The sequence below is a fragment of the Anastrepha obliqua genome, chromosome 1, assembly GCF_027943255.1.
Source record: "Anastrepha obliqua isolate idAnaObli1 chromosome 1, idAnaObli1_1.0, whole genome shotgun sequence".
Taxonomy (NCBI): domain Eukaryota; kingdom Metazoa; phylum Arthropoda; class Insecta; order Diptera; family Tephritidae; genus Anastrepha; species Anastrepha obliqua.
In genome coordinates this window covers 109,468,829-109,757,186 of record NC_072892.1, presented here as the reverse complement: position 1 = coordinate 109,757,186, position 288,358 = coordinate 109,468,829, and the positions used below count along the sequence as shown (strand labels likewise).

The following is a 288,358-nucleotide window of genomic DNA, read 5'->3' as shown; positions in this document are numbered from 1 at the left end:
TATTTAATCATTGACTAATAACGTTAAGTCCAAATGAGTGTATCAAAAGACGTGTGGCACTTAAATGTTTTTTTTTTTATTTTTGTATGTTTTTTTGTATAAAATTATCCTGCTTACCTGTATATGTAGTTGTGTGTGTTTTAAAAGCGAATGCAGATTACGTAGCGCTAATGACTGAATCGGCGAATCAAGTCGATTTGTTTTAGCTGCGTACTTCCCCTTCTTGATTGTCACCTATTACGCGATTTTGGCCGAGTTCAACGAAAGGCGCCACACATCAAATGAATTACTTAGAATCTATTTTCTTAAAACTGCTTATGCAGGTTCTCCCGTGTTCGAGTTTATTTTTGAAATTCAAATCAAACCAATATTGTGAATAGGAATTCTTTCTCTCTTTATGTTATAAAACTGTATTCAAAGTAACGGTAGCGCGACGAATTACCAAGTTTTTTTCATGTTATGGATTTCTTCTAAAACAAAAATCCTTTAACTAAAGGTTTCAAAGAACTGGCTATATACAGCTATTATCAGAGCAGTTATGATCAACGGAGTTCTGGCCTGGTATCTAAGAGTACTTAGTTTTCGTAGGAAGGTTCTAAGAATCGTATGTAGAAGGTTTCCTATCTGAACACTGTCTAATAAGAAGACATACAAGTAGATTAGGGGCACCATAAATGACTATTGTTGAAGTTGTCAAGATATGGAAGAGGTAGTCGAACATCTTCTATGCGGATGCATGGCTCTGTGTAGAGGACGGTTGAGATTGCTCGGTCTCGCTTTTCTGGACAACATTGCGGAGGTTAAGAATCTTAAACCAGTCAGCATAGCCAGTTTTTTAAATTCCACATAATGATTTGCAAAGCACCAAGTAGAGTAAAGATAGGATAATTCAGTTGGTTTCACAAGAGGCCTCTAACTGGCCTATGTGCGTTATATAGACAACTTAATTTGAGTGGCTGAAGATTCTCTTTGATTTTTGACAATTTATTCTTCGCTAAGATATCGAGCATTTACACATAAAAGACTACACATAAAAGACTTCCGAGCAGGTGCTTTATATGAAAAAAAAACCCAACAGAAACAAAAAAACAAAGCACGATTTTTGAATGACTTCAAATTTATTTAGTAATTAGTTGACCTCCGTTTAGCAAAATATCACCGTAGCCGAATGGGCTGGTGCGTGACTACCATTCGGAATTCACAGAGAGAACGTAGGTTCGAATCTCAGTGAACCACCAAAATTAAGAAAAACATTTTTCTAATGGCGGTCGCCGCTCGGTAGGCAATGGCAAACCTCCGAGTGTATTTATGCCATGAAAAAGCTCCTCATAAAAATATCTGCCGTTCGGAGTCGGCTTGAAATTTTGACACATAATTACAGAAGCGTTAACCCTTCTGAATATGGAAAAACCACAAAAATGGGTTAAAAAAGTCAGTCAAATGAACATACAGGCTCACTAGTTTAAAAGTTGCCCTGGCTAAATTCTGTGAGTAAAAGTTCTGTAACTCGCTCAGTTTTCCTTTGATTTGTTTAAAATTTTTACACGTAATTACAGAAGCGTCAACCGTTGCGAATATGGAAAAACCACAGAAATCTATTAAAAACTATGAGTCAAATGGCTGGGTTAATTATGCCAGTAATAGTTCTGCAACTCGCCCAGTTTTCCTCTGATGTGTTTAAAATGTTTACCCATAATTACATAAACATAAACATGCAAATGTGATCCCTCCACTCTGCCTAACAGCAATAAAGTTGACCTTTTGGGGAATTTTACTTATTTAGAACCTCGGGTAATTACGATTGCAGCAAAGACTGATTATTATCCCAGTTAATTTTTTTATATAGATATTTAATCTATAAAATAGTTTATAATTTCATTTGTTTGTTATAAATTATCTCTATTTTTTAGTTATTATTTTTTATATTAATTTAATGTTAATTTTATCAAATTTGCTATTTAGCTCTCATTGCTTTCTTTCTCTAATTGCAGGTAAGCTCAGCGATCCCATTCAAATCTAAAATCATAGACTAAATAAGTGAGTAAAAAATTATTTGCAGAATAAAAAAAAACAACAAGAATATTAGCTACATAGTTAGTTGTGATTTATGAATCTCAAATTTAACTTATTTCCATTAATGCAGCAATTTTTATTATATATCCTCTTCCAAGGACGCTAACTACAACATTAATAGATCATAAATATTTCACTTAACATTTTTCCGACACTTCAAAATACATTAAAATTTATGCCTGTTTCACTCTGAAGCACAATACCAGTGCTGCTTTGTTTTTATTTATCTGTTTGCTATTTTTTTGTTTATTTGCTTCGCAAATCAATAACTCAATTTTCGCCTTTTGGTCTCGCTAAAAGCAGTGCGCAAGAAAGTAAACACATAAAAATAAAATAATAAAAAAATGAAGTGGATGACGAGTTGATAAAATAAAATTTTGTTGTTTGTTTATTTATTGCTTTTGTTGAAAATTGGTTGTGAAAACTTTTGCATAACTTGAAAACTTCATTATTAGCTTTGTGCCACACTTATTTCGGCTAAGTTCTTCCACATGCACACACACACACACACATACTCATACGATCACACATAAAAGCATATCTCAACGTACGGAACAAAATAAATAAAAAAAAACAAGTAAGGAAGTGCTACATTCGGGCGGGACTGAATTTTTACATACTCGCACACTCTCTACGAAAATTAAATTTGGGCTGGGTGTTAATTTTTGTCATCAAACAAACTAATAAACAATTAGAGGGATAGTTTGTAGTATCAGTGGGACGGAAAGAAATTCGGGGGTGCCATATAAGGAGTAGGCGTGGTTTTTATCCAATCTCCGACCTTAATAAATATATAATAAAATCGTATCTAAAGGAGGTGGCGGTAATACGTATACCAAGTTTGACGAGTTTTATTAAGGGGGTAGTATGGTTAATTCGGTGTAAAACAAGCATATTTTTCGAAATTTTTTTTGTCGACACAGTTGATTTATTCAAAATTTTAAAATTACTTCATTATAAAGTCATATTTAAAGAATATTGTGTGAAATTTTCATTGATTTTTATGAAGAAATGAGTTGGTGGCAGCGAATCTTCGCGGACGTCTCATAAAAAAGTTTTATTGCGGTGTCCCTCAGAACTCATTACTGGATCAACTAAAATCAAAAAACCAAATTGATTTCATCAGCTAATAAAGTTTCGCAGGTAACAACGTCGAATTTTTTTTTTTTTTTTTTTTAATTTTTTAAAGCGCTTTGAAGTCAAAACACCGATTTTTCAGAAAAAAAACTTGAAAACTTTGTTGTTTTAAAATATGACAAAATTTAAAAAAAAAAAAAAAACTCGACGACATTACCTCGTGAATAAAGTAAAGAAACAAAAAAAACCAAATTTGAAAAGAATCGGTGCAGTAGAAATGAATCTACAGTGGACACCGACCGTAAAAAAGGCAAGTGTGAGAAAAACGCGTTTAAAGATTTTCGGCAGCGTGAAATCCGGTTGGAGAGGTAGATACTTAATCCTTTGTGTCTTTGTCAATTTTACTCTAATGCACTTCAAACTTTCACACAATAATCTTAAGATGTTACAGAATAATTTAAAAAAACAAAAAAAAAAATGAAAAAAAATACCATACTACCCCCTTAAGAGGTGCCACGCCTACCTCTTTACATTTCACACATTTTTCTTTCATCAAAACTTTTTGTTTGTTGAGTATTTCAACTTTACCAAACTCGAGTAGTTTTTTGTTTTTAATTTATGGCAGAGAAATGATGTGAGAAATACCGTTGGGAGGTGGTTCTTGACCGATTTCGTCCATTTTTAATACCAGCCTACCTTTACCTTTAAGATATATTAATTTTTGCTGGAAATATCATGCGCACGGGAAGACAGACGGAAGGACGAACAAATAAAATCCACTCGTCTAGGCATTCTGAGGGAAGTCAATATTCATCTCGATTCCTTTTTACTCTTACAACAGTTATAGGAACCAGATTTTAATACCCTTTTCTGCACAAGTGCGTGGGTATAAAAATCAACAAGAACAACAACCATCCGCATGCATCACCACTTCTAAACTTCTAAGCAATTTCGCTAAGTACAGAATGCGTGCACGTAAAAGTGATGGGGTGGCAGCGCCGGGAGTGGGAGCTGTTTTGCAAAAAATGCGAAAAGTGAAAATTTTTGATTTTATTGAAATCTGTAGAAAGTCATAATGAAATTTGAATAAGTTTGGATGAGTGGCTTTCGCTGTCGTTGTTGTTGGCGTTGTTGTTCTGCGTGTTATATGCTAATGATGTACTATGGGCGTCAAAAGTGGGTTAACATCTAAATGATTTTGCTCTCAGAAGCAGAAAATATAAGAAAAATTCATTCTGATAACACAAAGCTGTACATTTATTCAATGTTAAAAAATTGCAAAAGAAACTAAACAACAACTATGCATCATAAACTTCAAACAACAAAGACACATTACATGTCACGCGTTAAAAAATCAGTACTCAAGTCTAAGCGTAACAGGACAATTAAAACAACAAACAGTTGGCCGCGGTAATATGCGAGGAGTGAACGGCAGCTCAGATTATATAGCTCCTGAGGGTAACTTAACTAAAGGCCATCGTTAATAAAATATGGTATCACAAGTATAGCGTGGCTTATGGTAGGCTTAGGGGAGGACGTCGATTCAATAATAGACGAAGTTCAGCTCACTACACGTGGCTAGTTCATTGGAGTGGCAGCCCGTGGTCGCGAAAAAATCCGAGTCATTTCGGTACGTAACACCGGCTGCCCATCGCAGACGAAGACGCGTAATGCAGTAGGTTAAATTTCCGCCTATCCAGAATCGACCCCAACATACTCGACATATGTAAAGGTTCTCCGCACGACATGAACCACCTATTACCGTGTCTCTTCTCAGACAGCTCAAAAATAACTGAAGTAGTTAGTAGCGGCCACCGTAGCCGAGTGGGTTGGTGCGTGACTACCATTCGGAATTCAGAGAGAACGTAGGTTCGAGTCTCGGTGAAACACCAAAATGAAGAAAAAGTTTTTTTCAGTAGCGGTCGCCCCTCAGAAGGCAATAGTAAACTTCCGAGTGTATTTCTGTTATGAGAAAAATCTTCCGTTCGGAGTCAGTTTCAAGCTGCATTTGTGGAACAACATCAAGATATATATTATATGTGTGTATATATATTTAGTAGTTGTGTTTTGTTATGATTTTGCACGTTTTTAAGTCGAGATCTACGCAGACTGGCGATCTGAATACTCTGACCTTATCTAATGTCATCGGGTAATGTTTACCGGCAACTGCGATGATAAATTTCGTTTTATGGGAAGATAGAGCTAAGCCTGATGAACCAATTGTTATCCTATTCACTTTGTTCTTAAAATCGACAGGTTGGAAGTACCGCCAAAAATATTGGCTGGGACTGGAGAGGAGAAGATGGAATTCGTTCGGCACTTTCCTGTCGAGTTCCCTTGCGACATTTCGAAGAATGCGCTTCAGATTTCTTAGGAACCCTTGACCCTTGAATATTTTTTTCCATTTGTGTAATTAGGATCGATAAAATTATCACGAAATCTCAATCTTACGAAAATGTAAACCTCGTGGATGCTAACTCTCTTTCGACGCTCATTGTACAAATGCGAAATGCATAGTTCTTTGCATGTATGTGCGTGCATGTATGTGTGTGTGGATTGTTCGCTGGTTTTGGCTGTTGTTGGCCTGCAGCTTTTTTATGTTTACATACATATGCAATGTTGGCAAATTTTCGCGGCCACGACTTCACTCCACTATTCCATGCGAATATTTATGCTCTCTTTGCTATCGTGGTTGTTTGCAGCATTCCCGTGGCATTGCAGGAAATTCTTGTAGCACATCTTGCATATTACATACATACATATATATATGTATATAGATATGCGTAATCACTGCCGCTACATTCATAGTAAAGATTAGCGAAAAAGGTGGTTTATTGTATTGCCACATCAATAGGAAATAACTGCAATTCGACAGAGAAATGTCGGTTAATGAGGTCGCAATTGAGAACAGCAGATACTTGTAATTATATGTAGATAGTAATCGCAATGCAGCATGAAAGAGGTTTTCCAAGTACATGGCAGATATTCCCTGAAAAGATATAACCGCAAGCATTTAGCGTTTATTGAGACGGACTTAAATAAATATCAACGCCGAGAATCTTCTGATATTATTCATGTAATAATTAAAATAGCGAGTGAAAGATTGAAGGATAGCAAAAGTTGCTGTCTTTTAGATTTGGTTATATTAACAGCACACGATGAAGAGTGTAATGAATAAATATTATAATAATAATGAATAAAATATAATAATAAATTTATTATAGAAAAAAAGTTTATAAGTAAATTCTTGACGAGTTGATCAAAAAAGTACTTGCGAAGATTTGATGTTGATCGAAAAAACACTTTTCAATGTATGCGGATAGAAGTAAAGTCCGCTCACGCAGAGTTGATTTCTTCATAACAACTATTCAAGAATAAGATGTAGTGAAAAGAAACTCATTATTTTTGTATCTCATTCAAAACTGTATTACGCTTGATCCGCTTTAGATTAAATGTTTTGTTCGATAACTTATTGCTATTTGAAGGTCAGCAGAAAAGCAGAAAAGATGCGATTTTAATACACCACCTTTAGAACCCCTGCTTTTTATTAGTCGAACCATCTTGATTTGATTAAAAATCTGCCTATGTTGTCTATTTTCTTTTCTATAATTTTTTTTTCAAGTTAACTATCAAAAATTTTCCCAACATTCTATGTCGTAGAATACCCAGTCACACAGATAGTGAAAGACTGTTTCCTAAGATTCTTCTTGATTGCAGCTTCAGCATCTATCGTTGTACGGCCACCCCATCTTCCTGGTATGATTTCCCAAAGGCCAGTGTCCAGTTATTATCGACGTAATTCTGAATAAGTCTGCTCGTGGCTATCTTAACAACTCGTCAGTTCTGGATTTGTTTTAATTGGATCACGCTTTTAGTTACTTTGCGGTAACCTTGTTAGTCCATCTGTCAACGGTCTGCTTCTGGAGTATAGAGAAATTCTCCTTTTTGGTCAAGCCTTGGTGCCAACTTTCGGATTTTTTATAGGATGCCGCCTGTCTTGCCAGTTCATCAGCTTTTTCATGTTCTTCTATGTTCTTATGACCCGCATAGTTCTTAAAGCATTAAGTTCTTCTTTGTATTGTCTGATGATTTTTGAATTGGTTATAGGTGAGTTTAAAGCTAATATGATTGCTTAACTGTACATACTTCCGATAGTTGTTGTGGATGGTTTTTAATTATCCTGCAAGCTTCCTTTCTCCCGAGAACTTCTGCTTGGAAAATACTATTCCAATTCTCCAGGCGAAAAGACTTTGAAGTTTCGAGGTCTTTTGAATATGCACCGGCGCCGACGCCGCAATCCTTCTTGAATCCCTTTATTGACTAATTCAAATCCCATTCTTTTTGCGTGGGGAACTTTGCGTTAAACTCTATCATAAAGTCTAGGGTAGCGGTAGTAAAATCTGATGAGTTGCTAATAATCTTTTGGCTGCCGAAAATAATATTATGACCAACATCCTAGCACTACAAAGCCCGCCATATTTTATTCTGAAGGCGGTATTCGTTGCTGTTAGTCGTAGTTGTACATAAGTCTTTTTGTAGCAGTTAGAGCACGACATTAAGCGCCTCTGCTGGACTCTATTTCATAGCTCCAGTTATTCCCGCGCTCCTTATCTGTCAAAATCGGTCTAACTATGGCAGTGTACATCCAAAGTGCGAGTTTAGGCTATAAGCCCCAGTTTCTACTGATAACCCGTTTGCCCATTATAGTAAGCTATTTACGCTTTTGCTACCTGCAGTTCTACATTGTGCCTCGAGTTAAGCTTCGGATCTATTACTAGTCCTAGACACGTCGCTCTGCCTTTAAACAGAATTTCCAACTAATGATTGATGGTAGTCTAAACTGAGGAACATTGCTCTTAGTTGTAAACAACATTAATTGTGGTTTGCTTGGGTTAACATTTACCACTGCTGCCAGCGCATCTACTTAATTTCCCCAGAGCTGCTTCTAGTATTTTGCTAATACATAGTATGAGTAAATAACCCTGTTGTTAGAATCGCGCCTTCACTCGCCATCTGCTCATGCGCAGTAAAATACTGTTTACCGCCAAAACCCATAAAAGTGGAGACATAACAAAAAAGTTTGATATAACAAAATGATTTTGAGTAATGAAACTCCTTATTTTGGCCTTTACGCGCTCCATTGCTTGTCTGCTTGTATCCGGCGGCTGTATAGTTCACGCAAGCAAATATGTTTGACGAACGACCCCATTTGCAAAAATTATAAATCTTCCGCTAGGGTGATTAATTTTGCGCCACCCTGTAGAAACTCACTTTTCTTGAATGCTTGCTTTTCAGTCGAACTTTTTTCCAGAAAAATCTTTTCTCACTTAGTGCCATTCGTGAGCTATTTTTCGAAAGAAAATAGAGCAAAGTATTCAGATGAAAGGGAGCAAAATTTTTATCGTATTAGAAAGACCAAGGTTTGGAAATTGTAAATGTAAATGATATCGGACGGATGTCCACAGCGACCACAGTTACAGATGTCGATTCCTTTATGAAAATTTTCAATCATCTTTTGATAAAGTAATGCGTACATATTATTAATGACCTCATGGTTTTGAGATGCAATCGATTCGATTGGTTCCATATAGACTCTATCTTTACCGTTAATCTACAAACAATAATCCTACAAACAATCCAGTGGTGCTAAAACTTATGAACGGGGCCACCAATTAATAGCTAAAGTAGCGAAGTTAAGCGGCCGGGAAATTTGGTTTGAAAAAATTGGTTGTTTTGGTGGCTATGCGACGTGCTGTTGAAGCCACTTACCAGTAATATCCATTCTATCATGAATAGCAGACCAAAATGCAGTTGTTAACATTACCAAGCGCAACCCATTCACAGTGAGGGCATTTTTAGCCAAGAGAAAACGGTAGTACAACGAATCAAGATCTCAAAGCGCACCACACAGTGACACGCTGAACAGCAGAGGCTTCTCAACCATGGCTCTTGGATTTTTAGAACGAGATTCTTAATAGCGGTCTCCGCAAAACGAGTACGCTGACCGAAATAATACGAATTTTACGTAGTGTAATTTTTTAGATGCGGTCGCCGTAGCCGAATCGATTGGGTACATGTCTACCATTCAGGAGTGCACAGATTTGAAATACCAACAATGAAACACCAGTTGATATTAAAAAGATTTTATAATAGCGATCTCCCCTCAAAAGACAATGGCAAACCTCGGAATTTATTTCTGCCATGAACAAGCTCCTCAAAAAATCCACCTGCGGTTTGGGGGCGATCATTCCACTTGTGGAAAACATGAAGATGCACACCCAAAAAAAAAAAAAATAGGAGCTGGGATAAACACCCAAAAAGAGTTCGAGCGCTTCTATAGATCGACTATTTTCATGTTAGGTTTTTATTATTGTAATGCGGCTTTCGAGCGAAATTGATTTCACTCTAATATATGGTGAAGCGTCTACAGTTTATGTCAGCAGATCAAATTTCAAAACTGTCTTGATATTGGATTTTGCTCCGATTGAAACACAAATTTCCTTTTGAAAGATCCTGTACAAGTGTAAAAAAATCTTATAGAAGTGTGAAAAATCGTGTGCCTATACAATCCTCTAAAAATATCGATGAAAAAGTAAACGATAATTATTGAAGTGAATCACAACAGCTACGGTCACTGATAAAATTTTAAATGAATACTGAAAAAACATTTTTTTAAACAAATTGTGGTACTTTTTAGATTAACTATTATTTTTATTATTTGTAGGGGATATAATATTGGCAGGGGAAATATAACCCTATCTTAATTAACACACCGGCTACCAGGACCTTCAGTACTAAAATAAAAGTAAATATTGGATATTCCTGTACTTACGCCAAACTAGATGAAATCTCATAATCTGCAGTATCCTAAATACGTTGAATATTTCGTGGTGTGCAATAGGCTCAGTACAATCAGTGGCTGCCTGAAATAACCTGTTTCGGATAAATATTTTGAGCAATGACATTTTCAAAGAAAGTTATCAGTTTAACGCATATGCATACATATGTAATTATATCAAGCTACTTTTACCCCACAACATTTTTTGTATGCAAAAAAATTATAAAAAATAAAATAGATAAAGTGCGCTGTAAGACAATACTCCTAAGTGTTACCACAATCCACGGTAACAGCATGCAGCAACGAATGCCGCCAACATTTTAAACGCCTTGCCTCAGTTACGCCATTCGACGCGCCGCCAACCGGTTTCCGCGACAAAGCCGGCAGCCGACAGTAGGCAGCCTTCGACAATATTTTATAGGGAAGAAAATGCTGCAGCAGTGAGCTGTCTTCAGTAACGAACAGCAAGCAACCAACCAGCAATTGGCAACATTGCGAAATTCTTGAACTTGTCTGCAACATGCAGCACCAACGCGACGTAATATTGTTTGTTGCAAGTATTAAAAAACCAGTTGGTGGCGCGTTCGACCGTTACGGTTGCGGCTTGATGGCGGCTGATAGTTGGTGGTAAGGCAGGCACTGTAGCCAACATATCCAGCCATGACCGTGAGCTGTAGCCAAAGTAGCTACAGCGGAAATTGTGGCTCAAGAACTTGTCTAAGACCGGCTTTGCGCGACGACAAGCTGCTGTTGCTGGAATGTTGCTTTTGCAGACGCAACAAAAAGTTGAAAATATGTATGCACATTAGACTTTGCGTAAATTTCGCTATGCCCCTCCATACTCGTTACGGCTTGGTTGGTCTATCAACAAATTCGAACTTGACTTTGATTTTGTTGCAGAATATTTAATTTGGTACTGCTGCGGCCGACAAATGAAGTCGTGCAACTTACCAGAAAAGCCACAAGCCATTACCAGTGCGGCGTCATTGTTAAGTACTACCAGCTTTAGTATCACGACGACTGATGCAAGAAGTAAGGAAAAAATAGCGTCAACCGCATTACTTCATTGGAGGTCAATACACCTTGCAAATCGGCTGAGCGCAACCGGCCTGATCGCATTACTGTTTCTTGTTTGTTGTGTCTTATTTGTTGTTTCTGTTTCTGCATTTTTAATTTTTTTGTTTGATTTTCTTTTTTGTGTGATTTTTGCGCTGATCGTGACGCACTCGTTGGTGTTCTGTTTCTACGACTGCAATCCGGTTTTGCTTTCTTAGTCAGTGCATCGTCCAAACCATTGTCGAGAATCTAAGACACAACCGACACTTTATGCTTGGCACCAACGTCATATTTTGTTGGCGTTGCCTTCGTTTACCGAGGTTTTTTAGACTTACTGCCTTCCACTTATTTACTGTCTGTTGCGAAACTTGTGAGAATCTTCAATAGAGGATGGCCAATTCGACGAGTTGTGTATGTTTCGGTTGGCTACACGGCTGATTTTATAATTACAAAAACTCCAGCCAGTGGTCACGTTGGTAACGCACCGACCTCCTTGTCCAATCTGCGATGGCGAAAGAAAAGGTGCGACTTGCATGCCTTGAATTTGCTGCAGTTGCTGCTTGCGGCGTGCGGAAAGAAAATCCTAACCCTTTTGAAGCCGATACCAAAGAACTGATTTACAGTGATTAGAAAATTTACTTATCACCAATGAGAATTTGCGCTGAGAAAAATGTGTAAGGTTTGTATTTAAGGTAAATAAATTCAAAGAAGAAATATGTTTCGTTCAAAAATATTTTGATTTGTTAACAAAAATTAACAAAATTAATTCTTAAAGCTTAGAATGGTACAATAAGGGACTTTAGTACAATTGGGTAAAGTGGGGAATAACAGATGTGTGTATATAATTGGGTGCTTGGCCGAGCGCCTTGTCCAATTTTTAGTGTGCATTTACAGTTTTATCCCGCCTCCGAATGGCAGTTGTTTTTTGAGAGCAGCTTTTTCAAGACAGAATCGCAATCGGAGGTTTGCATTGTCGTCTTCCGAGGGGCGGGTGCTATTAAACAAATCTTTTCTATAATTTTTGCTGTTTCGTGACCACAGTGTGTTTCAAATTCGCACACCACCGAATAGTAGTCACGCACCCTGCCCATTCGGATATGTGACCGCCGTATGTGAGTTGCGTGCCAGGCTGCCAGGGATAAAACTGGTATAAAAGTTCTATTTACATCTGAACGCCGCAAAGCAGCATTTTGGGTTCAAAATTAGTACATTGGCCGCAGTCTTAAGAAATTAGGTTATTGCCTCTAAAATTTTAAGATTTATACGTAAACCGGCTCATTAATTTAACACCTAAAAAGCCACACTAAAAATATTTAGTACTTAGAAGAAAATTAGCTACCAATAAATCATATTTTCTAAAATTTTGAAAACATCGAACTCGAAATTTCACTCCCAATAGAGCAGTTTCCGGAAAATCTCCTCATGGCATTATAAATTGCGTTTGTGGAAATAATCCCTTTTTTTACTTTACAACAACAGGCCAATGGTCATAATAATATTGAGTTCTATTAATTGAAATGGGAATGCAAAACAATCCAACGAGAACATTCTAAATTTTATTTACGCCAATTCGAATGGCGGCCGTGTATACCCAAAATTCGGAATTTTTAAATTTTGTGTAAGAAACTAAATCAGAATGTGTTAAAATGAGTGGAAATTGATTAACTGCTGTACGAAAGCACTTTATCCAAAACTTATTACTAAACACAATTTTGATAAAGATGAAACATTTCTTGAAGTGTTCTGTATTTGGTAGAGAGTTTTTCAAATTGAGTTCTAACGAAACCAAGTCTAAAAATAAATATCACTCAAATGTTAGTAAGTCATGAAAATTTCTACTAATCAGTTTTTGTATTGCTTATTTGCTTCACTCAGATTTCAGATTTCATATTACAATACAATCAAAATTTTTAATATTAACCCATATATACAGATAACAAAAGACTTCCGCCTCCAGAATAATTCAATGGGGCAACGCTGGGCCAAAAGCTTAAATTAAATTCATTTTATTTCAAGAAGTCAAGAAAACATGATTTCAGATTGACTACTAAAACTAAAGGATAATGAAAATATATTAAATTAATTAATTAAATTACAGGGTTGCCAATATTCGACGGACTCATCTGGCAACCCTGTATCTTTTGACAGAGACGTCAGATCGCTTGATGACATACCGCGTTGGAAGCGTCAGTCCAAGCAGATTTTTACCATGGAACAGTACACGCCACGCGAGCGCTCTCAAATTGCTGAAATTTACATTCAACAAAAGAAGTCAATTGTGAAAACTCAACGTGCGTATAAAAAATTAAATAATGTGAAAAGTGCGCCTTCTAAGAACACCATTAAACGTTTCTACGAAAGGTTTTCGACTGGTGATGCTCTTTCTAATCCAAATAGGCCAAATCAAAACCGACCAAGGCGTCGCCAAGGACATCCCAAAATCGCCGTTCTCAGCAGTTGGGCATTGCTCGGACCACTTTACAACGAATTATCCGCATTGATCCTGTATAAGATTCAATTGACGCAAAGATTGTTGCCAGCGGACAAGTCTCGTCGATTGGAATGGGCTCAAAGAGTCATCAAAATCCGTCGGGTTCGTCGAATATGGGCAACCCTGTACAAACTTACATCTAACTAATCTAAAAGAAAGAGTTAAATAGTTCAAGAGTTCTTTGTTGGAAACTGCGAAATCTAGCAAGTAAGAATTAGATATATCATTCAAATCAGGAAGACCGCTTTTAATAGGAGCATTACGAGCATTTTTGTATTGAACTTATTTAAAGAGAAAGAAAGCGAGTTACGAAGAATTCTGGGAGGTGTTAGAAAATGAATTCTTTGAAGCAGAAATAGGCAACCAGTGTCACTCTTAACCCTCCGATGTTCATATGGGTCTGGCCAGACCCATTCGATCTTTAAATGTATGTAGGTCTTTTATTTTTAATATCTGAGGCTTCTTAGTCCATGACTTCCTAAAATGTAGTGTGCTAAACACAATGAAGTAGCAAAATTAAGATTTTTGCTATATTTGTTGTAAAAATAATAATTTTAAACTAATTTCGTTAATTAAGCTCACATGGGTCTGTGCAGACCCATATAAGCTTCTCATGTAAATTGGTTAGCCGTTAGGTGTAAACAACTAAACTGTTAGCGGAGGCAGCGGCAGAGATAATTTTTTAGTTGACATTTGAAAATTAAAGTAAACACGTGTTTTTTAATTAGTGGGAAGTGTTTTTTTAAATAAAATGGAACAAGTAAATATGGATGAAGTTGATGTGATGACGCGTTTGCTTCGTAAGTTAAGTGCAGGAAATGTGAGTCCGGAAGAACGTCAGCGACTTCAAGCACAAATTGAAGAAATTATGGGACAGGAGTCCCATCCATTTGAAACAAGTGGCGACGTAGAAGATGATGAATATTTTCCAGATGAAGATGACTTCGGTGAAGCATCAGATATAGAACAGGAAATCGTGTTAGAAGCTATTCCGGATGAAAACCATGATGATATTGAGGATTTGTATAGAGAAGCTATCGCCCCTCAGACTTCAACCACAATGGAATCATGCAGCACATCTATTACCCAGGGCCTTATATACAGGTCGAAAGATGGTAAGATGTGGAATTCAAATCCTCCACCACCTGGAAGGCCTCGTTGTCACAATGTTACAACTTTTACTCGTAAAGGGCCACTACGAGGAGCGTCACCAAGTCATAAAGCCCTTTTCAAGCTATTGCTGTCTCCTGAAATCGTAAGTATCATTGTGCGGGAAACCAACAGAAAAGCCGTTGAAGCGTTTCGTCTATGGAATGAAAAGCATCACAGTAATAAACAGCGTTCTTGGGTAATGACTAACGAAGACGACAAGTATGCTTTTTTTGGGATGCTACTTATTGCTGGTGTATTCCACTCTAATTGTCACCCAGCGAAAGAATTGTGGGCCAGTTACAATATGCCAATTTATAAGGCCACTATGTCATTGAATCGGTTCAAGAGCTTAACTACTTTCATCCGTTTCGATAACAGTGGTACTCGTGCTGAGAGGTTGAAGCAAAGCAAATCTGCTGCCCTGGACGATGTATGGCTCATGCTGATGGCCAATTTAGAGAAAGCATACACTCCAGATTGTCATGTAACCGTCGATGAACAGTTATTTCCATATCGTGGGCGCACTCGATTCACCCAACATATTCCGAGTAAGCCGGCAAAATATGGCATGAAAGTGTGATGGATTTGTGACTCTGTTTTAAACTACCCTTTGGAAGGTATAACTTATACCGGAAAGCCACCAGGTGGCCAGCGAGAAACGAATCAAGGTGAACGGGTCGTCATGAAATTGATGGAAAATTATATGGACAGCGGTAGGACTGTTTATGCTGACAATTTTTTTAAACATACAACTTGGCAGAAATGTTGATGGATCGTAGAGTGGCTTTCGTGGGTACCGTAAGAAAATATAAGACCTTCATTCCGCATGAATTGCTTAACCCGAAGCGTGATGTTAAAAGCACTTTATTTTGTTATCACAATAATAATATCGCTCTGTGCTCGTATATTGCAAAGCCGGAAAAGCCAGTAATTATGTTATCCACTACCCATTACCGTCAAAGCACCGATCCATTGAAAGGATTCAAGCCAGATCAAATTTTTGACTACAATAAATTTAAAGCGGGGGTAGATACAATGGATCAAATGTTGACTGGCTATTCGTGCAAACGCTCGACAAACCGTTGGCCACTGGCAATGTTTCATCATCTATGACGAGCTGAATCCGGCAAAACAGAGTGATAAGAGGCGCTCATTTTCTCATTCAATTATTTCGCTACTTTTAGGTACCGGAATCTTGTCCATCGACATCAGATGCAGCACAGCAACAATCATATGCTCAAGTTGCTTCAACACGGTCATCGTGCTACCATTGTGCTGCTTCTTCTTCGAAAAAGCGACGTAAAACTCGTTATAACTGCAGCAAATGTAATCGTCCCATATGTCTTAATGAACATTCCATGCAACTATATAGTTGTAAACCCAATTGCTCTTCGTAATTAATACAAATTCGTTCAAATAAATTAATAAAATTTTTTTTAAAACCGTATTTCTTACATTATTTGTATGGGTCTGGGCAGACCCTTATGATGCACTTACCGCATCATAAGGCACCGAACATCGGAGGGTTAATAACGTTGAGACAAACGAGAGAGCAAGAATCTGTCTTCTACTTTCTAAAAACTTTCAGTTGATCAATAACAAACATGAGGTGTAAGATCAGAGAATTTGACTGATTTTAGTACAAATGTTTACAATACGCCAAATCCTGGAGAAAACCTACGAAAAACAACTCGACTCACACCACATCTTCGTCGATTTCAAGGCCGCCTTTGATAGCACAGATAGAAATCACCTCTATGCTGCTATGTCTGCGTTTGGTATCCCCGCAAAACTAACACGGCTGTGCATGATGACGTTGCGCGCTACCACAAGAGCCGTCAGAATTGAAAGTAACCTCTCCGAGCCGTTCGATACCAAGCGAGGTTTCAGACAAGGCGATTCTCTATCTTGTGACGTTTTCAACCTCTTGCTGGAAAAAATCTTTTGAGCTGCCGAGCTGAACCGCATTGGTACTATCTTTCATAAGAGTACCATGCTACTAGCATATGCCGACGGCATCCACATTATCGGCGAAACCAACCGCGCTGGATGCTCGACATATTCCATTTTAAAGAGAGAGGCGAGTAATGTGGGTCTTGCGATGAATGAGGGTAAAACAAAGTACCCGCTGTCAACACACCGGGAGTCTTCGCGTCTTGGACAATATGTCAGAGTTGACAACCAACAATTCGAAGTCGTGAATGAATTTGTCTACCTTGCGACCAGTATTAAAAACAGAAATGAAGTCAGCCTGGAGATCAAACGGAGGTTACTTTGGGCTCAATAGGCAACTGAGAAGTAGAGCTTTCTCTCGAAGGACTTCACTGGTACACCTACAAAACGCTCATCATTCCCGTCCTAATATATGGTGCAGAAGCATGGACGATGTTAACAGCAGATGAAAAAGTTTTGGGAGCCCACTCCGCGTTAGTGAGGATTACCGCGTACGTTGGAACAGCGAGTTGTATGAGCTATATAGGGACATGGACATAGTCATGCGTGTAAAAATACAGCGGCTTGGCCATGTCACCCAAATGAAAGAAGACGCTCCAGCAAGACGAATTTATGACACGGTACCGCAAAAAGAAAGGCGTTGGAACGACCAAGTGCTGCAGGACCTGTCTTCACACCAACAGCGCAGGACAGAAGCAGATGGCGCGCCATTTTGGATTCGGCCGAAACCGACACACGGTTGTGGCGCCACATAAATAAATACAAATTTCAGAGACACCTTTTGAACACGTTCGATCCTGTCAACTAAAAACTTATGGCCTTCAAATAAAATCGGCATACGAGCAAACGAGTGCACTAAACAGTAATTTCAGGATACAAGATAGCGTAAAATTTCAGCTGTTCCGTCGCACAAATCCTACGGCAGAATATGATTTTGATAACCTGAAATTAATTGGGCTATTAAATAAAAAACGACTGTCAAAAATTACACCTAAATCTTTAGATGCTTTAACAGATCGAGGTACAACATTAGATATACTATAAGAAGTATGAAAGACAATAACGATTTTGAAAAAAGTGACGCGACAGCATTTTTTGATATTTAAACATTTAAGACTGCTGACACCACATAACAAATTTGTTTACACCTGCTGGAAGCCTACATACGTCAGTTGTGTTATTTATAACTGAAAATATTTGTAAGTGGTCAGCATTTAACAGAAAATTAGCAAATGAGTAGCGGACCTAAAACACTTCCCTGAGGCATTCCTGAGCAAGCAATAAATCGTTCACAAAATATACCATCAATTGTGACCACACCTTTCGCATAAATAGGATTTCAACCATTGCAGGAAAAACAGAGTGAAACCCAAGCGAATATAATTTCTGCAGTCAAATATTCTGATATTTTTTACATACATTGTGATTGTACAGAAATTGTGGAAGAACAGGATTTAATCCTAAAATAAAGAAAAAGAGAGGAAATATTCGTGCAAATGCAGTCGACATGCTGCCTTGCTTAGAAGGCTCTATAGCAATATTCACTCGATATTAGACATTGCGCACCGCCGAGTGACGAATCCATTCACATTGCACAAAATTTGGCTCTTAGTGCCAAAGGCCATGGGATTTTTGACAATGGTTTTAAAAAGCTTAGCAATTGTGGAGAGTTCGGAGATTGGTCGATAATTACTTACATCACCTTTAGCGCCGTTTTAAAAAATTGGGAAAATTTAGTTTCCAGTCACCGATGAAAATTCCAGAAGAAAAAGACTTATTTAAGATTATTTTTATAGGTGAAATAACGACCGCACATTTCTTTAAAAAAAATACAGAAATCCCATCTACATATATCAGTCTGTGAGGAGGGTTATAAGCTTAAAATTCCATGTTCGACAATATCATCTGAAAGACTTAGGTGCCGAAAATTCAAAGTTGAAGATTCATTTAAAGACCGATCTAAAAAGCTATAAGAATCTGAAGCTGCTTCATTCTGAATAAAATTAGATTGAAATAATTCTGCGAAAGGATCGACTGCTTCTAATGGCGTGTTAGCAGATTTATTACCAGAATAGATGGAACACTACCACAGGATTTCTTAGATGTAATGTATTACCCAATGTAATGTATTCGCGGCCGCCGTAGCCGAATGGGCTGGTGCGTGACTACCATTCGGAATTCACGGAGAGAACGTTGGTTCGAATCTCGGTGAAACACCAAAAGTAGGAAAAACATTTTTCTAATAGCGGTCGCCACTTGGCAGGCAATGGCAAACCTCTGAGTGTATTTCTGCCATGATAAAGGTCCTCATAAAATTTATATCTGCCGTTCGGAGTCGGCTTGAAACTGTAGATCCCTCCATTTGTGGAACAACATCAAGACGCACACCACAAATAGGAGGAGGAGCTCGGCCAAATAACCAGAAAGGGTGTACGCGCCAATTATAAAACTTTACGACTAGATTTACTATTGTCTTCGACATTTAGAATCTCATTATTGCGTAGAAATTTATTTAAGAAATTGGATATTTTCAGGTACTGCTGATATATATTATAGGACAACTGATCCTTGGATTTTTTAAACTTTTTGAATAACTTATTTCGCAAGTTCTTAAGCTTTTGTAGCTCATTGCTTCACAGAAGTTTGAAAGACCTTTTTCGAATCAAAGGAATATTTTGTAAACAAATTTCAGAAAATACTAAAAAACGATCATGGAAAAATAAAACTTAATCGCCGATTAAGAAAAATGGTTAAGTGAAAAAACTTTAATGCCTTTCTTTCTGCAAAATACGCGTCTTCCTGGTTTTGATGCATTGTGAAATAGAAATGTTGGCAACACTGCTTACTCGACTACACATCAGGTGTTTCTTGCACCTTTGCACTTCACTTGATCACTGAGCAACTTTAGTGTTATAATAGTGTTCACCAGTATAACTTTCTCAATTTAATATTGTCCACCAAACGCTGATTTTTGTTATAAATAAAACACTTTAGTAAGGGATTAAATTTGCGAAATATAACCAGATAAAAGAGCTCACTGGCTGGAAAAGTTGTGCTTGTTTCGACGTTGGTGTTGGGCGTCTTCTTCCATATGAAAATGGTTGAGCAAGCGTTATATGGAGACAATGCACAAGACCGCCAGAAAAAAACAAACAAAAAAAAAAAAAATAAAACAAAAATCAAACAACAATTCGGTTTTTTCAGCAAAAAAAAAAAATATCCAAAATTTTATGGGATAAAAACTACATACAAAAAACTGCCTCACAATTCTGATAAAAATTTTAAAACTTTGATGACACTTGAATGTTTTTTTTTGTTACTTGCACAAAGTTTAATCATATCGTTTTTCTTAGTAGAATAACTATATTTTCAGGTCAAAAATTATTAAATTAAATAAGAAACAAAAAAGTTGTCATAGTTTCACTATAAGTTTTTAACAAATACCTTTTATTTAATTATTATTATTAAATTTATACTTTATAAATTCATTTATAAAATATATTTGGAGGCTCGGTTGATATACTTCAGATCATCTATATCTTGCTTATCTTGTACGATTGCCATACTTTAGTTAAAGGCCTCGAACTCTTCTGGATTTTAGTCTACAGTTTTCGCCAATTTTATTTCCGCAGTTTGAATGAACGAAAAGAATTCAAGTTTTCTTTACTCTCTTCTTGCATCCACTAAGCTTTGCACTACAAAAACAAAAAATAAATAAACAAAAAATTCAACTTTCCCGCAGAATTCAAATTGCGCCGGCTTTCCGCCAATCCAAAAGGGCCGTCGTATAAATCACAAAAATTATATTCCTTGCAACTGCATTAAAAATACGTTGCGACTTTTGTGTTTGAATTTCTACGCTCATTACAGTGACGCGTACGTGAACAGCGCGCCAGCTGTAAAACACTGATTCCGGCCATGTTAACTAACAGTGCCGGAAGTGGCTTTTTCTGTGTGTGCTTTAACATTGTCACTAACAGCCGTCTCCTTTCTGCTAGTTAGCAGTCAACCACGTCGCCAACGTAAGGGGTTTCAAAAGCATGGCTAGTATAAGAGTCCAAACACTGCATGCAACAGTCGCCACTCAGCAGTTGGGGATGTTTGAAAGCATTCAATTTGTTGTTCCCACTGTTGTTGGCGGCTCTCTTCACTTTAGCTCTTCTGTGTGTTGACGCTTAGCTGTATTAACTCTTCGGAAATGTTTATTCCTTTGGCGTATAACAGTTTACCTGTTACTCGTTCAACAATCAGGTCATACTTTGCTCCAGCGCTCCCTCCCTCGCTGTTGATTTGCGTCTGGTGTTGCTGTTTGTGCTGTTGCTCCTTTTTGGCGCATTTTCTCTTAGTTTGCTTTCGGTATTGTTATTTTTGTGGTGTCATTGTTTTCGTTGCTGTCGGCGTCATCGTCATCATTGTTGTCTTCGCTGCGTGTGCTCCTCGCGCTTGTTGTTTTTGTGCTCGCCATAGCAGTCACCGTCGGTGTTCGTCAGTTGCCGCATTTAACACCAGTTGCGCATTTATTATTCAACAGCTTAAATGTGCTTTCCTCGTCGTCGTTCGGCGCGAATTTGCTCTTCCAATTTAATTTATGCCTTTAACAGACAAACATACAAATTTGCGCACACAATTAGACCTCTCACGAAAGGATAGTACAGCACAGTGAGTATGTTATGTTTGATTTGTAAGTGAGTGGATGTACGATGGATGTGCGAGTGTATGTACATATTTATTCTCTTTCGAATATAATTTATATTGTATTTAGTAGGTTCGATAGCAATAAAAGGATAATAGGCCTACCAGCCGAGAGTTATTTAAGTGCCGCAGGCATATTGCCAAAGTTTCCAAAGACAACCTGTTACATCATCGCTGGTACATGTACTCGTACATACATACATACCTACTAGTAGAGTGCCATTTAATTGATTTCACAAGTAATTGACTAAAATAGCAGTTGAAGAATATTTTGCATTAATATTCGTACAATAGGAACAGTCATTTGCTTGGGTACTAAACAATCCTTACTTCGCCTCTATTGAAATGCAGAATTCTGCAAAAATGTATTTTATAATTTTCATGCTCTGCTTTGTGTTTGCCATCATCCATTTTCTTTATCTTCATTGTATGTACTATTTTGCAAGATTTAATCGCGTAACGCAATTTCCAGTTTTCTGTAGCCAATCGGTTTTGCGAAGATTAATAGCCCGTCTCTCAGTCTGGACACTAAAATTGGCTGCACTTTTTCTACATACCAATACATAGGAATGTGCATACGCAGTGCATTTATTTCTGTGTGTGTGTGTGTGTATGGATATAGCAAAACGGGTATCATCTACCTACAGATCTTGACAAACCTTGGCCTTGAGGCCCTTAACTAAAGCGCCGCGTTCAACAAACCGGCCAACAACCAGCAGCCGCACTAAAGCAATAAGACAACTAACCCAAGAAGGCATAACCAGTTCGTCCTCCTCTTTATTTTATTATATTCCCTTTTTTGCATTGCAAATTTTATTCGCTATATTACTGTCGTTTCTTATGTTTTTTCGATTGACTTCGTTGCTGAAAGATGGTTTGCGGGGAATTGTGAAGTTAATATATGCTATGCCAATCGAATCGTGTCGTTGTGTGAAAAGCAAGCAATTGAGAGGTAATAGTTTGCGTGTAAAAGGGAAGAAATGGAAGCAATCATACTTTTAGATTTAAAGAGTTAGTAGAAAATACAGAAAACGATACCAAGCCAACACTGGAATGCATCTTGAACTGGGTTATTTCAATTCAGGGATTTTTTCTAAAAGCACTATAATGAGCCACGGAAAAATAGAAGATTTGCGGTTACAGGATAGGTTTTTCATATACCCATTTTTGTTCCATAAAATATTTGCTCAAAGGCAAAGCTATGAGCGGATAGGATGGTTGCGGATGGTTCCACATTGGTTTTCCTACATTTTATTGTTGTTGTAGCAGTTAACCAAATCTTACTAGGGCGGTTTAATCACCGGTCGTCGTCGTCTAACTCGTCTAACGGTAGCCCCGTAAAACGTGCTATTTCGATAGGTTGGATCCAGAGGGAGACGGATGTTAGGTGAGTAGTTTTGATAGGACATGTGAATAAGTGGTTAGTGCAGACCGGTGCGCCTTCACATGCTGGACATATATTGGGTAATGGTCTATTCTGGATAAGTAGGAGTTTAACCTGCTACATTATCCAGAACATAGTTGTGCCAAGGTTACACGGCTCTCGCGAGACAATTGAAGCTCTTCATCTGCAATAGATGGTGGTTGAACTCCTATGAAGACATTCGGGTGTCGAGAGTTTAGGATGGTTGTAAAGATCTCCCGACGAATGTAATGTGTAATGTCTGTCTGCATACTTTCCGGCCCAGTAGTTGTGGTTGTCTTTTATTTTGGATCTCGTCAGTGTAGGTGAAGAGATGCCTTCTGACGCGCCTGGTGGCTCAGGCTCTAAAAAATGTGTGAATAGGTAGCACTCTAGCAGAAATTGCTTACTGAGCATTTGCATCTGGAGGCATCCCATAGCTGTCCTGATCCTGATTGCGGTGTTCTGCCTCGGAATTTTTGTCCCGCAGATTGCTTTGCATATAAGATAAGCCAAGTTTCAGTTTTTAAAAATGTATTCTAATGGGTCGAGAACTTATTTTTGAAATATCGCAGCGTTAATATCTTTCGAAAGGGTCAGCCGATCTGGATTGGCTATGGATATGGATTAGATACCAGTGAAGTACATTCGGCAAAAAAATTAAGAATTTATGCAGGAAATATGTTAATTTTTTTTATCAGCTTACTATCTTTGCAATCATCTAAATTTCTTCAAACATTTAGCGCACCAATTCACGTAACAACTCTGTACAGGTGAACGTCTGTGTTCACAAAAATAGGGATTTACAAATTTTTTTTGTATGAAGGCAAGGTTTACACTACAACAGAATCTCAAAATTTAAAACTTAGCAAATCTTGCAACATTCGAAGGAGGTAGGTGTAGGTGAAATGGTTAAAGTACGAGTCAAGTACTCTCCAAGTAGCGCTTAAGCGCCGTTTTGATACCATTCTGAAACCTCCAACGAGCAGCTATCTGCGGCAAACCAGAGCTGTTGATGTAACGGTGAAGGTTGATGAGATTTAGGTTGTAGCGACCCAGTGACCTTAAGTGCTTGGCTGCCAAACCCGGACATTTTCAGAGAAAGTCCTTCTCTGACCCCACAGCTTCTGTAATGTTAGTAGCATAAGTAAAACCCACAATTTTTTTTATTTAAGAGTTTTGAAATTGGGAATTTTTTATCATCAGAATAACGATTTTAAATAATTTGTGTTCCGGCTTACGTGTCACGAATTTGAACACTCCTCCTTCATTCTTTCTTGCTTGAATTAAGTCTTTACTTTTTGCGTCACTTCTGCCGTAGATTTAGTTGTAAATGTAGACCAGTTCAATTAAATTTTCAAATTTCAAATTCATGCCGACATTTTTTGGTTTTGGATCTGCGATAGCTTTTTATTCTGGTTCTACGTTTCAAAGTCGATATCCGGAGATTGCTGAAACATTTCTTTTTGCAGTTTGCATGTCGTCACGTTGTATGATATCAGCACTCGATCCTACTTTGCATGTAAGGAGTAAATCGTCGATGTTTTTGCTTAAAGTCTAGGAAAATCTCATCAATTTATACGAACTGTGATCTCAGCAGCATAAATTGACAATCGGTAACAAAAAAAAATGAGGAATGAGATCAGATTAATGCGCCGTAGTGTTGAACGTGTGGCATGAAAGATATTTCCATTCTTTTTAAACACCCTTTACTGCTTTGTCAGCACATTATTTATTACTTGGTTCTGTGTATCCAGTTCTAGTGTTAGTGCTTACTCCTTTAAAGAATGTGGAGATCTGAAATTTCCCCGAAAATAATTCCTCTCATTAGGTCCTGGAATATTTATATCGCGTTATTTAACAAATATTTATACACAACTAGAAAATTGCACAAAAGTCATTCAACCAAGGATGCTTCAAATATATAAACAAATCACGAAATGATGGCAATGAGCGACATTCGTCATAAATCACTATCAAATGACAAGCTGCAGATGTTCAAGTATCTGCATTGATTCTGTTGCCACACTGGCGAAAGCGAGATTAATGGGGTTTGCCGATCTGCAATTACCAACAAATTGAAATTTCGCCGTGCTCGGATAGAATGTCGATAAGCGGCAATGAGTAATCATGAACAAGCGCAGGTCGATGATTAAAGGTGAAAGGCTAACGTCAAGTAGTTATTCTTTGCCAGCTCTCAATTGCAACAGTTGGCATGTTGCGAGGGGTCGCAACTGCACTCCGTTTGTTAATGTGGCAAGTTGTAGCACTCAATCAGATTACGCTTCATTACATTCGTAATCATAACAAGCTTAACCCGCAACCACAGACACCGTCAAAATACATGTATTCATACATACAAGTAGATAAGCTATAAAAAGGAGTAGGAGGTCCACTCGTCGCTGGTGGTAACCCAACAAGCATTTCAGTTTGATCAAATTTTATATGAGGATGATTTGAAATAAAATTTTTTTCACAATTGACAACAATTTAGCGCTCGTATTGAATTGAGAATTACGGTTTTCCTATTAAGATGGATAGTTCGCTTTCCATTTGAGAAATATTTCCATTCTCAAATCAGTTTCAAAGGTTATTTGTCAAATCACAGCACTGTGCATTAATTTTAGGGCTATTGTTGAGGGCTGCTTTAAACAAGTTTAGGATGAAAGTAATAGGGTCATCAGTCCATAAGCCCGTGTAAAGCTAAAAAAGATGTTTCAAGTATTTATTAATCAATAACATATTTTCCTTCATTATTTACAATGTCTTCCGAACGTTTAGGCAAATTTTTAATTCCCTGCTCAAAAAATTGTTTGTCCTTGGAGCCAAAATACGCTTCGATATCTCTTTGTATAGGTACTTTTGAGGAGTGAGTAGCCCTTGTTACTCATACGGGATTAAAGTCCACGGAAAAGGTGATAATCACAAGGTGCAATATCCGGAGAGTATGGTGGATGCGGCATTAGCTCCCATCCGAGCTCGTACAGCTTGCCTAATGTTTGCCTTGCGGTATGAGGTCTTGCGTTGTCGTGGTGAAACAAAACTTTGCGTCTATTCACTAAAGACGGTCGATTTTTTTTAAGTGCCCCATTCAGGTTTGATAGCTGATGGGAATTATAATCAGCAGTTATTGTCTGGTTCGGTTCCAGAAGTTCATAATAAGCAAAAACGGAAATATCCCACCAAATAGACAGGAGAGTCTTCTTGGGGTGAAGGCCATCTCTAGGGGTCAGTTCTGGTGTTTCATCTTTATCTAACCATTGGCATTTGCAAACAGGATTATTGTAAAGGACCAATTTTTTATCACCAGTAACGATACGGTGAAAAATCTGTGCGTCTCCCTAATACCAGCAGCGTCTTCCAAGCGGAAGTACTAGCAATTGGGGAAGCCTGTAGATTACTAATCGCAGATTTCTCTTTTAAGGGCAATATCGCTATTCTTTCAGATAGCCAAGCTGCAATGCAGGCGCTGGACGCGACTATAACAACCTCTAAAGTGGTGGAGCAAAGTAGGAATATCCTCACGAACTTGAGTGAAAACCATAAAGTAACCTTAATTTGGGTCCCGGGACACCGGAACATAGAAGGTAACGAAAAAGCTGATGAACTGCCAAGAGGGGGATCTGCCATGAATAGCGTTCTTGCAGTACCAGTATTCACTCCATTAGTTGCGGTCAAGAATGAAATTTCCCTAAAATACCTTCGAATTGCAGATTGTAGATGGAGAGACCACACGAAATGCAAAATCAGCAGAACGTTATGGCCCACCTACAACCTCAAGCAATCGTCGACATTGATAAACATGAAACGACGGGACACGTGTAGACTCACGGCAGTCATAACTGACTTCTGGTCTATCGGAGAACTAGCGGCCAAAATGGGCATCCCTCACAACACATACTGTCATAGTTGTAAACAACCGGAGAAAAAAGAAACAATCTTCCATTTCCTCTGTGAATGCCCTGCCCTATGGAAGGACAGAATGTTAACCCTGAGCAAATCGCTGTTCGAGAATCCCGAGCAACTGTCTGGCTTAGACGTCAACAACCTAATTAGGTTCCTAAACCGCACAGACTGGATAAAGTCCTGCTGTAAATAACTGTTAAACAATTTGGTAACGAGGATGTGGCAACAAAATGGTGCGAAAGCGCTAGTTGGATTCTGGCTGAATCACCACTCTAATCAACCAACCAGCGATACGGTTCAAAAATCTTTATTTTCAAGACGTTGCAGCAGCTGAGAACACATATTCACTCTCTGCTAAAGGTTGGCGACGGATAGTCTATGCGGAACCCATTTTCTCAGCTTTGAAACCTTTCCCAACTGAACCAGGTGCCTGTGAACTCTTCCATGCGATGAATTTAACCTCTGAGCCATCATATCGACTGTCAAATTTGGCTCAGCTTCCACGAGTTCGAGCAAGGCGTCGGAGTTAAAGACTTCAGGACGACCAGCGCGCGGGGCATCCTCCACGTCGCAGTTACCACTTCGGAATTTTGAAAACCACTTTTGCGCAATCCTTACACTCACAGTATCCTCTCCGTGAACAGTGTTTATTTCTGCAGCAGTAGTTGCATTTTTACCACTTTTATAAAAAAAATATAAAATTTATACGCGTTCGAAGATTCCATTTTATTTTTAACAACACGTGCGTCTATCCGCGATTAAAATCACTTGTTGAATGCTCAATATATCAAAGAAAATATAAATAATTCCGTTATAATTTTTTGTATGCAAAAATCGTACAAAAGTGAAATTATGGGTAAAATACGCACGAACTTATGGACTCACCTGATACCTGAGCGAAATACGAAAGTGATGGAAACGTTTAAAACACTCTGAGAGAAATACCTAGTTTGCATATATAGCAGAATTTTGGGTGAAATATTTTTGGCGAATAATTTTACACATTAGCTCGCTCAAAATATAGTAATTTTAACCCTTCTTTGGAGTAGACTCGAAAGCAGTGCTTTTCTAGGTTCACTAGAGGGTTAAATTGTTCTACAAAATTATTCCTCGTAAAATCTCACTGGGGGCCGTGTCAGACCAAATCTGCATTAAATGCACGTAAAAGTGCACAGCAACTGAAAGAGAATCATAAATAGTTCACCCGTTCTCCTTAAGATATGCAACACTTTCTATTATTTCTTTCTTTGTCAGTTACTGTCCTTACCTTTGTTTGTAATTGCATTTTTTAATGCTTTAGAAAACTGTGTTATTAAATGGATCCTGTACATAGCTAATTTTTTTCCTTTGGAGGTTTGCAGATAACAGATGGATAACGGAGATGTCCGTATTTTAATGTAAAGCCGGTCATCTCCAAATTATTGGAGTATTTATTGTACTTCGCGTATCAGAGAAAATAAACACAATAATAATTATCACGCAGAACTTTTGGCGCCCTATAAAATCAGTTTACACCTTAGGCATGGCCATCACTCAAGTATGATAGACCAGGTTTCACCATCCGAAGCAAAATTGTGAGAGTAACTTCGGCTTTACGTCGCCGAGCAGAGTTCTGCCCTCCCATTTCACACGCTCTTCCATTTAGATGGCAACGTTGCATTGATTATTTCTCATATCGCCAGCATAATCTCACTTTTGTCGTAAGCAAACCGCTGTTACATCTTTAGTTGCGTAAGCAAATCAGCTGATTCTTGAGAAATCGCTGAGAGCCGGTTAACGATGACATCTCTGCATTCTGTACATCGTGGCTTTCACTATTAATGTGAACATTTTCTGTTGGGGCAAGTAAAGTTGACTTAGCTCTGGTCGTAAAGAAAGTTCCAACTTTGCAACAACAATTGCACAGGTATTTAAATTGGAATACAATTCAAATCTATAATTTTTAATTTCAAAGCATTTGATGGAAAACTTTGTGATATTAAATCTAGAAATCTAAAATTCTCGAACTGTGTTTGCTGGGATGTAGAACAAAAATTGGATGTAATGATAATTATCAGCACAACAGTGTAACTAAGCTACAGCGGCAGGCAATGACCAACAGTTGAATTGCATTGCAGCGCATTGAGTTACATTTGCAGAGTGTTCCCTGTGCCCTGTGCCGCATACTTTTCTCTTCCCCTCCGTTAGCCAATTGCAAGCGAGCTTCTCAACAGCATTTCGAATGAAATTATTATACTAAGTCGAAATATTTTCATTTCATCAGCCATTAGATGCACCAGTCAGTGGCATTGATTGGTGAGCGGTAAAAGCAGTCAGTGTGGGTCGTCGAGTGTTTTAATCTGGGGGAGAACGGCTGATTGACTTGCAACATTTCAACTTTTCACTTAATCGTTGGCAAGTAGTATTGGTTGCAATTAATTTGTGAATTTCATTGCATACCATTGAATTTAGTGAGGAGTACAAGAGGCGCTGCATTGTTGATGCTCCGCTTATTGCGCTGAAGCGCGGCCAGTTATGTTTGTATGTTTATGCTATCTAGACGCTTTCAGAGACTTTTTAAGCTGCTGTACATGGGTGAATTGGAAGGCAACTAGAAACCCGTTTGCATTCATCTGCCACAACGGCCAGAAAAGGAGCAGCACCGAGCTGAAAATCCGTACGCCTATCTTCGAGTGGAATTTCTGCTGTGCGGAATTCCAAAAATGCCACCTCACCGTATTGTTTCGGGCTGAGCTACCTCATAGATGCCTACATGCATCACTACTTCATCTTCAACTTGAACGCTACTTCTGCCGTAATATTTTTGTTGCTACTTCCACTTCTATTCTCGGCCTTGTTGCTGTTTTTTTGTCGGTGTGCAATTCAAGAATAATGAGGATATATAAAGTCTGCCATGGCAGACAAATGTGGAACAGGCTTTTGGTTGCATCTATGGCGGTCGTAATGGCATAAAGAAGTGCTAAGCAAGTTGTTAAACTCGTTTTGCGTATTTCAAACGCCATTGTGTGTAGGTATGTGTATGCGTGATTTTCTGTAGCCACATTTTTGCAGTCTTGTGCATTACGTAAAGTCACATGGCGATGTTCGTTCGTCTATCCAACAAATTGCATCCTATACGCCACACCATTCATCGATGGTGTGGCTCATAATGGAATAGCACTTGAATATTTTTGGTGATAAACTTGGTGGCTGATGCCTGCACATATTTCAAATAAAGAGTATTTTTGGAAGAGGTAAAGCAACTTTGAGAAGGCAAAACGAAAATTCGAATAAACGAAATCACAAGGCCCCAGAAGCAATTGACAAATTTTGGTAAAAAAAAGGAAGAGAAAATTCTGCACATTTTACAGATTTTCTTTGATCAAGACGAAAGTGAAAGCCAGGCCGCTGAATGAGTGAAACACAAAAATAGTCGAAGTTGACCGACATGTTAATAGTCATAGCATCGCCCAGGAGTTAAAGATCCAAAAGGTCGAGCTCCTCTCCCTAAGTGTGGTGTGCGTTTTGATGTTGTTCCGAAAATGGAGGGACCTATAGTTTTAAGCCGACTGCGAACGGCAAATGGTGTTTCATGAAGAGTTTTTTCATGGTAGAAATACACTCGGAGGCTTTCCGTTGCCTGCCGAGGAGAGACTGCCTCTAGAAAAATCTTACTTCTATCATTTAGTGTTTTATGCACAGAGATTCCAAACTAGTCACTTCCAACCAACCCATTCGGCTACGGCGGCCGCCGAGAGGATATTTACTTAAATTATTATAATAAATAGATGAGCGAAATTACCGGCGCCCGTTTTTCTGACATTTTAAAGCGTTTTTGAGGTTAGGCTGTATGGAAGGTAGGTTTTAAAATAAATCGATCATATCCATTTTTCGATTGTTTGATTTATGTCTGCAAAGGTTACTTAGAAAAAGTTTATGCCCTACGCCCATTCTTTCTAATTTTCTCCAAAACATGCGTGGAGCTAATATGGCGGAGGCCATCTGGGCTGCACTGCTGCATAGAAGAGATGTCCCTAAAAAACTTGATTTACTTATAAAGGAAAGCTACAGTGACGCTAGTTGCCTTGCCCTTCACAAAGGCAAACTGTCGGATCCTTTCCAAGTGCTGAGTAGTGTGCGGCAGAGTTGCATTCTGTCCCGAATTCTAATTCTCCTAGTTGTCGAGGACGGACTAAGTGCGGCCTTCAGTAACGAAAAGCAACAGAGAGAAATTCAGTGGCAGATAAATAATACCTTTCTCAGGTACCTGGTTTACCTCGATGATGAATGCTTTTTTTTCTGTCGGGACAACTAGCAAGTGCAGCACTCAGAAATTCATGAAGTCTATTGTACTATACTTAGATTCCCTCTTAATTTTCTTTAAATCTACCCGACTCCGAAGAAATCTGAATAGATCTTGTGGTGCCAAGGAGCAAGGATGGTCGCTTCTTAACGTATCAGTGCCAAAGACCTCAAACCTGATTCCAGCGAAGCCGGGGCAGAAGCACAGGAAATGGTCCGCCGTCTCAACCTCCTCTTCGCAAGCTGGGTAGAGTACACTGTCTCAGATGCCCACCTTTTCCATGTGCTTCGCCCACGGAAAGTGGCCCGTCATCAGTCCAACCAGCCGTCTGCACTCTCTTCTGCTTAATGGAAGGAGGGCTTTCGACAGTCGATCGGACATGACAGGTAACATCAGTTTTGTCCATCTGCAGCCTCTCTCACCCTGCCAAGCTCGCTTGTGGGTTGTAGTAACCCATTTGCTAACCGTGGCTTTGATGGCCGCAGAAAGGAGTGGCAAAACGGGCTCTGGGCCGAAGAAGTTGGCCTCAGAGCCCATCTTAGCTAAGGAGTCAGAGGTCTTATTACCCACGATACCCACGTGTCCCAGGACCAATGTTAGCATCAGGCTGTTATGTCTAGCGACATAGTTCACCCTGGATTTGCAGGACTCGAATACCCCTGATGTGGTTGGGGGGCTGTCTAAGGCCATGACCACTTTATCAGTTTTCCACAACAAAGCTCATCGCTTCCTGAACTGCATACACCTCCGCTTGAAACACAGATGCATGCATTCCAAGAGCAAAGTGCAGTTTTGCAACACTGGTCCTGGAGCCGTCCGTGAAAATGCGAAAACAGTGTTTGCTGGGTTGATTTCTAGAGTTTGACCACAACTGAGCCTTTGGCTGCACTACACTATATCTCTTTTCAAGTACGACTCTTGATGGCATGGAGTCAAGGGGCATGGAGAGAATCGTTGGATCGAAGTCCATGCCTTCTCTGTTTTCCAATCCCGCACAGGGGCCGTACCAGTTCCCATTGTGTTTCAGCCTGCAGATGGCCTTCAAGGCCTCTCCTTGGAGGAAAGCATCAAGTGGTGGTAAACCAATCATAGCATCTAATGGCTAGTAGTCGGAAAAGCTCCGATGCAACAGATGGCCACAGTGCGTTGTAGTCTCGATAAGGTCCTCCTGACTCCTAGGAGAGAGAGTCTACTCATCCAGACCACTGATGCATAGGTGATAATAGGTCTTATCATAGATCCATATCATGTAGATCCCTAGACCCTTGCCAGGAGAAAGACCCCACGTTTTCCCCAAGACATCTTTGCACTGCCAGAAAGCTGCCAGTGCTTTGTGTGTCTTTGTGTCAACGTGTGACTTCCAAGATATTTGATTTCTTTGGATAGCTGGAGTGTGACTCCTTTTAGCTTATGCAGAACGAGTCCATCAAGCTTCCTCCTTCTGGTATTGTCCAGTTTTGGTGGGGTTTGCCGATATCCCATTCGCACAGTATCCAGAGTTTTCTGCACTTTTCTACAGATGTTCATAAGCGAATGGCCCGTCATCAGACAAGCAACGTCGTCCGCATATGCTTGTTTGTAAACTCCAGCATCATTTAAGGTGGTGAGTAGAGGATCGATCACCATGCACCAGAGTAATGGAGACAGCACACCACCTTGAGGGCAGCCTCTATTAACCCCGGACGATACCAGCAGATCCTTTTCCGCCCGCACCGTGACGATTCTTTGGGCTAGCATTGAACGAATCCAATTCACCGGCACCCGGTCTACACCATGTCTACGTCGACGTATGCTTACTTACATACAAGCTTTGCGATATGAAGTTATTAACTCAACCTGTGCAAGAGAAGTTAAAACACCTGGCCTTAAAGTAAATGTTGAGAAAACAAAACAGTGGAAAACAGAATTACCAAAGCAAAGACGGCTTTCGGCATCGTCGTTCCAATGTGTCAATACAGTAGCATCGGTCTTCGCCAACTGTGTATCACCTGGAACAAAGTTCAAGTTCAACCATATACCATATGGAGTTAATAGGGGTGATGGATCAGCGGGATAGCTCTTGGATGTTCCGCAGAAACTCTCTTGACCATATTGGGAACTGGATGAGTGCGACCAGTGTCTCTAGGTTCGATTCACCACTTCTCTGCTCGCTAAGCGAAACATTTTTAGGTAAAAACGACAACAGGTTAGCAATGTGCAAACGACTTTATTTATAGGCGCTTAGCTCAGAGGCGACATGTCTTAAGCCAGTGCTTCCAAGTATAAGTGCAGAATTTTTGTGATTACCTATATTTTGCTTGCTTTCAAGTGCGATCTTCTGAAAAACAATGAATTTACATAAAAGTTGGGAAATGGGAAACTGTTTGTTTTACATATTCACTACTCGCTAGGTTATTGGTGAATCGAAAGCAGCTACTGTAAGGCAATAAAACTTACTTGTATCTTTCATTTTGAACATAAATTGCATGCCAAGTGCCAAACACGCAAAAAAAACAAAACATAGGTATCGGATAAAATGTGTGTACGTACATCTAACAATTAGGTACAGAATCAAATAATTCGTAAGTGAGCAAATGTTGCAGAGAAGCGAAAGCGAGTAATGGCGGCAGCACATGCAGTTCGCACAACAAAGCCAATAACTGCCGCAACAACTCCCATTGGCGTTGCTGCAGCGCTAACAACATTTGGATCCGAAACTTCTTGATGCTGCAACTTTATGGTTATGCTGAAATTACATTGCTGGCAATGAACTTTGGTTGCTTACCCTGCTGCTTGCCGCAAAGCGAATGCACTCGGTTGCTGTGGGTTCATGGTCAAAATATCTTTCCCTTCAATTCTTCAAGCAGCAGGGTATGTATGTATGCAGTTGCAACAGTTTGCTGATTTTCGCGAAGTTTCACTAGCGAGCACGATTTTCTTCCGCTTTGCCACTTGAATTCGAGTATAGGGTGTTCGTGTGCATGCAACCACGAACACATGAACTTGCAACAATTAGCGTTTACATGCAATTCGGTATAGACGTTAAGCATAGCTCTTGTCTTTCCTTACCTTCTTAGTGATGATCATGATTACGAGCATACCCAGGTACACACACACACACATACATATGCACATACTTGCATCTTTTGTTTTCTATTTCCACGCTCTGGTAGTTTGAAATAGAATTATTTTATATTATTATTGTAGGTTGTGTGTTGTTGTGTTTTGTTTTGCAATTAAGTGATGTGGTGTCCGCTTTGCTCGCAACCGCAAAAAGGTGGCCACCACCGTTGGTTGCCATGCAACTTACATACCACTACTTGAACATACCTAGAATGCTGCATAAAAGGTAGTGAAAAAGAATCATTACTCTTATAAGAATTTATTGTTTTCTTACCTTGGCCGTGGTGGCCGCCGACGTGTCAACTTCAACTTGGCAGTGCAAGAGAATTCTCTGCGCCCCTGCCGCGTTAATGTTGTTTGTTGTTGGCAACAACCAGTTACTATTGTGGCAACAAATTGTGAACTGGCCGATATGCAACAGTGCACACTTGCGCATAAACACACACGCACACACATTCCACGCTATAACTAAACTCTACCAATGCACTTGGTTTGGAAAATACTTGATTTGGGTGTATTTGAAAGCCTTTTCTTCGTGATGCAGTGTATTCTTGGCTCTATCTGCATTAGTGGCAAGTAGCCGAGCATGTCGACTTGTTGCTGGTGAAGTGGCGTTGCCAACAAACCATAAACCCAATTCCACAAATAGACAACTCTGCCATGTGCGCAGTCGAGCCTGAAGTGTGTAGAACTCTAATGAAAGCTCATAGCCGCGTCTGCATGCAGCATAAACCCAGTTGCGATGTGCTGCCATGCACTGAGCGAAACAGGAACGAAAAAGATTACACAAAAGAACTGTATTACATTGAAAATATTATTAAAAAATAATTGTGGATGATGTTTTTTTAATGGGTAACAGAATTTAATAAGATTTTTTTCAGATAACCCGAAATCGATGAGGCTTCATTTGACAGTCAAATGAAATTTCTTTACAGTTTAAAGTAAGACCACCTTTTTTCTTTACAGATAGCGCTGGCGTCTAATTGCTTCTAAAATTTCTGTTTATAATCCGAACTGGGGTATAATGAAGACCCTAAAAAAAATTTAATAAATAAAAATATTACATGTATAACACCAAGAGCTGAAAAAATTATAAAAAATCAACGGGAACTTCGAGCAACTCCAAACTTGCACTTTATTGTACTACAATTTAAGCAAATCAATTATACTTTCTGATAAGCTACACTAGGTGCACTTTCATCAAAACTGTAAATCTATCATGTGTCCAGCTGCATTATGTTCTTCTTTATTTGCAGGCGATTTCTCATTCAAGAAGAACATAATGCAGCTGGACAGATGATAGATTTACAGTTTTGATGAAAGTGCACCTAGTGTAGCTTATCCGAAAGTATAATTGATTTGCTTGCAGTGACATAACATGAGGCAAACTTGGGCTCTGAGAATACGATTTTTTTTTATTTAAATACGCTAATCTGTAAAACTACCGGACAAATGTTCAGTAGTGTATTTTCAAGAAACTTGTGCGTAGTTGATGGAAAGGTATTCTATATACAGTGAGTCAAAAAGCTTTTAGAACAGTAAGTTTTTTTACAATACACGCAATGTTTTTCAGCGCAGTTGTTTTTTGTTGTTTTTTTTTCTAATTTTTTAAACAGCGCGTGAACGCAAGAAAATACGGTAGAAAAATTATTACAAATCGATGGTTGGTTGGTGGGTTTAAGTGGTGATTCTTCCAGAATCTACCTACCGCTTCCGCAGCATTTTGGTGCCACATCCTCGTTACCAAATTGCTTTCCAGTTATTTACAGCATGACTATGTCCAGTCTGAGCGGTTAAGGAACCTTATTAGGTTGTTCACATCTAAGCCAGACTCTCGAACAGCGGTTTACGCAGGCAGAAACAGTATGTGTTGTGAGGGATGCCTATTTTGGCTGCTTGTTCTCCCACAGACCAAAACCAGTTATGACTGCCGTTAGTCTCCAGGCGTCCCGTCGTTTCATGTTTATCAATGTTGACGATTGCTTAGGTGGGCCATAACGTTCTGCTAATTTAGCATTTTGTCTGGTGTCTCCATCTGCAATCTGCGATTCGGAGGTATTTTAGGGAAATTGCACTTTTGACTGCACCTAGCGGTGTGAATACCAATTCTGCAAGATCCTCTTATTCATGGCAGATCCCCTTCTTGCCAGTTCATCCGCTTTTTCATTACCTTCGATGCTCCTGTATTCCGGGACCCAGATTAAGGTAACTTTATGGTTTTCCACCACTTTAGAGGTTGTTGTAGCTGAACCTAGTGCCTGGATTGCAGCTTGGCCATCCGGAAGAATAGCGATATTGCCCTTAAAAGAGGGATCTGCGATTAGTAGCCTACAGCTTCCCCAATTGCCAGTACTTCCGCCTGAAAGACGCTGCAAGCATTAGGGAGACGCACAGATCTTTCAATTTTAAGTCTATGAGAATATATACCAGTAGAAATCGATACTTATCATCAATTTAAAATTTCCACTCGAGTGATTCCATGCCAAGTGTTCCAAGTATTTTGGACATTGTCTTAAGATTTTCTGAAAATCAGTTTATTTGCAGGCTTGAGTTAGAATTTAATAATTCACAGATTTATTCAATGTTAAAAATTTTGTTTTTAAAGTGTTTTAAATATTTCGGATCTACTCAACATTTTTGTAAATTTCGTTTTTTCAGGATAGAATTGTACTGTACGTATCTGAATATAACTCGAAAAATTAGTGGAATCCGATTATGAAACTGGGATTACTGAGATAACTGCACATAATCTCGGTGATTAATCAAAAGTTTAAGAAAAAAATCTCAGAAGTGGTGTTTTTTGAAAATGGAAAAAATTTGTTTCATACATAATTTGTTACCAATCAGTTTGTTTGAGTTAAAAAAATACATTTACATTAGGTTTTTAAAGTGTTTTTAAATATTTCAGTTCTTCTCAACAATTTTGTATATGTTTTTTTTTTTAATTTTTTTATGGGGTCATTATAATGCGATTTCATCTTGGAGGATAAGTCACTCTAAGTGTGATGAAATTCCTTAATTTTTTTTTGGACGAAGCCTTAAACTTCGACTTTTATATATAAAAAAATTATATTTTCAAAAGCAGTGAACCCAGAAACCCGTGTTATAAATTCATTCCGCCAATGCTTTCTTGATTGACTATATATATACATACATAGGTTCACAAGAAAAGGGATATTGCAACACAAAAAGTGAAAATTTGTTGCTCTGGCAGTGTGAAAACTTTCAAACCACAAATTCTCCTGCATTGTTTTCATTTTGATCGAAGCAGAGCAAATTTTAAATGCGAGAAGCAATTTCGGTCTATTTAACAAGAAAAAAATGTACCCCTAGCAATGCACGCCGGTTGTGTCTGCAGCAGAAATACATTAGTTAAATGAATGGAACTTGTAGTTTTTCACTGTGCAACGCGCATACCAAGAATAAGCATGTCTTTTGCTGTTGCAAGATACCAACACACACACACATACATACATATATATATATGTATATATATATTTAAGCATAGCCATACATGCGCTTGCATGGCCCAAAGCCGCAGTTTGCATCAATAAAAATGCGGTTGGTTTGCTTTACGGCGTTTTTCTCCTTTGTTTTTGTTGGTCCACTCAATCGCGACGACAACTGTGATTGCAATGAGCAACAACATGCCGCATAGTTATAACAAGCACTTAAGAAAGCAAAAATCACAAATGAAAGAAGCAATTGTTGAAGTTGAAATTAAAATATGGCAACATGGTATCATTGGCTGTGTGGCAATAATGCAATTTCAGCGAATGCCGCTGTGGCCGACGCTTCTTCGCGTAGTTGATTTCGCTGCTTGCTCGCCCGTTCTTTTAGCTTTTCTTTCATTATAATTGTTTCTGTTTTTTGTTTTGTTGTTTGCATCAGTGAGTCAACTAAACTTCTTAAGAGTCCCTTTTTCTATGTTGCTGTAGACGGTCGCCTGGTTTTCGTATATCTAAGCGATTTGTCTTCATCCCTTCACGTTGCTTATTTTTGTTTTAAACTTTTCGGACTTCTTGGCCAACATGACTTAAAATTTTCGTGTACAAATTTATGTTTTATAATTCTAATTGCTCTTTGCTTCCTTCAAAGAGTTGGCTTTCAAAAGAGTGCTAACCGCATGGCAGCTACCCGAGAGAATTTTGGAAGCAAATATGAAATATAGGAGAAATCTCCCGTGCGCAAGAATGTGAGGGTAAGAAATTTACATCTAGATATGATATGAATATAATTTGTAGTGTATGCAAATTAAGTATAAATTTGGTGAGCATTTGCTGAATAACTTCAATGCGATCAGATTGGCTTCAAGCAATCACTCTGGGCTCAAGATGGCTGCGGACTTATGTGATTGTCAGTCTTTGGTGAACAGCTTTAAAGAAGACCACATATAGAATTAAATGAAGAGAGTGCAATGGGTAGCAGCCAAGTTTATTGTGGGTAAAAAACGCTAGAACTTCTACTAAATCTTTCTGTGGCAAAGTTCAGAAAAACTGCAGCAGCCCGTTGACTAGTTTGAATGCACTAAAATTCTGGGCGCTATTTCTATAAACTTGGGCGAGCTGAACTTTGATGCGGAACTTTTCTCACAAGCACCACTCGTAAAAACGATTGGAAAAACTTTACAGGCATACATCCGACGACTAGTCGGATGTTCCCTGATGACTCAAAGTTAAACAACAAAAGGGCGTATGTAAGTCGTAAGTCTGAGTTAACAATAGTAACATTAGTGAATCTTTAGTTCAGGACAGCGATTATCTCTACACAATTTTTAGTGAACAACAGTTTCTCTTCGAAGGTAGTAACTGCATATAGGAAGTTATACGCTTGAACAAAATTGGGAAATATTGAAAATTTCCAAAGTGGTGAGTCTTCTTCTTCTTTTCTGATTTTCACATCGGTGGTTACGTCAATAAGCAAAATTGCCGGATTTGGGGCTCAGAAAATCCACACTTACTGCAGAGAAGCAAATGCATCCACAACGAGTCACTGTTTGGTGCGGTTTTTGGTCTGGCGGCATCATCGGGCCATTTTTTTTCGAAAATGAGCGAGGAGCCGCGGTTACATTAAATGGCGAGCGTTACCGGGACATGCTCAACGAGTTGTTTCCGAAAATTGAAGAGGATGACTTGGACGACATTTGGTTTCAACAGGATGGTGCAACTTGTCACACTGCCAAAGTTACACTCGAACTTTTGGCTACCGTTTTTGAAAACCGAATAATCAACCAAAATTCCGATATCAATTGGCCGCATCGGAGCTGTGATTTAAGCCCGTTGGACTATTTTTTGTGGGAAGCCGTTAAGGACAAATGCTATGCGAGCCATCCAGAGACGATTGATGCTTTAAAACACGAAATTGAAGTTGCCATTCATGAAATTGGAGCCCAAACAATCGAAAATGTGTTTAAAAATTGGGTTGATCGAATGGCCTACTGTAAAGCCAGTCGTGGCAGTCATTTGAACGATATTATTTTTCATTCATAAATGACAATGTTCAATCTTCAAAATAAAAAAAAAATTTTGAAAAAATATTGATTAGTTTTTTTTTATTGCCGATTCAAAAAGCAAATTTTACATGGCCCACCCTGTACATAACAAAATAAAACAACAAAATGGAGCTGATTGTAAAACATTTAATTTTGATTCCATATACTACAAGGTGACGCAAAATTAATCAGCCTATCGGAAGATTTATAATGTTTGATAATGATGTACGTTTTACGTACAGCTGCAGTATACAAACAGACAAGAAAATTAAAGATTTCCATCACTCAAAGTCGCTAGTTTTTTAATATTTTGTAAAAAAAAAAATCCAAAACGAAAGTGGATGATTAATTTTGCGCCATCTTGTACAACTCTTCTTCGTGCTCACACTGCTAATGCGAATTTCTCATCGTTCCAACCAGGAGCCTTGGCTATATAGATTTGTGTACAGAAGCGAGAGGTACCACATTAGAAAGAGTAGGGTTCATGTTAAACAGCTATTGATCGTTGGCGTGGGGTCCATACTTTCTTCGCCTAAAGCACCTTACGCTCGTTATTTAATATACCTCCTGGTATTATTGCCTTATTTTGCAAAAGCGCTTTGCTCAGTTTTATTCTTACACTTACTCTATCCTTTATATTACTATTTTACCTTTCCCTTGAAATCTGCTTGACGAACGACTTTTTAATATCACTTTTATGTTGTTTTCTTTTTCATTGCAGGTAAGCTATACAACTGCCAAATTCTCGAGCTGAGCACACGAAGGATTGCATGTAACCGAGTTTATGTCTCATTTATTTATTTAGTTGCATAAAAATACGAATAAATATCCTTGAAATGAGTACGCAAATAATTTTACGAGATACAACAAGTACAATAATAACAGTAAAGCGAATGTGTGTATGTGTGTGTGCGAGTTGGTTGGTAGTGGCGGTTGAGTTGTTGCAACTGCTGCTCACATTTATGCAAACAAATTAAGCGGAAATCCTATAAATCGCTCGCAACTACAACTGCTGCAGAATCAATAACAATTTTTATGCACAAAACGATACTGGCATTGAGCTGATGATGTTGTGATGTTGCGGGCTGTGACGATAATGAAGTGTATTGGCATTGGCCCTTGCTATTGATGAGCGACAGCTTGTGATGTACTGTGTGATGTGGGTGGCAAAGATGGAGTGAGCGGTGGTGGGTGGAGAGCAAGAAAATAGTCAAAAGTAATGAGTGCTAGAATATGCATTTTATGGTTGGCAGTTTATTTTGTATGCATTTGGTATATGTATTATAAAGATGATCAACAAAATTATCTCCATTGGTGCTAAATTTGCTTTTGGACCAAAAAAATCAGACACCAATTTTTAAATTTTTTTTTTGTACTTACGGCAAAATAAATCATACCATAAAGTTTTTGACTGTCTTTTTTTTTTACTAAACGAGGCCAGTTTCAAAAATTATATGTAAGTCTTCCGAGCGGATGATTAATTTTGCGCCACCTCATATCTATCCGTGTTACCAATGCTTTGAAAATCAGCATTGAATTCGTTAAAAAAATTCATTTGTTTTTTACTCTTCTCTTTTAATTGCTATTCGCAAATATTGAAAAAATTATGCCAGAACAACAAAAACTCAAGATATTAATATTTTTTTTTTTGTTAATTTACAGTTTTTTTTTTGTTTATTTACATTTTGTTTTGTTTGTTTTTTAATTTTTTAATTTTGGGCCGCTTTCAGGGCCTTTAAAAAATTCTCTTTTTTTTTTAATAAATCATAAGTTATAATGTGTTGGACATTCCTTGAGAGAAGTAAAAAGAGAAGATTAAAAAATATCAATCTGTAAACATTTTATACCGAATTTATTGGAAAGTGATGTTTCCCCTTTCAATGGCAATTTTCAAAGCGTTGCACAAGTAAATATGAAAAACAAAAATAAACGACGTGTCTAAGTTTTTGGTCATAGAGCCAGCTTAGGTTAGGGAGTAGCAGTAGGAAAAAAAATTAATTGTTTTTGGGCCACCCTAATATATAGGTATATAGGTACACTTGCCGCGTACACCCGTTTTGGGTGTTTAGCCGAGTTCTTCCTCCTATTTGTGGTGTGCGTCTTGATGTTGTTCCACTAATGGAGGGACCTAGAGTTTCAAGCTGGTAATAAGGACTGGTGGTGGCAGGCTAATCACCTACCATGCCAGAAAGCAAAATAGATTAGCGAAACCAACGCAAGACTGAGTCTTGTCGAGGCTCTTTGCTCCCGAGTGGAGTGAAGAAGGAAAAACACAGTTTTAACCTGACTCCGAACAGCAGATATGTTTTCGTTTCTATTTTTTTTTTTTTCTAATACATTCTAATTACTAAATTTAAAAAATGATTTAGAGTGATTGAAATCTTTATTTTGAACTTAACGCGCTCAATTGCTTGTCTCTTTGTATACTGCAGCTGTTTAGGTGCCAAGTGTCAAATAAGATTGAAGACGTTGCCATTGCAAAAATCATTACTCTTCCAAAGGGTGACTAATTTTGCGCCGTCATGTATATGTATATTGTATGTGTATATATGTGGGCAAGTGGCCTGATTACCTAATGTGCTGCCGGGGGTGGTACGTTCAGCAGCAGCGTTATCTGTTAAATTCGTTTGACGCCATTTTAAATTGCATTTACTGCTGATATAGCGGGCTTTTGTTCTATAAATAATAACGAACGACCGAATGTTCATTGGAAATAAAATACATAAATAAATACATAAAAATAAATATTTAAGATAATCCTCAACCAGTTGTGTGATGCAAAATGAAAGCTAAATGGAAGTGTCGTCTCTTCCCATTTAGATGTCATTAAGTTATTAAACTTTGTGTAAACTTTAGTTTTCCTACGGCTGACCATCACCCCATTAGCATGGTTACACACACACCCACATACATATGCCTTTTTAAATTCATACAACTTCCTGGTAGTATTAACCGCCTCTGGCACTTCCACCTGCAGGAAATCACAATAATCCTCACAAATGTAAATACGAAAATGTTCTGTCGTTTCTCCCCCTGGCTCAGGAAATAAAAAATTTACAATAAAAAATTGCACAAAAATAGGAAAAGTGAAATAATATCGGAAAAAAGCGCTGATGAAAATCGTACCCGTACCGGAAAACAGAGAAGTAGCCAACGAAATGCTTCAAATAAAGATAAAAACTTTTTCGCTGCACCAGTCACAACCACAGCAATAACAGCAATAGCAACAATAGCTAAAGCAACAGTGTATGCGAGTTGGCAGCGCGATTTGCTGATTGAGCGCACCAAGTGGCTGCAAGCTTGCCGAAAGAATGTGGGTAGGAGGAGGCGGCTATTGTGCAACAGTGTGCTGAATGTGTTGTGTTGGGGTCGGTCGTTCGGTTTCGCAATACCATTTCATCCATGCCATTTCATGCAATTCACTTTCGATGCGTTTTCATGTAAATCTGTGGTAATCCTATTGCAAAAGGATACCGCGCGCGCAAACCGAAACATTCGCACACACACATACACATGCAGCAATTGCTTCATCGCGCTTCACTTCAACACCAATACATTTCTGACTGCACTCCGCTCATTTCCTAGCAGCTGCCCGTTTGCTGCTCAGTGGCACGGGATTTCACCGATTCCAGCGAGGTGACGACTAGCGCTGCTTTCCTGAATTCATCCGCTGTCATTTTAGAACGACGAAACTGTTGTCCTGTCGTCGCGCTTTGTCACGCTGCACCGCACTGATTACAATGCGAAAATACTGTCGCTTTGTTATTCGGATCGTCCTCATATAGTGTCCTGTTATTCCGCGATCCTGTAGTCATATAGCCGAATCATGTATTTATATAACCATTTGTTATTTTTCTGCATTTTTTTATTTTTTATTTTTTGAGCTCACCTTCTCCGCCTACATTTTTACATAAGTGTTTGTTTTGTGAGATTTGTATTTTTGTATTTTGTTCTGGAGCTTTTTTTTTTAATAGTTAAATCGGTGCTTCGCATGGCTGACAGAGGCTTAGTTGTTACAAATGTACAGAAACAGGTGATGGGATTGAAATAGATGGCGGCTTATTGGAAATGGTCGTTGCAAATTTTAACTAGTATTAGAATAAAATTGGATATGAGAATTGGCATGAAGTATGGCCGAGTTTTTAAATGGACATGTGCTGTGGCTTAGTGAGGCCATTACTCAAATTAGATTGAAAATCCTGCAGTAGGTTATGAGAAAATAAAAAAATTAAATAAAAGGGAGAAGGAAAGATCAAAATAAAGGGCGAAATATGAATTATGAAAGGAAAATCCATTAATTTAAAAGTTGTTCGTGCACTGAACAGAAATGCGATATTTTTCCTATTGATGGCCTCCGTAATCTGTATCTCGGTCTGTATGCGAACCATTGAGGCTGTTAGAAAGACAAGATCTGGTACTAAAATATCATCTGAGATGATAGCTTGGCTCAATATATTTATAAATTAAAGATGGAGATCATCAGAGAGAAAATATGCCATCATTTACATTTCGGTAAAGACGAAAACGCAGACAAGGCGTGGTTCGTTGGAACAACTAGACTTGCTCTACGAATTACTTGTTTTATCGAATTTAAGGAGGGCAGCTTCAAAACGTATAAATATGTATTATATATATATATATATGTATAAATATGTATTATATATAGTAGTGCAGCACCTCACAACATTCATATTCATTTTTCTATGTGTTAAACATTACAAATTAATCGGGTTTTCATATATTTCTAAGAATAGCATACAAAGAAGAGAATAGTCAGAAAATATACCGTTAGGTTTCCTTTGGTTTGTGTAATTTTTTGACGACTTTTGCGAAGTGCACCGAAAAGTGGCAGTTCATAACTATAGTAGTGGTTACATTAAGGGAAAAACAAAACTGAATAACTTTATTCAAAATGATTTTTGAGTTCTTCATACTCAATACAGTCTAATATTTAGTTGCATAGCCTTTATTTGTAATAACGGCTTCGAATCGGCGGTGCATGGAATCGATAACTAAGCTTTGTTTGAAGCACTTCCAGTTGCCACAACCCGCTTAACATCTCCCCATAAGTTTTCGATCGGATTGAGATCTGGGGGCTGAGGTGGCCATAGCATAAGATTGATCTTTTCGGATGCAAACCAATCTTTCACAAGCTTGCTCGTATGTTTCGGATCGTTGTCCTGTTGAAATGTCCATTTTATAGGCATTTCCCAACGGGTATATGGTAGCATTATATTTTTTAATATGTCTACATAAATATGTCTATCCATAATGCCATTTATCATATGGATAGGGCCAACGCCATTGTAAGAAAAGCAAGCCGACTTATAAAGCAAGTCATTATACTTAGGCCACTATGCTTAACTGTCTTCTTTGTGTACCTAGGTTTTTATTCGGTGTTTGGTGGACATCGTACATATTGCCTAGAGCCTGCCCCACCAAATAAAACAAATTTGTTTTCGTCTGTCCAGAATATGTTTCGCCACTTTTCGGCGGGCCAGACCAGATGAGCATTTGCAAATCTGAGTCGTCCTTGCACAGGCTTCCTAGTCAAAAGGGGTACCTTTCTAGGACTTCTGGCATTTAGATTTTGCTCAATTAGACGATGACGGACTGCAAACGTCACTGACCAATAGATTCAATTCATTTTTGATAACTTTAGATGGTGCTGACGTCCTTATCTTACTGAAGCGCACAATGCGTCTATCTTCGACAGCGGTTGTTTGGCTTTTTTTTATAATGAATCGCATTAAATATCATTGTAGGTATGCAGCCAACAATATTTTCAATTTCCTTGTAAAAAAAAAAAAATAAAAAAAATAAATAATTGGCGCGTACACTTCTGTTAGGTGTTTAGCCGAGCTCCTCCTCCTATTTGTGGTGTGCGTTTTGATGTTGTTCCACAAATGGAGGAACCTACAATTTCAAGCCGACTCCGAACGGCAGATATTTTTATGAGAAGCTTTTTCATGGCAGAAATACACTCGGAGGTTTGCCATTGCCTGCCGAGGGGCGACCGCTATTAGAAAAATGCTTTTATTAATTTTGCTTTCACCGAGATTTGAACCAACGACCTCTCTGTGAATTCCGAATGGTAATCACGCACCAACCCATTCGGCTACGGCGGCCGCCTTTCCTTGTACGTTTTGCCTTTTGCTCTTGGGCTAACTATCAAATCTCATTTCTCAGCCGTGAAATTCTTTCCTCTGCGCACTAGTATAAAAAATTGTTACAAAGCCAATGAAAATCACTCATTCGGCGGCTGCCGAATATACATATGTATATAATAAATGTATTCAGGAAATTCAAAATGCAAGTATATTCCTCAAAAGTGATATTATCGCCTTCATAGTACTCCTCATCAACTGAAACGCACTTATGCCACCGTTTGATCCAGCTCTCGAAACATTTCTCGAACTCCATTTTATGTCGGATAGACATCAGAGCCCTCCACGATTTTTGCATTTGTTGATATCCTTTGGACCAATTTTACTGCGACACGGCGCAAGCGCAAATCATTAATTTCTAGGCCCTGCTTGGATCCATAAGCAATGTTCAAGTCCTCTGCTAGCACTCTGATGGTTAATTTGCGGTCATTCAGCAGCCTTTCTTTCACTTTATTGATGTTTTCATCAGCTTTCGATGTCGATGATCTGCCATTACGACTCATGGTCTCTTCTGAAGCGTTCAAGACACTTTACACTTGTAAACGGCTGTTTTCTTTAGAGCAAAATTACCGAAACAATTTCCCAACATTGCTAAGGTTTACCTACCATTGAATCCATTTTTAAAGAAGAATTTAATACCTGTTCATTGTTGCAAATTCAAATCCATTTTTTAAACTAAAACTGTAACTGTCGAAAACACGAGGTAGATTTACTCAAAATGGCGCAACTTTTACAAATGTCAAGCAATGGTGATAAAATTTTAATCACAGATCACAGAAGTGGCAACCTAACAAAAAAACACAACTCCAATCAGTTGACTTAGAACGTCTCTTGGCGGTTGTTGCGGGAACTTTTTCATCAGGCTGGTATATAGCGTTTCCTAATAGGAACTGGTCGTAGAGGACAGATTGTAGCGGCCATGTTGCCTTTTCGACGTTTGTCAAATATCTTTTTATTCTTAATCAGTATCTTTTGAGATTAGTTTTAATTTTATTTTTGTAATTTATTTTAAAAAAATTTAAAATGTTAAATAATTTTTAATCAATTTTATTATGTAAATAAAATTTATTTATAAATAAATTACAGAAATACGCATATAAAAATAAGAATAATTTCTGCACTTACTTGGACCACTCGGCTCAGTTCCACCGGGTGAAGTCATAAAGCCATAATTCATATACATACAACCAATGCGGCGCAAAATTAATCATCCAATTAACTTTTTTACTAAATACAAAAAATTATTTTGAGTGATGGAAATGAAATCTCTATTGTGACTATTACGCGCTCCATTATTTGTCTGTTTGTATACTGCAGCTGTCTAGATTTCAAGTGTCACATGTGATTTAAGTATGCCACCATTTGCAAAAATTATAAATTGCCTGATGGCATGATTAGTTTTGACCCACCTTGCATATAATTGGCGTCCACACCCTTTGTCTGATGCTTCGTCGTGCTCCTCTTATTTGTGGTATGCATCTTAATATTTTTCGTTATTTTTAATAACGAACCACTTTTTTGTAATTAGAATTAGCCCTAAAAAAAAACAATTTAATGGTAACTATTTGAAGAAGGAAGATATTTCACTTTAAAAACCGTTATATCAACATTTTCAACATTGAATAAATACCAACACAATTATTAAATGTTTTTTTTAAATTTTTCTGGTTGCGTCTTATTATACTCACGCCTATAACTTAACCAATTTTCAGAAAAATGTACGACAATGTGCAAAATACCTAGATGACTTGTCACACGCTAATACATTTCTCTCCACTTTGCAATGTACTCTAGTCAATGCAACAGTACAGTCAATTGTCAAGAGTTCCCACATCCTGATTAAAGATAAGAACGCACGAATACACAACTACAACTATTGGACCTGGCAGTTTACGTACAGACATTAAACGACATTCATCGGGAGCCTCTTACCACCTTCCTGAACTCTCGACCTCTGAATGCTGTCCTCAAGGTCTAACCATCAATTATCGCAGACAAAGACCTTCAGCTGCTTCGTTAAACCCATTTTACTTTGGGTTACTTAAGGGTAATTGTACTAGGTTAAACTCCTACCTATCCAGAATCGACCGCGGCATATTCAACATATATCCGGCTTGTGAAGGACGATACTAACAATCTATTCGCATGCTCCCTTAATTCAACTCACCAAACACCGCTCCCCCGTTGGGCCCAACCCGACGAAACAGCGTGTTTCCTGGGTCTACCGTTAGATGAGTTAGACGGCAGACAGGGCGTACTGGCAAGACTTGATGAACTAGAACAACAGGACTTCAACTATTAATTTGCATGTTGTATATACGAAGTGTGTTCAAAAAGTATCGCGAATTTTGTGTTTTTCCAAAAATTCTTTATTTATTTATTAATATCTATTTTGTCCCCTTCAAAGTAATCCCCATGAGATATTATGCTCGTGCCAACGTTTTTTTTCCAATATTCGAAGCACTTCAAAAAATCATTTTTTTATCTTGTTCAGCTCCAGCCAGATCTGGGGAATACGGTGGTTGTGGCGTCATTAGTGTGTTGTTTTTGGCCAAAAAGTCGCGCACAAGCAATGATGTGTGAGCAGGGGTGTAATCGTGATGAAAGAGCAAATTTTTGTTCTTCCACAAATCTGGGCGTTTCTGGCGGATTGCTTCGCGCAACTTGCAGGTAATATTCCTTATTGACCGTTTTACCCTGTGACAAGAACCTATGATGTACACCACCCCTGCAATCGAAGTAAACGGTAAGCAAAACGTTTACATTCGACCTAACTTGGCGCGCTTTTTTCGGTCTTGGGTCGTTCGGCAGCTTCCATTGAGATGATTGAGCTTTGAATTCACACGTCATAACCATAAATCCACGATTCGTCACCAGTTATGAACGTCTGGTTACTCCAGGGTCGTCGGGGACAGAGTCCAACATCTCATTAGCAATGTTCATGCGATGCTGCTTTTGGTCGAAATTGAGCAGTTTTGGTACGAAAAAATCGAATGGCACGAGCCAATTGATATGTCTAGGTCCTCAGCAACTTTTTTAACGGTGATTCGACGATGATTGGTCGTGAATGGCCAATACCATTTTCTTCACTTCATCAATTTTTTCGTCTGTTATTGGAGCTCTCGGGCGTACGGAACGCTATTCGCTATTCACATCTCCTCGGCCTTCTGAGAACATTTTGTACCACCGATAAACGTTGCTGTGGTCCAAAGTAGCTTCTCCGTATGACAGAGTCAACATTCGGAATGCATCCGCGCACTTAATTTCGTTTTTCACACAAAATTAGATACAGGTTCTTTGATCCATCTTTTTGAAAAGGTAAATTATTAAATTAACTGAAAATTCAAAATGGCCGAACTCGTCGGCATGAGTGAGAGACATGAGTACCAAAATATCGCCACAAAAAATCGAAATTCGAATATACGTAACTTGCGAAAATTCAAAGTTTGCGAGAGTTTTTGAACACACCCCGTATATGAACCAAACAGCAAACTTTCAATCGCAATATGAAATTGGTTCAAGCTATGGTATTACCAATCTCGGCTTGTGTCAGCACGAAATCCCAGAAACGGTCAGCTGAGTGTTTTTCTATTTTTAAGTAACTGCATCGTGTAAGTCAATTTATGCTACATATAAGGAGCTCTTGCTTAGAATATTTTCTATTAAAGCTTTTGGCAGAGTGGTTTTAACAAATGCATATAGTCACAATATTGAAATTAATTTAAATAAAATAAACATTTTAAAGAATTTTATTAATAATTTGATGTGTTGTATATCAAATCAATGAGGATTGTGCAGTGCAACTAGACATTTCTCAAATTTCCTTACAGTCTCACAGCATTTATTCTGTTTCATGCATACCTACCTAACATCTTCATTGAGGCTTTGGCTTACTTGTGTAGGAGGAATTTTTCTTGGGAAAATGTTATCACTGTTTTGCCTGCAAACGCAATGGTGTGTTATCGAAAGAAGTCCTTCTGCGTGTTGGATATTCAGGAATATTTACATTTTGTAGAAATTCTTCTGCAATATTCAACCGAAATTTTGAAAATGAATATATAGAATTTTGAATTTGTTTTACTTTTCGAAATAAAGAACATGCTTTTTTACGTTAATTCAGCAGGCGTGCATTGCACATCATTGCCAGTCTGGAACAGATAACAAACCGACGAGCATGGCACGTCTTTCGCAGAAATCCAGGATCTCGTTGAAATCCCTTTTTAGATGTTTGATTGAGCTTCCCTTCCACTTTTTAGTGTGCGTCTTGTTTTGTTGCTAAAATACGAAGCCATCTACAGTTTTGTGTCCTCTCGAAAAGCAGATGATAGATTTTTTTGGAAGAAATAAATGCGGAGAGATTTTTTGGGCCGCCAGGGGACTGATAAAAATATTTTCTTTTGATCTTTCAAGTTCACAGTTCTTGAGTGTCCCACAGATCCGTTTCCGCTGGATCGCATATCTCATTCAAATTCTAACGTAAAAGTTTCAAATATTAGTGTCATACTTTTAAAGCTACCCGCTCATACTATGTAGCTTTGCAAAAGCTCTAAACCTCTATGTTTAAATGGAAAGCTTCGAATGCTGCTTCATGTAAAACCACCCTTAGCAGCAGAATATGTGCATAACGCCAATCTACCCCGACTGTTTCGATTTCCCCAGCCATACTTCGTGGGGTTATTATCTTCACCGCACCTGCGCATTCGCCATTCGGAGTCGAACGTCATCATCAGACCTTCGTACAATTTTCTGCTATATGTGTCAATGGGTTTGTTTTTGCTATGTGGGAGGTAGATGGGGTGGCATTGTCCATAACGTACGTGTTGACTGTCGGTATGCAGCGCTGCTTTGGCGCCGCGATGGGGCGAGTGCGGACATTCTCACCTGTACAGCGCTGTTTGCTTTCCCCTTCGTCAGTTGGCCGGCCTGTGAGTGCGTGTGTGTATGCTGTGTGTCGGAAATGTGCAAGCAGGTGTAACAATTATTTTCTCGTTGATTTTGCTTTGACGCATGTGCTTCTATTGATGTCTGTAAGTGTGCGTGTATGTGTGTTTGTGTTCATGCATGCATCTCATTCGCACCTATTATCGACTCTATCTGTCTCGGTTATTTGGCATAGTAAAATTATTACGCCAACAATAACAATGAAACGCAGCGGCAAAGGCAAGCATCAATAGCAAAGCGGGCGGGCAGCATAAGCGTGTTTCCACACAATGCGGGCGTTTGGTCGTTTTTGAAAAGCGATGCGATGCGATGCAATGAGATGTGGCACGAAGGTGAAAGCCGAATAATGGCAAGCTCTGTCGTACCGTTATCATTGCTACAATGGGCACAACCCCCATGCACAGCCGACCAAGCATACCTTCTAATGGAAAATACTCGGTTTTCCGACAGTAGCAACTTAGTGCGGGGTAACTTTACACGACAATGTTTAAGCTATGACGCATGCCATGATTTTTCAGGACCAACCGGCCGTTCGAACCAAGTGGGTTCGTGTGCACGGCGTGGATAGGGGTGACGTGGCGTAGCGTGATAGTCGCAATAGTGAATTCAACAGGATTACTTCACATGCAGCGTTCGTGTTGTCGCTGTTATGGCAAGATGAATGCAAACGCTTTCCCTCTCGTTGGCGATAGCGAATGTTTAACAACCGGACGCTTTTTGATAATATGAAATTGCACTTGAGGGGAGGTTGTGTTCGTCGTTAGGCATGATATGCGATTGTTGATTATTGAACTTTAGGTTTCCGTGCTGTTATCTTATCTGTTAATAAATATGGCTTGTTGGGGTACGTACACACATATCTATGTACGATACTTTACGAAACAAGACGAACTTAAGGAAGAACAAAGATTGTGAAAGTTGTTCAGACTAAGCTTCGAAATGACAAAAATACAATGTAATCCAGTTATAGAAAATGGTTCTATTAAAATGCATTCGTGTACTATGATTTCGGGTATACATTTGAGCTACTGTCAAATGAAACACTTGGTTTTACTTATACATTTAACAATCCTCATTTACTCTTCATAATACATCTTACTTCTTCAAAGTAATCTGCTTCCAATAAAACAAAATATTTGTTTTCCAATTTCCAATAGTTTTCAAACTCAGATCTTAGAAGCGACCTTCAGTTCACACTGCGATTCATATTGAAGATCTTCTGGAATTCAAACGGCAGTTTTTTTTAGTGATCTTGTTTAGTTTATGAAAGAGGCGAAAGTCGCATACAGAGGTGGAGAAAATATATGAGCTGGGTTCTTGTCCAAATGATCGAGTGCAATGGTCGCAAGAGAAGATCGGTTGTTTGTGAGTAGTGCTTTAATCCATAGTGAGTTCAATCCATGGCATGCACTTTTCCTAAACTATACGTGCTTTCATAAAGGCGTTTGTCGTTCCATCTATTAGGTTCAGTTGCCGGACACCGTCATAGTAAGAGTAACCACAGGTCGTTTCACTCTCGCACAGTGTGAGGTCCCAAAATAATACACCCTTGGGCAGCAATTTAGAAACGCAGTATTTGTACCTGTTTTGACTACTTTTCATTTGTGTTTTAGTTATTGGTCTATTTTTTATAAAAATGTAGTTTATTCCACAACAAATATCATATCGGAATGCAAAAGTTAGTGAAAGATTTATAAAAATTTAATAGTTGAAATTTTTTTGTTGATGGATGCTATGCACTTTCACCACAAACCGAATTCACGGCACTTTTTCATACTTTACCATTTTTGAAAGGCACTGTTTCACTGAATGTGATTATAATTCGAATATAACTTCAATAGTTTTGGGGAACCCAAGAAACTTAGCATAATCTGAGGTATTCGTGAAAAAAATTGGTTGTCTTTTGTTCAAATATTAAATTATTTTTCCCAAAAACAAAGAAATACAATTTTTTCAAAAAAACCAAATTTTTTAAAACTATAATTTTTCATAAAAAATTAAAAACGATAGTTAAATGGTAAACAGATCTAAAGATAAGCATCAATTCAAAACCCTTGTCTCATAAAAAAAAACGCCAACAAATTTTAACAAAATTTAATGATTTTTTTAATGAGGAATATAAAGATGCATTTTATTATTTGTTTGTTGGTTGCCTATAAGTTTAAGCCATAATTGGTTCCCACTGGGAGGTTGCACGTGATGCAAATTAATAACGCGCTCCTCTTATACATTCATCCGTATAAGAGTATTTGTGGCTTCGAAGTGTGATTTACCTTTCCTCGCACGTTGTTGTTCACTTAAAACTCTTCTTATTCGATTAAAAGTAATACAAAGCCGTCATTAGCACAACAAATGTGTGAAACGGTCAATTGACAAATATCTTCTATTACATCTGAGACCATTATAATCATCGTAATTCCAATAGTAGAGAAGGCATACAAGGTATATTGAATGGGTTGTGAAGAAACGTTCAACATTTATTTCGAAAGAGGCACAACGAATATCCAGCACCACTTAAGGCGCTAAGCAGTGCATTGACAAAAGGCAAGAGTTGCTGGCGATGGCCTTTGTGGCTTTGTTAGTGACGAACAGGCGGTATGTGTTAATGTATAGGTGAAAAGAAGAAATATTCTAAGCCTGCCATTGCTCAGTTTTGTTGTTGCGTAGCTCAAACGACAATAATGAGCATCAGGTAAGACAACAGTCAACAACCTGTACGAATTGGTGAGAATAACCAAAGCATTATGCTTAGAATACTCGAAAGTGAGAACAACAAATTAGGAAAGTAAGAGAAAAGCGTTGATAGCTATGCTCTATTTCATTAGCGCTCTCCAGTTACTTTAGGAAATGCTTTGTACTCCGAAAATGTGAATTAAAATCTACACTAGTGGAGGAGAGACGAATATTTTAAACGACAACAGCAATCATCGGCAGAAGAGAAACACAATGGCACAATGGCAAAACATATGATAGCACGGTAACCGAGCAGAAGCCGTTCGTCATCATTAACGTCGTTTAAGCCGGAAGGTGTACGAGCGAACCAACGAAACTGGCAAGTATGTTCAAGTATGGTGTGGACGGAGGGAATGACGGGCGGGGAAACACATAAGCATGGGATACCTTCGCCAGCAAGCCGTATTTGGTTGGCGCATACATCGCCTTCGCAATCGTGAATGTTGATGACGATGATGAAGAACGGACTAAATACTAAAAACACGCACATATACATATAGATATAGCTCTCATGCATACGCTTTCATAAAAAAGGTGGCCTGAAGAGAGTCGATTAAGTTAATCAGGCTCGCAGTAGGCAGGCAAACAACCATCACACGGTTATGTGCTTGTTGATGATGGTGCTGATGATGATGATGATGGTGATGATGATGGTGATGGTGGTTGTTGGCTATTCGCGTTATACGAGCACACGAGCGAAGCGACGAATTCAACAGATTCAAAATCCGAACTCCGAATGAAAAATTGGTATATTACCTTAGAATGCCAGTCGTTCTTACTTCAGTCTTCGTACAGTCTTTGCTTTAACCCGTTCCAATTCTGTCCGCCGTCGCTCTATTAAATAATTACAACAACAACAACAGCAAAAAAATCAAGTACAACAAAAATAAACAAAATATCTCAAACAAGCAAAACGAGAAACGCAAAAACAAAAATTCAATACTAAAATTTTACAAAATTCAAATACTTAGTAGCTAGCAGTCGCGAAAATACCAACAAAAGCAAAAACAAAACCGACACTCGCAAAAGGGCACCAACAGCAGCAGTAGCAACAGCAACAGGAGTAGTGGAGTAGCAACAGTGTCTCAGTTATCAACAACATTGCCGTATTCACCCCCGCTCCAACATCGTCACCGTCGTGCCGTCACTGCTGTTCTGAACATAGACGTCGCAGTCGCAGTTAAAGTCAGCGCCAAAGTCGAAGCCCACAGTCAAGCGTCAGCAGTCGAACGTCAACACACGACGACAAAGGCCAGCGAGCAAAGTCAGAGGAGAGGAAGAAGACTCCGCGCAAAGCACACAGAATTTCAATATCCAAATCAAAGTTGCGTTCAAATCGAACACGGCCGCAATAGTAGCAACACCGTAGCACCGAAACACGCGGACTCGACTCTCGAGATAATAGCTAACCTTACCTACTAGTGAATACTACGACGACGACGACGACGACTAAGATCAAAATTTGTTATCAAAGATATCAACAGAAAGTTGCAAAATATTTTCCGCTTTCCGTTGAATTGGTTTGCCAGTCATACGAAATTCGAATAATTTCGCAAATTCAAAACCAGCTTTGAAAAGTTCTTTAGGTGAGAAAGAAGCAAGAAGAACGTAATAGCGTCAATAAGAAATTTTGTGAAGTTTTGATTTGGTTTTCTTTTACTTTTTATTATTTGGTAAGACTGCGAGTTTCTCAAAGTTAGAGTGTTTGGTGTGCAAAACAAATAAAAAAGTGAAATAATACTAATTATAAAGCGTTTATTGAATAATTTCTTAAAACATACAAAAAAACTCCTTTCAAATAAGTGACATTTTGTGATTGTTTCCTGAATTTCTCAAAAATCACTTTTTCCAATTTCCTTATATTCAGACTTTTTTTAAACAAAGCTGTGAGTATTTTCACGTCTTAGTTCAGCTATAATTGTATTTTAGTTAACACTAAATTTTCCTACTAACTTACTAACCACTTTAATGCTAATATTTCTACTTCTTTATGAGCCAGCGTTGGCTTGGAAAAGCCACGGCACACAAGTCAAGTTCAAGTACGAAAATAATTACAATTCTCAGTACAAATTACAACGTGGTTCAAGGCAAGTCACAGAAAAATCTCAAGCGCTTTCGCAATTTGTCACTTTTTGGGCTTTACTTAAATGAAGAACAAAAATAAAAACAAAAGAAAAGAGCAAAATAAAAAAGGAGTCAACATTCATCGAAAACCCGGCCGCTGGCAAATGTTTAAAATGCCATAAAATTTATTTTATTTTCGCAGAAGAAGCGTGCGAAAAAATGTAAGATATTATAAAGAAAGATCAAAGCAATATGGTTGGCTGAGTTGGCTGAGTGTTGGCGGCTACGGCAGTGGCAACGCCAGCAAAGGTTCATTGATTCTTTAAGCAAAGACTTGTGCTGCTTATAAACCGCGCTCAAGTAAGTAATAACAACGAATCACACAATAGTGGCCAGAATGAGCACTAATGTAAAAAAATATACGAGTGCGGTAAAGCAGAGGAAAAAGTATAAAGAAATAACACTGTAAAGAAGCGCAAAAAAGCAACAGAAATGCAGCTCAGGTTCACCGGCAGCAATAAAAGCCTTCAAGTTAGCCAAGATAGAATGAAGTTGTGTAATAAACACACCAATGCATAAAGGTGAGACTCAACCAGACAAGTGTGTAAAAGATATGGCCGTAGCAGAAGCATATGAGAGGAACAAATAAAAATTTCATTGTGGCCAACAAAATGAAACGAGTCAACTGAGCATTGAAATGACTAGTCAGCTAACCATCCAGCCAGTCAGCTAGCCAGCCAGCTAAGCAACCAACCGGCCACATAGCAAATGCTACCAGCTACCAGCAGGCAAGCAACCGGCAAAAACACGTTTTCCTTGCAAGTCGTGTAAGAATCTTTGATGAGCGCGAGCACAAGTGAGTGATTGAGGCAGCGGTGTACGTGCAGGGCGCAAACAAAATTATAAATTAAGAAGTCGAAAAGGCTTAACAAAAAATTACACAGCGAGAGCGTAAATAAAGTAGAGGTGAAAATGAAATTAAGAACTCGAAAATATGCCAGTACAAAGTAATGAAGCAAGAGTACTGTGCAGAAATACACGAGAAGAAAGAAGAAACCAAACTTAAATACCAACCAATAATAAGAAGGTGAATAAGAAATACTAAAAACACCAAAAATCAAAAAAGAGTAATTTAAAAAAATAGAAAAAATTGTTAGCAGTAGCGCATAAGCAAACGTTTATTCCAGGAATTACACGCATTTACATTACAAACAAGTACGCACAACAACAAGTGTGTACTTAAAGTAAAGCAACAAAAGGAAGCAAGAAAACGAGGCAAAAGATTTAAAAGAGAAAAAAATAAAATATATAAAGGAAAATGCACAAAAGGCGGACTGAGTAAAAATTACAATAAGCGCATAAATGTAATAAATGAGAAAAAACAGCCGCTACCAAAAAAGGGGCACCAGTCAACCGAAAAAAAAAAACCCGAAAAGCAAAATTAAAACACAAAAGTAAAATAGAAAAAAAGAATATCAAAACTGTAAAGAAAATTAAAAAAAAAAAAAAAAAAATGCTGAGAAAAACTTACCACAAAAAGTTAGAAAATTGTAGCGTCATTATCAAGGGTGATTAGCTGTGCGAGCATGATTTGGTTAAAAAATGAGCGCATGTGGCTCAAGGGCGTTTTTGGGCGCACTTTCCTGTACGCCGCACTACTTACTTATGAGCGCACAACATTTTGCTTTAATTATACAGCACAAAACTATGAACAGGGATTGTATATTGCACGGGGCCGTCGTCCATAGTCGCACGATTCTTGAAACAGTCGAAAAACACAAAAAAAAATTATTTTTGTAATTTTACCAAAAAAAAAAGTGTATTAAAAATTTTTTATACGAGTTCTACACGTGTATTACTTACGGAGTTCCAGCCCGAGCCCTACGTTGGCTGCCGTAACGCTGCGATTGATGGCTTGATTTGAGTCATGTTTTACGCTACTTCCTGTGTGTTGTAAAAAAAATGTTTAAACAAAAATTTATTTCTGTTTTTACTTTTCTTGCTCTTTTCTCACCTTACAACTATTTGCTATCCTAAACAAAAAGCAACAACTCTTTTGCTACTATTTTCTGGTGCTTTTCTATTTCGCTTTTTAGACGATTGTTCACAGGGAATCATTAACAATATAAAAATTTCGACACTCTATACTCTGTACTATGCAGGTGTATGTAGCACTTACTTAACTTAAATACCCTTTTTGCAAATAAACATAAAAGCGAGCGTCACAACAACAAAATACTGTGACGAATAAAATCAGCATAAAACGAAAAATTGCCGCATAGCGCGAGAAATTTGTAGGCAAAAGCGAACAAAAAACAAAAAATTCAAATAAATTCTCAAGTTTAAAACCCGCCAAGCAACAGTCGCGAAAAAGCGAAGCGAAGCTGGGAACGAAACAAAAAAAGTTGGTAGTGTGTGCGTGCGTCCTGCAAAAACAAAAACCGGTAAAACATTTTAACCAAATTTTGTGCGTGCGAACCGAAAATCGCGCCAAGCGTAATAATGCAAATCACCAGCAAGAAACCAATGCCAAGCAAGACAGTAAAGAAATATTAAAAAAAGCATACAAAGCGAAACACAAAACACGAAAAACAACAAACAATTTAATAACTGAGCAAATCTAAAAGTCAAGAATCAAGAAACAAAAAAAAAATGAATAAAAAAAAAACCAAAAAAAAAACGACTTAATCGAATTGCTTTTTATTATTGTATTTTCTTATATGCGAGCGTAACTTTCATTTTTTTTGCTGCTTTTTTAGTGCGAGCCTTCCGCCTTAGCTTCTACTCCACTTCACGCCAGCAAAATTCCGGCAGTGGCTTAAAGTTGAAAAATTATTTCATGTTCATAAAGCAGTAAAAGAAATATTAGACTTTTGGCGTCAGCACTAAAGAGGAGTGAAGTGGAGTAGAGGTCGTGTTTGGCTCAAACTATAAGTAATTATTTTATTTTTTGCGCGCACGCACACGCACACGCGTAATCATTAAAACGTTTAAAAACTATAACTACCGAGATTTTTTTCCTTTTTTTCATCCTAAAAGTAACCAAAACTTCAAAAATAATTTCAGCATTCATTTCAGTGCAAGTGCGTGTAAAAATTTGCGAGCAACAAAATAAAACATTGAAAAACTGATTAAAGGCTGCTGAGTATAAGCTATTGGAACAATTGCGTTCGAAAATTAAACAAATAAAAAAAGTATTTTTGCAGTAGTTGCCTAAAAATTGGTAAATTTCAACACACAAATTAATAAATTCAGTAGCAGCCGCCATTTAACTTCGATTTCTTCCTTGAAAAATAATCTGCAAATTTTACTCAGAACTCTTGACACTTTAGCGAAGAGAGAAAACAAACGACATAAAACAGTAAATCGGTAAAAAATAATAGAAGTTTATAAATTTACTAACACTTCTATGTATTTTCTTATTAAACTTATTAATTAATTTATTTATTTCTCAGTTTCTGGGTTTCAATTTGCCAATTTAAATTTGCAACATTTTTCGTTCGCTTTTTTGTGAATTGTTTGCGTATGTTGATGGATAAATTCATTCAGTTTATGCAAGGTGGAGTAAAATTAAGCATACAAGTTTGTTTTTGAATAACTTTTTTTTAATAAATAAGAAAAAGATGATTTTCAGTGATGAAAATTTTTTTTTTTGACCTTTGACGCGCTCCATTGCTTGTCCCTTTGTATACTGCAGCTGTCTGCGTCATAAGTATTTGCCACTTGACGTGCGACACCATTTCCAAAAATAATACATCTTCCTATAGGGTGATTCATTTTGTGCCACCTTGTATGCAGATTTAAATTTTTCAGTTGTTTTCCAATGAATTTTTTTAATAAAATCCCAGCAATTTTGCGCCGAATGTTGCCTTTCAAAGTTTCAATTGCTTTTCGCATTTACTCTATTTTTGAGTTACTCCGATAATTCTGTTTGTAATAAATCGACTGTATTTTTGACACGTGCTATCGCAATCCGCATACAGTAAGCGCATTTCCAGTGGCGTTTTTGAAGCAAATTGGTGCATTAAAATCACCAATCGCAAGAGGGGCACCAAACAGTCAAACGTGAGGCATGTGAAAGAGGCATATTGCCATGGATTTTCCAACGCTCAAATAAGTTTTGTACGGTAATTGGGGGAGTTCGAACTAACTATTGCTAATATCTGTCGAAAGAGGTGGCAGTTCTGAAAAGAACTTTAACTTAAGTTAGTGAGGTTCTAGGATTCTTAAGAAACTCTAGAGCTCTTTTTCCGCTATTCTATGTAGTCTAAAGACTTTTTGGAATCCTGTGCTCGTGAGTAGTAAAAACCGAAATCGAAAATTATTCTTAAAAGGGCACTTTATATATATTCTATATTAAGCCTAATGTTATTAATAATTTATTAAAAAATATTCGCACATACATAAGTAGCGCTTCATTAAGAAAGATGCCCAATTCTCTCCAGAAATTTTTTAAAAATAATTTATTCACACAAAGCTTACAGGAAATTTGATACCAACAATTTGTTTGTAGAAGATTTATTTCTTTAGTGGTTTCTATTTTTCTTCCGCAGTCTCGCGTTTTTTTTTTTGTTTTTATTTTTCTTTCTGCGTGTATTTGGAAACTCAAATTTCGTGAAAAAAAGCAAAATGCAAATATATTTGTTCTGTCTTTTCTTAATTTAATGGGAAATTAAAATAACAATAAAAAAATATTTTAAGTTTAGTAGTAGTCGTGAAGGTAAGAACACAAGCCTAATTAATTTCTTCAAAAAGTCTTTTACAAATGTCAATTGTCAATATGAAAATTCGAGTTTCATGAACATTTTTAATATGTTTACGAAAACCAAAATTATCATAAAAATTATAAAGTAATCAGTTACATGAAAAAAAGAGAAAAACAATTTTTTGTGTTTTGCTTAAGAAACATTCTATATTTTGAAAATTAGAAACAACCTTAGATCATACAAGAATTCATACAAGAATTTACATTTTATGTGAAATTAATTTAATAAAAATACTAAAATTTATTTTGAAGATAAGAAAAGCAATATATTTGTATAGAAATTTCAATTTCGATAAAACTTTTAAATTGTCTCCCAAAACTCAACTCTCTCCACTCTTTTTGAAAATTAGAAAAAACTTCAGAATAAATCTCATACAAGAATTCAATTTTTATGAAAAAAAAAAACAAAACTAGTTTTAATTTAGTCTTAAATATAAGAATTATCTGCAACTGATTTAATTGTATCAAAATTCGAATTTCGTCAAAGTTTTTAAAATTTTTACGAAAAGTAAAATTTTCATGAAAAGAGAACAAAAATTGTTAATTTGCTGAAAAAATATTCTTTCTCTTGAAAAGGAAAAAAAAACCGATGAAAAAGTTTTTCTACAGGAATTCTCATTTTATGGATAATTTGAAAAAAAACAAAAAAAATAAATAAAATTTTTTTTTTAGGTTTCTTAAAATGGTTTGTTTATATCATAATTGGATTTTCATGAAAATTTTAAAAATGTAGGAAAATTTTTTTATGATACAAGTTTTCATCTAAATCAAATAAATAAATTCTTGTTCCTTCATAAATTTTCCGAAATTTAAGCCGGAAGTCGCAATCTCGTGGAGTACTAATAACTTTTTAAATGTTACTCGTAATTTTAATTTTAATGTGACAACAGAAAATAGGTTTTGGTTTTATGTATTATTTGCTAGTTATTATAGAAAAGCTCTAATTTCATGGAAAATTAGAAAAAATATTGTTCAAAAAAGAACTATACTTTTAGGAGCAGATAGGAAACTGTATATTCGTTAAAAAGTCTCTTCAAAAATTTTGTATGTAAGGACTCTTATTTTGTGAGGAATAAAAAAAAATATAGTTTTGTTTCTGTATCTTACTTTTTTATATTAATGTTAGTTTAACAATAAACAACAAAATCCAATTATTGATATCTGTCGTAATTTGAACCCAATTAAACACATTTTTCAGGAATTCTCAGCTCTGCCTAATAGAACAAAAATTTGGTGACAAAAATTAACTTTTTTCCTTGGAACGGCAATTTTTATTATTATTATTTTTCTTTTTTCTTAATTTGACTTTCATTTGAATTTAAATAAAAATACTATTTTATATACAACCAAGTTTGTAGAAAGGTTTAAGAATTTTTTCGCTAAAGCCGCAGTATTATTGTTGTATTTATTAGATTTGGAATTTAAATTGGAATTTTTATTGTTTGTTTTTTGTATATGGGAAAGTGCATATTTAACTAGAAGGAGTAGAAAAATTTCTTTCTTAAAAAAGATTTTCTCGAAACTTTTTCAGAACCAAAATTTTATGAAAATATTAGAAGAAAAAAATTTGTTTTGTAAAACGCTTAGTCGGATTAAAAGCGCAATGTAATTATCTGCTAAAAAACTTACATTTTAAACATATGAAGAAATCAAACTAAATAGCAGTTTCTAAAAAAAATTCAATTAGTAGATCAGAAAAAATTTTTTAGTTTAATTTTGGTATTTTATTGCTTGAAATTGAACCTATTTGTCCTCGGAAGCTTTTTTGAAAAACTCGAAAGCAAAAATTGTTACAAAAGAGATTTTAATATTTTACTACTAGAAATAAAACATCTTGAACCTCCAGAACTTTTGTCCAAATTATGCCTTCTAAAACCAGAATGTGAATGGAAAATAGAAAGAAAAAAGACTTACGTAAAACGCAGATTTTAAATTAGAGAACAAGGAAAGAAACTTGTTGGAGTTTGTCCGCCGGCACCCTAAAAAAATTAAACTTCTTTGGAAACAAAAAAATGTATTTTACGAAAAATCTAAAAAACAGATATTCGTTTTTAAGAAAGCTGTTTTCCTCTTTGAGAGCAAGTGCCTGCTCCAAAATTAAACCTTTTAAAGAAAGAATTCGAATTTGAAAAATATTAAACTTTTTTGAAAACAAAAAAAAAAGTTAATTGCGTAGAAAATCCATACAAAAGTTATTCTTTGTTAAGAAAGCAGTTTTCCGTTTCCTTTTAGTATAGAAATTCGAAATAGAAAAAAATTGAACCTGTTTGAAAATAAAAAAATAGTTGAATTTTATGGAGAGACCCAAAATGTTACCTCTGAATTCGAATTAAACAAAAAAAAAAAAAACACATTTATTGAGAACAAAAAAAAAATTTAATTGTATAGAAAATCCAAAAAAAAGAACGAAAGCAGTTTTCCGTTTTCAGAGCTAGAAACGTTCTCAAAATTTTACCTTTTAAAGCAGTAATTCGAATTCTTTAACCGGTTTAGATTATCCCAGTAGCGCTTGAGTGCAGCGATTCCAAAAAGCGCTGGATTTGAATGACTTCATTATTCCAGTCACATTCAGTAGAAGTAATTGAAGTGAACACTGCAATACAAGCAACCTATACGCGAGATATATAAAACGCCTTCCACTTTAAGAAATTTTGCCAGTGTTGGATTGGCTGTCTTTTACGAGTTACCATGGTTTGAAAAGTAGACCTCCAATTCGTTACTGGATTGCCTCTTTCACTGGATTCTCGTGTCTGTTTTGATTGTCTGCCTGCTCTCTTATCTCAAGAAATTCATTTAAATATAGTTATGTAAGAATTGGGCATTCTTACACAAATTTAAATTTTTCGCAGATTCAATTATTATTTTTTGCGAATAACCTTTTACTAAATAAAAACGATTTTGAGTAACGGAAATCTTTATTGCTTGTTTGTTTGTATGCTGCAGCTGTCTAATTCGCAAATAATATAAATTAAATATAATTGACGTTTGACGCCATTTGCAAAAGTTATAAATCTTCCGATAGTGAAATTATTTTTTGCCGACAATTTTGCGCCACCTTTACTGCAAATATGGTTTAAATACAGGTGTTTTTAACAAGAAATTGTGTTGTGTTTTTCAATATAATTTTTAACTTTATCAGTTATTTTTTTCAGCGTTACATTTTTTTTGATGCTATTGAAAGCGTTCTCTGAAAAAGTTTCATTCCATGATTTAATACAGTTTCGCACAATACTTTTACATAAACATAAATGCTTCTGAGTTTGATGGCAAGTCTCCGGCGTTAGTAATTTTTTTTTTAATATATTCTTTCTTTCCACTGCTTTTGTTTTAGAAATCAAGAAATTACATATCCTTTATAACATATACATATATTTTATTCCAGCAACAGCAAAACTCAAACTAAAAAACCGCGGTGGCATTTTATCCTATATCAAACCAAAACTAATTTCCCCACTCGTATCAATCACACTCTCAAGCATTTCAAAAAATTTCCATAGAAAAATCACAAAAAGCATTGAACCAAAAAGCTGGCAAGCAAAGCCAATTTAAATAGTACTTGCATCTGTAATTCGCACTACAGCAAATTGTTGCTAGTTTTTTTATTAACGAAAATTGCGTATAACGAAGAAATTCCGCATGCCCTTTCTCTGACTGTTGTATATTTACAAAAAAAAAAACACTCTTTCTTGAAACTAGAAAATCTATTCTGCAAATAGACGAAAGCTGCACCATAGCAAAAAGCTCCAATAAAAAGAGCCGATCTCACCAGTCACTTTCGTACGAAGAATATCGTAAGATATAATATTGAAAAACAAAAAACGAGTATTCGGTGAAAAATTTACTACAAATTTACAAACATTTAAATTATTTATACAAAGCCCAAACCCAAGCGAGGAAAATATAAACAAAAACAAAACAAAAATTAAGAAATAATTATAATAAAAATTCAAAGCTGAGGCAACTGTTGAGTTGATATATTAACAGCATTTCTGTTAAGTTAACATTGAAAAAGTTAGCATAGCAGGTGCTGATGAATAACAGCCAAATACGCGAAAAGTGAAAATCCAAATAGAGCACCCAAATAATTTTATAAAATAATTTTCAAAAAAGAAAAGAAAATAATTTTACAGTAATTAAAAGGTTGTTGAATATTTGATTTTACACACATACATAGAAGGAAATATATATACATATATATACGTCAAGAGATCAGAAAAACTCAAAGAAATAATTTTATTATTACATATCAGTGTTAGGACAATTGTAGTATTAAACAGGAGGAAGGAAAAAATTAGGAATTGTTTAGATAAAATCGCAATCAGCAGATAATTGTTTAAAACCAAGGTATTGTAAGAAGGTTGTTTATGTACCAAAAACAAAAAGAGCAAGAAAAGAAGCAAAACAAGCATCAAAAAAGCAAATATATCAATCAAAATCAACACAAAAAAAGCATTGTAATCAAAGTCAATTTCGAAGCATATTTATAGGCGTGACAACCGCATAGCATAGCAAACAAATTGTCAATCAGAACTGCGCATTATTTGAATAGTGCAACATTTCGGCACTCTCTCGAGCTCATTCTTTTTGTGAAATATTTCCAAGTAAAGCAAAAACAAAGAACAAAAAACAAAAAAAGAAGAAAACCAAAACCCGAAAATACAAAGTAATTTAACTGAAGAATTTACTTATATTTAATTAAGTGTTTAGCAGCGGGCGTGAGTGTATTTTCTGCGGCACCCATTTAGGCATAATACAGTAAGATTCAATATTTTTAAGAACCCCTTCAGCTTTGGTGCAACAATCAACGCACCAAACTGACAAGAAAGTAAGCGTTTTGACAATCAGCAGACGTTAGCATATATATCTACATACATACAGATAAATACATACTTGCAAAAGGTATTTGTATGGGAGAAGTATTTATGAAAGTAGAAAAAATTTAACGGAATCAATAGAAGTATTAGAAAAAAATTAGCATTGCATTTGCTATTTTCACTCAAAAAAAAAAAAAAAAAATTAATAAAAAATTAAATTAAAAGCAGTAATCAGCAACTTGACTCTATACAACCTTACACAATCAATCTTTACAAATTCTACAATCCAATCTCTTGAACAAACCAATTCTGCGATCTACAATCTCAAACTAAAACGCGCTGTGTGATCTATTAAGGAGAAGAGTGGCAATTCTTTTAACCTAAATCGATCTTAAATCTTAATCTAAACTTGACAATCCGTAAGCCCCATATTTGTGAAAATAAATATTTCTAAGACCTCTACTTGCTATACAAAATCAAAAACAAAAAACACTACATTTTACTACTCTTTGTAAACATTAAATATTTAAAAACAAAAAAGAAAAAACAAAAACATACGTACTTCGATATTTCGATACTAAAATAGCTTATTTGCATACATACATACATACTAACTTATTCAACTTACTAACATATACAACTAACTGTATTTCCGTACTAAATATATTTACTATTTGTAGCGCAACTTTGACGTGATTTATAGAACTAACGCATAAATTTACAGTAAACAAAAAACAACCAAAAAAAATTGCAAGTATTGAAAAATACTAGTAAAGAGAAACTTCTGCACAACTTATTGACAATCTTTCACTCAACATCTATTTATCAATATCTATTTTAACGAAACGTATATATATCTACACACATATATATATATATACATACATATATTTCTAGCCGTAATCAACCACTTGTGGTATCTACGTACACGTGCATTAAACGCCCGCGCTGTGTCTATTCAATCACACACTTGTGACAATCTACAGTTTTCTTGAAAACCAAAAACACTAAGACAAGTAAAAATTGGCAAATATTATTTAATCTGAAGCGTTTCAGACTTTTACCTTCAAAGCAAAACTAATACACGATTTTAGCAAACTATAAATTACATATAAGATTATTCGCTTATTAGTTTTACGCAAAAACGGCGAATAAGAAAACTATTTCCAAGTACTACATACATACATTTAATCAAAAATCTTAAATCAAAAAAAAAAAATACTTTTTTTTAAATAAATTTCGTCTTTGTAGTTAAAATAAACAAACACACAAAAAAAAAAAAAAACATAGTAGCACAAACTTTGTAGTATTATCATAGAGAATTAAAAAAAGTGAGATTACTTTAGCGTACATAGCGTTTAAGTATCAGCATATCAATTAAAAAAAAAAAAAAAAAAAAAAAAAAAAAACCAAAAGAAGAGCACAAAAAATTAGCTAAAAAAATCAACCCCAAGTATTGTAAAGCAACAATTTGTGTACGAAAAGAAGTTTTCTAAACTTCTCCAAAACATCAAACACAATCATCACTTCGTATTCACAATCATTGAACAAATCAAGCCAACCTTGTGAATCCTTGCCATCCTTTCAATCCCTTAAAACATCCTTTGCATGCCACACGCAACTCGACGACAAAGCCGACAAAGTGTAATCAAAATCAACAGAAAAGCGCGCTGAAAAGAGAAAAACAGTCGAAATTACTACGACAAATCCGCAAAACGAAAGAAAAATAACAACAAACATAAGAAGGAGCAAAACAAAAAAACAAAAACCAACAAGCAAAAAAACAAAATACAACTACAGACACAGAAAAAATAAGCATTTTAAAATAACGCGCAAAATCAGAATCACAAAAAAAGAAAACAGCTAAAATAAGCGCATATATAAATTACCAATTAAAAGAAAAAAAGTTTTTAAATAAAAAAAAATAAGTCAGACCAAACTAAAGAAGTTCCTTAAAGACAATTCTACTATCCACTCAGTGTCACTGTGCTATAGTGAAAACCTATTGAGTGTGTAAAACCTACTGAGCTACACGCAAAAAGAAAACGCATTGAAAAATTTATAAATCACATAATTCGACAACAACAACAGCAGTATAAAAAAAGCATTCATCATTGACGCGTTAAAAGAAACAGTTGCAACAACAGCTTCAGTAACAGCGGCTTTGGCAACAGCAACAATCAAAGAAGAACCTGTAAAAGATTTAATTATGGTAAGAGTACTCAAGAAATAAGTAAAGCACAAAACAAAAAAAAAAAACAAAAAGCAAATTAAAATCAAATAAATAAAGAAAAAACAGTTAAATAAGCAAAAATAAAGTAGACAATAGCACAAAAGCGAAGCATCTTGTGGAGACACTGTTTTCCACAGTGAAGTAGGTGAGACAAAAATACCCTTGTTTGTTGGTTACCAGCACACGAAGAGTTTCCGAACAAATCATAAAATTTTTTTTTTAGCATATAATTTAATTATTGATTCAGTAGAGAAGTGTTGCGATAACTTTAGTTATATAAACTTATGTATGTGCCAATGAAAATAATTTTAAAAAATTAAGCTATCCTACGTCCTGGGCGATTTCACCTTAGTAAAATTTGTAAAATTTTACATATGAAGCTTGCTCATGAACGCAAGTTAAAAAGTGTGTATGAAATAAGCCACTGGTATAACAAAAAACCAAAAAAAATACAGCTTTGTAGGTAAAAACAAAAGCACAAAAAATAAAAAACGTTTCGTTCGTGGTAATTTTGATCGTCTATATTGAGTCACCAAAAAGTGAACCGGAGTTACCGAGTTCTGGCAAGTTCTAGAAATATCAGACCTTTTGATCCCAAATCTCAACACAGTCAACGGCTGATTTTTTTTAGCATTTGAGATAGATTTGTATTCGAGGTTTGTTGACTAAAGGCGACGACTACCAGAGCTGTTGCTTTGCTTTTGTCATTATTTCCTACTATCATACAATGAAAACATTTACTTCACTTGCCACATTAAATATGTGGTTTTGCTGAAAAAAAAAATACTGGTCCTATTTAAATATACCTCTCTTTTCCATATATAATAGTACGGCTTTGACTGCGCTTAAATATGTCTGGTACATTTTTGGTACGGCTATGGCTATTAACATAACAGTTGCTGTTAGATTATCAGAGTTCAGTAAACTCCGTTTTGTGAGAGATTTACAACAGCAATTGAATAGGAAATGTGTACAAGATTTATACAAATTTCTAAAATTCTAACAATTTTAAATTTTTTAATAAAAATTTGAAAAAAATAAAATAAAAATTTGGGAACCCAGTTTTTAGGCCATTAAATTTAAATTTTAGCATAATAAAGTGCAAGTTGGGTCAAAACTCTCCATTTTTGAAAATGCATGTAGAATCTCAGTAAAAAATACTATACCCCAGCACTAGCTAATAACCTATATGTGTGCTAAAGCGTCTATATAACCATTATTCTAAGAAGAGCACGCAAAATTTATTAAAATAGGTGTAAATATGTAAAATTGGAACTCTATCCACTTTACACGTTGCGTGTCATTCTAATTCATAAAATTCTGCTAACATGGAAAAAAATGTTGCCGTAAAAGTGGTATTCAAAAAATAGATCAAATGTATTATTTTAGTCTTACAAAACCAGGTATTCAAAATAGATCAAATATATTCTTTTTTTCTCACAAAATTAGAACATTTTCTCTTACACTAATATCATTTTCCCCGACGGTCAGTTGATACGAAAATCAACTTTTGCGTAATTCCCTAACCTCTTATTTTGTACCGCGAAAAAAGTTGCCATTTCATCTCCGTATGTATAAGTACTAGCTTATAAGCTCTGTCACTGTCTCAATAAGACATTCATCGCTAAATATAACCTTTAAATAAATATAAATAAGTAAATAATAAAAAGTTTTTGTTTTTGATAAAAGGCCAATACAAATATTTGTCAGCAGTTTTATTTTACCCCTTAGACTTTGAGTCGTCGTCTTTATGCAGTTGAGCCCACAAAACGGTGCATCATGGTCGCCTCTTCTTCGTCTTCACGGCTTCTTCTGAAGTCATATATCTGTAGGTGTAGTCAGAAGACATGATCTCAGATATTTTAATGCTTATATTATTTTGAGCGTTACGAGTAGTTGGCATACAAACTTGGCATAGTTGTTTGCAAATTTGGCTGGAAGGCACAATACTCCATCCGTGGTTTTGCACTTTAGAATGAATCGAATTTCAAGCAAAGGATACTGGATGTGATTTGGCTATAGGGGCAAATTTGACCTTTTACTGTCTAATCTTCAAGTTTTTTAACTAAGAAATGAAAGCTCAGATGTGACTCCCGCTGGTTGAAACTTCAAATTTACAGTTTTGTTCTATTATAAGCAGAGAAGAAGAATTATGCGCCTTGGCTGCTCTCTTTGAAGCTAATTCTAATTTGGTTCTATAGGCAGAATCGATTTTTTATACAACAGAGTAAAAGTAATATATATGTATGTATTCTAAGCTAAATTTTTTATAGCTTCCAAATAGAGTTACGGTGGAAGCTGTAGTTATAAACATAAATTTTTTATGGCGATTTTTAACATTTACTTTGCGCTTACTATTTTACTAACTAATATTGAAGAACTCTTTAATACATTTATAATTTTTAAATAATCATTTAATCTTAACATTTTTAACTTTTGAATGTAGGATTAAAAGTGCGCAACTAAGTTCTCGCTGTTTGTCAATAGATGCCACCAGCAGTGTGTGCTAGTCGATTCTAACATAACCTAAACGTCATAAACCAAACTTAGAGATATGGTAAACAAACTGCTTCGCACATTACTGATTTTTTGTGGCATTATATACTTTTGGTTTTCCGAAAATGTCTGATTTTGTGCCGAATAATCGTCATTTGCGGGAAGTGTTGATTTTCATTCGAAAAAACGGCAGCTGAAGTGCATCGAGAGCTACAAAAAGTTTATGGAGATGCTGCTTTAAGTGAAACAACATGCCGAGATTGGTTCCGTCGCCGTGAACGAAGGCCAAAAACCTTCGAAGACGCTGAATTTTAGGTATTGATCAATGAGGATCCGTGTCAAACGCAAGAAGAGCTTGCTTCAGTATTAGGAGTTACTCGTTAATCCATTTCCGTTTAGGCCGAATGCTCACACAATGCTCACACATCAAAAAATGGCTTGATCCGTGGATAGTCTCAAAAGATGAACAGCTTTACCGAGACGGCATACGAGATCTACCAGAAAGATGGGGAAAAGTAATAGCCAGCGATGGGCAATACTTTCAATGATGCACCTGTAACCATTTTTTTAGAATAAAGTTATATTTTCATCAAAAAAAAAAACAGCGAGAACATAGCTGCGCACCTAATAGATTAAAAAATTTAGTTTCAGAACGACTTTAACCAGAACAGAACAAAAACAACAGTTTTGAAATATCAATAAAATAAATGTTAAATTTAAAAGCTTTAAAGTTACAATTTCAAATTTAAAGGAAAAACTTCTAATTTTAAAATTTAGAATAATTCTTACATATTCCGGTAATTATTTTAAAGTAAAGAGCAAATATTAAAAGTAAAAAGCAAATGTAAGGTATGTAAGCTTAAAAGTAAAAAGAAAAAAAACTTAATGAAGAATAAATTATAAAAATTAAAACTAAAAATAATTTTTACATATTTCATTAAGTTCTACTAATTTTCCTGTATAATAGAAAGTAAATTGAACAATTTAAATCAACTACAGGGTGGCTGATGAATTTTGCTACATTAAGAAACTCAAATAACTTTTTTTTTAGTGTATGGAATTCATTTATTTTTTTTTTCAAGTTGAAGGTCATTAAATTTTATTAAATATAGCTTAACTAGTTTTAAAAATAATTGAATTTAAATGCCCCCCATGCTCGTTGGCACAAGTGCGGCATCTTAGTAAAAAGTTGTTCATTGCTGCTTTGAGAGTTGCGACAGGAATAGCCGCAATTGTTGCCCGAATGGATTGTTTTAGTTCATCCAAATTTGTTGGCTTTGTTTTATAAACTTCTTGTTTACATAAACCCCACAAGAAAAAGTCAGGTGCAGTAAGGTCAGGCGACCTGGGGGGCCAACGAAATTCGGAGTTTCTTGAAATCAGTTTATTGGGAAAATTTCGTCGCAACTCTGTCATAACAGTCTGGGCTATGTGAGACGTTGCCCCATCTTGTTGAAACCACACAGAGTTGAAAGGAATTCTCTTTCGGCGTAGTTCTGGATAGAAAAATTCTTTCAGCATTTTCAAATAACGGTCTCCAGTAACCGTAACGGCGTGAAGAAACCGCACACCACACTGTCACGCGAAGAGGATGCAATTCCGTCTCGTGGAGTATCTGTGGGTTAGAAGTACTCCATATTCGACAATTTTGTTGGTTCACATTGCCGTTTAAATCGAAATGGGCCTCATCAGACATGAAAAGGCAGTTTAACATGTTTTGGTCTTCTTCCACCATTTGCAGGATCTTCTGGCAAAATTCCAAGCGAATCGGCAAGTCTGCTGCATTCAGTTTGTTAACCATTTGAATTTTGTAGGGAAATAAATCTAAATATTTGTGCATTATTGTTTGCAAAGATTGTCGGCTGACACCAAGTTGAGCAGATAAGGAAACCTTTGGATTGCTTTGTATAGCTGCACCTACAGCAGTGATCGTTTCCTCCGTCCGAACTGGTGGGTTTCGATGATAAGGTCTTCTTGCGACTGTTCCTTGCTCAGCAAAATTATTCACCAGTCTCATTATGGTCCATCTGCTCGAGGGGATCGCCGCCAAACATCCGCCTGTACTCTCTCTGTACCAAAACTACGGACTCCAGTGCGTGATAGCGGTGGACTATCCAAATTCTTGTTTGCGTGTCCCAGTTATCCATTTTAATAAATTTTAAAGATCAATCTGCAAATTAAAACAAAAATGGAACAGATAACTTAAAAAGAAAAAAAGTTATTAAAAACATTAAAACACGTAGTTTTAAAAAATCAATAAAAAATATTTTAAATTTAAAAACTCAAACTTTGAAAACTAAAACCAAAAATAATTCTTAACTAATTTCTAATTTTTCTTTCATTAAATAAATTAAGAATCTTTTTTACAAACTAATTTCTTTTATAGAAAACGAAAATTAATTTCAATTTTTAACTTATATAAAAAGGATTTTTAGAAACAACTGTGAAATTGAAATTTTAATGATCAAATTCGAAAAATGATATTATTCGTTCGTATTGAAAAATTTAAATATCATTCACAAAACCATTATTATTATTTCTGAAATAAAATCGAAAACTATTTTTATATAAAAGAAAACCTTCAAAACATTGGAGTTCAATTGCAATTTTTTGTGATGTACATCGAAAAGTGATTTGAATATCGCAATTTTTGTGATAAAAAGTTATAGTCGTTACAATCTCTAAATGCGCACCTAAATAATGATATTTATTTTTGTATATTTGTTTGTTTATTTGTCTGTGAATGGATACATTCTTACAGACTATGTGAAGCTAATGTGCAATAGTTTAATAATTAATGAGAAAAAAGTCATTTAGACCTTGCCACTAAGATTCCATACGACCGAGTAAAATCACCACCAGAAGAATTGAAAAACAAATAAACTTCGGGAGCGGTAAGAAGGTAAAGGTTCTGAAAAGTTTAAAGATCGGAGCGCGGCACTTTCTGAACACTCTCAAACCGATTCGAGAGTTATGTTTGGTACGGTCTTCAAATAATGAAAACCCATTTCTATGACGGCGAATTTATTTTTTAAATAGTCATTGGCACATGCTTAAATTTATCGCAACACTTCATCCTCGTCCATCAGCTTAGTAATTGAACAATGCAGAAAGGCATCCAACAAAAATTAGAAAGGAAAAAAATTGATTGGCGTTGAAATAGTTGAGATGGCAATCTTATGTAACCTCTTTTAATATACGTTTATAATATTTATTTCCTTCTTCCCTTAAACAAATTTAATCTGCCATCACCAGATTAGCACCCGTTCTTTCGAACTCACATTTCGTTAACTGCAACTTTTGCAATTCTAAAAAAAAGACAAAAAAAAAAATATTTATACCTAAATTATAAGTATATATGAAATATCTCAACCAACTACAACTAAGAATGTAGCGAGTTCTGAGTTTTTTTCGACTTGTAGCTAACGCTTCACTGCATTTTCAGCTTTTCGTCTACTTCTTTCCGCTAAAACTTTTCATCTGTCCTAACGCTACTTCACTAAGTTATTCTTGCATCTTTATTCGTTAAGCTTTCAGTCAAACTATATTCTATTTAAAATTTTTAATCTTCCCTCTATCGCTCCCTCTCTCAGTTCAACTGGTAGTTGTTACACTTTAATACTTTTTAGCAACTATGCAAAGAAAATATATAATATTCCACTTTTCTTTTTTTGAAAAAATAACTCAAGTAATTTTCACTTTTTTCCTCCACTTTCTTTGCACTTATTACTAGCAGCTGTTCACACCGTTTTTTTTCTACTCTTGCTTCTTGGTTATATCTCTTATCACTTCAGGTTCTATACTAATCTCTGCAACTCTCTTTCTCTTCACTAAATAACTTGCCTTATGTTTTTTGATTAAATCGATTATGTATAATATTTATATACTACATATATAAAATTTATATGCTCTCACTGGAAAAAATTACTTATATATTTATCACAATCACCAATACACACGCGATTGTTGAAAAAAAAGTTAAAAAATTTAATAAGAAAAAAAATAAAAATTTAAGTAAAAATAAAAATACAGCCGAATCACCTACACGTACGCACATATATACACAAACAAGTAATTCACTGCAATGCGATAAAAACCCAAAACAAAAACAATAACCAATGAACCCAACTTCACAACAGCAAATGCAATTGTTACAAGCACTACCCGCGGCGACGCACCTGCAACAGTTGCATCAGACGACACCACCTCCGCCGCCGCCGCCATCAGTAGCGTCCGCTTATCAAGCATATCCGGCGACCATGCTGCAACAGCATACAGCGCAACACGCCCAGCAACAGCAGCAGCAATTCCAGCTGCAGCAACAATATCACTTTCAGCAGCAGCAACACCAACAACAGCAACAACAGCAGCAATTGCAAATGTTACAAACCTATATGCAATTGCAGGCGAATAATCTGGCTGCCGCCGCCACAAGTACACCCACCAAGTACCAAGCTGCTGCAGCGGCCGCCGCAGCCGCTGCCGCCGCCGCCTTACAGCATCAGCAACAACAGCAACATCACCAGCAGTTGCACCAGCCAATGACATCGCCTCCACCACTGCCGCCGCAACAGCAATACTTTGCCGCCACCCCAGCGGCCGCGCCGCCACACCAGCTCACCATCATACCGGCGGCGGCCTGTAATGGTGCTGCTGCCGTCGCTGCCGCCATGTTTGCAACGGCCACTGCCGCAGCTGCGGCGAATGCCAACAATGTCGGATCAGTTGCAGTCACACCAGCAACCGCAACACCATCCAACAATGTAAATAATAACATGCTTAATCTATCTGCAACAACTAGTGCTCGTACTGTAGCCAAAACTGCAACTGCTGCCGGCGCCATTAAACGCAAGGTGGTTGTGGCATCGGACTGTTGGCCGTGCCACACTACGCGCCCGTAACGTATATGAAACGCCTCAATGGCAACAGCGCGCACAACGCCGCACTCCTCCAACACTATGGCGGTACTGGCCGACGCATGGCGGAGTCTGCAGCAGCAGCAACAGCAGCCGCCGCCGCCGCTTTAGACTGTCGCGGTGATGACGAGTTGCGTTGTGCCACGACAGCTGAAACAGTGCTGTACACTGCCAACGCCTCCAGGCCAGCGGCAATGGATTTGGAGGAGGCGGAGTTGATTGATGAGGATGTGATTGCGGGCGCTGACGTCGCGTCGACTGGCAGCAGCTGCAGTTCGGTGCCTTCTGATTGTTCTTCTATGCCATCGCCATCCTCTGCTACTACTACTACCACTACTACTACTACTACTACTACACTCCACTTAACTTCTCCTAAAAAGGTTTGTGTCTGACACTCACTTTAGATCGCTCGCTTTCGTTCTATCTCTATAACTCTCAATTTCACTGCATCCAAACTATTTGCTTGCACGATTTTCGCCTGTTGTATTCTAATACTTTCGTTGCTTTCTTGGCTGATCACTTCGATTAGATAGCTGTTTTTTGTATCGCTCTTCATAGCTTAGGGCTGTATAAACATTACTAACCAGTGGCTAAGTACTGAGTTGCTTGATTGTAGCAACTTTTTTTTTCAATATTGTTTGTAAATATATTTTGACTTTATTCTAATAGGACTATGAATAAGTTCGTGCGGTTTTTTTTCGAAATTTGAAACTTTATTGACGTAAAATGGTTACAAATTTAATATTCAAAGTATTGTCCATCGCTTGCTACTACTTTTTCCCATCTTTCTGGCAATTCACGGATTCCCTTTGTGAAAAATTCGGTCGGTTTTGCCGCAATCCACGAATCGATCCATTTTTTGACTTCATCGTAATTACGGAAGTGCTGGTCAGCCAGGCCATGTTGCATCGATCGGAAGAGATAGTAATCGGATGGCGCAAGGTCTGGACTATACGGCGGGTGGGGTAGGACATCCCATTTGAGCGTTTCTAAGTATGTTTTGACCACTTGTGCAACATGTGGCCGAGCATTGTCATGTTGCAAAATAACTTTGTCGTGTCTATCGGCGTATTGCGGCCGTTTTTCTCGCAGTGCTCGGCTCAAACGCATCAATTGTCGTCGGTAGACATCCCCCGTAATCGTTTCATTCGGTTTCAGTAGCTCATAATACACAACACCCAGCTGGTCCCACCAGATACACAGCATAACCTTCAGGCCATGAATATTCTGCGCCGACGTCGATGTTGAAGCATGGCCAGGGTATCCATACGTTGCCCGACGTTTTGGATTGTCGTAATGGACCCACTTTTCATCGCCAGTCACAATTCGATGCAAAAAACCCTTTCTTTTGTGCCGTTGAAGCAGTTGTTCGCATGCCATAAAACGGCGTTCAACGTCTCTTGGCTTCAATTCATACGGCACCCAATGGCCTACCTTTCGGATCATTCCCATGGCTTTTAAACGTTTGGAAATGGTTGATTGATCAACTCCCAAAGTTTTTGCAACCTCTTCTTGCGTTTGAGCCGGATCTTGATCGAGCAATTCCTCCAATTCGGTATCCATGAACTTTGGCGGCGCACCCTCGCGTTCTTCGTCTTCCAAGCCAAAATCACCACTTTTAAAGCGTGCAAACCACTTCTGGCACGTTCGCTCAGCTAGAGCATGCTCACCATAAACTTCCACCAAGATACGATGACTTTCGGCTGCTTTTTTCTTCATATTAAAATAATGAAGAAGAATTCCCCGCAAAAACACATTATTTGGCACGAAATTCGACATTTTCAAGTGTGGTAAAAATATTGTTGTTTACGCTTCAAATAAAAAACTTATACTGACGTTTGTGCCTTACGACAGTAGCTCTCCAATGAATGTTTGGAAATGTGGATCGATGGAATAATAATCAAGTTACGCCATCTGTTGTAAAACCGCACGAACTTATTCATAGTCCTATTACTAACAGCTTGATTTTCTTTTGTGCGCTTGAAGACACAATTTTCTGAATCTATGATATATTTTCTCATTTATAAATAAAGCACACTTCACCAGCTACAGTCTACAGTCTTGCTCTTCTAAATGTTTGTGATAGACATTCAGTATCTGTTAAATTTTGTAATTTTATAGGCAATCAAACTGTGAATGTTATAATGTTGTGCGATTGTCAAGCGTGCGATTTACATTATACGATTTTAATAAGAATTGCAAAAAAATAATAAAAGAAATATAAAAAAAGTATATACCTATATTGCATATATATTTACGTTATTTACTCAAATTCCTACCTTTTGTAAATGAATTTCTGCCATGGTAACCTTCCATGTAGCTCTAGATAATTTTCAAAAATTAAACAAAAACTTGCATTCACTAAAGATCATGATGAAAGAACTCTCAAGGCATTTGTATTTACGTATTAAAAGTCAATGCAATATCCGTAAGCCTTACAAATAATACGTACTCCGATTTTATAGAACATATCAACGTTTGTAAGATTACAAATGCGCGACCTCATTGAGGTCACAAAATATTTTTGTCTATATATCCGACATCATCAAACATCAGCTATGGTCACTCTTAATTTGAAGCACTACTACAAAGGAACACCGAAACTACCTTGCAGTCATATCCACTGATTGTCAACTACCTTCCCGATAGTTTGTTGTGCAGCTAAAATTAATGAACTACTCTGTCTCTGCATTAGTATAAAACCAGTGAATGAAGTAATTAGCCCACACATCAGTGTTGCAGCAGTTCAATCTTTCAATTCCGACTTTTGTCCCGTGTCTTGAAACTTTTTATTCTTATTCGTGTTGTCTTCATTCGTAAAGTATCTTGTCAAAATTTGAAGTCGCCACTTCTATCCGTATAGGTTGCGTGTAAGAATGGTAAGTAATTGTGGCATATAAAATAATGTTTGTTGTAATGAAAGCCGGTTAAAATTGTATTGACTTATTTTGACAACTGAGGTGTTAAAATACAAAAAACAGTTTTTATTGGTGTTACAGCAAAGTTGGACGTTGCACTTAAGGCATTTCGATACTGAGGTTCCTGTCTGTTTAATCTGCAATGCCCTTTTTCAGCAACGATCCCAGGCTTTTTCTTTTAGGCTCCAAATTTAGGAAACTGTAAAGTGTTGGTGGTCCATATATGTTGATATAAGTAGAATTAGTTTATATTTCATATATCAGAGTATAATTCGAATGCTTTGATCTCCATTTGAGTGTCTTTTGCAACAATTGAACACAACTTTTTGCAAGCAATTCAACAGAATTTAAGGATTCTTGCTCTTATTCTTCCGCGATTATATTAGAAAGGAAGATCGATAACTAGATTTCTTCTCTATCCACGGATTATTTCCAATACTGCATAAATATCTAAAAATTTCCTAAAAATCTTTCAATGGTTCACCAAGCCCAGCTCTTGTGTCTTATATCTAAATTTATTACGATGATTGTCCAGGGTCGTCCATAACCAAGTAATCTAAGGAACGCAGTAGATTTTTTTGCAAATGGGGGAATTTACCGTTAGTTGCCATTATTAAAAACTACCATTAATGGAGTTTAGCAAATAACAAAAAAAAAAAAAAAACGCTGACCGTTCGCAGTTAAGGGGCGAGCCTGGTTTGTGAGGTGTAAAAATTGCATCTAGATGAACTAAGAAAACCGAGAGAAATTCCAAAATTTCAACTTTGTGGAGGTTTTAAAGAAAAAAATGCCTTTCTATAAAAAAAAATCACTCCAACTTGGTATAAAAATCTTGAAAAATTTTTTTTTTTATCTATTTTGTTAGTGCAAATACAAGAAGAGAATTTAGTACTGAAGGGAACAAGCTATGATTCATTTCAAAAGGTTCATTCGTTTTTTTTTTCATTCATGTACGCCAATTCAAAGAAATCATAAAAATGAAAAGTCGAGAAAAGAAGATAAAGTTTGTACTATAGCTGTCCGGTCACAGCGTAACTACCTAACGCTCGCCTACCTTTGGCCTTGTATCTACGGAAATATTGAGAATTAGGCTCTGTAACTTTGTGTGAATATTCTGAAATATATTAGGAATCGCTTAAAACGAAAAAACAAAAAAATTGATTCTTTTGAACTTATAAACCAGGCTCCTCCCTTAAACATGCGAAATTACTCTCAGGCAGCTTAGGAATTGAGAAGGTTAAGAAATTCGTAAACCTCTGTGTTGTATGTACCAGTTCATGACTAGTTGGTTATGGGCCTAAACAATAGACGTTCGGTTCCATTGACATTTATATATTTTTATTCATTTAATATTCAAAGTAAAAGTAGAACAGTTGTATTTCAATCACCTCTAATTGGTCATTTTGCAATAGTTACAATTCTAGTGACTCTCGAACTAGTATGATTTCGTGCATTAAATACCTGTGCAATCATTGAAAAGAATTTTAAAATTCCCTCCTGAGTAAAAGTTCGATGTGAATATGAGCGCTGGGGTATTGAAAAATAAATTAAATGCTCTCTCGAAAAATCTATTAATTTTGTTGTTGATAAAAATCATTAACAAATTATTGTGTGGATAAAATACCCATTAATTAGCTGGATATCTGTGCAAATAAGTGCTACCTACGACGACTGAATTTAATATAATTTTATGTTGAGCATTCGAGCTGGTGTCCTGGGCCAGCTAATAATTTGTATAATCTTATGAAAATAATTTCCCTTAATTTATTTTTAAGCTTCAGGGACCATTGGGTGCCATAATTTAATACTTACCAAATACTGTTTTCGTTGTTGTTTGGTTTGCAAACGATTATCCTTTCTGAGTGCTTGATTATTGTAAGTGATACGAATTCATGAAATTTCATTTATTTTTCCACTACTACACAACCGCACTTCGTACCTTTGAAAATAGTAAATACCACTACCAGCGCAGGCACAAACATGTGACTTACATTCATACATATTCTTGTATTTACTTACTTCGATATTACACGCTGATATCTACACACACATAAAAACTCAATTCTCTGTAAAACTGTTGTCATTTAATGGGAACGCGATCGCCTCTGAAAGGATAATAAAAGTAAACAAAAATATTTGTCCAAACACACATGTATACGTAAATAGATATATGTATAGTTATAGATATATGAGCGCACTAAAAAACAGCAGTTGAGTTTGTTTTGTGTGTGTGTGTGCATTTGTGTATTGGCGGTTGTGAGGTGTTTCCATTGTTATTTGTTGTGGCATTGCTAAAGTAAATATTGATTGAACTTTTTGAATTATTTTTAAAGTGCCGTTACTCAGCACACAGCACACAGCACACACTCACACACACACGTGCGCTTGTGCAGCGAACCTTTGATTTGCGCAAATTCTATTTACTTTTGGCATAAATTTAATGCTCCGCAGTTCAAAATTAATTACCAAAAGTTATTAGCAGTGATGAGTTTTAATCTGCATGCTTGGCAAAAGCAACAGCTATCAAGAGCAGGTGGTAGTGTGAAATTTACTTGCAAATAGCGGCAGATTTATAAAACCAACACACAAATTCTATTGTGTAATTTGAATTATTTTTTTACAAAAATATAGTTTATTCTATTACAAAGACCGTGATAATCCAAGTCTCAAACATTGTACAGTACTTATTCAAATTCAAAAAGTGTTCAAATTCTAATCACAGTTTGATAAAAAAAATTAGAAATGTAGTTTTTAGTTAATTAAATTATAGTATAATAAACTGCAAGTTTGCATTAGCCCAAATTGTATTAAGTTTTTGACAATTTTTTATACTGACGGCTCCATATAAAAAAAAATCGGCCGTGCACTTTTCTCATGATACTACCCAAAAAAATTAATCATGTTTAATTTTTTAATTTTTGATAATTAGCTTTGAAATTAACCATTTAATATCATTGGGAGAAATGTATAAGTAAAGTGTGAAGTTTGTAAAAATTCGGCAATTCTTCATTTATGAAACTATAAGTTATAAAGCGCAGGTGCTGCAATTTTATTTCAGCATAACTTTTTTACTAAACAAAAAACTAATAATAGTTTTGAGTGAAGGAAGTCTTTATTTTAACCTTTACGCGCTGCGTTCCTTGTGTGTTTGCATACTCCAACTGTGCATTTATATATATATATAATTGGCGCGTACACCCTTTCTGAGTGTTTGGCCGAGCTCCTCCTCGTGTTTGTGGTCGGCGTCTTGATGTTGTTCCACAAAATGGAGGGGCCTACAGGTTCAAGCCGACTCTGAGCGGCAGATATTTTTATGAGGAGCTTTTTCATGGCAGAAATACACTTGGAGGTTTGCCATTGCCTGCCGAGGGGCGAAAAATATTTTTCTTAAGTTTTGGTGTTTCACCGAGATTCGAACCAACGTTCTCTCTGTGAATTCCGAATGGTAGTCACGCACCAATCCATTCGGCTACGGCTGTGCAGTTACCAAGTGTCGAATATGACAGACGCTCGACACGCTTTGCAAAAATTACAAAATTTCTGATAGGGTCAGTAATTTTGCGCCACATTGTTTATGTATATTTATATATCCTACATATGTGCAAAATTTCAAAACTCCGTTTGTACTAATGAAAAAATTACAGATTCTTGATCCTCAACAGAACTTGATATATTTTTCACAATGCAACGCTTTAATTCGCTAGCAAGCCAGCCAAATTAAGTCTGTCCTTTGCCATTGGCGCATTGCATTTAATGTAACATAATGAAGACATGAATTTCTTATACACCCACCAAAACAAAAACGTTTACATATTTTGCGTAGTCAAATGCATGTATGTAAATACATATCATCAGCGTGTATGTGTGTGTGTGTAATAGCTTTGTTCACTACCTGTAGTTACTTTAAAAATTCATTTTAAATTGCAGTCACCGTCATTCCGCGCCACAGTGTTTTCAAAACAATCAACCACCACAACAACAGCGACACAACACCATTACTAACACCGACGACAAGGGCAAGCGATGAAAACTGTAATTTTATACGTGCATAGTAAATATGCAATAAGCAAATAGCAATAGCCTGCTATTATGGCCCGCTTATATTCCAAGCACCAATAGACTTTATTGAGGCCATATCGACTGATATTCATTCTGCAGGTATTCTTTGGCATAAGTGGCCGCAACCGCCTGCTCCGGGCCACGTCATTATCATTGTGGGCCCACATGTATGTACGTGTGTGTGTTTGGTTCACCACTTACGCTGTTACGCACACGCACTTCTGCCCATCGCATAGACAATTCAATTCACTCATTCACAGACAGAGAGTCCCAGCAATCTTCTTTGAATGTGTGTGACGTGTGCTTGTATTGGTGGTTAGTCGTGCGCACACTTGTAAAGGCGATCAGTGCTGGCTTTTGCGGTTTCTGGTAGGAATTGACTCCATTAAATATTGCCACACAAACGTGCGTAAATTTATATGTGTATATATGTATATATATGTATGGCTTTCGTAGTGGTATGTGTTAAAGGTGCAATCCTCTTATTCGCACCACAGAAACCAGCCGTTCCAGCGGACAATATTTTGCCCACATTCTGTGCGTATGTGTGCGTGTGTTACTGGAGCAGTGCCAACACGCATGCAAGTGCATCATTTATTTATGGTGGAGGAATATTATAATTGATTGCTTAAATTGAATTTCAATACCCGTAAGACATCCATATTTTTAACTAATTAAAGCAAATGTCGAGTCAATTGCTAATTTTTGGATAGAAAAAGTTCGCAGAAACAAGAGTTTTGCAGTGTGAAATTTTAGTGATACTAAAAGGAAATATACGGCCGCCATAGCCGAATGGATTGATGCGCGACTACCATTCGGAACTCAGAGAGAAGGAAGGTTCGAATCTCGGCGAAAGACCAAAAATGAAGAAAACGTTTTTTCTAGTAGCGGTCGCCTCTTGGTAGGCAATGGCAAACCTCCGAGCGTATTTCTGCCATGAGGAGCTGTTTCATGGTGTGCGTGTAGCGCAGTACACATAACAGAAAGAGGGAGAGACCCGAGAGAGAATGAGAGAGAGAGAGAGAGAGAGAGAGAGAAAGAATACATACATATCTAAATAAATTCACAACATTTGCAGAGAATACAAATAGACAATATTTACAAAGACTGGAGATTCCAGGACCGCAACAACGACCGCAATACCAATAAATCCGACGCCATAATGGATAACACTTTATAGTACGCAGAAGCACTAGCCAGGAAACGGAAATAAGCGCCAAAAAGTAGGCACCAAAAAAAAAAACGCCAACAAAATTGGGACCAAAAAACGCCCCAAACAGTAGGCACCAAAAATATATTTCCTACAAGTTTGCACCAACAAACAAGCGCCAAAAAGAGGGCAGTATTATTTCTCATTTGAAATTAGCAACCAAAAGGAAAAACTCAGGAAAAATAGCCTAAAGTGTATCTCTCCTTTTCCTCTGCAATACGGATCGATACAAACGCTCCGGGAATGAAAGTATTCGATGTGGCAGAAATACTCGCGTTGACTGAATTGTCATTGCCTTACAAGGTGTGACCATTATAAAAAAAATGTCTTCTTATTTTATTTGTTACTATCTCCGCAGTGGTTTTCGAATCGAAACTCATTGACTGACAGTCAAGCATAAATTCATTCGACTATGGCGACATAAATATGTTGGTGGCGCATTGGAAGAAAGATGTTCCTTTTTGTAGGAATGAAAATTCATGTTCATCAGGGTGAAGTCTTAGAACAGCACATCTTCGAACAGCTCAGGCAAATAAGTAACGAGTACCCGCTAATCTGTTCGATGCTCATTACTCGAAAATTTTCCAGCGTGAGCTCGAGCCTTTTCAAGTAATTCAAGCAATCCATTTGATATTTGATTGTTTTGTTCTTTACAAATTATTAGAGAACTTTTACCATTGTCTAACGAATAAAAGTGACAATTTTTATTTAGCTACTCAAATTGTTTCAAAACTTGATTTGCGAGTATGTAAAAATATAATTAGCCAAACGTAGCATTCATATTTCCGGTGTTTATTGGTATGAGTATGTATGTATGCGAATGCACTTATAACTGAATTTAGTTGTGTGAGTGCTTATGTGTTTGATAACCTAAAGCTATTGTTTAAATATTCACATATTGAAATATTAAACGTTTTTCAGTCAGCAAAAGCTATGAAGCGAAAAAATATTCTCAATCGCTGTTGCATACAAATAGGCGCATGCATATATACACAATTGGGCGACCAGCGGCATTTCTGCATACACATGAATTAATTAAAATTCATTTGTGATAGAAATTTACATAAGATTTTTCAATTAGCATGAGCGCTTGCATACACACAGCCACACATAAACATACATAGTTGCCACACGCATATTTTATATATTTTGTACAGCCGCATTTAGTATCACGTGTATGTGTAGGGGTACATGCATGCATATATGATACTATACATGAGTGTGTTTATGTTTGTTTGCACAGTCTTTGCATACCTGATGCAGGCTTGATCCCGCGGGCTATTAGTCACTCAATCGCTTCATTCACTTTGTGAAAAAATTGGAAAAATTATATAATCATGTAAAAATTTGTGTATAATAACAGCTGAAATTTGCAAGCCAGTAATAGTTGTGGAGGTGATGCATAAAAATTGTGCAACTTAATTGCTTTAATACGGCCGAATTTAGAAATTGGATTTTATAGTACAGTAGGTTCTGTTTTTATGCGGTAGATACGTTCCGCAAGAAACAGCATAAAAAAAGCTACTAGTTCTATAGTAAAACTATAGATACGTTTCAAAAGTGCTAAAACCGCATAAATCTGAAATAATGTAATAAAATCGCATAAAAAAGGGCACTAGTCCCATATTATAACTAAAGATACGTTCCATAGACCGCATGAATCTGAAATAATTAAATAAAATCGCATAAACAAAATATTGTATTTTTGAAAATTATATCTTTATTTAAGAAACGTCAGAATCGAAAAATAAATTTAAGTCAGAAATAAAATCAGACAATACCCACATGTTGCGCGTTCGTTTAGGATTTGGCGTAAAATCACTTTCGTCACTTGAGGAAATGTACACGTCTGATCTAGATAGTTATGCAAGCGGTTCCATACTTTTAGGGTTAGCATTTCTGATGTAATCTGTGATGAGTTTTTGCTTAGCTGGCTTAGAACCTTGTTTATATGTACAATTTCCGATAGGTCGACATACATTTTGTAATTTAAAAAAAAAACCGCACTATTTCAAAACCGCATAAAAAAAGCCGCATAAAAACAGAACCTACTGTACTTAATTTGATTTCTAATTAATTTTATTTCTACTTAATATTACATAATAATTTTGGGGCAATAAAATCAATCGAATTACTGATCGAGGTCCTTTATTTACTTGTCAGACTGTTTAAACAATTTATTGTTCTTTTTTGTTTTGAAAATTAGAAATTGGTGGCTGCACAGCTTTTCCTCGGTGATACCTTTTATGTTGAAGGGTGCGCGCGGGCTAACTGTGCCAACAATTTCTAGTTCATCGTGAACAAACCAATTCTGTTCCATTACACCGTGCAGCAGCCCTCAGTACGAAGATTTCAAGGTAACAGAAAATATTTTTCACATTTGTTGCCAAGGATTCAAAAACAAAAAAAAAAAATATTTATTTCAATTCTATTGTAGTTCTTCTTTCATGTGATACCCATACATCTGTAATGAAAACTCCATAAAATAAAAAAAATAAAAAGATTTCCATTTTTTTGCAATAATTGGTAGAGAAAAAGATTGTTAAATTCTCTTGATATTCTGTTTTCATTTGATACCCATGTACCAATAAAAAAAATTCAAAACAAAACAAGTTATTGTCAAGAATTTTTTGAAGAAAAAATGCAAATTCTGCTCACATTCTTCTTTAATTTGATGTCCATACATCTCAAACGGACATAAAAAACAAAACATTATTTTGTACATTTTTGGCAAGAATTGCTAGAAAAAAGTTAGTTTTGAATTCTCTTGATGTTCTTCTTTCACTTGATACCCATACAGCTACAAGGAAATTGTTTACATTTTTTGGTAAGGATTGTTAGAAAAAATATTTTTGAATACTTTGAATGCCAATATTTTGTGATAATTATACATTTCTGACGAAAATTTCTGTAAAAAAAATTGTCCCACATTTTTTGGCAAAAAAAAAAGCTTTTCTATTTTTTGACAAAAGTTGTTAGAAAAAAAATTTTGTTTGAATTCCTTGTGGTTCTTCTTTGACTTGATATCCATAAGTCTATGACGAAAAATGAAGAAAAAAGATGCAGTTTTTGCAATAATTTTTAGAAACACATATTTTTGAATTTTCTTGAAGTTCTTTTTATATTCGATACCCATATACCTGTAACAAAAATTAAAAACAAAAACTAAACATATTTCAAATTTTTTGTCAAGGATTGTTTTAAAATTTTTGACTCCTTTTGACGTTCTTCTTTCATTTGATACTTATTCTAATTTAATTAATTTAATCTTGGTTAATTTTATAAAGTTAGGATAAATTTGTAATGTTGGGTCCTAACTGAAACTGTATGGTTCTTTACAAAATGAGTTATAGTACTCGATTCTATCATAAAAAAATTTTAATTTGCCGATCTGTGTCATGCATAAGAATAGCTTTATATTGAAGAAATTTTTGATACGTTCAAATTTTTCAAAATTTAAAAATTAATTTTCCAGCGACGATGCATACGCAGATAGCCAGTCAGTTATTATTTTTTAAACGAATTTGTTGTTGTTTTTTTTTTTGTCACCAAAAGACTAATTCTTGAAAGTAAGACGCACATGAATTAATTTAAATATTCGACAGAAAAAAGTATATGTATTTTTATTTTTTCTACTTTTAATATACCCTGTAATCGCTAATTCTGCTGAGTCTCCCTTCTCTAATTTGTTTTACCAATTTAGTGTTTACATTCATCTTCATCTTTCACACAGTGGGACTCTAAAATTTAAAGGGCGAAAAATAAATGCAATACAATTTTTCAATGCCACTTAAATTGAAGCGCACATGAGATTAAAGTGAATGAATTTTCGCTGCCGCCATCCAGCTTTATTTTCCATCCACGTTTCTTTACTAAAACTTCAGTTCGTCGTAGTTGCGTTGCTTTGCCAACTTATAACTAAGTAGCAATTTTATTAAAAACTTTATTAAAACATTCTTCGCGCGCTAATAGCAAAAAGAGGAATATGCAAGCAAATGCTAAGCAAAATAAACAAAAAAAAACCACAAATAAAAAATATGAGTTAACTGCCATGATGTAGGGATTCTACCGCCGCTACCGCGCCTGTTACGTCATTCCCACTTCACTCCAACAGCGTACGTATGGGTGCGCAAAAAGTGCAACTGCGATTGCAACTACAACAAAACACTGACAGCAAACAAATTAAAAAGTTATGCGCACAAAAATCGTTAGGAAACATAAAATCTTGGCGATTACGCGCCACAAATCGTCCAGCCAAGCGACAGGCGTCTAAGCCGACAATTCTAGGCCTTCGCTAGACACTTCTTACACACACATAAGTGTATATGGTATATACTCATATATATTTGGTATACACATACATAGGCATATTCGCGTTATGAACTTCTCGAACTCACCTACAGTGCCGTTTATTGCTCGAGTTTTTGCGGCCTGTCGGCAGGCGTTTGGCAGTTGCTCTCGAATACCAGACATTGCTATGGTTGCATTGCGAAATTTAAATTGCTTTTGTGCTGATTGCGTGCGGCCACACGGTGCGCACTACAACAATAACAAAAATATCTAATATAACGATGGATTCCTGCCTCCGTTCAACTAATGCCTACCGCCGTAGTCGACTAGCAAGGCACCGACACTTTTCAATTTTCTTGCACTTCTTTGCTATAGATTTTTTTCTTCTTTGCCATTTTTTATTCAGAATTTTTACCTGGCGCTTGTTTTAATTTTCTTTTCGTTGTTAGCTTGCGCTAAATTGCATGTCTGCGTAGAATAAATATTCAACTCTTTATGTATTTATGTGGCTGCAGGGGCGGGCTTTGTTTTGCGCAAACAAAAACAATAACAACAAGTATAATCCAACTACAACAATAATAAATTAAAAGCAACAATCTGTTCTCGTATGTAAAAATTATTTGACTCGAACGCTATAAGGGGCTTTCCATAAAGAAACGCTGAAAGGAAGAATTTCAGGCGCTTAAGATTATCAACAGGTTTTCTTTACAGAGCTAATTTAATTTTGTTAGGTGCAGGCCAGAATTCTTAGGAAACCAAATTAGAGCACTGAAGGATACACAACTGCCTTGAACGACTCGGAATCGACTGATTTTTCTCATTTTGTGAACTTGAGCTCTCATACTCCGTAGCACAAATACATCAGATTGTAGACCAAATTTGACAATTTTTCTTTGTTTTTGTTTTTGTGAATGCTCATTATTTTTGTATACAAATATAGTTCATTGTCTAATAAAAACCGGAGTAATCTAATTTTAAAATTTTTTCCAAAAATTTGAGAAGTTCTATAAATTTTTTAACAAAATTCCACTGAGTCTAATTAGAGTTCCTAGAAAGATTTTTGGTAAGTAGTTTTGCAGCTTTTTGAATTTTAGTAAATAAATAAAGTGCAAGTGTGAAGCTGCTATGAAATCCCGTTAATTTTTTATAATTCTTTTCATATTTTGTTTGTAACTGTCGTGTTAGACGGAGAAAATTATAAAGAAAAAAATTATGTATAAATATTTTTTTTAAATTTGATATTATATTTTTTATTTGTTATTATTTCTTTTTATTATATTTGATTATTTTATTTTATTTTTGTTATATTTTATTATATTTGTTGGACACATCGCAGTGTGACCTTAAGATTTAGTGTGCCTCCTTCAATAATTTAGAGAACGCTCTAAGTCCTGATTCCGCATGAAGTTTTAGTATGGAGGCGTCATACCATCCATTGTTAGTTGGCCAACTGCTATGTCTTCCGCTTTGTCTGGCGATTATTAAGACTGAAACTTGGAGTAAGCGTTCTTAAGGGTTAACCGACCTCGGCGTTAGTGAACATCAAAATTTCGATGCTTAGATTTTAATTATTTGAAACTGTTGCTCGTAAATGAACATCATCAAAATGAAAAAATAAGAATCAGATGGTTTTAGGTATTGTATAAAATCCGAAATACAGAAAAATAATGTCTCGGATGAGAAATCCCTGGTTTTATGACGGCCACGGCAAGCGATTTAAGGACTATGGTTTAAGGGCATACACCTGGAATATCCGGTCCTTTAATAGCGAAGTTCCCTCTGCGTGCCTGGGTCATGTCCTCGTAAAATAGAAGGCTGAAATTATCGCCTTTCTAGAGATGCAATAGATGTAGTAAGGTAACAAGGCCATTGGACCTTGTGACGTCAACTACAGCAGACATGTAACAGAGCATCTAAAGTGCAAACAGGTTTCAGCAAAACAAAAAAAAAAAAAAAGTAATATAAAAAATTGAAAGGATCTTGGCCGCTTCAAGGTTGCACTAATTTTACTAAAATTCTATGACCCATGTTACGGCACGTCCAAAAATTAAGGAAATTCTGAATAAGAAGTTCATAACGTTCAATTTATTGAACTTTCCTAGATATTGTGTAAAGTCTGGAAGTTTGATTTATATGGGTTTATTTAAAACACAAACTTTTTTAAAATAAAAGAACAAAAAGACCCGAAAACACTGGAAGGCATTTTAAATACTGAAAAAACAAAACACCCTCTGCAGTATACAAGTAGACAAGCGAAGGACCGCGTAAAAGCAAAAATAAAGATTTCCGTCACTCAAAATAATTTTGAATAAAGCAAAATGTTTGACTAATTGTATGTCATCTCGTTTAATTGGCGCATGCGCCTCATCCAGACCCCATTCCCTTATTAAACTCAATATTGAGCTGGGTTGGATTGAGCGTATGTGCCTTCTCCGTGCTATAGCGTTGCATTCCAGGAGAAGGTGCATTGCAGTCTCCTGGGATTGGACGCAGAAACGACAGGAAATAGTAAACCAAATCCGGATCATGTGCAGATCACTGCGCAATCTGTAATGGCCTCTGAAAATGTCCGTGAGCATTCTCAGTTTATCCTCTTTTTGGACTACAGTTTTGGGCATGATGGATAAATGAAGAAGAAAAATATAATTAGCGAGGTGCAGAGAATTTAAAATTTATGTTTTGACTCAAAATTAGTATACCACCAGCAAGGACTGTCAAAGAAGGTATTAACTTTTTGGCTCATATCTTCGTTACATTTCGAATTATTCAAAAGCCTAGTACAAATGTATATATGCGCATTTGTGTAGGCAAGGAAACCTATCACTTCATATTGATAATTGTGGCTGAATGCACATTCGCCATTTCCCTCATCTTCGAAGGGTAAAGGAAGATGAAAAAAATAAAATAATGATAATAATTTCATGCCAAATATGTTGCCGGTTCTGACAGCTTAATATTTCTGACGTGTGCACATTTGCCAAACATAAAAACAGCGAGCTGCGCGCTGCGTGCTGCTTGCTACCTGTCAATTGACTTTGATGACGCCTAAAGCCATCCACCACTAAAGCATTCAAACGGCTAGTTATTCCTCATACCCCGTCAACGGACAATCAACCTTTGACAAGGAAAGACAACCCTTTTCAATGTCGGCGTTGCTTGTTTTCTTCTGGACTTGTTGCTCCGAGGCTGCTAAAGGGAATGAAATAACTATTGATTTGACTTTCCCGCAACCGTCTCACGACAAACTGATTATTGGCGTTTATGTGTCTGCCACAAGGTTCCTACCCCTTGAACCCGCTCTATCAATAATGTCTACTTGCACTTACATCGAAGTCCACCATTTTCATTTCTTCTCAATGGCTCGTAAATGCGTTGCACACATACAAGTACATATGTATGTGTAAGTACAAGTATAATAACATCTTGTTTAAGTAAATGTTTGATTACTTTACTACACATTTTGATTTGGCTTCAGACTGCTTTCTTTGCTCACTCCTTTTTGATGACAGCCAGCACGCGCTCTCATTTTTCTTTCCCCCTTTTGGCTGACTGATAGCTGTGATCGTTTTCGTTGTATGGCGATGGAATAGCAGGACTGCAATAACAACAATAGTAGCTAAAGTACAAGAAATGCGAAACATGTCCCTTGGGTTGATTTATCTAATCACACTCGAATATTGAATGCTTTAATGGCGAAACGCGAACTTCGACTTGGTTGCTGTGCGGCAAAGCCAAAAAGCGCACTGTATGGCTAAGCTATGAATGGAGTAGCAGAAAAATGTGCTGCGAGGAAAAAATCGTATTTCAAGTGCGCTATTTTGGACTATACTGCTATTTTTTTTTTGGTTTTTTGTGTTTCACATTTTCTCCATTTTTCTATACTTTTTGCTTCAGTTTTTCGGCAATGAGTTCGCACAGCTGTTATCTGTCTGTCTGTGGCGAGTTTTCCTTCATGAGCTGCGCATTGATGTATCTAGCGCCCATTGTTTTTTTTTTCTTCTTTTTGTATCTTTTCTTTACTCGTTTTCCCCTTCTTAGTCACAGCGTACTGCGCCGCCCACTATCTGCAGTTTTTTTCGAGTACGTGCCAACTCAACGCTTCGTTCGTTTCTGTTTGTGTTTGTGTGCGTGTTGAGCGTTTTGCAATTGTGTGACACAGATTTTTTGACAGCTGCGCCATGTTTGACATATTGTCCTGCTGCTGTTGCGCACATGCACACACACACACATGGAAGGCAAACAGCCACCTTCCACCGCCGGCCCATGGCTGTAGCGCCGACAGGACTCACGTCTAATAGAAACGCCTGGCACAAAGGATATTCGCAGTTCTTTGTCATTTTTTTATGCTGTTGCTGTTGTTGCTGCTGCCGCCGGACATTTTTGAATGAATTGAAGCCCCTATACCGCCGCATATTATGCGTTTGACATAGAAGTTGAATTTTAATTTCAACGACACGGGTACTGCCGAGGCATAGAGAAACGCGAAAAATTGAAATGAAAAAATAAAATCACTTTTGTTGAGAAGCAAATTAGATTGGAGGAGAAAATAAGAAATTAATAAAAAACAGCCGATATATTCAGCTGTGCTGCATAAACATACACACATACATATGTATGTGTAGTGATGGCCGGGGGAACAAACTTATTCTGTTTTTTTTTTCAATCTTGTTTTTTACATTTTTATTTAGCGCATAGCTTTAAAGCTTAACATTTGCACTTGAGTTTACAGCAACAGCAACAAGTAACTGCTGCGATTATGTTGCGTTGTGCGTGGAGTTGGTTTGTTGCTTTTGAAAATGAAAAAAGAGGAAGGCAAGAGTCTGTTACTGGCTTACAGTGAGTGCCGAAAGTAACCGGATGACCAGTTAAAAATTACGAAATTACTTACTATTTCAGAAAATTGCTAGAAATTAAAATAATTCGTATATGGCTGAAGAAATAATTTTATACGCCACATTTTTTCATTAACAAAAAAATTGCAGAATTATCTCCCTTTAAACATAAAAATATCCCAGAGATTTATTTTTTCTAAATTCAGAGCATCTATACGGTGCCAACGGTGTACGTTAGATGCACCCGTGGGTATTTGATAAATAACTTTTTTTTAGAGGTATTGTTACGCTTTTGTTGATAAATATAAAAGAAAAAATACAAATTTTAAATGAAAGATTGTGAGACAAAAACGTTTGCTCGGATGTGAAGCTTTTACGGGCATTCAAAAATCTGTAACTGAAAAATTGTAATATTAGAAAGTCTGTGGATAACACACTGAACATTTTTTGGAAAACAATCGAAATTCATTTTTGCATCTTCTTTCTGCACGCATTGAATTGTATATTTTTAATAATTTTTTTAAGGATTTTTTTGTGCATCTTTCACTTTTGCTATACGAAGAGAAAAGTGTGTCAAATAGTACGACTCAAATACGTGAGTCTCATATAACACGACCCAAAAATTAATAAAAAAAAGTTAATTTCATATAAATGGTTGTACAACAGATAGTGCCACTTAGCTTTACACATTACAATATTTTGTACCAACTACTCAAGTTGTGGAACAAGTCGCAAAGTCTGTGTTCCGCCTAACGGTTACTGTTTAAGTGAATATTTTGTTTTGTATTTTATTGTAAGTACTGAATTCAAAATACCTGCCTCGATTAAAATATAAGTTTTTAACGTGTCTATAAGGCAGTTTGGCATCCGACAGATTTTTGCTGGCGTGACTCCCGCAGTTACATGAGAGTGCAGCGCACTTTTGTTGCAGTGTTTTGGCTCAGTTGTAGGTGAATTCTGAAATGAAACTTTCGAAATCGTATGTACTAAATCCGCTCAAGAATTGTACGCTTTGTAATAAAATAGGAAATTTTTTGTTTCTTTAATATTTAATATTCGTATTTGAAATTTATTAATATATTTTTCTTTTTTATATAATAATAAAAAACAAAAAAATCAAATAATACTAGCCATTTTATTGCTTATTTTTCAGATATGAGTTTAGAATTAAAATAACACAATTTGTCCATTCAAAAAGATTTTCATCGTTCAAAACGTCTTCTAAAATATTTACAGAAGTAATTCCTTTTTATATTTGTATATTTTGATTACAAGCGCGTTTTTAGTGATATTGTGTGGAAGAAGTACAATTGTATCAAAAAACCTTACTCCAATCTATAGCTTGGCTCACTGCATCCTACTGGACCTCGGCACCTAAGTGCGTGCTGCATAATTCGCCGCCGGTCGACTGAGCGAAAGACTTGCAACGCTTATGATCTATCGGTTAGGTATTTGGGAATGTTGGTGTTTGCACTTCCAGTAACTTAGGGTTATTCGCCGAAAGAATCACTGCGAGATTTTCGATAGTGATTTGAGGACATTGGTGCCTACTCCTCCAGTAACATAGGGTTATACGCCGCCGGAATGCGAGGAAGTTTGCGAGGTATTCGTAGGTGAAATTGTGAGGAGGCTTCAGAAAGTTCAGAGAGCACAAGACATCAAGTCATTGCTTGCGATAAGTCGCGAAAGTCACTGTACATACATACACACATACGTGACACTTGGTGTTGGCTGTGGCCAGTTGTGTCCACAGTCTAGGGTTGGATGTCAGGGTCGGCGCTTCTACAACACGAATTTGTCGCCCAAGTGTTTTTGTAATTGTAATTGCACGAATATATTAAATTCGCTTCGACTAAAAAGTTTTTGGTAGTCAGAATATTAGAGGAAAAACAAAAACAAAAAAGTCAACAGTTAGAAAAGTATCAAAAGTGCGGCAGTCAGTAGACTAAAAAGCTCAAACTATATGATGTGCTATGATTGTTTTAGAACAAATATTTATACGTAAGTATATAAGTACGAGTACATATATTTGGAATTTTCTCATGGCAAGTTCTGTATTTCTCATTTTTGTTGTTATTATTATGCATGCTCGCACACAAAACTTTTTCGATTACGAATTAATGAAATTTCCTCAATTTTACCTTAGCGTGTATTTTTTTTTTTTTCATTTCAAACATAATTTTTTTTTTCTCGCCACTTAGAGGCCAAACTTTGATGACTTATTAGCGGCAAAGTAGCGCTAAAATATGTTTGTGTACATGCATGTATATGCACATATAATAAAAAAAGAAAATTTGTCACTATTTTCCATATCGCCCATGCTCGACTTCGCTTATTGGTTTAAATCTTAGAAAACATTTCCCAATTACTTGACGCTGTCCGTGCGCAAATACATATTTACATACGCACGTAGCGCCATTTGCCAAGAAACGCCAACATTTTCTTCTGCTCCATCTGCCTTTATTGCACATTTTCTAAGCGCGATTTTATTAGCTTTATGTGGAAATTGTGGCAAAACAGTGGTCTTATTATTTATTTATTTCCATACTCTAGGGGTGCTAAATATTTCCAAAAATACTGACGTGAGCAAATTTAGTGGCAGCTACACGTTGACACCTTCATGTGACACATACATCTGTGTTCATAATAATAGCACGCGATGGCAATACAAGTTTTGACTATTTAAGTATTTTATATTTAATGTTTTTTTTATTTTTTAATAAAATTATAGCTCATACTACAACAAAAACCACAGAAAGTGAAGTTTCCTTGTACAAAAATAAAGAAATCTTTAAATTTTTATCAAAATATTAAACTTCTTCGTCAGAATTTTGCTAAAAAATCTGAGTATGCAGGAATGTGGCTCATGAATTAATAATAAGATGAGTACAAGTTTTGAGCGGCTAAAAAATATTCAATATATTTATTTTCTGACGCCTTTTTGTATTTCATTCCATATAAAAATCATTTTAATATGGAAGAAAATGCGCAGAAACGTTTGCCAAGCAATGAGAAGAACCAATTACAGATTCTACAAACTGCACTTTTTATATATGAAAAAATAAAAACAAGACAGTCATCAAAACAAAAAAAAAAAAAGAAAAAACGAAAACAAAATAAGACAGTCATCAACACAATAAAAAATAATACATCAAAATAAAAATATACAAATAAAAAATTAGGCAATGCTTTATTTTAGCCGCCTAAAACTGCCACTTTGTTATACTAAAAATTCAATGGACTACAGAACTGCTACCTGCACTATAACTTCATAATTTAGATTAAATGAGAATTTTTTGAATTTTTTAAGGTTTTGTATAAAACTTCAAAGTTTTATTTTCCATGTAAGCATAACAATGAAGCATATTAAAAAAAAGTAATAATATAAAATAATAATAAATATTAAAAAGAAAAACAAAAACCAAAGCACCATTTCTCGCCACTGTACCATATGTACACTCGCTCTCCTCCTACCTCCATTTGCGGCGTGGCGTATTGTGGTTTAATTTTATGACAAAATATCTGCCAATAAAGCTCCTCGGTGTATACTTTGTCTCACACACCGAAGTGACTTCACTTCGTATGCCTGTTTCAATCATGTCGCCGTGCACCAATACGAGCGTATGCATACGTGTATGTGCATGTATGCAGGTGTTCAGAAATAAATAGATACATGGAAATATTTTTCAATTTACGTTATTTATACATAATGTTTTGCGATCGAAGCGGAGTTTGTGGTATTATTTTTGGCATCGAAGGAGAAGAGAAGGCTGTTTTGTTGCCTTTAGGCCTTCCAGTAGTTGATATACATATGAAAGCTGACTATCGCCAAAATATGGGTACATCCGTTGCTGAGCACCTGCATGCCTCTCTACCGTCCCATAAACTCAAATCAATTGGCCTGAAATGCTGTGTTTTTTTATTTTTTATTCTAATCTTCGATGCTCCATTTCGCTGCTGTTATTTTGTTACATATTGTCTATTTGTTACTACAGATATGATATTATCACCTTAGGGACATTTGTTTTATGGCTTTGATGCACATTTTGAAAGTATTTCGTTTTCTATTTATCATTGGTATTGTTGGTTGTTTTTGTTGTTGTGCTTGTCATCACTTTCAACTTTTATTTATGATTTGCTTTATAGGATTGTCTCAAGGCGCAAAAGTAAGCGTGTTGATGTGGAGAAGTGTAAATGTGTGTGTGTGTTAGTTGCCATGGAATATTTGAAGAATTATCATCATTTATTTATTTATTTACTTAGCAGAATTGTTGTTCGTAGGCTGCTGCAATTTTTGTTGACTTCACGAAAAATCCATTTATTTCAATCACGGTTTGATGATGGCTTGTTGTACAGTAGCGGCACTGAAATCTGGACACTCATAAATCCAAAAGATTTTTTATTGTATTTTTGCATATCTCAACTTATGCCGAAATTAATTTTAAGAGGATATATGTATTATAATGTTTGATCATAATTTTTGCAAATTGCATCGTACGTCAAACATATTTGACACTTTTAAATTAGAGAGCTGCAGTATACAAACCGTCAAGCAATGTAGCGCATAATGGTCAAAATAAAGATTTACATCACTCAAAATATTTTAGGGTTTTTTTTCGATTTTGCTATTATGATTAAGTTATTCTAAAGCCAAATTGAGTCATTAATTTGTACCTTTATTCAAAATCATAAGAGCGCGACGAATTCCCCAGTTTTAACTACTTTTGTTTAGTATGAAATTTCTTTATCTGTATTCTTTTATGTTTTTAAAACACATTCTATCACAAAAATCGTAGGCTTCAACCTCCACACTTTGTAGAAAATTCAGAAAAATTTAACAAATTGAAACAAATTACATAAAAAAATGTCCAACTTTTTATTCAGAATTTTTCTACAAAATTCTGGTTATGCCGTTTTATAGATCTTTCAATTTTAATTATTGAATTGTATTGAATTTTATTTAATTGAATATTATTTAATTGTATTTAATTGTATATAGTATTAATTCGTTTATTTTAATTTTTATCGCTTTGGCACTGGTCATTAAGCGATGTATGTAAATCCTGGCCAAATTGTTAAACAACGTACTTAATGTCAATGGACAGATGCATAAAATAAAGGGGATAAAAAAAAAAAAATTTTAATTAATAACGTGCGAGTTTTAAAAGTCTGCAAATTCTCATTGATTTTTTACAATTTTTTATCGCTGAGGCCTTGAGCATTTTCTTTTCCATATAAAAAAAACTTTGGAATATGTGTTTTATATGGTAAACAATTTTCAACATTGTCTGCAAAAAAAATTTTTTTTTTCGAAATTCATCGCAATTTATGAACGGCTTCAAATTTTCAAGAGAATTTATTTATGGTTTTTTGAGTTCAAGTACTGTGAATTTTGTAAAAAGTTAGGAGTTTCAGTAATATGGATTTTGCTGAAGAATGCTCTAAGCTTTTAAGAAAGCCTGAAAAAGGTTAGATGTATTTTTCTTAGCTCTTTTAAAATTAAATTGCATAAAACCATGGAACATTTGGCAGATATTGTAATTTGTATATTAAACGAGTTTTCAAAATTTTTAGTAACCTCAAATTAAAATATATCCTATAGCAATATTTTTGGTGCTTGGATGTCGAAATTAGTTTAAAGAAAAATTCCGACAAACCATTCCGAATCTAACTTTAGCTCTGATTTTGCGATAGATCCAGTTTTTCTGACGTAAAGTTGAAGTTTTCGTTTTCGCGCGTTTTCTTATTATTTTTAAGATTCAGTATTCTTCCATTTTTTTCACGACCGCACTTTGAAATAATGACAAAAAGAGGTATGTGAACTTAATGACCAAGTAAAACAAAGCTTGAAGTCAGCCCTTGCCGTTGAAATTCAACTGTAATTGACCGCTACAAAAATGCCCGGATTTCAGTGGCCGCCACTGTACGTACTATATGTATGCAAACAAATTGAATTTGAGTATTTGTCATATGCTCTTATTGTATTCGGATTAAAATGCCAATATTATTTGCCATTGACATCAAGAATGGCTCAAAATCGCAGTAAGAATTTATTTTTTAATTCCTTTAAAACGAATTCGTTTTGATGTTGCGCAACAGCCATACATACCGGGACTACGATTTAAGTTTTGAGATGGAAAAGTAAAAATAAATATTTATAACAGAAGTTGGTTCATGAAAAGCGATATATTTCTGATGCGAGCCAAGAAACTTAAGAGGCGTTCTTTTCCAAATTGGAAAATTTGTGGTTTGAATGCATCAGCGGATTCTTCAGAAGTCGGGAAAAGTTCAATTCGCATTTTTGTTCAGAAGTGTATGGCGTATGACCCATCATATGGGGAATTCACTTAATAAAGCTTACATTGTCGCGTTAGTGAACGATATTCGTCTTCTACGAGGAGTTTCCCTTTTTTTTTTTTTTTTTTTTTTTTGACTTGATCAGTCGTCGTATGCCCCATTATTCCAAAAACAAAACAAAAAAAAAAACAAAAAAAAAAAAAAAAACTTAGAAATATTTTCCGCACGATTTGACCCGTCTTGAAAGACCCATACCAACAGTCAAATGTGTTTTAGATTCGCGTTCATATTTCAATTTCAATTAGCGCACATCATCGGCTTTTTTCGGCGCCACGACTGATTTTGGACGACGCTTATATTCGTTCTGTAATGACAAAAAATATATAGCTTCGATAAATATATAGTGCTGTCTATGAGTATGTTTAATTAATGAATAGATGTGACATAAACTGAGCGGCTGACTAAATAAATGCAGCTGAAAAATAATTTTCCAAAATTTTGTAATTTTTGTAAAATTTACAAGTTTTTGAATGACAATTCTATAAATTTCAGGTAACTCCATTAAGACGTCGCAGAAAGAAAGAGAAAAATGTTTACTTAAAAAATTAACAAACGGAATCTGCTAAAATTTTGAAAATATTCCAACACGTTTTTTGCGCCAAACATCTCTGAACAGTTTTGATAACTTTTCTTTAGTGTGTTTTTAGTTTAATTAATATTTTATAAATCATCGCTCATTCTACAGAAAATATCATATAAAACATACCGCAAGATTTATAAAAACTAAACAAAACCTCATCACAATTTTTTTAATATTTGGAAAATTTCTGAATATGCAGAAAATTCTGAATATGCGGGGCGGACTTTTTGCCGCCGGTCATTTTTACGGCAGCAAAATAATTGGATTCATTTCTATTTTCTCCGACGGGTTGAAGGCTAGCGGTTGCTTTTCTGATTGCTTGATGACAATTTATTTGATTGCAAGCTACAGCAGGCAAATAGCAATCAAATAATATTAGATTCGATGCACAAGAAACCCTACAAATTATTAGTAACTTAGAAAGAAGTTTTTTTGTATCAATGAGCTTCAATGAGTTGCTTCACAAATATAACAAATACCATTTAACCGGCCGCATTTCCCGACGAAAGTGGATCAGTTGATCAACACCCGTTAACCCGGTACCTACTGTCCCGCTGCGATTCCGTTCCCGGCTTTACATCAGAAAATCAGCCGATCGCTGATAGTCGGTTAACGGTCTGATGTTGGTCACAACTTCGCAATTCATTTCGTCATTTTAAACATACATAACAAATACATAAAGAACTTTCAGAAATTCATGTACTGAAACATCCATAAGTACGTGAAAAATTCGGGAGAGAAAAAGTACTTTGTCTTCCAATAAATAAAATCTAATATTAATTAAATACATTTTGCTTATCTAATAAAAATTTGCCTTACTTTATTTATTAAAAAACAAAAACAAAAAAAAAATTAAGCAAAAACCAAAAAACCTCGTGTAAGCAGCTACATGGAGCATGTGGTAATGTGTTTTTGTACAAACAATATAGATGATATGGAGAATCACTGCAAAAATAGTACAGCCAAAAAAACATGGTAGAAATATTCGCAAAAATACATGTATACACACACATGTACATGTGTTGCTTTGTTAGTGTGCACAATCTGTGGTCATGTCCAATGTGGCTACGACATATTTTGACATGACACGCAAATATTTGTATTTTATTTCATTAGGTTTTTATTACTATTTATGGTACTGTTTTCTATTTAATGTCGGCATACCACTACAGCTAATGAGTAGCATATGCTTTGTGATATTAGCAGCTACGGCGGCCAACCACATATAAATGCCTATATAGTATTACAAATTACACGCACTTAATGCAAATTTTAACTTGTTAGCACTTGTTAGTTTCAATTTTCAATGCCAACAATAATAACACACTTTCAATGCTGCCAACCATATGGTAATTTTATACACAACATAGGCAATAAATAATTAAATTTCATATTAGTATGAGACACCATGTTTCGTCTGCTTCCTATTAAATCAGAATTATTTGCTACCCACCACTCATAAAAGCCAGTAGTTCTGTTATTCGTAATAAGTAAGTCACAGGCACTGCGCCAGACTCAAGAGGAGGTGTCTCTGAAATGCCGCCATCTCAGATCAGCGTCTCATATACAAAGTATAAGTATTTGTAGGTGTATTTGTAATGCATGTCACCCGTAATTATTTCATGTCCGTCTCGGCAAATGCTTCTTCTGCCGCTTGCATCGACTCTTTGTTGTCTCAACGCCACACTCAGTACATATCTTGTAATTCGTCATTCATTCGCATGCTTGTACGTACTGTGTAGTTGTAATAATAAGTTGCCATCTTGGCCGAGCCATGAGCTTAACTCCTCCACAGTCATTCACTGGGTGCTGGCTGGTTGATGTTAGCACTGAAAACGATACTAATTATGAAACTTGTGGAAATAAACTGTTCGCCAGAGTCTTACGAGTATGACACCAAATGCCCAACCGCCTGCACATCTGCCCAATGTCGAAATTTCTTTAAGTTTCTGTGAGTCATCTGTGGGTGCATGTTAAATAAATGAAAATATCTAAAACCTCGTCAAAGCTTAGCAATCATGATGGGTATGTATGCAACCGGTTATTGAAGGTTACGTATACGCCATGTGGTGTCAAGTTAAGCAAGTCACCTGGCAGAGCACAAGTAAAGCAAAAACAATACAGAATGGCATAATGTATCAGACGGGTCGGCGGCTGTTGGAACTGACGGTAGCAGCGGTTACTGCATTTCGGTTCAGGTGCGCGGCAGCACCCTCTTTTCGGGCGCTTGCTGACTGCCGCTGTCACCATTCTCACGCTCCGTCATAACGAGTTCCTGCTATTTACCATCTGCATACATCACTGCACACTCACAACTTTTTTCTTTATACCCTCTGCAGTGTTTGCACAGGCAAGGCACCAGGCATCTACATATATCCATATGCACTTAGTCGCATATGCATGTATGCATGTATGCACATAGAAGCGTATACTTGTAGACGGGAAATGTGAGGTGAGCCATTTCAAACACATTCACATACTACATGTGTGACTGTGAAATCTGAGCACGCAGCTGATTTCATTAACAAAAGTTCGACATGAGCGCTTTGGTGCAACGGTGTTGGCAACTTCTAAAAGTGCAGAACCCAAGCAGCGCTTAAGGATACACAAAAACTAAAGTACATTTGAAAAATCGAGCAATACGTATGCATTTGCATCGGTGTGTGTGGTGAAGTGTGTTGTTGTTTTTTTCCCGTAGCATAAGTTTAGTGCAAAATTAATTTGTAGAAAGGAACTTGTCGAAAACTTCTACTGCATGTGCTGCAATAAGCAAAAGCATCTATACCATATGCATGCTCATATGTGAGTGTGTGTGTGTATATTGGTGAGAGGAAATGTTGATGAACGAATGACTGGGTAAAGCAAGCGCTTGGCTACGATTGAAAAGACGCTCAAATCGACGCCGCGTTGTGATATTGACAGGTAGGCGAAGTCTGCTTTTAGGAGTGAGCTTTAAGTAGGCGCGTTCTGCGCTTAACTGGCGCATGTAAATAAATTGAAGTCTGAGGCTTAAGTTGCTGAATGTGGGCCATATGAGTTTTTCATGTTTCAATAAATCACACGTTCGCATTCTATGCCTTTTTTTGTTATTTGAAAGAATTTTTGTTTTTTTTGTGTTTTGTTTTTTAGTGCTAAAAGGCTGTGTGCGTGCTGCCTTTGGTAAGCATGCGCTGAGAAGCATATTCACGTGTGTTAGTGAAAATGCCTGGTAATGAGTGCTTTTAGAAATAGTGGGAGGTAAAGCAAGAAATGCATGAGCAAAATTTAGTCAAGTGCTTTGGAACGAATTTTGAATGTCTGCTGAATTATGATTACCTGCGTTCTGTGCTGTCTCCTGATTGGAAATTTTTGGCAATAAGTTAGAAAACCATTTAAAAACTTGTTATATTTTCAATGACTAGGACAATTCACGAAGGTTTGAGAACTATGAATGCATACAAACATAATTCATTTTAATTTTATGTGCAGTAAAATTTTGCTTAGACTAAGCTGTCGAATATATTTTGTTGGGATAGTAGTATTTGATAATGCAATCACATTGTAGTAATAATAATAATAAGTTGTTTTCATCATTATCAAAATCCAACAACTGCTCTTCTCCCGTCCAGCTGACACGAAGGGCAGAGTCCGCTTGGCGTACGAATCATTTTCGTTTTGGTGCTGGACAAAGGAGGAAATTAAAATTATACAGTACATGAAATGTATTGTTAGCGCTTCACATCTTTTTGCCTATCCAAACGAAGTAAACAACAACAACATTTCCCAGAGAATGAATGTTTTACGAAAAAACGAAATGGTCTTACAGTACAGAACCTCTAAAAAACTTGGGAAAAATTGATAAGAAAACTTACAGCATATAATAAATGTAGAAAAGGCGAATGAAGTGTGTTTTTAATTAAATACGCAAAAAAATGGTGTGAAGCAAAAAATTGGCCATTTATATAATTAAGAAATTAATTTATTCTTAAGTAATTAATACTCGAATATGCGCTTTACGCGCTCTATTACAGGTCTGTTTGTATACTCCAGCTGCAGCTTCCTATTTCACAAGTGTCAAATATGATTGCCAATGGAATGGCGTTGTAATTTGCAAAAATTACAGAACTTCCGATAGGGTGATTAATTTTGCGCCACCTTGTATAAGGTAGGGGCGCTTATTAAATCAAAGTGATGAAAGTTTTCCGAGTTTAGTTCTTGCAAAATGAGTACTTAAACTCGGAATATCGGGATTGTAATAGGACTATGAATAAGTTCGTGCGGTTTTACAACAGATGGCGTAACTTGATTATTATTCCATCGATCCACATTTCCAAGCATTCATTGGAGAGCTACTGTCGTAAGGCACAAACGTCAGTATAAGTTTTTTATTTGAAGCGTAAACAACAATATTTTTACCACACTTGAAAATGTCGAATTTCGTGCCAAATAATGTGTTTTTGCGGGGAATTCTTCTTCATTATTTTAATATGAAGAAAAAAGCAGCCGAAAGTCATCGTATCTTGGTGGAAGTTTATGGTGAGCATGCTCTAGCTGAGCGAACGTGCCAGAAGTGGTTTGCACGCTTTAAAAGTGGTGATTTTGGCTTGGAAGACGAAGACCGCGAGGGTGCGCCGCCAAAGTTCATGGATACCGAATTGGAGGAATTGCTCGATCAAGATCCGGCTCAAACGCAAGAAGAGGTTGCAAAAACTTTGGGAGTTGATCAATCAACCATTTCCAAACGTTTAAAAGCCATGGGAATGATCCGAAAGGTAGGCCATTGGGTGCCGTATGAATTGAAGCCAAGAGACGTTGAACGCCGTTTTATGGCATGCGAACAACTGCTTCAACGGCAAAAGAAAGGGTTTTTTGCATCGAATTGTGACTGGCGATGAAAAGTGGGTCCATTACGACAATCCAAAACGTCGGGCAACGAATGGATACCCTGGCCATGCTTCAACATCGACGTCGGCGCAGAATATTCATGGCCTGAAGGTTATGCTGTGTATCTGGTGGGACCAGCTGGGTGTTGTGTATTATGAGCTACTGAAACCGAATGAAACGATTACGGGGGATGTCTACCGACGACAATTGATGCGTTTGAGCCGAGCACTGCGAGAAAAACGGCCGCAATACGCCGATAGACACGACAAAGTTATTTTGCAACATGACAATGCTCGGCCACATGTTGCACAAGTGGTCAAAACATACTTAGAAACGCTCAAATGGGATGTCCTACCCCACCCGCCGTATAGTCCAGACCTTGCGCCATCCGATTACTATCTCTTCCGATCGATGCAACATGGCCTGGCTGACCAGCACTTCCGTAATTACGATGAAGTCAAAAAATGGATCGATTCGTGGATTGCGGCAAAACCGACCGAATTTTTCACAAAGGGAATCCGTGAATTGCCAGAAAGATGGGAAAAAGTAGTAGCAAGCGATGGACAATACTTTGAATATTAAATTTGTAACCATTTTACGTCAATAAAGTTTCAAATTTCGAAAAAAACCCGCACGAACTTATTCATAGTCCTATTAATAACTGGTACCGAAAATATCGGGATTGTAAACATCTAAAAAAATTACATCACTGCGTATAGTTTTTGTTTGTTTGCAATAATTTACAAAATCTTTTTTATGCAAAATATAACCGAAAATTATATAAGTTTAGTTAGTAAACTTTTTCGGTGGTCATAATTTAATTAATGTAGACTGTATTTCTGACGCATTAAAATGTTCATCAAAATGAAAAATGCATCTTGCATACTTTGAAGCACAGAAACAGCACCACTTTTACCAACCTTCTACTTAAAATTTTTCTAATATCAAATCTCAGTAATATCTCCATTTTTGTTTTCGAGCAATCACCTCAGCTGAGTCGCTAAATAAAATTAGTAGAATATTTCCAATTTCACTGCGCTTGTTAATTTTTCCTTTTCTTTCAATCCTTTAAATGTCTAACCTAACTTCTAGAATTTTCTTAAAACTTTAAGTTTTCCTTTCTACCGTCGCCTCTTGCATTCGGTTGCTTTTTTATTGTTCTTTGCTTGTTGCATTTCTGCAGACATAAAGTCGATAAAGCTATTAAATATTTGTTCCAACAGCTTTCAAATTTGTATAAAATGCCGGTATTACATCATAAAAGAGCTGATGTGAAAAATTGTTGCATGCCACCTGGCGCCTACCGACGTACAGCGTAGCGAAAGCAAATGTGCACATAGTGCATAAAATGACAGTTTGACGGTTTCACGATGTAAAATAATATTATTTCAATTTGTAGATACACAAATGGCGGCATCTTTCAATAGAAAATAGTATAAAGTTAAAATAAAAAAGGGCTTGCCGCCGCGAATTAAAGGGAAATCTTAAGCTTATGGTTTACAAAATTTAGCAGACAGTATTTTTTTATTTATTTTATTTAAAAAATGGTTTTTGTTTTGTACAATTGTTCTATAATACTTTAAGCAATGTGAGTTTGAATTCCGCTTTTTAGTTACCTTTAAGACCACTCAATTTACTAACACATGCTTTCAACGTGGCTGCACCTTGGCCAATGGCACAACGGAAACAGACAATTCAAATGTCTTTGTACCATTCCCTTTGGTGATATGGAGAATTTCTTGTTCTGTCCGGCTGCCTGTCTTCGACAATTATTTGTCTGTTTCATCATCTTCGCATAACCCAATGTCGCTAGCTGCGGAAGCTGCTATGTTTGTTGTTGTTTTTGCATCTACATCATTGTCACCTCGGTGAATAGTGCGCTCCCAGCCATGCTCCTGCTCACACACTCTAGCATTGTATGTGTGTCGGTGTGTGTGCGCAAATTTTTTACTGTTTGCCTAGCTCACATCGAGCAATTTTCTGATGAGTTGTGCAATACTTGCATTTCCTTGATTTTCTCACAAATTTTTGCTTTTCCACAATGCAAAGAGACGCTGCTGAAAAAATATTTGCCGTCTTGCTGTCAACCCATTGGTTTGCACCGCCGTCTGCACTTTGTTTGGATGCTTCCGTGCACGTGTGTGTGTGTGTGTGTGTTTGGGTGTTAAAGTGTTTCAATATTGCACCAATATTTTTATTTCTATTCCTTCCTGCCTTCCTTAGCATTACTTACCGTTGGCGTCAACTTGATTTTTTTCTAATTTTTTTCACCTTTTTTCTATTTGTTTTTTGTTTTTTTGTTTTTGTTTTACCTTCTTAACCAGTTCTTTTTGTCAGCAACTCTTGCCATTGTTGGCATTTCTCGTATGTCTTTCTGACTGACAAATGTATTTTGCTGCTTCATCATTTGCGCCAACAACAAGAAGCCAAGCACTCACTCAACTACTTGATTTTCTTCTACATTTTTGTTTTTGTAATTCTTAGTGTCTTTTTGCAATGCGCCGCAGCTCAGCTGATTCGTGCAAATTTTCACAATTCTCAAATGCATCCGTTTCACGACTTTTTGGTTTTGCTGCTATTGCTCCAAATGCTAAAGCTATTGTTATTACAATATATGTGTATTCGTATAGTTGTTGTTGCTGTCAATGTTTTTCTTCATTCTTCTGGCTGGACAACTTTCAGAGCTTGCAACGACGATATTTTGCATTTTTTTCTCTCAATGTGTGCACCATTCAAATGCTGTGAATTCTTTATTTGAGCTGCTTATTCAGTCTTCACTTTTTCTAGTTTTTCAAATTTTCTTCCTTGTTTAGCTTTGGTTTTTAGTTTTTTTAGTTTGTGAAAATATTGGGTTTATTTGACGCGCAGAGTAGTTGTGGCTTTGTTGGTAGTCTCCTTTTATTGCATAGAATGAATGCCGCTCGTTAGAAACAAGAAACAACGTCACCGATCTGTGGTCGTCTTTCTCATGGTTTTAAATAGATTGTAGTCGTGGTGCTGCCTTGTTTGTTTTGCTGTTTGACACTTGGTGTCTGACATTTAATTCCGAGACAGTTTGACATACGGAAGATGTCCGAGACCGGAGTTTTATTGAGTTGAGCGAAATATTTCTTTAATCCAGATTTTTTTATGAGACTTAAGAAATGGCTATAACTTATTTAAAAGAAAATTCTTTCTGAATCGTAGTCATGGCTGTGCAAGCTAGTAGTTATGCAGTGGTAAAAAAAATAAATTATGAAATAAATTCATGGACGACTTCAAGAATGCGGAGTCGTGAGTGCTACATCTGTTGTTATTATTTTTAGACCCTATGCCAAAGTGTGTCTATATTAAATCTTCTTCAAAATTTTATACTTAACAACATGAAATAGATGTGTAATTGAGCTGAAGCGTTTTGATAAGGCTCGTTTATTCTTTGATGCATGGCAACTCTATTTTAAAATATTATTTGGTTAAATTGCTCTTGAATACCTTTCCATGAATAAGCAGGTTGCAATATTTTAAAGAAGTTACACTTAATTCATATCATTGTTTAATAGATGGTAACCCTATTCCAAAGTATTGCGGAATTATACCTTTCTCCAACAGCACTTTTTCAAGATTCGAACCTACGCGCTCCCGAATGGTAGTCACGCAGCAACCCATTCGGCTACAGCAGTCGCCGAGGCAACAAGGATACGCATGTAGAATTTTCATAAAAAAGTTCAGATATCTGTATAAAAACATAAGTTGATGTCGACTCACTTAGTGTTTGTAACAAAAACTTCGCCGAGTTTTCCCTCTCTAATAAATCATAATTTTAACATTTTTTAAGACTAATCGGCCTGCTTAAAATTAACTCACGTTAAGGACTTTTATATATAAATTTCTTTATACCTGACCCTAGTATGATTTCGTTTTAGGCTTTCATTGACTTGACCTTATTTGCTGTCAAGTTGTTATAGCTACTACAAATAAATTTATTTTCCATCAACCAAAATGTATATCTACTTTTCCCCGCTTCTACCTACGGCAATGTTGTGCGTCTCCCACCATCCATCGCAATACCCATTTTACTTCCAGGCAATTGAGTGTCCTATTTCAAGTTTAATCGTTGCCCATCGATTTGTCACCGTTTGGTTCATTCCATATACACCTTTGCTGTGCATTTGGTTCCCTACACTTTTTATAACTGTCTGGTGACAACTTCAATATATGTGCATACATGCAAAACTGTGAAAGAGAGGCAAAATGAAAGTGAAAACTCAACCTTCTTTACCAATATCATATATCACAAGAGTGTGCTGGCCTGTCCTAACTTTTTACCTATCAAAGCGCACATAAGTTGTCTTTCGCTAAAAGTTTTTGTTACCTTCCACTACTACCACGACCACCACTTTATGTCCTTCGTGCAATGCATGCTGCTAATATAGTGTCATCAATTTATTGCCTTTCTTCTATTCTGCCACATGCCCGCCCGCCAAACAGACATATACTACTGTGTCCAAAAAATAAGGTGACATTGTATTTATTTTGAAAATTCTTTATTTATTCTTCCAAATCAATTTCATCCCCTTCAAAGTAATCCCCTCCCGACACAATGCACTTATGCCAACGTTTTTTCCAATTTTCGAAACACTGGTTGTAGTCACTTTCCGGGATGGCCTTCAGTTCCGTCTTCGTTGCGGCTTGAATCTCCTCTATCGTGTCAAAACGGTGTCCCCGGAGCGGTCTTTTGAGCCTGCTGAACAGCCAGAAGTCGCACGGTGCCAGATCAGGTGAATACGGTGGTTGCGGAACGATATGGGTTGAGTTTTTGATGAAATGATCACGAATTACGAGTCCAAAAAATTCAATGTTTTCGGTACCAGTCGAGATTTGACGCGCTTGAGGCCCAAAACATCCTTCAAAATGGTATTGACTGAGCCTTTCGATATGCCAACATCATCAGCAAGGTCTCTAATCGTTAATCGACGGTTTTTCAACACCAAATCTTTGATTTGTTGGACGTGAGCTTCGTCAGTTGAGGTTGATGGTCGCCCAGGACGCTCTTCGTCTTCGACACGTTCACGACCGGCTTGGAACTCACTATACCACTTGTAAACATTTTTTTAGACATAGCCTCATCACCAAAGGCTTTCTGCACCATCCTCAACGTATCCGAAAATTGATTCCGCAAACAAAATTTAATGCAAATTCTTTGCTCAACAAATTTCGACATTGCAAAAAACGAGAAACTCACTTTTAGCAGCTCACAAAACGACGCGTATCTCAAACAGTAAATGAATATTTCACATGAAATTTGACATAGATGTCACTCACAGTACTACCAACCTAAAAAAAAAAAGAATTCTCCTAATCCTTCAAAGCGCGCAGTTTAAAATCAAATGTCACCTTATTTTTTGGACACAGTAGTATACACTTGTGGAAGAGGAAGAATGTTGTACAATATATATGCACAAGGTGTGCTGGGGATCCCGTAATTTGCAGTTTTGGCTGATTTGTTTCGAAAATTTCGGGATTAAGAGATGTAAAACCCGTTATAACGTATTACCTCTGTCAAGTTAAAAGAAAGGAAAATGTGAAATAAAATTTCATAAAAAAATTTCATTTGCATTCAAGCTTGAAAATTTCGACTAAAAAAGTTTTAGATAGGTCCGTGGAAGAGGTCACTGACTCTTCTTCAATGCTGTATAAAAAATGCATGGCGATATTCTGTAAATACTTTTGCGTAGAGATGCATAGTAAATTGTGAAGAGTGAAATCGTTTTTCTGAACATTTTGATTTTGATACTATTGCAGCAAATAAGCGATGTGCAACACATGCCAACAAAATAGCAGGTTCTTCGGCGGCGGTTTTTATGTGCAAAAAATTTAGTTGACGGTTAAGAGACTACGCTAAATGCTTTGTTATTTCTACAAAAACTTTGTAAATTTAAAAAATCACTGCTTGACTGAGTTTATAAATGTTTTCGTCGACTGGCCTTACAGGAACGTAGTCATGAAAACACTGCCTCTTTGTTTAATGGGATGCTTTTATTGCGTATATAAACAGTGAAGGCTGCTTTGGCTGCCTGCACCGCCAATGCAATACGCCAGTATATAGCCTATTCAGCTATAATTTTCAGCAATGTCGAACTAAAATTTTCATTCAAAAAATATATCGCGAATATTGCATGTCTACTAAATTTGTACTCAATTGAAGAAAATTATATTCCATAAGTAATTCCGACATTCCGGGATTAGATAAAAACAATCAATAACAGATTAATATGCGGATTAATGACTATAGCTGACAGGAGCATCCCTAAAACACCATATGTATGTCAAATTGTAAATTTGTAGCAATGTTGATATGCTAACATTGTTGTAATTTTTATTAAAAACAGATTTAAGCTTAATAAATCCCGAAATACGTGGCCCTATGTTCCATACGGGACAAGAGGAGTGAATGTTTATGAATCCCGAAATATCGGGATTACATAGAAAATCCGGATCAGCAGCTAACACCATCCCAATATACACATAACTGTAAATATGTCGAATTTAAATTTGTCGGTTCGTATTTTGCCATATTTTACCGCTTCCTTGTTTCTTTGCCTTCAGTTGATTTGTCTGTATAAGAAAATATGTATCTGTACCAATCGTTGCATTTGCTGTTGATCTTTCACTCATCATGCTTGTTGCTGCTCTACATACACCATATGGCATACGTGCGCTACTATACACTACGGCTAAATTCCTTCAGCCTCTTTCCTTTCGTTATTTATCGTTAAATTATTCATACGAGTTTTGCAGTTCACTTCACCTTTTCCCAAGCGTTGCCATACACATTCCAACAAATGTACGCACCTATCAGTGCCTTACTTATCGTCGCTCCCCTTAACTTGTTGTACGTACGTAGACTTTATGCCATGTGAGCGGTTGTCTGCTGGACTCTCCAGTGTTGACCAGTGCGCTGTTCTCAGTACATTTACGCAACATTTCGTTGCTAATGGCCAAGTGCGTAAAATTGCTGGGAAAATTACTGTGCGAGTGTGAGGCGTTAAAGCACACAAACTGATGCGCAACCGATGACGGCTAGAGCACGACACATTGGATGGAATGGTAGAACTGTCGAAATTTGCTGGACAACAGAATGCGACTTGAAAGGCGTAGGTGTGAGTGCAACCGACTTGGATGCTGCCTTTGCATCACCAGCTTCATAAGATAAGCATCTCTGGAATGTTGCATATTGATGTGATTTTCCACTTATCCCTGTACACACACACACACACACACACACACACACACATGCAGATAGGTTAACATTTGTATGCATGTGTGTTTGGTGTTTCTTTACTGCTGCTGTCACCATACTGGCCTAGGAGCCACACAACGCCACCGCCAGGCAGTGTGTAAAGCGATTTATGTAAGGATCAATCTCGCTATAGTACAAGCATTACCGAAGGTAGTGAATGAGGAAATTGCTCAACATCGGTTTGACGCTTGAGGCATGCATTCATCATTTGCATTTCGATTTTGGTTTCGATTTGGTTTGATGTACGATTCTGAATTATATTTGGATGTCGTCTCGGATGTGCACATTCAATTCACTCGCTATCGAATTTACTATTTGTATTTGTATTTGTATGCAAAATACATGTGCATGTAGGTATGTAGGTGGGTGCGCTTGTAATCATTTGTATTGGCAGAATTATTAATCCGGGCTAAATATGATGAATTTGCGTAGGAAACACACACTAAGCAACTGCCAAATATAACCGCATGCAAACACGTAAGATATCTCAAGCAAACGTATGTATGTATGTATGGCATTTCATTCGTGTTTGAATGAGTGATGTATATCTTGCCTGCAATGTGGAGGTACCGGAAGGCAACAGACAGCATGCCGAAATTGCTACAAGGATATACGCCTTAAAGTTGTGGTGGCAATTATTTTGTATGTACCCGTATGTATGTCTGTAGGTACGTATCATGTATGCATACATGTGCGTTCAATTTGCCTTGTGCGTATGGGTATGTGTTGAGAGCATGTTTGTTGTGATGAATAGCTTTGTGGATGAATCTGGATTTGTGTTGCTGCCCTGAAGAAGTGAGCAGCTTTATTGGCCGAATGGAGTAGTTATAATAGCTTATATGGATGCAAATTGAATCGGAGATTTGTGTGTCAATTTTTGCTGTAATGGGAAAATTCCAGGCGGCCAAAGTTTGTATAATTAATGGATGGTAATTTTTAATAAAGTTAATGCAGTTTATTTTTAAATACATTTAATTTAGAGAGATTTCCATGCGTTGAAAACTATGATTGCTATTTGAAAATTAACAAATTCAAAAAACTGTTTTTTTTAATAGGTCTATGAATAAGTTCGTGCGGTTTTTTTTCGAAATTTGAATTTCGGATCATTCCCATGGCTTTTAAACATTTGGAAATGGTTGATTGATCAACTCCCAAAGTTTTTGCAACCTCTTCTTGCGTTTGAGCCGGATCTTGATCGAGCAATTCCTCCAATTCGGTATCCATGAACTTTGGCGGCGCACCCTCGCGTTCTTCGTCTTCCAAGCCAAAATCACCACTTTTAAAGCGTGCAAACCACTTCTGGCACGTTCGCTCAGCTAGAGCATGCTCACCATAAACTTCCACCAAGATACGATGACTTTCGGCTGCTTTTTTTCTTCATATTAAAATAATGAAGAAGAATTCCCCGCAAAAACACATTATTTGGCACGAAATTCGACATTTTCAAGTGTGGTAAAAATATTGTTGTTTACGCTTCAAATAAAAAACTTATACTGACGTTTGTGCCTTACGACAGTAGCTCTCCAATGAATGTTTGGAAATGTGGATCGATGGAATAATAACACTGGTTTACAGCCAAAATGCACCAGAGACGCCGTTATGAAATTCTTATGTAAAATCACTGTCTGATTCCGAAAATCGAGGTTATTTTTTATTCTATGGTAACGTTTTTGAGATATTTACGAATTACCGTTATTTCAAAAAAAAAAAAAAAATTGGCCCACTTAATCATATATATCTCGAAAACGAATTGAGCGATTCAAAACCCGTTTAAAGCTTTTAAAAGGTAATAAAATTTGCTATAAACTGTATGTAAAACACTTTTTGCTAGGCCCTGCAGATTCAAAGATAACGAACTATCATAACGGATTTTTTAAATTTTTTTTGTAAAAATATAAAAAAATTTGTACTTTGAGAGAAAGGATCTTTAAAACTTTTTATTTTTTCGTATATTTTTTGTTTTTACTCTAAGCTCTGTTTTTATTACACAAAAATAAACTTTGATTAAACAAAATCGATGAACTAATACAAAAGTTACAAGCATTCAAGTAAATATATCCATTTAATACTTAAGTACCGTACTGGTAATATGTGTTAGTATTCGCATATCAGTTAGTTACAGGTTGATTTTGGAAGGGTTATTAGATGCAAAAAATTGTTGTGTCGTTATCTCAAACACAGATACATTTCAAGCAAGACCATATGTTTAAGGCAAGTAGTGTTTTCTATGTATAACTAGGGAACCTTTTTGTATAGGTAGGCTTGCATTTTTAGTTGATCTATGTAGGTATAAATAATAGTACATGTGCCTCGTTCCTTCATAATTTCTGCAAGGATCGGCGGATACTGTTCACTTTATAATTGCAGTTTATAATCCGTCATTTACTTAAAAATATAATATGAATAAAAGGGCGCGAGAGTTTGAGTGTAAAAATGATCTAGATATGTTCTGTTTCATCTGCGGGGAATTTATCGTTAAAAGGATGCGACGTGTGTTTTCAAATCCTTTGAAATTTGCATACCATAAGTGTTATGGCAATGAAAAACCATGGACACCGAATACTGTGTGCACCACGTGTCGAGTCGAATTGATATTTTCGGAAACCGGAACCAAAAGGTACATCGTAAAAATTAGGAGTTTGCTCTCTTTTAATGCATATCTGACTAGTTTCTTAAACTATCTATTCAGGCGACATATGAAACTTATTACACCAATGAAGTGGAGGGAACCAACTTGCTATTCAACGGACTGCTATATTTGAACTACAAAAGTATTTGGGGTTGGAAAGTCAAGAAAAGTAACCTATGCGAGCGTATCTACAGTGTCATTACCAGAACTAAATTCAACGGAAGCTACATTGCCAGAATCAAATTTAACTTTAGTTCTGGCTCCAGTTTCATTGTCAACAGCAGTTTCTGATTACGCGGTATCATGTTGTACTGAATAGCAAACGGAAAACGAAAGAAACCCTTTGTCACAAGCACAACTCAATGATTGGATAAGGGATTTGGAATTGTGAAAAGAAAAGGCCGAACTACACTCCTCTCGTATGCAATAATTTAAATTTGTTTCATCCGATGTTAAGGTAACATAGCATAGGACTCGTCACGAACAATTCTCCCATTACTATATGAAGAAGGACAGTGTTTGTTATTGCAAAAACATTGCTGGTCTATTTAAACAGTTTGGTGAACCATATGTTTCAAAAGAGTGGCGATTGTTCATAGACGGCAATAAATTAAGTTTAAAGGCCGTATTATTGCATATTGGCAACCAAAAGCCATCTGTCCCGATAGCGCATGCAGTAAATACGAAGGAAACATATGAGACAATGCAAAAATTGCTTAAATTAATTAAATACGAAGAACATAATTGGAAAATATGTGCCGATCTAAAAGTCGTTGGAATGCTATGTGGTCTACAATCTGGATACACAAAATACTGTTGCTTTCTATGCGAATGGGATAGCCGAGCACGTCAAGACCACTACATCATAAAGGATTGGCCAGCACGAATCGAGTTTCAAGTTGGGGTGGATAACATAAAATACTCACCACTTATAAAGAAGGAAAAAATAATTCTACCTCCGCTCCACATCAAGCTCGGCCTTATCAAACACTTTGTCAAGACTTTGGACAAAGAAGGCGAAGCTTTTCATTATTTGAAAACAATCTTTCCACAGATTTCAGAAGCAAAAATAAAGGAAGGGATTTTTGTGGGGCCGCAAATAAGGAAAATAATGGCCAATACCCATTTCAAAGAACTATTGTCACCAGTGGAGGCAGCGGCGTGGGACTCTTTTGAACAGGTCGTTACTTCTTTTTTAGGCAAACACAAAAGTCCTAACTTCGAGCTGATAGTGAACGATTTAATCAAAAACTATGCGGAAATGGGTAAATAAAAAACACATATAAGACCGTTTTCTCAGTTAACTTTAAAACTAAACAAAAAATTTGAAAGCAAATCTTGGCGACGAAAGTGGCGAGCATGGCGAAAGGTTTCACCAGCAAATGAAAATGATTGAAAGTCGGTATCAAGGATTCTGGGATGTCGCTATGATGGGTGACTACTGTTGGTTTCTCATAAGAGAAACCGATCCTTATATAAATAAGCGTCAAAACAAGACACATAACTTTTTCAATTACAAAATAAGATCATAGAGTTGAGACAGAATCATATGTACATTTGCTATTATTTGTAGGGTACTTAAGTTTTACTATATGGATATATTTACTTGAATGCTTGTAACTTTTGTATTAGTTCATCGATTTTGCTTAATCAAAGTTTATTTTTTTTTGTAATAAAACAGAGCTTAGAGTAAAGACAAAAAATATACGAAAAAATAAAAAGTTTTAAAGATCCTTTCTCTCAAAGTACAAATTTTTTTATATTTTTACAAAAAAAATTTAAAAAATCCGTTATGATAGTTCGTTATCTTTGAATCTGCAGGGCCTAGCAAAAAGTGTTTTACATACAGTTTATAGCAAATTTTATTACCTTTTAAAAGCTTTAAACGGGTTTTGAATCGCTCAATTCGTTTTCGAGATATATATGATTAAGTGGGCCAATTTTTTTTTTTTTTTGAAATAACGGTAATTCGTAAATATCTCAAAAACGTTACCATAGAATAAAAAATAGTGATTTTACATAAGAATTTCATAACGGCGTCTCTGGTGCAGAAAAAAAGTTGAAATTTGTGATCCAGTGTAATCAAGTTACGCCATCTGTTGTAAAACCGCACGAACTTATTCATAGTCCTATTATTTAAAACTGATTTCATTTAAGCACATTGTGTATATGTTTCTAGTGAAATCCTATACATTTCGAAAGAAGGAACTGTAGAACTTGAGTCTATGCTACTGGCAGGCTCTCACGAAAAGTAGACTATGCTACTTGGCTGCTCTCAGTTTTGAAAGACTATAATGTATCCCTGAATTGGAGCGAATATTACGCGCATCTTGAGCGATGCACATTTTCTTTAAAATAGGACTATGGACTGGTATCGCTGATCTGGTCCCTGCGTGGGTTCAGCCAGCATACTTATACCATTTCGTTTATAATGCGGTTGAATTATTAATAATGGGGGTGCCTCACAAACCCTGAAAACCAAAACAAAATTTAAGAATAAGTAAATACTGAAATGAATGGTGCGAGGTGTGGGAAGTGTGTTATAGCTCCGGAAGTGGCCACAATGCGTTGTGACATATTAACAAGTTTTTACATTTTACTTTATTTTCGTTTTTAATTTCAATTATTTTCTTATGAAAATGTAGCTCATTCTATAACAAATATCATATAATTCTAAATTTCAAATTCTGTAGACGATAAAAAACTGGACAAACTTTCAAAAAATTTCAAAACTTTTAATCAGATTTTTTTTTTTTTAATGCACAACGCCGTGTAGGGGAAACTTATAAAAATCACCAGCCGTCCTGAAGCGGCTGGGCCATGCATTTTTTGGTTGGCTCTTGCATCCCAACTGCATGGCGTTTATAGCCATGCCTCAACCACTTCATAGCTCCAATATCGCCTACGCCTTGTGCTCCAAAATGAAGTCGCATCTCAAGCTAAATCATCATGGCGAATAGTATGGGGGTCAGAATAACTGGAGACGTGGTGTTACAGTGAGGTATTCGGAGGATAACGGTGCTCTCCATCGTTGTTAGAGTTGGAGAGAAACGATGTATTGTGTGATATTCTATAATTTAATTTTGCTATTAACGTAATGGAGCGGTTCTATGTGCAGTGTTAGAAGGCTTGATAAGAAGTGAATTGAAAAATTTTTTAAAATTGAATTGTTTCGAGATTTATTCGCTCTAGAAATTATTATCTTCGATAATATTTTATTTTTATAATGTTTTTGTTTTTTTGTTTTTGTAATTTTTTAGTGTAAAATACTTAATAAATTTTTGTTTTTGTAAGATTGTAATTTCTTAAAACTGAGATTTTCTTCTTATTTTTTTATTAATAGCTGAGTCTATGCTCAGTTTCATATTGAGATTCGCACAACTTTTCGTGTTATCTGAGAGGAGTATTTTTCAAAACACGTTTATTCTCAAAAATGTTAAGGAAAAATACAAAAAAAAATGTAAATGTACAATGAATTTTTCGCCCAAACCGAAAAAAGAAATCTGTACATATTTTTATCCGAAATTATTAAAAAAAAAAATCTGTAAAAATATTGAAAGGAATCGAAGATATTTCACTTTAAAAAAGTGTATGAAAATCAGGGTTTGCTTTTTGGCTTACCTGTTTATTTCTTATTATGCTTAATCCTACAAATAAATCTATTTTTAGAAGAATTTGCCACATCAAGTGATTCTATCATTTGAGATGGAATCGCGCAGCTTGTTTGTGCCTTGCTGACATGGAATTACACCTCGTATAGCGATGACTGCGAAAATTCTATATACTTATGGAATAGTAAAGAATTTAGTTCTTTGGAATAGTACCCAGATAGGGTAATTTTGTTTTTTTTTAGAAGCCAGTGCATTTAAATTATTTATTTTCACTTATTTCTAAGCTTGTATGTACGAGTATATATGTTAAATATACTCAACCTGACGCCAATTCTCTCTTATCTGCGTGAAAATATATTTTTTATAAAGTTAATTTTTCGTTTTTCTAAATATAATATGATCTTAGTGGGTGTGCAAATATGAATGTTAGAAAAAGTATTAACTATGGCAACCTGTAGTGGCTCTATTTCGGAAGAGATATTTTTTCACTTATACGCAATATATATATTATAATTGCTGAAAATGAGTCAATGTGGAAGAATTATTTCCTAAAAGAATAGTTGCATCTCCAGCTCCGCCTATCACATCCACACAACCTTGTAAATATTGAAGTTTTTTATCTATTGGTTCGTATGTAACCCTTGTTTCCTCATGCTTCTACATACATTTCCACTGCACTTAGATCAATTTAGTAAGCACAGTTATTTGAATATTTTCACGTTTAATAATTTACTTTTCCAACTTCCACCACCGATCGTCTCTAAACTTAAATATTAAATTCCCAAATGATAATTCGCATTCAATGCGGTTTGTAGTGGTAACCTTAAATGCTCTTCTCCCTAGTAGATTGCGCTGTTTGTAGTTGTTGCTATAAACAAGCACATAAATCAATTTATTAATATTCCGTACTAATTGCACTACTGCACTTTGGAATAATTTCATGATCACTCATACGACCTGCCATCCAGCTATTGGCGCCTCTACCCCACGCACAGTTACACGTACACATACTTGTCAGTGAGAAAATGTACTCAGTTGGGTGTTTATTATTATTCAATATCTCTTAATGTCAGCTAAGCACAGGTGTGTGAATTGAAATTTATGCAAAGCGAGTTAGTTGCAAGCGCATATGAGTATGTGCATGTATGTATGTATGTACGTATCGATAAAATTGAGAAATGTTTGTGCCGTCTTGCATATGCATTTGCATGTGTAATGGGTTTATGAGTATTTGCTGAAGAGAATTCTCAAAGCTTTGTGTGGCTACTATTGCAAATAATGAAAACCGATTTCCATCCATTGATTGTGAACGTTGATTGAATTAAACAAAAAAAAAATTACTTTCATACGAAACTGCTTTTCATTGAGTGTCTATTCACAATCAATTGAAAACGACTGCAAGCATTTTGTACAGAAGTAACGGGAGTATGTACGCTTACACAATTCTAGGAATATTTTTGTCCTAATATGTTCAAATAGAGTTCTTAGAAATTGCACAATTTGTGATTTTAGATTTTTGTTTTGTATGTATTCATTCGTAAAACAAACAAGAAATTTTTCATCTGACATTTGTCGGTCGTAGTTTCTTTTTAGAAGAATTGGAACTTGAAATAATCACTTTTATGGTGTAAGAAGAGTTCAGGGTGTATTTTTCGTAGGGATTATAGATGTTCGAAGCCGTTATTGTATAAAGCAGATAAAATGGGTGCTTTCAGCAGCGGCTACCCCATTTACTGTATCAATCTTCAGCGCTCCTCTGCCGGGTTTTGGATCTGGTACCGGATAGCCAAATCGAGCCAACTCAAATTCAAACTCTACCTGGTGCTAAATCACAACCAATGCGAAACTCTCTGAAGGACCATTGCCGAAAACAGCTTCGAAATAGTTCCAAGCGCTCTTGTTCTCCATACTACTGGAATTAAACCACTGAGCAGGTTTCGTAGGCTAAGCTATTATTAGTCGATTGATGCGGACTGAATGTACTCTCTCAAATTAAACCATCGAACCAACTGCACGACTATGGGATCATCAGGTTGCGTCGACCTTTTGCGCGAAACCTACTGGAATATCAGCTTTTGGATTGAGATTTAATTTTTGGCATTTCTTCAATGTTGAACAATTTTTTTTGGTGCTTTTTCAAAGCCAGAACTCGGCAGTTCTTTTTAAAAGTTTTATAATTTTTTTTTAGTTAAGTTAAAAATAAAAAACTATGGTTATGCACAATTTTTGTGTATATTTGTCACATCAACACTTAGATTTGTTTTCTGTTTTTATTAATAGCTGAGACTATGCTAATTAATCCTTGCTAGGTTTTATGGTGGGGTTCCATTAAAAATTTCGGATGTTCTTGTTAGTAATCGGTCGAAAGTCACAATAATCATGCCAAAAAGTTCCCCATCTTCCTAGAAAGATGAGATTGGGAGAAAATATTGATATACCTTTTGTATGCAGAGGTTGTTGCCAGAATTCGTAAGATTTTCCATTCGATTTAAGGCGAACTTTACGCAAAGTGGTCCTCCTGCAACAACCGCTCTCCACACGGCGGCTCCACACAGTCTTCGGCACACAATTTGCGACATTATCTATTCGTTATAAGCAGATTTTAATAACTCAGTGACGTATGCTAGCACAATAGACCCTTTGTTATTGGAAATTTAGCTGAGGTTTTTTTTTATTGAAGCGGTAGCAACAGATGTGCCATCTAAGATGTTCCACTTGTGGCAGCTAGAAAAACAATCACAAGAGGCAGCAGCGCAACCACAAAAGCGCTGTAATGTCCTAGGGCTTTGTTTTTGTTTGATAGAACAAAATTTTCCACGCACACTCACACAGCATTTGCTTGCACGTGTTGCTCTATGAAGCGCGTAACAATCAGTGAGCTTAACGGCAAGTGTGTTGCGCTTTGCTGCTTTACAGATTTTCTCTTTGTTTGTAGATATATTCGCTTTCCTACACCCCTACAATCACAAGGCTGCTCATTGCACATATTTTCATATGTGGATATTTATTATTATCTGCCTTTTCGGCTTCCATGCATACGTCTACAGTGCGCGTATGAAAGTACAAAGTTAATATTTGCGTTTTTTCTCTTCGACGCGTTGAAATATTCTAGAGCATGCACAGTTCGGTACGTGAAAAGTGTGTGTGTGTACATATGACACTACTTATATATGTATGTATTTATGTATGCGCACTCTATGTCATCTAGGCTGCTTGTCAATTTACTGGCGTATAGCTTTCTTTTTCTGCTGGTACTTTTTAACGAATGCTGGCACTAGATATTTTCCAAAAATTTGCTATCTCTGCTGCTGATCTACTAATGATGCCAATACTGTTTGCTCACTTTATGTGTATTGTGGTTTTTTAGTCTGTGGGGCTGAGGGGAGTTAACGCATATTTTTATGTCAGATGCGCTTCATATACTTGTAAACACACAATGCCACGAAAATTTATTTAAGTCGTTTAGGCCACATTTAAAACTCTTTTCCAGTCTATTTTTCGCAATTTGTTTTTGTCTATCTGCGCTTATTTTTAACACACTTTTATTAGGTCGGGTTGTATGTATGTATGTATGTATGCATGTATGTTTGTATGTATGTAACGGAATCTTTGAGCTTAATTTTCACTGGCTTCTAAAAATCTGATCGACTTGAAATTTTGCACACCTATCAAGGACCGGTGACAATGCAATAATTTGATAAAAGTTTTCCATTATCCTTATTAGGATTGCCAGGATTAATATTTTCTTTTTTTACCTGTGGGCAAAAAGTAAGGGGTGTACGCGCCAATTATATATATATATATTCCTTTATTTCAGTATTGTTGAAAAAACCCAAAAAGGCAATTCAATTATAAAAAATTCGAAAAATCCAGAACTGCGATTTTTTCTTTGGAAACCCAATTTTTCATCACTTTTGCTGCATACTTAGGATCGTTATCTTGAATGAATACTACTGTGGGCAAAAAGTAAGGGGAATTTGGTTGTAAAATGAAAAATCCTTATTTATTCTTGTAAATCAATTTCATCCCCTTTAAAATAATCCCCTCTCGATGAAATACACTTATGCCAACGATTTTTTCCAATCCCCAAACATGCCAAATAGTCCATTTCCGGTATAGCCATCAGAACCTTCTTCGATTCAGCTTTTATCTCCTCAATCAACTCGAAACGCGTTCCCCGGAGTGGTCTCTTGATATGCGACGTGGTCTGACGATATGCGTGGAATTTTTGGCGAAATGGTCACGAAGAACGAGTGCAGTGTGAGACGGTGCATTATCATGATGCAAAAACCAAGAGTTGTTGGCCCATAATTCTGGTCTTTTTAGATGAATTGCTTCACGTAAAAGACGTATAACGCTCAAATAATATTCCTTATTAACAGTTTGGCCAGGTGGAAGGAATTCATAGTGCACCACACCACGAAAATCGAAAAAAACTGGCCAATGGAGTGGGGTAGCCGTTTCTCAGGCTCCCTCCACGAAATAGGTTCTTCATCCCGATTACTTCTTTATCACGGCCGATAACTGCATAGCTTTAGACTCACAGTCGATAAGAAGGGAATTAAATATAACACGAATATATCGAATCATTAATTCACTGACTGCAATGATAACAATAATTTTCATTCATAATAAAAAATAGTTTAAAAAAAAAACTAAAAAACACGCTTTTTTGCTAATCGAACTAAAAAGTAGAAAATAAAAAATAGTTTAAAAAACTAAAAAACACGCTTTTATTGCTAATCGAACTAAAAAGTATAAAATAAATTTTAATAACAAAGAGACCTATAATGAAGTAATAGCAAATCGAACGATCAGTCATAGTCAACTACCTCAGAACAGAATTATAACAAAAATTAAGATACAAATAGAATAATTCAAATTAGAGTTAAAAGCGTGGGATGCATTTTGCTTCACTTTCATAACCCTCTGTACATAGGTAGTTGCCAATAGAATGATTGTAATATTTACTATATCAAGCATCCCACGCTTTTAGCTCTAATTTGAATTATTCTATTTGTATCTTAATTTTTGTTATAATTCTGTTCTGAGGTAGTTGACTATGACTGATCGTTCAAGTGGTATAACTTCATTATATGTAGGTCTCTTTGTCATTAAAATTTATTTTATACTTTTTAGTTCGATTAGCAATAAAAGCGTGTTTTTTAGTTTTTTTAAACTATTTTTTATTATATAATAGTGAACGCAGTTACTTCAGGCTTGTAAAATGTGAGAAATCCTATGAGATGACTTAGTGCTTGATATATTCGCTAGTACTAATCAAAACGCCAAAGCTGAATTATAATTATAATTATTTGCTTTATTGTAGCCCCAAAATCGATATTTTTATTTTGTTTTAATTCTTGTTTTAATTTTTACACCATAATTTAATGTCGATGGGACTATCCTCTTGTCTTGTGATCTTCGACCAATAATTGTAAACAGTTCTAACCCGCTCTAGAAAGAATAAGTCATTACTCCGAAGATTTTTTCGAGGCATGTGAAAATGAATGCTCTGTAAAAGTAAAGGCGAGTCAACTGTCCTGTTTATAATATCGAATACAAAGCAGAGTAAAAGTATAATTCTTCTACTGTGTAACGATTTTAAGCTTAGTAATGTACACCTCGAATTGTATTAAGAAATCGGATCAGTGAAGTTTAAAGGTCTGAGTGCAAAACGCAGAAATTTCTTTTAAATGCGTTCAAGTCTCTCGATGTGGCACTCAGGATATGGCCCCCAAAGAAAAACTGTATTCTCGAGCGTTTAACGTAAAAACGAAGTAAATAGTGACTTTAAAGTTTATGGATGCGCCAAATCGAAAGCAAAACGCCGAATAAAGGCAAGTGCAGAATACGTTTCGGCGATAGCAAAATTCAAATGACTTATAAACTGAAAAGTGGTAAAAAAGATTACTCCCAAATCGGTAATTTGATTAGAAAAATTTAGTTGCAAGTTCTTTATAAAATAAGAGGTACAGATTAAATGCTTAAATTTGGAAAATGATACTTGAGAACATTTTTTAATTTTATATTTTTATTTTATTTATTGAAATAGATTCTTATCATACCATGCCACGACGTTGATTGAATAGTCTGATTGAAGATTGTATGAATCAGACCGCTTAATACTGTCGTAAAAAATCGTCGTCTGCACTCTAAAACGAATATCATATAAACCAAAATTTGAAGCCTTAAAAATGCCACAAATTTTCATAAAATTTTCGAGCTTTTCAATCAGAATTAAAGAAACAAAAATTAAATGCAGAGTTTCATAACGCATTAAAAGTTGGAGGATTGCAGGTTTGAAGTGACTGAAAAATTGTTTCGATTTTTGCCATTGTTTTTTTGTCGGGGTTGTGCGTTTTCTCCCTATAACAAATGCTGGAAATTTCTGTTATATTTTTTATAAATATCAAAATACATATATAAAAATATAAAAAGTAAATAAAAACTAGTTCATTCTCCCACAGAAACCTTATAGATCCGAGTTTCAAACCCTCTAGAAATAAAGAAAATTAAAAAAACGTTCATCAAAATTTCAAGCTTTTTAATCTGAATTAAGATTTTGTAGCCCATTGAATTTCGGTATGATAAGGTGCGCATTTAAAGTGTTTCACAATCGTGGTTGTCTTTTAATAATTTTTTCCCCTGGCAGCGTGTTGCGTACTTTTTCCATATATTATAAACAAAATGTGGTGCATTCGTTATATTTTTTTATAAGTATGGGGTAAAGTTTCAAGCTTTGGTGTATCTAGTGTCATAGCCCACGATTACCTCAGTCACTACCAATATCAACACAAACACACTTTTAATGCTATATATAATATATCTCATTTATTTCGTATGTATAACCATTCGTATGTATTTCAATTTATTTCACAACTTCGGATGTTGCCGGTAACGGGTATATCGCTCAACTCAACTGACGTCCACAGGGAAGTATTTGTACGCTTATGGCAGCGTTGCCACATCAGGTGACACTAGTATTTGTTATACATTGAACTACAACTATAACTATTTTATAAAAATGTAATAAAAGAAAAAAAAACTAAAGAAGAGTAGTCGAAACTAGTGAAAATAACGTTGTCTAGCTATTAAGCTGATGAGCTGTATGAGCTTTACGACGACATAGATAGCCCAGCGAATAAAGATCCAGCGGCTACGTTGGCTGGGTCATGTCGTCCGAATGGATACAAACGCTCCGGCTTTGAAAGTATTCGATGCGGTACCAGCTGGTGGTAGCAGAGGAAGAGGAAGGCCTCCTCTGCGTTGGACAGATCAGGTGGAGACGGACTTGGCCTTACTTGGTGTGTCCAATTGGCGCCGGTTAGCACGGCCGGATAGCACCAATGAAGAAGAAGAGGTATTGAACTGTCAACGGATGTATGAGTACCTAACTCTTCTTTTGTGTGAGCGTAGCGCTCAAAAGTAGACCACAAATGAACGAATGACTAGCGGTTAGGATGTAATAACTCATTTAAGGTTAAAAGTGAGATTAAAACATATTTTAATTCTCAATCGCTTGCCAATTGCTTTAATATACTACGAGATCAATTCATGGAATCGAACGGTTAGAAATGCTTAGCTAAGCAATACAATTAATAGATGAAGTAAAAATTCTTAACATATTTTCGCTTCATTTCGATTATGAAATTAATATAGTTGGGATTATAAAATTTGTGTCGCTTTGTTTCTTGACTTTTGTTCATTAGGTAGCCTGTGCTGGACAGTGTAATTTATTTGGGTTTATTTTTAATTCGTTTGTTGGCGGAATTTCCTTACAGCTCTCATTATTCGTTGTCATAATTTGGGGGATTTTTCTTCTTTTTTTTAATCATATTTTCAAGTAATTAAACTTTTTTTATTTCCTTAAGAACATTCACGTATCGCTTTTCGTTTGTTAATTGGTAAACAAAATAAAAGCCAAAATGCTAGCTAGACGAAATTTCGCGGTTGTGTCTATATGCAAGTTACATAAACACATGCCCAGCTAGCCAAATGGAACATTAGCAAAAACCAAGAAAAAAAACCGATGTGTGTATCAAATTCTGCTTCATTAGTCTGCAAAGCAAGTGAATATGATGAGCATTTTCATGTAGAGCTGGTTGCGCTGATGTGATGCTTAATTGGAGTTCATAGAAAACCAAAAAAAAGAAACAAACAAAGAGCAAAAAACAACATAGCGCACTTGAATTTTCAAGATTATAAGTGTGTATATATAATGACATCAATTGTACACGCGAAAATTCCTTTATTTTGTCGCTTAGTTACTTAGAATTTAATTACTAGTTTTTTTTTAATTATCCTGCTATTCAATTTGATTTTATTAATCAAAAATCAAACAAAAATCCTGATAATTTTCAGTAATTCGCAGAAATATTCAAATCACGCAATAATCGTTCAGAAACGCACAAGTGATTAACGGTAGTGCAGGCGTGGGTGTGAAACGATTTTCAGATCAAAGTTCAATTAGTGAAGCGCGTGGTTCAAATTGTTGCATACTCTCTAGGGCCAGCAGTTTCCGAAACGGTACTTGTGCATGCGCCAAAGGTCGGTTTTTTGTTTTTGTTGTGCACATAAAAATAATTTTTTTTATAAAATTTATCTTTTATTACAATTCACTTATAAAAAAATCCTATGACACAAAAATATTACTAGAATTTTTTGTGATTTTAACAAAGATGAGAGAAAACTATTTACCTCTATAAATACAAAATTTTTTTTATATTTTTTGTTTGTTATTAAATTCCTGTTTACTTTACTTTAAGCGTGTGCAATTAAGTAATAATCTAAAAATGTATATTTGGAATTTTGTTTGCCCTTTGGTTCGTTTATTAAAATCCTAGAAATTTTTGTTTTTTTTTTGTTTTTTCATAATTTGTATTAGATATTTTAATTAAAAGATTTTTTCATAAATTCCCTTTGTAAATACGTGGCATTTATGTAGCTTGGTATATTTGGAATTTTATTTGTTTCCCCTTTGCTTGTCGTTGTTTGCGTTGTAGAGAAGCTTCTCTATATTCGTATGTCTGTATATGTGTATGCGGGTAGTTATGTCTATGTATGTTTTTTTTTTGCGTTTTTGTTTTTTTTTTTTACTCATGTACGTACTTCAAATGAGTGTTGTTAACTCGATATTGTGCATTCTGTATAGTAAATAAATTGAATTGTAATGTTTTGTAAAACTTTTGCTAGTTTATTGGTAAAAACTAAATTTTTATTTTTGTGTTTCCCTCTCTTCTCGTTTCAGGTAAGACTCGATGAACAACTTTTATGTAAATTAAATAATTTGGTAAGCGAATAATTTAGTAGAATAAAAATATGTTGATGTGAATAGTTTTGGAAAATATTAGAATACTATTCAGCCATAGTTGATATGCTGCTTGTGCTGTGTATACCCACAGGGCACCCGTAGGTTTAAAATCTGTGGCGGATGACTTCACGAAAACAGAAACAAAGCACCCAAATTTTCTATTTTTATTATTGTTTTATTACTACTCACATTTTAAAGACCTTTCTAAGCTTCAAAAATCTACTGAGCAACCGATTTTTATTTTTGCCTTAAGAGAAGTTCGATTCGTTTCTAGCCCTAAAAAAATGTGTTAAAAAATATTTCTTCTTTTGGGGCTCAAGCGATATTCAATGGTCTTCTAGTCCAAGAGAATCTTTTCTAAAACTGTTTGTCATTTCTTAAGAGATGTTCGATAGAATTTTTAAAACAATCTTCCCCCTAATTTGGAGCTAATCAATCTTCTTAACCTTGCCTGTCTTAGAGTGACCTAAGGCATAATACAACTGGTTATGATTACAAGTAGTTTGGCTGAGCACAGGGTACATTTCTAGCACATTTCTTCTGGCTGAAGTTAACCGCGTTATTATAAAATGAAATACGAATTAACAAAAGACATCTCTATGGTTATGCCTGTATTTTAACTCTGATTTCTGCAACAAAATACAATAAATAGTGGAAGAAATATAAAATAAACAAAAAATAATAAATAAAAATATAAAAAGTAATAAATAAAAATATAAAAAACAGTAAATAAAAATATAAAAAATAATAAATAAAAATATAAAATAAGCAATAAAATGAAAAAATAAATAAATTAATAAAAAGAAAGGAAAGAAAAACTAAAAAAACATCGATTCTATCTTTTCTTAATGAATAATTTCAAATGACCTCCAAACAATTATCTAGCTAATAAAAAAATAAATAATTGGCGCGTACACTTCTGTTAGGTATTTGGCCGAGCTCCTCCTCCTATTTGTGGTGTGCGTCTTGATGTTGGTCCACAAATGGAGGGACCTACAGTTTCAAGCCGACTCCGAACGGCAGATATTTTTATGAGGAGCTTTTTCATGGCAGAAATACACTCGGAGGTTTGCCATTGCCTGCCGAGGGACGACCGCTATTAGAAAAATGTTTTTATTAATTTTGCTTTCACCGAGATTCGAACCAACGACCACTTTGTGAATTCCGAATGGTAATCACGCACCAACCCATTCGGCTACGGCGGCCGCTAATACTCGTACATTTTTTCTGTAACTGAACAAATGTGATCCCTGTAAATACATCGTGCGCCACACTTGTTTTATGTTTTTGTTACGAAAAATTTCACATTAACATGAAACTACATATCTTGTATACTAATGTTGCATATTCAGTTTTTAAATGATGATAGATTTTAATTTTTTAAAGGTTTTTAAAGTTTTAAAGGAATAAATGAAAAAAAATTATGATTTCTTGAAGAAGTTTTTTTGTTTCGTTGTTTTTTTTTTTTTTGTTTGTTTGAAGAATACGATTTTTTAGTTAGTTATAGATCTGCCCGATAGGTTTGGTTTGAGCTTCTTAGGATCTACCTATTTCAGTGGAACCAACGTTATGCGAAAGCAATTAAAAATATGCGATTAATCTTAAAATAAATAATCTTAAAAAAATTGAAATAATCCAGGTGCTTCGCAAGACGCTTCTTACGTCCTATACGTATTTGATGCATTTTGTATTACCAGGCTCACAATCGGTCTAAATAGTCCTCATCGTTCGTTGTAAATTTATTCTACGGAAATGAAAATTCGAAAATAATAAAGTTCAATTCAACTCATATGTTTGCTAAAAACTTTTGCCCCCGGTGAGAGCTAAAACATTATTCAGAACAGCTTGCTAAAATACATAGAAAAACGCGCCTTCGATCTCTTCAACACATCAGTAGCCAAGTTGAACAATACATTCAAAGATTTCTTTTGCCTGCCAATGTCATTTGAAATTGGCAAATCGTGGCTTATTTGTTGCACCTTCTTCGTTTGCGCTTACCTTTCGCGTAGCAAATCCCTTTTATTATTTCGCCTGCACAAGTGTGTGTGTGTGTATGTGTACTTGCGAATCTGTGGCATTAACCTACCAATTGCCTTTTTGACCCACCACACCTTTACCAACTCACTGCACTGCACTGCTGACACCGCACAAAATCTTATTCACACACTAAAGCACCTTTGGAATTTCATACCTCCAGTTGCAAGCACAGCATAGTGAGCACTATAATTGAATTTTAAATAAGCCCATCCATTTACTGAGTTACCTACATGCTCGCATTTACCATTTTTGTTGCTTTCGTATGCTGGTGTATTGGGTGTATGTTGATTGCTATTACTTGCTTATATGTGTACTGTCTACATTTAACTGTAAATAAATTTAGTAGATTTTTCTTACGAACTTACCATCAACCGAGTACCTGGCACTTAAACTATCGCATTTTATGTGGTACTGTGCGTAAAGCTCCCAAAAGTAGTGTGGCAGCAGCAGCAGCAGCAATAGCAGCTTTCGCAGTCAGGTTCTTATGACTACTTGGCTATATGAAATACTCGAGTTCAAATGCATACATACATGCATACATGCATATATTTAACTCATATTTGCCGCTAGTGTGGCTTCGAGCAATGCTTAAGTGCATATACACATGCTTATACATATATTTCTGCAGTGTATGCGCTCGTGTCGCCAACAAACCAACCAGTTAGCGAACGAGCCAACCTGTCGTATACGTAATGTAATCTCATTGGACGGGTGCTGTGCACTACTTAAATTCGTACGTTTGCCGACTATTTCGTACTTTCCTTCGTTCTTATTATTGTTGTGCAATGCTGTGGCATTTTCAGCATCTTCGTGCACTTCATTTCAGCGTAATTCACTTATGTGAGTACCTACACACACTTATGTACACACAAATACATACATGCATGTATATGGCCCATGTGTTGTGCTCTTCAATTGATTTTGTTGCTGCATTGGCATTCTTGCTATCGGTCTTCTTCTTCGTATTTTGGCCTCTAAATTGACAGTTAAGAGTGTATTTTCTGCAGCTTACTATTTTTTACGGTTCAATAACAGGATTTGCACTCAGCTTATATGCGATTTTCTTGTGAAAATGCACTGAAATTTTATTTTAGTTTTTTCTCTTCACTTCTTTTGGGCTATGTATGGCACGTAAGATACTTCGAATTTTGTCTATGAAAACGTTTTTTTTTGTTATTACCTCATAGGATGGGTAATGAAATGCAGCTAAATTAAATAATATGAGTTGGCTGCTGTGAGGTTTGGATATACCTATAAAGAAAATGGAGACTTAAAAAAATTGGGTGGCAAGCATAATGTGCTAAATATGACTTCGTGACTGCTACATTGTGAATGCAATCGAAAGGTTTTATAGTTTTTGGAATTACCAACTGGTTCTCATTTTAAATTAGGAGATGGTTGTTATACGATACGACTGTTGGGTCGTTGCTAATCTTTTGTTACTCCCACCCGTCATTCGTTTTTTGAACTTAGTCCGTCACTACGTGCCAATCGCTGATGTGTATGAAAATTGAGCAGAACTAAATGAAAATTTACTGCGTTAGGCATACTGCATATTTGCTATTTATTTCGTTGTCATCGGTTCAAAGTCATTTCTGCCAAAAATTGGTGAATTTGTAGGCTTGAGTATAATAAGAAGCAAATTTAAAAAAAAATTGTGAAAATTTAATATTATTTAGATTTTTTCACGTGTATTTGAAAGTGAAATAACTTTTTTTCTTTGTAACATTTTTTATGATGTATGGTGTAAACTGTTTTTTGGGGGAAAAAATTATTTTAAAACTTTCACGGCCTAATGAGCACAGCCTTAGCTGAAAATAGGCAAAATAACTAAAAAATCTGTTTGAGTTTGTTTTGGAAAAAAAAACACAATCAAAAATAAAAATGTGTTTCCGAACTTTTTTAACAATTAAAAAAATTATACTTCAAAAATATATTTTATTCTACGAAACTAAAGATTTACCTAAAAATACTCAAAACAATGCATACCAAATTTTCCAAAATAGAATAAGCCTCAAAATTTCCAAATGTTTTTCAAAATTTTTTCATTTTACTTCTTACGAGTATTCTAATCAAAGTCGAGAATTGCGCAAATTTTTAGAAGAGTTGACGACAATGCCCAAAGTACTTGGACCCCTTGGGTCTGCTCCCGTGTAACTTTTTCTTTTATATTCATATAATATGAATACAAAAAAATGAAATATTTGCAAAATTTTAGCATTGGACTCAAAAGAAAAACTCAAGCTTTCAAAAACACCTGTTCACCGAGTGCCGCTAACAAATGAAGAAATTTTAAATTTTCTAAAATGTTTACTCCATCTATTCTCGAATTATGAGAAAATAAAATATTCAGCACAAAATAACTGTAAAATAATTTCAAAATCAATTTGTGCACGTTTTTGCACCACACTAATATTTCTTGTCACGTATTCCCCATAAAATGCTTTCCGATCACTTTATGCCTTCCGCACTTTCGTCTGAGTTTGAAGACTTCCTCACAATACTTAGTAGACATCATCGGCAAATACATTCACGTAATTTCCTGTGCGCTACTATTCACGTACTTAAAATTTATCCCCTTTTTAATTTTTCAACAGTTCTTGCTCCTTACAATTTAATCCTTACTTTTACTTTGTGCAGTTAATACCCTTCAATGCCATTTCGTCGTTGCTAATTTGTCTGCGATTCTTGCGTCAAGTCTCTAATCAAGGTGGACCGCTACTACTTTACTACATTAATAACCAATTTACTAATTAGCTGGGCATTCATGTCTTACGAGAAGACTTACACATGCCATTTGCCAGCTTTGCTACACATACAGTAGCGGTCATAAAAATATGTACAAGATGCATGTTTGCATTCAAATAAAAGAGGAAGAGGAGAAATGGAAAATAATTTTTTTAATATATAAATTATACTTATACTTAAATACTTTGTGAAAAGCGTTTGCGCATTAAATTGCAGGGAAAAGTTATGTAATTGGCGCTTTCACCCTTTTTGGGTGTTTGGCCGGGCTCCTTCTCCTATTTGTGACGTGCGTCTTGATGTTGTTCCACAAAATGGAGGGACCTACAGTTTTAAACCGACTCCAAGCGGCTGAAGTAAAAAATATGCTAAGGAATTAGTAAGTGAAAAATATGATTTTGCAAGTCTGCCAAAGCGTTTTTTTTAGCCGATAGGGTGATTAATTTTGCGTCACCTTGTATTATTACCAGAAAAGTCATCGCATATACTTAATGGCATTGTTACTTAAATCAGTTTTGATTAATTTGGTTATATGAGATGATGTAGAAAAGTTCAATGTGTTCGAAATATTCGATTTTAAAAAATTTTTTTGCTTTAGTTAATGGGTATGTCAATTAATTAAAATCATGAATAAAATTTTAACCACGCTTTGACTGTTAAAAATGGTTACCACTTCACATAATTGCAATTTTTTTTCTTTTTGTATGAAAACTATTCTACAAATTATTTAAAAAAAAAACCGCTTATATCCTTTTAGCTATACAAAAAGGCATAGTTGTTAAAATAAAGAATTGACTCGTGGTCAGTTGCTCCTTCTGCTCACCTAGTGCAGGGTAAAATTCCATTAGTTTGAAAGTTTTGAAATTGTGTGAAACTTTCCCGGTAATCCATTACGAATAATCGATAGTGATATACCGAAAGCGTAAAATGTGTGAAATTTGAATTTTTATATTATATTATCCACTAAAAGTGTGCATAATAGTTATTTAAAACAATATTTTTTTAAAAGTTTCGTAAAATAATGCCGTAAAATTTCAATTTTTTTTAGATCAAATTTTTATGTCCGCCATTGTATATACGCAAATACGTACAACACTTTCTATTACTACTCAATGGTGAAGAATTACAAAGCTATAATTTGCAGCTACTTAGAGTAGTGAATGTGTGAAACGTACATCCTCCCATGGCGTCAGCAAAGAGCGCTTATTTTGCAGTATCTGCTGCGTTGCTTCATTGTACCTACTTAGTGCCTTCCAAATCTGGCATTTTACCTTATTCTGAAGCTTGCTTTCAAATGGTACTTTTTTTCTAAATTTTTCTCCAACTTTCGCACATAAACTCATATAAATGTTTAATAAGCATTCGGGTGAGCAGGAGAGCTGTTTAGTTATAAGTAAGTAAATGATTAAAGGGATTTGTTGCATGTATGACATTCATAGAGTGGCACTCAAGTTATTTAGTGTATAAACAGTTATATAAATTATTGTAGGAGCAATGAATTGTTAGGGTCGAAATGGCAAAAGGAAAAAGTTAAAGAAAAGATGGAAAAGATCCTTTGCGTATATGTCGTGTCTTTTGGGAAAATTCATTTACTTTAATGGAAACTCTTAGCCAATGAGCGCTTAGTGTATTTGTTCATAAGCAGTGCATTCTACCGTTGATAGCATTTTTCTGAATTATTGTTTTTTTCCTTTTTTTTATTAAACATTAGGTGTTGTTGTTTAGAAAAAGATGCCTTGATGCATGAGCGAGCGAGGTCAGCAAGCCAAGGCTACAGAAAAAGTACTCTCAAATGATGCGAAAAGGTTGTGCCTTTTTTGGACCATCCTTCTTTTTATGTCGCTTGATCGTCTTGCCTCACCTGTTGGGCGTATATGCATAGTCATTCATCACACCGTTTCACTTGGGTTTAAGTATCCTTTCAGAGTCCTTTTTTAATTTTTTAATGCACACAAAAAAAAAAAACAACGGCAAAAGTCAACTTAAAAGTAGTAGAAAAACTTGCCTTTTCTTGCGCCATGCTTGCCGTTTGCTTAGAAAAGTTTTTAGGATGGTACTTGTTGCACGTAGAGAATTCATTGGTTGGTTGGTTAGTTAATTTTGATACTTCACCACTTTTTGCACTTTTTTTCTATTAGCTCTTAGCAAGCGAAATATTTGAGGAAGCGCCACGTAATAAAGGCAATAGTCAGCTCTAATGCTTCTATCATTTGCCATTGTGTAGTGTGAGGCGAGGATAGGGTAAACGGGAAAGTTAACGAGTTGTCCACAGGTTAAAAAAAGATTTAAACTAAGTATTTACCGAAAAATAGCAAAAGTAAAGCAAAAAGCAGCTAAAAGTAGAGAAAGTGCCAAAAATAAACCAAACAAAGAACACACACTCACACTGAAAATCCTTCGTCGACGCACTCAAGCAAATAAAGCAGAAACCTATACATTCAACTTCTGTGCAAAAAGTATCCTGAAATATTTAGTAAAACGCATTTATCATTTTATTGCCTTGCACGTATTCCCATGCCCTTCAAATCTGCAAAACCCTTTTGCGGTATTTGACTAACCAAGTAAGGAAAATTGGTCCCAGAATCTTAGGGGGTTAGAAAAATTACAACCACAAGAATTTTATGTAAACAGAAGGTGCAGGAGACAAACTGCATACAAATTTCTTTTCCTTTTTCGGTTTTTTTTTAGCTTTCAAAGAAAATTTTTTAAATACATTTTTTAGTTTTTGGAAGCCTCTGTTCTTTGGCCCTAAGAGACAACACCTATTAATTAGAATTTTATTTTACGTTCTAAAAAGCGTAAAGCTCTAATTTTTCTTCTATATTTATGAATGAAAACTAAATCCATATTGTCATATCCGCGTTATGTTCTTTTGCCCAAGCCTTGTTTTATAAATAAGCGATCCCATATCAAGTAATTCAAGTGTTTTGGACATGGTCCTGGAATTTTGTGAAAACTATTTCTGTTGTAGGCTATACTCAAGCCAGTAAGAAGCGAACTGAAGAAAATTTGAAGAAAAAGTTGACATTCATCCTATGTTGAAAATTTTGATATGATATATCTTCGGTTCTTTAAAGATTTTTTTATTTTTTTTCTCCGTTTTTTCTTTTTTGTACATAAAAAACTTTTGTTTTTCGGAAATTTTTATTTTATTTTATTTTATTATATTATTATTATTAATTTTGTGTTAAAAATTATTTTGAAAAAGCTTTTAGGATTTTTTTTGGTTTTTTTTTTGATATTTGTAAAAAAATACACTAGACAGAGGAAGTTCGGAAAATTAGAAGTAGAGGTCTTTCGAAACAGTTTTTCAACGTGACAATTCGATATTCGGTGACTTGGCACGTTCGTAGGTCTTTTTTTTTTTTTGTTTTTTAAGATAAACTGAATTGAAAAACAGTTTTTTTTAATAAACAAAAAAATAGGTTTTCGTTTCTTCGTTGTTTTTTTTTCGTAAACAGTTTTCTTTGGTAAAAATTTGTAGGATTTTTATTTCTTTTTTGTTTTTGCATATGTGAAAAACTCCCCTAAAAAGGAAAAATTCGCCTGTTTTTACATCCACCCTAAAAACAATTCCGTTTTTTATCATGTCCCATATTACCTCCTTGTCACCAAGAAAGCTGTTTTAAATGCACCTAATTTTAGTCAAGCAACCGACTGGACGCCTGTAAAAGTTTCTATAAACCATTTCCTTCGTTCCTCTACGATTTATTTGACTCTAAAGTCATACGAATATCGCGTCCGAATTCATGGAAATACGAATATGTGTATGAATGTATGTATGTATGTATGTATGTATGTATGTATGTATGCATGTATGTATATTCGTATTGAATTAACTCTTTTATGTGTGTGTAAGTATGCATCTGTGCGACCTGTGCTTTGCAGCCATTCACTCACTGCGAAAAATTCATTAACTCTAATTGAAGCCTTTGATTATCTTCCCATTTTATCACCTTCTGCCTACGCTGACAACTTTCGGTAGAACACGGCTAGTAGTGGAAAAGGCTAAATCTCCTTGTACGAGTACTCGCAATGTACTCGTATGTGTTCACTTTTAAAACGCAATTTTGTTAATTAATTTTTCCATTCTCTGTTAGTGACGCATGGCATATGAATTGGCAGCTTTCTGCCATCCTCTTGCTTTGCGTAGAGCTACATTTTAGAGTAAGATATGATATATATACTTATATATACATATGTTTGTAGATGGTATGGTATTTAAAGGGGAAAATCACAAATTCGCACGTTGCGATAATACAAAAATTCCTTTCTTCCTTCCGTGCTTCTAGGAATATGAATTTTTTATGCTGGCTTCTGTACACAATCGTGTTATTTATTCAGTTTAAAATTTTTATTTATTTTGTTGTGTTTCCAAATGATATATGCATGTTTCGCTAATATGTCATATCCTACCTATCTTTACCAGGATACTTCCTATATGCTACATATGTATATATGTATGCTTGTTTGCTTTGACAAGCCGAATCTTTTCGCTCATGCCTGCGTCATCGTTGCTCCTTCGCGCGCTGTACGCTTTAATATTTCGTGCTGTCACAAGCGTTGCGTGTGTATTTTTCATGTTATGACAGGCGCTCGCGTCTGATCCATTGTAACCCTCTGCCTATTAGGATTTTTCTATGCGTACAAATGCAGTTATCTTTTGTGCTTACGCGCTTTGTATTACCGCTATTATTTTACACATGGTTGCCATTTCCTCTTGTTACATTTTTTCTAAATATCTTGTCAATCATGTGTTGCTTTAAGATGATTTAACTGAGCTGTAACTCCATTCCGCACTCCATTATTCCATCTTCCATCCTATTTTTTATTTTTTTGCTCCACTTTGTTTTTGTTTTGTTATCGTTTTGCCGTGTGCTCGTACTCCACTTTTTCCTCCGCATAGACAGAAACTCGCGCGTATACACACACAAAGGCATATATGTATGTGTGTGTGCATGTTTTTTTTGCATATCTACTCGTGCCCTCTTTAAGCGCTTAACGCTTTTTGCCCTCTATGTCATTCAATTAAATTTACAATTTCTATGAACAGGCAACAGAAATACGTATGTATGTGTGTATATCTACATATTTATTAGATGAATAGGCCCAACAAGTGAATCTTCGTAAGAGAAAAATAAATAACAAAAAGATCCTTCAGCTAACAAGACAATGGAGTGCGCTCTCAACTAGACGATTTGTGCGCTAGGGGAACAAAGACAAAAAAAAATATTTTAAAAAACGCAATTTGTCTTCAGGGTAAATTTCCTATTTCAATTTGCCATGCCATCCTTGCCCGTTCTCCCTCCACTGCAAATGGCCTGCCTGTTGCTTGCTGTCAAGCTTTGTACATGCGAGTATACATACATAAATATGTCATTAGGCCTAGGTGGCTGTCTCGCTGCTGAGTAACCCACCTGAACTCCTCGCCCTCATCACGAAAGGCATATCCGTATTCATGAGCGTGTATTTGTAAATACATTATCAAAACATAAAGCAATACACATAAAAAAAATTCTACAAAGTGAAATTATAAACAAAAAAAGGACTCTCCCGCTAAACAAAATATGTATCTGAATTGCTGATGACTTGACATACACATGTATGTGTATTTTGCGGCACGTTAGCAAACAATAGACACACAGTTAACGATTCTAGTATTCTGCACCTATCTATATGTATGTACAAGCACGTATATGCGTGGTGTGCGCTGAAATAGGACTTATTTTAAGCAAAATCTTTAGCTTCTCATACAAATTCTAGTGGAACTGACTTGGGGGCTAAGTTTGCTCTAAAGCGGTATTTTCGTTTTAAAGATACATTAATCGGGTTCAAAAACCCGGGCACGAAGCTCGAAATTATAGAAAACGATGTTTCTAATTGGAGTCGTTCCTTAACTTGGATTGGCAAACCTCCTAGTGTATTTTCTCCATGAAAAAGCTGCCTATAAAAAGGGTTCGTTGGAGGAGTTTGACGATTATATTAGTAAGAAGATGAACTCGGTCTTCTAATCTCGATATTTACGACTGAAAAGCGCAATTTGTACTAGAAATAACGGAATAACAGTCATATTGCATGTGATTTATAAAGTACACGTAGCATTGAAATTGATAAAAAATAAAATTAATAAAAATTTACTAAAAACTTCAACGCGCAACTCAGCTCTATTTCAATGCACACCACTGTATGTGCACATATATTCCAAGTGTATGTATGTATGCTAGCCTGCATGTGTTTGCTATGTAATTTATGTAACATAATTATTTTCATTTCATTATAAAAATATGACTTTTGGCATGAGCTTAGAAGTTGTTTTTTTACTTCTTCGCGGCATTAATGAATATATCAAATTTCTAAGATTTGTCTTTTATGCTAGGTTTCGCTTTTATTTTCTGGCGTATACATAAATTTAATAATAGGAGCTATGACCGACTTGCAAATTGTGTTATTCAACTTAACACTCTAATGCGCAAATCTAAACCGCTGCGAATTGAGGGTTAATAATTTTCCGCGAGTCTGAAATTGGCTTTGTGCTTTTGAAGTCAGGTCGAACAATCAAAATAATGCTTGGCACAAAATTATCATCCAAGTTTGTTTTGAAATTGAAAATAATTGATTCGATTTTATAGCAAGTATAAAAAATATTCAGAAAATTTACTACAAGAACTGTAAAGTTTCGTTTCATATCGGTTTTCCAAGGCTAATCAACAAAAAAACCAAATCTCAATTTTTCATCGCAATTCGATTCTATAATCAGGCTTATCTGAGGGGACTGAAATTGTTTGTATTTCCTCGGACATTGTAAGCTGCGGCTAAATTATGTTGTGAAGAAAAAATTTCTTGAACTTATATGGATACAAAGGCGTCATAGAGTGTTGGAACTAGCCAAATTTTATAAGAATCGTGCATCCAGAATTTCATGTACAAAGACATATTCACCATTGGTGTCAACTCAGAACCAGCGTAATAACTCAGCGCTTCTTGGAAAGACCAAAACAGGGCAATAGCGGAAATCTTTATTTGTCTTATCAAACTGAGAATAAATAATTTCTGGAACACATTCCATATATGCTCACAATAGACTTCAGTCAGGAGAATAACGACAATATTAAGCAGCTTCGCGAATTCTTGTGTCAGACACTTCAGAAAGGGATGAGATATATTAGGTATTCCCCAAAAGTCAGGCAAGAGTGAAGAGGGGATAATCGTGTAGCAGCCGCTTCCTCTCACGGTTTTTTCTGTCCATAATTACTCTTTTTTTTTAGATTTTAAGAGCAATGGGTATCCATGTCTGAATACCTGAATCTTTTAGCCTTCTCAAAACAGTTCCTCTATCCGTGTGGCTCAAATTGGCCTTGGGCGCCACATTATTTAAAAAATACCGTTATTAAAAAAACTGTTACCAGTGTTATCTAACTAAATGTATGAGAATGGGGAGAATGGGAAAAGTGTTGCAAAGAATTTTTTTCCAACAAAATATTTTATAAAATATTAGCTCTTTTTTTTCTAGTTGCTAAATAATTGCACAACAATTTCAAATAAAAACGAGAATTGCCGAGAATTTTTTCCCAATAAAGTATTGTGCAAATAATCATTTCATATTTTCATCAGAAGTTTTTTAATAAATGTATGGAATACAATTTAAAATATAAATAGTTGCTAACATTTTGTTTTTTTCTTCAACAATATAGATTTTAGCAGTCATTTTATTGCTTTTTTTAACTGCTAAATTATTATATCAAATAACAATTTAAAATGAAAAAAGAAATGCCAACAATTTTTGTCATCAAAATATTTTGTCAGTGATTGATTCATATTTTCATCACTGATTTTTAATAAACGTATGGAATAACTATTTAAAATAAAAAAACAACAACTTTATTGTATTTTGTGTTTGTATTTTCTAAATGACAACAGTATATTTTTTCTAACAGTGGCCAATAAGTATGTGAAATAACAATCAAAAATAGATATAAATATTTTTTAAGAAATATTTGGTAAATGATCATTTCGTTTTTTCATGCCTTTTGTCCCACAGTTTATAGTATTGCACTTCAGAATTATCGATTTTCGTTTGCCTCAGCATCGCTGCTCTTAACCTCTTCAGACCCAAGCAGTAAACGAAAAAAAATGCATTGAATTTAGGAATAGGCGGTACTTGTAGAACCTGGACCCAACCGATGTACTTTGTAGTTAAATTTCACCTGTAGGTATTTTCATATGCCTAAGCGTTTAAATATATCACCGAAGGCCCTAGTAGCCAGTGTGATAATTTAGTTAGGGTTATATTGTATATATCCCCTATAAATAATAATAAATAATAAATAATAAATAATATTATCAAAGATCCTTTCCATCCACTCCTGACTACTTCACCAAAACTTAACACACAATTTATGAGTTGTCGCTTTTAATCATTCAGTGTTATTGTCCCACTTTTATGCCAATTTACTAGTTATGAATAATTATCATTATTATAATTTTGCACTCATTCTACTTACACACATACTCGTATATTCAAGTACAAAAAATACGCTACTAACTACACCGCAGTCGAAATATCCAACCCATTAAAGAAAAAAGAGCACATTTTTTTGGGGCATTATCATTAACATTACAAGTATGTATGTGTACATATATGCTGCAGCAGGTCGATTGTGTAATATAATATAATACACTTCACCACATAAAAGTGTGCTCGAAAGTATGTATAATACGCCACTTGTATACCACATATTTCTGTATAAGGCACACGCAAAGCACTTAGACGGCATAGTAGCATTTTGTTGTTTGTAGATCGATATCCTCTCGAGGGCGTTTTGTATTTTTTTTTACTACGAAAAATTGAAAATGAGCTGGAAAACTTGCTGGGCCAGCATCTCAATTCATTTCATTCCTTTCTGTCTCACTTCAGTTCACTCCACTTCACTGCGCTTCGCATCATTTGAATATTGAATGTCAAGCGAATTTAATTTTTGTTGAGTGTTAATAATTTTAAAGGACCTGCATGCGAAATCCATCCCATCAAAAACTACCTCAGTCTACTACATACTCAGCACTAAATCTAGCTGATTATTCGTTACATTTATTTGCTGTGTTTTGCTATGTACTATATCATATACCCTAGTGACCATTTTCTATTTGCCACTTTCCGTCGGCATTGAAGGGATAACAATTGACTGGCTGATTGATTGATTACTTGACATTTATGCGTATGAAATCAGCGACAGTGACAGCGAAGGAAAATGGAATTTTAAATTATGGGAGTCTTCGGTTCACAGCAGGGCAAGCGAGATGTGTAGAGTGTGAGTGTTCGGAGCGAAAATATAGAAAAAATTATGCTTGCTGTATAGGCACCCAAGTTGTGCAAATTCCGGTTTGCTACTCAGTCAAGTGTGCAAATGGCGGACGAAGTCGCCACCATGACGCATACATTTTCTAAACTTTTCACAAATTCCAAGGATTGAAAATAAATGTTCCGTATGATGCTCGTCAAGCATGTCCTTTTTTTTGTTGCAAGATTTCCTGCTTAATTTAGAGCAACTGACGCTAGAGAAATTATGTAATGTAGTCAAAAGAAGAAATTATTTGCGAATACACAAAAACAAAAATTACTTGGTACATCGAAATATGATAATTTAAGAAAATTTAAATGTTTTTTACAAGTTTGAAACTGCTGTATTACTTTAAATTCCTTGTAGCTTAGCTCTGAAGTTGTATTAAACGATTGCTCAAATTACTTTGATTGCAATGAACTATATGAAATACTAGTTAAAATGCCCGCTAAAAACCTACCAATATTTGTCGAATAGAGACAGACTTCACTTTATTTAAATTTCATTTCAGTTTCATAGAATATACATATGTAATATGGACACAATGAACGTTGCGTATGCTAATTATTTAATTTATTGAACTTAGGTGGTTTTAAAAAAGGTGGCAACCCTATTCCTAAAAAATATAAGCGACATTATTTCATCAATCATTTAGTTATTTTATTATTTTCACTTGAAATAAATTTTTCAAACAAGTGGCAACCCTTATCCAAAATATTTTCGAAATTAAATTTTTATTTTTAACCATTTCCCATCTGCCACGCATGTTATTTTATTTAATCATTTTAACTGGAACTGAATTTTTCAAACAGGTGGCAACCCCTTTTCCAAAATATTTGCAAAATTAAACTGCCTGTCATACCTGTTGCAATACTTGATTTAACGTATTTATTTAGTTTAAGGTAACTTTTTGAACATGGGGCAACTCTGCTTCCAATTCCTAGGAAGTCACAAATGTTATTCTCTTTTTTCAACAAATCCTTGACTAGTAACAAATCTGTTACAAAATATCAGCAAAAACGCTAATTTGTTATTTTATTTGCTTAATAGCTGACATAAACTGCCTCTTATGGTGAGCAAAAGATTGTCATTGTTAACGAATTTCCAATTCACTAAGAGCCCTCAGCAGCTTATCGGGTATTTAAATGCTCATTGCGGATCTCAAGCACGCATAAATTGCACACCTGAAATTTCCTAAGGCAAGTTCCTTGGCCTTTGTCGATAAATTAAAAGAAAAAATTGTGTGCGTGGTCTATGGGCTGGGCAATAATGGGTTAAGCGTAAAGTGCCGTAAAGATAGAGGTTACTAAAAATAGGCGACAGCTCGGTTTTTAAAATAAATCACCAGCTCGAAAGGTGGTTTAATTACATTAAGAACACAAACACTATAATGCACTTTGTTCGCACTTTTGGCGCTAAATTTTTGTAATTTGAACTTGAAGAAGCTCTCTAAAAATTATATACATATAGGCGTATGCAGCAGTACTGTTAATGCAGCTCACAGCGTACAGTAAAGTCCTTGTGCGGAGTATGCAAGCAAAGAAGTCAATCTAGGAATAGATGGAAATTGGTGCGCGGCAATAAAATATTACAGCCTTTGTTCCACTTACAGTGGCCGAGTACGAAGGCAAACATATATCGCCACCAATGCGTGAAACAAAAACAAAAATGTTGAAAAAAAGTGCGAGGGCATAAAGGCTAGAAAAAGCGCACAAATGTTTATTTAACTTTCTGTTTTGTTCGCTTACGTTTTTATTACTACTGTCGAGCTTTGTTTGAACTTTGTCTATGCCACAACGCAGTTATACAATGTATGCCACATGCCACACAATATATTCGTCCAAGTGCGAGTAAGCGAGGTTTATATATACATATATATGTATGTTTATGTGTGAGCAATTTAATTTCCGGCGCGCGCTCGCACTCGCGCCCACGCTCTGACAGCTCACAAACATATTTAAAACAAAACAATACAAACAGGCGAACGGCAAAGCTAAATAAAAGTTAGTAGAATGTAATAGAAAAAGTTGACGATGTGACTTGTTTTTTACACTTAGCTGCACTTGGATGCATTGTGGTGCATAAGTTGCCAGAGTGCGAGAGAGAGAGGGAGGAGGAGTGTTTCTTGTTTGTGGGACAGGACTAAAACCACACTTGCAAAAACATAAACATATTCCTGCACGCACTGGGGCACAAGCAAAGGTGGCACGAAAAGGCAGCCAACAAAACTAAGCAAAGTGATGACGAAAGAGCGTAAGCGTGACATTGTTGCACGCGTATTTAATTTAATTTTTTATACTTGCATCAGTTTTTCCATCTTATTTGTGATGCCCATTTCCATTGTGGCGCCTTCTTTGTTGCACTGCTGCAGTTTTTGTGTTTATTTGTTAATTTATAGTATTTCGTTTTGTTGTTTTGTTTTATTATACACGTTGCAGTTTTATTAAACCAAATCAAATAAACACAAAGAAAAAAACACAACTACTATCAAGCGATAGTACGCAATACGCAAAGCGGCAGTAGTGACTTACATTTTATATTTACAACCAGCCACACTGGCATTCATCTTCTCCACGACGCCATCCCTGCAAGTGTGCGTGGATTGATATATAATATATGTACCTGCAACATTGCAACTATTAACAACGATCATACGGACGCGTACTATGCGTATACCTTAACGTCGTCACTTTTGCCCTTGCACACGACTTTGCTTCTCACATTCACTGCTGACATACGTACCTACATATGTTGTCTTCATCGTTAAGGCGCATAAATTCGGTGTTGCAACTTGTTCAACAAATTTGGTGTCTGTGTGTATGTAGGTAACATGCATGCTTTATTTGGTGCGGAAGTTTGAAAACATTGTTGCCATTTCGTGCTTAGTATTATTACAATGCGTTCGCATGGCGTTTACTGTTGTTGCTTCCGAATTTGCTGAAAGTAGTTGGCAACGCGTATAGTGGCATGTGCTTGATGTTTTATTGTTTCATGCTTTGCTTATTACCAGCACGTCACGCAATTACGCATTGTGCTTGCTGCTGCCACTTTAGAGTGACTTACTTTTTGTTGCACCAAGTTTTATTGCCTGTCAAGTGCTAGTGCATAGAGTAGATGAGACATACAACTCGCTTACATAGTAAATATATGTAGGTACTTATTTGCTTTGCTCGTCTATAAAGATACATATATTTGATCTCATAGTCTTAACTACAGTTAACCCTCGATTTGAGTACTCAAATTCTCATGCACTTTTGTTTGTAACAAAGTTTGTAAACACGCATTCGCCACCAAGTTAATGCAATATTACAAACCTAGCAGGGAATGTTAACAGTATTGTCAGATACTGCAAGATACATACTTTCAGGCGCAACCAGAGCTGAAAAGAGTAATGACTAACTAGGTTGTGTGTGGTAACATAGTTTTACGGAAAATAGCTTTTCGTAAATTCTTTTTAAAAGACTGCGTAAATACGCGGCCGCCGTAGCCGAATCGGTTGGTGCATGATTACCATTCGGTAGTGCGTAGGTTCGAATCTACATGCATGAAAATGAAATAATAGCAAACGTTTTTTCTAATGGCTGTCGCCCCTCGACAGGCAATGGTTGACTTCCCAGTGCATTCTGCCATGCAGAAGCTCCTCATAAAAACCATTTGCCATTCGGAGTCGGCTTAAAACTGTAGGTCTCTCCATTTGTGAAACAATGTGGAACAACATCAAAACGCACACCACAAATTTATAATTAAATGCTTGACCGCTTCCTATTTGTGGCATATATGTATACTTATCTACACGTATGTATGTACTTATATATTATATGTATATGTATAATCAATTTTTGAATTATGTATCTGAGCGCTTTCAAAAAAAGTGTAAAAACGGTTAAAATATTTATCCGACCGAAATACCTATTTTGAAGATGGAATTTCACGAGGAATATTTTTGTAGAATATTTTAGCTCATGAACTTCCTGGAAATAGGGCCGTTTTGACCCTTTTTTGGAGAAAATTGCGAAATAATGCATTTGCAAGCTTGCTAGAGGGTCGAATTTCCCCAGAAAATTCTTCTTCGGAAAATTTCAGCAGGGGTCTTCTCAGACAAAATCTTCGTGTAGAGGACGAAAAAGTCTACAGAAAGTAAAATAGCAAATATTTTCCTAGTTCCCCTTGAGATGTGCAACGTTTCTTATTCTTGCTTTCATATGTAGCTACATAGCGAATGAACACAGCTGCTAAATATCTGCTAACCCCAGTAAAAATTGGCTAGTATTCCATTTATTACATAACTTTGCTCTAATAAATACTGTAAATACCCTTAGTATTTGGTGGTTGTTTCCAGATATTTCAGGTGGCACAAAATTAATTACCCTGTCGGAAGATTTATAATTTTTGCAAATGACGTCGTATGTCAATCTTATTTACACTTGTGAAGAAGAAAAGGCAAAAAAAAGGCAAAAAAACATTTTTTTTATTTAGTAATAAAGTTATTTAAGGGGGGAAGCTGGTCTAGAATTTTGAAAAAATCGAAAAATTTTTTTTTGTCTTAAAAGGTGCTTTAGGGTCTTAGAAATAATATACCAAATGAGGGATGCCAGCAAAAATGTCTAAATGCCCAAATTTTTCATTCGACGGCAGTGCCTCGCAGGTATGCCCCGAACGCTATTTACAACTTTAAACGCGTTTTTCTCGAAATCACTTTTTTTAAACTGGCCGAAGACATAACTCGAACAAATCTTTACCGATTCTTACGAAATTTTGACAATACATTCGAAATACCTTTCTCCGGAGACGTACGTAGGATTTTTTATTTATATTACATAGTTTTTTTTTTAATCAACAATTTTATGTCGTTCTTTATAGTGAAAATTGTAACTTTTTGTTCAAACGTGCACCATTTCGCGAAAAAACAAAATATCGAAAAAATCCTACGTACGTCTCTTTCTGTTGTTATATAGAAACTAAAAAAATTTTATTTTTTGATCCAGGACAAAAATTAAGGAGTTTACGTCTTCGGCAATGGACCCCCTAGAAAAAAGGCGCCTTAGGAGAACTGCTGGATAGCGGCCATTTTGAAATTAATTCAGACGAAAAATTTTGTATTTGTACCATGAAAGCTATATTATTAAACCTATTTCACAGATTTTCGATTGATTCCTTTGTTGAGTCAAAATAAATTCATAAAACATGCCCATTTTTTGCGCTCTAGACCAGCTTCCCCCCTTAAAGCCAAATTGGACGACTAGTTTTGGATATGTATACAAAAAGAGAGACCACAGCATTATTCTCAGCTGTTTAATTTTGTATCTGTATCAATTTGTTTTGTTATAAGTATCTAAAACATAACAGAGCTTTTAGCTCCAGTTAAATTCTTGGTGAAAGCTACTATTTCGTTTACTCTCTTTATTATACCACTTTCTTTTCTATTAAAATTATTAGCTTTTCCTTGCCTTACATTTGAAATTTTTTTACAGTCAACATAATCAGAATAGCCGCGTGCGTGATGCATGTTGACGTTATGTCCATCGTCCACTATGCCATCAAACGTCAGTTGTTGCAAGTTCTGCCATAGCTGACTAACTGTATGACCAAAGTCATCGTTATTGTGGCTGGCATTTCTCATACGCACACATATTTCCGTACCATTTTGCCTTATCCTCCGCTGCCAAATGGTATTTCCGCAATTTTTTGCACTTTGTTGCACATTACAGTTGTTGCAAGTTGTAGTTGCTTTCCTACTTGTTTTTATACTCTCACTTTATAGTTATTTACGCTGGAGAATGCAAGTGTGAATTAAATTTTATATGCGTGGGTAATTAAGGTTTTTATTTCGTTGTTTGAAATAAACAGAAAAAATTATGAAATAATGCAAAAGCAAAGGAAACGGTGCTTACTTTAAATGAGTAGTAATAAAAATATGATTTAAGGGTTGTAAACAAGAAATATGAGGGCCAATATTAAAAATGTGCGTCCGTATTCGCAATCGTGCATGAACATCTGTATCCTGTTAGATGATTTTCATGAAATGGCTAGTACACTTAAAATTTACAATAAAGGAAATAATCTTATTTATGCTTCTTCTTCTTACGCGATTTTGCCCGAGTTTAACAAAGCGCGCCAGTCGTTTCTTTCTAGCGCTAACCGGCGCCTGTTGGACGCTCCAAGTGAAATCAAGGCCTTCCTTATTTATCCTTACACACATAAATATATCTTACAAATGACTCACCTTATCTGTGAACATACTTTTGTTTGAAGTATGTAGATTTGTTAATTCGCTTAGATATGTTATATATATAAATGTGTATGTATAGATATTGAAATCGATCAGTTAGCTTTATATTAAAATTTCAGAGTCACTAGCAATAGTGCATTGACCTTTTAAGGTTAGTGATGATAATCCTCAAATGGTGTACTTGTTCCGGAAGGGACTCGAATACTGATCGACAAATCATGCTATAATGCACATACTGATATTTTTATAAGCAATGCAGGTTATAGTTTCGGGAAAAAATATTCTAAGCCAATCTGCGCTTAGTTCAGCTCCCGTGCTGCCATGTATAGGTGCCTTCATGTAATTACTGAGCGCAATCTTGTAATTGGCGCTTACACCCTTTTTGGGTATTTGGCCCAGCTCCTCTTCCTATTTGTGGAGTGCGCCTTGATTTTGTTCCTCAAATGGAGGGGCCTGCAGTTTAAAGCCGACTCCGAACGGCAGATATTTTTTTCTGTGGAACTTTTTCATAACAGAAATTCAATCCTGCGATTATCGGTCGAAATATTTACCTACAGCCGCCTTTTGGTCTTTATTGCCGGAAGAAAAAGTATTATAACTGATTTGACACCAAGGCAATCTTTAAACTATATAATCAGCTTGATCTCTGGAGTGATACAAGTTCATTGTCTTTCTTAGTGAATATTTTAATTTCCAAAGTACTTTTGAAATTGTAGAAGGAGCAACACGACAAAGGCATACTTACTCTCTACATATAAGAATAAATCGATTTTCAGGCGACTTATTTTCGGAATTTTATACGTGGCACTACTTTTCCCAAATATACATATGTATACAAATCGTTCTATATTTCATTCTGAAATATATTCAATCAAATTATATATAAAAATTTGTACATATTAAAATAAAAGTCCAATTATGTAATTTTTTTTATCGCACTTATGGCACCGACCGTCGAGTTTTTTTTTGCAGCGCATAATAACCGAAGCATAAACTCCGCAGATTTATGACTCTGTACATTTGTATATTGCATCGTTTCAGGTAACATAAATTTGTGTATGTATTGCTATCGAAAATCTTAACCGCTACCGTAGTGTAGTGCCTTATCGCTCACTTTCTTGGCCGTTCGCAGCTATTGCTTAGCTTGTTGCCACTTCTTACGTTGTTAACAGAAAAATATTAAATGTAGCAAATAAATTCCTACACCCACTTCTGGTTGACCTCAATTAAAATATTCATGGAATTCAGTGCGATAAATTTCATTTATTGGCAAGTAGTTTTTCTCCATGAGTTTGTTTCTTGGCAGCCGCAAACCGTTTGATTAAAGTCGCGTAACTATTTCTGTGGTCACAAGGGAGTAACGCAAATTCTTCTTTGTGGAGTTGAATATTCTAATTTTCCAAAGTTTGCGTATAGGTGTACCGCGATTTTGCGTAAACTGCCGTATTGTGTGGGATTTGGTGGAGTTGACGTGGGTGTGTGTGGTTTGCTTTTTAACTAAACAATAAATATCGATTAGTATTACAATGTTTGACTCATTGCAGTCGGAAATGGATTCTAATTGCAAATATTTATTTACACAGTTTCATAAATTACGAACAAAAATAATATTTTGTAATCATTTTTACGCGTTTTTATATTGTAGATTATCTCGTTTCGTACTTTTGTTTGATTTTTGCTGCACAATTCTTTTCTAGCTGATTTATTTCACTCAGCATTTTTTTTTTAATTAATCTAGGCACTTACATATTTCCTGAAACGCTTATAGCTTACTTCCACTGAGCCTCAATGCTAGTCTCAATCAAAAAAGAGTTGATTATCGCATTAATATGCATTTCTTAAATTGCATACAAATCAGCGTATCAAATCTTATAAACTCTCACGTAAAGTGGAGTAAACTCAACTTGGCAGACAGTTTTTTGCAAGACACATACATTTAGGCGCAGCCAGAGCAGTAACTGTGCCAACGAAAGTAGGACCATTAGAGTTACGTTCTGCGTAGCAGAATTTTGCTACATTATTTTTTTCTTTTCTTAATAAAATTTCTTACTACAAATCATATTTTCTAAAATTAAGGAAGTAAAGGCGACAACTGTTTGAAAGCAATAAATCATAAAAAAATAAACAGAAGTGTGTGGCGTAGAGATAGCCCTCTTTACATTAAAATTTGAGCAGCTCAGTAAGCGTTTCTGAACTACATTACTCCACAAAAAAAGGCTCAAAGTTTTCAAATTTCTCTGCCTCACTAAGTAAAAGTAAAGACATATTTTCATCTAATGAGTTAACGTTAATAGATATCGCCATTAATATTTTCCACATCATAAAAACGGAGCTGGCGCTCATTTCTGCAACCTTCTACAGAAAATTGTTTTTGGATTATGCCGCTCTTGCATGTCAAAATGAGCAACATACAATTACATCGGAAGTCAAATCCACTAGCTAACAGATGCAGTGGAACAACACTTACGATAGTCGTACACCAACCACCTGCCGAACAGTTCGAGTTGTTTCGTGACCGCAACTAACACTCTCATATTTAAGTATTGGCTGTTGCAGTAGGTTAGACTTCCACTAATAGAGCAATGGATCCGTGCACAAGTTGAGCCCGCAATCCGACTACTGGAGACTTCTTTAGTTGGAAAGTTATACCTTCTTCTAAAGCTAAAAAGTGATACTAGGTTAAAAAAAAAATCCGAATAAATCCCATAGAAAAATTGTTTTTCTTAATTATGTAATTTAGTGAAAAATCGTGAAATAAAAACTTTATCAAGCAAAAACTTTTAACTGTCAGGATACGATAGGATAGGATAAATGGCTGCCCACGCGAGGGGCACTCTCGGAAAAAGAATGGAAATTCGTCCGTTATGGGTGAGAAAAACAGAAGGTGAGAAGAACAAGGAGAAGTACAGAGGTGGAAAAAGGAAGAAGGGGCTTTGAGTGAGAGCATGATGACCAACAGTGGCTAATTACGTTCGTATTAACCGCTTTAAGCTACTGAAGAATTTCACCAGGTCTGTGGTACAATATCCGCAGGTATAGCAAAATTGTGAGAACCCAGATGTTTAAATCTTTGCCCGACGAGAGCTGCAAAGCAGTTGAGAGGAACGTATTTAGATGATCCTCATCGTTTAGACAACGTCTAAAGAAGGGACTTTGAGCAATCCCAAGTCTCACACCATGGACATCTAATGGTCAATGTCCGGTAAGGATATCTACCGCATTCGAGCGATGTGGCTTTGTTAGCCTTAGAAGTTCCTTCGAGCGTCCCTGATCTACAAAGGCTTGGTATTGATAATTTTTATTAACTGAGAGGGCTCTTGCACTATAGTGGTAAAAAGTGTACGTCCACTATAGATATATTTTTTTAAAAAGATCTTGAAAATCGAATATCTCGAAAATGGTTGTGTTAGACATCATGTCCTATAAACAAATATCCATATATAATTAGAAATGGCCTTAATAATAGTGTTATTGTAAACTAGAGCTATTTGCTCGGTAACCCTGAATAGAATGTGAAGAACTTCCGCACGATGCTAACGACCTCTCCACAAGCTTGCTCCCGAGGCATTAAATGGGAGAAAATTTACTGTTTGTGGTATACTAGTAGGTAGGGTAGATAGGTCTGCGTGGCTGCCAAAGTGACTCACTTAGACTAGTCGGCGGTCCATTTTGATACCACTGGAACTTTTTCCTAACACTATAGGATCCCTTTCAAACCATTCTGCGGCTTTTATATAAAAGAGCTTAAGTTCGTTAATGTAAGATGTTAAAAATGCAGTACCAAGCGTGTGAAGTTTTCTTCTAGCTAATACTTCACACTCACAAAGGAGATGTTTAATAGTTTACTCTTCTTCCGTATTGTAGCAGCTTCTACGTGACCTTCTTGCATGGTTACCTATTGGACAAAGACCAGTTAATATATCTATCAATGTCCTTGTATTCGCTCTATTGAGTTTCGGTCATGTCACTTTGCTTAATTCGCATGTTGTTAGGTTTAGGTACAGGTATACTAGTTCCAATAATATATTTGGTATTCTACTAAATCCTGTTTTTTGTTTATTTTGAAAATATAAGCTGCTTTCCATCCGTCAACCGGCTAGCGAGTATTGAATAAAATAATAGAATTCCCTTGAATCCCGTATTACATATGATTTAGCAGCACTTCATTATTTTACTTTTGGCAAACTATTATGCACGTCCATGATTTTGTCAAAGCTTCCCGCCTTAAAGTATGCAAAATATAATACACAAAAAATACCTATTTTTACTTGAAAGCACTGGTCTAAGCACGTTGAGCTCGTGTGCAAAGCGGTTTAAAAATAGAGTATAATAAGATGGCTAAACTGTTGTTGCTTTCACATGTATGTACATTGTTCGCTTAGCGAAACAAGCAATTCTCTAGTGAGAAAATAAGTGATGAATCGAAACCAGATATTTTTTAGTTTAGCTTTCCTATACGTATTTGCAACCTGATAAACAATTCATAGAATTTATACGAGTGTATACATAGACAGACTTACCTATGAAATGCACGCTTGAATGCTCAATGCAATCAAACTTACATAATTAAGGCGTTAATGTCTTTAACAACTTGCCACCTACAAATTTGAAACACTTAAGGTGGAATAACATACATTTGCATTAAAATTCATCACACTCGAGCCTTATACTAATATTATGTATGCATGTATTGGTATACGTCTGTACATTCCAAAACGGTATATAAGTATTTGTGGAATTTCTCAACGACTCTTAGTTACTTGCAACATGTTTTCTACCACATATTCCCTGTGAGAAATATAAAATAATGAAAAAAACTTCTGCTGAAGTGTAAGTATATCCAAGAGTATCGGAGCTTTTGAGACTCCATTCTTTGATACCAAACGAGGTTTCAGACAGGGTTATTCCCTGTCGTGTGACTTCTTTAACCTGATGTTGGAGAGCATCGTACGAGCCGCAGAACTTAATCGCTCAGGCACAATATTCTATAAGAGCGTACAATTGTTGGCGTATGCCGATGATATTAACATCATCGACCTTAACAACCGCGCTATTAGTTCTGCCTTCTCCAAACTGGATAAAGAGGCAAAGCGAATGGGTGTGGTGGTGAACGAGGACAAAACGAAGTACCTCCTGTCTTCAAACAAACAGTCGGCGCATTCGCGTATCGGCACCTACGTCACTGTTGACAGTTACAATTTCGAGGTTGTAAAAGACTTCATGTATTTAGGAACCAGCATTAACACCGATAACAATGTCAGCTTTGAAATCCAAAGTAGAATCTCTCTTGCCAGCAAGTGCTACTTTGTACCTAAGTAGGCCACTGAGTAGTAAAGTCCTCTCTCGACGAACAAAACTAACACTCTACAAGGCACTCATCATGCCCGTCCTAACGTATGGCGCAGAAGCGTGGACGATGACAACTTCCGATGAAGCGACGCTTGGAGTGTTTGAGAGAAAGATTCTGCGTAAGATTTTTGGACCTTTGCACGTTAGCAACGGTGAATATCGCAGACGATGGAGCGATGAACTGTATGAGCTTTAGGACGACATAGAGATAGCTCAGCGAATAAAGATCTAGCGGTTACGCTGGTTGGGTCATGTCGTCCGAATGGATACAAACGCTTCGGTTCTGAAAGTATTTGATGCCGTACCAGCTGGTGGTAGCAAAGGAAGAGGAAGGCCTCCTCTGCGTTAGAAAGATCAGGTGGAGAAGGAGTTGGCTTCATTTGGTGTGTCCAATTGGCGCCGGTTAGCACGAGAAAGAAACGACTGGCGCGCTTTGTTAAACTCGGCCAAAATCGCGTAAGCGGTTATCGCGCCAATTAAGAAGAAGAAGATAGGGGCCGAGCATTAATTAAATTAGAGAAAAAAGTTTCCAAAAAATTTCAGCTAGTGCCATGGTGGTTATATGTAAATGTAATTCCAATATTAAATTAGAGTTCAACGGTTGATTTCGGTCGGTTTTCAGTGGATTTCACCTCATCCTCCATACAGCTGATACAAAAGGGATTCGAAGTAATGCCGAGTACTCACAGCTTGCGTACCTCGCGGATAGTGTGCTGGGAGCTCAGATTTTGTTAAGCGTAGAAGATTCCTCGATCGCTTACGACCCACTCGTGTCCAAGATTCACCACCTTACAAATTTGTGTATTTTCCCAGGGCACGCTGAGTTGACGTGAGCCCATCCTTCCAGAGAACAAAAAAAAAAGAAGAAGCTTTAATTCGTCATTGTCCTGGATTCACTGGAAGCGCAAAAGTTCCATACTAATAAATTTCCCTGCTGGGTTACCATAATCTGCACGCAGACACATGCACACATTTCAACAAAATTGTCATAATCTCAATTTAAATTAACTATTGTACTCGACTAATTTTGCAGTACAGAGAAACATGTATTTGTATGGTTCTAAACTACTACAACTACCATAAAGTAAACAAGAAATGTAGATGAGATGTAAAACTAATAGGCGGACAGCTAATTGGGCGGAGTGGAAATTGAAGAGGCATTCACAAAGAAAATATTTGAATTGTACAACAATAATACTTGTTTGTATACTAAATGGATGTACAGGGTACAGGGACAGTCCGGGTAAATTCGTATTATTGGAGCTAAAATTAAAACTAGGCGATGTTATAAGAGAAATATATTTATTTGCTTGTATCTTGGTAGGACGAGAGCACCAGTATTGTAGCTCGAAATTATTCGACTGCAATAAAATACTCCAGGTGGAAATTGAAGCCATGTAGATGCGCGAGCCAACTTTTCCAAAATGATGATCACTTTCTACGACGGTGGTCTTTAGAGCGTCCGTCGACTTATGAATTGAAAATTTGCCTTAACTTTTGCTTCAACTACGTTCCACATGCAATAATACCAATTCGAGCTTGAAGATAATAAAAAATTTGTCCACCACCAGTTGTAGAAATTGGTAATATGAAGTCAAAGCTGAGTCTTTAATGCATTATGAGGTGTTGCGGTGAATTATCCTCTTCCAATCACAAACCTGGCGACAAGTGATCAGAGGGAAGGTTACTCTAGAGCCAAACCTAATGGCGCTCACACTCATCAACTTAGCTGAGATACGTATTTTCTCCGATTTATCACTAGTTGCATCTCGGGATGTTTTCTTGTATATCCAAACCACTTAATTCGCTGCTGAGCGCTTCTAACAGCGGGAAAAATTTCCAGTATAGCAATTCTTCGCTCCTGTTCTCGACTCATCGTTTCGTTACATCTACTAGCGCATTACGCAGTCAGGAAAGAGTACACTAGAAATAAGCCCCTTGATCAGCTGCCACTGCTCCTAGCCTGCCCAAATGTTTTACAGATGCACCTCTCGTATATGCGAGTTTAAGGGATACCAGGATTGGGGGATAATTTTGATCCCGGGGTTTCGTTATATGTTTAGAGTAATCTTGGAATTCCGGGACTCGCCATCGGACATAACTTTTTTAACCCTGAGATGTTTAGTTGGGTTCATTAAGGTCCCAAAACGCGTACAAATGTAAATATTTCACAAAAGTTCCACTGAGCTGCTCGGTTTATAATTTCAGTGCGTAGCCCCATCCGTTTGCTTTATGTTAAAAAAAGTTAGTTTCAGCCGAGTTCCTTTAAGTGGCACTAGATAGAACTTCTAAGTCAAGCTCCTCACCTTCGAGTTCTATATAGGGTCACTTGTATCATCCAGCATTGAATAGCGAAATTCCGTGTGATAAATGTTTTTTTCCGACTGATTGAATATTGCAAATATTTTTATGAAGCAGGAAATTCGAACGGCACAATGTTTGTAAAGAAACAGTATTTTCAACATACTAGAGAAAGCCAAGAAGTGATGCTTTCGACTCAAATTAAAATAGATTTTTCAAAATTAAGTTATCTTACATATTTTAATTAAAAAAAAAAATCAAGTGCCAGGAAAATCGAAATTTATATATGGACATATCCACTTTTGATTCGCCTTGATTTCCAAGGGTTAGTACTCGTATGAACAAAAAATGAATAACTGAACGCATGCGGTTATATAAATTCATGTTTGAAGGATAAATAAATGAAACAAGTATCTTGAAAATTGTAAAGCTTTCATTGTAAGTAAATTTTGTCTATACATGTGCTTACTTCTTTCAATTCGATATTTAATATTTTTCGGGATCGCAAGATTAATGCGTGTTAGTCCGGATGTTCGAGGATGGTTTTCAAGGTTTTCAAAAGATTATATTCATATATCGAGAAAAAAATATCCAAATCGTTTGCTGCAATGGAAATATGTTAAACTTAATTTAGAAGAAAAATGTCTGGCCAGACACGGGTGCCCAACGCAGGGTGAATAAAAGTTAATCCCGAATCTGGAAAATACTTGAATTTTGTGATTTCGACATTTCGGTATTCAATGATTGCCATCTCTGATACGTATTCATGTATAGTGAGCGCTCATGTCACCCATACTCGTGCGCTCAAGTAATTTTGCTTACCGAGTAGTTGGCTTTAAATGGTTGATTGCTTGGTTTATTGTTGGTTAGTCTGTTGGTTAGTTGGCAGATTGCCTGCCCCTGCGCCGTATATTTCGCATGCAAAGTGGTTTGGGCGTGAACGTACGTTTGTTGACATAAATTGTAGTTCATTTATTCTTACGATGTAACTAACAACAATGATATGCACACATAGATTCACAAACAGCATAAGGAGCAACGAAAGGATATAACAACAAAAAGTGGCTACGCGAATAGTAGAAGAAGAACTACTTGTGCAAACAAGTACAACAAAATGGGTAGTATTTGATCAGCGCAAAAGCCGCAAATTATCTACGGCGCTCTATATGTAGGTGTGCTGATGCAGTTGTGTGTGCTAGGGCAATAGAGCGTTCTCTATGATTATGTGGCCGGGCGAGAGTTGCCACACAATTTGATTTGTATGCATAGTGATTTTTGAGGCGTCTATTAGCCATATATATGCACACACACATGCATGCATGTATGTGTTTAGGGGTATGTGAGTGGTGATTTTAAATTGGCGGAAAATGTGACATCATATGGGAAATCAAAAAGTGGCGCGCAAACATATTGGATTTTGCCACACACGTGCGCCCGCAAAAGTCTAAAAGGATTAAGTGGTGTAGCACTTGAAAGCCGACCCCGCAGCGTTTATGCCATTCCAATAAACAACAAAAACAATAGCTAGATCCAACTAAAAGTTTTAAATGAATACGAACACACACACATACGTTTCTATGTACACATACATACGCCCATTAATGAAAGGCAGCAAGCGTGGTTACGAAATTCAAGGGAAAGCACCGAAAATTCTGCAATATTCCAAACTCAAAGCCAATGCAAACAAATTCAATTTTTTCGCTTCTATAATAAATACAAACAAGCGCTCTTTTTCAGCTATTTACGTTATTGTATTGTGGATGGGTGACCCATTGTCCCAACGGCGTGCCCCTAGTGAAATTGTGGGTTAGCAGATTGTGTGACTTAGTTTGTTCTTGGGTTGCTAGTTGAGTAGATACTAACGGTTAAGAGTTGGATTCTTTTTCTGCAATTTATTTAAATGCGGTTGTTTGGTGGGTACTTTGAAACCATTTGGGAAATGTAGTTAGCGCATATTTCTGGGTTTGAAGTACGAAAAAATACTGGCAGCATTTTGGTAAAACAGAACCTGAAGATAAAGTGAAATTTTGCTGATTCTGGATATAATTTTGGAGAGCACATAAAAAACAGTCTCTTATTTATATAAAGGGTTTTCCAATAACATGTGTTATCTATCACTATCGAGAGATGATTAACGATTATTTACGGGAGGAATTGGATGGTATTGATCGGGAGAATGGCGCTACGTACGACACAAGCAACGAAACCATTGATCTTTTACGGGAAAATTTTGCGGACCGTGTTATGTCTCGAAGAGGTGATCACAATTGGCCACCGAGATCTTGTGATTTAACACTTTGTGACTTTTTTCTTTGGGGTCACATGAAAGCGAAGGTCTACGCCAATAGCCCAGAGTCGATTCCAGACCTCAAAGATGGAATTCGTGAGGCTATCGAGGACATAGGGCAGCCACTTTGCAATTCGGTTATGGAAATATTCATGGAAAGGATATTGTTCTGTAAGCGTGGTCGTGGTGTTCATTTGCGTGATGTTATTTTCCACTATTAGCGGCATACCTTCCTCTTTATAATGAAATAAACATCCGACCATTTATATTATATTAAAAAATAGAATTTTTCTTTGAATATCAAAATAACACCTCTTATTAGAAAACCCGTATGTAGGAAAAGACCTAGTATCGTGAACAAAAAATTTGCTAAGAATCAAGAATATTTTGTAGTGGCTTGAAACTTACATTTTCTATATGGAAATTCATATTGGCTATAAAACTACAAACCCCGAAAAATTCTAAGAACTATTGGTGCAAAATTGGAAGTTTTGATGAATTTTTGAAAAATGTCTGTACAAGGCGTGAAACTTTCCATTATAAGGTTTAAGTCATCTATTGGGTGTTTGGCCGAGCTCCTCCTCCTCCTATTAGTGGTGTGCCTTTTTATAATTTTCCACAAATGGAAAGACCTACAGTTGTATGCCACCTCCAAACAGCAGATGTTTTTTTATGAGGTCGTTCATGGCAGAAATACATCGGAATTTCGGCATTGCCCCCTCGACAGGCAATCGCTATTAGGAAAAACCTTTTCTATTATTTGGTGTACTATATATGAAATTATATTATTTCTTATAAGATAAGAAATCATAGGGGTACGAACTAAAAGTGGCTACAGCAAAAGTACTACTTTAAAAGCGCCAAATTAAACTGTTTTTTTTTTTCTGTTTTTAGGGTATAAAAATATTTATTATTTTCGGAAGTGCGACAACAGTTAAGTGCATTGTTTAAGCATCGAAAGTAATTTATAAAAAAAAAAGTGTGACACTCTTTCTTTCTATTTAAAAATGTCCTCAAAAAGTATATAAAGGGTAGTTAAGTTTCAAGGGCCTGTGTTGATTTTGAATAAAATACAATTTTTTTAGGAAATTATTGTAATTTCTCTTTATTATGATAATATTGGTATGGCTCAATTACGCATGGAACAAAATATCGGCCAAATGGCTGTCGCGGCCTCGGCGGCACACCTCCATCCGATGGGGCAAATTTTCGATAACGCTGAGGCATGATTGAGGTTCTGTGCCGTTAATGTGCCGAATTATCTCATCCTTTAGCTCTTGAATTGTTGCTGGCTTATCGACGTACACCTTTTCTTTCAAATAACCTCAAAGAAAGAAGTCAAACGGTGTCGTTGAAGTTTAGGTGTGGTTCACATTCAACATCGGCCCTTGAAATTTAACCACCCTTTACAACAAGTAATAAAAAACAAAATAAAATACGCCGCCCCAGTACATGCATGCATATGCATTATGTATAAGTAATGCCACATGGGAGTTTCTTAGTGATGAAGTTTTTGGTAAAATAAATTACAAACATTTTTTAAATGCTAACAAAATATCAACTTTCACCCTAAGTTTGCTACTGCTATTAACCTGAAAATTTAACTATTTTCCAAATTATTTACAGGCTTTTTACTCCTGCTGGTCAACACATTTTCGTTCTTTCAAGCGCTTATTAAACCCTCAACAAGATATAGTTAAATGCCCTCTGATATTCCCTTGAAATTTTTTTAGCTACTTTTTGTCATTTAAAGTAAAAAAAGAATATGTTGAAAGCTGTTGGTTTAGAACAACATTTTTTTTTTAATTTTTTTTATATATTTTTAATTTTTTTTTTGTTTTTTGCTGTGAAAGCCCGAATTATATTTGCAATTGATTGAGCATTATTTTCAATCTCTGGTCAAAGTAAAAAATAAATGGTTATTTCAAATGGCAAACGCTAGAGAGACAACCTGCAGTTATACATATATTAAGAAAATTTAAGTAGATAGTTTGAAAGTTGCAATGCTATTTCTTCTACCCTTAAGTCAAGCCATTATAAGAGTTCATTACAGTGCTCCTCTTCTGACGCAGCAGCTCTTACAGCAATTCGTATTTCTGGAGCGCTTCAAAATTATTCAACCCTCTTTTCTAATCATATGAGATTTCTTAATCCTACGACTCGTGGCAGGCGGCTCGTAAGTACTCCGCTTTCAATATCAGTTTATAAACATAGAAAGGATCTAAATGCAGACACAGCTGCTCCAACAAACCGGATAGGAACCCTTTAAATTTTATTTCACCTTTTACATATCTGTATATGGTATTTTGTGTGCAAAGTATATTTCTGCCCGTTATATTTGTTATGGCGGGGGTCGGGCGGATAGTGTTGCTTGGTATTGGGGTTGAACCATTGGATGTGTAGAAGCGCGCACTTGTGCTACTTCCCATGCAATCTCGTTAACAAGACGAGACCAAGATACACAATACACACACACACACACAAGCACGTACAAACCTATACACAAACCCAAACATATGGAAAGTTGAAAGCAGCAGTTAAAGAGAAAAATGTTAACTCTTACGCTTACGGCCTCCGCGCTTTGTGCATTTTGCTACTGCTCCTGCTGCTTTTGGTGGCTGTATGCGTATTTGTTATTATTGTTTCGCTGTTGGCGCTCCTTCGCGTGCCAACGCTATGCCCGCGCACCGTTCTACAACTACTTGGTACTTGGCCGAACCGTAGCGTCAAACCTCTTTAAAGATTTATGAACCGTCAAATATTTATTATCCTTGCGAAGAAGCATTTTTGAATATAATCCTCGCATGCATACAACATACGCAAAGCATTGCTGCCCCAGACACACACACACACAATCATAGCAGTCACTAGCGGCACTTAAGCAGGCCAAACCAAAGTAGACAGGGCAGGAAATGAAACAAAAACATTAGAAAGACTGGCAGCAGTAAGAACGTAAACAAATTTCGTTTACAACTAAAATCGTTGGGGCTGTGACGCTGACTGGGCCTTTGTAGAGTGTGGCCCACGGCGCAGGCATCAGCACAGTTGCGTTGCTGTTTTTCTTGTAGTAGTGGCTGAGATCGTTGCTGCCACGCCTTGATGCTACCTTGGCTGCCTTTGAGCGCTTAATTGTAATCCTTTGGCTGGTTAACAACAGCTGGCAGGCGGACAGGCGGGTAGGCAGGCAGGCAAAGTGGTAGTCGGACTTGTCTGGTGCGACCGGTGGTACGCTTCCGTGTACTCCCACCCACAGCGCACACTTTCGAAACTTTCGTACATCATCTAACACCGTTATGTCAGAAGAAAAGTCTCGCACAGCGTGAAAAAAGAAAATATAGCGAAAAAAACCCACGAACGAAAATAAAAACGAAAACAAACTTAAAATTAAAATAAAAATAAAAACAGCGGAATAAATGAGCGAACGAATGAATGAGCACGAGTAAAGCAGCGCGCAAATGAACGACTGGGCACATATTGAAACCAGGTTAACAATTTGAGGCGGCAAGGAAAATAAAATGTTGAATGTTGGCATCGACGTCGGCAGCAGCCACAGCAACAGCAACAGCGGCGGCTACGTTGTCTGCATTTATGTGATGCTTGAATATTACCAGAGCTACGACATACATCTGTGCATGCCCATGTATGTGTATGTGTATGTGTGCATATTCTTGTGTGCGCAAAAATGCAAAACTGAAATGTAAAATATTGCGAATAATAAAAACAAAAACAAATAGCGAAAGTGGGAGAAATAAGTAAAAGTAAAAATCGATGCTTTCGACGACGACGCACCTCAAGCGCCGGGCGCTGCGAAGCGGCTGAGGGGTCGCACAAGTGGCCAGGCAAATTTTATGGTTTAAATGAGAAGCTGTGCCTGCATATCACTTACATACATATGCAAGCGCATTTGTAAGTGTATACATATATATGGGTATGTGTGTGTGCGAATGTTTGGAAAATGTTAATTCAAAAGTATGCGCGTAAATACTCATGCAACTCACACCGAGTACGCTACATTTGGCAGCGCAGCCAAGAAAGTGTGTCAATATGCGCGCTGGTTTATTTGAAAGTTAACTATGTACGTACATAGGTACATATGTACATGCGAATACCAGCAATAAAGCAAATGTAGACACTACCACCTACCAGCTTCAGCTTCCTGATTACTTCTGCTTAAATGTATGTTTGCAGTAGCTAAAGTCTTAAAACTTTAATTTGCTTGTCACTTGAGCTTTGAAGCGTAACAAAAAACAAAAACGAAAAAAAAAAAAATTCACATTAATTTAACTAAGGCACTCCTCCAATACCAAAGCCAGCTAAACACAAGCTTAGCATATTTTGCGGCGCTTCACAATTAACGTACTTGCAGCTAGCGCGCGCCCTACGTACTGAACTAATAAGACAGTTTGTTGTTGTATTTACCTGTGCACACATACATATGCTTGGCATACTTACACTTGCTTAAGTTCCTACACGTTTATATGTGTTTGTTTCCTATGCATAAGTGTGTTTGGTATGACTAATGATGATGTACTTGAATTCTGCTTAATGAGGCGCATAAATTTGAAACACGCCTTCATCGTGTTGCCACCTCCAACCAACTCACCTGCATGCGCTTAGAGGGATATATGCACTCACTGTGATATGTGTGTGTGAGTGCCTGTTTGTATGAACTTATATTTGTAAGTGTGTACGAACGTAAAGCAGCTGCCATATTTAACCTGCTTGCATAGCTAAGTATGTATGGTTGTGTGAGTTTGTTTCGAAAAACGCCTAAAATCGGGCAGCAATACATCACGTGGCTCTAAAAGACGTACGATGAAGGCAAAATTTAACAACTGTGAAAGAAACGTAGCCTCAATGGCAACATAATTCACTACAGCCACTGGGTTTGGAATGTAGTTGAGGAACATATGACTTCTATGCCATAGCATAAGTATCTCTTTATGAGTTTGCCACCCTAGTTTGTGGTAAATTTAGATTCTAACTCATGTGGGTTGCATATAGGCGCTTAAACTAGTGTATATCCATATACACAGTAGCAGTCAAAATAATAGCATCATAACATGTTGCAAAGTTTTAATATTTTTTAATTTCGGCCATTTTTTTTTTTTTTTTGTTTTTTTTTTGTTTTTTTGTTATATAGGGTTTTTCAATAAGGGCGGGTAGATGTTGGAATGAAATAGCGCCCTCCTGCTGGAACCACATGTCGTCTAGATCCATATGGTTCAATATGGGCCATAAGAAATTGGAAGGGCCACCACGTCTACCGAAAAATGGGCGCAATGCGCGTAACGTTTGCGTTAATGAACACTCATTTTGATAATAAAGTTTTATCATTTGAACGTGCTGTTCAATTGCGTAACTTGCCATGATGATTTGGCATAAACAACTGAATAATAAACAAAAGATTTGACAGATGTCACCAAAACAAAATGCCACAGGGCGCGAAAATAGACCCGCGCCAATTGAAAAACCCTTTAAAAACACAGTTCATACTACAACGAAAACCAAATCACTCAAAATTTCTCAAAGCTCGAAATTTTGAGTGATTTGGTTTTCAATTTTAAAATGATTTACACAATAAACTTTATAGTCACAAAATAAAAATCACAGGTAGGTAGTCTTGTAGCCCATTAAATTTTGGTTAGTATTGTACAAGTTTGACGTGACTAAAAACTCCCATTGATTTTTCACAATTTTTTAATGCTGGTGCTGCGCATTTTTTCCCCATATAAAAAATTTAGATTTCATTTCATTCGCCGCTGTATATGAATAAGTATAAGTATACATATGTATGTATAAAGTGGTATAAATATGTATATGCAGTATATATGTGTTTATGTATTATATGTATGTATTCGTTTCTGCGCGCACCTGTAAGCCCTTTCGGAAGTTATTAAACTTAGAACTTATTTTTCTTAAGAAAATTTAATATTCTGAGCAGAGCAGCAAACAGCCACGTATGATAAAGAAACAATAATAGCACTTTTAGTGTAATTACTCTAGTTTTAAACGTAACTTTACAACTTTAAGACCAACCTGCAAATGGGAAACATATGTAGAGGATTTCTTCAGTCTTAAGAAATTTAGAAAGCTGTGCATCTTGGATTCATTTAGAGCTTGGTTAGCAAAGGCTCAGATATAATTTTACATAACTTTGGCCCACTATACCTGCCACATAATTTGTTCACCAATTGTGAATAATATTCCTCCAAGTGCAACACACAAAATAAGTTGTTCGTGCTTATGTAAAACATATGACAGCGCGTCAAAGCGAACTGTCGAAAATAAAGACAAAACTAACAAATAAGTAAAACAAGTATGCGCGATGAAAAATATCGCTAGCGCAAATCTAATGACGCGCTGAGTATTGCAACCAGGAATTTGTTTCAAACATTTTAATTAAAGCCCATGAAGAAGTTGCGATGAAAAGCTTGTGGAATTTTTTCTAAATTTTGGATGAGAAAAAAATATATAAATATAAAGGAAAAATAATAATAAAAATATGTTATAGAAAAAAATAAAAGAATAAAAATAATAATAAAAAAAAATAACAATGAAAATAATAATAACAATGAAAATAATAACAACAATAAAAAATAAACTCGTATAATAAAAACTAATAATAATAATACCAAAGGAATAAAACAAAACAAAATAGAAATAATAATACTAAACAAAAAATAATAAATAAATAAATAAAAATAATAATAAAAGAATTAAAAAAAGCAATAATACATAAAAAAAAATTAAAAAACAAAACGAAAAAAATAATTGTAATTTACATAGGTTTTGTTGGACTGAAACAGAAAATAGTGAGCTTTAAAAACAAAAACTCGAAACGAGCTAAAATGTTCAGGTGCTATCGTTTTCTCGCTAATATCTTTGAGTTCGACCATTGTCTTGACCACTAGACAATACTACAGGGTAGCTCATCTGCCGTTTGGAATTCCAACCATGAATACTTGCGGTAGCTAAAATGGGAAGATTTGTCCTCTGTTGCTTGAACAAAGTTGGGAAATATTACAAAAACTCGAAAGTGGTGATGCTAATTTTTTTATTTTGTTCAGAGGCGATTGAAGAGTTGGAACATGAAATCGCAGCTGCCTCGTGCAAATGTACTGAACCATTTACAGAATGGGCTACTGGAATTCTAAAGAAATTGCACTCTGCTGGATGAACCACCCTGCAGATTATGTACAAGAATCGATCTCAATCATATTAGGAAATTTGACAGCACAGTTCTCAGCTAAGCCTGTTATTACTGTCATTACATAAGTATTTGATATTTCGACACACCCTGCTACGCCCATCTAGCCACAGAATTAATGTGTTTTCGATTACACTTGTGCACATACGCATGTAACTGTGTGAATGTATGTATGTGTATAGCTCCCACTAACTCGTATACTAATATATGTATATACGTAAAGCTCATTGACATGGCAACAGCGTGCATAATGTGGTAATTAGATCAGATAGAATGAGCGTCAATGATTGGCACATAAACACGCTAAACACACACACACAAGCATTAGTATGCACTTATTCTTATACGCAGATATACCCATGTCGGAGATAGGCATGGTAATGGTTGCTGCATTCGCATTTAACTCCGCCAGGCCTTCTTAGCGAACCACAACAACAAGAGAAATATAACGAAATACTCATAATAATCAAGCGGGAAGCGACAGTTGACACCGAGCCACCTCTGGCAAACCATTGCAAGGATGGAAGATTGGAAAGTTGTGTATGTAGATGAATAAATAGATAAGTATGTCGCAAACAGATCGAGAGATCAATGGACCGACAAGTAGATAGGCAGAAGGGCGGGCAATTGAATAAAGAGCGCGAACTGACAGACTGTCTGTCTGACTGCCAGTCTTCGACAACTGTGACACTCGTGGTGTGGTGTGGTGTGTTGTTGAGAAGCAAAACCGAGATGGAAAAGCATGAAACATTTTAATTATCAGATTAGCTGTCAGTTAGCATTTCGTACACATCTAAAGCAGCGCTGCTGACCAGCGTAACAACAAAATAAAACAAAAAATGAATAAAGCAAAACTTTTGTTGCTAAGCATTGCGGCTGTTTTACTTTTGTTAATAGTTGTTGACTTGTTTATATATTTATTTTTTTTTGTTTTTTGTTTGTTTTTGTTTTGGTTTTTTTTTTTTTTGTTCTCCGTTTGTCTTATTGTCACCTCTATTGTTGCCATCAATGTGTGCAAATGCTTTCGCTGTTTGTTTTCTTAATTAAGTAAATGAAGTGGAAAACGTAGAGGAAGCGAAAAGTGCTGCATGCTTTCGGGCGATTTGCCCTTACAAAGCTAGCATGTGACATATTTAGCCTATTATGGTTTAATTTTATTTTATTTTATTTGTTTGCGCCAGCAAGGCGTAGCCCGAGCAACAGTTGGTAGTCTAAAGTGAAGAAAAGAAGATATAACAAATTATATTTATAATTAGGAAGACAAACAAGTTGCGGCGTATCGTTGTGGTGGGAGAAGTGTAAAAATAAAACAAAAACATAAGCAGTTGTGCAAAAAATAATCACAACAGCAATACTGGCGGCCGCCGTAACCGAAGCTGCGTGACTACCATTCGGAATTCACTGAGAGAACGTTGGTTCGAATCTCGGTGAAACACCAAAATTAAGAAAAAAATTTTTCAATAGCGGTCGCCCCTCGGCTGGCAATGGCAAACCTCCGAGTGTATTTCTGCCATGAAAAAACTCCTCTTAAAAAATATCTGCCTTTCGGAGTCGGCTTGAAGCTGTAGGTTCCTCCATTTGTGAAACAACATCAAGACGCACACCACAAATAGGAGGAGGAGCTCGGCCAAACACCCAAAAAGGGTGTACGCGCCAATTATATATATATTAGGGCGGGTCGATTTAAAAATCGCTCATTGCTCTGTGAAAATCGTATTCTAGGGATCAAAATAAGAAGCTTTCCCGAAGGAACCATACCTCTAAAACGAATTCTGATGTCCCCCAATTTAAAAATATCACCATTTTTGGCCTTTACATGAAAAAATCAGCTAAATGGCTATGTTTTTTCTTTATTTTTATTTATTTATAATAATATTTATTATTTATTTATAATAATATTTATTATTTATTTATAATAATATCTACTTTTGCTCTTAAGAAATTTATTTAGTCAGAACATATGTAAATGAAAAGATTAATTTAAGTGAGTTATAGAAAAGAAGCTAAAAAGTTCGACCCAAATTGGGGACATCAGAATTCGTTTTAGAGGTATGGTTCCTTCGGCAAAGTTTCTTAATTTGATCCCTAGAATATGATGTTCACAGGGCAATGGGCAATTTCTTTGCCTCACCACAAAAGAAACTAAAAGTTCGACCCAAATTGGGGGATATCAGAATTCGTTTTAGAGGTATGGTTCCTTCGGCAAAGTTTTTTATTTTGATCCCTAGAATATGATTTTCACAGAGCAATGGGCGATTTTTTTGCCTCCCCACAAATCGACCCGGCCTAATATATATAATACGAAACAACAAAGTTAATGCAAATGCAGGAAAATAATATTATTTCCTCAATTTATTAATGAAATCCCATACGTTATGAAAACCCATACCACTATTAGTTCCTATCACTACTATTTCTTCTTCTCTTTTCAAATCATTTCAAAATTTCGTTGAAGCTTTCATTTTGGATTTTCCTGTGTGCGTAGTTTGAGAGCCCTTTGGATTTGAGTACAACAAAGTAGATATTTCAAGTCACTACAAAATCGATAGGTTTTTCGATTTTTTTATATTGATGACTTGGCTTTTTCTTCCATATAAAAACCCGTGCATGGAAGAAAAGACGCAACATATCAACGAAAAAAACTGTCAAAAATCAACGGTACTTTCAAGTCACTTTAAACTTGTACTTTGTTTAACTAAAATTCAACGGCCTATAAAACTGCTTACGTAGAAAACTACGGAATAAAATACTTAAAAAAAACATGAATTTTGGGTCGAATTTTCATATTAGTTTTGCTTCGAAAAAAATTATTTTGTCGAAAAATTTTCGAAAACTTTAAATTCACATAGAAAGTAGTATCATAAAAAAGATGTGTGAAAACTTTCAGGGAGATCGGTCAATAACTTTTCGAGTTATCGTGCCAATTCGAAAAATATAGTTTTGAGAAAAAACGCGTCTAAAGTCGGCAACGTTACTATACCTCTCCCAGCGCTCGAACGTAAAGCATAGAGTCGTCACGGTAGACGATCTATAATACAAGAAATACTTAAATTTATTTTCTAAACAGTTTTTGACATATTGCTAAAGTATTATATTAACATTTTATGAAACAAATTGTTTTTTTTGTTTTTCAAAATTTTACTGTCAAATACTGCCTGTTTTCATTCCATTTCGACTGTCTTTATTGGAAATCCCTACAACTCAAAATGTTATTTTAATTTAGCTGAGTAAAATTTTCTAGAGTTTATTCTTTTAGCACCAAATTTAGGTATTGCGCCTAATTATTTTTCACGCAACCGTATTTTTGAAGCCTTTCAGACTTTTGCTCTTTTTTTTCTGTTATTTCTTTGTTGCTTTTGAGTTACTTTCGTTGTGTCTTAAACTTATTTATGAAGTTGCAAATTAGTCTTGCGAAAGCTTCACTATTCAATTCTTAATTACATTTCACAATCAGTCGGCAGTGGCTGTATGTAGGTGCACTTGTTTATATGCAGCATTAAAGGCTCATCATGCACACACACATACATACGTTTGTGTGAATGTCAGCTATGCATGCATGCATGTAAATTCAATTGCTTTGCGCGACTAAATCAAATCTGACTCAAGTTGCGCTCAAAACAAAAACTCACAACTAAACGTATGAACGCCGAAAAGCGCACTTCAATTTAATTAAACATGCGCGCCCATGAGCAAACGTAAATAAAAACAATTTTCACTTTTTTTCTGGCTCACATCCGTTTTTATTCACATTTATTCTCCTGTTTTTACTACCCGCTTCACTGTAAATTGGGCGTGCCTGTTTCCGTTGTTTGCGTCTGGTGGTAGCAGCAGCGATGGTTGTGTGGGTGTACGGTTTTACAATATCATTGCCAAACATATACGACCACTGGGAGACTTGTAATAGAAGGTTAGCTCTTAGTTGGTTTGCAACCGGCCCAACTCTGCCTCTATTCTATGGCTGGGCTGGCGCTTCACCTAAGTTGGACGTGCATATAAATTAAATTTAGGCACTTGGCGCTCGGGACTAAAGTACTTGTTAGCTAGCGGTGCATGTCCGGGTGTGAGATAGACTCCAATAAATTTAGAGAAAAATCGCCGTTTTTTGTTAATTCCTTGCATTCTCAATGATTGCGCGTCCAGTGGATTGAAGGCAGACGGTTATTGTTATGATTAATATTTTTTGCATGACTTCACTTGGGTGTTTTTGGTTTTTTTAGTTTTTTATTTTTTGCAACTGGCTTGGAATTTTTACTCTAAAATATTTGATGTCATACACTTGTTATATGTATTTGTGTATTTAGAATATTTTTACTACTGCATATTTTTGCTCAGGTTGACGACTATGATTTTTGCTGGATTTTTTAATAATGTATTTTTTTCTTTTTCCATCGACTGCTCTAATTTTGTGAGCATGAGGCGGTTAGTTGCTTCCCAGTTCAATATAAAAGCTCGAAACGAGCAAGCCGGTATAAGCAAAATCAACAGAAGAAACACGTTTTGAAACTAAATATTTGAAACAATTTCGAATAAGTGTATCACCATCACGTGCGTGGTAGGATAAAATCAAATGTTATGTATTGTGATGCTGTTTCCAAATAGTGTTTGGAGAGAGGAGGTTAGCGGCAATAGAGAAACAGCAAAAAAAACTTTTTCAGTACCAAATTCTGGACGTATAATACAAGTATAGGGTGACGCCAAATTACTCATCCGATTTGGTTTTTGAGTAACTTTTTTTACTTATTATAAAAAAAAAAATTTTAAGTGGTGAAAATCTCTACTCCAATAAAGCGCCACCTTGTATTATATATAACAAAAATTAATATAAATAAAAAATATCGGGATCACTATACTGTTATAAAAAATCCCGAAACCCCGACTTTCCAAAATGCACCCTGCTAATCATAAAGCAGTTTATAATACGAATAGATCCATGTTGACAGGATCTCACGGCCATGCTATGAAGTCGTCTCTTTTAAAATCTGCTCTTGATTCTTCACTCACCATATCAAACTTCAGTTGAGCAGCATATGCAAATGATACATCATTGTTATGGCACTAACTGAACCTTAATGAAAATGTTTTAGTCGACCTGTTCTTATATCCAATCACATCTGTACCATTCCGCAGAAATTTAGGAGCAATGTTTTATATGTACTATAACAACAACAACAAAAGGTACACTACAATAGGTATAATAGGTATATTGGATGGTCACTGGTTCAAATGTCTTCGAAAGCCGCATATTGTTGTGACATGCTGAAGCGCCTGAGATGTTTCTAGCAAAAAATAAGATGTTGACTGACCAACCGCAAAAATTACCAGTATGACAGATGGCTATGTTCCAAGGTGCTGTTTGTGGTATGCGTTTCTATTCCTTTACACAAATGGCAGGTCCCCGCATCCGAACTTAAGTTGTTTTTTATGAGTAGCTCTTTTATGGTGGAAATTCCTCTCAGAGGTTCGCCGATGCCTTCTGACAGGCGACCGCTATTCAAACAACTTTTTCTAACCATTTCGGGTTTCATACCGGAAGTTTCAAATCTGGGAGCTATCGCGTGGGAGTTACGCATTCGGCTATGGTAACCGCTAAATACCACTCCAATGCTACTCTTAAACACTCCACTATACTTCGCATTATTAATTTTTGAGCGTGTGAAGCAAAGATGAAGCGTTCAGTATTTAGAAAAAACACAAAGACCCCCTACAGATTGACAAGACCCCGGCCATTTTTCAGTGTTTTTTGAAAATAAATTTTACTTCTTTTCTTTAAAAAATATAACCTGTTTTAGTTCGGTATTCTGAGGAGGCGAATGTTTGAAATAAATGTTTCTAGAATTGGTTAGCTACATTTTCTATCGCTCAATAGATTTCTCAGATTATTCAAGTAGTCACGGAAGTGCGACGAGGAGTCAACCTGCCTTGTAGTACCCACTTCGCTCTGCCTGTCTTTCTAAACATACTTCCTCTATTGAGGCTGAATTATATACCAGTGCAATGCGACTCTGTATCTGGGTGCTTGGGTTTCCAGTAATGATATTTCGGCCTACTTAAAATTCACCCATCCATTCATCCATCTGCACTATACTGTATGCGTTAAACTCGACTTTTTTTTGTACTTCGAAATTTCAAAATTTTTTATTTAAAAGGGTGGTGTTAAAGTCTGATAAAGCAATTTAGAATTAGTAACATTAGTAAATAATTATGGAAAATATATACATAGTCTATTTGTGTTGCTATGGTAATTTGCCACAGGTGTTTGCACTTAATTGCGTAGTTCTCCACTGTGGAAAATTGAGTTTTTCGAACACTTGTTGATTTTTCTTTTTGTTTTCGTTTGTATTGAAGTATGTTTTTGGCGTGCACAAATGTTTGTTTGTTTTTTTGTTTTTTTACTCTGGAAACCCTACATTTTATATTTTTATATACTTTGCCTCAAGGTGTCTGTGGAAGCCAGTGACATTTATTTATTATTATTACTAGTGCTCTAAAAAATTAATTTCTTCACTTCACTTCAACAGCCTCTACATATGCTTTCGTTTTTGTTATTGCTTTTGTGCTTTGTGAACGTAAAACTTTAAAAACAAAACTAAAATTTGATGCATATTTTTCAACTGCAATAAAGGATTTGCATATTTTATGAACTAACTCGCTCTGACTGCGATGGAAATCAAGAGACACAGGCGATAACTATAAAAGCAACAAGAAAGGCAGCAGCAACAACTGTCAGTAGCTTGTCAGGATTGTTAGCAACTAAAAGCGACACACATAAACAGCTGAATACATCATGGGCACCACACACGTGTATGTATGTATGTGTGTGTGGCATGTGCATAATGCATGCAAAATTTCCTGCTCGACATTGTGAATGGGCATGTCGTTATGTATGTTTGCCAAAATGTAAAACTCTAAACAAAAGTTGACGAATGTCATTTCTAATATTTAACTTTTCGCTTTTGAATACTTTAGCCTTTTTGATTTACTTAATTTATGCTGAAATTTGCAAAAAGCTTTAGGTTTGTTTTCGTTTACTTATTTATTTGTTTTTATGTAAACAAAGTAAGCAATAAAATAATGTAACAACCTTACAAAAATTATGAGTGATGTTTATTTATGTGTACGTGTATGTATTTGTATGTGTGTGCCTACGTGCATATGAACTGCAGTTTGTCAAATAAATTGGTTGCAATATTACTTAAAGTATTTTCGTTTTTACTCATTTTCCTCACATCTCCGTTGATCTTTCCTTCCGCAGTTTTTGTGGTTTTTCTTTCCGTATACAAACTGAAAAATAAATTATTAATATCAATAAAAACAGGACGAACACTTACAGCAATATACCGATACGAGCAGAAGAGTAGGGCTTGCAAAAGCCACAAAGCAAATGTACAAAAATGGCAACTGCATTGCATTTTTAATACGAGTATGTGTGGATGGGATATGTGCATTAGGGTGGTTCACGAAAAAAAACCGAAGTAGATGAGCGAGTATGGCAACTCTATTACATTTTTGTGATCATACAATGAAAATAACTTATATAAATGCTAAAAATCCAGGAGTTACTTATGATTCTATGGCTTTCAATATGTCGCCATTGAAAGCGCATTTAGAGGAGCAACATCTCAATGACCGTCGTAATACTTGGCTCCTCGGTATGTAATAAACACCAATTGAAATTCCGTTTTTAATAATTTTTGCCTGTCTCAAGTGATGCTGGATACGCTCTAAAACTATATTTACTGACGGCGTTCAGAAACGGGGGAAGGGTCTCCAAAAAGGACATCCAACAAACAACATGCTAAAGCGAGAAGTATCATTGAGAGAACAATTGGAGTCTTGAAAAACTGATTTAGATATTTGTTGCAGGTAAGAGCCTTCTACTATTCTCCAAAAAAAGCAACACAAATTATTAATGTGTGTGCAGCTTTGTACAACAGTTGTGTGCTTTACAATGTTCAACTTCCGGATGAAGAGTTATCCGATGAGACCCTCAACGATGATGCTGTAGATATTGAAGTGGAGTCAAATAACGGAGAAGCAGAAAACATAAGAAAAGAAATTCTTAGAATATTATGGAAAAAACTAATATTAAAAAGTATTAAATAAAAACCTTTACGCCATAGTTTATTTTTTATTTTTGTTATAAATTTTCTTTATTCAAATATTCGTCATTCGTCAGCCCATACCTGCCAAGGGAAAATAAAAATGTATTTCACAAAAAAAAAACCATTATTAACCTTAATCCATTTTGCTGCCGTTCTAACTGGTGGTCCCAAGCAATTCAGCTCCGTTGTAAATTCCTCCCATTTTTTTGCTGCTTGAACTTTGGTGCAAATCCCTTTTGCGAATTGTGAATTCTCTTCCATTAATGAAACTAGCCTTTCTAATTGCTGTTTGGTACTCACGACTTTCGACCTGCATAAAATTAACAAAATTAGTATATATTTATTATTTGGTTACTATAAAACCATAAATAATCGCAAACAACTTACATTTTAACAAGTTTTCCCACAATACGCTACACAATCGAAAGCAAAATTGCATTCGACTCTAAATTCGGTATACAATGAAAATTTCGACAGCCATGTACCGCTCATAATACAAAATGGACATTTGATTTTCGATCTTCGACAACCATCGAATATCGAAGATCGAATCCAACTCATAATAGGGGCCATAATATTTTTGAATAGTATTTGTATATTCGGGTGGTTCTCAAAAAGGCCGCACATTAAAAACATTTCCAGTATTTGTTATAATATATTTTTTTAATTTGCACAATTTTATGCTTTATTGTGCTAAAAAACTGCATACCCAGAATTAAAAAAAAATCAGTTTACAAATTTTGAATTTTGAAAAAAGAAATTGTGAATTTTATTAATTTTTATGCTTTGTTGTGTGCAATATACAATGAAATGGACGACTACATGAAAAGGCGAATGGAAGATAGGTGAACTCATCTAAGCACATGCAAAACAGCAAAAGTCATGTGTAGAACTATCGACATAAAACTGAGTCAATTCGTACTTACGCTCTCGCAAAAGGACTGCAGAACTATCATAGGTATGCTAACAGGTCATAATCTATTGACTACACATGCGTACAAGATAGGGATTGCTACCACTTACAAATGCAGGAAAGAGGAAGAGAGGATGTTGAAGAAACTTTAGAACACCTTCTGTGTGTTTGTCCGGCATTATCAAAAACACGTTTAAAAAGCCTGGGAGCCCCATTGTTTGAGGGTCTGAAGGACGTCTCAAAAGCGGATCTTCCAGCGCTGCTTAGATTCTCCAAAAGCGCTGACATCCTACATGATGTCTACTTTAGGTATTCAAAGAGGTCGGTCTCCATTTGGTATCGCTAGGGACCAAAAGGTCTATGCGTGGCTTGTTGCCAACCAGGCTAACCTAACCTAACCTAACCTTGGTGCTTTGTTTTATATGCTGTGTCGTGTTACCACGCTTTATATTATTACACTTGGTATGAGCTACATTTGACAAAAAGCAAATATTCATAATTGCGCACTGCTATTATTTTTACCACCACTGTATATATTTTTTACTGCTCAATCAATATTTATATTCAAATATAATATTTATCTTCAAACAATGAAATCTTAATCATAAACTTAATCCCACTTATTAAAACAAATATTGAAAACTGTCTATGTAGGTACAAGTGGCAGTCCCTCTTTACTTACTCAGATACTTGCTCATTACTGGCCAGAATTTCAACCTGAAATGCGCTATAATGATGAGGAATATGCTTACTTTTAGTTTGTTATAGTAGACGCCAAAGCAAATTTTACCGTCAAGCTTTATGGCATCAGTAAATAAACGTTGACAGTTTTTCCGACCAAGTATATTGTCAACCCACTCACGTCTAACTAGAATTGTAGTACTAAATGATCTACTAAAATATAACAATCATCAAAACATTAGTCAACAGGATTAGTTGGACCCAGACCGAGTGCTATAACCGAGTGTCCAACACTTAAATCGCACCATTGATTAGTTGCAGCAAATCAAGCAGCAGTGTTACATGCATTCTGTTTATCAACCAATTCTAGCGGAGGTATGAAGGAAGGAGTATTCAGAGCGTCATAGGGCATAGGGTGTGGTTCTAAGAGCACCGCTGATACATATAAGCGCCATGGGCTAAACTTTCTGAATCCTATTTCTAATCGGAGCCGTCCACCAGACTATAATCCCGTAAAGGAGGGCCGCGGTCCTACACAGCCAGTGTGGGTTTTTCGGCCGATGGCCTGTTTGCGCGAAAGTAGAGCTACAGTTCTACGTTCATGTTCCAGGATATAATAAAAACTAACAAATATAGACATTTACCACATAATTTGTGGTCCTTTTCAAATATTTAATACATGTTTTTTAACAAATTGTAATTGGAATCTCATAGTTTGTTATACTCTGAAGAGAAATAATTTCTTGTGTTCGTTGAAAAATATTAATTTTAAGCGATTATATCGCATTTTCCAAAAACGACTTTCCCTCATATTTTTAAATATCTCATTAAAACTTTTATGATCAGTATTTTAACAAAGATTCTACTTGTATGATTATTGAAACGTTTATTTTGGACCACCCTAATATGCATATAGTTTTTTTGATTCATATGGATATGAAAATTCAAAATGTTAACAGAATTAAATATTTACAGTTATTTAACAGCCACATAAACACAAACTCTCACGCGCGCACACTTACACTCACGCGAGTTTCCTGTATACATTTTTGATTGCTGATTCACATGTGGTCGTTTGTGCTGCATTAAAGCAGTCATTTGCATGTTGCACGCACAAGCGCCAGCACACATGCAACATACATACGCACATACTTGTTTTTATTGTCAAGGCAATTTGTTGCAGCAGCGTCCATCCGTCCGCCAGTTTTTTGTGGTCAGCTCAGGGCGCTTCTGGTGCACATAAATGTAAATTCACTGACCTTTGCCGCTGAGTCCTTCCTTTCTGTGATGTTTGATGTGTTCCTTATTTCTGTTGATTTTTACACATTCACAATTCACATTTATAAATTTGTATCCGCCAAGAATGTTGCCCAAACAGAAAAACCAAATGGGATGTGCATAAAAATGAAAACTGTGCGAATTATGTAAAAAAGTATACTCCACACTCCACTTTATATATATATAGGTGTGTGTGTGCATGTGTGCGGGGCTTACATAAGTCAAATTTTTATGCAAATCTCGGGTACTTCATTTTTATTTGCCTTATTTCTTCGCACGCTTCAGCGTGCATCATGTTGCAAGCATAACGGCATAAACGCCCAGTGCCACATTGCAACTTGCATTCAACAACATAGAGTAAATATATGGTATTATAGCTACATTTTGCGCACATAGTAAATGCAAACATGCACATTTGAATATGTATATATACACACATACATACATACATTCATGTGTAGCCAGTTGGAGTGTCTGCTGCTTCAGTATTTTAGTGCCATCATCATTCGCTTTTGTGCTTTTGTATGTTGTTGTGCCTCGTCGGTGCCTGTTGAATAATCAATTGCTAAGTGCCATGAATTTAAGTGGCATTCAAATTCGAATGTTCGATGCGCACACCCATTTGAACTGCACATACTACATAGTCGTGTACACGCCCACACATACACGCACACATGTGAGTAGCTGTAGCATTCAAGTATAAATAAGTGTCCTTGTATGTGTAGTCTGCACACATTTTCTTATTTATGTGGTGCATTTTGTGGCAAAGCTTTACGCTCTCTAGACCAACAACTTAATCTCTATTTGTGAAGTGCTAAATTTCATAATCTGATTAGCAATTATTTGCTGTACGAACTAAAAATCATAGTGAAAATGTTGCCTTTTTGTTGTCAAATATGCTTTATACTCGTAGGAGCAAAAAAAGAATGCAGGAATTATTTCAAAACCGATTGATTGTTGTGTTGAGTGCAACAAATGTACTAGGCAGTGTAAGCGGCTTGAAAAATCATTACACGCATTAACGGCAGCCATTGCAATCTGTGAATATTAAATATTTTTATAAGTTTGAGGATTTATAAAGTATATAAACATTTATGTGTTTTCAGGTTTCAATATTTATATTCAATATAAGACTCTTCGCAATTATATGTGAAAAATCACATATTTATGCCCTCCTTAAGTACTTATTTAAATGTTCTCCATGAGTACGTCTAAGGTAAAATCCAACAGCAAGTCGATTCACGAATGCTTAATTGTTGAGAACATCGAGATATTGGATATCGATGTTGAATTTTGTTCAGTAACACTTTGCGCTGCGCAATATTCAACAGAACGTCCAGTTTTGGTCTGCCAGCCGTTTTTCTATCCTCGACAGAACTAGTTTCTTGAATTTTTTTTTCACCACCGTTTGAATTGTCGACTCATTCGATTAAATATCGACCTTTTTCATAATAAGTTTCAATAATTTTAACGCGTTGAACGTTTTCCTAAAAATTCTGATTACCATAAAAATATTGAAGTTTTGAAGAAAATTGGCTATATGGAAAGCTGATGTTAATGCAAGTGGATATGATTTGAATACGTGATATTTAATAGCAAATGTGCTGCTTTGGTAGGGAAGTGGAGTACTATTCCTTTAGCCTACCATTTTTAAACAAGTTAGGTAGTGCAGACATGTCCTGGATGAAAGAAATAACAACCATAACACGCAGAATACTGCATGCTTGCAGACCAGCCAAAATTTCGCACTGAAAAGTGAACTTTCTCTGCAAATTCGATATTTGTTTGGAAACGAAAAGTTTAGAATTTTTTTTAATATTGTAATTCGAAACTTTTCATAACTCGGGCTTTTTTTCTTGTGAAATTGGCCTTTTTTTAACTTACAGAGAACAATTTGTGAAGGTTTGAACTACGAAATTTTTATAAGATCGCGTATAAACCCACATTATGGCGCCGATTTGTTAGAAAATCATGTTGCCCACTGTTTGAAAACGTTAGCCTGTAGAGTTACCCGCAATTCATTCTCTTGATTGGCTACAATAAGACATTTTGGTATTTTCTAGTGCTGGCCTTGACCTTAAAAATGTTTTATACGAGAGATACCGAGTGAATTCGCATTGCCCGTAGTAGCTGTTAATCACCGCATTCACCTTAATTCCGCAGTCAAGTAAGACCTGCGTTGTTCAACGATTGGTCGACCTTGCCGCACAAATAAAACTTACTTTTGAATAAAATTTGTTGATCTTAATTCCCAGGCTTTCTATTGTTTGCTTGTACGTCAACTTATTCATTTATATAAGTATTTAAAGCATTACTATTCAAGCCTACTATTCAAATCAAGTGCTGAGCTGAACAACACTCATTTCATGCAAATGAATTAATCAATTAAATCGACTCTCTTTAATGCACTTCCTTTATTCATCCAGCTGCACAGTCCCACAGCATTTGGCTAAGTTCAAATTTAATTAATAATCGAATACCATATAAAATGCAATTTTCTTTTGATCTCACAAAATTGCTGCCAGACCCAAAATGCTGGCTAATTTTAATTACAATTACAATGCAGGCTTTATTCGTTTCATGCATTCAGTTGCACAGCAACAACATACTATACAACAAAATAGTATGTGGGTAGAAAATTCTAAGCACAAGCAAGTGCTTCGAGCACTTACCACATACGTACGTAAATATATATTTTTATGATTCTGGGATTTTCGGGATGCCAGTATTGTAGTCTAGGTATCCCGAAATTAGTCGTGGGAGTTATATACACATTATACATAATACATATATTGCATTTGGCGGCCGCCGTAGCCGAATGGGTTGGTGCGTGACTACCATTCGGAATTCAGAGAGAACATGGATTCGGTCTCGGTGAGAGGTTAAAGTGAAGAAAAGTTTTTTCTAATAGCGGTCGCCCCTCGGCAAGCAATAGCAAACCTCCGAGTGTCCCTCCATTTGTGGAACAACATCAAGACACACGTCACAAATAGGCGGAGAAGCGTGGCGAAACACCCAAAAAATGGTGTACGCGCCAATTGTATATATACATATATTTTGAAAATGTAAACCCGGAAAAAATTGCAGCAATATTGTTTGAGAAGCTATCATATAATAAATAAATGGGTTATGAATATACTTTTTTACTGAAAGTGGAATAAAACTTGTTGCTGAGTAGTGCTGGAAGGCGCATGCCTAGAAAAAATGTGAAGGGCTGGAATTCAGACTAAAAAACCTTCTCTGCTAATTGCTGCTATATAACTAAATTTTAAGACTGACCTGGACGTACGACTTTGAGCTATGGGGATGCTCTAATAAATTATGCATTACACATCTCCAACGATTCTAAAATGAAGTGTTGCGCACCACCGTCAATGCTCTATGCTACGTGCGAATTCTTGATACCCATTAGTGATTTTGCAATGCTACTCGTCACTGATGTGGCGAAAAACTGTGCTATGGCTCATGGGCAACACTTCAGTGCTGAATCATTGCCTTTGCTCCAGCAATACACTCATCGTCAACGGTTCAAACGTAAAACAGTTTTAGACCAGATGGGCATGAAGTAGCAGCACTCTCGCGTTCCATTCTTTTACTTTTTCGATGGAAATTAGTCGTACTACAAATATTAAAAAAAATAATAATAATTCATAATTTAAATAGTTGAACGTTGAATACATACTATGTTGTTCAATAAGTTTTACAGTTCGTTAAGAAAAACACAATTTTGTTATTCAGTATAGTCTTCCTGAACATCAATATACTTGTTTCAGCGAGATTCCAATTCATGAATTGCATTCCTGATGTGAGAATCTGGATGGGCTGCAAAGTACGCCCCCACAGCTGTTATAACCTCATCATTTGATGAAAAACGCTTTCCATGCCTGCATTTTTTAGGTCTGGAAACAGATGAAAGTCGCGAGGGGCCAAATCTGGTGAATACGGCGGATGTTCCAACAATGCGAACTTATGGTTTTTAGCCATTGTCCAAATGCTCGTGTGGCATGGGACATTATCCTGAATATAAATGAAATGATTTTATTTTGCAAACTGGGTCTCATTTCACGAATTTTTTCCTTCCATTATTCTAAAAGGTTACAATAATATTCAGAATCTATTTTTCTTATTATTTTTAAACGCAAAGCACTTTTTAATGTCTCTTTTTGTTATTAAATGAATTTTTTTGCCTCTATTTCTTATTTTTCGTATGGAATTGTAAATGCTAAAAATCTGGGGATAAAATGAAATAGAAATAATAATAATGAAAATACTAAGATTCCGGTATTGCTATCCCTAAGACGTAAGTATACCATATATAGTATGCTTACTCTTTGACGTATTTTTGTTGCTCTCAGTAAGCTCTGGCTGGATTGATTGTACTCGTACAATACATATTGATTTGCCTTTTCAGTGGACACATAGTAATGTTCTCAATGACACTTCATACAACAGAAGCAGTCTGCTAGCAAGCTACTTTTATTTTCAACGCAGTCTTTTTGGGCTTTTCGAACAACTTGCCTTGCTACTTCAACTGGCACCCACTCGTTAGTTGGCTGGCTGAGGGGGCTTCTCGTTGGTTAGCCTGCTGTTGTTGAAAGTAACATTGTGGTTAGTATTTTGTGGTTTGACAAATGTTCATGTCAAGGCAAACACCAGCACAATGCACACACACGCACACACTAAAATACAAATACACACAGCAATAGGTATCACACTTGTGCGCCTTTAAATACCCCAATGTGTTGCATCGTGTCATTGGGCTGTCCAAAACACAATAGACTGGCGAACTTCCACCCCACAACCGCCAGGTCCACCACCATCAGCATCACTACAAAGAAGCTGAGCGTGCATTGTAAGCTGGCTAAGAGCCAAATGATAAAACATCACCCAACCAACTAACTGCCTAACCTTCAACATCATAGATTGCAACACTGATGTGATGTGTGCTGCGTGAAGTGGCATTGTCAGCTGGTAATGCACGCCTACACGACCGCCTCACCTCACCGCACAGCTTAAAAAACATTTGCTGAGCTGTTGCTGGTGGCATGCAACTGACCGAAAAACCGGAAAATTTTACAGAAAATTAACTGCGAGAAACGAGCAGGCGCAGTCTACATGCAAAATAAAAGAATCCAAAAAACAAAAAAAAATCAAGTAAACACAGCCACAAAACACATATACATACACACACACACGCAGGCATGTTAGTATGTTTTTGTACACGCGCGCTTAGTTACATTGAGCCTGATGTAGAAGGCACTAAAAGTAAATGTAACGGTATACTCCAAACTTGTGGTGAGTTGGTGAATGAACGGTTTTGATTGTTTACGTGAAAGTGTATGTGAGTGTGGGTGTGGGCATGGCGTGCAGCATGACGTGTATGCAACGCTTGCATTATCAGCATCGGCAACGTCATCATCTATGTACATCAACGCTTTGACAGTTGTGCCGGTAGTTTGTTGGGTTAGTCGCAGACGGCGTCGGTAGCAGTGGGTGTGGCACACGCTGCTCGCATTCATGTTTGACTTGACAATGCCAGTGTATTAACACCAATACAAGTCAGCCAAACAGCGGGTTGTGATAGCTAGCACACCACATGTGCAACAACAAAGTCAGCATGATAAACAATAATAGAAGTGAGTGCAGGCAATGGGCTGATGTGACAAACATGGTGACAAAACCAAGAACAACAATGGCGACACTACTGCAGCGCATGCAACATGACCAATACAACAGGAAAATTGAGAAGGCCAAAGTAGAAGATTTGCAACCACAACAGCAGAGCTTTGGTGTTGAGTATTTTTGCGTTGTGTGTATGCTTGTGTGTATACGCGGTACATTACATGTGCGGTTTTTTGGTTTTTCAGCAAGCTGTTGTGTTGCATTTTTTGTGTTTTTTTTATCTTTGTATTTTGTTTTATTCTGTTGCCTTCTTTTCATTCTGTTGCGGCAAGTGTTACATGACCTGGCCATTAGCAACATTAAACCAAAAATCACCAGCCGACCATAGCCGCCGTGCTTTTCCGGCGCACGAGCAGTGAAGGCGAATGCCGAGGAAATAGAAGATGAGCTTAAGCTGCATTATTTGTAAACAACAGCATTTTACAAAAAAAAAAAAAAAAAATGGGGAGCAGGAAAGTTTATAAAAAGAAACTCAGTTGAAAATCTCTTGGTTTTACATGTATGTAGGTAGGCGGCTTAAAATCTGGTGTTTAGAGAAATGTCGTTGTACCCACGCGAACAGAAGCAAGTGTATACAACACGTATAGAATGAGAGGAAACAGCCAGAATATGTGAAATATGAGAATATCAAAAAAAAAAAAAAAAAAAAAACAGGGATGTAAGATGAATTTTTGTTTTGTGAACAAAAGTATTCCTTGAAAACTCAAATGAACAGCCTAAATATCAAATCCACTAATCCATTCCTTATATTATGACCTACAACCGCCTCTGCTGAGTGTAATGGCTCGTGACCATTATTTTCTTGGGGTTTCGAGCTCAATGCCCACAGTTGAAAATTAGACACTAAAGAGCACATTTTTTTCTGAAATCAGTTGTCTATCGACAGGAATTTTTAATGTTTAGTCTTGCCTGCATCATAAAAAGTGCCCAAAACGAGTCAAATGAACACTAAAAATTATTTTAGGACAAATAATGATAATGTTGGTCAGTATGCACCTGTTTTCAAAAAAATTGTTAAGAATTTTGAAGATTTTTTTTTTTTAAATTTGTTAATTTTTTTTTTAATTATGTGGTTGGTTTTTTAGTATAAACTATATTTTTATAAAAGTAAGAAAAAAATATATACCCATATAAAACTTGGTCTTTCTTTGCGCTCTTCGTATTTTGGGCACTCCTGAACACATACAAGTCAATATCATGTCTATATAAAAACATTTTTTTTAATTCACATTTTATTCAAACCTCTTGTTTACAACTAAAAAAAAAAAAAAATAATAATTGGCGCGTACACTTCTGTTAGGTGCTTGGCCGAGCTCCTCCTCCTATTTGTGGTGTGCGTCTTGATGTTGTTCCACAAATGGAGGGACCTACAGTTTCAAGCCGACTCCGAACGGCAAATATTTTTATGAGGAGCTTTTTCATGGCAGAAATACACTCGGAGGTTTTCTACAGAAAATTTTGAGTACTCAATTTTATAGCCCTTTAAATTGTAGTAGAAGGTGGCCCAAAATTAATCATCCAATTTTTAATAAACAAAATCCATCTTTTAAATCTTTACTTTGACCTCTGCGCACTTCATTGCTTGCCTGGTTTTATACTGCAGCTGTCTAGTTTACAAGTGTAAAATATGATTGACGTATGACGACATTTGCAGAAATAAATCTTTGATGGCGTGATTAATTTGCTTTTTATAAGTACCCGTTTTAGAAATGCAAAAAATGTTTCAAATATCAATGCGATTTGACTTATAGTGCTGAAGTAGTGAAGTTATGACTCTTTTATAATATCCTATCTCTGAGAAGTGTCACAACCCTTTATCTCAGTAATATTTCCACACCAAATTTCACCGAAATACGTCTTATGGCAGCGTTTGGGCAACCAAAAAAAATGGGTGCAGTGGCATAAACTGGATCGAAGAGACCAACCTAAATCGGACGAGGTTAAACTCGCAGTTTTTGTTATTTAAAAAAAAATATGTTTTTATTTGAGTTTTTTATTTCAAGCGCAGCGTTGTTATTAATAAGAAAATGGATGTACATCACCTAACAGTGATTACATCACCTAACAGATTAATTCGTGTTCCGGGATGTAGGCAACATTTTTAGGAAAATAATTTTTTGTAGCTCAATGTGGGTGAGTAACATCCAGTATATTATTATTTCATTTCTGTGGTATTTATATTTCGAAAAAAAGAAAGGATAAAATATTTTTGTATTTTTTATTTACTATTTTTAAATCTCAACCTCTATCATATACCAAATATTTAGGCTGGCAAAAATAGGTAACACCTCGTGGAAAAAGTACATGACCTCCTTCATTTCATCCAAAATAGTTGGCTGCGAATTTGTTCAAGCGAGGCGAATGCAAATTCACAAACATTTATTGCCATATAGTCAACCGCAAATTCACTCACCTTCTTCAAAATCCGAAACTTAGCAATTTTCAGAATATGCGTGTGTGCGCGCGTGTGTGTAGTGACTCTCTATAAATTTGTTTTATACAAAATTTTGCTTTTATCGCCAATTTACATTTGAGATTTACTATGACATTGGCTTTTATGCAACTTCCACTCTTCCCGTAAAACCCTTTCCTTACCTTGGCGCTGCAGTAACTATTTTTATGAGCTTACTCTGCTCCATATGATCACACACACCCACACACACACAGCAGCAGCAGAGCACTCAATCAATGTCGTTGCACATCGTGCATATGCCGGCAACGACGACTCGCCTCGACGCCTCATTTACATTTGCATAACAACCAGCAGCTAGCAGCCACTAGTCAGCACTTTGCCATTGCTAGTTCTCTTATCCTGCTTGCCTAGTTGCCTAGAGTTGCTAGCACTTCTCGCCGCTCTGGCCCTCTTCTGGCATTTGCGGTTTCTTGGTTGTTTTGTTTTTTTTTTTTATTTTCGTTTTTTTTTTGTTCTGCTCTCTTATATACGTTTTTCGTCACTAATGCAAAAGTTTTGCTCTGCGGTAAACAGTTGGCTGTTGCTTGCAGCTTGCAACAAGTCTAGTCCATTGCATATGGCAACAGGCACGCGCTGAGGTTAGTGACGTTGTTGCAGGCAGTTAGTCGAAAGCCAATTTGATGTTAAATTTTCTTAGAGGGGGAGCAATAGCAGTGAATGAATTTTTGGCTTCGTGGCTGCGGTTTGACTTTTCTGCTATTTTCCCTTTTATGCTATCAGATTTTTTTACTTTTTGCAGTGATTGTTGTTGTTTGCCTGTGGTATTGCTGCTTGCATTTCTTTTACATTAGTGGTTTTTGGTGCATTTTTTGTATATCTACTATGCAAATGCTCTACAGCAAGTATGAAGGAATCCGATCGGGTGTTGCATATTTTTGGGCGCTGTGGTGAAATATTCTCTCTTCCCCATTTGGAAGTTAATTAGCTGGTGAAAAAACATTTGCTTTCTGCGCTCATTCGTTGGGAAAAGTGCAGTTTTTCACTTAAGTATATTTGGCCCAATGTGAAGAATAAAGAGCGAGCACAATTGATAAAACGATTATCTGCTTTTTAATGCAGTCTGAGATCATCGCCTTATTTTGTCTTTGGTTTTACATCTAAATCCGTACTTATTTAACAATGTTTGCTTTCATTTCAGGAAAATTATTACTTAATGGGTCACTGTGGAAATTGAAAAAAAATCTACTTGTTTTTTTTGTTTTGCTGATAAGATGTCATAGAATACTCTAAAATCGAAAGCTGTATACTCAGTAAAGCTTTAAACTCGAAATAAAATGTTTCAAGTTAGGCTGACTCTTAACTGGGTCAAATCTTGACTGCTCGCCTAAATTTTAACTGTATATTTAAAATTACAGTCTGCTTTGTTTTTTAATTTAAAATTTTTCTTGAAAAGGTAGTTTTTTTATATTTAGTACCATTTTTCCGAAGATGGCAAATTTTTTTTTTTTTTAAATTATTTTCGGATGAATTTTTTGTTGAATATTTTAAATGTATTTAGAATCACGTCGTGTTTGCAAAAATCGACACATCAAACCAAAAATTTTTTCTCTTCAAACGATTTATTCGATACATAGTTTTTTTAGACATAATTTTCAAAGTGTGTTCTTTTTAAGCTTTTCTTGAAAATTGTTTTTCTCTGTTTTTGGTTTTACAACTTCGAATTATCCAAAAAGTTCTAAAACGGACTTTTTCTAAAGCTCCTTTTAATCAATTTTGAGACGACTTTTTTATAATTTTTTTCTTTTGTGTTTGACAATTTTGTTTGGTCTCGATTGTATTGAGTATTTTGAACTTTTATCGATAAAGAAAATTGCTAAAAGTGTTAGGAGAGATAAGGACAAGTTTCTCAAGCGGCATCGCAATAGGCTATGAGCCTGAGCGTATTCATAGTGGACAACTTCTACAATCTCACCTAACCTGAAGTGCAGGTGCAGTTGGGCTCAAACCGGAAACTTCAGACGCGTTTTTTGCAAAACCAAATTTTTCTTGTTGGCGCGTCTCATAACTCACTCAAAACTCCGACCGGTTGAGTTGAAATTTTAGCTGTATAAGGGGAAGTATAATATATTCTGCGTTAATATAAAATGGGGACTGGCTGCGTTGAGTTTTTTCGTATATCACCAACACAGTCTCAGTTTTTTCGTAAACAAAGCGCTGTCATGGCTTATGTGACGTAAACCAATCAGTTGATTTTTTCAAATTCGCTTTTCAGAATTTCGATTTATTTCATTGCGACGTTAAAAGAAATTCCCAAAATGCGCTTTTTTTCGCCACTACAGTGACCTAAGCCCTTAGATCAAAACAACATTGATTACAAAAGACCATAGTTGGAATATTGTTTTACCTCGAATTTTGAAAATTAGCCAGTTTTTTAATATACTTATAATGTATTAAGTACAAATAACATAAAATAGTTTCTTTTATTCTATGATATAAACACTTTTCAAGGAAAGTATGCCCGAGTAAACACTTCTAGCCTTTGTTTATGAATTTTAATTAATTTACTCATGATATTAACCAACAGAAAGTACTCCACATACGAGTAGGAATAAGTACATATAAATCGTAAGTGCATTATGTTATTGTTTACTAATTACTTCAACAGCTTTCTCAGTATGCAAACAAAGGCCCTATCAAATAAACTATAAACTCATGGATATACAAGCACAGTTTGCGCCAGCTTCAGCATCACTCTTTGCTCTCTTTGTACAATTCATTTTCAACATCATTAAATGATTTATGAATATAGAAATTTATAATCAACTCTACATACACAAGTGCGCTGAGTGCACTTAATTTAGTTGCTACAAATTCACTTCGTTCTAGTCACATATGGAGAAATACATTTATTCGGTCGAAATTATTAATTCAGCATTCAATTTGTCCGTATTGATTGTCTTCACATGAAATTCACTAAATATCCTTCACAACATCAGCACAATCACACAGCGACATAAGAGGCATAACTTCGAAATAGTGTATATATGTGTGTGTATGTGCGTATGTACGAGTATTGCACGCAACCTTGTACGACTCACACTCGAACAACTACTGTTATAACTAACTGCTTAAATGTGACAAATTGTATTGCAAAATTGATAGATTTGTGTTGTATCTGTTGTTGCCCCACAAACATTTCCATTGGAAAAGGATGAAGTTCGTTCTTGGCTGGAAAACTTTTGAGAAAAGGAATTTGAATATCATAGGTCAATACATTTTTGGCATTCCGATTAGAGCAAAGTAAATATTGTATATTTTTCAAAGAGAACTTAGTTGGAGATATTAAAAAAAAAGTGGAATAGACGTTATGATAAATTTGTATTCTTGAAGGAGGGTACGCAAAGTGGGAGTGCTCTGTCCGCCATATTACTAGAAATTTGGTACCATTGATCGAGAAATGGGTGGGTCAGAGAAAAGAAAACTGAGGTATCCATTTGAAATATGACAACCAAAATCTAGCGAATGGAATGAAACGTTACATGTTAATGAGAGGATTAACCTAGCGGCTAAAACTCAAGCCTGATAGTTTCTCAGGTGTTACTAACTCTAGAAAGATTAACTCTGACATACCTAAACGATAATCATGCTAAAAGTTAACTCAAGAAGTCGTGTTATTTCGAAAATGGTATTAGATCGCTGTGATAAGATGTGCCTAACAAAAGGCCTACGCGAAGACTGAGGTACGATGACTAAAATACGCAGCGACGGATTCACGCTATTTAGAAAAAAAGGGTAAAAGCACCAGCTCAAGTTTTGCGCAGTCTATCTTTTCTGCGTAAAAAAAGTGAAATTGAAGATGCCAAGAGCTTAGCCATGCGTCAGTACAACAGCTGGAAGTAGATGCTGGAAAGTGATTCTACATTCATTTGGTGATTGTACAGTCAAAGGGACTCGAAGCTAAGATATATTATCAGGCAGCTGTCACTAAAAAGACCTATATATAGATATAATTAGCGCGTACACCCTTTTTGGGTGTTTGGCCGAGCTCCTCCTCCTATTTTTAGCGTGCGTCTTGATTTTTTCCGCAAATGGAGGGAGCCGACTCCGAACGGCAGATATTTATGAGGAGCTTTTTCATGGCAGAAATACACTCGGAGGTTTGCCATTGCCTGCCGAGGGGCGACCGCTATTAGAAAAATGTTTTTCTTAATTTTGGCGTTTCACCGAATTCCGAATGGTAGTCACGCACCAACCCATTCGGCTACGGCGGCCGCCAAAAGACCTAGAGACCTCACCCGATGCAGCATTCAAGACTGGGAGAGTTATCCCGCGAATCGCCTCCGATCCAAACGGTGGCCAGAAAGATCTTGTTAGTGTGTTCGGTCGTCAAGCGCTCGAATACCACATATCCTAGAGTATACCTTAGGCATTCAAGTGGGCCCTTATGCCCCCTTTGCACAGAGGAAACCACCTCTGTCTTTTTCGTCTCACTGTTTCATCAGCTATGCAATTTGAAATGATACCCATTTGAGGGCACGTTGTTATTACGCTCTTCGTCTCTAAAGCGGGTGTATTCATTCAAAGGCTTATTCCATCATTTACAACGGCAGCAGACTGGGTAGAGTTGAATTCCAGAGTCTCTGTAATTTCTAAAATTTGGCAAATATCTTTGCTTCATGAGCGGCATTATGTGCGTATTATTGTGATACCGAGCACAGCTTTGTTTACGGAGCTTTACAGTCTATCTTATTAGTTGCATATATTGTAGGATAGAGAATATTGTGAAGGACCATCAAATTCAAAATTATGAAATCAATAATACATGCAGCGATAAATACAGAAACAACGACAGCAACAGCAACAAAGGCAAATCAACTACAATGACAGCAATAAATTTTGATTGCGTATTCGCTGTGAAATGTCATCATTATAACTGTTATTATTGCGTTTTCAATTCAATTTCCAACTGCAAACGCGTACAATTTGGTATCTACATAGATACATGTCTATGTACATCACTTGTATATGTACAGGGTGCACAATTAAGAGTGCGAAATTTGAGCTATCAATTTTTGTGATCCTGACTGGTAAATTAAAATTCAAAATACAAAATACAAATGCTTTTTGCATGAAGAAAGTTTAGAAATATAGAAAACCATTCGAAAGTCTGCCAAACTCGTATAATCAGCCGAAATGGTGTTGTCAATTGAGCGCGTTAAAGCAGAGATTTGAGCGATTTGTTTCTTGTGGTTCACACAAATCAAAGTTGCTAGAGCTGGTGAGATGAATGCCGAAACTCGTGTGCATGTACTGAAAAATTGGGCTTAGAGAAAATTAGGCTATTGTATAGTCGAATGTGAAAGTAATTTGAGTGAAGTTGCATTGCATGTTTTATGGCAAAGTTTACTTTTTCCTACAATGCGAAAAATTCATTGAAAAATATTCTTGGGCCGTTTATTTCTCTATAAAAATAGTGACAGTCATTTGACCGATCACTGTTTATGCAAATATTCGGCAATGCGCAGCGAAAAGTTTCAATTACATACTTAAGACCCGTCTACATATAACATACGAGAAACTCGAGTGCTGGCTACTGTGATCGCTATGGCTGCGAAAGCTTTAAGCTGAAAAATGGGTAAATTGTGGCTAATAAAATTAGTGAAAATTATTATTTACAATAATAATTGCATTTACTAAATTTATGCGTATTCAAACTTTACTCGTGCTCAAAATTTGTTGAATATTTTTATTGTTTTACACGGGCGATTGCCGACACATACCAAAATATGCGAGTTGTCCATCTTTACGCTGCGCTTTGGCTTTGGCCTTGCTCAACTTTGGTTATGCGAATGTTCTCATATAAACGCATGTATTTATAGTCAGCTACCGAAGCGATGCCAACGTCCACGAAATGCCAAAGTTGCATTTAGACGGGCCTTGAATGCCAATATGGGAAAACTGCTAGAGATAGTCGTATGATTTTTCATCTCCCTTTAACTTAAGGATTTTGTCGATAAATTAATCATATAGCCGTGCTGCTCACTCTAATTATTCTCTGTAGTCAACGATATAGTAATTATTCGTTACATGTGGCTAATCACAGGTGATATAATCAAAATCAAACTTGATGAGAAATCAGAAAAAGCAAATGGTTCGAACACCCATAAACTCAAAACTATAGAACCAAGAGTGAAAACTCAATGCAACTTAAACTCAAAAATTCAGAACCCAAAGGTGAATGTTCAAGAACTCATAACTCAAAAGTCATATATAGAATTCAAAATTTCAGACTTAAAACTCAAAACTTAAAACTCAAACTCATTTACGGTTGAAAACGCAAACCGGATCAACTGAAGCATCTTCAACTGATGCATCCTGAGCTGATGCACCGTCAACAGACCCATCACCAACAGGTGCATCTTCAACTGATACACCTTCATCCGAAACATCCTAATACCATTGCCATGGTTACCATGGACAACTTCCAAGAGCTGTGGCAACCCACATTGAAGACATGGAAAATGTAACTGATCAAAGTACGAGTGCTTAGCTTAATTCTAGTAAATGAACTTGATCAGCGCACTTAGCTTAATGTTGGGTCGTCAACACTCACCCCAGGTAAGCTTGTAACAGGCAGCGGGACGGCGCGCTGATCTTGACCAGTCAGACAAATAAAGGGCATAAATAAAAATACAAGGAAACGTAAAACAGTGCTTAGCAATACTTAGCAAGCAAGCAGCTCAAAAGGGCGAAAAAAGCAGAAGATTAAAAAATATCTATTTTCTTTATATATAAAATGGAATGTTTGTCTGTATGTCATCGATGAACTCAAAAGCTACTGGACCGATTATTTTGGTATATATGGTATATGTGTTTTTCCACGGAGAAGGTTTGTAGAATATGCTCATTGCTGCCACTCGCCACCAGGTGGCGCTGCAGAGTAGCAACTTCTGCCCTGTTCAACCGATTTTTTCGAAATAAACAAAATCAATAAAATGGTTTAGAATGAATTGAATATTTGTGTACTGATTTTTCTTTAAAGTTATTTTTCTTAAATTTATTTTAGTTGTTATATTATTTGATTTATAATTAATTAAATTGTTAACTGTTTAGTCACGCTTTAGTTTTCCTAACATTTCATAAATAATAATCTCTTATTTTTACAATTATGCGAAGTCTGAGGGCACGGCTATGATGCTTTGGTGCGCTATATTGACTATGCCATCTTGGGTGCTATCGCGAAATTCACCTGAGTACTCCATTTTTCAGATGGGCACCGACAGACCTATCACCGATTTGAAAAACTCGAAAAAAATGTTTACATATTAGTTTTCATAATCCAAATCTTGTAGGGTTTGAATGAATTAAAATTCCAATTACTAGTTGGTCTACCCTGTGTTTTGATGATGCTTGCTGCTGGCTTGGCAACAGCGTCAACTGCTGGGTCCCGACCTCATTTTAGCATGAAGTTGGATTTTCTATAGCAAAATGCTACTTCTGTTTTCACTTTTCGCACACACACACATTTATGTATGTTGCAAATTCATGCACAGTTGCAACAACTCAATTTACACCACTGCAATTTGTTGCAGTTTGTTGGGATTTCCCGCTGTCACTTCATGAACGTAGTCACCATTAAATGCTTGCCAAACGCATACGCGCACGCTCACACAGACACTTTCAGCAAGGTAATCATTGCATTTTCTGGTTTATTTATTAAACAATGAGGTAAATGTGGCATACAACACAGAGGCAGAGGCGAGCCTATAAACTGCATACAAATAAACATAAATAAAACATGACCAATGATATGCGGCGAATGTGCTGACACTAGGCACTAGGTTTCCATAGAATACCTCTGCTCGACTGTGGGTCGGTCATTCAGTTGCTTGCTGTTGTCATCAGCAGCGCCTACAATTGAGCATTTATTTGTTTGTTTAATATGCCTACATACACACATTTGTGTGTCGTATCTGTCGCTGCGCTTACCTGTGCAAGTGCTATACACACATACATACATACATATGGGTGCAGAGGTTTCCAACTTATTGGCGCATTATACGTTGGTTCAGCTTATTTGTCAGCTGACCATTTCAAGTGAATGAATTGTTGTGGATATTTTGGCATGATTTGTGGCAAGTACATCATTTTAGCCTAACAAGTAGGAATGCGAACAAAATACAAAACTCATATTTGCTAGGTGCATACATACATACGTTCATATGCATGTGTATATGGTTAGTCGTGTATGCGTATTAGAGAGGCCAATACTAACTGAAAATGTTGATAGCGAGAATTCGGGATGAGTTCTAAAGTAGTTTTGGGAACCCGAAATTCAGCTTGCGACATACATTTTTCAATACAAGTGAAAATTCAATAACTGAAAGCATTCATATATTCTGTGAAATAAAACCTTAATTTCTTTTAATAAATATAAAAATATATTTAATAAATATAAAAAACCATGTAAACCATATTTTTCAAATCGCATATTTACTGATACAGAAAAATCTTAATGTAATTTACTTTTTAATCATGTAGTTTTCGGGATCAGAAAATCTCCGCAATCCCGGTACTACGGCTTACCGAAACTGTCATCCCTAGTGCTTATTGTATCTAGTAAAGTTTTAGAGAAATTAACTCGCCTACTCACTTTACATGTGAATATCTGTCTGCGGCTAGGATTGCATTTGATGGCGACTGCAATTCGATGAATGGTCAAATGCCTTGACTCAGCATAAATGCCATAATTGAGGTGAAAAATAGCAAGAGAAATTTAGGAATTAAATTGAAATGTTTTCAACCTCCGACCGTTTGTGGTTTAGTGTACAAAAAATGCCTTGTTTATTAAGTTTTTTTTTGCATTCAGCAATTAATAATAGTAGCTGCATGCACTTCATTGAAATTGAAATTGAGTCTTTATTAACTAACTGTATATCATTTGTTTGTTTGTGATACTTTGAGAATCCTTACAAAGCCATTTGGAGTTAATTAAACCTCTTTGAGTGGTAATCATTTTTAACTTGCAATTTTCGCTCAGTTTAATAATAGCAAGTCGTATTAGCTGTAGTAGTTCCGAATGTTTTGCTTAACGACATTATTACTTAGGTAATTTCTGATTAATTTATTTACTTGACTTAGCCATTTTCGAGATATTCGATTTTAAAGATTATTTAAAAAACATTGTTTTTTGTGTTTAAGGTTTTGTATTTTTACAGCAAAAGTCATGTGTAGAACTAACGACAAAAAACTGACTCAATTCGTACTTACGCTCTCGCGAAAAGACTGCACAACTATTATAGGTATGCTAACAGGTCATAATCAATTGGCTGCACATGCGTACAAGATAGGGATTGCTACCACGGACAAATGCAGGAAAGAGGAAGAGAGGATGTTGGGGAAACTTTAGAACACCTTCTGTGCGTTCGTCCGGCATTATTAAAAACATGTTTAAAATGCCTGGGAGCCCCATTGTTTGAGGGTCTGGAAGACGTATCAAAAGCGGATATCCCAGCGCTGCTGAGATTCGCCAAAAGCGCTGACATCCTTCATGATGTTAGAGGTCGTTCTCCATTTGGTATCGCTAGGGACCAAAAGGTCCTATGTGTGGCTGCCAACCAGGCTAACCTAATCTTTTGTATTTTTAAGTGTTAGTTCAAGGCTGCTATTTTTTCTCTTTTTAAAAGGTTTATTAATTAATAAAAATCATCAATAAAATCTAAACTATGTATGTCCTGAAAGTTAAAAATAACTGTCTGATAAAATTTTGAATTTACGATTGTTCACTAAGTGTTTCCCAAATTCACATCTATAAAGAAAAAATAATTGTGTATGGTAACTATTCAGCAAATTATTCTAAAAACTGAGTATGTGCTTTTAACTAAAGGAAGGGGCATAATACTTTAAGAATAATGTGACTGAATAGCATCTGCAGGTAATACAACATAACAAAACATATATTACAAAATCAATCTACCTGTTTGGTAACTGGCATAAGTTCAACAATATAGAAAAAAAATCAAAAATAATGTAAGGGAAATATTTAGAATTCGCATTAAGAACAGAGCCAATAAATAGCTTGCGACATTGGCTGTAAGCAGTTGAGAGTTTTTAAGAAACTTATGAATCCTTAGAAAATGTAAGCAAACATATTAGATAAGAATGATCTGCTAGCATTTGAAGAATAAGAAGTTTTCTTCTAGATTCCTAAGCAGTCATACCGGTTGGCGCATCAATGAACCGATGAAGTCTAATTTAGTGAATCTCTTTTGCATTCTTTCATTTTATCGGAGTCTTAGTTTGTATTCCAAAAACAGCGACTTGATATGGTAGATCAAATTTTTTCAGAGTAGTATGCAATGGCTAGGAAATGGTTCCAATGATTCCGCCTTGATGATATATTTGCCATAAACACTAATAGTTCGTAACACCTAGCATCAGCGATAAAAATTCTTAAAATGAATGGTATTTGGAGTCACTTGAAATTTGCACTTTTTTATATTAAAATTCAACTGCATACCCAGAAAAATTCTAAAAATTCTGGTTGAAAGTTTTGATGAAATTTTGAAACATTTTATACAAAGTTTGTAACTTTGCGTTATATGGTTTTTGTTAGCAAAGGTCAAAATCACTTAAAATATTTTTTTATTTAGGAAAAAATTTATTTAAAAAAAATCGGATGATTATTAGCTCTTATACTATTGCGCAGATTAGTTAAAAAGCAGTTTTAAACCATTTGCATTAATTTAATTCTAATTTAGGGATTTTGCTTGTCGAAATAAAGTGATTGCAAACTGCTTACTTCACCTAATATTTATGTATAAGTATACTCATTCCTCCACTCAGTTCTGTTTATAATTTTTCATATTAAGGTCAATCTGATTCAGTGTTAAACATTCTAATTTTAATTTTAATTTAATTTTCATACCTGGAATTATTCAGAAGTTTCAACCTTAAGGCGCCAACCAGTTGATTTCCCGCCAACTTTTAAAGGAAAAATAACTACACATGTTGCGGTATAGCAACTATTATGGTGCACGTTTTATAGAATATTGGATCACCTGCCGTCTTGGCTCCTAAACGTGACAATTTTTTTTAAAGTATTTTTGAAGCTTTCCTTATTTGGTAAATATATATTTGGAAGAAGCTCCTATAAAACTGCATTTACCAGTAATATAGTCTTTGACAGTCTATAAAAGAATTCAAAGCGCAGAATTTTGTGGAAGAGTTTTACCCAATATTATTCGCCGCTGTGGGTCATTTTGACTCTTATTTTTTAAAATTTGAAAAATATTAAGTTTGTAGGCTCGATGGAGGGTTAAAGTGTTCTACAAAAATATTTCCCAAGAAATTTCAATAGGGGTCTTCTCAGATGAAAACAGTGTGCGATAAGAGACAAAAGTACCTCATTAATTTGTCGACGCTGGAATACTCGTACTTGTCTACGCGGTTCAGCACGATGTTGAAATGTCTAAAATTCCTGCATTCAGAATCAGTGTTCCCTTTGGCAAAAGTTCTGGGTGTTTTATGCAATTAATGGTATTATTGCTTACAACTTTCTTTTATGGTTAAGTGACTTTTAAAGAAGCGAAGTTGCCGATATAGAGCTCCAGTTATGTCTAAATGTCTTCGTAAGTTTCTCTTTTGGAACAAAATAATTTACTGTTCTGTAAGTTGATGTTTCATCAGAAGCTTTTTCCTATCAAGCTTACCAAGAGCGGCTAATATTAAAAAAAAATATTTTATCTTCCAATGATGTGCCCGGTTCATTTTCGTAGTGAGTTTGGAATACTGACCCAACCGAATGGTAGTTAGAAATAAACCCACCGACTATGACAAGATTAGATTGACTGAATACTGTATCCTACGTCTAACCTCTTTTGAGTGGACATCTATTGACTTAAACTATATCGAATTATTACAAAATTTGGCAATATATTTTCTCTGGCTAATTTGGTTAAATGCACCATTGCGGGTCACCAGCCAGATATGGTCCATTGACTCTTGTCGCATCTGCAACCAATTCCCGGAGACTACACTACACCTTCTCCCTAAATGTGGCGCTATAGTGTGGAGCAGAAAGGCATATACGTTCAGGCCAAGCCAGCTCCATTTTAAGTTAAATAAGGGAACTTGGTTTGGATGAGGTACTGTGATGAGTAGAAGGCACAAAACACCATGAGGTCGAAGTGCAAACATCAAATCTATATTTTCTATTCTAAGAAAATCAGTACAGACCGAATGAGCAGAAAGGCAAAACAGAGTTAAATTTCAGGCAAATTTATTTTATTTCCTTCAAAATATGATCCGTCTGATGCAACACACATGTGCCAACGTTTAACCCAGTCCTCCATGCACCCCTGGTAGGACGAAAGTATTTACTTGGTGTTTGCCGAAATACTCCAGTACAATTTGGGCTCGGTGCGATGGCGCGTTATCATCATGCAAAATCCAAGAATTGTTTGCCCACATATCCGGCCGTTTGCGACTTAAAGCATCTCTCAAACGCTTCAAAACGGATAAATAGTGGCTGATGTGTGTTTTACAGTCCTACCAATATAAGAAAAAATATGGACCGGTTCCCACGTTTACGATTCGTTTCAATTAAACATTCTCGGTACTTTCTGATCATAAGGTATGTGCCGGCATATTTTAGTAAAATATAATTTGGACTGGCTGTTAATTTTTGGAATCAAACGAACTTAGACAATGAGAGTCAAATATAGATTGTAACATCAGACGGACGGACGGGAATTTAGTCTTAACTTTTAAAAAGTGGTAGTGCTTTTATTCGAGCTAAATAGCATTTTAGCTGGACTTGAGTAATTGTGGTGCGGAGCAGTATTTGTAGAAATGGGTATGGCAACGCCCACTTTTCAACAATTTACTTGCTTCGTAGTTCTAAGGTCTGAAGTTAAAAATATTTAAGGATCATTTAATATTTGCGTTTTATTTATTGGAAAATTGCATACCTTTGAATACCAGTTCCCGTTATTTATGCACTATTAGCATGTACTTGTATGTGTACATTCAGGTCAATTGAGGTTCTTGTTTGCAACTGCAACAAATTTGCCTTCGGCCAGCAACGTAAACCTTATCGTTTGAGCATTTTATGTATTGTGTAATTAATAACATAATTGTTTCTGTTCATCTCTTAATTAAGTGGGATTTATTTATTGACCTGCGTTAATAATCGAGTTAATATTTTAATGACTGGATTTAGTTAGTTAGTTGGAGGAGCGCAAGTAGTCAGCAGTATTGTGTTTTTATGCGTAAAACGATAAATATATTTGCGCTATTTGTGTATATGTGTGTGTGTGTGAGTACTTATATGTATGTATTGATGCATATTTGTAAATGCAGTTTTGGAAGCACTGAAAGTCATTCGAATTTTTTTTTTTTTTTTTTTTCGTTGTATAAGTTTATTTTTTCATGGGTTTTTTGTAATTTTGCTTAAAATGTTTATTGCTTCTGTGATCAAATTATTTTATGTACATATATAACTACTTAATACTACAGGGTGGTCCATTCGACATTTGAAATTTATTTAAAATTGGTGCATGAATATTATGCAACGAATTTTTTTCATTGGAAAGAGTAAAACCTGTCACTAAATATGGAACACAATTTCATTCAAGTGAGTTCTAGGGAGTGCGTCATATGTAGCATACCACTCTCAAAAATTTCAGCATTGCTTGTAAGTTTCGGCACTTATCCTATTACTGCCAACCTGCCAACCAATACTTCTCCTTTACGATGCATCGCAAAAAATAATCGAGTGGTACGATATCGCACTTCGGCTTATTATTACATTTTCGAGAATTTCTCATCATAAACTATATTTTCAACACGTAAGCGATGTTAGTGAGCTACCCTGTAAATACATATGTATGTATATTAGTGTAGTTGTGCGCATATTTGTCAATGAATTTTGTGTATTTGCTGTTGTAAGTGCAATTGCTGCGGCACTCAATTAAATGATCATCATATTTGAACTGTAAGCAATTCTTGTAAATGCTGTGTATGTATGTTTTTGTGTGCTCTGAATATGGCACTTGAATTTTTTTTGTATGTGTATGCGTGCAATATTCTTTGTTTGCTTCAAGTGCCATGCGCTAATTGGATGTTATTGCATAATCACTCAAAGCGCAACTACTTACACACACTCAGTCAGATATTCAAATGAAATTGTGGCGAGTTTAAAAATGATAATTTGCGCAAAAACTATGTAATAACGAATTGCTTTTAATATTTTTAAATAACCGTTTTTAGCTTTCAACTAAAACCATTGGTTTTTTATTCCATTTTGAGTTATTTCCTTTGTTTTATTATCTAACAGAATTGGAATAACTCTAACGAATGTTTTATTGAAAAAACAAAAAGGAAAAGCTTTTTTGAGTGTATCATATACAGGCCTGGTTGCTTGGCAGATTTGTAAATATTTCGTTTTTATTACAGCTTAGTGCTGGTTAGTATTGCTCAAAGGCACTAATTGCATAGAAAAAAAACTATAAAACGATATGAGTATAAAATATATATTTTACGAATATCTTAAAATGAAATTCGTCATGGAACACATCTGATTAAATTAAATTAAATTATATTATATCAATTATATCTTTTTTCATTTTATTTTGTTAATATATTATTATTATTATATTTTTTATTATTGGTATTTATTATTAGTTTATTAGTTTTATTTATTATTGTTTTTTTTTAATAGTAAACGAAAACTGAATATCTGAGTGCTACTAAAACAGTTTAAAAAATTTGTTGTTTATTTTTATTGTATTTTTTATTAATTTAATTTTCTTTATAGTAATACAATTTTTTTGTATTAATTCAGGCCGTTAGCCTAAGCTGTTAGTTGCCTTGCTGCTGCAATGTAATTATCTGGAATTCATTTTCATGTAAATAAATAAATAAATAAATAAAAAATAATTTGTTTACATTATTTAGTTACTTTTTTTTATTTATTTAATTTTCTTTACTCCTGATTTATTTTAATAATTTACCTTACTTTCTACTTGTGTTATTTATTTTATCTAATATTATTTTCGCTTATTTTATTTATTCTTTCTTTAATTTTTTTTATATAGTAAACTGAATTTAGTTTTAGTTAATTTTATTTTAGCTTATTATTTTTTAATTGTTTTCGCATGATTTTTGTTAATATTAGTTTAATTAATTTATTTTAATGTTTTCTACTTATTCATTTTGATTCAATTCATGTTTTATTTTACGTTATCTAATTTTAAATTCCCTTATTTTTTATGTTTATCTTTATTTACATAAATTCTCTTGTTTAATTCAATTCAGCTCAATTTATTTTAATTTAATTATTTAATTTAATTTACGGCCGCCGTATATATTATTTTATATTAATCGAGTTTATTATTTTAATGTTTTTATTTCTTTACGTTTGTTTATGTTTTATTTTTGTTTGTTTTATTTTATTAATTCTTTATTCATATATCTATTTTTTATTAAAATTAAGTGATTTTATTTTAATTATTATTTTTTCGTTATTTTCATATTATTTTATCTTATATAAATATTTGTCAGTTTAATATTTTTATTTTTATACTCTTATTTGGTTTTTTTCTTTATTTTACTGTGTCTAATTTTATTTTAATTATTCTTTTTTATTTTTTCTTTTTTATTTAGTTATATTCAGTTTTTCTTTATTTTGAATGCCCTTCCATCACTTATCAAAGCATACCAAAGTTAATCTTCGCCTTTTATATACAATTTTTTCCACTTTTACATTCAAAATTACTTACCATTGTTTTATCTTTTCTATCTAATTTCAGGTGAGTCCTCAACTCTATTATCCCGTTATACAAATGCCGTTAGAATTAGTAAGTGCACCATTTCATTAAACTAATTTAATTACTGTACAACCACATTGAAAAGCCACTTGATACCCTCCTCCATTTTAACTACCAACAAATTTCTGCTCTTGTCGCGGCTTACACTTTGTTCGAGAAAATCATTTAGAGAATTCCACTTCATTTTGGTCTATTCAAATTTTATTAAATTAATGGATTTTAGCCCTTTTATTACTCGACAACATTTAGCGTTTTTTTGTTTTTACTACAAGGCAACGCACAAACTTCCCAAAAGTCTTTATCACTTTGTTATTGTCAAATCTTTTGCAAATACAAAATATTCCCCTGTGAGACTCTTCTCACCGTTACTACATTGGCAACCCATCGTGCCAACCCAATTTGTTTTTATAATTTCCTACAAATATTTATGCCTATTTAGCGAAACTTAATTAGCAACAAAATGCGCGTTCTTCACAAGCCAAATATCGGTGCGCTGAGTGCTCGGTATGGGAGCATAATGGTGACTTAGTGCTGCCTTGTTGTACAAAATCATTTGTTGTCGGCCGTCACACCCGCGCTTATTACCGCTATAATTATGACTGGCATTCATAGCTACTTAACTGCTGAGTTTTATTCTCGTTTATGTTTTTTTGCAAACTGAAGTCTGGGTTGGTTGTGTTGGTGGCGTATGAGCGACCTGTTGTTAGCCTACGAATTTCGCGTTTTCTATTTTTCAGAAATAAATATGTACAGTAGCGCATGTGGGGGAACGCGGCTGGGAAAACAAAATGTTCACATTGTTCGAGTGCTTATCGGCTCGCCTATTTTCGCCTCAGTTTAAAGGAAAAATTTCAATAGGCAACAAAAATGTGAAAGCTTTGTTTATCATGTAGTGTGCGAGTTTTCCCCGCTTACCAATTCACTGAGGAGGCTGCACTTAAATGAGTTTTTGATCAATCTGCTGCTAATTAACGTTCATAAAAAGCAACGAAATTGAAACGCGTATCAAAGTTGAAAGTTACTCTGATGCTGGCGTTTGCTTTGTGTTGCTTGACAGGCGGCCGAAGCGAGTACAACCCACTCCGCTATGCCATGTCATTTAGTCTAGTTATCGCATAGCCAGCCTACGTCTCTACTCAGTTGCTACTTCTACTATCACTGCTGCTGCCGTTGGCGCCGCGGGCATGGTAAACAACTTAATGAGTGCACCACCACAATTGAATCAACAAAATGTGAAAGTCATGCGACCTCAACAACTCCTACTCAGCCTTTGCTTGGCTTTAATTTACTTACTTCGCTTACTTCAATGCTTGAAAAAGGGGTTTGTCTGCGCTTGTAAGCAATAGCGCTACAAATCAATACTCGAATGCTAAGTTGGCAACTTTTTGCTGGAGCAGCGGTTTCACACCACGTCTTCCATCACCCATACAACGACCCTTACGCATGGCGTTTCGCTTACGTCGCGGCTCTTTTGCAATTTCTTAAGCCAATTCAACTTTAGCTTCATCTCCTTCCAACAATTTCTCGGCATTCTCCTTATTACCTCGGCGCATTTGCCTATTCTGCCTTTTCTGCATACCGCTCACTCGCGTTGACTGGCTGGAGGTTCTAGCGTGCCATAAATTAAATGGCAATTGTCGCGCTACTCTCGAATTTGCATAAAATTTTTGGTATTTTCGGCATTTCCCTCTCACATTTTGCAAGTCCCTGCCGCATTCATATACAAATACTTAGTGAAATTTCTGAATGTCGTACCTAATTACCCCGCGGCCAGGGTGCTGCGTCTGCTTGCCTGGCTGCTTGAAAAATTTTCTGTGTGCCAACAAATTGAAATGAACCTTCGTATGCGTCTAAGAAAATAATCACGATCGATTCAATGGCAGGCAGTGAGGGCAATGAAAGGAAACAGAAGTCGTATTGCCAGCGCAGCCTATGGCAAAGACCCTTAGTTTCCCGCTAACATAGTCAATACTTGTATTTGTTGTTGGCAGTTGATTTCTCTGGTAAAACTGTGGCTGTGACTGTGACAGCATCAGTTGGGCTTATTAGCATGAAAAGTTTGTAGTTAACTCCACTCGCTTTGCCTACACATTTTCTATTTTGAGTTTGCCTAGTTTGTGCGCCTGAAAGCAGGCAGTGTTACTAGGCAGGCCGATCGACTCCCATTCTCTGCTTCATCTCCCTGTGAACTTACTATGCTATGCCGTGGCTTGTGACTAGCAAATATTTTTTTCCAATTGTAGGTTTTGTTATGATTACGGCAACTTCGTAGCGGCGGTTTTGGTTGCTGCGGCATATCGAATGCGCACCATGGAAATAGGTTGTGCAAATATATATATATATATATATACAAACAAGTATGCATACGTACATATAAGCATACATACATACAAGTATACATATGTACATTTAAACTTGCGCACATACATACACACAATATAAAAGTATTGACAGCTGAAAGTTGCAACAGTTTGCTTTTGTTTTTTGTTGTTTTTTTTTTACTTTTTGTATTGTTCCGCCAGTTGCTGAACTCGATTCGTGTACTTGTTGTTGTTGTTGTTGTTAGCGACAAGTTCGCGACGGTGTGTGTGTGGCTACATCGCTAGTTCTCGCTTTTAGCGCATAGTGGGCAAACGTTCGTTTATATGTGTGTGTGTGTGTGTGCATGCGCGTGTGCGTGGCAAGTCCATATGGCAAAAGTTTTGACTGCGAAGGGCGTGCGCTACTTAACAGCGAATGCTATTTTTTGTTATTATTAGCAAAATTTTTGCAAAGTTTAATTAATAAATCGAATGAAGCTGCCGAGCTGCAAGGTGGGATATTGTTCGCATTTAAAGCTTTCGAATAATCAGAATTTTAAAGTTGTCATGCAGTTTTTGAAAATTTCCACAAACCAAGTTTTTATCCATTTTTATCACTTGCGGCTCTGGCAAAAATTCAGACTTGCTTTTGCAAGACTTATTAGCTAATAAGTTATGTTAAAAGCAGCAAATCACTGTCCAATTTCTTAGGGTTGCTTAACTACTAAGATGAGTTTATATGTGTTTATATACAGTCAGTGTTAAAACAAAGGGTATACTACATATTGACAGGTTTTGACTTTTTATTTATTTCCCTATTTATTTTTTAATTTAAATTCTTTCTTTATAAAAACATGGTTCATACTACAGCAAAAGTCATACAACGTTAAGGTTCAAACTTTAAACTTCAAATTTATAAAAATTCGGGTAATTTTTGTCAAAGTTTTAAACATTTTTATCAGAATTTCTGGAAAAGTTTCGAGAGCATTTTCGTAGGATATTCAATTTTGGTGTAATAAAGTACAAGTTCCAAATTGTTCTAATATTACGTTAATTTTAGACAACTCTTTCGTACTTGTTTGTGAATTACTACGAAATTCCTTCAAATTACTCCTTCTTATATTTTTCTATCATTGAACTGAAAAATTCCAAACTTTGTGAAAGCTAGAATGAGTTGAAATGTTTGGTTTGTCTAAGCCTATTACTGCCATTTGGAAATTTTATTTATCTGCATTTGAATAATGAAAAAAGATAATCGTTCGCAGCAGTTTTGACTCCTTAAGAGATGAATCACAAACATATACGGTTTTATATAAATATAGCACTGGAAATTATTGGCAAGCTTTTTTGTTATTTGTTTCTTATTTAATTTCAATCTTTTTTTTATGATATAAAGATAATTTGGTTACCTCGTCACAGTGACATTACTGGAAACTGCGAAGCCGACGAACTGGCCAGACAAGGGACCTGTGAAGTACTGTGCCCGCGAAAGAAGAGGATCAGGATCCCATTGACAACCTGCGCTCTACTCCTGAAAGGATGGGCTTTGCGCCAACTCAGCGAGCGCTGGGCAAGTACACGAACGTGTAAGGTCGCGAAGCCCTTCTGGCCACGTTTGGATAGGAGGCGTTCGAGGGATATTCTGAGGATGACAAAATCTCATCTCTCAAATTTCGTGGGCATCCTCACGGGGCACTGTCCGCGGGGTATACATGCCGTGAGACTCGAAATTACTTCAAGTTATTTTTGCGTCAGCTGTGTGGAGGACGAGGTGGAATCATCTCAGCACCTGCTCCTCAGCTGCCCAGCTCTCGGGGGACTGAGATTCAAGCATCTTGGTTCTCACTTCTTTTCTGCGCCTGCTGATATAGCAGGTATTGAAAACAAAAATCTGATGAACTTCATCAGCAACATAAAGAGGTTAACACAACCGCAGACTAGTCACCGTTCGTAGTCTACAAACACTCAACCTTCCCTTTCCCTTTCGTCCTCTTTTTTCCTTCACCTCTTTTCCCCCTCTTGCAATGGTAGCACAAAGGATGAACCAAACTTCTTCGTCCAAGTGGGCCCTACTCTCTGAGCAACCATCACGACCTAACCTAACCTTTATGAAAATATATATTACATAATTCATTTTCCTTTAAAAATCATATAAATTCAAGTTTCGTGCTTTCTGCAAATTAAAAAAAAAAACAACAAATTTTCATCCACGTATAAAACTTTTATTTAATTACCTTGAGAAAAATATCGAGTATGCAGCTTTATAGCCCATTCAATTCGAGTATATTATACTTATATCCACGTTTTGAAACAAATGGCGTTAATTTTTGATAATTTTTTTTTGTTGGCAGTCTTCCGCATTCACTCCATATAAGAAATCTCCATCATTTTTTTTTTTTTTTTGCATATGGAAAAAATTAGGCAATACCTTGTGCGAGTGTGCGAAATATGACACATTCTAATGATACCTGCGAAACACACCAGGCAAACGACAGCAACATAACTCGCCATCTCTTTCGACTAATAGTGCAACTAGTAATAGTAAGTTCCGTTATCATCGGTATCCAAAATTACATTAGACAACAAGCAAAAGAAGAGTACTTATATTAGGTAAATTTATTTATTTATTAGTCTCAAAAAATTTCTAAAAATAATAACCTGGAACTAATCACAGAAAGCACTAAAATAAAATTTATGTTAATAATTTAGAAGAAAAATCAACCAAAATATAATACCAAATCTCGTTGTGTACTCGGAAGTGGACGTACTACGAATTTTTTGCGTTATTCGAGCTAAGGATCTTTACGTAAAAAGGAAAATGGAAAGGAAGCGTTCTTGCAAGAATAAGCAATTGAGTATCTAGCAGCGGGGCAATCGATTACACCACATACCCAGCCATGTCATGCCCTCCGTTGGACACATCCTTTGAAACCTTCGGTTGGGCAGCCAGGTTTGGCCTTTTTTCGTCCTGTTTGAGGGTGCTTTTTAAAAGGTTATACCCATAAATCGATACAAAATTAAATTTTAAGAAACTAACTAGAAGGTCAAGTCGTTAGCTATAATAGAAATATCTTAAATTCACGTCCAAAGTCGATAAAGCTACTCCGGCCAGATCCGGGTGCTCAAGTTAGATTTAAATAAAATAAATTGTAGAGTAAGCAACAAATTATCAGTTCGGTCTTTACCTAAATCCTAATTGCGACTACGGTAAAAAATTTGAGTTTCATTGTTTTCTTTATATTTTGGAGAACATTTCCTTAAGTGTGAGTTTTGGTTGTGTTTGCCATATCTGAAAGGTAGCCGCTTTTTCGAGCAAAGTAAGACACCCACAAGTGTTTAGGCGCAGGCGTAGACGGAGGATCCTGGCCACACAGCCTGTATGATGACGAAATAACCCGCAATGATCTTGTCTTTACGCAATTGAGCAAAACGTAAACGATATAAAAAAGTGGAAATCATTAACTTTGGCACTATGCGCCACATAATTGGCGCTTGAGCAAACTATAATAACAACAATAAAGTTACGGCATCTTGAACACGATTGGCAACGCAGTCAGTCAAGCAGTTAGCCTAATATTTTGGCACTATTGTGTTTCATAGTTTTGCCACAATTCTACATTTTTTGACCACATTCTTGAAAGGGAGTTGAGAATGAAATTGTATGCTTAAAAGCAAATATAAAAATAAATAATTGGCGCATACGCTTCTGTTAGGTGTTTGGCCGAGCTCCTCTTCCTGTTTGTGGTGTGCGTCTTGATGTTGTTCCACAAATGGAGGGGACCTAAAATTTCAAGCCGACTCGGAACGACAGATATTTTTAAGAGGGGCTTTTTTATGGCAGAAATGCACTCGGAGGTTTGCGATTCTCTGTCGAGGGACGACCGCTATTAGAGAAACATTTTTCTTAATGTTGGTGTTTCACGGAGATTCGAGCCCACGTTGTCCGGATACCGAATGGTAGTCACCCGCCAAATATTGATGATAAAAAACTATATGTATTTTTATTTTATTTATATAATAATTGGATCTTTAAAATTTACAAGTTTTGTTCGGTGCAGTCTTTATGTGATATTATGGACGTCCTATATCATTAATGACTTTACAATCTCATGAATATGGAAAAGGGTAATCAGCATTCTCATATCTCAACAAAGGTTGTAGCTTTACTCACGTGCGTACAGAAGCGAGGGGCGGGCACTGCAATCGAAAGAGAAGATGGTCGCTGACATTCTGCGCATAAGTACGGACTTCTTCTACAGGTGTGTCAACCTTGTTATTTAGTAGCCCCACCGCGTAAATGACCCGTTACTTGCTCGCATAGGTTGCCGCTCTCGTTTTTCTGTACATCTGATAAATTCGATCTTAAGGGGCGCCAAATGCGTGATCTCCTTGCTGACACTGTAAGGACTATGAGGCGGCTATGACAAGGATGTTGTAATGACACTGCAATGGGAATTTTTTTGTATATTTGTTGTGGTTTTAAGTAATGACGCAATAGTTTATTTTAGTTGTGTAAATAAACTTAAACTTATAATAAAAATTACAAGTCGTTGGTGTTCATAGGACCAATGACACTACTAGATCGCGGGGCAGCTAATACAGAAGATAAGCTTAACTAATAAATGATTATATATCAGTCAGAGGGAAATTTGGTAAATAGCTTAATATAGAAGCGTGGATTTCAAAAAGAATATAATTTAATAAATATTTGTACTTTTACAATAATAGTAAAAAATTTAGGATTTTTAAAAACGCAATTTTTAAATATAATATAAGTAATACGTTTTTTAGTTATTGCCTTTGATGTCCTCTGTCACAAACGCATGCATGTATGTATGTACATATGTAAACCCGTTTTTTTGTTTTGCTTCTCGGACATACGCAAACTTTAATTTTCTTCTCATTCAGTTGTTGTTTGTTGTTGACTGCTTGGAAATTGTTGATCTATAGTCAGCATTAATTTCTAAAGAAAATCTGTTTAAACCACTCCCTACCGCCCACCGCACAACTTGAAATGCTGAAATAAGTGAAATGCTTGCCTGAGGTCGTCTTTGTACTTCACCGGCACATTGCTGCGCGCTCCCGCTCACCTGGCAAACAAGACTCTGCAAAACGAGATCATTGCAACAAAACAATTAATTCATTGTTTTTGCCAACTTTTGTGTTTATTGTTTTTGTAGTTTCCTTTTATTATTCATTTTATGCTTTTCCACTTTTGTTATTTATACTATTGTTATACTCGTGATATTGTTTCTGTGGTGTGTGTGTGTGTGTGTTCGGTTAGCATTTACGCATACAGCAACATATTTACACTCAAAAATAGACAGTGATTGCTCACCGTTGTTGAATAAAGAGAAAATATTTCCTTGTATTGTTACAAAAGTTTTATTGTAAACATTTCTCGACTCTTGTTGGTGTTGTTGTTGTTGTTCCCATGTTATTGTTTTGCTTTTATTCCTTCCAACCGAGTTGGCTCGGCACGCAAACGACGATGCAAGCAAATAAACTCAGCACGCAGCAACCTGATAACCTGGCAGGATGAAGAAAATCGACAAGAAGTAGCAAAGGAAGAAGTGGAGCAAGCAGAATAATAAAATGAAGGTAACAAATTCCCAGTTGAAGAAAATGTTGAATTGCAAAGGTGAAATTTGATAAATTGTAAATTGCTGCAGAAGAGGGGCGCGTGTGTTTTTGTTAGTAGAAATTTGAAAACTGAAAATTAAAGCAAAATATTAACTCGCTCAGTTGCAGGCACGCGCGTCTCACAAGCGTTGTTTCGTTATTTCTTCTTTGCTTTCTAGCTGAGTTAGCTATTAGCTGCCATAAAGCTTAAAGGACTATTCATTGTTGTGTATGTGTGTGTGTACGTATAATGTTTTGGGGAAAGAGGTGAAAAGTTGAATTGAGTTTTGATTTAAAACAATGATTTCAGGTCTTTTGTTAGTTATTTCTGCTTTTGCTATTTTCATTCTGTGTTTTCTTCTTTTTTTTTAATTCTTATGTTTTTTGTTTTTTTCGTCTGCCATTGCGCATAAGTACGCGCTTATTGACCTGCTTTAGCATTGAACAATGTCAATGTGTCTGTAAATGGCGCACCAACACACGGATTGAGTGCATGATTGCTTAAATAAATGAATGAGTAGTTGGTGAGCATCCTTTCGACTAAATTGGCATAACTACTATTTGTTGTTTGCTTATTTTTCAAACTTGTTGAAATGCTCGTGTAACCCTTGAATACTCCTACCTCCACGCACTCGCACTTATTTGAAAGTCTGAGATTTTTGTGTAAATGTAATTGAAAAAGTTAGCCTTCAAACAATTGTATTTTCTTCATTAGAAAACAAGAGCTGAAACTCCAAATATGTTGCGGAAATTTTGCTTTGCTTTGCGAATTGACCTTTTTACAATTCAATGAGTTTAGATAAAATATTTGAGCGCAGAAATGGAAAGGTAAAGAAAGCGCACTTCTTTCTTTGAAAATATTATTTTTACTAAATGGCTAAACTTGTAAGTGATATAATAAAGTATTAGTAAATTAAACTACGCTAGAATAAACAGAAAATTGTTTTTTTTTTTGCTTTGATATGAAAGGAACAATGAAGATTTCAAGAATCACTTTTGCTTTTCAACTTTCTTTTATCATAAAAAGCACTTACATTAGATCGTACCAAAAAACAAGTTCGCCACACCCTTCATTTTTTTTTTGCCGAACGTCGGGTCACACCTTACAATTTTTGTTATATCTGCGGCATTTAAGGTCGGATAATGGGCAGACATACAGACAGACAGACAATTGTTCTTGCTTCAAAGTTCATGGGCATGTAGCACCCATTTCTACTACTTAATCACCTAGTTCTTACTATCCTAGCCTACTATCCTAATGGCTGTAAATTAGGGCACGTCAAAAATGTTTTAGACTGTTTTAAACTTTAAACAAAAATTTTAACATAAAAAAATGTTGTTTTTCTAAATCGTCTCTTTAGACTCTTTTAAACTTAAAAACCAAATTTGTAACTTTAAAGAAATTTTAACAAAATTTTTTTCTAAATCGCCTCTCTTAGACTCTTTTAAACTTAAAAACCCAATTTGTAACTTTAAAAAAAATTTTAACTTAAGTTTAATTTAAATTTTTTAACATAAAAGAGTTGTACTTAATTTTAACGTAAATTTTTTTTTTTCTATATCGGTTCTCTAGACTCTTTTAAACTTAAAAAACAAATTTCAAACTTAAAAAAAAATTTAACTTAAAAAAAAATTTAACTTAAAAAAAAAATTTGACCTAAAAAAAATATAAACCAAATTTTACTTAATTTTAATTTAAAAACAAAACAAATGTTTACTTAATTTTAACGTAAACATTTTTTTGTTTTCTAAATCGTCTCTCTAGACTCTTTTAAACTTAAAAAACAAATTTGTAGCTTTCAAGAAATTTTAATAAACATTTTTTCTAAATCGCCACGTCAAAAATGTTTTAGACTGTTTTAAACTTTAAACAAAGATTTTAACTTAAAAAAAATGTTTTTTTCTAAATCGTCTCTATAGACTCTTTTAAACTTAAAAACCAAATTTGTAACTTTAAAGAAATTTTAACAAAATTTTTTTCTAAATCGTCTCTCTTAGACTCTTTTAAAACTCTTCTTTAAAAAAGACTCTTCTTTAAAAAACCAATTTGTAACTTTAAAAAAAATTTAACTTAAAAAACAAATTTTAACATATTTAAAAAAATTTTACTTAGTTTTAACTTAAATTTTTTAACATAAAAAAATTTTACTTAATTTTAACATAAAAATTTTTTTTTCTAAATCGTCTCTCTAGACTCTTATAAACTTAAAAAAAAATTTTTGCTTTAAAAAAAATTTAACTTAAAAAAATTTTAACATAAAAAAGTTTAACTTAATTTTAACTTAATATTTTTAAGAAAAAAAAATTTTACTTAGTTTTAACTCAAAAGTTTTTTTTCTAAATCGCCTTGTAAAGTTATTGTGGTTGCTTTCTTGCTGAAATTTCGATTATTTTACGAATATTTTTTATAATCAGTGGTGGTTAGCAACAATAACCACCGTGACGTAAGTATTCCTAGAATTTGCTTTTTTATACGGTCACTATGAGTGGGACTTTCTTTGGTATTTACAATATTTCAAATATTTCAATAATGCAACGAACAAAATTAAAGAATGTTTGTATGAAGATTTACCTTCAGGACCTGAAAGTGAAGCCAGTTCCGATGAGGATGAAAATCTAGACACGCCTGAGTGGCCAGTGTCAAAATCGATATTGGATGTGTGTGGGGCAGATGTACAGAATATCCATGAAGAGCTATTCGACGACGAGGATGACATACCATTATCAAACTTTGTAAGTCAGAATAATATTGTTAGCTCTACGACCTTGCAGCCTCCTAAGTGGAAAAGGACCTTCTCTATGGATATACCTGGCGAATTTGTTGAGAGTGTGGGCTTAGCTGATCATATAGTCAGCTTGAAAGATGTAACACAACTCCGATTGTTTCGCATGTTTTGGACAGAGAACTTTGTTGAGGTCATAAGCTTTCAAACTAACCTATATGCAACACAAGAAGGTAAACCTTTTTCTCCTACCAGTCCTTCTGAAATACAAACTTTCTTGGCCATAAATATGGTGATGGGTATAAAAAAGCTACCGAGTTACAAAGATTACTGGTCTTCTGCTCCTGATTTACGTGACTCCTACATTTCCTCTTGTATGCCCCTAAATCGCTTCAGCTGGTTTCTTGTATGCTTGCATCTGAATGACAATAATTTCATGCCTGCTACAACGCATCCAGACTATGATAAGTTATATAAAGCCTAGCGTGCCTGCTAAAATCCGCCATGAGAGTAATCGACACCAACCGCTTAGAGGCACACCTAGAAGATGCTCCTTTTACAGTACCAAAAGCGTCCCTGTCCGCACAGTATGGCAATGCAGAACATGCCACGTCCCACTTTGCCTCCGAAAAAGAAAGACATGTTTTTCAGATTTTCACAAGAAATAATTATTTGTAAATTTATTACCAAATTTTGTATTGTCTTTTTTCTAAAAATAAATAAAAAAGTGAAGTAATTGAGTGCATTAGTTTTAATAAATTTTTGTACCCTTCAGTCATGGTGGTTACTGATGGTGACCACCTTGTTTCTCAAAAACCTAACGGTAAATATTTTTTTGTTTGCATTCGTGTGTTACTTGCATTCCATATTCACCAATTAACAACAAAAAATAAATTTTTTATGTCGCAGTAAAGAGCGTGACGGAAAGAGTTAAAAAAATGTAAACTTAAAAAACAAAAAAATTTCTAAATCGCCTGGCTAAGTTACATTAGATGCGGAGGTGTACGGCGAACTATTTTTTGTGTGTTAATGTACGAGGAGAAGCAAAATTAATCATCAATTTTCTGTTTTAATAACTTTTCTTACTAAATAAAGAAAAAATCTGAATTTAAAAAACTTTACTTTGACCTCTCATGATTAGTTTTGCGCCACCTTGTAGACGGATGCAAAGTAACTAAATAAAAATGCTTTTACGAAGCAGCGTTTCCAGTTTTCTTATCTGAAATATAAATTCTGCACTTTCGGTAATTTTCTTTAAAAACTGTTATTTCATTGTAACTCCACTAAATATAATCTTTAATAATTCATCTGCAGCCAGTCGTCATTGATGATCACAAAGTGTCAACAGTCATACCATTGTTTTAAAAGTAGCTCTTGCAATGACCTACGTAACTACAGACCAATTTCCGAGCTGTCGATTATTTTCAAATTATGCGAAGCTATTAAAGAAACATTTTACTTTATTACGAAAGGCTTACTATAATTTCGTCTTAACAACATGGTTTTGTAACAGTTGGGTTCACAGCTTCCAGTGAATGTAACATTGAATTACTTTCGTCTGGACTTTCTCTCTTTCCTTGTTTTAATAGTAAAATCATATCTAAATAAATAAATCTTCTGTTCCTTTCACTGTCACATCCGGGGTACTCCTAGGTAGTATTTTGAGCCCACTACTTTTCACCTTATTTTTAAGTGAATTTACTTTTCATTCGCTAAACGCTTACTAAACTGTGTTAAATAATTATAACACAAAAAAATTTTTTTTTTGTGAATGTGCGTAAGTTTGAAACTTGGAAAGTTTATTATAGTTTTTATATTAGGAATGACCATATTTTTGTAAAAAATTATTAAAATTAAATGAGAGAAAATAAACTTGCTAATAAATCCCTGTGCTATAGTCACTAAAATTAGCTAAATACTTCCAAAATTTATAAAACTTCAATAAAACGCGCACAAACGCAGTAAAATACCAATGAAATTGTGGCCTGGGAGGCAGACGTCATAAAAAGCATAATTTCTCTGCATGCTTTACATCCTCCCCCTAACACCTCTTTTTATATTTTCTTAGAATTTTCAGCCAGTTAATTAAATATTTATTTATCGCTTTATTGGACTATCGCTGTTAGCCTAAGCTTTCATTATTTGCCTTCTGCTTGCGCTCTCTTCATGTTTCACGCTAAGCTTCCGTGGTGCAACTGAGCATCACCGAGCATAAAAACAATAAAAATCATATTTTTGTAACCATTGGTGTCGTAAACCTTTTTCGCGCTTTGCAAACAAAGCCCTGAACACACGCGTGAACCAACGAACAAAACACGAAACAAAAAAAAAAAAAACAATGAAAAAGAGGACTTACTCTGTCGTCCTGGCTGGCCATCTCATCTGTGCATGTGTTTGTTGTTATCCGCCATACTTAAAAATATTATTACGGCAAAGTTGTTATAAATTTTTAATTAGCAATTTTTCCTATTTTCCTACCGTTGCATCGCGGCAACTTTTAAATTAGCACTTTGTTAAAGCACACGAGCAGCTAGCTACCAGTTTTTCAACCAGTAATTCTGCGAAAAAAAGTGTAAGCAATGAGAAAAAGTGAGAAAATAAATGCAAGCATGATAATGAATAGCAAAATAATGATAAGCTCGCACACGCGCGCACACACACACTCATACGCATCTATCACTTACACATGACTACAGTGTGTTGCCGGAAAGGGGTTGATTTGTATATAACCCACTAAAGATCAGCGAACAGCAGCAACAGAAAAATGAAATTAAAAGCGAACACCAAGCGGCGCCTCGTCTACATTAAATAACCGTAATGTTTTCTCTTTTAATTGCTTTACTTTTATTCTGTGTGCTAGTTGTTTGTTTGATGTGTCTGCGCGTTGCTTGGTGTCGGAGCTCGCGGCTGTCAGCTGGCCTGAATGTTGGCACCGAAAAAGGTCTCGACAAATATACCAAAATCCGGAAATCCAAAAAAGTTGTGGCCAACAAAAATATGCTTCTATCAACCAAACATGTTGCACGTTAAGCTGCCTAAGTCTACGAGATAAGCGCGCGCACATACACACATACAAGGCGGCGCAAACAGCCACAGTTATTATGCGTTGTATAAAACAAGGCGCATAGGTAAGAATCGTGATTGGAAAGCTATAAGCGCAGCAGGTAAATGCAGAGTAGCTAATTTTAGGCGCACTTTGCTAAATTTATTTATGCGATTTTTTGTACAAAAATACAAAGCCACACATTTGCATATCGTTTGTTTGTGCTTATTTAGGCCAGGCGCGCAACTGGAGAAGTTTAAGAAAAGGTTATTCGCTTGGTATTTGATTTCGAAAATACTTCAGCTATGAAATCAATTTAAGATTTTGCTGCATAAAAATAGAAATAAGAAAATATTTATAAATCAAAGATGCATAAAAAATAGATCAAAAATTATATCCGTTACCTTAACGTAAAATATATTTGTTTATTTGTAGTCTAGGAAAGTCCAAGTCTTAGAGGCTCAAATCAAATTAATAGTTATTTACTAAAGGCGCAACTTTGGAAAAATATGAAATTAAAAATAAGAGCTCAAAATATTACTGAAATCAGGTTTGCTTAAGAAAAAATCAATTGATAAAGAACTCGTGTTCTTATTCACTAAGTGCACGTGAGCCATTACGTGCATATTCAGTTTTCCAATTAATCTTATAAAAATATCACTGTTTGAAGCATGAAGCACTGCTATGAGAACACTGCAGGCTTTTGCATAACCAGTTTTGGGCGAGTCACTGTCGTTCTTATAAAAGCTCTACATATTTGGGTCAAAGAACTTACTATCGAAGAAGTTATTGCTCAGCCAAGTATCAACGACACTAAACGACTAAAATGCTTCTGCTTTCGTTCGCAGCTCTGGTGCAGTTTGAAAATATACCTTTAATTCACTTGAACTGCTCATAGGTTTACTTCGACTCACTTTTTCATTTCTTGATCCTTAAGTGCAAATACTGATTAGTTTTTATTTCGCGCGCAATTTCGCACAATTTCATAGGGGTAGGAAGTATATCGAATTCATGAAAATATTTTTTCTTGAGAAAAATTACTTACGTTTTACTCTGTCATCGTTTTTTGAAAATTAACCACTTCCACTTCAATTCTGCCTTTTCTCGAGAAAATATGGATTTTTTGGTTGATTCTTTATCAAACTTTACCAAACCTGGCTCACATATTGCTGTGGATGTGGAAAGCATGATGAAAGTCAATGAAATATTGTAACCACGACCTCATCCATCCTGCATTCAATTAATTTTTAATTTGGAATTTCGCTGCCAGCCAATTTGCGCAACGAACAACTTAGAATTCTTGATATCTTAGTTAGTTGTTATTAGAAATAGTTGAGTCGTTCAACCATCATTTTTTTCGAATTTATACCCCTGCATGTATACAAATAAAGACAGTTTTTCCGTAATTAAAAAAAATTGGCATTCATAACAAATAGTAAATTGTGCCACATATATTAGGATACTCTTCTTTCCAGTTGCAGAAAATGCCTTTTGATAGAGTCAGCAAATCAGAGTTTTCTTCAGTCTACACTGCTTTTATTCTTTCATTTCTTACTTGCCTTATATGTATGCGTTAAATCGCGATTTTACTGTTCACCAGCTCATTCAGTAGCAGCTCCTTTTTCCATTATTACTAAGCTGGCTGCGAATTAATCACCAGAAAGGAAATTAGAGACAAAAGAAGTGTAGTTAAGCTGTGAAAAGCCAGGGATTTAGCTAGTTACCTTAATATGAGTGGCAATGTAATTATTAGACTGTGTGGTTAAGCTATATACACAACCGTTGCAACGGTGCGGCAGCAACCTGCCTGATTGGAACACTAAATAGCTGCCTTTCGTCGTTTATACTGCTTCCTTGGCGCTGTGTATTACATAAAAAGTGGAAAAGACTTCATTCATATACACTTTTTTCGTATTATATAATAATTTTTTGCTTGTTTTTGTCGCCACCGCCACTGATGTATGGCACTCCAACGCGTTTATTTGATTACAGCCTGAAAGTAGACAAAGCCACTTAAACGTGCTCAGGCGTGGGTTATATCGTGTCACGGCGTTGCTGTTGATTGCTTTTATTTTTATTATTGCTAAGCAAATATTTGTTAATGGTATTTGTGTGACAGGCTTTGTGGCCTATTATTTCACAGCACTAAGCGTTGTACCAGCATTACATCTACATACATATGCATGTGGTGGCCCTGTAGAGAATTGTAGTAGGTCTGAACTATGTATGGGTTTCACCACTAGTTGGCTGTTTTGCAGTTGGTGTAGCTCCTATTCTTTTTTTGCTGAATGCTAGCAGCTGATATTTTTGAAATGGTGAGGCAGGCAGTTCAGGCATTAGCTTTTTACTATCTAACAATTTTCAACATTTAATATAATATGGTTTTAAGCAGAAAGCAAATTTAATGAAAATAATTTTATTTTATAATTTTTGCAAATTGTGACGTCAATCATACTTTTTTATATTTTATTTATTACAAAAATATATTCTATGAAGAGATTGTCATGGTCCCTTCTTTAAGTTAACAGCCATCGTGCCAGATTATGTGGCTTAATTCGGTGGAGTCGTCCGGTTAAGCCTGCTTGTTTTTTAATTTCTTCAGGGACTGCAGAGATCTTGGTGTCGCAATGAATATCCTGGTTTATTCTGTAGTATATATGTATGCATATTACTTTGACTGGCGCAAACACATAATTGGTCCCACACAGGTTTTATACTTTGTTTTTATATAGCTATTTTCTTATAACATATGTGGAGAGAGAGCTTTGATGTTCGTCCAATTAGTCATTTCATTTTTATTATCTACAGGTCCACTTAAATCATATTTGACACTTGTGACCTACACAGCTGCAGTATACAAACAGACAAGCAATGGAGCGCGTAAATTTCACAATACAGATTCCCATCAAACCAAATATTTTGTTTTTGTTATTTCGTAAAAACAGTTATTGAAAAAAAATAAATACAAAATGGATTATTAATTTTGCGCCACCTTTTTATTTTTCAACATAATTCTGCACAACAGAAAAAACCAAGCACCAAAGGTTTTTTTCGGACAAAAAAAAAATCTTTTCAATTTTGTTTTTAAATTTTTAGCTTAACAGTTTTGTCATAATTTTAGTCTCTCAGTGAGTATTTAAATATTTGTATGCTCTCTTCGAATTTTTGTTATTTCAAAAACCTTGAAAACTTTTGAAATATATTTTTAAGCTCTGCGTACGCCTGTTCATGAACTTATTCGTAATACATCGTTTCATCCTCAACGCATGCATCCTTAGTTTATTTGTAAGCTTAGAAGAATATTTGTTTGCCATTAATCTCTAATTGCTCATTCTGTAATTAGTAAAATTCTAGACTCATTCGAACTAGTATGACTTCCTCCATCAAAGACTAGTTTTTCAACGAGTATGCTACTGAACAGTTTGGCGTTTCGCTGCAAGGACATTATTAGCGTTTTTTGGCGATACACACATACGAAGTCGCAAAAAAATTAAAACGAAAAATATTTTAAAAAATCATTCGCGCCCTTTTTCTACCTTTGTTAAATGATTAGCTACATAAATTTTATTACTCCGCCTTTTTGCTGTGTCAGAAATCGTCGATAGCTACACATATGTGCGTCTATATGTATTTTGTAAATTCATCACTATATCATATATATATGTATGTGTGTAATCAATACACATATGCACATGCATATGTATTTGCCACGCACCCCATTGTTGCAATGTAAAATTTTAATTAAAATTAAATTTTATTACTCAAGCGGCGTGATGACTCGACGAAGACTAAGAGCAAGCAGCTCGTCACCATTTGCCATCAAATATAAATATTGTTATCATGCAATATAACATAACCTCCTTTTAGCCAGCACACGAGCGTGTGCGGTGTGTATATAAGTGTCCCAGCAGGAAATGTAGCTAATGTCGAGTTAACTTGCATTATTTGCACAACGACTAGTGCTGACTAACGACTTTCATGCCGCGGTGATCATAAAGGCAGTTGTGTTTAGATTGAAATTATAAGTCAACTGACTACAAGCTACCTACTTAAGGTTAATATAGCTACTTATAATAATTTATATAATATAAGTCGATTGATCAAAAATGGTCAGCTCATACGTAGATTGCTTTTTAAGATTTCAGATATGGCAACATTAGTGAAAATGTTTCAAATCTGACATTGTTCTCGTACAGTGTGTCATTTTTTAGTAGTTTTACTCACACCTTTTCGTTATACGAGTGCTGATTGTGTTGCTTACAGGTACATGATATATTTATCCTAACCAGGATTTAAGTCCTGCTGATTTTCTATGTCTTTTGACGTGGATGAAGGCAACAGCAATAGGCAGTACAATTTGCATCGGGCTCTGGTGGTAAAGCAGAATCTCGAGCCACGCTGTTTCGCATTTCGGTTTAACATACAAAATATGGCTAGAAATATGCTCACTAAATGTTAAATTCTTTTTTGGAAGCGGAGTTGGAATACTTTATCTGCAAAATACCCTATTTGATACATTCCTACGTGGCACCTGATCTAGAAAATAACAAATGGACTATTTTTTTCTTTCCATTTCCAGAAAATAGTTAATTGAATGCAATTTATTTTTAACTGTTGGTATTTTTTCACTGCAGGGGTGTTTCCATGAATGCCTGCATATTCTCGTTGGCATTAAATTTTTAAGTATTGTCACATACTCGTAAACCAGGGCGCTTGTCGTTTAGCGCTTGAATATTTTAGAAGCGCATAACAATGGAACGCCTGAAAAACGATGAGAATTTTTGTTGCGCCATTTTCTTGCCTATTTGGTTATGCAAATTCGCAGTTCGCATACGGTTAGATACCTACACATGTACAAGTGCATGTATGCGTATGCTCGACTTGTGTATAAAACCTATGCGTCTGAGCTCCCACCACTCGGTATGCAATTTACTACCGGCTACGAAGGTGTCTCGTCGGCATATTTTAAAAGCTTTTTGTTAAATATGTACCTTTACCTATACATACAAACATACTTACCTATATTATATTTATTTGATGAATGTATAAATGTATGTATGAGCTCTGGTGTACATATCTGCATACGAATATACCAACATAAAAATTGAAATTTCTGCTTGCCTTTCAGCGCCCATCGCCCATTACAGAGCGAGATGATCTAGCGAAAGATGCTTGCTTTGCCTTAGATGCCAAAAATCGCACAGGCAACTAACTTTTTTGTTGGGCAAATGGTGCAGGGCCTGTTTTTGTCATTATTATTGCTGCCATTGTTGTTGTTATCTCTGGCGTTTTATCTGGCCGTTTCGTCTTGAACACGCGCCATTATAAATACATATTTCATATATAAATATGTACATTTTGTGCCGCTCACACTGCTCACGAAGCTATATATGTATGTATGAGTGTACACATTTTCACAGGCATGCAAGACCCTGCAGGAAAATTTACCAACAAACATTCTTATGATCGTTTAATATTCAGTTTTGCGAACTGAGAAAAATGTGCTCAAAAATGTTGTTTCTGAAATATATTTGACGCTTTCTGAAATACTCTTGGAAAAAGTGTAAAGATCTATTGCTGTCTCTGTTGCTACCATTTTTCCATGTACTCCTATGTAGGCATATGCGCGTCTTATTGGCTGACGTGTCCTTGAAATTGTAGTACTGTGTAGCAGAAATTCCCAGGCTTGATAATAACAATGTGTACCCATTCTGAAAGTTAGACAGGGGATTTCTTATATAAAACTTTCAGAGAAACCTTCCGGCCCTGCTTCTCCTTCTATTTGTGACGTGCGTCTTAATGTTGTTCCACAAATGAAAGAAAGATTAGAAAAAACGTGTTCTAAAAACAAAAAAAAAAAACAATAGCCCTTTCTAGCCGTTTTTCCGCTGGGTCAACCTGTGTGTATGCAATAAACATGTGCCAGTGTGTGGCGGTATACCATATACCCATACATATATATGTATGTATGTAAATGCTCATGTTTAGTCTTCGCTTTAAGGGGTGTACCTACTGAGGAATTTCCGGTTAGCTTTGATTGTTTGGCGTGAAATAGCGCTGACTCGCCTGCATTGCATTGTTGTGTTGTGCTTTGTTGTTGCGCGCTTTGCTTTCATCGTTAGCTTTGTCTACGACTAAGTGTTTGCATTGTGTGCGTGTTTGTTGCTTTAGAATTCTATTTGTATTTTTCCATGCACACAGATATACAAGCATACAAATATACACATACACAAAACAGGCACATATCCATACGTGCATGTACACGCGCTGACTTGCTGCTTGTTGCTTCCTGCTTAACTGCATAGCTGGCTGACTGACTGCCTGCCTGCCTATTTTCACTTAGCGCTTCCTTGGCTACATATTTCAACACCTAAAAGCATGCAACATTTTAGCAGCGCAACAGGAAGGCCTAATGTTGATATTTTTATACCAACTTGCGCCATTTTCTCAGAATCTGCCCCACAAAGGCATTGTTACTGCCGCTATCTTACTTGGGTGACTGACAAAAGTGGGCATGCCATGCAAATGAGTGCGGCTTTGTGTGTGTGTGTGTTTGGTTGTCTATATAAGCTTACGTTGCTTTCCGGGTGTGAGCTACCTTTTGAATATTTAACAGTTTGCCATTTTTGTGCTTTATTTTAAGCATTTCCTTCAACTTCTTTTACCAACGCCTATTGTCGTTGTTTTATTTAAAAGTTATTTGCTTTTTTCTTTTGTTTGCGCTTTTGTATCTCGAGTACTCTTGCACTGGCGTTTAGATGGTGGCCTATGCCATGCAATGCGTATGTCAGCGTATGTCAGTAGGGGCCTTTGAAGTGGTCTTTTGACAGCAGCAGCGTTGGGTGGAGAGAAAGCGTTTAGGCAGTTAGCTAAATTGGCTTATGCAACAGTTTGCTGTTTGCTTTTGCTCGATTGTTTTCTGCTCCTCCATTTCTTTGTATTTCTAGCCAATCAAGCAGTTTTCGACAATTCTCATTGTATTTGCGAGAAAGTGCAAATTCACGTTTCCAATTTTCTTACAATCCACTTACGCACTTAATTCATTAATTTTTGAAAAAGGATAAACGCGCGTGTAACTGAATTTTAATTTACTTAAGTGAATTTTTGTGCATTTAATAAATTAACCAAATATTGCCTCTAACTCATACACATGCATCCGTACGTACGTATGTATGTATGTATGTATGTACTTAGCGAGCAGCAGATGGAGTTGTGCGATATCTTATCAAGCTTTCTGTCTAAAAATCAATAATTTATCTATAAATAATATGTTTTAAGTGCTTGTGGTGTAATAAATATCAGCTATCACGTCGCTATCATCGCTTAATATCGTTGTTGTATTGGCTTTTATCGACTGCTGTTAAAATAAATAACTGATAAATCCTTATTATTTCTAAAAGCAGCGCATATCGGAGGTGTTGTTTAGTTCAGCGAAATTTTTTTATACGAACAGTTTTGTTATCGTTTCGAGCTCACGATTAAGCTGATCGCCTTATTTTACCAAAAAATATGGTCTGCAATTATTTCTAAAATAAGAATGACAGTTTTTGAATATACATACCGTCCCCTTTCTGTGTTAACCTAGTATCTACAAAATCATAATTTTCGGTAAATCGATAAAAATGTTTAGAGCTACTTAACTTCTATGAAAAGTTATAACTTATTTGATACGATACCTATAGTAAATAGATACGAGGTTTTTGAATTCGAACATGTAGATACGAGAAAAATCGAAACGCTCTGAAAAAAATTCTATAATCATTATGAACATTGTATGTTTTGTTTTACGTAACAGAAGTGCTAAGGAGTGTTTTTCACTAAAAATCTCAATTTCGAAAAAAATGAAGTTACGCTGTAAAATTGCGTAAACTTTATAAATCGTTCTAGGAAAGCAACCAAGGAACAACTGGCCGAGACAGAAGTAGACAGTAGCCAGTTGAGATAACGTCTTATTTCCGTCTTACATATTTCGAATTTTTTTTCGAAAAAGCTTTTTTTTTCTTAGTTTTCGCATTCGTTTCCATTTTTCTATCGGCATAAGGTGAAAAATATTTTTACGTTACGATTTTCAAAAAGATCTCTCGTTCGATGTCCCTATTCAAATATTTAGTTTAACTTTCTCACTCGTTTCCATTTTCTATTAGAAGGTATTTAATTTGGTCTTTTAATAAATTAAATTTTTTTTATTAGAAATTAGGTGGCTGGGTGGTGGCAACGTTGTTCAAAAATGTTTTTAGACTAAACTATTCTAAACTCCTTTCGCCTGCGGCTCATATTCTAGTATTTAATTCGATTTGTTAATAAAGTAAATTTTTTGTATTCGAAGATAGGTGTCAACGTTATTCTAAACATTTTTTTGAGTGAAAGTTTCTTAGAAACTTGATTCGATGCCTACATTGAAATATTATATTTAATTTTCTCATTCATTGATATCTCCCATTAAGAGTAAATTAAGTGGCAGCCTTGCTCTTAAATATTTTCGGATCAAAGCTTTGTTAAAAATCATTCGTTTGCTGCCGTTAGAATATTTTTCTCAATTTTCAAACTGATTTCTACATATTCTCCATCAAAATCTTGGTGGAAACGTTGCTCAAAAATATTCTTTAATAAAAACGTTCTTAAATATCTGTCGTTTTCTAATATTAAGTTTAGTTTTCTAATGATCTTTTTTTTTTTGGTTTTGTTTAAGCTGGCAGCACCACTCGAAAATAATTATGAATAAAACTTCTTAAGTATTTATCGTCTGATACTTACGTATGGCTTTAATTCATTTTATCTGTGTCATCAGTTCATATATCTGCAATAAAAATTAGGTGGCGACGATTTAAAAAAAATTCTGTTTTTACTAAATTCTGCTTGACCATAAGTAATATCCCCCTAACTTTAGGAGCCACCAAATCTCCTGGTGCTCCTTTGCTCGACCTTTTCAAATATCTTAGCATAATTTTGCCTCGCGCGCACATAAACCTTAATATATTTGCCTCTACCAATGATATTGGCATCTTATTTCAATATATTTTACTTGTTTTACTTCTTTACTAATTTCATTTTAGTTTCGTAACGTATAAAAACCACAATTTTTTTTTTATTATGTTACCCAAATATGTTTTTTATTCCGTAACCGTGGAATAATTTTTCGCTTCATAGTAACGAAAAACAAGGATGGGTTCAATACCTTTCCGTTGGCGCCCATATTGCAATATTTTTTTCTGCTTTTAATAAATTACTATTATTAAATTAACGCACCAACGATCGATAATGTTATATTTCTGTTCTCTTATGAAGTAAAAATATTTACCCCCGAAACTCTTTGAATGATGGTCTTTCGACGAAATATTTTACAATGTTTTTGTTTTAGTTCAGTTAGTTATTCACATAGTTTGATGAATAATTTTGGAAGACACATTCTACTTTGTTTTTTTTTTTTCATATTTAACGAACGAAAACAGAAATATTCTAAATTTTTGGAAAAAAAAATTTGACTTTTTTTTTAATATTTCATATATTTCGAAAAATTATTCCACATTTTTGCAGTGGTTCCGTTTGGAAGTGTAACTGGGAGTGTACCGCTATTTATAGGAACTTTCGGGATGTGGTGGAAGTGCAGGTCATACGAAATTTCCTCTGTCACTGCCAAGGCATCAGATAAAAAAAGTGCTAAAACCATCCGTAAATGCTGAGATGAGGAAATTGGTGACCTCACACTTATCAAAATTAGTAACCTAATATAATTTGTGGACCCTCTTGTGGGGACACAACATACATGTAGCATAAGGAAGTACCGCCCTAGCTAACCTAACCTAACCTACTTTTATTACGCAATTACGTCTTTGTTAATAGCGCCTGCAGATACATATGTATATGTAAATATAAAAATATGCAGTATTGGTTCATTTCACTAGCTAAACTGGGCTATCTTAGTACACTATACAAAAATTACTGGATCCAGTTTGATTCGTTTATATTTAAATCTATAAGTGTTTTGCGTAGTAAAGTAAACGAGGCAAGCATTGGTAGCCGAGTGAGACAAGATTTGCATCTGGCTATTCATGCCTTTTCGATAGTAGCCCACGAACTTCACCGTTCACTGAAGATGCCCACTTAAAGCGTTAAATTACACTTCACCCTCACTTAGCCTTTAGTGAGCATTCAGATTTGATAGCATAAAATATTAATTTATACTAAATGCAAAAATTTCGAATTCCTTCAAACGGAAAGAAAAAAAATACTATGGAATGAAATGCAGTAGAAAAACCTTCCAATCTAAATAGTGAAATGATAACGTAACCTGTCTTAAATGAAAACAACTCATGCAAAACTTCCTTCTATAATACAAACATGTATTTAGATTTATTTCCTAAGGAAGCTCTAGACTGACACCGAGTAAACTATCGCAACTGAACTGAAGTAGAAAAACAATAGCAACAGTTGTGAAGAATGACAACTTGTTGCCAAGCAGCGAGATAAAGTTCAGATATCTACAATGAGATGAGAAAAAAGAAATGTCAGTACGTTAAACAAACATGTGCATACATAAGTATGTGTACATGCAATAGTAGTAGGTCAAATGTGTCAGAGATAAAGTAGTTACGGGCGTGTAAAATTAAAATATAGATCAAAAAGGGCGTTGAAAGGAAAACTTTTCACAAAGGTTGCGCGTATCTGTGCTGGATATAACGTAAACTGCATTGCCTGCCGTTAAGTACTTCGAATATATAGGTGCATATTGTATATTTTACATAAATACATAAAAAATGTATTAATATACAAGTGTGTCTATGAAGTGCTTTGTTGATATGCTGAGAAGCCAATTGAAGAGGCTTCGATGTAGGCTTTTATTTTCTCGTTGATTTTTTACTGGCCTTAAAGGGAGAATATGCTAATTAAAATGAGATTTAAACCAGACATACTTTGAATTTACATTAATTATTATTGAGAATTCAAGTATATGGAAAAGTGCCCTGCAGTCAAACCTATTAAGTACTGCTGTACCTTAGGGTAACCCTCCTTTAGCACTTGAATTAAATTTAATTTATAAATAAAAAGTGCTCGCATATTTGTTATGAATTTTGCTTTTATTACAAATAGTAAGCTTCTTGCCAGTAAAAGTGAGAGACAATTTTTTTCAAGTGAATTCCACGGCTGTCTTTACAGTAGCCTTTTGCTCACTCCCACAACTCTTGAGTTAATTTTTGCGTGATTCGGCATTTATTTTCGCTTACACGTTTCAACTTTTGAATAGACTCTGATAGACATTTATCCTTAACGGCGACCCAAAGGAACAATTCTTATGGAGCAAAATCGCAGCTTCAAGGAGGACAGTTTCGCCTGATTGCTCCATTTTCACAGGAGATGTAATGCTTTTTAATAATTCCCAGTTATTTTTAAGCGAAAAGCAATCCATTTTTTTATATAGTCCATTATAAAGAAAAAGGCATCCACTGCTTTGGTAGATCAAGTGAAAAGGACTAGGCTTGACTTGGCATTTCTAATTAGCGTCGGTTAGCACGTAGAAGAAACGGCGAGCGCGCTTTATTATATAGTACTTCGCTTAGGATGTTAAAGAAGAAGAAGAATAGTAAAACAAATTTCTAATGCATTACAAATAATATAAAATAAATTTCTGATAAAATAAACTGCCTGATAAAATAAATTTCTGATACGTCACAAATATTCTATTTTTGGCGGTCAAAGTCTAGCCGTTAGTCAATCGATAGTTGAAATTTCTAGTGGTACACGAACCATCCTGTACTTTACTACCAGTTTGTTTTGCAGCTGCAGTAACTGGTCTTTAAGCTGTTTCTAATGCTAGCAACTGATATTTTTAACATGACGTTGACCTAATTTCCAATTGTCAACCAATGGATCAGCATTCCACTAGTTAATGAACTGGTTCATAATTTCCCATAAAAACAATTGATTGACTCCTCCAAAATTTATATTTATTAGTACTCATTGTATGCATTCTTAACACTAGGAATGCTTTACTATTTATAATAAGAGAATATTTTCTTTGCATATAGCTCTAAGTGGTCTTAATGTAACTAGTACAATTGTAGTCACTTTCCATCCAGTTTGACTTTTTCCATCAAATACAAGTTCAGAAGTTCCCACGTTGAATTTTAACTGCGGCGTTATTATTTTAAATACACATTTTTTTGTTCTGTTTTTTTATTCACGACTCGGATAAAAATGTGCTTATTTTGCCACCAGCGGTTATATAGATAGAACAGCACTAGAGTTCGCTCTCTGCTGCCGACACAATGAAAACGTAGAAAAAAACTTCGTTCCTTCGCTAGTTAATCAGACTAAGTTTCTATTTACTATATTTGGCTAGTAAGACAACAACAACATCAGCCACAACTGGATTTCTGCCACAACCCACCATTCAGTGGCGACATACAACTGGAAAGCTTTCAATTTATAGCAATAGTAGAATCGATATACGCCACCAACAAACAATTAAAGAAGAAGCGCGGTCTCAATACTTCTGGCTAAAAAATGTATTATAATATACGAAAACACTTACGCTTGGCTTCTATGTGCGCGCTTTTACCCAATGCGAGCAGGAAAATCAGAAACTTTCTATTGTTCTTCTGTTCAATTTTGCCTGCCACCAAAATCTACCGAGCCACTCTCCGCTACACTGCAGCAACTGCAACTTCATCATAATAGATATCCTTTTCCACCATTATATTGACAGTGATGATGGGGTTGCATGCAACAGGTTGGCTTCGTTCTTGCCACAACAAACTCATTTAAACCATTTAAATTTGCCTGACTTGTTGGTAGCTGCTGGATACCGCAGTGCCATTGTTCGGCATCTTCGCGAATGCAGGGAAGCGTTGCCACAAACACACACACACAACAATAAAAAGAAGGAAGCGCTTGCTACAGACAACAGGCAACAGGCAAACAGACGTAGGCAAAGGACGCAGTGGGTGGTTGCAGCCACAGCAACTAAAGCGAGAACAGCGACGCCTTCGAATAATTTCTGAAATATATGCAAATTCGCAAAAGGAGGGCGTCACACTCAGTTGCATGTTGGCGTTGCTATGACTGGCAGCAAGGAAAAACAGCTGTTGCGCTACGCTTCCCATTGCTTGTCGGTTGTTAGTTGCTCATTTGTGTATGTGTGTGTGGGGTTGCTGCTGTGCAGTTAGCTTTTGTTGCATCATGCGCCGTCCCAATGAGATTTCATGGCATTGCCTGCCTTCTTCCTGTTGCCGTCGCCGTTGCTGTTGTAGCTGGGAAAGTGTGTTGCATTGTGTTGCTTATGCGGCGGCAAACTGCCGCTTGGCTTGGTGGTAGTATTGGTGGTGGCAGCGTTATCATTTAAAAGCGCATTAAAAACTTTTTAGATTAATTTCACTTTTTACGCGCTTACACTTTGTTGGTGTGCATTTTTTGCACCTTCCACGCTTGCACTTGCTTCCAGCACCCTCTGCACTGCTTGCCCCCCTTCATCCACAATCTATACTTGTAATCCTTTTATTATTGCAATTACTCTTTTTTTTTTGTGCTCGCAGTTTACTACAAAGTTCATGCTGCTTCCTTCCGTCTCAATGGATGGTTTGTGTCTGTTGCACGGTTGCAGTAGTAGTAGGAAAAAATTTACAACTTTGTGTTATTTTTTAATTGAAGTTGTAATTAAAATTAGTTCATTTCGTAGAAATTTTGTGCGTTTTATTTGAATAGGCCACTGCTTTAGTTACCTGTTTTTCGTTTTTGTTTTTTATTTCCTTTTTTGTTTTTTCTTGCTTTTGTTCTCCCTGTCATATTCAGTTCGAAATTACGGCAACTGTTTTAATGGTGAAAAACTTCGCCTGCCGGTTGAGTGAATCATTGGTTCCTCTAGGTAACTGGTTAGTTAAATGAATGACTGGGGTTAACACTTTTTAGCAAATGGTAATGAAAACTTATTTAATTTTTTCAGATAATCGCATATTATACCCTAGTAGTTTGCACATTTCGTTAATTTTTAGTGAATGGTGCAGAGGGTTACACAAAAGGAAATTTACTATTTTAAGGTAAGATGATGAGAAGTGATTGGCAAAGTATGTACTGGCAGTAATTTAGATCTCGAGGTATTTGGGGAGCTAGCCTCACCACAACATTTGATGAAGTCTACCAGCAGTTTTTTGGAATGAATCTTTTCATTTGATTCGAAAATCATATTTTCATTTGATTCCATTAGTATTCGAACTGCTCTGGTTGGTAACCCATTTGATCCCATCAGTATTCGCTCGGCTCTAGTAACTTTTATAATCCCAGAAATAATTTCTATACTCTGGTGCCTCATTTGATTCCAGAAATAGTTTTTATACTCTGGTACCTCATTTGACCCCAATAGTATTTTCTCCACTCTGATAACTTATTTGATCCCATGAATACTTTTTACAATCTGTCTCCAAAATACTTCGAGATTTTTATGTAAATTTATAATTTAATTTTGTTTTTGCAAAAAAAAAGTGTAAAACTTTGAGTTAGAGTTATATATTATTATATATAGTTATATATATTAAAAAAAAACATTTAATACAATTAAAAAGTAGATAAATAGTCAGAATTTCGCAATATGACGAGAGCAACAACAATTCTAGAAATTCCTCCTAAACTGTTCGTTATTTTTCTTGTTTTTTTTTTCTCAAAGCTTGAGCGCTCTATTGAAAAACTTTATGCAATATCTGCTGAGAGTACGACAATGTTCTATTGACATTACTGCTGTAAACCAAATTGAACTAAAATGCAATTTTTGCTATCCAATATTCCATACTATTATTGCTTTCCAAAGTTTTTCTACGCCACAAATATTCTCTGCTTTATACTAAGATTTCATTCTATTTAATAATCCTAGCTTTCATATCTATCAGTGAGATACAAATATAACTTAAGGTTTTATGTCGTATGTAAAAATTCAATTCAGTAAACAAAAGTCAGCATATTAAAATCTGCTTGTCTATAAAATCGATTTAGTTTTCACAGTCAGCTTTTTCCGCCCTGCGAATTACACGCAAGTAATATGAGTACCTAAGTGCTTGTGTGCATACAGGGTGATCCAACTAGCGCTTGGAATATCATTTGTTTCAGCTATAAGTAAAAGGTACAGAAATATTTTTCGAAGAATGGGAAAGAGTAAATATTGCCTTTAAAACTTTATTCAAGCCGTGACGAATCAAGCGAATCAAATCATAGCATCAAGGCGATCAATTGACTGCGCCGTTTTTGGCTGATTATTCGAGTTTTGAAGAAATTGGAATGCTTGTTTTTATGTATCTAGACATTCTGCAACCGATAATCAGCAACTTTTCTTTTAATGTCTATCCATAAACTAAGTTTCTGTCAAAGTAAAAGAGTCAATAATTTCACTCGCTAAATGGCGGACCAACCTGTAAAACTTTTATTTTGCTGCTCTTACATGCAACATGTGCGCCCTTCTCACACATGCAATTGTAGATTTTTATCGATAGAAAAACATGAAAAATACATATGTATGTATAACGAAAAAAGCAAACGGTAAAATTGTGAGTGTAACTTTTATGCATGTTCAGGTGCAAATATGAAGTCTGTCGCAAGTTACACATACATTGCAATAGTTATTTGCCACAGAATAAACGTGTTTTTTTGTTTTCTATCAATGTATATATGAGTATTTGTGGCTCTTTCATTCGAATGCTCCTGCCATATTGGCGTTGCAACATTTTCACAATATGCTTTCGCTATACCATCAATATTTGATCGCTTCTATATACGAACATACATACATACGTATACGCATTCATTTGTACATTTGTGCGTGATTCAGCAGAAGCAGCTTATGTGTACGCTTACAATATGTAAGTATGAGCAAAAAAGAAATGGTTGCTGCATGATCTGTATGCTATAAAAGATGCAATCGGGAAAAAATGCAACAAATAATATTTTCAATACATTTATCAAGGTTTATGAATTTCTACGTTCATTGCCATTGCATTTGCCATTTTGAAAGTCGTTTCTCTCCTCGTTGTGATATTTCACATATTTAGGAGTTTTTTCTTTACATTTTTCATATAAATTTAATGGCTTTTTTGCTTTAGAGAATTGCAGCAGAATTCTGGGGATTGTAGAAGGTTTTCTGGGTTCGTTGTTTTTTGTTTTTCCTTCTACCCCTTGTTTTATTTTTTATAAATAGCTATATACTTTTAGATATGGATTATGTTTATAATTGTGGGGACAAAAGTGTTTTTCAATCGCCTAAAATATTGTGGAAATGGCTGTTTGTTTGGGTTATAACTACAATTTTGGGTAAAATAATAGTAAATGAAAAATAATAAATAGCAAGTAGCATATAATAAATAAATATATCAAAACAAAAAATATTATAAATGAGAATAAATAATTAAAAATGAGTAATAAATAACAAATAAAAAAATAAACAAGTAAAAAATAAAAAACATAATGAATAAATAATAGATAACAAATTATAAGAAATAAATAAAAAGAATAAAAAACAAGTAAAAAAATAAAAAATATTAAATAACTGAAAAAATAGAATAGAATAATAAGATATAAATAAAGTAATTCAAAATAGTAAAGAAAAAATAAAAAATTGAAAAATAATATACGACAAATATGACAATATATGACAAAGTAATAAATAATAAATTTTAAGAAATAAATTAAATGATCAAACATAGTAGAATAAGGAAATAAAAAATTTAAAAGTATATTAATACACGACAAATAAATAGCAAAAAATTAGATAAATAAAAAAATTATGAAAAATAAGAAAATAAAATAAAAAAATAAATAAAGTAATTATAAAGTAAAAAGTAAAAGTAAATAAATAAAAAAGAACAAAAAATAAATGAAATAATTAAAAATGATGAGTAAAAAAAGTAAAAAATCATAAATCACATTTCATGAATAATAAAAAACAAGTGATAAATAATAAATAGTGGAAAATAAACAACAAGTGAAAAGCAATAAATTTAAAAATAATATGTGACAAATAATAAATAGTGAACAGAAAATAATAAGTAGCAAAAACTTACAAAATGTCACAAAAAGTGGGAACTACAAAAAAAAAATAAGAAATGAAATTATAAGTTATAAATAGCTAAAATAATAACAAAATGAGTGAAATTTAATAAATAGTAAAATATAATAAAATAAGTAAAAATAGTTAATAAAGAAGTAAAAAATTATAAATGACAAATCATGAATAATTAATAAAAAAGAAAAACGATTAATAGTAAAAAGTAAATAAAATAATTAAAAACAGTAAACAAAGAAATAAAAAATTTAAAATTAATAATTAAGAAAGAATAAACAAAATATTTGAAGATGGTAAATAAAAAAGTGAAAAAGAATAAATTAAAAGATCGAGAATAATAAATGGTAAAAAATAAATAAAATATTTGGAAATAATATAGTAAATGAAGAAATAAATAATTTAAATATAATAAATGATAAATAATAAATAGTAAAAAATAGATAATACTAAAAAATTAGTTAAAAGTGGAAAGAAAAGAAATGAAATAAGTAAATGAAAACTTATAAATTACAAAATATAAATAAAGTAATTAAAAATAATAAATAAAGAAATAAGAAGCAACTAAAAAGCAACTAAAAAGGTTAAAAGGTCTATGAAAAATGCGTGCTTTAAAAATTTTTTCGGGGCTAAACTACAATTAGTGTTAGTTTATTCAATCAGTTTTCATATACATTTTCATTGCAAAACTTTGAAAATTGGGCGAATGATAGTAAATATTCGAAAACGTCTCGAAAGAAAGAAGTTTTGCGGTGTAACAGAGTCATCTGAAACAAAAAAATGTGTGTGCATTTGTTAAAGCAAATGTTTTCTTAGTTATCCTTCAAATATTTTTTTGTTTTTTGATTTTACAAAATTTCATAGCATTTGAAATCCAATAGACCAATTTTCACTTTATAGAAAATTAGCTAATTTGTGAATGTAGTTTAAAAATTATAAAAAATTTAGAAACGATTAATCCAGTAGATTTTGTGTTATGGCGTGCACGTACTTCAAAAATAACAAATTACAGCACAACGCGCAGCTGTCGAGCAAGTGAAGGCACCCGACCTGCAGTAAAGAACGCTAAAGTACTCTTATCTGCGTCAATTTAGCGCCGATCGACTACAAATTTGGGCATAATATACATTCTCGAATAAAAACTTTGCTTCGAAACATTTGTAGTATGTCAATGCCCATCGAGTCAGTTAAAATTTGTATTTCATTTAGCCAAACACGCACACATACATACATGCTAGTGTATTAGTTCATATGAATATAATTTTTATGTTAAACCACCTTCTCCATTACAAATATATAATAATAGAGAATGAAATGTAGCGTTAAAGAAATTGTATTTTATTCATTCCCCACGCTTTTGTTAAAGTGAAAACCAATATAATTTTTTCGCTACCCACAACCTGTCGACCGCAAGTGTAAATAAGCAAATTTAAATTTTCAATTGCTTTACCGCAAATGCTACAATTGCGGCCACCAGAAGAAAAGTTAAATAAAAATTAAATAAAAAATATTTTAATCAACGCAATAAAGGGTAAATCTAACCTTCTCAATAATACAAAAATTCAGGCAATAACAATTTGTGCAACTTTCTCCTTCCATTTCCTCTTTTGTATTCTTTGCGCGCCTCCACCTCAACCAATTGCAAGTTTGACGCCTTCGTTAGAGAGTTTATTTAAGCATTCTTAGAAAAATATGCAAATTATGGAGCGGACAGCTTTTTTATGGCTACTTGTTTTTTGTTTTTGTATTAGAATTCTCTGCTGTAGAATACCTTCTTCTTCTCTTGGGCATTCCACCTTTTTTCGGTCTTGCATTTTCTCCTATTATATCTACTTCTATGTTTTTTAGTTGTTCTATTTTGTAATCTCCTTTATTTATTTACCTTTGCGACCATTAACAAATCAGGCATTTATTTGTTTGTTTGTTGAGTCATCAACAGCAGCATTCTTCAAATCGCCACCCAACGATTTCGCCTTTTGCAATCGAATTCATCGACCATCTGTATGTATTTGTTATGGCCTTTGCTTGCTGTGTCGTTAAGTTGCTATGCTGAGCCACCAGCTTTGCTACGTCATCGACATTTCTAGTTTCGTTGTTCTTCTTGTCGTCAGGTTTTTCATCGACTTGGTCGTTAGTGTCTCAACAACACTTCCGATTTCCGTTTGCAGGAAAATTTTCGGTCTGTTTTCCGCACATCAATGCACTAATCTGCTGCTAGATATTTTCTATTTGCTCACTTTTTGCTTGCTCGCATTTGTTTACTTGTCCATTCTGTTGTTTATTTTCCATTAAGTTTTCGTTGTTGCTTCCTAATTTCCGCAACCATTCTACAAAGTTGAATTTGTTATTTTTACTACATCGAAAGCTTGGTGTCTTGCATGAATGTATATATAATACTTCTACATGCAAGTAGCTACTGTTGCAGTATTCCCCGGTGTGCCCTGTCGCTAGTCGCAAACTTGCCTCCAGTTGTTCATTTCTTCCTTCCCTTTCGTATTTGTATTTGCAAATATATTATCGATAGTTAGCTTCATTTGGTGCTTTCCATTAACTTGACTGCTGTCTTTGATTGTAATCGATGCAACAATTGATTCTCAATAGATTTTCCCCTTTAAAACGTCAACCGCACACACGGGTGCATACGCGTACCAATAACTGTGGGCCGATTTCGTACTCAATTTATATGCGTTTGTTTCGACATAATCTCTTGAACTGTCAGCAAAAAGAAAAAATTGTGGACTTTCCATATCCTTGCCGGTTTAAAGTATTTATAATATTCGTTTTCCTAACTCAATGGTGCGTTCATGTCATGCGTGTGTTGGTGTGTGTGATGTGCACACACAATTATTACTCAATTACACTGCATTTACCAACTGTTTTGTGTATCAAGTCGTAAATTATGCAATCTGTGGGCAATTAAAATTAATGATTGCAAATAATATTTTTATTTATTCATTACACATATATTTAATATATTATTCACATTTCAATTAGATATAGATATAGGAAATGTATTCGAATTTACAATATGTTAATGGTGCAATATGTTGAAGTGGGGTTAACGTGCACGTGTGCGAATTTTAAGCTTTTAAAGGCGGCCGGAAGTGGTGACTGTGCGAAAAGCTAAAATGGAAATGAATCAATTAGTTTTGTTCTTTATTAATAATAAATTAAGCTGATAATATTTCGTTTTTTTCTTGCTTTTTGTTATTAGTATTTTTTTTCCTTCGTAAACATTCTGCGTATGGTGAATTAAATCAACTAATTGCTATTATTATAATGACAATAACGGCAGCTTACGTGAAAAAGAACGTGCTTGAAATGAAATTTGCTCATTTTAAATTCTTGTAATAAAATGAAATAAAAAAGAAATAAAAATATCGAAATAAATGAAGTTTATACATAAGGTTCATACAGGTGGCGCAAAATTAATCATGCAATATTGTTTTTATTTACAAAATAAAAAAAAATTGTTTGAGTGTTCTGTATTCTGACCTCCACCTCAGAACAGCACATGGTTTTTTATGGGGAGTTGTTTTATGGCAGAAATACACTAGGAAGTTTACCATTGCCAGCCGAGGCCGACCGCTTTAGAGAAAACTTGTTCTATTAATTGGTGTTTTGGGCCCGGGCTTCGACCTGGTGTACTTCCGAATGGTAGTAACGCACTAACCAATTCGGATAGGGCGAGTACATGGAGCGCGAACTCGTTGCTCATACGCCCGGGCGAACAATGTGCGCTCCAAATTGAGAGCTCTAATACGCAAGAATTAAATTTACAAGTATAGAAATAATTAATTATAATAAGTTTTAAGAATATTTGTTATTTATTTATCCAAAATATGTGTGCCTTTAAATCTTTCAAAATACATCTGTATGTAAGTTAAAGCTATTGAAGATAAATACACTGAGTAAAACTAAGTAGTTCGACAGTTAAAACGCAATCGTATTCAATTTACAGAGTTTGAATAATCATGAACTACCTTTTTCTAATTACCCCTATTCATATTAGCATTGACGTAAAAATTGCAAGTAAAAATTGCATTTAGATTTTTGCTTCACAGTTAACTTTTGTGGGTGTTTCATCTTTCCGTGGCACATGTAACCTTCTGAAATAAATAAAATTGTCGTTTCTAGAGAACTAAAAATCCTCGCATCGTGCATGAGCAAATGCTTCAACCAACTGCCCAATAGTCCTTAATCTGTTGCACTCTCTTATTTTACGTAGTCAAGGCATTTTCTCCTTTTTCAATTCCTCGTTCGCCTTCGATTTTACCTTGCGAAAATTCCGCATGATGCTAAAGTCACTGTTTGATGTGGTGGGTGCGCTACGAACATTACAGGATCATTCTATTTGGGTGATGACGAAAGCCCGATCGCCAATGGTGGTCAATCCAAATTTCCGTTTGTTCGTTTGTTGTTACAAGCTATAACTCTCGTGGTCTATGATGATGATGGTTTGATTCCGAATATAAATACCAGCCCAAATTAAATTGGATCGAAATGTTTGTTTTCATGTTACTATTTTATTTATTTTGATTTGATCAATTTTTTAATTAACCTTATTAATCCGTTTTATATTATTTTATTTTAATTTTAAATGCTTTTAGCTTTAATTGTTTTTTTTTCATTTTATTTAATTTACTTTTAGTTAATTTTTTATTTTATTTCACCTAAAATCATTTTATTTTATTTCGATTTTTTGGTACTTTACTTTATTTTATTTTCTATTTTATTTTATTTTTTAATTTTTTTTAATTTTTTTTACTTTTATTTTATTTAATTTTAGTTTTTTTCATTTTATTAAAAATTTTTTTATTATGTTTTATTTTATCTACATTAATTTAATTTGTTTTGACTTATTTTATGTGGGTTTATTGTTTCTAATTTGTTTTACTTAATTCTTTTTCATTTAATTTTTTCTTATTTAAATTTATTTTAATTATTTTTGTAATCATCCTTATTCCATTTCTCTTTATTTTATTTATTTTTTTAAATTTATTTCCATTTTATTTTATCTTGATTATATTAAATTTATTTTTTTCTATTGTACTTTTTTATTTTATTTCACTTTATTTTACTCCACTTTTTTTTAACTCAATTTGGTTTATTCATTTTGTTTTATTTTATTTTAATTTTGTTTTATATTAATTTTATTTTAGTCTATTTAATTTAATCTAATTTTGTCTTATATTATTTTTCATTTATTTTACTCCACTTTTTTTTATTATAATTTTTTAATATTTAATTTAATTTTAATTTTTATTATATTACCTTTTTTTAATTAAATTTTTGCTTTACGCTTTAATCACCTTCAGTTCTAAATAAATGTTTATTGAACTCCTTAGCCGTAACGGTGGCAAAGAAATTGGAAATCTACTTGTGTCTCACTTGAATCAAAATCCAATTAAACTAATCGGAAATTCTCTAAATTGCTGTCTTTTGAAATAGAAATTTCCAAAGGCTGAAATTATCAATAAAAGCATTTTTTCGGATTTATCTCGCAAAAACTAAAAATACACACAAATATTTGCTCATAACCATTGCATTCATAATAATAAACAAAAAGCGTTATAAAGCAATGAAGGGTGCTCATACGCAGTGGTGGTTCAAAGCTGTTGTATATCCAAAGCAATTAAGTAATTATGCGTTTATAAACTTGCGGCTAGAAGTATGTAGTAAACAAATGGAATTGCTAAAGGTCAAAGTGCATAGTAAATGCGTGTAAACACACACACATACACACATGCCTGGGTAGAATAAAACCAAAGCTTATTTTTCATATTCAAGTAGCGTTTGAGGGCTGATAAATGTGTGGAAAAATATCTGCCTCTCAGGAATGGTACGTACAAAACGAATTCATCAGTCATTCTGTTGGTTTTCCTATGCCCTTGTTTTGCTGGTTTATAGGATCGCCTGCATGTGTATGCATGTAAGCTTTTGCTGTTATTATTTTTATTTTTATTTTTGTGCACACATTGCGCTTTTGATGTTTATGACTGCGCTAAACCGCAACAGCTGTGGTCAACACCACCTATGGCTCTGCAATATGCAACAACTACGGATGCAAACGCGTGATCAACAGCGCTTCGAACCTAAAAGTAAGTTGGTAATTCTGCGTGTGTTCCACATTTCTATTTGATTTGGTGCTATTCAATTGTCTCTATGAAAATACGCACGTACACAGCTGACATAATACTATTTTTAGCGGTGCTCCTACATACGGGTACCCATGTATGCCTGTGTGAGCGACCTTCTCTATGTACTGGGTTGTTGTTTATGTTGGCTTTTTGTTGCTGTTGTAACGGTTGGTCATTATTGCAAGTGCAAACTCATTTGCATGCGTGCATGCACAGTAAAAGTATTTGCACTACTACGGTGCAAGTATTTCCTTTGCATGTGGTCCGGCGTTCGTGCATGGCGTCCGGCTTGGTTTACACTCACGCATAGCAGCGATTAACAACGATAAAGCAGTTTTTTGTTTGCAGTCAAGCAGCATCATTTGTGTACAGTAGTGCCATGATTGTGTGTGTGTGTGTAGGTTGTGGTGTGCATATACGCTTTTATTTTGCCGTTGCTTTATATTTTTCGCGCGCTCTTCCAGTTGCCGTATTACATCCTGTATGGCTATACATATCATACGTTCATTGCCATGTCCATATATACATACATACATTTGTAGTTGTATGCATGAGTGTGCAACTATTGCAACCATACATATAATTTCCTCTTACATTTTGTTGTTGGCATAATTGTGCACATTAAATCCCCTACAGTTATGTCCGGCTATTGCCATTTGTGCCTTCTTTGTTTTTATTGTAAGCCATATTTATTCAACATATTGAGGATGAAGATAGCGCTTTTTTGCATCCAACTGTCCAACCAACCAACCAACCGAGCAATATCATCATCAGCTCTGGGGAGAACCAAATACAGCTGAGCAACATCACTGTCAACAGCAACAGCAACAGCCGTTGGCATTGGACATTGACGACGCTGACGCCGGCTATGTAGGCGTTTGCGCTGATGCCGGCATTGGTCATTGCCGTGTTCATATCCGGCATAGTTCCGGTGCACCAAGGCAGCACATACTATTTTTCAACAAAAAAAAAAGTGGCAAATGCCCCAATGCCTTCTGACTATTCGCTGTGTCACATCTACACTTACTGGTGCGCATGAGTGTGAATTTTGCATATGCGGGCTTGTGTCGTTTGAATGGTTGGTTGATTTGTTCGTTGGTCATTCAAAAACCGGATATTTATTTACATATGGCACAAACATATATACACATAATCCTAATTATGGGATTTATGCTCGGTGGTTTAAGTCAGGGCGAATCCCATGGAGAATACCAAACAAATTTTATGGTTGATTTTTTTTATTTTTAATGATAGATGACATACAGTCAAGATCAAAATAATAGATGCGTGATATTTTGATTAGTTTTGAATGCTCTTTATTCGGTTGTTTTTTTAATTTACAAAAAAAAAAATTTATAAAAAATAATGACCAATCTACAACAACTACTATAAAAATTAAAGTTTCAAACTTTGTGCCCGATTTATAAAACTTTAGCACATTCTCATTAAAATTTCAAAATTTAATCAGTTAATCAGTCGCAGTTAGTCACTGTTAATCATTCTTAAAACAAAAAAAAAATTAGTATGCTTTATAAAGAAAGATTTTCATCAAAATTTAAAATTTTTTATTCGATTAAAAAAAATCTGGGAATGCAGTTTTATGAGCCATTCAATTTTAGTCCAATGAAATGCAAGTTTGATGTTACTCAAACTTCTCGTTGGTTTTTGATAATTTTTTCACTCACAGCGTAGCCCACTTTTTCCATGTAATGAATGCAGGCCAATTTTTACAATTTATATGAAATGTGGAACCACCACTTTTTGGAGCGTCAAAAGAATGCTATAAACAACTCTTTAGAATATTTTACAATAACTGTGCTTTTATTAAAAAAAGACTAATCCCTTCGATCAATTGTGGAATGCAATTACATTCAAGTTGCTTGGCTGCCCCGTCCGCCTTTTGGCAATCCAGTTATGCAAAACTTTCACCAAATCGTATGACTTTCTCTCACAAATAGAATAGCCTCCCGATATTCGCTTTCTCTGATACTTATTTCTTCAATTTAGTGGTTACGAATAAAGTGCAAATCAATCTTTTATTGAAAAAGCTGGAAAATAGTGTCATTTAATACGAACTCAGTCGACAGTTCCTATTTAATTTCGGTTACTTAGGTTACTTAAATTAGGTTACTTGGATTGCCGCTCTCCATGAGGGTGTAGAGGTGCTCACTGAGGTATATAGGCCCGTTATGTTTTGTTTTTTTAACGGCACAATACTGATCTCTACTCTCTTACTGTCGAGTATTTAGTTGGAAGGTGCTTTGAGTACTAAGCTCCACGTCAGTTACTGTCCTAATGCAATGTCAGAAGTTGTAGCTACCTGTTAGCACCAGAGTGTTTATTGGATCTGGAACTCCATTTTATAAAAAAAAAATTTATTATTTATTATAAACTAGGATTCCAAATAGCATTTTTTAGGTTTTCTATCAATTTTTTTATTATAAGTTAGTAGTTAATATAGTTAACAAATTTGTGTTATTATTTTATTATGAAATTTACAAAACTACAAATGTGACCGAAAATTTGAAATTATTGAGATTTCTTTCGAATTCACACCAAAAGTTATTTTACAGTGTTTGTTGCGTAAGACTTTTACTTATACTTTTTTCGTGTTTTCATATTTTCATATTTTCATTTTTTTTTATTTCTTAGTTTTTTCTATTTTCTTGTTTAGTAGAGATAATTAATAATAATAATAAAAAAAACAATGACGTATTCAACATATTTTTTGCTTCACTAATTTCACTGGAATTTCGCTTCCAAAGAAATTTGGCCAGCATTTTTCTTAATTGTAATTTAACAGCTGAGATTAATAGTTAATTTTCTATTCAGAAGATAGAAAGTACTGCCAACTTCTTTGTTACTTATCATCACTTTGGATTAAAAAATAATTTTCTTAAACCCCTGTCACCTGTGGTTGACACCGGGCGCTTAGACACATAATTTCTTTATTTACCATATACGTACTACATACATACGTACATGCAACGATAAACAACAATCAGCAAAGTTTAACTCTTGCCACTTCTAGCAAAGGTCAAGCTGTCCATTTGCTTGAACGAAAGCCTTAAAATATGCAACAACGGCTACAACACAAATCACCGATCCACTGTGCTCTACTCATATTGTTACTCTTCTCTTGGAATGTAAATTTTATACGCGTAGAAGTTTTTCTTTCACCTTTGAACCTTTGAATGTTGTCCGTTGCCCCGAAAATACCACGTACCTCATTCACTTGAACAGGAATTAATCCACTTCAAATATTCTCTTCCTTCCTTTCTACATTTGGCCTGACAAGCTGCTTAGCTGCATATGCAACAGTGCACTACACTTTCGGCATAACTCATTATAAAATTTTGCCTGCCACAAGCTGTTGTCTTTAGCCTCTCGTATTTGCTCCATTTTCCGCTCGGATGTATGCTAAATGGCTGCAGCACATCATCGTTCTTCTTTATTAGAGCAAAATTTGCAAACGTTTTTTGTTTTTGTTTTTGGTATTGTGATGTCGCTTTGTTTGCATGCAAGTGGGAGTAGTGGGGTGTTAGTGGTTGTGATAGTGGTGGCAGTCGTGGGCTTAGAAGTATTTGCTCTTCAAACTGGTAAAGTCTATTTGTCTGAAATCTACAATACCTATGCCCAATCACTCATACGTATGTATATAGGTAAATAATATATATATGTGCGTGTATGTGCTTTTATTCATTTCAGTCTGGCCTGGCGATGCTTTCATTTAAATACATATATACATACATACGTATTTGCTGCCTGTGGCATTTCTATTGCATTTGGTTGCAAATGCTGGCCCTCGGTTGTGTGTCTAAGCTTTGTTTTTCGCATTTTCTTGTTACTATAATTTCCATGCACTCAACAGTGTCCCATTTCCTTATACCAATCCAAATACACACATTCATGCTTGCGTCGATTGTGTACGTATTTGCCTAAACATTGAACGACCAGTCGTATACGCAACATAAATACATGCACGCGCTCGAATGCAGCACGGAGTGAATACGGGGAAACAACGCATGCCACTGCATCTTGTTTTTATTGTTATTTTTGTTGCCAACTGCTTGACAATGCCGCAAACAAAAATATGAAATTTTTTTCTTGTCATCCATTCTATTGTAGCCCTCTTCATTTCGCGTATGCAGGTCTAATGCCATGAAAATTGTGTAACCTCCACTCACACACTCGTGCACACATATATGTACGTATGTATATGTAGTTAGGAATATGAATGTAGTTTAGCTTCTCTGATTGAGGTTGAATTCTGCCAACTGGCGCAGAGTAAGCAACAACAACATGTGTGCCTCCCGACAGACGGCTGTAATAGCCATTTCATTTTGCGCTGCCGAGATTGTTGCCCGTCCTGCTGCGGCATGCTTGTTTGCAAGTATTTGTATGTATATGTGTATGTTTGTGCCATTGAATTGCTGCAACGTCACCGGAAATGGTTTTGTAAGCATATTATTTTCTACACCCACGCACACACGCGCACACACATAAATTCGTACTCACACACAACTATCTATGATCAATCTCGTTTCACGGTGTTGCATTGTCTGCTGTATTTCATCAAAGCACACATGGCTATAATGTCACCTGCCACATGCCACATAGCTTCTAATGCTTTTGTCTTTTGGTCTTTTGTCGTTGGATGCTATGCTTTAACACACTCGCCAACGCGCACGCACATGCGCACCTCTTCCACACTTTATCCGATTGCATTCTTGTAGCAGCCGCAAATGCATTGAGTATCGCGCTTATAACAAGTTGCAAGCCATGTCGGGTTATTCTTCGACATTACAGCTCACTTGTGAAACTTGAATACTTATGTTTCCTAGCTGTTGCTGTTGGTTAGCGTTTTTCAGCTTGTTTTCGTTTCCGTTTTTGTTTTTGTTTTCTGCTGATTTTCGCGAAATTATGGTTTTCACTTTGAGTTGACGGAAGCAAATGTATTCTTCGTTGCATGATGTTGTGGTCTGGCGGTCCGTAATTCGCTACTGATGTTGTGGTTGTTGTTGCAATGTGGTGTCACGCCGTTGCATCTATACTTTCGTTGCGTTGTAACAGCGCTGTAATTCAACATGATTTGCTTGTTTATTTTTCGGTTGTTGGCTACAATGTGGTTTATTTGGTTAGTTGGTTAGGTGCCTGCTCGGTTATTCATTGTGGTATTGGTTGTCTGAAATTGCTATAGAATTGCAGAGTAGCGGTTGCAAAATATACGAGCGCAAACAGTGCAGGCCAAACTCAACACTACAGAATTAACTTGAAATTCTCAAAATGTGAGAAAATAATAATGAAGTGTAAATACCCCTAAGACTGAAGCGATGGGAATTATCGTACTATGTAGTAGTACTGCTATATTTCCGCAATTTCACCCCGCATTCAGGAAAATGGATATTAAAAATGGTATTGAAAAGCCAACAAAAAAAAAATGAATGAAAATATACCAAAAATAAAAAAAACTTCTCACTAACAATGCAGATTTGGAAAGGTTTTTAGAAGTTAGTTCCTATTTTTTAGGCCAACAATTTATCTTGAAAAATTTTTCTGTACCAAATTAATGAGAAAACTCACGGATACTGCTTTGGCATTATATTTTATTAATACCGAATCAAAAGATAAGTAAAAATATGAAAATAAAAAAAGCAAATTATAAGAAAATAAAAGTTGTCTTCGCGTGTAAGTAAAAACAAGTAATTTATAAAAAAAAATCTTAAAAATTTTGAGTAATAAAAAATTAAAAAAAAAAAATTAAAAAAAAAAATTAAAAAAAAAAATAAAAACAAATTAAAAAAAATTAAATAAAAATTCTTTTAATGCATTTTTGTTAATAGAGTTTTTTTATAATATTTTTTTATTTTTTCAAAAATTTTATCTTATTTAAGTAGTATAAAAGTAATACATTTTTTGGAATTGGGTTCAAAACATCTCTCTAGTGAGAATTAATGCCGCAATGATAGAGTTAAAAAAGAGCAGCTGTTTATTTCTAATTTCTAAAAGTTTAAGGTATTAAGGGATTTATTGAAGTCTACGTGGCATGGAGTCAACCAAGTTTTTTAGGTATTCTGGATTAATTTGGTTCCACTCTTGAAATATCGCCTTTTTAAGATCGGATTTGTTGTGGATGTCATATTTTCTTATATTTGTCTGCAAAACCGACCACGAATTTTCGATCACGTTCAAATCTGGAGTTTCAAAATGTGGAGAGTTTTATATGTATATTAACCCTATTTGTATAATTTGTGACTTGAGCTCAGGGTCATTATCTTGATAAAAACGAAAGTCATCTTCAGTTGGTAATTTTATAGTGCTTTGAACCAAATTTTTGTGCAGAGGTTTTCAGTAAACCTATATTTTATTGTTTCTTCGATAAAGGTCAAATTTTCAACTGCATTAGATGACATGCATGCTCAAGCCAGTAGCCTAGTAGCCTAGCCTACCTAATAGCTCCCAAATTTTGTGGTTTGAGCTCCGTTTTTTTCTCGCGCCATATAAAAGGTCTGCCATCTGGTACAAATGAGTTTATTTTTGGCTCGTTTGCACTAAGTACGGCCCTTCAAACTGCTTGGGTCTTATTTAGATCGTCACGCACGAACTCAAATCTCTCAGTTCTATTCCTTGCATTTACGAAGGGTTTATTACGAGCTGTTCTAGCATTTAAATTTGCTTCCCAGTTTCTGGGTGGCAAGCCTTATCTCAATTTTTTTTGCCGTTTTATTGGAGCGCTTGTTTCTTCACTTGGCGCACTAGCCACTGATATTGTTTTTATGTGAATTTTCTATTTGAAGCCTATCGTTCGATTTGCATGCATAAATCCTTGCTTTAAGTCAAACTCACTCTACGGGCTCTCGCATACTAAAAAAGCAATCTCGTTTATTGAAACTTGCGTTGCAAATAGCAGTACTTTTAACTGTATCATTTAAGCTGCGACGTGAATTATCTTTATGTTCTTGTTTTTTGTTTGCATTACAATGATTGTTTTTCTCTGTTTTCCCCTTTTCGCAAAATATTGTGAAATACAAAACTCTTTACAAAAAAGTCGTTCTGTATCATATTGAAAAAAAAAAATATTAATATATTATTAGTGGAGTCTTCTAATCTAGGCCTAAAAAATCTGCTGTTAGAATAGATCTTTCGGCCTCAAAGTTTGTCAAATGAGCTGTCAGTGGTATAGCCATGACCACTGTCTCCAGCAACGGATAAATTTTTGGATTTAAGGGTTGATTCTAAACTTTTTATTGACGCTATGAGTACGTTCGTTTAAATCTTCTTCACAAAGAGACACAGACGGCAATTTTAGAACTCATTCTTAATTGTAGTTAAAAATTTTATTTTACAAAAATCTTAATTCAGCTCAGATATTATTGGGTTTTTTTAGGAAAGAGCGAACGTCGAACATAAACTGGTTCGTTACTTTTGAATTATTTCAACTTCTTCAAACTAAAAGAAGTTTTTTGAATATATATAAATAATTGAATTAAATATTGTTGTTGGCAAAATTTTTTGCAATTCAAAAAAACTTTATTTAATTAAGGTTTACAAAAATGAATTAAAAAATTTGGTAGCTCTTTCTGCCTTGCTTACTGTTCGCGTACTGCCGTTTTTCCTACACGCCTTTCGGTTTTCTTTGTTTCTCCCGTTTTCTCCTTTTTTCATCGACCAATCACCGATCGACACGTATTCAATGTTGCTTGGGAGCCACAGTTGGATCTATCCCGACCGTGCTGCCAGACTGTTCGTAACACTCCCCCCTGGTATATCCTGCCGATTAGGATGTACCGAGCTTTTCAGATCTAGAACGGCTATTTTAGCAGCAGGTCTTTCATAGATTCCACAGATTGTCTGAAGAGTAGCGCTTCGAACCCTTCCGTCGGCACTCGTTCGCACGCCAATTACCTTACCCTTGGGCCAAGAGTTCCTTGGGTTGTTTGGATCAACTATGTATGCAATATCTCCGACTTTTATTGCTTTAACGTCTTCGAACCATTTAGTTCTCCTAGTGATGGTGGGCAAATATTCGGTGACCCAACGTCGCCAGAACGCGTCCGCAAGGTTTTGTGATGTTCGCCAGTTACGACGCATTAGGACGCCCTCAGTAACTGGTTCTGCAATCGGCTTAACACCATTGGAGCTGCCTAATAGGAAGTGGTTGGGTGTTAGTGCCTCTTCTTCTTCGTGGTCAATAGGAATATAAGTCAACGGTCGCGAGTTAACTGTCATCTCCACCTCCATTAAAGCAGCATGAAGAATCTCGTCATTTGGACAGTTAGATGTCAATATCTGTTGTAGGACGTCCTTGACTGAGCGAACTAGCCGCTCCCATGCTCCGCCCATGTGTGGAGACGCGGGTGGTATGAAATGCCAGTTGGTTGCGGCCGAAGTGAAAGTTCTCGTCAATCGATTTTGGTCTACGAGCGTAAACGCAGATTTCAGTTCCCTCTCAGCGCCTTTGAAATTTGTGCCGTTGTCACTCCATATCTCCAATGGGCTCCCTCTACGCGCCATAAAATTACGTACGGCCAAAATGCAGGAGTCTGTAGAAAGCGAATATGCCACTTCGAGATGCACCGCTCTGGTTGTCAGACAGGTGAATAATACCCCATATCTCTTTTCGGTGCTCCTTTTAACCGTGACCAGAAGTGGACCAAAGTAGTCAACCCCTACATAGGAAAATGGACGACAAAATTGTGCGATGCGGGCTGTAGGTAAGCAAGCCATTCTAGGTGGACGTGGTTGAGCGCTTCTGTTTTTGCATACCTGACAGCTGCGTCGAATTCGATTAACTGCGATGCGAAGTTTTAAAATCCAAAAGTGTTGCCGAATTTCGTTGACGACTGTCTCCGAGTTCACATGATGATATTTGACATGAAAGTGATTTATAATTAAGTTCGTAATGTGATGATTGTTAGGCAGCAAAACTGGGTCCGTGCGCCCTATTATTTTAACTCGGCCATCTATTCGCAAAACACCATCGTCATCCAGATAGGGTGATAATTTGAATATTTTGCTAGATTTGTCAACGGCCTTCCCAACCGATAAAGATATTATTGAATCATTGAAAATGTCTTGCTGGGCTTTCCTCCAAAGAAAGTTTTCTGCCTTACGAAAATCGTCGGTAGTGGCAACGCTACGTAAGACTTGATTGTCTCGCACTACACTTAACCAAATACGAGCGCAGTACAAGGTCGTGGCGGTTGCTCGGAGGAGACGGTCCCATGTAGAAAATCTCTCAGGTTTGGGCACCATAAGAAGTTGTTCTGGAATTCTACAATGAGCTCCAATAAACTGAGGACGGAGTTCTTCTGTTGAAATATTTTGCGGTCCGTTAGACACGGGCCATTCGTCACACGGAAGATATAAAAAAGATGGTCCGCTAAACCATCGGCTATCGTTAGAAAAATCTGGATCACCATTCCATTTGGTGGCTTCGTCAGCAACGTTTGCTGCAGTTGGCACCCAGCGCCACTCACTGACGTCGGTAAGTTCTAGAATTTCACTAACTCGGAAAGCCACAAACTGTTTGTAGCGGCGATGATCAGCATACAGCCAGGCTAATACCGTTCGTGAATCTGACCAGTATACGGAGCTATCAAGGTGGATAGAATGCGACTCAATGATATGCTTAGCAAGGCGAGCTCCCAACAGTGCTGCCTTTAGTTCCAGGCGAGGTATGGACAATAATTTAAGCGGAGCCACTCTGGTTTTACTGGCGATCATCATACAGTCGATTGAATTACCATGTGAGTATCGTAGGTAGCATACAGCTGCATAGCTACTTTCGCTTGCATCTACAAAGGTATGTAGCTCTATTTTAGGTGTATCGTCAAATTTGACTCGCGCATAAGAACGTGGAATCCTTAGGTTTTCTATTTTTGGAATAAGCTTAATCCACCGCAGCCATTTCGCAAATTGGTCATCTGGAATTGGGTCGTCCCAGTCGCATCCAGCTCGCCATATTTCTTGCAAGATAACTTTGGCGTATACAACGTAGAAACCTATCAGCCCAATTGGGTCGTATATAGTCATAACCAAGCTCAAAACTTCGCGCTTGGTAGGTCGCCGCTGAGAAAGTAACAGATCAGAATTCTTATATTTGGATGATACACGAAAGGCGAAGTGGTCACTAGAGGTAACCCACCACATGCCTAGTACCTTCTCAGTTGGCTGCTCGTTCTCAAAATCAAGGCATAGTGCATCAGTGGGGCTGCCATTTAGGGCGGCTAGCACACGACTTGAATTCGATAAAAAAATTCTTATGTGAAAACCTCCCATCGCATGTACGTGACGCACATCTCTCGCTAACTTAATAGCTTCTTCTTCAGTATCCACGCTAACTAACATATCGTCTACGTAGTGGTTTTCTATTATGCACTGCGAAGCACCAGGGAACTCTTCACGAAATTCTTCTGCATTTTTGTTCTTGACATATTGAGCGCAGCTGGGCGAACATGTGGCCCCAAAGGTCATAACAGTCATCACGAATGTAGTTGGCTCGTTGGCATTCTGTTCATACCAAAGAAAACGCATGAAATTTTGATCTTGTTCCCGGACTTGAACTTGGTGAAACATCTCAGCAATATCGGCCGACATGGCGATTCGCTTTTGTCGAAATTTAAACAACACCGACAACAATGGGGTCGTTAGGTCTGGGCCTTTGAGCAACATGGTATTCAAGGATATACCATCAACCTTCGCGGCTGCGTCCCAGACTAAGCGCACCTTGCCTGGTTTGTTGGGGTTAATTACTGCAAAAACCGGTAGATACCAGTATCTTTCAACGGCGCTGTCGACTGGTGTCATACGTCTAGCGTACCCCTTTTGAATATAATCATCAATTTTTTGCTGAAGCACCTCAGCCAAGTTAGGGTCGCGTTGCATCTTCTTCAGCAAACACTTCGCTCGAAATAAGGCCATTGGTAGGCTATTGGGTAGCTGCATTTTAGGGTGCTTCCACAATAAGCTGGTTCGATATCGATTGCCAACTCGCACAGTGTGTTGTTGTAGCTGCACCATAGCAAATTCGTCCTCTTTAGACATTAATGCAGAAGATTTAGCTGACACGCCTAAATTATCGAGGCAAATGTACGATTTAGTAATTTTAACGAGTTCAGCCTGTGCGGAGCAGTCGCAAATGTGAAAGACAGGGTGCGCCGCATCATGGTTTGTACTTGATGCTTGTCCTTTCAATGTCCATCCGAGTTTGGACTTCTCTGCTATTGGCTCATTTTCACGGCCATATAAAGATTTGATTGGAGAACCAAGCGCAGCGTTGTTTAAACCAATCAATAGTTGTGGTACCGCGTTTGAATAGGACTCCAGAGGCAACCTTTTCAAATATTGAAATTTGGACTGCAGTTTAGCAGCGTTAATCGATTGAAGAGGCAGGTCAAGCTTTTTGACTGTGTGAACGCCTTTAAGCCCGAATTTCTTATTACCGTTTTTAGCTGATATGGCTAAGTCGACAACCACAGACTCGTCCTCATACCGATGTGTATCACCAGTCCAGCGCAGGCACAGTGGTTGTGGTGTGCCCTTTATATTTAGCTTATTCAGCAGCTCTTCGTCGATAAGGGTGAGCGACGAACCATCGTCTATGAAAGCGTATGTTGATACACTCCGTTCGCCTGAGTGTAGAACTACGGGAAGGACACGGAAAATGGTACTGCCTTGGCCCACATTGTGCATGTTAACGTTGACCGCCCGCATTGTAGTTACGCCCTTGCCATTGTTTGGAGCGTCTTTAGCAGCTAACTCTGCGTTGTGCAACAGAGGATGGTGATTTCGGGTGCAACTATTAACATTGCAAGGTGCAGTCGATTTACAACCGGCTGTAGGATGGCCCTTCAAGCATCGGTGACAAAGTTTCAACTTGCGAACAATTCCCCATTTTTGACTACGTGTCAATCCCTTAAAATAGACACATTTAGAGACATCACTGCAATTTTCTTCACAAACGATACATCTTACCGCATTAAAATGATAATTAATTGCGCCCCGTTTGCGCACCTTTGTTGACTCCTTTGGCACGATAACAGAGTTGGCGCCTTGTGCTAGTAGAAAAAGCCAATCACTGAAATGTTGTAAATTACAGATCGGTAAACTTTGCTTATGCATTCCCCAATAAGCTGGTAGTAGCCCAGGCAATTTCGAAACCAGCTTCTGTTCGAGATCGGGATTATTCAAATGGCTGGTCAGGCCTGACGCAGACATTGTTGCGCAGATGTTCTGCACTTCTACGGCGAAGTCGACGATCGATTCCAGCTGACTCTCTGACGGTGATGGAAGCTCATAAATTTGTCGCTGTAGAACGCTGATAATTAATTCTGGTCGTCCAAATCGCATTTGAAGGGTAGCAATAATTTGGGGCACGCAAGAGGAATGCAACAATAAATTTTTAACTGCATTCCGTGCTGGCCCTTCCAATGCCTGCCGCAGTCTTATAAGATTCTCATCGTCCGAGAATCCACAAACCTCAGTCGATTGGTTATATGCGGCATAAAATAATGGCCACTCAGTTGGCTTGCCATCATATTTCGGCAACTCTTTAGCAAGGCTGTTACGAGAAGCAATCTGGTCTCTACTCAAGCGTCGAGAAGTCGAGGCACCGAAAGATAAACTATTAACGTGCCCAGCTGTTGGCAAAGTAGTTTGTGCCGGTTGCGGTTGTGGCGGAGAATATCCTCGATTGAGTGTCGAATATCTGTGTACTTGCTGTTCGAGTGACTGTATTCTGTCTAATAGGCATTGAAGAACAGATCCTGTTAGACCCCCTCCTGGCTGCTGGGCATTTGATCCACTTATCAAATTGACATCGTCCGGGGCAGAGCCAGTATTGGTAAAATTATTGGCACCGGAAGCAGCTATGTTGAAAGGTGTAATAAAATTTGGAGGTGGCTGTATAATTTGCGTTGAATGTGGACCTGAATCATGCGCGGAAGTTGAAAACCTAGGTACAGTGCATTGTCCATCATCTAGGTCGTCGTCAAAGCCCATTGCATCTATGCGATCCAAGAAACTATGCTCCTCTCTTAACAAAGCCTCCCTCTGTCGTAAAATTTCGCTTCGCTCCTGTATAAGCTCAGCTCGACGGCGAAGCCCTTGCGAGCCAACAGAGTTAATGGAGTGAGCGGGGCTAATCGGCGGGTTTCCCTGGAGCAGTAGTCGACCGGATGGCATGGCGTGCGCTGTATTAGGCGCGGAGGGAGTTCCATATACAATACCAGCATTCAGATTTTCGTGATGCGCCATCGAGGCTAGTTGTGGGGCAGCTGCACTATTAGCGGCACACGTTTCCAGCATCAGCAAACTGTTGCCCGGAGCGATCGAATTGGATGCAACGGGATAACTCATTGCCGCGGTGTGATTGGCGGCGGCACTGGAACTAGGCGCAACGGCGAGATTAGCCGGCGCAGCGGTCACATCGGTTATGTTCGAAGACAATGTAGTAGCCTGCGACATCGGAATTTTTTGTACGTACGTTGTGGGCAGAACAAATTTTTTAACTTGTTGGCAAAATTTTTTGCAATTCAAAAAAACTTTATTTAATTAAGGTTTACAAAAATGAATTAAAAAATTTGGTAGCTCTTTCTGCCTTGCTTACTGTTCGCGTACTGCCGTTTTTCCTACACGCCTTTCGGTTTTCTTTGTTTCTCCCGTTTTCTCCTTTTTTCATCGACCAATCACCGATCGACACGTATTCAATGTTGCTTGGGAGCCACAGTTGGATCTATCCCGACCGTGCTGCCAGACTGTTCGTAACAATTGTTATAAAATGTTATTGCTTGTACAATTTTCAATTCGATGTTTCAAATTTTCCTGGTTTCGGGATCGAATATTAATTTAATGTAAACAATAGGTAGATAACAGAAACTCATTAACCTTTCTTAGGTTAACTGAAGGATGTTGAGGGACTAAATGTGCGCCAAGCCGCTTTAGAAGTGAGCTTCATAGATGCAGCATTTGACCAAATGATTCATTATACTTTTGAAGATTGGTCATAGCGTGTGCTGAGAAAGTGCTTCATTAGACGAAAGAAGTAGATCTGGTTAGACAGAGTACCTATGAGGAGGTTTCCATGAGAAATGAGACTTCTCATCGACTTGCGCAAGTACACAAACTTGAAAGGTCGCGAGATCCTTCTGATCATATGTGGATCTCAAGCTTTCGAGAAATCTACTGAGGCTAACAAAATCTCAGCTTTCGAATTTCGTGGGTTCCCTTACCAGACATTGTCCGCGAGGTATGCATTCTGTGAGGCTCGACATTGCTTGGCGTTCTTTCTGCGCCAGCCGTCTCACGAATGAAGTGAAATCATCTCAGTACCTTCTTCTTAACTGTCCTACTCCTGCAGGGCTATGATTTCGGTTTCTTGGCATTCTCTTCTTTGCCACGACTGCTGATATAGATAAGGCAGGGCCCGATAGTAGCAGCACCCTGATGAAATTCGTTAGCAGCAGCGGTTAATGCATGAGTAATTCAGCCATCATTTGAGCCTTACCCAAAACACCCTTCCATTTTGCCCCATTTGTTGTGTCTCCGTCTTCTGTTTTAGTTTTCGTAAGATATTTAATGTTTTTTAAAAGGCATAGTAAAAATGAAGGCTGCAATATAGACTCCAATTGATGTCAATCTGTCTACTGTCTACTCTCTCACTCTTTCATATATTCCCTGGCTCAAAATTATACTACATAATTTTTGCTTTTCCTAAACATCACATGCTTTCAGAGAACTAACACATCGGTCAATAAGTCCCCGGTCTAACAAAGAAAACACAAGAGTTACATCAAAATTCGAGTTTATTCATCAATATAGTTTCCTTCTAAGGCTATACAGTCAGTCCAACGCCTTTCCAAACGTTCGATGCCAGTTTTGCCAGCTCTCGGAATCATCGAGACGTTGCTGTTTTTGGTCCACAGTCAGCAAACGCGGCACCCACTTCGAACATAGCTTCCGCATCGACAAATGGTCGTGTAAAATGGTGAAAACACTTCCCTTTGATATCTTTACGATGTCAGCAATATCATCCAGCTTCAATTTACGGTCGGCCAAAACCAATTTATGGACCTGCTTGATTTTTTCGGGAACAACTGCCTCATTTGGGCGACCAGAGCGGTGTGCATCGTTGGTGTCCGTACGACCGCGTTTAAAATCAGCATACCAGTCGATCACTGTTGATTTGCCTGGTGCAGAGGTGCCATAATGATCGTCCAACCACTGTTTTGCTTCGACGGTATTTTTTCCCATCAAAAAGCAGTGTTTAATGATCACACGAAATTCTTTTTTTTCCATTGTTCTGAAAATAACAAAAGTAGCGTCACTAAAGCTTCAATAACTCACACAATAATGATCCGAATGACATACAAATTTGACAGTATACCTAAAAGGGTATGTTCTTTCGAACCATAAAGCTAATTTTATGTTAGTGGCGCCCTTTATATGTCAGACCGGGGACTTATTGACCGATGTGTTATACTTACTTTCTATTGAATTTATGGTAAAAAATAAAAAAATATTTGCTTTGCACACAGAACGAATTTATGGCATTTTTTAATTAATTTCAAATAATTTTAAAACCCTCTATTTGGCCCTTTTCACTCATCTTTTAAAGTAATTATTGTATCATCGTAGTGTCCGCTAGTGTAATTTCAAATATCTATTCTACAATAACTGCTTGATGTCTCATCAGCATAGTTGTGTATGAATTCATGCGTGTTTGCTTGTGTGTACTTGTACGTGGCAAAGCTTGCATAGTTGACTATGCGTTTGTAGAGCTGAATGAACGCGAGCGTAATCAAGCGACAAATAGCTTACTCGTTCTCTTCTGGATAATTTACGTTAATGACGATGGTGAAGGCAATGGCAATAGTGATATTGCATTCAATTGCACCTGGTGCAAAAATTTTGTGTGCATTGCACAATGGAAACAACCACAAAATAGTAAGGGGTATGTAAGCTAAACATTGCGTGAGTTTTTTCAGAGGAAAACAGAGGTCTGGTATCTTTAGCACGCAAAACTAATGGCTGCAAGTTGAAGAAGGTCTTTGTAATAGCACTTCACGCTTACGGGGTGTAGCTGTTAGATAATGAAATTGGCGTTGCAAGACACTTTTCATTTCATACAAATTTTTTAGCGCGCCTTCCATATACACTTCTGCTCTGGTATGCCCCTTCAACGATTCATCCAAATTTTTTCATTGCTAGAAAGACCTTCAGCACAGTCTTCTTCGCTTCTTCTTCTCCTCTTCTAAGCGAGTTTAGAATGTGTAACGCACTCTTTCCCACTGTTTAATCGGACTGAAATATGAGTTCTTTTGATGCAATTTTCACTTCAGGAAGTAGATAGGCAAGAGTTGCACGCCGAAAAATTCGCAAATAGGATTAATGGTATTTGGCAACAAACTTCCAGAAAGAGGATAGGAAATCAGCTGACGTTTTGTCTTGCTATATTGTTACATCTAACACTTTCACAGCTCTAATATCGGGCATTTTTTAAAGACGTGGGAACTTAAAATCATAATATTGTACAAAACAGAAATATTGTTTGAATGTATTTTTTTTCTTTGTTTTATCATCTGGTAAATAATTTCATGGCCTTCTTAAATTTTTGATTACTTTTTCCAATACATCGGAATAATAGATCTTAACGAGCCCAATTAGCAAAAATGCAACGCCAATGATGGTGCTTTGGAATCAATTCCTGCAGGACCTGTATTTTCTAGGCAAATATACCGAGATCTTTACGTAAAATTTTCCACGAAGTGGAAGCGCAAAGCCCAACAAGTTGAGAATGACGACAAATCCACATTTCGGCGTCTTCTTCAACACTTCTTAATTTTTTCAAACTAAATCTTTATATAATATTTTGGAAGGGGTGTTCTGAACCAGAAAAGTCGGTACAGGTTGCCATGATCCGCTATCGAATCGATAGTTCTCATGCAGCTAAAAATATGTCCCATACAAACATACGTTATGGTAGAGAAATATATATATATGTATAATTGGCGCGTACACCCTTTTTGGGTGTTTGGCCGAGCTCCTCCTATTTGTGCCATGCGTCTTGATGTTGTTCCACAAATGTTGCTCTACAATTTCAAGCCGACTCTGAACGGCAGATATTTTTCATGAGGAACTTTTTCATGGCAGAAATATACTCGGAGGTTTCTACCCGTCGTAGAAGGACAGCTTCTTCTAAAATTTGGAAGGTTCGAAACTTATTTTAGTGGACTTTTTTTCGTAGAATTTGATGGAATCATTATGAAAAAAATGTACAAAATGGCGCAAAATTAATCATCCAATTTTGTATTTGATCTCTCAAACAAAAACAAGGAAAGCGAGAAACATTTGAAATTATCATTCGAAACTCTTTAATTCTTTCAATTTTCTCGAACTGAAACAAGTTTTTAGTTTTTTGAATAAAATTTTCTGGCAAAGAAGCATTTTGAACTATGGAAACAGGATTTTCTTATTCCTCTTCAGTTTTTATCAGCTCCATTCGCTGCCATAGCGATAGTATTAATGTATGTGTATATTTTAATGGCAAATTTTGGCACCAGGTTTTGAAAAAAACGTTTTTCTTTCACGAAGATTTTCAAAACACGTAAATGCTCCTTTTATATTTTTATCTGCTAAATTTGATGCCTAAAAGTGCCTGGAAAGGTGAATAAAATCAGTTTTATTGCACGAACTTTAGCCTAAGGGATATAAAACACATAAAAATTCACTTTCATATTTCTCATAAATCAATTTTTATTTTCGTCTATGTAGGTATGCAGGGGAATCTTTATAAGTTAACCCATTAAACACCCCTTTATTCACTGTGATTTTCGCTTCTGAGCATCTGCAGAGTTATACATTTGAAACCCCTTTAATTGCTATTTCAACCTAATCCAGGAACTCATTGCCACATAAATAAATCTTAGCTAACGCTTTAAGGGTTTGCAATTTTTAGTATTTAATGCATCTATAAAATGTGTCACACTTAACAACGATTTCATCACCAAGCCCTAGTGTTGGATACATGCAGACATACATACTGATATGTATACGGTTGTGGGTGCGAGTGTGACAATTAAAATACCATCACCTGTAAATCGCAAAAGTTTTGCCTAAAAGTATGCTTTAAGCCGTCGATAATATGCGAGCCCAGTGCAGCTCACAAATTCACAAATGAGAACAAAGCAAATGAGGAGCACTTGCTTCGCTACTAGCATCCACTACCTACAAGTATGTAAATGCATTCGAGCTGCTCGCAAAACTTATGTGAACAAACATTTTATGGGCCATCTTAGCTTGTGCCTTGACTTTACTCATTAATGTGTTGTGCCACAAAGGAGGGTGAGATAGAGGGAAGTGTAGCACTTGAAAAGAAATTTGCGGCTATGATGCTCAATGGTCGGTCTCTAACTTACCAACAACCATTCACCCATGCCGCTTACCTCGCGCACAACTGGCGACACATTACCCTACCCATTAAACCGAGGCACTTTATGTGTTTCACAAATACAACCAAAGTACCGGTGAGTGAGTGAGTGAGTGAGGCTGTGTGTGCGTGTGTATGTGTGCCTGAGTGGCAGACTGTGTGGTATGTGGCAACTTTCTTGCTGTTAACCGAAACTTTCCATTTGCTACATTGAGTGGGTTGCTCGGTGGCTAGGCGGAGCTGTCAAATTGCCAAAAATTGTATGTTCCTTCACATTTAGAGCTCATAAAAATTCATCTAGGTAATAATCTAGTGTCGCCACAAAATAAAAATAAGCACAGGTAATAGCAAATGCAGCAGCAAAATTATGTGTGCGAGAAAAACGTAGAAAAATATCAAAAAAAAAAAAACAAAATGGGCGGGCGAATATAGCCACAAATTGTTGGCTTACTGTTTGTTTGCACTATTTGTATGTGTGGCTAAATGTGTGGGCAAGCAATTGCTGCGTCGTCTAGGCCTTCTCTCTTGCCTTTGTGATACGCTGTTGGTTGTGATACCAGCTTTAGCACTAAAAGCATTGTTTCTACCCACACAGCAGAGACCGTCGCCTGCCTCATCGCACCGCTCAGCATATAATTGTGCCACATTCTGTGCCACCCCATAGTCTTAACATCATATTCATAATTGCTAATGGAATATGCTATGATATACTTATACATACATATCGTATCTGGGAGACCGCCCGCCTGCTCATATATTCTGCGCTGTGCTTAAGAATATTTTCTGTGTGTGTGTGTGTGGTGGCATGTTTATGTGTGTTGGTTTATTTGGCTCGACTGGCTGTGACACTTTGGCGTCATTTAGGGCATTAGACAGCTAAAGCCACCTGCCTGCCTATCCACGACCAACTGCTAGTTAGCCTGTCAGTCAGCCTGCGAAGCGGCGTTGGTTTTACTCGTCCCCTGCCTGACAAATACTTCTAGTGCTATTACCTGGGCGCTACAACACACAATTTTCTTTGCAATGATTTTTTGTTGTTTATTTTTTGGTTTTTGTTAAAGTGTATATTTGTAATTTCTTTGTGTGGAATTGTGTGGTTTTAGCTGACCTCCAACCTATTCTCATTACCAACGTTGCCGTCATTACCTTCAACGTCTTCTTTGACGCAGGCAACTCCTCGGAGAAATTAGTTTGCAACTTGTGAGACATTTTCACTTGACGTGCTCTTTTCTATATTGGCAACTTTAATTTCATCTGATGCTGCAAGTCAAGCCTTGGTGGTTTCACCTGCTTTTCTCAGTCATCTGTTTCACAGTTGCTTTTATGTTCGATTTAGATATCAAAACACTGTAATTTAAGCTTTGAATATTTTTCGATAAGATGATCTCTTTAAAACACTTCCCTCGAAGCGATAGAAAACCAGTTTAGTTGTTAATAGGCTAAGATCGTACAATTTTTTCCTATAATTCCTAAACGAATGAAATGTTTTTGTTCGAAACTTTCTTAAAAGCGGTGGCGCAGAAGATGTGAATATATTTTTTACCTGTTGGTCGCACTGAGAGCGTGATACCTTGGACGGCACTAAGAATGCATTAGTTATTAATGGGCTGATATTTTTCAAGATCGAGTTAAATTTTTTCGAAAGCTACATGTGAAATATTATTATGGTGAGGGTAAGGCTCGATTTATTTGAGAGATGCAGATATTAAGTAGCTTTAATTTAGTTTTTGCATACCCTTCAATTCTTTCATCGAGCTAAAAGAGGAGCTCATATAGTCAACGGCTTAAGCCTAACCCGAATTGCCAATATTAGGCAAGCTGATGAAAGGAAAGCGCATAGTGCAGTACGGCTTATGTTTGATTCGGAAGCCTCAAGCGGTTGCGCGTAGCTTGTAATGACCAGAAAAGCTTGTGTTACGCTCTGCAAGCAGCAGATGTAGTTTTGGAGTATTTCATAAACCGGTTGGGAATTACAGATATTTCGTTAAGACACAGGAAATAATGAGTAAAGTGCGCGATTCGCTAAAAGTGGAGGAGATTTTTTTTCTATAGCACTAACTAAGCAATAGCCAAATGTTTTTTAAACATGCATACGTAGATATATAAGCAAGCCGAAATCTAATAGGAAATAACATCCATTTCAAAGTTCCTCATATGCTGGTTTAAGCGCTGTGAAATGTTGCAAAATCCTCGTAATAGTTAAAAATGTATGTATTTGAACTTTGTGAACCGTTTGTGAAACCCTGAAAGGTTGGACAAGCGAATGGCTTCCCACATAAAGGAAATGATTCCTCGAACTTCATTGGTTATACACAGCCGCAGTTCATTTTTACTTGTAGATGTTTAACGGCCGGTTAAAGCCGGTAGCGCGTCAGCTGTTTTAACCGTTTCTGCACAGCCAAATTCTTTAGTTTCCGGCATTTAACACTAAAGATCACCTGAGAAGGCAATTTTTTTTATATCCTTGTTCACTCCGCTCGCGAGCATAGAGCCTCTAAAGGACTCTTCCATCGGACACGGTTCTAGGCTGTTTTTTTTTTGCGGCGTCCCATGTGATGTCGGCATATGCTAGCTCGCGCAACATCGACTTTAGCAAAGTAATCTTAGGCCGCGACCACTTAAAACAAATAAAGAACGGAATGTTCGTAATTTTTCATTAAAATTATTTGACTCTACCACCAGCTGACACCGACGCATATCCACATCTGTGCTCACAATAATAGCAGCGCGTCACAGTGGGCTGTTTTAACTAGTCAGAACTTTCAAAAAACTTCTGTGTGTGAAGTTTTGTAGCCCATTCAATTTTGGCTACAAATTTCCTTTTTCATTTATTTATTGTTTTTTTTTTTGTTAAAGGTGCTACGCGTTTTTTTTCTAGGTAACGAACGCTCGAAATTTTTTTATATGGTGACAGAAAAGAAATTCGAAATCGATTTTCGAGACATTTTTTTAGACCAAGGTTTAGACCAAGTTATAAAACTGTATATTCGAAATGTTTCTTGGAATGCGAATTAAAAAGTTTGAAATTTTCATGAAAATTTGTTAAAATAGTTTTAATTTGGCACAGCTTTGAGGCACTTGGATTTATAAAGAAACAAAAAAGAAAGAACTAAAAACTCTAAAATCAATTAAAAAAAACAAAAAAAAAAAAACAAAAAAAAAATTAAATAACACAAAACCAAGAAATAAATATATAAAGCAACACAAAAAAATATAATATAAAAGAAAAATAGGAAATGTATTTAAAAAACAAATAACGGCAAAAATTTGCATCATACATATGTATCTATATACATGGGGGCACTTATGTTGCAATACTGGTCTAGAGTCCTGTAAAATCGCTTATGGTTACTGGTACGCTTTGGATGTAAGTTGTGAGTTATTCCATGCTCGCTCAGCATATTAGCGCCCACCAAAGATTAAATATTCCGTATTTCTTGAATATTCTTTTTTTTTGTTTTTTTTTTTACAGAAAATTATGGGAACTTGGAAACAGCCATTTCATGAACTTAGTGGATTGCGAAGAACACGAAAAACGAATAAAAACTCCTTCCTCTTTTAAATCTTAAAACAATTTATTTATATTTGTAGGAGGTTATAAATCCCCTGATAATGCTGAAGATATGAAGTAGTACATTCAAATTTTTCAAATTAGAATAAGAGAAATGGTTGTTACTCAAAATTTGTATAGCAAAAAATTGTAAAAGCTCTTCGGCCCACATAAGTATACTTCTTACATATTGGCAATTTTCAACAAAAAAAAAAAAACTTTGACTAAAAGCCCTTGAACAACCTATCTGTATGACCAGTATAAGCCAGTCTGTATGACCCTTAGTTTCATTTATTCAGTTTTTATTTATGAGAATTGTATATTTGTTTTTTGCTTTAAGTAAAATCTCAGCCTGCGTGCGTGTGAGTACAGGGTTTTGAAAATGTGACGTTCCTCCACTGTAGTAATAATAATAAATCATTCATTATTAAGTTTTGCTGGTGAAAAAATGTGGCTCAAGAGAAGGTTGTGAAAATCCCAGTATTTTTGCAAATAAAGCCGAGTGCTTCTAGTTTCTTTTCGTCAAGGAATTTAAAACATACCTTACGCTTCTATAAGGTGCTGTCGCGCCTGTGATATGTATATTAGGATTCGCACCTACTAAAACCGTAACCGCTCTCCCGAAATTTCTGAGTGCAACCCCCATATTAAAGACGTTAGAGAGCTATAATGGAGTTGCCATCAAAATGGCAATAAGTAAGCGAAGAAAAGACTCACATTTCACCTAAATTAGGTCATGCGAACTATGCTAAATAAAGCCCTCACTGTCTTGCAAAGCCAATCCGAAAGCTATGTTAAAAAATATGTATTTTTTAATAAAACGCAAAATAAAATTTAAATTAAATTTTGATTTGAAATTAAAATTTGCATGAAGTAGGCAGTTGTTTGACCCTCCCATTAACCGAGGAAGCCACTTCACAACATAAAACCATAAAAGCAGACTTGCATAGCATATTTTCCTCAAAAAATAAGTGATCTTATAGTATACTTGGTGGTTTATAGGGTCGCATCTAATTAGAAAGCCAATTTGGGTTGATAAATAAGTACCAGCAGCACGTTCGCGGAAGAGGTAAAAAACTTGTTTCTACTCGTTAAAGTGATTTTTTTTTCTTTAATTTAATTAACTTCCGGTGGTGGTTTCCTTTCGTATCGTCTTAATTGCTGCATGACCCATTCGTCTTCTTACGCTGTTTTCATCCTCATAATCACCACAGCGTCTTCTCATATCCGCGACGCCATTTGTCTATTTTCTAATTACGCATTTTTCCTTTTCTTTTGCAAGAAATTCTATCTTCTATCTTTTTATCTTTTTATTTTTTTATGTTTTTTTTTACTATTTCTTAGCCACATTTAGAAACGTCTCACCTGTGTCTGTTGCATACTTTGCTGTCAGCTGTGACATCTATTTTATTACGCAACACTCAGCTTCACCCACCGGACCTCACCATACACATTCTCTTCAAACTGTTTGCCTTTGTCAGGGTTCTGTCTTTCAGCCTGCAAAGTGTATTTGGCGATCTTCTGATTCCATTCGTTTTTGTAGTCATTTTTCTTTCCTGGCATATTCGCACCTTATTTCGCATGCATTTTTATGACACAATTCTGGCGCGTTCGGCTAGACAAACGTGCGACTGGAGGCCACTTTAAAATGGCAATCGGTCAGGATGCGTGCGAGATATACATATGGAGGAGGTACCTCGATGGCTGTTCGTCTGAGTTTGTCTTATCTACAACACAACTTTATGTATTGCGCTTTTGTAATTGGTTGTTGTTGTTGTTGCGCACACACATAAAATTGTCCAAAAACATGGCTATATCGCAGGTCCTGCTTCTCCATCGCTGTCATCTCTCGCACCGCCGTTACCTCCGTTACTCCTTGTGTACACACACACATACACATGAAACTGAAATCGGCATCGTTTCATTTTCGCTTCAAACGTCGACCTCTTGCTGGCAAATGTCTACAAGTCGTCCATTGTAGATTATTATTGTTTGTGTCATTGTTTTTGTTGTTACTGTTGTTGTCGCTTTTATTATTGTAGCTGTCATCATTGTCGTTGCCGCTGCCGTTGCCATTGCGGTCGTGTCAGTGTCACTACTACACCGTATCGCCTGGCATCGTTGGCTGGCTGTATTTTATTGTTGGTTTTTTTTTCCGTTGTCTGTTGTTCTCTCAGCACAATCATTGCTTTTGCTGTCGCATTTGTTGTTGTTTTTGTGTCATTTTGGCGAGGTCACTTCGCTGCTCGTGCCTGAACGGCAGTGTATCGCTGTCAGTGGCGTGTCTGCGCCATACAGCAGGGTCGCATTTTTTTGATTAATAGACGTGTTAATGGATGTCATTTTAATACGCCAGCCTGCCTAACCTCCCGTCACTCATACCATCCTCAAGCTCTCACTACTGTACTGCTCCTAGGCGTGCAACACTTGCTGTGTTAATTCCTTTTTTTTCATTTTTCTATGGCGTTCTGCCTCACAGCCCTTTCATTGGTTGACCCACTCGATCTCGTACGTTCGTGTGCGCGCTTTTCACTATACATACACGCGTGCATATGTATATTTTTGTGGCTAATTTTATGGGTGGTATTTGGTCATTAGCTGCGAGAGCTCGCAGGAGTCCCTTTTTTGCTGGCGCCGCCAGGGCATTATGTAATTTAAATTTCGCGTTGCAGTCGGTATTATTGGCTTTGTTAGCGCGGCGAGTCATTTTTATGTGGATTACTGAAGCGCTATAAATAATGAGCGTTTGTTGTAGGAATTCTTGTACACCTCTTTTGTTGTTTTGTGTGATTTTTTTTTGTTGGTGTGTGGTCATCGCAGTTACTGTGAATAATATTTTTGAATTTTTCGCATTTTCACACTCACTCCTCCATAGCACAATACATAAGTTGCATATAAACAGTTGCAATCTCACTGGCTAATAAATCTTGGTAATAAATTGTTTTATGAGATTTTTATACCTCAACGATGCTGAAAATAAACTATTAACTTATTCAGTCAGATTTTTAAATGGTTTGCCGTTAAAATCTAGCTTCGTGTAAATATAAATATTTACGCCATAAAATTCGCTCAAGGCCGGCCACTCCAGTTTAATGAATAAAACATTTACTCTAGGCCATTCCTCTCATCTGCCCCTTGTTTACTTTTGTTTTCGTTTGCCAACATTTCTAGCTTACTATTTTTAAGTTATTAAAATAAATCAGGACTCATTGAAATTACTCAAAACGGTGGATATTTACTTTTCTAATAGCATACTTAAAGCCTTAACAGTTAACCCTCACTACACACTTGCGCCCCTGCTCAGCAGCAGCTGCGCAATCTAAAACACGCAATAATTATGAAAAGGGAAATAAAACAAACCATAAATAAAGGCAAAGACAGCGAGCAGCAGCAGTTGAAGAAGATATTTTTTAGCCCCTATTGCTTTCAGCCAGATTTGTAGAGTAAACCTGCCACCTGCCAACCACGCAACCTGTCCAACATCCACTGCCATATTACAAATGATAGACACATTCCTAGGCATGCCAGGCCTCGTTGTCGAAACAGTGGAAGAACTTCATTCAAATTATAATTAAAAACATAGATGCTTTACAAACAATATAAATAAACAAAATATCTGAAAAAACAGGGTGCTTTAGTTTTAATTCTTATACTTTGATTGTTGTCTTGGTGCACGGATTCAATATTAAAAACTAGTGGGGAATCCTCTTCAATATTACCTCTTCGTGATTTTAATGAGATCTCCAATCCCTACTTTCTACATTTCTCACTTTCTACGAAAGAATTTTCTGTGCTATTGAACTCTACCTTTTAGTTAGTTAGATGCAAGTGTTAATTGAATTATGTATATAAAATATTTTTATTATTCTTTAAGGTAGTTTAGTAGGCAGTCTTAAATTTTGTTTTCTTAACTTTAAAATAAATAAATATAATAAATAAATGAAAAAATAAGAAAATAATAAGAATAAAATAAATAATTTTTTATTATGGCTTAATCCTGAAAGGTTTTTAAAAACAGTTGTAACCACATTCAATAATAAAAAGTAGTTGGCAATCCTCTCCAACAATTCTGGATTTAAGAAAAATAAATGACGTAAAATAAATGGTATTATACTGTGCCTTAATGCTGAAATATTTTTAAAACGGGTTTCCTCCAAATTTTATTTACGAAACGATATACAAAAAGTTTGCTTCGAAATAAATACTATTAAATATGGCTTTAAAAAAAATATTTTTAAAACGAGTTGACTCCACATTTATATATAAAAAATAGTTTGTAACCCTACTCAATAACTCAAATATATAATATATCAGAATTTTGGCAAAAGAAATAAATAATATTTGATCTACCGTTCATCCAGAAATAACTCCGAAAAGGGTTGTCGCCACATTTTGTTTAAAAAGTTATGCATTACAATGTTTTCATAAAATAAAAATATATAAAATATATGGCTTTAATCTAGAAATACTTAAAAAAAGGGTTGTGACTAAATTGTTTATACAAAAATAGTTGGTAACCCTACTAAATATTCCTGAATCATATGCAACTAAAAAATATATCACGATTTGCAACATTTTATACAGCTGATCTAGCCAACAAATTTTAAAAAAGGTTGCCACCACGCGTTGTTACAAAATAGTTTCAAAACCCCCATTAGTCCAGACACATTTTTGAATGAGGTTACCGCCAACTTATTTTGTATGAAAAATACCTACTTAATAAGTCTGAACCTAAGTAAACTTAAAAATATATGACAATGATCGCATAAAATAGATGATATTTTGATTTAATTCACAATTTATACAGATTTAATATAGAAAAAGAAAGGGTTACCGCCTCCTTTCATTTATAAAACTTACAAAATTATGAATATGAATTTTGGTACAAACTAAAGGTATTTTAGGTATCTTTAATCCATAAGTATTTTTGAATAGGACTAACACTGCCTTGTGTGTCAAAAGTTATTAGTCAACCCTGTTAATAGATTAAAGTTTGCTAAATAATACGAGTATATTACAATATTTTGTTATAAAAGCACATTTATGACACCTTAATTCAGAAATATATTTGAACAAGGTTGGCACCACATTTTATGTAAAATTTCAGTTGGCAACCCTATTTAATATTTCAGGATTAAGCTCTGTTAAATACCATTCATTCGACAGTTACCTGTATATTGTGAAGTTTGCTATGCAGTTAAGCCTCTTGTGACGCATTCCCTTGTTTGTACTTTAACTTTTTAAATGAAATTTATATAGATTATTTTTATATAAAATCGGGTGGAAACTCAACTCAAAATACTTCTAAAAACAGTTTTCAAAACATCCCTTCCATTTATTTATTCATTTATTGATTTCTTTGTTTAAAAACCTACCTTTTTACAGATATCTTAACCCACCCTTAGCTGCCGTTTTAAGTACAAACAATTTGGAAAAAAATTATAATTGAATTTTTGACTTTAAAATTGTTTGAATTACTTTTAAGGACTCATATTTCTTTGAAAATGAAGGGTCAATGGAAAGCACTACAAGTTGCTGCACATTGACTAATCGGCTATTGGGAGCTCTGCTTTTTAACATGACAAAGGACTACTGGCCAAAAGTCGTCCAATAATCGATTTACGCAGAAAAAGAAAAAAAATATTGTTCACGCGTTTGCTTATATAGGGGCCGAAAGCATCGGAGATGTGCTGCAAATTCGTACAATGCTACATGCAAATGTTTTACTTTTCAAATCCTTCTGCTGTCAGCTTATGCATAGCGCGCCTTCTTTAACGCAGCTTCAACGGTCTCAAATATTGCTCGGGCGAATAGGCGGTTGATCTATAATATTATTGGAATGCTGTACTTAGAGTAAATGTCTTTGCAGAATCTGGCTGGGAATAATTTTCGTTGTAACACTTAAATCTTTCCAGCAAACGCAAAGAAATGGAAACTAATGCGCACTAAGGCTATGGATATACTGATTCGTTTGCAGAAGCGAGAGGTTTTACTTTCGATAGAGAAGACTTTGTGCTAAACAGTTGGGTCAAGACAACATTTTCAAAACTTTATCAGCTTTTATGTTATGCATTCATTGTTTTTGGTTTTACTTAAAATGGTATTTTCTTTCTATTTATGCGAAGAATCTTTCAATTCGCGCCACTGGCATTGTTGTCTCAATTTTACTTAGGCCATTTGTTTGCTACCGCGGACGCTATTCCGTCTCTCCTTTCCATTTCGCTTCTGTGCGAATTCTAGAGAAAAAGTAATAAATTACCTGAAAAGCCCACTGCGGGATGTGCCTGTTTAGGTAACAGCTGGCAGAAATTTCATAACCACAATCATACCATCCTACTACAAGTATCCATCTACAGCTATTTGAAATGGTTAAGCAGAACTTTCAGGAACAGGTCAATGACAAGTTTTCGCACACACCCCTTACTCGTTTTAATTCACTAAATACTTGAGCTTCTCTTGAAAACTGTAAGTGCGGTGCGTGAGCGGTTGGTTAGCAAGTAGGTAAATAAATAAGTATACAAACAAATATAAATGAAATGTAGCAAAAAGTCGTATTTAGTAGCGTGCAAACGCTAGTGTTTGGCGATTTACTAGCCGCAATCAGGCAAGCTGAGATATTTTTATTTCGTTGTTGTAATTTTCATTTCCGAATTCAGCTGGCCAGGACAGGAGTAGAGAATTATATAATTTGCTGCAGGCTGTGTAGTTGATAAACGATTTATTTGAAATGTGTATGTATTTGTATTCTGAAATCGTTTCCGTTCCACGCTGTTTATCGCCTTTCTCTCGATTTGTATACCGCCAATCGCTAGTGCCCCACTACCCACAACTTGCGATATATGCAGAAAAAGTTGAGCGACTCCAGTTAGTTTAGTTTTTAGAATAAAATATATATTTGTTTATGGTATACATATTTAAAAATTTTCAGTCTTTTTTCCTGAAAATTTTTGGATAGCAACTTTTTGTGTTGTCATTAAAAAAAAACGGATTTTTATTCCATGAGTACCTGAGACTATACTCATTAATTCTTAAAATTTGCATATTGAGACTTTTTTGTTTTGAAACAATTCATTTATATAATATATAATAAAACTGTTGAACGAAAAAAAATAAGGTTTTTTGCAAACAATTTTTTTTAAAAAGAATGTTTGATCTTAAAAGAAATACAAAAACGAAAAACATTTGTTTGGATAAAATTGTAATTTTATTTGTTGAAAATTTTTGGGAAAACAGTATTTTGCTTTGTCAATTTGAAAAACAGCCCCTATCAAATTTTTTAAAATTTTGATATTTGGACTTCTATAAATATATGAAAAACTAAGTTAAATATATTCTGTTTTTGAGTTTTGGAACACTTTAGTACCCAAAACTATTGAACAAAAAATAAAAAAACTTCAACAAAAAAAAAAAAACAATGTATTCTACACAAACTTTTTTAAAAAAAAAAGGGATGTATTAAAAAAAACATTTTTTCTTGGACAAAAATTCATCTGTTTTTTTAGAGTTCCTTTTTTCCATAAATAGCTGCTATTATCCTCAGCAATCCTTCAAATTTTCACATTGGAACCTCCCATAAATACCTGAAAAACTAATTTAAATTTTTTCTTGTTTGGAGTTTTGGGACAATTTATTATTAAGAATCTGAGATATTTGTCTTTAAAAACCCCAAATTAAAAGTTTCAACGTTGAATAAATCCCAAACATATATTTTTGTTTATTAATATTTCAATTTTTCGACTTAGTCAACATTTTCCGCTGGTTTGTTACACATATTTACAAATAACTGAAAGAGTTAATGGAATACCACTATGAAGTTTTCAAGAATTTTCAAATATAATCTGAGCAATTATATTAATAAAACCAAAATCTGAGAGGTGGTGTTTGTCACAAATGACAAGAAAACTATTTTTCCCAAAAATTTCACAACATTGTTTCCCAAAATATGTTTTAGCGAGAATTTTTAATCCTAAAAAAACATCTAAAAATGTGAGAAAGAATCGAAGAAATCTGACTTTAAAAAAACTCCAATCCAAAGTTTTCAACAGTGAATAAATCCCAAATTTATAAATTTTTTTTTTTTAATATTTTTAGTTTTTCACTGATTGAGCAGTATTATATTGCACTAATTTTTTATTGCTTTTTTGCATATAACACAAAAAGTTAATGGAATCATACTAAGAAAATTTCAGGAATTTCTGGGCATAGCCTGAGCGACTAATAAGAAAGAAATTGCAAATGTCAATAATCACAATTAAAAAAAATTAAAAAATGTTGAACAAAGAAATAAAACTTTTTTTCATAAACATGTTTTTTTAAATCATATATTTTATACTAACACCAAACTTAAAACTTCAGAAACTGTGAAAAAGTACCGAAGAGGTTTACTTGAGAAAACTCCTGACTAAAATTTTCAACATTTGCGCATGTTAATCTCAAAATAATTATTTTTTTAGAAATTTTTTTAGATTATACTCCAACTGCTAATAAACTAATCAAAAAATTTTAAGACCATAGCCAAAAAATTAAATCACTGACGTGAAATCGCTCTGTTATCTATTCCTCTTCGGGTGTTAGTTGAAGTTATGTGGCAGCAAGAGGACACTCACAATAGCTGTCGGAGAATTAGAAAAACCTAAATTATGAAGGCTGTTAAAGTTTTCACATTTATATGCTTCTTTTTATTGCCCCTGCTTTCTTTATTTCAAGCTGTCCAGCTTAGCGGCAATTTCTGCCGATGCATGATGGTGTAGCTAGTAATCATAGTAATCATCTGCAACACCTATGTGTCTAGGTGTAGACAACAAGTTGATTGTGCTGTAGGGAAGAGCTTCCCTTTCTTACCCCTATTGCCATTTGCTCCTTCCACTTTCAGCTGCAGTTTGTCCCATCGTACGCCCTCGCCACATTTGTAATAATCTATGTATTTATATGTTTACCCACTCGTGTTTTGCGCTATTTTATTTCAGCAAAGTTTTTCGCATGCATTTATCACTTTTCCACTCTTTTGCAAAGTGCTGGCTTTTATTTGGCGTTCGTGTTTTTTTTTTCTTTGTTGTTTTTTTGTTTTGCAGGTATTTCTTTTTTATTTGCTGCCACTTTTTCGTTTTATTCACTTCAGCCAAGTTGTGATATCTTCATCGGTTATGCCCAACTTAAGTTGGTTCTTGCCTACCTTCTTGGATTTCTGTACTTTTCCATACCTTGGTCGCGTATCCATTTTCCATCCCCAATTCTCGGCACTGAGCTGCGCTGTTAGCCCATTTGCCTTTGTAAATACGCGTATGTGCGTGTGTGTGTATAGTTGCATGTATTGCCGGCGTGTTCGTCCAGCAATTTTCATATAAATTATTCAAAACATGTGCTCGACAGTGTTTACTGCTATGACGCTGTGGAAGGAAGACACTTACATTGAGTGGGGATGAAGTCGAGTTGTTGGGAAAAGTTTATGCACATTGAGTTTCGCCGCAGAATGAACAGGTTCTCAACTGACTCCCTGACAGCCAACCCAATGAAATTGAACTTTTTTATCACCCTCTTCTTTATGTATTGGCGAACTTTAATGATTTCAAACAATTTGCTATGGGCGCTTATTTGTATCAGGTTTATATCTGTATTGATATACTCGTTGTTGTTGTACTTGTGCATATAAGTGGACATGAATATGTATCCGGACGTATTGGTTTACGTGACAGCTCAGTGTAGCGCACATTCTATAAAGATGTGTACGTTTATCTGATGAGTTGTTGTTGTTGCGCTAGCATTTTTAACAATTTACTTCAGCTGAATTGTACCTTAGTTTATTTTAGTACCTTCAACTTTTTTTTGTTCTTACCCCCTGAGTGCGAAACGTTTGGCTCTAGAACAGCGGAACTTTATTTTCTAGTAGTTTTGGCATAACATTTATACTGAAAATTAAAAATCTTATGCCCTTTGTTTGTTTCCATACTGGGGTTTTCGTTAGAGCATTCGAGTATTTTCTAACGTCTACCCCTGGGCGCCATTGATTACAGCTAAAGACACTAATTCATTCCTGCCTCTAGCTTGTACTAGAAGAGGGTGGCAGTGCGTTTGTGGCTTTTACCAGATCTTTATCTCTGTCTCCATCTCAGCGAACCATCATCTGATGCTAGCACCGAGTTCAGATGCGTTCGGAAAGGAGATAAAATCAGTCACTCAGGTGCCATTTTCGGAGAGGGTTTAACCAGAAGATTTTCGTCACTTTTCTGTTGAATACTTTATGTCCCAAAACAATTGAAAACTTTCTTTCAAGTAGCCTAAAAAGTTCAATAGGATACTGCCGCTTTACGCTTTAAAATCAATAATCTTATTACTGTAGCAGCATAAAAAATTTCCCAAAGCATTTTAGAGAATGCTGCTAAAGTGACAGTCCTTGGAAGAATTTAAATCCTGTCGTTCTGGTAACGTAGAACCGGAACCGACTATCGGGCGAACGCTCAAATATCTACTATTACTATTGGACTATTTATGATCGTCTGCTGAGCGGCGAATGAAAAATCTATGCATCATTTAATGTCTCAGTTCGCTAGGATGGTATAAAAATGATCTGTAAGCATTTTTTATTGATTAATATGCGGAAAATATATTGCCTGCGTCTTTTTTTGGCAAAGTTAAAAGGCCGACTTGAATCGAGTCAAGAAATAATTTAGTAATTTCGCAATGCTTAATTTTTCCATATACGCGCATTTCATTTCATTTATTGCCCAAAATCATTTTAACATAGGAGTTTACAAAGTTATGATAAAATTAGATTACTTAGCATTATCCTAAAACGTTTGAAGTGTTATAACTTTAATTCAGTAAACTTTTGAATTCAGTAAACTTTTGAATTCAGTAAAATAGTTGAAAAGCAAATTTTTAAGTAATTTTTAAACTATTTAAGTTTTTTCAAACAGAAAGGATATCCTAATGAGGGGTAGAACTCGGGATAACTGATCCAACTATGTGAGAACGATTTCGGAGCTCAAAAAGACATCAGAATGAAATAAAGAACTCCTCATATTAAGCTACTTTACTAAATCTTTTGAAAATCGGATATCAAATAACCAAGTTATAATAAAACATTCATTTCGGCGGCTTTTAGAAGGAAGATCTCAACTTAAATACAGCATTTGATTTTTATAACTTTTTTTCGGCAACTTCTAATGTATCATCTAATTTATCTTTTTATTCAGCTCATGAATTGTTTTTGAATTCATCAGTTTTAGATCTTGATGCTTAAAGAACTACTTATTTTCTTGACTCACCAGCACCAAATCAAAAATGATGGATACGTCACGCGTACTGCGCCCCTCTTGTCAGTTGGGTGAGCGAAGAGCAAACGTTGGATTAAAAAGTTCAGGATTTGATAACTTCTGGAGAGAACAATCGTTTCCCCATGCACGTTAAGTAGTAATAATTGTTTGAAAAAATGTTTCGTGAAACTTTATAGACTTAGCGGCGCCATTAAATATGGATAAATTATGGATAAGGATAGTTTTGGAGTATGTCGTATTAAATATTCCGCACTTTGGCTTCTTCGAACTTTAGTACTTTACTTTCAATATTTAAACTTTTCCTTCTAATACATATGTGCTGATCCTCGTGCGCCTATTCTAGCCACGAAAACGATAGTGAGGAGCAATGCCCACCTTAATTTCCTCTGCGTACTATTATTGCCTCCTAACTGCAGTGAGTCTTAAGGCAGAGTAGAGAAGAAAAATTACTTTTGACAATTTTTATTATTGATGCATGTACAGTACATCTTTTTATATGTACGATTTGTTACTTTCATATTCATGTAATTTTTGTAACATTAAATCTATTTGATTGTTTCTCCGCCCGCCTGCCTCTGTGCGTTTGCAGATGCTGGCCTGACATAACTTTGTGGATTGTATATTCACGCACGTTTCGGCAAAGTATCAGTTTTCCTACCTTCACCACGCGCGCTTCTAACTGCCAAAAAAAAAATAAAACTACCTAAGGATAGTGAACTATTCAACGCTTTGATAGAACGGAAGTTCAGTTGTGTGAAGTGTACTTTACCCATATGTACAGGTATATGCTAATGTTTGGCGGAAACTCTACCTCACTTAGCCCCACAGGCAGTCAGCCAGTCAATCCTGTCGTGCGCACAGAAAAGTTGAGAAACTGTGAAGATGTTCCCTGCAATAGCTGGCGAAATAAAGTGAAACACTTTTGAACTATCGTTTTTTTTTTCTTTCTTCTTTTATTTGTGTTTTTGCCGAGTACGTACTTCAACTCAGCAGCTGCTGGTAGTCACCTTTTACTCCATTACATTTTGGCAATATTGAAATTGAAATGTAAATGATATTGTAACTTTTTGTGTGTAGATAAAAGTAGTTCAGCACAGTAGCTTGCAGTGGAAAGTGGAAACTAAGTAAGCTAGCGGTTGGTGCGCCTAGATGTATGCCTTGCCATAATACTTTTGGTTTGTATTAATGAAATTGACGATGAAGGAGGCTGCGTAATAAATATAAAAATAGGTGCTGGCGCTACCAAAGACGATACGTCGAGTTTTTAGCAGAACGTACTTTAATATACAGTGAAAACTCTCATAGCCCGACACTCAGGATTCCACTTATATGTTTTTTACGTTCGTTCCAATTTTTACATATTTGTTTTGTGGCAAAAAATTGTATTTTGTTTAAAAAAAGTTTTTGTATTTGCGAACTTTCTGCTTATTGATTCTTTGATGTGAAGAAAATGTCTTTGCTTAGGGTAGTAGTGTTTGATTGATGACATCTGCTACATTTTTTCTATGGTGAATTAAATTAGTCAGAAATATTTTGATTGCTACGGATCGGATTCATGGACCATAAGTGAAAAACACAAAATCGAATTACAATCATTTCATCACAGAACATTTTTGAAGCAAATCTTCGGTGTGTCAAAGACAACCAGCTTATAACAGCTTCATCAAAGTTCAAAAACTAAGATGGCTAGGCCATACCATGAGAATTGACTTCACGAGAGCTCATCGTTTCAACCAAAAGTTATTGAAGCTGAAATATTTGCAGAGAAAGCAAGCGGCAGATCAAGGTCAAGAAGATGACATGAGGAAACTCAAGGTCAACAACTGGAAGAAATCAGGCAAGGATCTGGTCAAATGGAAACGTTTTGTACAGCAGACCAAAGCTCACACAGAGCTGTAGCGGCAAATGATGATGATGAAAATTTTTTATTTTATTTCTTAAACGAGGAATAAATACATTTTTTTTTATACTCTGTCTTTGGACATTTATCAAAAAACATTAAAAGAGGATATTTAATCTCGATCTATATATCAAATTTACGAAAAGTGCATTTTTTCCTATGCGAATGGAAAGCGTTGACTCAATAGAAATTTGTTTGGGCCTTCCTAATGAATGTAAACAAGGTGTCGTAAAATTAATCATCCATTTCGTTTTTGAACAAATTTTTGGCTAAATAAAAATAAATAAATTTGAGGGATGGGAATTTTTATTTTAACCTCCACCTCGAAAGGAAGATGGTTTTTAAGAGGAGATTGTCTGTTTGTAAACTAAAGCTGTCTGGTGCACAAGAGTTCAATTTGTTTGACGTAGGACGCCATTTACAAAAATTATAAATCTTCCGTTAGGGGTCAAAATAAAGATTTTCATCATTCGAAATAACTTTTTTTTATTATTTAGTAAAAAAGTTATTTAAAACTAAATTGGATGATGCATTTTGCGTCACTGCTATTCGCCAGTGAAGCTGTCACTTTATGAGGAAACAAATATTTTATGTGGCGTAGGCGCATGACTTTGGTTATTTTGTTAAGACCAGTTTTTGAGGAATTTAAAATAATCTTAGTTTTTTCAATATTTTTCTTCTGAGTTTTGCGCTACAAAAAATGTTTATATGTTTTTTCATATTCCTAATTTTCAGTAAAAGTGTTTTTCATAAGAATTTTTCTTATTTTTGTTGTATTATAATAAATTTTGACACATTTTTTCACATTATTTATTTTGTGTTAAATTATTTCTTTTTTATAAAACCAACTTTTTTTTTATTATATTGAATTTTCACATATTTTCTCACACAAAATTTTAATTAAATTTTTTGCCACACCTATTTCTTGCAGTTCCCAACTGATTTTTCAATTTTTTGAGAAATTTTTCAGCAAATATTATTTATTTACAGTTCAAAGCTGATTGCCAAAACCGATTGTGTCAATGGGACTTAAGTGTTAATGCCCATTTCCCATTCACTTCTTCCGCTTTCGGTAAAGTTAAAAGTCCCTTATGCTCCATTGTTTTCTATGTTCTCACTCCTTGCTTAGATTACTTAACTTTTGTCAGTGGAGCTCACTCAGTTTATATTGTGAAGAAAAACGAAACAGTTTTAGCAGCTAACTCTTATTTTTTATTATTATTTTTGTTTTCATATTTTCATATCCCCTGACTGCATCTCTGCTGCCCGGCAGCTAGGTTGTATTAAAGCGCCTTTTGCTGCAGTCATTCAAAATTCACATTGCCAAATCTCCAATGTCTACTAATGCTCTCGACATCATCGTTCTGAAATCAGACCATAGCTACCTTGCCAATGGTAAGGGCGGCAAACACGCTCTCATACACACATACGTCAGCCGTAGTAGTAATTGTTTGCAGTGTAACAATTCGCTTATTGCCTTTGTTGTCTATTGCACATATATTTTTCGTTATTATTCCGATTCATGTGTGCTTGATTTTGGCAAATGGGTTGGCCTCCGCCGCCAGGTAGTAAAGTCCTACCTTTGCACATGCAGTTGAAATTTTATATGCAAATCACCTGGGTCTCCTCCTCAGCACTCGTACTATTTGTATTGTTGTTGACTATCTTTAGTCATTGCTTCACTGATATTAGTACATATGTACAATCCATACATACATACATGTGCATGTATATGGTTTTTATTTCGTTCGTTGATATTTTGGCTTTAGAATATCAAGTTCAAATTTTTACGTCTGTTGCTTGTCTGTCCGTGTATGCTTTCGGCTGCTTACCGTTACTGTTTCCATATGTCTGCATTGTTTGTTGCCCATTCGTGCGCTTATGTATATGTATGTATACACATTTGCATGTATGTGTGTTGTTGTAAGTTGGTTGTCGCATGCTCTCACTGGTTTGCTCCCACTCCGTTCTACTATTTGCATCCTTTCGTTCTACTTAATGCGTTACCGTTTATGCATTAAAACATACATATATTCATATATGTGCGTGTATATGTGCATTCCAAAATTCGCAATACTTTCGTTGGCCATTGTGTTACATACGCTTGGGTACTCATCTTAGGTTTTAGCTGACGCCTGTCGGCTTTGCGCTTGTCTGTCTATCTGTCCGTTTGTCTGCATACGCGTGCCGCCAACTTCTCGGCCATGTCTAGCTGTCTACGTTTCTATATTATTGTATTCCCTTTTTTGTCTTTATCTCTTTGCCATCCACTTTGCGCTGTTTTCACTTATTTATAAGCACATACGTACCATACTTGTCTTTGGCTGTTGAATTGTAGGTACGTATGTAGCTGCCATAAACTCAGTCACCCATCTTGGCCTGTGTAGCATAAGACCTTCGCTAGTCGCTGTTTTCTATATTCACGAACATTTTTTGTTTTATTTTTCTGTTTTTGAGCCGTGTGCCCTCATAACCATTTATTCGCATGTTTTTGCCCACTCTCGCTGATATGAATTTTAGAATGTACGCTTGAATGCTTTTAAATATTTGATGTAATTTTTGCGATTTATCTGCAGCATTAAAATGCGAATATGAAATGAGTTCAATTCACTTCACTTTACTGAACTTTACTTCGTTTCAGTTGAGCTTTCTTTGCTCGTCTTTTTTATTGCATACGCTTAGGCGCTGAGATATTAATATTTTAAGCCGAAAATAAAATCTTGATTTGCTACAAATACTTTTGACTGTATACTGACAGCACCCCTCTCTCTCACACAATTGCTGGCTCTTATTTTTGCCTCACGTGCCAGTCAATACTGGCATTTGGGCGGCATTTAAAATTTGGTTAAACGGATTATCAGCATAATCTAAAACCGACTAATTAGTAAACTGTCTGCTGATTGCTGCCTGCTGTCTATGTGCCGGCCTTTACTTTGTCTGTTTAGCTCTGTGTGATATACTTAGATTCTCTTTTTGCCTAAATTCCGACTGTGCTGAGCTTACTGGCCAACAATTCATTTTATCAATTTCAATTTGTAATTTGCACGCAATTTTCGAGCATGGTTTTGCTAGCTCAACTAGCTGCTGCTTGTTGCAGTTGTAGCCGGTTGTTTTTGTTATTTGTTGGGCCTATTACACTATTAGACAGTGTGGTTGGTTGGTTGATAATTCAATCGGCAGCATGTTGACAGCAATTTATTAAGTTTATAACGAGCCATCAACACCAGAAGTACCGAGCAAATGCAACAGCAAAATGTGCAACAGCCACACGGTGGCAACAATAACAACAACAGCAATAACAAACATATCCTAGTGCAAACGATTTTTCATTGAAAATTGCCTACTCATTTAAGTTTCATTTTTAAATACTAATTGAATTTAAATTCTACGCTTGCATTTCGTACTCTATGTCATCGATTGCATCTACGCTCGTCTCTGTGCTATGCGTAGAGGCTTCCTGTGTGGTTAGTCAACCAATGACGCCTGCAACAGGCACATTCTCAGCCATAGAATTTAGTTTCACCCAGAGTATCTGTTTGGCTACAGTCAACCCAGTTTTCTATTATTTGACCAAAATTCAAATTGAAAATCAATAGGAAAAAGGAGCTTTAGTTTTGTTGTAGTATTATTTGATATAGTCATACCGTTCCTGGCATCTATTAATTTTAAGTTTCATCCTTTGTGTACATAAAATGGTAAATATCAATCGGCTTTTGTGCATACTGGTACATGCCTACATACACACGAGTATGCATGTGTCACTGTCACATGTGTTTGTGTTTACCATTTTTACCACCCCAAATTGGCTATTAGATGCGTTTAAGTATTTTCAACAATTTTCAACGCATTTCAGTCGATTTAATTGATTTATTTAAATGGCTATATCGTTGATATTTTTATGTCACGTAATGGAGGAAGCTTTTCGAATATGGCATGCTCTCGGAAAATATCTAAATCTATAATTTATTCTTTGTGTTGCATATTTAAATGCTAAAGTGTGATTAGAAAGTGATTTGCTTTCGAAAAAAACTTCAAAAATTTATAGAAAGTTAAATGTGAAGAGCGGTTGTGAATTTAACCTCTGAAATAGAAACCAATTACAGATGGAAAAAAATTATTTTAAATTGCATTAAACTAAACTAAAATTAAATTCAAAGAAATTAGCTTTTAACGAAATAGAGAAATTAGAATAAAATAAAAACTTAATTAAACTAAATGGAATAAAAAGATACATAAAAAAATTAAATTAAGTAAATTGAATAAAAAATTAAGCATAAAAATATATACACAATATATTTCAAACAATATTAGAAACAAATAAAAAAAATTAAATAATCCAGTTTAACTTAAATTTAATGTAATAATAAAACAAAAATTAATAAAATTCCAAAGTTAGAAAAAATTTTAATTAAATAGAAATATAAAAAATATAAAAAAATACAAAAATAAAAGAGATAAAAAGTAAATAATTAAATAAGAAAGGTTAAAAAAAATCAATTTAATTAAAAAAAATAAAAAATTAGGATTAAATAAAATGAAGAAATTAAAATAAAATAAGCAAATGTAAATTAAATTAAACCGTAAAAAAATTTAACTTTATTAAACTAAATGAAAAACATATGTATTAAATAAAATTGAAAATAAGTTAGTATGAATTTAGTTAATTTAATAAAAAAAAATTATTTAATTTAATAAAAAGAATATTTAATTAATTTTATAAAAAAAATTAAATCTTAAGTTTAAATAAAAAAAGAATTAGTTTAACAAAATAAATTTAATAAAAAAGTATATTAAATTCAAAACTTAAATAAGAAAAAAAATCCAATTAAATGAAATGAAAACAATTCTTAAATAGTAATAAAAAATAAAGCAAATTAAAAACAAAATAAAATTTTCTTAAATTGAAACAAATAAAAATAAACTAAGTTAATAAAACTAAAATAAATTTTAAAAATCAAAACTAAAATAAAACAGTTTTAAAAAAATACAACTATATTAAACACATTACAAAAACAACAAATGGAAATTTATTAAAAAAAAAAAAAATTCAAATAAAAGTCAAATTGAAGGCAGCTTAAATATGATTAAAATAAGATTTAAAAAAATGAATTGAATTAAAATTTATTACCAAAATAACCCAAATTATATTTAAAAAAAGGTTAATTACTAAATTTTAAATTAAATTAAATTAAAAAGTAAAAGAAAACTTAATTCAAATTAATGTTAACTTGCTTTTAAAAAAATATATCAAAATGAAATAAAATGATGTTAATCAAAAATAGAAAAAAAATTGTAAACTGAAAATTATAGTACTTTATTATATAATAAAGTAAAATAGATTAACGAAGTGTAAAATTAGACAAAATAATATAAAATAAATTAAACATTAAGCAGAAAAAGAATAGAAAACGAATTTTATTCCTAATATAATGTAAACCACATTTTTTTTAAATATCGTTGGTTTAAGGCTGTTATTAGTTAAGGCTTATAATACTAAGCAATTGGTTTTTCATTGATCAATTGGCTCACTTGTGCCGTAATACTTCGGAAGTAGCAGTAAATTTGTAGCATTGGGATTTGACGTCATGACATGGGGCTAAAATGGCAGCATGTTGACAAATTTTGTTTTAAATTGTAATATTTGCTTAATGAGCAAATAATGTTGTTTCATATATATTTTGATAGTTTAACTTCACACTCTTGTAAAGAACCCGATGCTCTGGTAGTTGAAATAACAGAGTTTTTTCAGTTAAACTCTCTTTAGCTTCCCACCTAGCAAAGGGATAAAGGGATATTTTCGAAGGCGTTTGGATTTTTCTTCTTCCACTTCCAGCGTTTAGCGCATCGAATACCTCTGAGGCTGAAGCTTTTGTACAAAATTTGATGTGGAGTGATTTTATGCAATTTTTAAAGACACGTCACTATATTCCAACACTTCTCTTTCAACAATTTTTCTGTTTATTTTTATTAAAACATGAGGGCACATGAGGGCACCATCGCACAATCACCTGGGGAGGCATTCGTTCTCTGCTAACGGCATACCAACCAACAAGCGCATAATTTTGTAAAAATATTTAAGCAGAAAGCAGAATATACAAAGCAGAAAAAATACATTGAGTAATAAAAGTACAAAGAAGTGAAATGTTGATTGAAAATATCTACGAAAGTACAAAAAAAATCTGTATTTTTATACAGGCATTTATTTGCCAACTGTACTGCTGTATAAGCAGATTCATGGCTTTTCAAACACAAACGCTGTCGCCGATTTGTTGTGCATTGGTTGGTTGTTGCTGACGAAAAACCTTTAATCGACATCAACATATTCGATTTTAATATTCATACGCTGTCATAAATTCATAGAAATGAAGCCGTTTATTCTGACAACATGCCAACAACATGCTGACAAACAGGCAGAGATATGTACCGTTTATTTGAAAAATGGTGTAAGACCGTTTTAAAAAACTTTTGAAAATTATATGAATTATACTATGAACATTATATATATATCAGATGGTCGAGTGCGTGTATTTGATTTCTACATAAATCAGAGCTAATATTCATAAAGCCTTTATTGCTTTTTTTTTGCTTCACGAAAAAATTTCTGGCAACTTTCATCAAATTAAAAAATGTATAGCATAGTTTACGAGTACATCGCTGTTAAGTTAGAGAAATACGAGGTGCTTCCACTGCATTCGAGTTAGCCAAAACAGCTGACTTTTGTTTACATTTCAGATTTGCCTGCGGCAGAGCTGTGTATTTGATTGTCATCTTCATGGTTTTTATGCGCGATTCGATGTCGAAAATTTAGTACAAAGTAGCCCCACTAAAGATTTATAATTCGTGCAAATTTTATTCAAAAAAATATTGGATGCTTAATTTTGCGCCAACACGTATAATAACATAAAAAGCAATTTTGAAACAAATTTTATAGTTTTGCGATTTATTCCATGGCGAAAATTAAAAAATGTGTGGTCTTTAATAAAAAATTGCTATCCCGGAATGATTAACAAAAAAATATTTTTTCTCAAAAAACCCTTTTATAAACCATATTGTATCCTAAAAATTTAAAAGAAAAAAACTATAAAAATGTTAAATTAACCCAAGATATTTCACTTTAAAACACTTTACACCAAAATTTTCAGTACGGAATATGTCTTAAAATTATAAAACCTTTTTTATAAATTTGTCTTAGTTTACTTAATTTTAGATATAAAATTTTCCATGAGCATATCTCTGGACGTACTTCCTCTCAAATTCAATATCCTAGATACACTGATCACTCAGGAGTGGATTTTCGTTTTTTGTTTACGTTGTTAAAATTTTCCGACTTTTAATGAATTCACAAAACGGTAATAATGAAATTTTTTGTGATTGAAAAAGTACTACTCTTAGTCAGATTCTTAGTATATTATATTAAATTAAATCGAATAAAATTTTGCTTTACTTCAAGGATTAGAAAAAATTTAAAAAAAGAATTGAAGGAAGATAAGTTTATGTTATCAATTAAATCTCATTAACTAATTAAACTCAATACAATATTTTCATATTTTTTAATTAAAACTAAAATTATTTACATTTAAATATCTCGCAAAACGAAGTAATTGACTTAAATCATTTTCAAAACAAACGATTTATATGGCGGTACTTCACTGTGCACTTCAAGCGCAAAAGTGGGAGCAAAATGCAGGCTCGACTCGCCGGCTCCACACATACATATGCATGCTTGAGAACTAACGTGCTGTGCGAATAGTACGAATGTGAGTTTGTACTACCAGCAACTCACTCGCGAAGCCAACGAACCGTACTAACAATCGCTAAACCACCCGCAAACTCCCCCCAGTGCAATGCAGATGCACTGCAACAACCTCTCCCACGCTTCTCGACGCACAACAACAACACGTTTTGTTTGCTGCTGCTACTCGTTTTTTGCTTTTTGTTATTGTTTATTTTTTTTTTTGTTTTCTTTTTTTTTTTTGATTTTTTTTTATTTCTGCTTCTTTGCATCAAGCAGCTGCGATAAATTGCTTGCGAATGAGTTTGCTCATTCGTGTAGCTGGCAAAATGTACTTGTATGCATGCACACATACACGCACGTCTCCACCCATAACGTGCCATATGAGTGAGTGAACAGGTGGCAATGGTTTGTTGCATGGTTTCTCAATTTTCTTGCATTTCGTGCACATGTTGTGGCACTCTTGGGTATTGTGCAACATTTGTGCATCCGCTGGCTAGTTGGCTGCTTGACGGTCGCTCTGTGGTCACTTCACGTATTTAAAGCATATCATTTGAGGCCATTGTAAGGATGTGTGTTTTGTTTTTTTTGGTTACGAGTGCTCTTCGCATTCCGCTTGCCGCACTTTCATTTCGTAACATTTCGTTTCGCGACTTGGGCCCCTCTACTTGCTTGGCTACTTGAGTTTTTAGGTACGTCCTATTTGCGTTTTTTTGCTTTTTGTTTTAAGCTTTAAGTGGAATTTAGGCAATAAAAAGTGCAGTTTTACACTTATTTCACTTATTTCCACTGCTGGGTGGTTACTTTTGTGTCCGTTTTTTTCTAATCTACTTCAATTACCCTCACTACTATTTCGCTAACTTTTGCAAAACCTAATTCTGTTACTCTACAATTCTAATCAAGAACTTTCGTTGTTTGCTCTAAAAAAGTAAGCAGCAATTTCGTGAAAAACTAAGTAATACATTTTGAATGTCTCTTTTTTCACGAAAGCACAAGCTACTTTCTTAACTTTTACACATTCCTAGTTAACCTTTTCGCTTCTTTTTAGTATCCTCTAATGATGTTTTTGTTTTACCTGAAAAATTATTGCACGTTGCATACCCAACAGTTGCGTTGTGATAAATTGCCTCGAACCAAATAGAAAACATGGTAGCGGGTCGTCAAAAAAAACAAAAAGAACAAAAACAAGCAAAGGTAAAATAAATAAATAAATAGGATAGAAGCAAGTAAGCAGAAGTAAATGGAACAACAAAGCTCAGATGTCCTCATTAGGTGGAAAATGTGTACAAGGGCACAGCTTGTTTGGCGTGTAATCCACCTGATTGCAGAGACAAGGCAACAAGTGCTCAAAAAAGTTAAAGGAAAGAATGAGTATACAGTAGCGGTCACAATAAAATCAGCGCACAATACTGCAAAATTTCGTCAAAATCTCAAACTTGTCACATATTTTCTAAACCTACACACATACATTTACTTCAATATATCTTTTTTCATTTTTTTTTATAAAAATATAAATCTTACTACCAGAAAAATCGACCACCTTGTGTACAATAAATGTACAATAAAAATGTTCATCAAAATTTAAAACTTTTAAGTCAAATATTTCTTAACTTGCGCATTTACATTTACTTCTAATACTTACTGTTGCGGTCAAATTATAGCTGCGGAACATGCTGCCGCACTTCGGTTTATCTGTTTTTATTTACGTTTTATTTGATTTTATTACTACTATTCACCACAGTTTCACACTTTTTAGTAACAATTTTTGTAAATTTAAATTTACTTGAGATACGTACAGTGAGATTTAAAATAATAGCAGCGCAATATACTGTCAAATTTTGGATATTTAAATTTTTTTATTTAATTATTTTTATTATGTTTTTGTTTTTTTCAATAAAAATATAATTCTTCCTACAACAAAAACCAATCAATTCAAATTTCGGACTTTTTACCAAATTAAAAAAAAAATCATAACTTCTAAACTTTTTACTCAAAATTTTTCTAAACTTACAGTGAGGGTTTAAAAGTAAATCAGTATGAATTTTTTTTTATATTTTTTTTAATCAAAAAAAATTTTTTTTATAAAAATGTAATTCTTGCTACTCAAAAAACCTATCAATTCAAAGTCTCAGACTTTATACAAAATAAAAAAAATTCTAAACATTTTCGTCGAAGTGTTTCCAAACTGCATACATACATGTACTTCAAATACGTTGGTATTAAAATTATGTAAAAAAAATTTTATTTAATTTGTTTCTTACCCACAAAAAACAATTAACGAAAAGGTTTTTGTCAAAATTCAAAAAAGTTATAAAAAATTATTAAAAAATATCTATTATAAAAAATTATTAAAAACAATTAGAAACAATTATTAAAAACAATTAGAAACAATTATTAAAAAAAATTATGATTAATTAATAGAAAACGTTTAAAAAAAACAATAATTAAAAGTACTTTAAAAAATTATTAAAAGAAAGTTACAAAAAATGTTTAAACACAAGTATAATTCAAATTACATCAAATAATAAATAGCCAAAACTCTGCAATATGTCGCGCTGCTCTTATTTGAATCGCTTCTGCACGTATTTGAAGTATACATAAGTGTACAAATGTTGAAGTAGTAGGTAAAAATCCAGTTAAAGTATATTGGAGCTTTTGCAATCCTAGTTGACCAACATCGCCAATAATTTGCACACTGTACCTGCCTTAACGGATTTCCCCAATGTCCTAAGTACTCAATAAAAAAAAAAATACCTAAAAGCAAAGTTTGCCAACAACGTAATCATTATTACGTACCTAGTAATTATACTGCCAAAAAGCGCAATCGCACTGTTACTCATAATAATGAGCAATGCCTCGTGCCTATATGTAATATTTACATGGCGCATCACAGCTTAGCAGCGTCACCAACATCTCTGCTCCATCAGCCGTGTATCTCATTTTCACAGTAATTTCCCAGTTTATTGCACTCACTTGCCAAGTTTTTTTCCGCATTTACTGCTATTCCTACTAAGTTGAGTGCGTGAAATTAGCTGCCTGTTTGTAGTAGGTAGTCATAGAAGAGCCCTTGGGCTGTGTGCCAAAAAGTAGGCAACGACTTTTTATATTTGTCTAGAGTCGTATACATTTCATATGCATTCGTTGTTGGCCTAATATACTTCCAAACTCAAAGTCTCGCACAGTATGGACTTACAAGAAGAAAAAGAAGAAGAAGAAAAAGTTGAGTATGTATGTGTGCGTGAGCGCGTGTACCTTTTGAATGGCAACTAGTTGGTGGCGCACACGAAAACATTCAGCAATGAAGAAGGCAAGTTTTCATGAAGAATAACCCAGTTTACGACTTCAAGTGTCTGCAGGCAGTAGCCTTCGCAATTTGGGTTGCATGCATTTAAGCAAATATTAAAGTGTATGCAATGCATATGTATATGTGCTTGTGCTCATATACATATTGTACAAATCCTAGGAAAATTTTTAAGGCCTTGCTTTGATAAGTTCTGCTAAATAAATTCTCAAATCCTGCGCTTAGACACTTACTTTTACATGCAGTTCCTTTTTGCTTAGTGGCCACAAAGTGGTGAGCGCCAAAGTCCAACAGAAAATTTGCTTTTAATATGGCTAAAAGTATCTTAAATATTTGATTAGCACAATGCTTATGCTGCAATTTGGTGGAGTTTTAGTGCGGCATTTAGTTTGCGAATTCCACTACTCTTGTGAGATTTAGGTGGCAAATCCTGCCTAGTCATTGTAGTTGTAGCCGTTAAAATATTGCCTAAAATAAAAAGGGGAAGACACATTGGAGCTACTGAAATGAATGTGGGCTCATTTAATCTTAGTGGAAGTGGATAGCTTCCAAAAATGTTTATATTTATTTTGACGATGAAATTAAAAAATCATAATTAATTAGGCCAAATTATCATGCAAATGATTGCAAACAGTTTTCTGATTAATCTTCAATCCCTGGATAATAGAATGAGCGCACACAAGCAGGTACGACTCGTAGATTTCCATGCATTTAACAACATTTTAAAACATTGACCTAAAAAAGCGTGGATTTGACGTTCATGTTATCAGATATGAATCATTCAAACGATCGTTTTGGTATTACGTTTGATACTGTATTGGGTTCGCAAACAGCAAAGATTTTTTCTAACGCCTGCTCTCGCTTTAAATTTTGGTTGTAGTGGTATGGAGCGATTCCATGTACGTAATTGAAGTATTTTGTACTCGTATGCTGTCGTCAGCATTTATCAAAAATGGTTTAAAGCGGGAAATTTTTCGAAAACAATTTTGAGATTTGTTCTATTTTATGTTGAATTTTTTTTTTGTTTTTGATTTTTAACATAAAATATTCATAAAAAAATTTTTTTGTTGAAAGTTAAAAATTAAAATTAAATTTAAAAAAATGTTATGAAATTTTATGAAAATTTTTTTTTTTTTATTTTTGTTTTAAAATTTGAAAAAGTGGTTTTAAGTTAATTTTTGCAAAACGCTTCGTCTGATGTTTTTCTAGTTTTCTTTTCAATTAAAATTTAGACTAGTCAGACTTTTCGCAAAATGAGTTTGTTGGACTTGTTAACTGGAAAATTTTGTATAATTTTGATATTTATCGGCCGCCGTAGCTGAATGGGTTCGTGCGTGATTACCATTCGGAATTCACGGAAAGAACGTCGGTTCGAATCTCGGTGAAACACCAAAATTAAGAAAAACATTTTTCTAATAGCGGTCGCCCGTCGGCAGGCAATAGCAAACCTCCGAGTGTATTTCTGCCATGAAAAAGCTCCTCCTAAAAATATCTGCCGTTCGGAGTCGGCTTGAAACTGTAGGCGCCTCCATTTGTGGAACAACATGAAGACGCATACCACAAATAGGAGGAGGAGCTCGGCCAAACACTCAAACAGGGCTTACGCGCCAATTATATATATATATTTATATATATAGGTATATATGTATATATATTCAATGTTGAAAAGTTGGTACAAAGCTTCGTAAATCGTAATTATATTTTTTAAAATTTACTTTTTAGATTTTTAACCCGAAATATAAATACTTCAATATTTTTTTGGAAATTGTTTTTTGGAACTTTGTTTGTTTTTTGTTTTTTAAATAGTATTTAACTATATTTTTTATAATTTTTACTTTTTGCACTTTAGTCCAAAATATACTTAAACAAATTTTTTTGGGAAGTTTTTGTTTGGAAATTTTTATTTGGAAATTTTAGTTTGAATTTTTGTTTTGTTTTGATTTTTGGAAAAGTTGATTTTTAGTAAATTGCTCTTCTTCACTGGTTCACTGTACTAATTTGAATGTACTCGACACTCGAAAGTTATGGGAATCACCCTCAGCTATTAATGAATATATAAGAATGAAAAAAAAAAACCTGAGGGTGATGTTTTTCAAAAATCACAACAAAAAAAATTCCTTCAGGAAATTTCCAGTAAAAATATAAAATAGTATATTCAAGATATTTCATTTTAACGAACACTTATATTTCATTTGCAACATTTATGCATTGAATAAATTTCAAAATTTTTGGTTTCTTCACAATTTGTTTTAACTTTCTTCTAGTCCATTTTTTTTTTTGAGAAAAATTTAACACCATATCCAAAATATTTGGAGCACTTGGCATGGAATAACTCTGCCGAGGAAAACATCGAATTTTCTCTTTTTATCGTAATCGACTGCATTCCTTGAATTTAAGTTGTTTAAAAAGTTTGAAAATAACCTCATTCCGCTGGTCCATTAGCCTCATTGAATGACGAGAAGATCGAAAATAAAAAAATATATGCTCCGAAGATTATCGCATGAGTATCAGGCTGATAGCGGCCGGTGGTATGGCCTCACCTAAATCACTAAAGACGGTAAATACGATATTGCGAGAAGGAGAGTGCCGAAATTGTTTGCTGTCATAAAGCTTTCTTTGGTCTCTTTCTACCAAAACGCATCATTATCAGCTATTGGATATGGAATATGAAATTAATACCCAGTCAAACCAAGAAACCTCGCAATGGCGGTTTACAAAGTACTTAAAAACAAATATGAAAGAGTGAATACGAATATTTTTGTTGTTTTCTGTAGTGTGGTATAATCCAAATTCCTTTCAACAGGCTCTAATATGAATACATTCCAAAAAGCTGAGCAAAAACTAAGAGCAATGCATTATGTAAAGCCTTTGAAGGACAAGTTGTGAAGAAGCAGCACGTGGTTTCTTCTACACGATATTACATCGGCTCATACGGCGCATCTTGTGAATGGCTCTTTAACTGAAATTAGGGTTAATACAATTCTGCAATCTCCATATCTACCTGGCATGTCCACATTTGCCTTTTTACAGTATCTACGGCTAAGGTCGCTTAACTAAGGCGATAAATGAAGATTAACAGCAGGCGATTCTAAAAAAGGAATACTGGAAGAAACATTAGAATACTCGCTTGAAGATAATCAAATAAATATCAATGGATATTTCATTTCATACAATTCATTTTATTGACGAATTCCAAACAATTTTTAACCAGACGATAGTATTCTATCTTTAAATATGCCAATAATTTTTAATCAAAAGCACTCACAAGCCACTATGCAACATTAAACATTTGCCATTTGAGCATTTCATTCTTTGAATACTATGCGATTGTTCTTTCGGGTGCTTTCACTCACCATTTGTTTTTATTTTTGCTTCCCATTTTTTGCAATCCTTTATTTTTACATATTTTACCTTCCGTTTTATTATCACTTAAATTACACACTTTTTTTGCACTTTCCGCTTTCATACATTTGGTTATTGTTGTTATTTTTATGATGCCACCTTTGTGATTGGCAAGAGACGGACTAGTGACTCGTCAGTCAATGCCTTTCGTCACATAAAGTCAACCAAGCATTCAACCATCAAGCCACCCGAACTCGCATTCCACACCAATCAATAAAACAACACAAATTTATGCACATTCTACATCACCTAGCATAGCATACTTTGAGGCGCGGCGGGTATGTGTACCACTACCACTAGACCATAGCAGTAGACAAAGCAATATGATCCAGGCGAATTTGAGAAATGGCAACAGTAGCTGACTCACTGTGACAGTGAATCAGTATGGTAGTGAGAAAGTGTGTGTGACTCATGCAGACATTGAGTGCATATGCATGTATGTGTGTGTATGTGTATGTAGATAACTCAAAGTCGAAAAAACACCAAAGTATAGTATCGTTTAGTAGTAGTTGTTGTGTGTAGTAGAGACTGAAGTGAAAAAGTACTTCACACAAAATTACCTTTTTCAATTTGCGGCTTTTGCTCTTTGTTTGTTCGCCAACTTTGGCAACGTTGCCACCGACGGCAACACTTGCTTGTTAAAATTTAATATTGTGTTTATGTGTGTGAGGGTGTGTGTATTTGTTTGACTTCACGTTTGCTCGTTTGTGTTTGCTTATTGACTTGATTTCCATTGTGTGTTTATTTAGTGGAGAAAGTGCGCGTGTGAATGCAAATAAACAGAGCCACGATAATGGTAATGTAGAGATTTAAGTGTAAGCGAATATTTAATAGTAGTTTAAATTTGTATAAACATGAGATAAAGGAAATTAAGCAAAGTGTAAGGTAATAAATGTGGTCAAAAAACTGAATTATTTTGCCCAAATGGCGGGTGATGGCTGGATACTCTCATAAGCTGTAACGAACGACTCGCTGTCGATTAAAAGTTGTTTGAAGTAGCTGAGAATTCGTATTGATGAAAATTTCCTAGTGAAATCGCTAGATATACACATCGGTACACAGAACAATTTATAAAATTTCAATTAATCCTAGAGCTATAGGTACAGGGTTGGCCATATTAAACTGACCCATGTGATTATTAAAAAAATATGGAAAAAGAAACATTTTTTTGTGTTTCATTGTGAAAAACATTTAATTTAGTTCAAGGAGATTCGTTTACATCACTTTTTGAATATGATATCGCGCAAGTGGTCGCCCTTAGCACGTATTTGGATATGTACAGGGTTGGCCATCTTAAACTGACCCATGTGATTATTAAAAAAATATGGAAAAAGAAACATTTTTTTGTGTTTTATTGTGAAAAACATTTAATTTAGTTCAAGGAGATTCGTTTACATCACTTTTTGAATATGATATCGCGCAAGTGGTCGCCCTTAGCTCGTATAGCGTAATGTGCCCGTTTTTCGGCGTTTTCCATAGTTTTGGCCAGCGTCTCGGCCGATATGGCGGCTATTTCCCGTCGGATATTGGCCTTAAGTGCGCCTAGTGTCTTTGGCTTGTTGACGTAAACCTTAGATTTCAAATTACAGTAAAAAGTTATAGGGTTACTCAATGGGTCAGTTTAATATGGCCAACCCTGTATTTAACGCCGTGTATGTATAGGTGCGTCCATCTTCCAAATTTGTCATGTTAATCTAGATGTTGTCCTGCAAGTAAAAGGCTTACAGTTTAACGCCAAAGAGATTGCCTCCGAACGGCTTCTTAAGAAGCATTTTTATGACGGGAATACACTCAGAGATTTACCATCGCCTGCTGAGGGATGACCGCTATTAGAAACCACTTTGTTTCTATCATTTGAAGTTTCATTGCCGAATCCAATGCAACGAATATGTAGTGATATAGTTTACGAAAAGTTCAATCCTGGTTTCGTAACACCTTACTTTATTCTTCGGCGATGTCATTAGGGTCAGAATAGAGAAACCTTTTCCTCTAACTTTGCATAACACAGAATGCGTTTGAGGTGGATTTTCTATGCGCTGATTTCATCAAGGCTCTTGATAGCATAAAGTTCGACTCACTGTTCGTCAAATTAGAAAGCTCAAGCTTGAAGCTCACTATTTTGCTCTTAACTGGCTTGAATCATCAACTGAATAACAAAAAGCTGAGACTTAAAATTTGCAACTGCTGCCAGGTATGAGAATCTCTTAGCCTTCGTTAGCAAATCTGTAAACCGTGGGCATTGTGGGTTAGATGGGGCTAATTCGAGAAAAAAAGGTATTCAAGGTCACAGCATCTCATTGCTGCAGTATTTCCTAGCATATGTGTTTTTTTATCTCAGTAAAAAAGTGAAGTCTTGTTTGCATTTAAATGGAATTATGTTCCCCGTACTTAGAGGCTAGTTTTCCTACTAATTTTAAAAGGCACACATTTTATTACATCTGCTTGCATTGGCATTCATCATCAATTCAACACACTCATGCACACAACACCTCAGTAGCACAATTGGGCTTATAATTAGTAGTAAATATTATTATTAAATGTGTGCGTTGGTTTTGTTTTATCCAAAAATTAAAGTATACCCCTTGGCGTGTACTTTATTTCTTTGAACTTCCTACCACTTTTTCGCCTGAGCACGACTACCTACCATTCAAAGTTGATAGGAAATGCTTTTTTCGCCACAATATTTGGTTTGTTCGACTTCTCGCCAACTTTACTGCTCCGCTTCTATCCAACGCTGTCCTACTCTTAGCCAAACCGTTATTTCATTCGTTCATTCGGCCCATTTGTACTAACAAAACGCATTTTCCTCTACTCCCAAAGCCCTATTTACTTATGCTTTTTATGCTTAGCGCATTTTCTTCTTGCCTCTTCACTTTTTGGCGGCTTTGTCCTTGGCGCATGGCCCATTCGAGCTCCTTCTACTCAGGTTTGTTGAC

The 288,358-nt window shown here is 35.5% G+C and overlaps 5 protein-coding genes across 5 annotated transcripts in view; 3 read left to right on the top strand and 2 right to left on the bottom strand.

Annotated features, from left to right (window-relative positions):
- The window catches only part of LOC129236462 (uncharacterized), a 9,654-nt gene extending 7,982 nt beyond the window's left edge, over nt 1-1,672 (top strand). Inside the window, exon 3 of the mRNA XM_054870871.1 lies at nt 1,557-1,672. Coding sequence (XP_054726846.1) covers nt 1,557-1,672 — 116 coding nt within the window. The remainder of the gene's footprint in view (nt 1-1,556) is intronic.
- Nucleotides 1,673-14,403: 12,731 nt separating this feature from the next.
- LOC129235530 (uncharacterized) lies at nt 14,404-16,084 on the top strand. The gene is made up of 2 exons (XM_054869420.1): nt 14,404-14,790; nt 15,872-16,084. Exons 1-2 carry the CDS (start codon nt 14,404-14,406, stop codon nt 16,082-16,084), a joined length of 600 nt encoding a protein of 199 aa, XP_054725395.1.
- A 57,762-nt stretch (nt 16,085-73,846) lies between these two features.
- LOC129236459 (AT-rich binding protein-like) lies at nt 73,847-75,036 on the top strand. The gene is made up of 2 exons (XM_054870858.1): nt 73,847-74,534; nt 74,582-75,036. The coding sequence occupies exons 1-2, from the start codon at nt 73,847-73,849 to the stop codon at nt 75,034-75,036; spliced, it is 1,143 nt and encodes a 380-aa protein (XP_054726833.1).
- A 23,515-nt stretch (nt 75,037-98,551) lies between these two features.
- LOC129236448 (uncharacterized) lies at nt 98,552-249,304 on the bottom strand. Its single transcript, XM_054870846.1, has 2 exons — nt 243,743-249,304; nt 98,552-98,614 (listed from the first exon to the last, which is right to left on the bottom strand). Exons 1-2 carry the CDS (start codon nt 249,302-249,304, stop codon nt 98,552-98,554), a joined length of 5,625 nt encoding a protein of 1,874 aa, XP_054726821.1.
- Nucleotides 249,305-250,678: 1,374 nt separating this feature from the next.
- Nucleotides 250,679-251,134, bottom strand: LOC129236439 (protein GVQW3-like). The gene has a single exon (XM_054870835.1). The coding sequence runs from the start codon at nt 251,132-251,134 to the stop codon at nt 250,679-250,681; it is 456 nt and encodes a 151-aa protein (XP_054726810.1).
- Nucleotides 251,135-288,358: the final 37,224 nt, after the last annotated feature.

What these genes read in the sequence shown, in the direction of transcription:
- LOC129235530 (XM_054869420.1), top strand. Translation starts at nt 14,404, where the DNA reads ATGGGACAGGAGTCCCATCCATTTGAAACAAGTGGCGACGTAGAAGAT. An exon ending in TATTGCTGTCTCCTGAAATC is followed by an intron (nt 14,791 to 15,871) that starts GTAAGTATCATT and finishes CGCTACTTTTAG; the next exon opens with GTACCGGAATCTTGTCCATC.
- LOC129236459 (XM_054870858.1), top strand. Translation starts at nt 73,847, where the DNA reads ATGAACCCAACTTCACAACAGCAAATGCAATTGTTACAAGCACTACCC. An exon ending in ATCTGCAACAACTAGTGCTC is followed by an intron (nt 74,535 to 74,581) that starts GTACTGTAGCCA and finishes ATTAAACGCAAG; the next exon opens with GTGGTTGTGGCATCGGACTG.
- LOC129236448 (XM_054870846.1), bottom strand. Translation starts at nt 249,304, where the DNA reads ATGTCGCAGGCTACTACATTGTCTTCGAACATAACCGATGTGACCGCT. An exon ending in ACTCTTGGCCCAAGGGTAAG is followed by an intron (nt 98,615 to 243,742) that starts GTAATTGGCGTG and finishes TTGTCATTACAG; the next exon opens with AACGAATATAAGCGTCGTCC.
- LOC129236439 (XM_054870835.1), bottom strand. Translation starts at nt 251,134, where the DNA reads ATGGAAAAAAAAGAATTTCGTGTGATCATTAAACACTGCTTTTTGATG.